The sequence below is a fragment of the Triticum aestivum genome, chromosome 2A (genome assembly GCF_018294505.1).
Source record: "Triticum aestivum cultivar Chinese Spring chromosome 2A, IWGSC CS RefSeq v2.1, whole genome shotgun sequence".
NCBI classification, from domain to species: Eukaryota; Viridiplantae; Streptophyta; class Magnoliopsida; order Poales; family Poaceae; genus Triticum; species Triticum aestivum.
In genome coordinates, this window is record NC_057797.1 from 68,746,653 (window position 1) to 69,035,010 (window position 288,358).

General features: G+C 47.5%; 1 protein-coding gene and 1 long non-coding RNA gene across 2 annotated transcripts; both read right to left on the reverse strand.

Annotated features, from left to right (window-relative positions):
* Positions 1–14,590: 14,590 nt before the first annotated feature.
* LOC123184763 (uncharacterized) lies at positions 14,591–16,145 on the reverse strand. Its single transcript, XM_044596828.1, has 2 exons — positions 16,011–16,145; positions 14,591–15,891 (listed from the first exon to the last, which is right to left on the reverse strand). Exon 2 carries the CDS (start codon positions 15,809–15,811, stop codon positions 14,744–14,746), a length of 1,068 nt encoding a protein of 355 aa, XP_044452763.1. The 5' UTR covers positions 15,812–15,891; positions 16,011–16,145; the 3' UTR covers positions 14,591–14,743.
* Positions 16,146–44,074: 27,929 nt separating this feature from the next.
* On the reverse strand, positions 44,075–46,582 carry LOC123184764 (uncharacterized). The gene is made up of 4 exons (XR_006493074.1): positions 46,258–46,582; positions 46,071–46,157; positions 44,661–45,532; positions 44,075–44,345 (listed from the first exon to the last, which is right to left on the reverse strand). It is a non-coding gene; the product is annotated as an uncharacterized lncRNA (long non-coding RNA).
* Positions 46,583–288,358: the final 241,776 nt, after the last annotated feature.

Consider the following 288,358-nt stretch of genomic DNA (forward strand, 5'->3'; position numbering starts at 1 on the left):
GACGTGGGTGTCTCCACTTCCCCACGCGCCTCGGCAACTGCCCGACTTGACAACTGCCTGATGCATGCAGAGGATCCATCATTGCTTGGAATATGAGAGGTCGGCGGTTGGCCTTCCTCCAGCTATAAATGGAGGAGGGGCGGAGCCTCCAGCCCATCTCTATCTTCTCGCTGCTTGCTCCTTCTTCTTCTTCGTCGTGTCGCCGTCTTGCCAAAGCATCCATGGCACCAGTGAGGAGGTTCTCCGCTGCAAAGAAGGGGAAACCCCCGTGGGTGGAACCAGAGCTGCTCCCGCCAAAGAAAAGGCATGATTGTCCTCGTGATGCCATCGCAGCACCCACGGCAATGCGACCTTGGCATGAACGCGCTCCACCGGGCTTTCTGGTCAGTGCGGATGTTCGCACGCATAGCCCTGCCCTCAGGGGCTGCCACGGGGGAGAACAAGCGGTGGCCGGGCGACCACCTTGCCCGCAAGCCGACGCACGTGACACGGCCCGCGATTTCATGGTGTGGATGGCAATGCCGCCACGCACGTGGATCCGGCTCCCGCGGTCCCTCGCGGGGGAGATACCGCCAAAGGGACCCATCGAGCTGTGGCTGCAGCACGATGGTTGTTGCAGGCAAGCTTCAGAGGCGGAGGTTGAGGCCGTCTACCCCGGTGATGTCTTCATGACCCGAGAATGGGGCACGATCGCCCGCGCCTGCAACTCGGAGGGGAGGCACGCCCCTCACTTCAAGTACGACGGGGTGTCGACGCTCTTCTTCAAGGTCTTTGGGGAGCATGGCCAACGTCTGGAGTGCTGCCCCAGGGGAGGCGATCGAGACGGCGATCCCGTTACTGGTCAGTGAGGCGGCGAGGCTTCTGGCGGCGAACTTTCCCTTGGACTTGTTTGTGACTCCTCCGGTAGGAACAACGCTTCCTCCGGACCAAGCTCGAGCGACGACGACAGCTACGAGCTGCCGCGTCGCCGCGCCCGAGCCTAGGGGAGGAATGGTGCTGGCCTGACATCGTGGGCAACGCTGCCTGAGCCGCGATCCTTAGGAGGCCTTCTTCCTTTTGTTTCATTCCTACATAGAAACCATGAAGGGCCCCGTGGGGGTGTGTAAAAATCGTGACACTTTTGTCTTAATGTTAGTACTCTCAATTTATGTTGTGTTTGCGTCTATCGCTTGGGCACGGTGCCCCCCTTTTACTCTCGTGGTAGCTTAGTGCTCTACGCCGACGGGACCCAGTCCCCAGGCAAGCTTCGGCCGTCGCTGGTATGCCAGGTCACGATGCCGTGGTCAAGGGCAGGAGGTGAGCGGCCCGAGGTCCGGTAAGAGCCCCCGAGGCGCCATGCTCGGGAGTGTTGGGTTTCGTAGTAATTTCAAAAAAATTCCTACGCACACGCAAGATCATGTGATGCATAGCAACGAGAGGGGAGAGTGTTGTCTACGTACCCACGCAGACTGACTGCGGAAGCGTTGACACAACATAGAGGAAGTAGTCGTACGTCTTCACGATCCAACCGATCAAGCACCGAAACTACGGCACCTCCGAGTTCGAGCACACGTTCAGCTCGATGATGATCCCCGGACTCCGATCCAGCAAAGTGTCAGGGAAGAGTTCCGTCAGCACGACGGCGTGGTGATGATCTTGATGTACTACAGCAGCAGGGCTTCGCCTAAACTCCGCTACAGTAATATCGAGGACTATGGTGGCTGGGGGCACCGCACACGGCTAAGGAATAGATCACGTGGATCAACTTGTGTGTTTCTGGGGTGCCTCTGTCTCAGTATATAAAGGACTAGAGGGGGGAGGCTGGCCAGCCAAGCTTGGCGCGCCAGGAGAGTCCTACTCCCTCTGGGAGTAGGATTCCCCCCCCCCCCAATCCTAGTTGGAATAGGATTCGCGAAGGGGGAAAAGAGAGAGAGGGGGCCGGCCACCTCTCCTAGTCCTAATAGGACTAGGGGAAGGGGGAGGCGCGCAGCCCATGTAGGGCTGCTTCTTCTCTTTTTCACTAAGGCCCATCATGCTCATTTAGCTCCCGGGGGGTTCCGGTAACCTTCCCGGTACTCCGGTAAAATCCCGATTTCACCCAGAACACTTCCGATATCCAAACATAGGCTTCCAATATATCAATCTTTACGTCTCAACCATTTTGAGACTCCTCGTCATGTCTGTGATCACATCCGGGACTCCGAACAACCTTCGGTACATCAAAATGCATAAACTCATAATATAACTGTCATCACCTTAAGCATGCGGACCCTACGGGTTCGAGAACAATGTAGACATGACCGAGACACGTCTCCGGTCAACAACCAATAGCGGAACCTGGATGCCCATATTGGCTCCTACATATTCTACGAAGATCTTTATCGGTCAGACCGCATAACAACATACGTTGTTCCCTTTGTCATCGGTATGTTACTTGCCCGAGATTCGATCGTCGGTATCCAATACCTAGTTCAATCTCGTTACGGGTAAGTCTCTTTACTCATTCTGTAATACATCATCCCGCAACTAACTCATTAGTTGCAATGCTTGCAAGGCTTATGTGATGTGCATTACCGAGAGGGCCCAGAGATACCTCTCCGACAATCGGAGTGACAAAACCTAATCTCGAAATACGCCAACCCAACATGTACCTTTGGAGACACCTGTAGTACTCCTTTATAATCACCCAGTTACGTTGTGACGTTTGGTAGTACCCAAAGTGTTCCTCCGATAAACGGGAGTTGCATAATCTCATAGTTACAGGAACATGTATAAGTCATGAAGAAAGCAATAGCAACATACTAAACGATCGGGTGCTAAGCTAATGGAATGGGTCATGTCAATCAAATCATTCTCTTAATGATGTGATCCCGTGAATCAAATAACAACTCATTGTTCATGGTTAGGAAACATAACCATCTTTCATTAACGAGCTAGTCAAGTAGAGGCATACTAGTGACACTTTGTTTGTCTATGTATTCACACATGTATTATGTTTCCGGTTAATACAATTCTAGCATGAATAATAAACCTTTTATCATGATTATAAGGAAATAAATAATAACTTTATTATTGACTCTAGGGCATATTTCTTTCAGTCTCCCACTTGCACTAGAGTCAATAATCTAGATTACACCGTAATGATTCTAACACCCATGGAGCCTTGGTGCTGATCATGTTTTGCTCATGGTAGAGGCTTAGTCAACGGGTCTGCAACATTCAGATCCGTATGTATCTTGCAAATCTCTATGTCTCCCACCTGGACTAGATCCCGGATGGAATTGAAGCGTCTTTTGATGTGCTTGGTTCTCTTGTGAAATCTGGATTCCTTTGCCAAGGCAATTGCACCAGTATTGTCACAAAAGATTTTCATTGGACCCGATGCACTAGGTATGACACCTAGATCGGATATGAACTCCTTCATCCAGACTCCTTCGTCCGCTGCTTCCGAAGCAGCTATGTACTCCGCTTCACATGTAGATCCTGCTACGACGCTTTGTTTAGAACTGCACCAACTGACAGCTCCACTGTTTAATGTAAACACGTATCCGGTTTGCGATTTAGAATCGTCCGGATCAGTGTCAAAGCTTGCATCAACGTAACCATTTACGACGAGCTCTTTGTCACCTCCATATACGAGAAACATATCCTTAGTCCTTTTCAGGTATTTCAGGATGTTCTTGACCGCTGTCCAGTGATCCACTCCTGGATTACTTTGGTACCTCCCTGCTAGACTTATAGCAAGGCACACATCAGGTCTGGTACACAGCATTGCATACATGATAGATCCTATCGCTGATGCATAGGGAACATCTTTCATATTCTCTCTATCTTCTGCAGTGGTCGGGCATTGAGTCTTACTCAATTTCACACCTTGTAACACAGGCAAGAATCCTTTCTTTGCTTGATCCATTTTGAACTTCTTCAAAATTTTGTCAAGGTATGTTGTTTGTGAAAGTCCAATTAAGTGTTTTGATCTATCTCTATAGATCTTTATGCCTAATATGTAAGCAGCTTCACCGAGGTCTTTCATTGAAAAACTCTTATTCAAGTATCCCTTTATGCTATCCAGAAATTCTATATCATTTCCAATTAGTAATATGTCATCCACATATAATATCAGAAATGCTACAGAGCTCCCACTCACTTTCTTGTAAATACAGGCTTCTCCGAAAGTCTGTATAAAACCAAATCTTTGATCACACTATCAAAGCGTTTATTCCAACTCCGAGAGGCTTGCACCAGTCCATAAATGGATCGCTGGAGCTTGCACACTTTGTTAGCTCCCTTTGGATCGACAAAACCTTCTGGTTGCATCATATACAACTCTTCTTCCAGAAATCCATTCAGGAATGCAGTTTTGACATCCATCTGCCAAATTTCATAATCATAAAATGCGGCAATTGCTAACATGATTCGGACAGACTTAAGCATCGCTACGGGTGAGAAGGTCTCATCATAGTCAACCCCTTGAACTTGTCGAAAACCTTTTGTGACAAGTCGAGTTTTGTAGACAGTAACATTACCGTCAGCGTCAGTCTTCTTCTTGAAGATCCATTTATTCTCAATTGCTTGCCGATCATCGGGCAAGTCAACCAAAGTCCATACTTTGTTCTCATACATGGATCCCATCTCAGAGTTCATGGCTTCAAGCCATTTTGCGGAATCTGGGCTCACCATCGCTTCTTCATAGTTCGTAGGTTCATCATGATCTAGTAGCATGACTTCTAGAACAGGATTACCGTACCACTCTGGTGCGGATCTCACTCTGGTTGATCTACGAGGTTCAGTAGTATCTTGATCTGAAGTTTCATGATCATTATCATTAGCTTCCTCCCTAACTGGTGTAGGTGTCACTGAAACAGTTTTCTGTGATGTACTACTTTCCAATAAGGGAGCAGGTACAGTTACCTCGTCAAGTTCTACTTTCCTCCCACTCACTTCTTTCGAGAGAAACTCCTTCTCTAGAAAGTTTCCGAATTTAGCAACAAAAGTCTTGCCTTCGGATCTGTGATAGAAGGTGTATCCAATAGTTTCCTTTGGATATCCTATGAAGACACATTTCTCCGATTTGGGTTCGAGCTTATCAGGTTGAAGCTTTTTCACATAAGCATCACAGCCCCAAACTTTCAGAAACGACAACTTTGGTTTCTTGCCAAACCACAGTTCATAAGGCGTCGTCTCAACGGATTTTGATGGTGCCCTATTTAACGTGAATGCGGCCGTCTCTAGAGCGTATCCCCAAAATGATAGCGGTGAATCAGTAAGAGACATCATAGATCGCACCATATCTAGTAAAGTACGATTACGACGTTCGGACACACCATTACGCTGTGGTGTTCCGGGTGGCGTGAGTTGCGAAACTATTCCACAATTTTTCAAATGTACACCAAACTCGTAATTCAAATATTCTCCTCCACGATCAGATCGTAGAAACTTTATTTTCTTGTTACGATGATTTTCAACTTCACTCTGAAATTCCTTGAACTTTTCAAATGTTTCAGACTTATGTTTCATTAAGTAGATATACCCATATCTGCTTAAATCATCTGTGAAGGTGAGAAAATAACGATATCCGCCACGAGCCTCAATATTCATTGGACCACATACATCTGTATGTATGATTTCCAACAAATCTGTTGCTCTCTCCATAGTACCGGAGAACGGTGTTTTGGTCATCTTGCCCATGAGGCACGGTTCGCAAGTACCAAGTGATTCATAATCAAGTGGTTCCAAAAGTCCATCAGAATGGAGTTTCTTCATGTGCTTTACACCGATATGACCTAAACGGCAGTGCCACAAATAAGTTGCACTCTCATTATCAACTCTGCATCTTTTGGCTTCAACATTATGAATATGTGTGTTACTACTATCGAGATTTAACAAGAATATACCACTCTTCAAGGGTGCATGACCATAAAAGATATTACTCATATAAATAGAACAACCATTATTCTCTGATTTAAATGAATAACCGTCTCGCATAAAACAAGATCCAGATATAATGTTCATGCTTAACGCTGGCACCAAATAACAATTATTTAGGTCTAATACTAGTCCCGAAGGTAGATGTAGAGGTAGCGTGCCGACTGCGATCACATCGAGTTTGGAACCGTTTCCCACGCGCATCGTCACCTCGTCCTTAACCAATCTTCGCTTAATCCGTAGTCCCTGTTTCGAGTTGCAAATATTAGCAACAGAACTAGTATCAAATACCCAGGTGCTACTGCGAGCATTAGTAAGGTACACATCAATAACATGTATATCACATATACCTTTGTTCACCTTGCCATCCTTCTTATCCGCCAAATACTTGGGGCAGTTCCGCTTCAAGTGACCAGTCTGCTTGCAATAAAAGCACTCAGTTTCAGGCTTAGGTCCAGGTTTGGGTTTCTTCTCTTGAGTAGCAACTTGCTTGCCGTTCTTTTTGAAGTTCCCCTTCTTCTTCCCTTTGCCCTTTTTCTTGAAAGTAGTGGTCTTGTTGACCATCAACACTTGATGCTCCTTCTTGATTTCTACCTCCGCAGCTTTCAGCATTGCGAAGAGCTCGGGAATAGTCTTGTTCATCCCTTGCATATTATAGTTCATCACGAAGCTCTTGTAGCTTGGTGGTAGTGATTGAAGAATTTTGTCAATGACGCAATCATCTGGAAGATTAACTCCCAATTGAATCAAGTGATTATTATATCCAGACATTTTGAGTATATGCTCACTGACAGAACTGTTCTCCTCCATCTTGCAGCTATAGAACTTATTGGAGACTTCATATCTCTCAATCCGGGCATTTGCTTGAAATATTAACTTCAACTCCTGGAACATCTCATATGCTCCATGACGTTCAAAACGTCGTTGAAGTCCCGATTCTAAGCCGTAAAGCATGGCACACTGAACTATCGAGTAGTCATCAGCTTTGCTCTGCCAGACGTTCATAACATCCGGCGTTGCTCCTGCAGCAGGCCTGGCACCCAGTGGTGCTTCCAGGACGTAATTCTTCTATGCAGCAATGAGGATAATCCTCAAGTTACGGACCCAGTCCGTGTAATTGCTACCATCATCTTTCAACTTTGCTTTCTCAAGGAACGCATTAAAATTCAACGGAACAACAGCACGAGCCATCTATCAAACATAAACAAGCAAGATACTAATCAGTTACTAAGTTTCATGATAAAGTTAAGTTCAGTTAATCAACTTAATTAAAGAACTCCCACTTAGATAGACATCCCTCTAATCCTCTAAGTGATTACGTGATCCAAATCAACTAAACCATAACCGATCATCACGTGAGATGGAGTAGTTTTCAATGGTGAACATCGTTATGTTGATCATATCTACTATATGATTCACGCTCGACCTTTCGGTCTCCGTGTTCCGAGGCCATATCTATATATGCTTGGCTCGTCAAGTATAACCTGAGTATTCCGTGTGTGCAACTGTTTTGCACCCGTTGTATTTGAACGTAGAACCTATCACACCCGATCATCACGTGGTGTCTCAGCACGAAGAACTTTCGCAACGGTGCATACTCAGGGAGAACACTTCTTGATAATTTAGTGAGAGATCATCTTATAATGCTACCATCAATCAAAGCAAGATAAGATGCATAAAAGGATAAACATCACATGCAATCAATATAAGTGATATGATATGGCCATCATCATCTTGTGCTTGTGATCTCCATCTCCGAAGCACCATCGTGATCACCATCGTCACCGGCGTGACACCTTGATCTCCATCGTAGCATCGTTGTCGTCTTGCCAAGCTTATGCTTCTACGACTATCACTACCGCTTAGTAATAAAGTAAAGCATTACATCGCGATTGCATTGCATACAATAAAGCGACAACCATATGGCTCCTGCCAGTTGCCGATAACTCGGTTACAAAACATGATCATCTCATACAATAAAATTCAGCATCATGTCTTGACCATATCACATCACAACATGCCCTGCAAAAACAAGTTAGACGTCCTCTACTTTGTTGTTGCAAGTTTTACGTGGCTGCTACGGGCTTAAGCAAGAACCAATCTCACCTACGCATCAAAACCACAACGATAGTTTGTCAAATAGACTCTGTTTTAACCTTCGCAAGGACCGGGCGTAGCCATACTTGGTTCAACTAAAGTTGGAGAGACAGTCGCCCGCAAGCCACCTATGTGCAAAGCACGTCGGGGGAACCGGTCTCGCGTAAGCGTACGCGTAATGTTGGTCCGGGTCGTCTCGTCCAACAATGCCGCCGAACCAAAGTATGACATGCTGGTAGGCAGTATGACTTATATCGCCCACAACTCACTTGTGTTCTACTCGTGCATATAACATCAACATAAATAACCTGGGCTCGGATGCCACTGTTGGGTTTCGTAGTAATTTCAAAAAAATTCCTACACACACGCAAGATCATGTGATGCATAGCAACGAGAGGGGAGAGTGCTGTCTACGTACCCACGCAGACCGACTGCGGAAGCGTTGACACAACGTAGAGGAAGTAGTCGTACGTCTTCACGATCCAACCGATCAAGCACCGAAACTACGGCACCTCCGAGTTCGAGCACATGTTCAGCTCGATGACGATCCCCGGACTCCGACCCAGCAAAGTGTCGGGGAAGAGTTCCGTCAGCACGACGGCGTGGTGACGATCTTGATGTACTACAGCAGCAGGGCTTCGCCTAAACTCCGCTACAGTATTATCGAGGACTATGGTGGCTGGGGGCACCGCACACGGCTAAGGAATCACGTGGATCAACTTGTGTGTTTCTGGGGTGCCTCTGCCTCAGTATATAAAGGACTAGAGGGGGCAGGCTGGCCAGCCAAGCTTGGCGCGCCAGGAGAGCCCTACTCCCTCTGGGAGTAGGATCCCCCCCCCCCCAATCCTAGTTGGAATAGGATTCGCGAAGGGGGAAAAGAGAGAGAGGGGGCCGGCCACCTCTCTAGTCCTAATAGGACTAGGGGAAGGGGGAGGCGCGCAGCCCATGTAGGGCTGCTTCTTCTCTTTTCCACTAAGGCCCATCATGCTCATTTAGCTCCCGGGGGGTTCCGGTAACCTTCCCGGTACTCCGGTAAAATCCCGATTTCACCCGGAACACTTCCGATATCCAAACATAGGCTTCCAATATATCAATATTTACGTCTCGACCATTTTGAGACTCCTCGTCATGTCCGTGATCACATCCGGGACTCCGAACAACCTTCGGTACATCAAAATGCATAAACTCATAATATAATTGTCATCGTAACCTTAAGCATGCGGACCCTACGGGTTCGAGAACAATGTAGACATGACCGAGACACGTCTCCGGTCAATAACCAATAGCGGAACCTGGATGCCCATATTGACTCCTACATATTCTACAAAGATCTTTATCGGTCAGACCGCATAACAACATACGTTGTTCCCTTTGTCATCGGTATGTTACTTGCCCGAGATTCGATCGTCGGTATCCAATACCTAGTTCAATCTCGTTACCGGTAAGTCTCTTTACTTGTTCTGTAATACATCATCCCGCAACTAACTCATTAGTTGCAATGCTTGCAAGGCTTATGTGATGTGCATTACCGAGAGGGCCCAGAGATACCTCTCCGACAATCGGAGTGACAAAACCTAATCTCGAAATACGCCAACCCAACATGTACCTTTGGAGACACCTGTAGTACTCCTTTATAATCACCCAGTTACGTTGTGACGTTTGGTAGTACCCAAAGTGTTCCTCCGGTAAACGGGAGTTGCATAATCTCATAGTTATAGGAACATGTATAAGTCATGAAGAAAGCAATAGCAACATACTAAACGATCGGGTGCTAAGCTAATGGAATGGGTCATGTCAATCAGATCATTCTCTTAATGATGTGATCCCGTTAATCAAATAACAACTCATTGTTCATGGTTAGGAAACATAACCATCTTTGATTAACGAGCTAGTCAAGTAGAGGCATACAGTGACACTTTGTTTGTCTATGTATTCACACATGTATTATGTTTCCGGTTAATACAATTCTAGCATGAATAATAAACCTTTTATCATGATTATAAGGAAATAAATAATAACTTTATTATTGCCTCTAGGGCATATTTCCTTCAGGGAGGTCCCTTTTGGCGCGCAAGCGGCTCCGGAAGGACTGAAAGGGAAGTTTCCTTGCCCGAGGGAAATTGCAAGAGACAAAGACGCTGGTTATGAGGTTCATGCATGGGCGCGCGAGGCGACTTATCTTGACGAGCCTGCCATGGTTTCTTTGCTGCGAGGGCGAGCTTCTTGTGCGAGGTAGGAAGTTATATGGAACTACATACAAGTGTGTCGATCCAGGTTATTCTTGCACGGATGCAATGCCAAGGTACTTCTTTGTTGATGTCGTGTCCTTCTACAGTTAATATTGATTTACCTTCTAGCTGATGCATGCTTTGTTGTAGGTATCGCATCTGCTTCGCGGTGACTGATGGCATGTAAGGGGTTGAGTTTGTTTTCTTCGATAGAGCAGGGAAGGAAATTGTTGGTAAATCTCTGATTACCTTTCTTTCATGGTGGAAAGTCCAGTCGTATTCCTCTTGAAGAAATAGTTGGTGTGGCCCACGTAGATGACACTGTTCAACAAGAAATAGTTGGGTTGTTTGGGCAGAAGTACAGATTTGTGGTCTCTATCTCCCCAAAGACTTTCCTGCCTGAGTCAAAGGAGACCTCATTTCAAGTCAATAGGATAGATGTCCCCACTGAAAGATGCCTACGCAATGCAGTTCTGTATCGCAAGGTAGATTCATCTGGCCAGTTTGGAAGTAATACAGATTCTCGGTCTACTCATACTGCTTCCTTTTCGTCCAAGGTACTGCCCGCTGGATCCGTTCCACCACTTCTCATGATCAGCCAAGATGTTGAGCAAGCACACATAGAGACACAATCAAAGGTGCGCCTTCTATGATAATTGTTTTTTGTCTCTGCTGCTTTGCTTTGTTGTGACTGTACTATGCTCCTCATCCTTCACCCTGATATATGCCAGGCCCCTAACACTACTAAAGGCAAATCAACTAGTGCTTCCCTAGACTCTGTGAACAAAAGGTGGAGCTGCTGCTATGTTGTCCACATGGTTCCAGTTAATATGTCTAAGTTTTGCTTGCAATTGATTTTACAACCGCAACCTTTACCTTGCTAATTACATCATTTGCAGTGGCAATAAGAGGGGGCTGACAAAACATGAGGTGGCCAGTACTCAGCTGCGCAAGCCCTTATTTCCAAACGATAGCGCACAGGTACTTCTTTTCCCTTGCGTAGAGCAAAAAACTCAACCATGTGTTAGTCAATGACCAATTGTTCTAAACTTCTGTACAGGAAACTGGGCCTGTGGAGAATAACATCCATGCTTTGAGTGAGGAAGATGCTGCTAAGCTAAGGTATCTACGTTCGCTTGAAAATATGTTTTCACCGAATTACATTGGAGTAGTTTGTTTGCATCTGAATGCTACTTAGAGCATCTCCACTCACGCCCTCAACAGGCCCCCAAGGCGTGTTTTTTTGCGCCGACGCCGAAAAAATGCCCCAGTTGCGCCCCCAGAACGCCGAAATGCGCCGGCTCGGCCCATATTTTGGCCCAACAATTCCAGGCCGAACCCAGCGCACTAGGGGTGCCTAGAGGCTCCGACGGAAGGAAAAACCGCGCCTGGGCCACCACTGTCAGGTGAAAAAGCATCTTCCACATCCAGATTCGCCCCCCCCCCCCCCCCAGTGAGCGCGCACACGCCTTCCACCATCGTGCCGATCCCGATGCCGCCTACCTACCCACCGCCGCTAGAAAGGCCATTTCCCCACCAGAAAAGAGAGGGTTCACCGCGGCACCCTCCACCCTGCTCCTGGGCGACCTTTCTGGCGCTCCGGCAATGCAGGGCGGGGTTACTGACGGCTGCGCGCCTACCACGCCCGGCAGGTGTTCGGCGATTTGTCTGCTCGGCGATGGACTCAGACGACAAGGAGGCGTTGGCGGCGCTGCTGGAGGAGGAAGCTGATGCCGAAGCCCAGGACCAAGAGCATCTCATGGTCCTCGCCGCTCTGGTCGGCCTGTTCGAAAGCAATGCAAAGTCGTGGCGAGCTAGCTTGGCGCCGGGCTGGCTGAAGGCAAAGCGAAGGCATCGAGTGGAAGGCTATTGCTTGCTCTACGTCGACTACTTCGCTGACCCTCCACTGCACGGCGAGAAAGTATTTCAGCGCCGTTATCGGATGAGCCGAAAGCTCTTCCTCAGGATTGTGAATACCACTTGTGAGTTCGACAGTTACTTCAAGTGCAAGAAGGATTACACCGGCACACTTGGATTCGCCTCATTCCAAAAGTGCACGACAGCTATGAGTATGCTTGCATACAGAGCTCCCGATGATTCACTGGAAGACTATGGACGCATGGCCGAGTCCATGACCATTAAGTGTTTGTACAAGTTTTGCGGGCAGTGGTGGCAGTGTTTGGACCTCAATACTTGCGATCACCCAATGTTGAATACACTGCTCAGATCCTAGCACAAAATGCAGCAAGAGGATTTCCTCGGATGCTTGGAAGCATCGACTGCATGCATTGGAAATGGAAAAAAACTATCCATTTGCATGGCAGGGGATGTACAAAGGTGCCAAAGGCGGTTGCTGTGTGGTACTTGAGGCAGTGGCCACACAAGACCTCTAGATTTGGCACTCCTTCTTTGGTATGCCAGGAACTCACAATGACATCAACATACTGCAATGCTCCCCTCTCTTTGCCAAGCTTGTTGAAGGTCATGCTCCTCCGATGAACTTCGAGGTCAAGGGACGCCACTACAACAAGGGATATTACCTAGCAGATAGCATCTATCTGAGATGGTCCACATTTATGAAGACTATCTCAAACCCTGTGCCAGGAGGCAAGAACTCCTACTTTGCCAAGTGTCAGGAGGCTTGCAGGAAGGATGTCGAGCGGGCATTTGGTGTGCTCCAATTTCGATTTGCTCTTGTCTGGTACCCCGCTCAAACTTGGTCGAAAGATCAAATGTGGGAGGTCATGTCTTGTTGTGTCATCTTGCACGACATGATCATTGAGAGCGAGCGGGAAGAACTAGTGTTTGACATTGAACCATATTACAGGCAGGGTCATGTTGCCCAAGTTGATCATCAGCTACCGGCAATCTGGACTGCCTTCCTCAATATGCGTCTGGAGATCCGAGACCCATAGGTGCATCAACAACTGCAGCACGATCTGGTGGAGCACCTATGGAGGCTCAAGGGCAACGCCTAGCTCGACGTGTGATGGAATATGAGTTCTCATTTGTTGAACTATTTGATTTGTATTGATTTGTTGAATTATTTGATTTGTATTGATTTTTTGTGATGAACTATGTGATAGCTTCTGTTGAATTTGTGCCGAAATACACCGAATATGGGCCGAAATTGGTCCAATTTGCGCCGAAAGTGAGCCAAAAGTGGGCCAATTTGCGCCGACATTGGGCCGAAATCGGCGCCTAGGAGGCGATCTTGGGGGTGACTAGGAAACCTACTGCCCCCACGCCGATTTTTCCACCGGCGCACCCCCAGGCGGCGCTATTTCAAGCCCCTGGGGGCTGAACGAGTGGAGATGCTCTTACCCTTGAAGAAAAGCAAATGAAAAGTGGCAGGAAAAGCCGATGTGCCCCCTGACAGCAAAAAACCCAAGCTCTAGACCAAATGCCTTTAGGCGACATACCCTTTTGGTTCTTTTATTTGATCCTTTGCTTGCTAACTACCTGCTCCTTATAGTTTATGTCATTTTGATTTCTCCTTGGAATTCTGTTTCTGCAAAATCATGTCATGTTCAGTGCAGAGTTCGAGAGAACACTGGCTTGATGGATTGGTGCTTCGCTTCTATCCACCATCGCTTTCCTTACGCCCTGTCACTTATAATGGAGTGTTCTATTTTGCCGTCCATGGCTGACCTTACCTTATTATATATGAACAAGCATTCTCTATAGTTAGAGCTTGGTTTGTAACGGATCTGTGCTTAAGAATTCCATTCGTTTAGCCGTGTGTTGCTTATCAATGTACCGCCGTATTTCACAGGGAGATTAAGGATATTATGAAAAGAGCTTATGAAAATGATCTTGTTGCGTGTCCCTTGCGTGTGTGATCCTATTTCGAGGGTTCACCTTTTGCAATAGTGCCTTATGCTTCATGAAAACTGTTTGACGCCTAAGCATTTTGTACAAACAACTACCACTGAATGTGATCTTGCATCAAAATGATGCATAATATGAAAAATGGCAGTCCCTGTTAGCCCTGTATGTGGTTTACTTGCTCAACATTCATCTCTATCGCACTGAACTATATGCCCTGCTTCTTTCAATCAAGCCGTATAATTTTACTTTGTGCTCGACTCCTGCTATTTTTAGTCAAGATAAATACTCAACTTCTGCTGTTTTTAGTCAGGATTAGATACATGTACAACTAAACATGCTACACTTGCACGGCTGGCACGCGCGCTTGGTCACACCGTTTGAACCGGGCACCGCGCGCGCTTCCGGAGTTCCGGTCTAGTGCATATGCACTTCGTACGCAATGATGCCTTCAGATCGTGCGATCGTTGCTGCAAGACGGTTCTCACCTCATAATCCAGTAATTGTTCCAGTAGAACATAGGAACTGGCAGGTATTCTAATTTAGATCGACACCGCAACACACGAGTTGTGACTGAAGCAGATGGCCCAGACATTACAACGAAACAATAACTGCAGGATAAAATACGATAGTCTTTGTTCTTGCATCTAAAAGAGGATAAATCACCTACAACAGTAGGATTATGATCAGATCAGTTTGACCTCATCATTGCCGAAGCTGTAACGTTTGGACTTGTGCTTGATCGTCTCGAGGCTACCTGTGTTGCCAGCTCTGAAAACCTCGACACCAGACAGTACTGCGAAGTGCTCCGCTTTGGTGTAGCCTGAAGGGTGAAGCGTCCCCCGCTCTGTTTTCTGGAACAGCCTCGCCACACACAACTTGCCGGAGCCCAACGGCAGGATGTGAGACGCCATCAGGGAACACCGCTCAGGCGGAGCTGGTTCTTCCCACACCTTCTGCAGCACCGGCCGTGCCTGAGCGAGGTCAGATGCACAGAGCTGCTCGTCTTCACGTGAAAAGCCAAACCAGAGGCCATGTTCAGGGACGTACTCAGCCCGGCCTCTGAACGGCAGCGCAGAAACATGTACCTTGCTCCAGGTGCCACTCACCGTGTTGTAGGAGTATATGCCCGCTGCCACAGTGGACATCCAGATCTGCGAATCATCATACACCGTGAAGGCACTGAACCCATAGGGGTTCACCGCCTCTCCTGGCTTGTGGTTGCTCGGGACGTCGCCGTTGTCAGGAAAATCGAAGTCAGGCTGCTGTAGAGGGCGCCAGTGCCAGTCCTCCGGGTGGAGGAAGCCAGGCGGGCGGCCGTAGATAAGAGCCTGGAAATAGTGCGAATGGGGCGGGGAGCCATTCTCTCTAGCCATCACATAGAGGCCATCGCCAACGGTGAAGGATATTGTCCTCGAATTAGGCTTCTTCGTCTGAGGCATGGCCCGGACTGCCCTGGAGGCGGTGTCGTAGAGGAGCGTGCGGCCCTCGTGGTCGACGGCAATGATGTTGTTCTTGAAGGCCATGAAATCCATCCAGCCGGATTGGTGCGGCTTGCAGGGCCAGTCGAAGGATATGGTGGGCGCAGGCAACCTCCCAGGAGCTGGAGCGCTGTCGTTTATGGCAGCTGGATCTGCTGGCTGTGGCGATCCGGTAGGGTAAAACAAGGTTGCGGGGTCGATGCAGTGCAGCCTGTAAGCGGGTCGAGGGGCGCACAACCTATTGACCAGCAGATTGACGAAACGGCGATTCATGGTTCCGCTTCAAATCTCTCTCTGCCTCGATCTAATAGACAGAAATCTGGCTTATTTTTCCTTTCTTCTATTTGAATGAACTGACAAATAAAAAGAAGAGCATGGACTAGTTAATTGTTGATATCGGCGTCTTCTCCAAGTGAGATCGAGTGAAGAATCCACATATGTAGAGAAATAGGATCGGAAATCAGGGTCATACCTGGCCAAGGGAGGGAGCAGGCAGGGATCCTTCAGCAGGCAGCGGACAAACCGGGATGTTGGAGTCGGCCAGAGAGAGAGAGAGAGAGAGAGAGAGAGAGAGAGAGAGAGAGAGAGAGAGAGAAGGGGATGAAGGAGGAAGGTGCGTGAGGTTCTGATATAGAGGCGGCGCAAGAGGGAGGTGGATCCTATATGACGCTCGTTAGCGTCCAAACGTCCTGCCTTCGCTGAGGCTAGCGTCTGGTTGGGCCGGCCCACGTGCGGGATTCGCCTGTTTATCCCTTCCCTGCTGCTTTCCCTCGCTGTTTCGTGTTTTTTTTTTCGTTTTTCTTCTGTGCTGTTTTTGCTTCCGGTCTTTTCACTGTTTTGTCCGGTTTTCAGTGGTTTTGTTATGGTTTTTTTGTTCCCTTTTACCTTTTCATTTATTTTCTTATTTTCCTTTTTCTTCTCATTTTTTGGTATTATATAAAAAGTTCGCTGTGTATGACAAAAAATGTTCATCGTATATTAAGGAAATGTTCAACATATATTGCAAAAAAATTCACCTTGCGTTTATAAAAATGTTCATTGTGTGTTACAAAAAAATAATCACACATTTAACAAAATGTTCAACGTATTTATAACAATGTTCATTGTGTACTTACAAAATGTTCAGTGTATATCAAAAAAATGTTCAGTGTGTTTTTAAGAATTGTTCAGCATATATCAAAAAAATGTTTAATGGTCAAAACTTTTGATTTTTTTTCTTCCGCTGCTCTTAGTTCTTAGAAATTCGCGCGGCGTGTATACATTAAACAGTGAGAAGCTCAAGTGGTATTGGACACTTGGCCACTACCGTCGGGTGTCGAGTTCGATTCCTCGATGCCGCATCTTTTTTTTCGGATTAATAGCAGCTCGTTTTGACGCCACTGAATGGGCCGGCCCATTTTGATCGTGCGCCTGCGCGGAAGCTCGTGTGGTTGACGCTCGCGAGCGTCAGCTAGGAGCTCTCCAAGAGGGAGAGATGCCCCATGACTTTGACCTAACGCTCCCACCGCTCCGTTGCTGGGCCAGTTGGCCCTTTGTTTCCCAGTTTCCTGCTTACTGCGGGAGCCGGCCCATGCCCACCCCACTCCCCCCTATTTTCTGGGTTTCTGCTAGGCTTTTATTTTGTGTACTTTTATATTCATTGTCCATTTCATTTATTTTAATCCTTTTTACTTTTTCTGTTCTTCTCTATTTTTCATTTTCTAAATACATACATACTTATTCGAATTTGTAAGCCTTTTTAATTCTCAGGTCTTTAAAAATATATTCATAATTTTAAAATTTGGAAAACATTTTTCATATTTAATGATTTTCTTAAAACCCTGGATTATGTTTTAAAAGTTCGCGGCAATTGTTTAGTACACACAAAAAAATTATTAACATCTTAAATCTCACAAAAAATATTTACTTATTCATGAATAGTTTAAAATTCTTGAACATTTTCAAAATAAATAAAACCAACCATAACAAAAATGTCGGTCAAAATAAATACATATAGAAGAAGTGACTAATCTAAGGAAAACTCATAGGCGCCCTCGTCCTCGCCTGGTCACGATATCATTCACCGTTGGACGCCATGCAAATCTGACACAACAAACTTTTGTGGGACATAGCCGTTTTTAATAATGTAACGGGTTAGACAATGGTACCGTGACGTCGTTTGGATGCTGGCGGCCACATCCATCTTGTACTCCCTGACCCAACTTGACGCGAGAGAGACGTTTCAGACCTGCACCATCCCGGCACGGTGCACACCATAATTCACAAGACGTTTGGGCCACCACAGTAGCTCCTACCGGTCACTTATCTAGCCGCACCACCCACCAGAAAACGGTGTGAATCAGACGACTGCTGCATGTAGTCTACGATCGGCAGATCCGATTCAATGCCAATAGCCGGCACCTTACTTGCATCACACCTCTCTGCATGGTAACACTGCGACCATCACCGGAGTTGTCCATGCAACCAACGATGTGCAGCCCTCCCTGGATCGCTGTTATCCATTGTACGCTTCAGTAGGTGCAGCAAGTGTGGCAAGAACCGACATAACTGCTCATTGTTTGGTTTTAATCTGGAAGCCGTAGTTCCCAGCTAGTATCACTGCAGCGTGGAGGTTCCGTCGCTCGCCGCATCTTCTGATACGGGCAGCCCACTCAATACTTCAGCTAATCACCGTGGTAGTACAGTGTAACACCCCGGATGTGATTTACCTAATATGTACTCCAACTCTTACCGTTTCCGGCGCTAAGTTATTTTATTTCCTCGGGTTCGGGTTTTTGTCTCCGTGTGTTGTTGCCGTTGTCATGCATCTCATATCATGTCATCACGTGCATTGCATTTGCATACGTGTTCGTCTTATGCATCCGAGATTTTTCCCCGTTGTCCATTTTGCATTCCGGCGCTCCTATCCGGCCCGGGAGCGCCTCACCGCCTCCTCCACGCCGAACTCCGGCGACTCCGAGCTCCGCCCGGCGAACTTCGTTTTGCGTGCGCCCAGATCTCGATTCGGTTGCTACAGTAAACCCTAGGGTTGACCCCGTTTTTCCCCTAAGTCTGCATATTATTTTGCATTCTTGCTTGTGCCGTAAATCCGCATCCATAGCTCTGTTTTAGGCGTGTAGCATATCAAAATGTTTGTCTCTGAGAGTACATCATTTCATCTCATTGCATCATTTTCATTTGAGCTCATCTTGATGCCCGAAATGCTATTGGAAGAGAGCTATTTGAGTTAATTGCCAGATCTGCTGCACCAAATAGCTATTTGCCATTTTTGCCATGATTATTGTGTGCATGATATGCCCCTGAGCTCTACATGTGTTTTGTTATATGCTTTGCCATCTTTACAGAGGTGCTATCCATGTATTTTTGTGATATGTGTGGTGACTAGCACAAGCTTGCAAAGTAGTGCATTCGTTAATGCTGATTTCAGGGACTTAGAATTTCACTAAGTCCTTGATCTGTTTTTATCAATATGCCATATGTTCATGTTGTTTCCTAGTGATCCGTGCCTCTTTTGAGGATGATCAGTAAGGATGATTTGTTAATATTGTGGTGCTCTATCCATCCTTGTCTTTGTTTGCATTTATGGAGCACCCTAGCTTGAGTCAATCGAGCTTTACTTTTGCTATTTCATGAATCCTGGCAGATTGTTTACTTGTTAGTGATTTTTCCGAGGATGTTGTTGTTGACCCGTGCATGCTATGTTGTTGTTGTTGCCATGTCTAGCTTTTATGTTATGTATTCTTGATGGGTGTATGCTTAGTTTGTCATGCCATGCTCTGTAGTGAGTGCATCGAGCTCGTGAACATGCCTACTCGTTAACAGATTTGCATGTTCCAGTTTTTCTCTGTCTGTAATCTGATTATGTTTTTGCCATGTTCACATGCTTGCAATTGTATTTGCTGATCCCTTTTGGCTCAAGGTCACTAAGGGACTTTTGTTAAGCTCTTTGAGTAGCTCCATGCCATGCCTTGCTTTGCCATGTTAAGTTCATGTAGCATATAGTTTTCATGCTCCAAAGTGTGCTACCTAGTCTGCAATTCCAGACTTGTGTTAATTTCACTAAGTCTGAATCCTGTTTATCAATTGCACTTTTGCCATGCTTGTTTGAACCTGTTAATGGATGAATTGGCCGTAGCTCAGTGTTCATCTTTTTTCAAGCATCATGAGTGGATCCCTGCCATGTATTTTGTTGTCTTGTTTGAGTGCTGTAGCATAATTATCTTGATGCATTTAGATGGCTACTTGTTGTTTATCGCAGACCGTTGTCATATTTGTTTTGCTTGCCATTTCCAAACCGTGCATCCGATTCCAGTGTTCTTTATATCGATTTCAAGCGAAATCACCTCACCTTTCCAGTGGCACACTTGGATTTCCAAATTGAGGCCAGGTTCAATCATTCTTTGTCAAATCTTGCATATGCATCACATATTGCATCCCGCATAGCATACCATGTTTGCATCATAGTTGTTTGAGCTTTGCACGTGGTTGATTGTGTTCCTTTTGCTTGTTTGTCTTGTTTGGGTAGAGCCGGGAGACGAGTTTGCTAATGAGGAGCCCGTTGAGTTTGCTTTCAAGGATCCAGTCAACTCTGACAACTTTGCAGGCAAGATGATCATACCCTCGAAATCACTTATATCTTTGCTTGCTAGATGCTCGCTCTTTTGCTATGCCTATGCTACGATGCCTCCCAAATTGCCATGTCAAACCTCTAACCCACCATGTCCTAGCAAACGTTGATTGGCTATGTTACCGCTTTGCGCAGCCCCTCTTATAGCGTTGCTAGTTGCAGGTGAATATTGGAGATCGTTCCTTGTTGGAACATTGTTTATTTTGTTGGGATATCACTATAATATCTTGTTATCTTAATGCATCTATATACTTGGTAAAGGGTGGAAGGCTCGGACTTTTGCCTGGTGTTTTGTTCCACTCTTGTCGCCCTAGTTTCCGTCATATCGGTGTTATGTTCCCGGATTTTGCGTTCCTTACGCGGTTGGGTGATAATGGGAACCCCTTGACAGTTCGCCTTGAATAAAACTCTTCCAGTAATGCCCAACTTTGGTTTTACCATTCGCCACCTAGCCTCTTTTTCCCTTGGGTTTCCGGAGCCCAAGGGTCATCTTATTTAAACCCCCCCGGGCCAGTGCTCCTCTAAGTGTTGGTCCAACCTGTCAGCTGCCGGTGGCCACCAGGGGCAACTCTAGGCTGGCCTACCCGTACCTTGGACAATCCGGTGTGCCCTGAGAACGAGATATGTGCAGCTCCTATCGGGATTTGTCGGCACATCCGGGCGGTGTTGCTGGTTTTGTTTTACCTTGTCAAAGTTGTCTTGTAGAACAGGGATGCCGATTCTGATCGGAATGTCTCGAGAGAAGGTTTATCCTTCATTGACCGTGAGAGCTTGTGATGGGCTAAATTGGGACTCCCCTGCAGGGATTTGAACTTTTGAAAGCCGTGCCCGCGGTTATGGGCAGATGGGAATTTGTTAATGTTCGGTTGTAGAAAACATGATCCTTAACTTAATTAAAATGAATCAACTGCGTGTGTAACCGTGATGGTCTCTTCTCGACGGAGTCCGGGAAGTGAACACGGTGTTGGAGTAATGTTTGCCGTAGGTTGTTCTATAGTTTCTCGTTCGTCTTTGCTTTCTCTTCTCGCTCTCTTTTGCGAACAGGTTAGCCACCATATATGCTAGTCGCTTGCTGCAGCTCCACATATTACCTTGCCTTACCTATAAGCTTAAATAGTCTTGATCGCGAGGATGCGAGATTGTTGAGTCCCCATGGCTCACAGATTACTTCCAAACCAGATGCAGGGCCCGATGACTCCATTCCAGATGATGCGCTTGAGCTCAAGTGGGAGTTCGACGAAGACTCACGCTGTTACTATGTGTCTTTCCCTGATGATCAGTAGTGGTGCCCAGTTGGGGCGATCGGGACCATGTCGCATGTTGGGGTTGATCTTTTATTTTGGTACCGTAGCCGGACCATGAGTGCATTGGATGATGTAATGTTATTTATGTACTTTGTGTGACGTGGTGAGTGTAAGCCAACTATGTACCTTTCCCCTTATTATCTATTTACATGGGTTGTTGTGAAGATTACCTTACTTGCGACATTGCTTTCAATGCGGTTATGCCTCTAAGCCGTGCTTCAACACGTAGGAGATATAGCCGCATCGAGGGCGTTACAAGTTGGTAATCAGAGCCTTCCCCGACCTTAGGAGCCCCATTGCTTGATCGAATTAGCTGACGAGTTGAGTCTAGAAAAATGTTTTGAGTCATTTAGGAATTATATATCGAAGAGTTTAGGAATTCTTTTTACGCCCCAGTCCCTTCATCGCTCTAGTAAGGCATCCTGACGTAGAGTTTTGACTCTTCTCTTCTCAAATTTCACTAAAAAAATTTAGGATCACGCGGGTATCTTGGAATCGTTCCGATCGATTTGTGACGAGAACATTGTTCTTGGTGCCTCCTGTCATTTAGGGGTTGTGGCAGTGTCCCGGGGAGTTGAGCTCCGAGGTGTTGTCGTCACAATTTTATCGTTGCAGTTCTGGAATACCTGAGTTTAGTTTCGCCGACATCGAAAATCTCTTTTATGCAGTTGTTGGTGAGATAACCTCGACGCCACCCAGTACTGGGGCGGGAGTTCGGGAGTATTGCCATAACTTGTATAACGGATGCTTTTCGAAGGTTGAGGTAGACGATTTCCGAAGTTTTTCTCGGTTATGTGTTGAAGGATGGATACAGCTGGATGTAGGATTTGCTAGATTTGGGTGAGATATTATGCTTCCCCTGTATCCCCAACACCTGATTGCATAACCGGAAAGGTTCGGGAGTTTCATAGGTGGGAATTCTTGTAGCTCTAGTTCTTCTTCCACGGATATTTGGTTTGAGATTGGGTGATCCTTACCGAGTATTCGTTCTTGTTCCGTACCTTGTTGATTTTATTCCTCTACCTAAATTCTAAGTGGTTTCTCAATTTATGGATATGTGACCATTTCAATTGGAATGCATTCGTTCATTTTGTTCGGATGTGAAGACTATATGTTGCAATTTCAACCCGTTTGGTTCAGCTTCAATATTTGTCTATCAATGTGCTAATGGATGTCAACCTCTTCAGGATGGCTCCTCCAACGCGCACGACTCCGAATCCTGATCCGCCACCACCACCTCCTCCTCCGGAGGCATGGCAAGCTGTGATGGCCGCTACCGATGCAAACACGCAGTTGATCATGCAAATTCTTCAAGAGCGCAACCAAGAGAACCAAGGCAACCAAGGCAACAATCAGAATCGCTTTGCTACACTCAACCAGTTCCTTGCTAACCAGCCAAAGACTTTCAGCAATTGTGTTGAGGCAACTGACGCTGATGATTGGCTCGTGGACTTGTGCAAGCATTTCGAGTGCAGTAACGTCAGGCCTGAGGACTTTGTCAAGTTTGCTTCCTTCCAACTCAAAGACCAAGCTGCAGAATGGTTTCAGCAGTACAAAGATTCCAGAGGAGGCCGTGAGATTACCTAGGATGAATTCCGTCAAGACTTCAAAGCTCATCATATTCCTCAGAGCGTGGTTGAAAGCAAGCGTGAGGAATTCCGCAACCTGAAGCAAGGCTCTATGTCTGTCTATGACTACAACAAGTTGTTTCAGAAGCTCGCCCGCTTTGCTAAGCAGGACGTCCCTGACGAGAAGAGCATGATATACCAGTTCAGGGGTGGTCTCAGAGAAGAAATCCAGCTAGCTCTTGTCCTCTTTGAGCCCAGGAGGTACGATGAGTTTTATAACATGGCATTGAAGCAAGAGGCTGCTCAACTGAAGTGTGATGCTTCCAAGAAGTGAGTCAGAGATGCGACTCCTTCTTCCTCTACTCAAGTGGCTAAGCAGCAGAAGTATTGGCTTCCTCCTCCTCCGTTCCGTCAGCCTTATCAGTAGAAGAGCAAAGGTGGCAGTGGATCTTCCCACCCACCCAACCCTGGCTTTCAGAACAAGACTTCGTCTCAAGCTCCAAGATCGAGTGCTCCGTATCACCGTCCGCTTTTAGAGGTCACGTGCAACAAGTGCCAACAGAAGGGTCACTATGCTAACAAATGCTTCAATCAGAGGCGTCTCCCTCCACCTCCTCCTATGAGATCGGCAAGTACAGTTGTGGTCAAGCATAACCCCAAGCACACCAAGGTCAATTTGATGAATGCAGCTCAGGCAGAGGACTCGTCAGATGTCATCATGGGTAACCTTCCTGTTAACGATATTCCAACTAAAGTTCTTTTTGACACTGGTGCATCGCATTGTTTCATGTCAAGACCGTTTGCATCTAAGCATGAGTTGGCTTTACAAGTTTTGCCTAGATCGATAGCAGCTGTCTCTCCCGGTAGACGCATGCATGCTAACTCCATTGTTCCGGATGTTACTATCACTTTGGGTGACTACAAATTTCTGTCTTCTCCTACGGTTCTTGGTGACTCGGATATTGATCTTATTCTTAATGGACTAGCTTTCTAAGCACAAGGCTCAGCTTGATTGTGCAGCCAGGCAGATTCAATTGACTCATTCATCTGAGGATGTAATTGTCTTTGCCGCTCGTGATGATACCATCCGCCTGTTTTCTCTCAATGAGAAGGGTGAACTCGATGCCATCTCGCAAATTCCAGTCGTTCGCGAATATCAAGACGTCTTTCTAGAAGAGCTTCCAGGAATGCCTCCGCACCGGCCAGTTGAATTCGTCATCGATCTTGAGCGTGGCACAGAACCGGTTTGCGAACGTCCTTACAAGCTCGGACCTGAAGAGTTGAAGGAGCTAAAGAAGCAACTCGATATTCAAGAGCGCATGGGTCTCATCTGACCTAGTTCTTCTCTGTGGGGTTGTGGAGTACTTTTTGTGAAGAAGGATGGAACGGACCGACTTTGTGTTGACTACCGTCCATTGAACAAGAAGACTATCAAGAACAAGTACCCACTTCCCAACATCAATGAGCTGTTCGAACAACCCAAAGGTGCCCAAGTATTCTCCAAGCTTGATCTCCGTATGGGTTATCACCAGATTCGAATCCGTGAGCAAGATATTCCCAAGACGGCCTTCAGAACAAGCTATGGTTCATATGAATACACTGTCATGTCTTTTGGCCTCGTCAACGCTCCTCCGACTTTCTCTCGCATGATGAACTTCATCTTCAACGCCTACACAAATGACTTTGTTTTGGTCTATCTCGACGACATTCTGGTCTTTTCGAAGAACAAGGAAGATCATGCCAAGCACTTGCGTTTGGTGCTCGATAAGCTCAGGGAACATCAGTTCTACGCCAAGTTCTCAAAGTGCGAGTTTTGGCTCGATGAGGTTCTCTATCTTGGGCATATCATCTCTGCCAAGGGCATTGCGGTGAATCCTGAGAAGGTGTCTGCAATTGTGAATTGGGAACCACCTCAGAACGTGAAGCAACTCCGCAGCTTCCTTGGTCTCGCAAGCTACTGTCGAAGGTTCGTTGAGAACTTTTCAAAGATCGCGAAGCCTCTTTCAAACCTTCTCCAGAAGCACGTCAAGTACGTTTGGTCTCCGGAATGTGACATCGCTTTCAACACTTTGAAAGAGAAATTGGTCACTGCTCCAGTTCTGACTCCTCCTGATGAATCCAAACCGTTCGAGGTCTTCTGCGATGCCTCTCTTCAAGGTCTTGGTGCAGTGTTGATGCAAGAGAAGAAAGTTGTGGCTTATACCTCTCGCCAGTTGAAGCCCAACGAGAAGAACTACCCCACTCATGACCTCGAGTTGGCGGCAGTTGTGCATGCTCTTTTGACTTGGAGACATCTCTTATTGGGAAGAAAAGTGGACATCTTCACTGACCACAAGAGTCTCAAGTACATCTTCACTCAGCCTAATCTCAACCTCAGGCAGACTCGTTGGGTCGAAATGATTCAAGAGTATAATCCGAGTATCGAGTATACTCCAGGCAAGGCCAATGTGATTGCTGACGCTTTGAGCAGGAAGGCTTACTGCAACAGTCTGATTCTCAAGCCTTACCAACCCGAGCTTTGTGAAGCTTTCCGCAAACTCAATCTGCAAGTTGTTCCTCAAGGTTTCCTCGCCAACCTTCAAGTCTCTCCTACTTTGGAAGATCAGATTCGCGAGGCTCAACTTCTTGATGCTATGGTGAAGAAGGTGAAGTTTGGGATTGCCAAGAGTCAACCCAAGTATAAGTGCTATCGCCTTGATGACAAGGATACTCTCTTCTTCGAGGATTGTATTGTTATGCCTAAAGGTGACCTTTGTAAAGTTATCATGGATGAGGCTCACAATTCACTCCTCTCCATCCACCCTGGGAGTACGAAGATGTATCAGGACCTCAACCAGGCTTATTGGTGGACTCGAATGAAGCACGAGATTGCTCAATTCGTGAATGAATGTGATGTCCGTAGAAGAGTGAAGGCAGAACACCAAAGGCCAGCTGGTCTCCTCCAACCTCTTGCCATTCCAGAATGGAAGTTTGACCACATTGATATGGACTTCGTGACTGGGTTTCCAAAGTCCAAGTGTGGCAATGATGCTATATTCGTTGTCATCGACAAACTCACTAAAGTGGCTCACTTTATGCCTATCAAAGAGTTTATCTCTGCAGCTCAATTGGCGGAGCTTTATACCTCTCGAATTGTCTCTCTGCACGGTATTCCACAGGTGATCTCTTCAGACCGTGGCAGCATCTTTACCTCCAAGTTTTGGGATTCTTTTCAGAAGGCCATGGGCACCAACATCCGCTTCAGCACAGCTTTCCATCCTCAAACTAGCGGTCAAGTCGAGCGTGTCAATCAGATTCTTGAAGATATGCTCAGGGCTTGCGTTATCTCCTTCGGTATGAAGTGGGAAGATTGTCTTCCATATGCCGAATTCTCCTACAACAACAGTTTTCAAGCAAGTTCGGGCAAGGCCCCATTCGAAATTCTGTATGGCAGGAAGTGTCGTACTCCTCTTAACTGGTCAGAAACCGGTGAACGTCAACTTCTTGGAAATGACTTGATCACAGAGGCAGAGGAAATGTGCAAAGTCATTCGTGATAACCTCAAAGCAGCGCAATCGCGCCAGAAGAGCTACTATGATAGTAAGCACCGTGATTTGGCTTTCGAGATCGGAGATCATGTTTACCTCCGCGTCTCTCCAATGAAAGGTACTCGTCGCTTCGGTATCAAAGGGAAGCTTGCCCCTAGATACGTGGGTCCTTTCAAAATCGTCAGCAAGAGAGGCGATCTCGCCTATCAACTCGAGCTTCCTTCAAACTTTGCAAATGTGCACGACGTGTTCCATGTCTCTCAGCTCCGCAAGTGCTTCAAGACTCCTGACCGCACCGTCAACTTCGAAGACATTGATCTCCAAGAAGATCTCTCTTATCGTGAGCACCCCATTGCTATTCTTGAAGAGACTGAACGCAAGACTCGCAATAAGTCAATCAAATTCCTCAAAGTCAAGTGGTCACACCATTCCGACCGTGAAGCCACCTGGGAACGCGAGGATCACCTCCGTTCTGAGTACCCGGCGTTCTTCTAGTCCTAGATCTCGGGACGAGATCCTTTCGTAGTGGTGGAGTGTTGTAACACCCCGGATGTAATTTACCTTATATGTACTCCAACTCTTGCCGTTTCCGGCGCTAAGTTATTTTATTTCCTCGGGTTCGGGTTTTTGTCTCCGTGTGTTGTTGTCGTTGTCATGCATCTCATATCATGTCATCATGTGCATTGCATTTGCATACGTGTTCGTCTCATGCATCCGAGCATTTTCCCCGTTGTCTGTTTTGCATTCCGGCGCTCCTATCTCCTCCGGTGGTCCTTTCTACCTTCTTTTCATGTGTGGGGTTAAACATTTCTGGATTGGACCGAGACTTGCCAAGCGGCCTTGGTTTACTACCGGTAGACCGCCTATCAAGTTTCGTACCATTTGGACTTCGTTTGATACTCCAACGGTTAACCGAGGGACCGAGAAGGCCTCATGTGTGTTGCAGCCTAACACCCTTATATTTTGGCCCAAAACCCACCAAAACTCTCTCCATCATCTAGAGCGTTCGATCACGATCGCGTGGCCGAAAACTGCACCTCATTTGGACTCTCCTAGCTCCCTCTATGCCTATATAAAGATCCCTTCCCTGAAATCCCGGGTCTTCTCCCCCCGAAACCCTAAACTCCGCGCTCCGCCGACCGTACATGTCCGTTTCCGGTGGGACGAAGCCGCCGCCACCGTCAGCACCAACCGGCGCCTGACACCTGTCCTGCGGGTCCCCAGTTCGCCGCCGGCCCGCCCGGGCCCAAGGCCGGCCCTCTCCTCCCGCGACCGGGCCCGAGCCGCAGCGCCCAGCCCGCCGCCTCCTTCTCCGACTCTGGCGGCCGAGCCACCACGCCGCACCGTGCTCCTCGCCGGCGTCCGCCGCACTCCTTGCCGGCCGGCCCGCGCCTCCTCCGCCGCGCCTCCCCCGCCGCCACTCCGGCTACTCACCGGCCGGATCCGGCGAGATCCGGCCCGGGAGCGCCTCACCGCCTCCTCCACGCCGAACTCCGGCGACTCCGAGCTCCGTCCGGCGAGCTTCATTTTGCATGCGCCCAGATCTGGATTCGGTTGCTACAGTAAACCCTAGGGTTGACCCCGTTTTTCCCCCAAGTCTGCATATTATTTTGCATTCTTGCTCGTGCCGTAAATCCGCATCCGTAGCTCCGTTTTAGGCGTGTAGCATATCAAAATGTTCGTCTCTGAGAGTACATCATTTCATCTCATTGCATCATTTTCATTTGAGCTCATCTTGATGTCTGAAATGCCGTTGGAAGAGAGCTATTTGAGTTAATTGTCAGATCTGTTGCACCAAATAGCTATTTGCCATTTTTGCCATGATTATTGTGTGCATGATATGCCCCTGAGCTCTACATGTGTTTTGTTATATGCTTTGTCATCTTTACAGAGGTGCTATCCATGTATTTTTGTGATATGTGTGGTGACTAGCACAAGCTTGCAAAGTAGTGCATTCGTTAATGCTGATTTCAGGGACTTAGAATTTCACTAAGTCCTTGATCTGTTTTTATCAATATGCCATATGTTCATGTTGTTTCCTAGTGATCTGTGCCTCTTTTGAGGATGATCAGTAAGGATGATTTGTTAATATTGTGATGCTCTATCCATCCTTGTCTTTGTGTGCATTTATGGAGCACCCTAGCTTGAGTCAATCGAGCTCTACTTTTGCTATTTCATGAATCCTCGCAGATTGTCTACTTGGTAGCGATTTTGCCGAGGATGTTGTTGTAGATCCGTGCATGCTATGTTGTTGTCCTTGCCATGTCTAGCTTCTATGTTATGTATTCTTGATGGGTGTATGCTTAGTTTGTCATGCCATGCTCTGTAGTGAGTGCATCAAGCTCGTGAACATGCCTACTCGTTAACAGATTTGCATGTTCCAGTTTTTCTCTGTCTGTAATCTGATTATGTTTTTGCCATGTTCACATGCTTGCAATTGTATTTGCTGATCCCTTTTGGCTCAAGGTCACTAAGGGACTTTTGTTAAGCTCTTTGAGTAGCTCCATGCCATGCCTCGCTTTGCCATGTTAAGTTCTTGTAGCATATAGTTTTCATACTCCAAAGTGTGCTACCTGATCTGCAATTCCAGACTTGTGTTAATTTCACTAAGTCTGAATCCTGTTTATCAATTGCACTTTTGTCATGCTTGTTGGAACCTGTTAATGGATGAATTGGCCGTAGCTTAGTGTTCATCTTTTGTCAAGCATCATGAGTGGATCCATGCCATGTATTTTGTTGTCTTGTTTCAGTGCTGTAGCATAATTATCTTGATGCATTTAGATGGCTACTTGTTGTTTATCGCAGACCGTTGCCATATTTGTTTTGCTTGCCATTTCCAAACTGTGCATCCAATTCCGGTGTTCTTTATATCGATTTCAAGCGAAATCACCTCACCTTTCTAGTGGCACACTTGGATTTCCAAGTTGAGGCCATGTTCAATCATTCCTTGTCAAAATCTTGCATATGCATCACATATTGCATCCCGCATAGCATACCATGTTTGCATCATATTTGTTTGAGCTTTGCACGTGGTTGATTGTGTTCCTTTTGCTTGTTTGTCTTGTTTGGGTAGAGCCGAGAGACGAGTTCGCTAACGAGGAGCCCTTTGAGTTTGCTTTCGAGGATCCAGTCAACTCTAACAACTTTGCAGGCAAGATGATCATACCCTCGAAATCACTTCTATCTTTGCTTGCTAGATGCTCGCTCTTTTGCTATGCCTATGCTACGATGCCTACCACTTGCTTATCATGCCTCCCAAATTGCCATGTCAAACCTCTAACGCACCATGTCCTAGCAAACCGTTGATTGACTATGTTACTGCTTTGCTCAGGCCCTCTTATAGCGTTGCTAGTTGCAGGTGAATATTGGAGATCGTTCCTTGTTGGAACATTGTTTATTTTGTTGGGATATCACTATAATATCTTGTTATCTTAATGCATCTATATACTTGAGGGTGGAAGGCTCGGACTTTTGCCTGGTGTTTTGTTCCACTCTTGCCGCCCTAGTTTCCGTCATATCGGTGTTATGTTCCCGGATTTTGCGTTCCTTACGCGGTTGGGTGATAATGGGAACCCCTTGACAGTTCGCCTTGAATAAAACTCTTCCAGTAATGCCCAACTTTTGTTTTACCATTCGCCACCTAGCCTCTTTTTCCCTTGGGTTTCCGGAGCCCAAGGGTCATCTTATTTAAACCCCCCCGGGCCAGTGCTCCTCTGAGTGTTGGTCCAACCTGTCAGCTGCCGGTGGCTACCAGGGGCAACTCTGGGTTGGCCTACCCGTACCTTGGACAATCCGGTGTGCCCTGAGAATGAGATATGTGCAGCTCCTATCGGGATTTGTCGGCACATCCGAGCGGTGTTGCTGGTTTTGTTTTACCTTGTCGAAGTTGTCTTGTAGAACCGGGATGCCGAGTCTGATCGGAATGTCTCGGGAGAAGGTTTATACTTCGTTGACCGTGAGAGCTTGTGATGGGATAAGTTGGGACTCCCCTATAGGGATTTGAACTTTTGAAAGCCGTGCCCGCGGTTATGGGCAGATGGGAATTTGTTAATGTCCGGTTGTAAAAAACATGATCCTTAACTTAATTAAAATGAATCAACTGCGTGTGTAACCGTGATGGTCTCTTCTCGGCGGAGTCCGGGAAGTGAACACGGTGTTGGAGTAATGTTTGCCGTAGGTTGTTCTATAATTTCTCATTCGGCTTCGCTTTCTCTTCTCGCTCTCTTTTGCGAACAGGTTAGCCACCATATATGCTAGTCGCTTGCTGCAGCTCCACATATTACCTTACCTTACCTATAAGCTTAAATAGTCTTGATCGCAAGGGTGCGAGATTGCTGAGTCCCCGTGGCTCACAGATTACTTTCAAACCAGATGCAGGGCCTGATGACTCCGTTCCAGATGATGCGCTTGAGCTCAAGTGGGATTTCGACGAAGACTCACACCGTTATTATGTGTCTTTCCCTGATGATCAGTAGTAGTGCCCAGTTGGGGCGATCGGGACCATGTCGCTTGTTGGGGTTGATCTTTTATTTTGGTACCGTAGCTGGACCATGAGTGCATTGGATGATGTAATGTTATTTATGTACTTTGTGTGACGTGGTGAGTGTAAGCCAACTATGTACCTTTCCCCTTATTATCTATTTACATGGGTTGTTGTGAAGATTACCTTACTTGCGACATTGCTTTCAATGCGGTTATGCGTCTAAGTCGTGCTTCGACACGTGGGAGATATAGCCGCATCGAGGGCGTTACATACAGGCACTGCCGGGTTTGCCTCCCAAGGAGCTTTGAATCAAACATTCGAAATCTAAACTAGTTCCTACTCCTCCTCCCAGTACACAAACTCCTACAGTTTTATTCAGGAACCTCACTACGACATTGTTTGCTCTTAGAGGAAAAAATCAATACATTCCGGTTACAGGAAAATTTGTTTATTCAGATACTATTTTTTTGCAAATCTTCAAATTGCAATATCAACTACATCAGCCTCATGCAGGCGGCACCTTGTGAAGCACGATGTTAGCATTGCCGCAAGTGTTCCTCCAGTACCCAACCAACCAACACCACAATTTGTTCATGTCAGCTTTTTCCCCGGCTTCTTTGGCATGTCGACCCAGTAGGGGCAGGTTGTGCGCTTTCCTCCATTTCTTCCTACAAATGGTACATGACCGGGTTCGCTTGCTTGAACCACACCCAACTATCTCCCCAATATTCTCTTTCTTCTTTGAGCTCTTCAACGCTCAGTCATCGAACGGAGGCTTGTCTCGACTACTAGTTGGTCTCCCTGGCCTGTGTTTCCGAAGTAGTGCGAAGAGTCCAGCTAAATTACCGATGGCACTCCCCTTGACCTGAGCAGCAAGTTTATCAGTGGAGTAACCACCAACAGAATTCAGAACCAAACGAAAATAGTTCTGTGCGATGTACCTTCACAACATGCAGCACAATAGCCCGCTATGCTCGAAATTTCCACATTCATAGAGAAACTTTGATCTTCCATGCACACCTCATAAACGATGTGGCACCATTTATCATGCTTCTGTGGATGGTGCCACTTCACGTATTTTACGCCTTTCTCTGCCTCTTGAATCTTGTATGGCCCTGCCTCCTACCGAACTTCTCGAACATTGCCCGAGTGTAAATCACTTGCGTGCTGCTCCAGAGATGCATCATTGTAGGGCGCTCGCATCAGCATGATCTAGTATTGATCTTATCTTCTTTGGTATCCGCTAGAGTAGACATAAGTAACCATTTTCACAGTCAGGAAATATACACAACGGTTTAGAAAAACTTTTTGCTCGCACTTACACACTCTTGCATGCATTGTTGTGGGCTCAACATTCAACCTCTCTTGCTGTACCGGATACCAAATCCAATTCCCGAGATTACACATGTACAAGTCGTACATCTGACCTAGCGAGTCGACTGTAGCCCCAACTCCAGGAACAATTAAATTGCCTCTCTTCTTATCTGTGAGTCCTCAAGTCTTCTCCGGTGCACATACCCTCCCGACGCATCGCGATGTTGCTCAACGCAAACTCTGAAGGAAATATGCCCTAGAGGCAATAATAAAGTTGTTATTTATATTTCGTTATATCATGATAAATGTTTATTATTCAAGCTAGAATTGTATTAACCGGAAACTTAGTACATGTGTGAATACATAGACAAACAGAGTGTCACTAGTATGCCTCTACTTGACTAGCTCGTTAATCAAAGATAGTTAAGTTTCCTAGCCATAGAATGAGTTGTCATTTGATGAACGGGATCACATCATTAGAGAATGATGTGATTGACTTAACCCATTCGTTAGCTTAGCACTATGACCGTTTAGTTTATTGCTATTGCTTTCTCCATAACTTATACATGTTCCTATGACTATGAGATTATGCAACTCCAGAATACCGGAGGAACACTTAGTGTTCTATCAAACATCACAATGTAACTGGGTGATTATAAAGATGATCTACAGGTGTCTCCGATGGTGTTTGTTGAGTTGGCATAGATCGAGATTAGGATTTGTCACTTCAATTGTCGAAGAGGTATCTCTGGGCCCTCTCGGTAATGCACATCACTATAAGCCTTGCAAGCAATGTGACTAATTATTTAGTTGAGGGATGTTGCATTACGGAATGAGTAAAGAGACTTGCTAGTAATGATATTGAACTAGGTATGATGATACCGACGATCGAATCTCGGGCAAGTAACATACAAATGACAAAGGGAACAAACATATGTTGTTATGCGGTTTGACCGATAAAGATCTTCGTAGAATATGTAGGAACCAATATGAGCATCCAGGTTCCGCTATTGGCTATTGACTAGAGTTGAGTCTCGATCATGTCTACATAGTTCTCGAACCCGTAGGGTCCACACGCTTAACGTTCGATGATGATATGTATTATGAGTTATGTGATTTGATGTACCGAATATAGTTCGTAGTCCCGGATGTGATCACGGACATGACGAGGAGTTTCGAAATGGTCGAGACATAAAGATTGATATATTGGAAGGCTATGTTCGGACACCAGAAAGGTTTCGGATAAGTTCATGCATTTTCTGGAGTACTGGGGGTTACCGAAACCCCCCGGGCAGTTAATGGGCCTTAATGGGCCATGGTGGGAGAGAGGAGGAGGCAACCAAGTGGGAGGCGCACGCCCCCAATCCCAATCCAAATTGGGAAGGGGGCCGGGCCCCCTTTCCTTCTCTCCCTCTCCCTCTTCCTTCTTCTCCTACTCCAACTAGGGAAGGGGGGAAACCTACTCCTACTAGGAGTAGGAATCCCTCCCTTGGGCGCGCCATAGGAGGCCGGCCCTCCCCTCCTCCACTCCTTTATATACGGGGGAGGGGGCACCCCATAGACACACAAGTTGATCTCTTAGTCGTGTGCGGTGCCCCCCTCCACAGATTTCCACCTCGGTCATATTGTCGTAGTGCTTAGGCGAAGCCCTGCGTCGGTAACTTCATCATCACCATCAACACGCTGTCGTGCTGACGAAACTCTCCCTCGGCCTCAGCTGGATCTAGAGTTCGAGGGACATCATCAAGCTAAACGTGTGCAGATTGCGGGGGTGTCGTGCGTTCGGTACTTGATCGGTTGGATCACGAAGACGTTCGACTACATCAACCGTGTTACTTAATGCTTCCGCTTTCGGTCTACGAGGGTACGTAGACACACTCTCCCCTCTCGTTTCTATGCATCCCTAGATAGATCTTGCGTGATCATAGGAAATTTTTTGAAATACTGCATTCCCCAACAAACTCCGCATTCAAATTTTCGAACAATAAATCATCATATCGACTCGCTTGTAATCGCATCTCAAATCGACAACACCCCTCGACATGGGCAACATGACACCATCACTATGGGTGGAAGCTCACCTTTGCATCGATCCTTGTGATTGTGGGTCGTCTTTGCTCATTGACTAGTTGGAATCCACTCACGTGTTGCGGTTGTCCAACAAACCATTTAGGTCAAGAACCGTTGACACGACATCAGGACAAACTTCTTCGCATGAGCTACTAGTGGCCACCGACAACCCTACACTCATCCATGGAACAATGATAGGTACATGTGTTGCTTCTTTTGGGGACACCCCTGCAAATTTTTTGGCAAAAAAATGTTAAAACATATAGTGTGAGTTTGTTTTAGTTGAAATTTTACAAAAGATACACTAGGTGTGGTGTTACATTGAAATTAATTTTGAAAACAGTGCATACCGAGTGACCACAAACGATCTCCTGCATGCATTTCGTTCTCTCAACATTAAGCATGATGTTGCCATACCTTATTCCAAACCCAATTTCCCAGGAATACAGATTGTAAAAGTCATATGCCTCCCCGATCGAATGAATCAAAGTTGTTTATAACTGCAGTGACAATGATTTTGTCAGTCTTCTCATTTCCATGACCTCTCAATGCTTTCTCCAGGGCACTTATCCTGCCAGCACATGGTGGGCGTTCAGTGGTGCATGCCCAACGCGAACCCTGTAACGTGTTTTAGGTCCATCTTCGTAGTGATGCATGGAACATACCTATCAAGGGGATTTGTTATGAACTCGATTCCATCATGTTCCTCCTCCGCCATCACCATAGGTCTGAGCTCTGGAGCTTGTGCGGTGCTGCAAGGGATATGTTTTTTTCCTTCAAGGGCCGAGTAAAGATAGGGGCATTCAACGTACGGTGTCACTGTTGGGAAACGTAGCATGCAATTTCAGAAATTTCCTACGATCACGCAAGATCTATCTAGGAGATTGATACGTCTCCAACGTATATATAATTTATGAAGTATTCATGCTGTTATTTTATCATTCTTGGATGTTTTACAATCATTTCATAACAACTTTATATCATTTTTTGGGACTAACCTATTGACCCAGTGCCAGTTGTTGTTTTTTGCTTATTTTTTACATCGCAGAAAATCAATATCAAATGGAGTCCAAACACCGCGAAACTTTTTGTGGATTTTTATTGACCAGAAGACTCCCGATGGGCCAGAGCAACACCTGGTGGTGCCCCGAGGGGGGCACAACCCATCAGGGTGCGCCTGGGTGCCCAGGCGCGCCCAGGTGGGTTGTGCCCACCTCGGTGGCCTCCCGCACCCCCTCTTTACCCTATAAATTCCTGAATATTCTGAAAACCCTCGGGGTTAACCTAGATCAGAAGTTTCGCCTCCGCAAGGCTCTGTAGCCACCAAAAACCAATCTAGACCCCATTTCGGCACCCTGCCGGAGGGGGAAATCATCACCGGTGGCCATCTTCATCATCCTGGCGGCCACCACGATGAGGAGGGAGTAGTCCACTCTCGGGGCTGAGGGTTTGTACCAGTAGCTATGTGTTTAGTCTCTCTCTCTCTCTCGTGTTCTTGAGATGTCACGATCTTGATGTATTGCGGGCTTTATTAATATAGTCAGATCATATGGTGTTTTCCCCTCTCTATCTTGTTGTGATGAATTGAGTTTTCCCTTTGAGATTTCATGTTATTGGATTGAATACTTTTATGGATTTGAGAGCACTTGATATATGTCTTTCATATGAATACTCGTGGTGACAATGGGGTATCATATTGATTCACTTGATATGTGTTTTGGCACTCAACTCGCGGATTCCCGCAGTGACATTGGGGTAATCTATGCATAGGGGTTGATGCACGCTCTCGTCTTTTGTTTCTCCGGTAGAAATCTTGGGGCACTCTTTGAAGTTCTTTGTGTTGGATTGAGTATTATGAATCTGAAATTATTTGGTGTTATTTTAGTACAAACTCTTGGATAGATCGATCGGAAAGAATAGCTTCAAGGTGGTTTCGTACCCTACAAACGATTTCTTCATATGTTCTCCGCTAGATAGGAACTTTGGAGTGATTCTTCGTTGCACGTTGAGGGACGGTTATGTGATCCAATTATATTAGCATTGTTGAGAGGTTGCACTAGTCAAAGTACGGACCCTAGGCCTCATTTTCAAGCATTGCAATACCTTTTTGTGCCTGTTTACTATTTGTTACCTTGCTGTTTTTATTTATTCAGATTATAAAAATATATTTCTACCATCCATATTACACATTTATCACCATCTCTTCGCCAAACTAGTGCACCTATAAAATTTGCCATTGTATTGGGTGTGTTGGGGACACAAGAGATTTCTTGTATTTGGTTGCAGGGTCGTTTGAGAGAGACCATCTTCATCCTACACCTCCCACAGATTGATAAACCTTAGGTCATCCACTTGAGGGAAAATTGCTACTGTCCTACAAAACTCTGCGCTTGGAGGCCCAACACGTGTCTACAAGAATAAAGTTGCGTAGTAGACATCAAGCTCTTTTCTGGTGCCGTTGCTGGTGAGGTGAGTGCTTGAAGATACATCTTTAGATCTTCCAATTGAATATTTTAGTTTGGTTTATAAAATAAAACTACATAAAAATGGAATTGAGGTTGCATCATATTATTGATCATCTTTATAATATCTTTCTTGAAAATGATGGTTCCGAAAATTGTGCTCAATTATTAGAAGAAGAAGTCAATAAAATGTTTGGCATAAAATATTTGAATGATGAGCATGATTGCAATGTTGTTAGTATGAATTATTTGAATATCCAAAATGCTAATGATTATTGAACTAGTCATGAGAAAAATGTTTCTTATAAGCATGTCAATTTTTGCGGAGTGAATTGGGAGTGCATTTGCACACCAAAAAGGGAAGATAGATTTTGTAAGAAGCATAAATATTTAGAAACGAAAAAGTTGCAAGAGAGGATAGATGATTGTGCTGAAAGATTTAATTTTTTTCGCCATCCTTGTGAACTTTGCAATGAACATGGTCATTTAAATCTCCAATGCAAATTCTTTCATGATCAAATCGTGTCCAAAAATTGTGATAACTTGATTACCCTTGAGCATCATAAAGAGCTTAGTCTTCTTTTGGGGTATGAAGAAATGAAACATATACCTAAGGGTATTCCAAAATTTAATCTCGAGTGATTTCTTGATTTTGATCTAGAGGGAATTTATATGTTTTGTGCGGTAAATTGCATTGAGAATCTTTATATTGCCAACTATTTAAAGTCAAGAAAACAAATAGAATATGAAGAGAGTACTAATGAAAGGGAAAACATTTCCCAATACCCTCCTAGTGTTTATTACGATGAATCAGGTAACAGGGAGGAGCTTCCTATCCAACCAATCTCATCAATAATAAGCTTGAAAATATTAATTAAACCCACACATGATGTGGTGAAGAAGAAGAAGAAAAGAAGAAATAATAGAGGTAAAAGGTATCTCTCCCAAATAATGTTGCTCCTATTATTGTTGTGCCTCATGAAAATGAATCAAAAATAATTGTGGAAGATGATGCATTTGATGATGATTTTGTTATGCCCATTGCTTGTTGTGATTATTATGATTGGGAACATAATGATACTTCTTATAATCTTGGAAATCTTTTTGGCGCCAACTTGGGAAATTATGATGATAGCAATTGTTATACCGTTGGTGCTATTCATCCTATTAATGATGAGAATGATTATGCTTATGATATGCCAAGCCACAAGCTTGGATATGCTATGTTTGATGAGAATGACATGTTTGAGAATTTATTTGCTGCAATTAATGTTTGTCCCAAGCTTGGGGATGCTATGCTTAATGAAGATGATCTTTTTAGTCCCCTTACTTTGAATGATCAAATTTGCTATGTTGATTGTGTGCCTCCTACTTATGATGATTATTGTGATGATACTTATGTTATAAGAAGTAGTGATAATTATTGTAATAATTTTGAATATACTTTTATTGAGCATTACTCTCTTAATGTGGAAACAATTTTTAGTATTCAAATTTCATATGATACTCCCACTATTGTGAATGAGAATAAAATTGCTTATATGGAGAGTAATAAATTTTCTATGCTTTTGGATCATGAAAAGAATGCCTTATTATGAGAGAGGAACTTATGCTTCATGATGCTCTCTTTGTGTTTTAATTCTTATCTTTTATGCGAGCATCATTGAACTCATCATGCCTAGCTAAAAGGCATTAAAGAAAAGCTCTTGTTGGGAGACAAACCAACACTTTTACCTGCTGTTTTTGTGTGTTCACATGATTATGATACTGTAGTGATCATATTTTATTGCTTTTGTTTCAATAAAGTGCCAAGTAAGACCTTTGGGATGGCTTACGGTGATAGTTGATTTGATCTTGCTGAAAAACAGAAACTTTTGCGCTGAGGAAAACAATTATCATTTTTAACAGAAGCGTGATAAAATTCGGATTCTTTTTGCAGAAGATTAATAGACAAATTACCCAGACTATACTATTTTTTCAGAATTTTTGGAGTAGCAGAAGTACGGTTGGAGTACAGATTACTACAGACTGTTCTTTTTTTGACAGATTCTGTTTTCAATGCATAGTTTGCTTGTTTTCTAGTTTCCATGGCTTATATTGCTTAATATAAATTGTGGAAATGATATGCTACAATAGGAATTGTGTGTAAACAATTATTAATCTTGTCTTTGACACTACCAAAGTGAAATGGTTTGCTCTTTATCATACTAACCTGTCTCACGAAGTTCCGTTAAGTTTTGTGTGATTGAAGTTTTCAAGTTTTGGGTGAGATGTTGATATGAGGAGAATACGGAGTGACAAGACCCTAAGCTTGGGGATTTCCAAGGCACCCCAAGGTAATATTCAAGGAATATCCAAGCAACTAAACTTGGGGATGCCCCGGAAGGAATCCCCTCTTTCGTCTCCAACATTATCGGTAACCTCACTTGGAGCTATGTTTTCGTTCGTCACATGATATGAGTTTTGCTTGGAGCATCAATATATTTTTTAGGATTTTCTTTATGTTATTTATAATGATGTTTTTCATCTTTTATTTCTATAAAAGTGGCAATGATAGCCTTTGATATGCTTATTTTGCAAGTATACATATTGCTGTTTGAAAACAGAAAGTTTACCACTGTTACAAAAATTCCCTAGAAAAGTCAGAATGTGATAAAATTTTGAAACTTTTTGTAAAATAAGATCTGATAAATTTTCTACAGTGTGGTAAATTTTCATAATCTTTGGAGTTTAAGAAGTATTGATACTCTTGCATTCTTTATGGACTGTACTGTTTTGGCAGATTGTTGTTATGTTTGCATTGTTTGCACACGTTTGCTTGTTTAATGATTCTATTTGAGGATAGGAGTATTAAATATTCAGAGGCATTTAGTATGAAATGTTGAATAATAATTTTAGTGATTTCTACAGTAGATAATGATAAGGTTTTTGCATTGGTTTATACTAACTTATCTCACGAGTTCTTGTTGGGTTTTGTGTGGATGAAGTTTTTGAGATTTAGGAAAACTGTGGTATGAGAGGAATTAAGGAGACACAAAAGCTCAAGCTTGGGGATGCGCAAGGCACCCCAAGATAATATTTCAATAAGTCTCAAGCATCTAAGCTTGGGGATGCCCTGAGTCCTCAAATAGTTGCCAGGGAGGCTAGGTAAGCGACATTCACAAACTGTCAACGAAGCTCTTTTCTATGTCATTTACTCTTGTGCCTCACTTCTATCCTATGAGTAAATTGTTGAATAAATTGAATTTCGTGAAGTTGAAATCATATCATGCCTAGTGGTACCTTCACATTGGGTTTAGAAAGTGAAATCTTTTCAGGCTTGACAATCACAATATTGGTCATACAAGCAATTCATGAATAATTAGTATAAGGAAGAGAACTTTCACATATAAATACACTATCATGAAATCTTTTGTGATTGTGAGCCCCATCAAAATATTATATGCGAAAATTGTTGACATTGGACAAGGAAGACGACGTAATGGTTTATGTTTGTTCATATTCACATAGAAGTTATATTGTCATAGATCCTTCAACATGTGGTGCTTTCCCCCATCTTTGCTAGCCAAAAATTCCGCACCAAGTAGAGATACTACTTGTGAATCCAAAAACCCTTAAACCCAAATCTTATTTTCAAGAGTCCACCATACCTACCTAAGGATTGAGCAAGCTCCTTAAAGTAAGTTGTCATCGGTGCAATAAGGTAATAAAAATTTCTTCTAAACGTGTGAGATCATTTAGTGTAAGAGAAAATTGAGCGTTGTACGAACTTGTGATGGCAAAGAATAAAAGCGACAGACTGCATAATAAAGGTTGCTATCATAAGGGGCAATATAACGTGACGTTCTTTTGCACTAAGGGGTTGAGCATACAAATAAATAAGCGCATGGCAACCTCTGCTTCCCTCTGTGAAGGGCCTATCTTTAACTTTTATGCAAAGAGTCAAAGTTTTTCTCTCTATTCCTTCTTATTTTTCCTCTTTTGGCAAGCATCATGTGGTGAGGAAAGATCTAGGCACATTGTCCAGTTGAATATGGGTAGCATGAATTATTATTGTTGGCATCACCCTTGAGGTGAATACGTTGGGAGGCGAAATAATAAGCCCCTATCTTTCTATGTGTCCGGTTGAAACATTTTGCTCATGTGTATGCGTTGAGTGTTAGCAATCATAGAAGACTATATGATGGTTGAGTATGTGGATCTCTTACTTAAACTCTGTTGAATAAGTTGAATTGCAGTTGCTTGGTGACTGAGAACATATGTTGTTGAGTTTGAAGAGAATTCATTGTTTGAACCTTAACATGTGAATTGGTTGCTACTTTAACATGAGAAGTTTTGTGAGAAAGAATTGCTGCTATCATGCTAGGAAAAGTGATTGAAATTGTCATTGATCAAACTTGTGCACTTTGCTAGCATTTACACTTCATAAATTATTTCTTTTATCATTTACCTACTCGAGGACGAGTAGGAATTAAGCTTGGGGATGCTGATACGTCTCCAATGTATCTATAATTTATGAAGTATTCATGCTATTATTTATCATTCTTGGATGTTTTACAATCATTTTATAGCAACTTTATATCATTTTTGGGACTAATCTATTGACCCAGTGCCCAGTGCTAGTTGCTGTTTTTTGCTTGTTTTTTACATCACAGAAAATCAATATCAAACTGAGTCCAAACACCACGAAACTTTTTGTGGATTTTTTATGGACCAGAAGACTCCCGATGGGCCAGAGCAGCACCTGGGGGGTGCCCCGAGGGGGGCACAACCCACCAGGGCGCGCCTGGGGGCCCAGGCGCGCCCAGGTGGGTTGTGCCCACCTCGGTGGCCTCCCGCACCCCCTCTTACCCTACAAATTCCAAAATATTCCGAAAACCATCGGGGTTAACCTAGATTAGAAGTTCCGCCGCCGCAAGGCTCCGTAGCCACCGAAAACTGATCCAGACCCCGTTCCAGCACCCTACCGGAGGGGGAAATCATCACCGGTGGCCATCTTCATCATCCCGGCGGTCACCATGATGAGAAGGGAGTAGTCCACTCTCGGGGCTGAGGGTTTGTACCAGTAGCTATGTGTTTAATCTCTCTCTCTCTCTCTCTCTCTCTCTCTCGTGTTCTTGAGATGTTACGATCTTGATGTATCGCGGGCTTTGTTAATATAGTCGGATCATATGGTGTTTTCCCCTCTCTATCTTGTTGTGATGAATTGAGTTTTCCCTTTGAGATTTCGTTTTATCGGATTGAATACTTTTATGGATTTGAGAGCACTTGATATATGTCTTGCGTATGAATACTATGCATCAACTGTGCGAGCAGAGAAGTCACCATGACAAGTCAGGAAGGTTGAACCACAAAATTCTATGCCCGAAGGAGCATACCCAAGAAAGAAATGGTTTTCACAGCTGTGGCTGAAGAATTGGAATTAATTCATGTGGTCAGTGAGTTTCCAGATGTATTCCCTGAGGAATTACCAGGAATACCGCCAAACAGGGAGCTTGAGTTTCAATTGACCTGGTGCGTGGAACCGCACCATTATATAAGAAGTATTATCAGATGTCGTCATCAGAATTAGTGGAATTAAAGAAACAACTTGATGAGATGCTTCAGAAAGGATACATCCGTCCAAGCTCTATGTCGGTGTCAAATCCAGCATATCTCGTAGTAGGGTTCCTAAGCCAGGCGTCTTGGAATGATGGTAACATGGACACAGGATTTTACCCAGGTTCGGGCTCTCTCGAAGAGATAATACCCTACGTCCTGCTTTTGATTATATTCATATGGGTGTAGTACAGGGTACATGTATCTACCATGAGATTGTTCTAATGAATATTAGATGTTCTATTGACTAGCCTGGCCTTAGTTTATATAACACACCAGAGGCCTAGGGTTTAGGAGAGTCCTTGGCTTGGGCGCCAAGTCTTGTGGAAACCTCCTTATATGCGACATGAGCTGCCCGAAGTGGCCCATAAGTGAACTGCCATGGGGTTCCTCGGCCCGATCCAGCTGGTCGAGAGACGACGTGGTGAGTACCCCCTGTTCCAGGACACCGTCAGTAGCCCCCTGAATCGGCCTCCAAGTTGGGGACGCTCCTCGATTCTTTCGAGTTGTTCGTCATCTTCGGTCGTCGGTCTTGAAAACTGGTTTAAAAAATCTTCTCATCTTCAATCTTGAGGATTGCCGAAGTGAATCTGAAGAGTTTACATGTCGGGTATCCGAGGAGCCCCTTTAAGTTATCGGCCTTTATCAATGCCTTGTTATTTTTACACCACACCATGTGTTTGAAGTGTTTCATGTGTAGCGGTATCCTCTCGTGTCCGAGCTCCAATGCCGGACTGTATCTAGGCTCTAATGTCGGACTGCATCCAAGGTGTCTTTTTGCAACCAGGCTCCAACACCGGTCTGCATCCGAGCTCCAACGCCGGAGAGTATCTGAGCTCCAAGGCCGGACTATATCCGAGGTGTCATAGATCACCTTAGCTCAAAAAAGTCGCAGAAGTTTAGCCGAGCTTAATGCTGGAAATGCCCTCTCACTAAAAAAAATATGTCAACTTGCGACCATCACTATTGGTCACTGAAAGGTCATTGTTTTTCATCTGCGACCTTTTTGTGACCAAAAACAGAAGGTCAAAAGCTGACGGTCGTAAACTGAAATTAACGACCTTCTTCGGGATAAGGTTGTAGATGTTTACGACCAAAACAAAAGGTCGTTGAACCCATGACCTTTTGTTTTGGTCACTGGTTGTCTGCCCAGGCCACGTAGGATCCGACGTGGCAAAACTGCGACCAATTGAAAAGGTCATTGATAAGATTTAGCCCGGTCCAATTTGACACTTTACATGGGCCGAGCCCAACAATTCAGCCATTTTATGTTTTTTTCATGTTAATTTTTGCTAGCTACATGGGCCTGGCCCATTTTATTTTCTAAGACGTGGCCTTCTATAATTCATTTCTTTTTTGGGCCTCAGCCCTTTTACAGTCCAATTTATTTTGGGCCTCCACAAAAAACATTTAGAAGCTTGACATCACAAGGGCACCTATTCCAGCTTGACATATCAACATGTACGCATGTATCCAAACCATTTTATTTCTTCAACAACCACAACAGTAAATAATAGATACATTCAACAAAGACTAAATTAACATAGAAATGAAGCAACAAAGGGCAGTCCGAGTAGAGGGACTACATGACGAGTAGAGGAACTACATGGTAGTACAACTACATGGGACTACAGCTACCATTTCTATTTCTACCAGCAGCAGTAGACACTTGCAAGAGAGGTAGTGACTACCAAGGAGCTAAACGAACAGCAACCGAGCTAAACTAACATTGATCATCCATCATCAATCAATGACAATGGCGATGAGTGGCAGCGGCGACGTTCGAGAGAGCCCCTCCCCCTGCTGCTACTTCGTATGCCTGCTACTGCTTGGTGTGCTGCATCACTAGTCACCCTGCACACATCAAGAATTTTAGCTTTACATAAGGTTTACAAGAACAGGACCCTAATACATGATATTGACATTCACAAGCTATTTGCATTTATATTTAGAACTGTGTCACACCATTTACATTACTAGTTATGTATTGACATACTTATCTAAAAGAACATATATAGAAACATATGAATTTTATTTCTGAATACCATTACAGAAGTACTAAAATAGAGCTCATTACACAGAATCCAGGAAGAACCCAATAATTCTGCGCCGGAGCGGGAGATGTGCAGGCATATCAAATAGTAGACTCGAGCAAGAAGGATGTACTACCTGAAATGGGAAACTAGGAGGCCGATCTGACGAGTCCCACCCAAACTGTGGAAGGAGCAGTGACAGCAGCTGCAGAAGGACTCGATGGACCAAACGACGTCGTGGAACTGGTAGGTGACGACAATGTGGTAGCGGTGGAAACCGCCGTCGAGGCCGACGGCGCCTGCGGTGTCCTCATCATCCTTGAAGGCGATGACGGACGGGTCGGCGTCGAAGCAGGTGCGCTGCAGGCCACATCATCATATTTGAGCATTAATATTTTTGTATTACACAGCAACATCTGACAACATGTAACTTGTAGGCAGTCTGTGCATAAATAACAGTACAACAACCAAATTGAGACATAGTTATCAATGAATAATAGTAAATACTATATTAGTGAGAAACAACAGCATCATAAAGATCACAGTGGGGATGCCAGAACTGAAAGGGGCAAGCTATTTTGTATTTAATAAACTGAAAATTGCACCAACACTTTCTCATAAAGTAATTGAACTTCGGTGCACGCATTTAGACATGAAAATAAGGGCTTGAAATATATACATTAATTAGAACAGGATCGCAAGATACCAATATAAGCTAGAATTGATACACATTAATGTTAACATAGCATCACTAGCTCCATTGTTGTTTGCGTATTACACCAGTAGTTTTCCGTCTAAACAAAACTAAGTATAATACTTGAGATATAGGTATGCAGCAAAACAGCAGGCAATGCAATGATAGTATGAGAGCACTGTAGCTCTGGAAGTAAAAAGAACATAAGGAAGCGATGTGCAAGTCACTGAACTTCATAGCAATAACCTGCCACATCTCAACGCTGATGTACTTCAAGCTGTCAAAAGCATAGATGCAAGATTAATCCTTGTACTCTGCAACAATACGGGATAAAACTGCATTAGCTTTGGCCGCCCCGCCTTCCATCAAACTTAATATATGTAAATATGTTGATTCCCTAACAATAAGCTTACAGCATGGCCAGTTGTATACAGATTGTTTCAATCTAAATAAAAACTGTGAGATGGTCACGGTACGCCAACACTGATCCGCAAGACCTACACTATACAATGATGCTGTTGTTTGTTCTATTTTCTATTGTAATCAATTGCACCAAGGTTAAGTCAGTCGAGTGAACAATTCAGCGGTGTGCAGTGTGTACAAAATCAGAAGGTCAAAGCACCACGTGCTACTTATTTCTTAACTGACATGCTTGACCCAAAATCTGAAGGCAGAGACCATGCCTAATCATTTGACACACCCCACACAGCCCTGATCACTCATGATCATGCGGTCAGTAGACACTAGCTCACCACCACTGGACTCCCAAAACACAGAGCCACCATACAAGTGTAGGTACGGCACTGAGGAAAATTACACGATGCTGTTTAACAGAGGGGCAGGGCGGGGTACCATCCATTAGGACGCGACCGGACTTCAGGGGAAGGGCGCCAGCCACAGCACGGCCTACTCGGTCTCCATGGATTCAGAACGCGGGATCTGCACACCACCAAGAGCAGCACCCAATCAATTCAGCAGTGCCACCATGAAAAATCCAGCGATAAATCTGTGCGTGTTACGAACGGACGGACGGACTAACCGGTTCGCGGAGCACGGGCTTGGTGTCATCCGCTGCGAGGCGGAACGGGGGCTTCTTCCTCGCCCCGCCCTCCCGCCTGGGTCTTCCCGCTGGCGCTGACCTTGACGACGGCCGCCCCGCCTGAGAAGAGTTGAAGCCCTCCCGCACCGGCCGTCTCTGGTGACCTGCCATGGCCGCCGCCGGCTATGGGGTGAGGATGAGATGTGCCATGGCCGCCGCCGGCTATGGGGTGAGGAAGAGATGCGCCATGGCCGCCGCCGGCTATGGGGTGAGGAAGAGAGATGCGCCATGGCCGCCGCCGGCTGACCTGCTTCGGATCCTTGCCATGGACGCGGGCAAAGAGGTTGTTGGGAGGAAGGGATGCCGGCAAAGGAAGGGAGGATGGATGGCGTTGGGTGGCGGAGGGGCGGCGGCGGCGATCTGGATCGGTGAGAGTTAGGCGGAGGCGATGTGGATCTGGATCTGGATCTGGATCGAGGGACTGAGGGAGGAGATGTGTCGTGCGTGTGCTTTTAGGTGAGCGAGAGACGCTGGATCAAGGGACTGAGGGAGGCCGGAGGGTGTGGATGACTCAGATCAACTACAGTGGGGGTGATCCGTGGGCTGCCTCTTGATTGGTTCAAAAATATAAAATTATTTCTTAGTGCTAAAAACAGGGGGTTTTGTGAGGCAACTACCAAAACTATTTTGCAAATTGGCATCACTAAAATTTTCACTTAATATAGACCACATTTTATGGATGATTACCAATTTTTCTGCATTTCCGATCCTTCTAGCTATTTTTGGTCATTTAAACAAATTCTCACCGATTCGGTAGAAAGCAGGTCAAATTTGAACTACAGGTGCCTCATAATTTTCTCCTTATTTTTTTCAAAAATAATTTCTAGATACATAAGTATCTATTTAATCAGAGGTACTTCAAATTTTTTGCAACATTCAACCCTTAGCTATGAACGACCATGCCCGTCGTTTTCACAGCATTTTGAAATGGCCATGAAAAATTAAAAAAAATCAAAAAATTGGAAAACCTTCGCATTGTGTCATTATATGTGACTAAGTTACCAGGAAAAATAATAAACTTGTAATACATCAATTATTTTTAAAAGGTGTTCTCAGAAACGAGCTATCATGCGTGAAGATTCATGGCTTCGAAGCCAAATGATCAATCTTATGCACACATTCATGGCATATTTTGTTAAAATGATCTCATATTGTGCACAAGGGTGCATATTGGAATTCCAAACAATGTTGCCTAAGGGAGTTTTCATTTTCTTTGCACGGAAATTTCATTTTCCATTTTTTGAGTACCCGAAATGAGCTTTTTTTTAGTGAAGGACTTACCATATATTTGTTGCAAAATTGGATCAAATCATTATTCTAAAATACTAGGCCATATTTAATGCACAATTGACCAAATAGTTGGGTGTAAAAAGTTTTTGATCCACCTCTGATGAAAAAGACAAATTTCCGCCGATTTAGTAGGAAGCGGGCCAAATTTGAACTGCGGCTGCCTCATAGTTTGCTCTTTATTTTTTCCAAAAATCATTTCTAGGTACATAAGTATCTATTTAATCAGAGAAACATCAAAAAAATTCCAAGATTCAACCACTAGCTAGGAGCGGTCAAGCCCGCCGTTTTGACTACATTTTGAAACGGGCATAAAAAATTCAAAAAAAATCAAAAAATTGGAAAACCTTCGCATTGTGTCATTATATGTGACCAAGTTTCCAGTAAAAATTATAAACTTGTAATAAATAAATTATTTTTAAAAAGTGTTCTCAGAAATGAGCTATCATGCGTGAAGATTCATGGCTTTCAAGCCAAATGATCAATCTTATGGTCACATTCATGGCATAGTTTGTTCAAATGATCTCATATTGTGCACAAGGGTGCATATTGGAATTCCAAACAATGTTGCCTAAGGGACTTTTTATTTTTTTGCACGGAAAATTCATTTTCCATTTTCCGGGTGCCCGAATTGAGTTCTTTTTGTGAAGGACCTACCATATATTTGTTGCAAAATTGGACCAAATAAAATTTCTAAAATACTAGGCCATATTTGATTCACAATTGACCAAATGGTTGTGTGTCAAAAGCCTTGATCCACCTCTGGTGAAAAAGACAAATTTCCGCCGATTCAGCAGGAAGCGGGTCAAATTTGAAGTGCAGCTGCCTCATAGTTTGCTCTTTATTTTTTCAAAAAATCATTTCTAGATACATAAGTATCTATTTAATCAGAGAAACATCAAAAGTTTTCCAAGATTCAACCACTAACTAGGAACGGTTAAACCCGCCGTTTTGATCGCATTTCGAAACGGGCATAAAAAATTCAAAAATAAAATAAAAAAATTGGAAAATCTTCGCATTGTGTCATTATATGCGACCAAGTTTCCACGAAAAATAATAAACTTGTAATACGACAATTATTTTAAAAAAGTGTTCTCAGAAATGAGCTATCATGCGTGAAGATTCATGTCTTTCAAGCCAAATGATCAATCTTATGGCCACATTCATGGCATAGTTTGTTCAAGTGATCTCATATTGTGCACAATGGCGCATCTTGGAATTCCAAACAATGTTTCCTAAGGGAGTTTTTATTTTCTTTGCACGGAAAATTCATTTTCCATTTTCCGAGTGCCCGAATTAAGTTCTTTTTGTGAAGGACCTACCATATATTTGTTGCAAAATTGGACCAAATCATTTTCTAAAATGTTAGGCCATATTTAATGCATAATTGACAAAATGGTTGGGCGTCAAAAGTTTTGATCCACCACTTGTGAAAAAGACAAATTTCTGTCGATTCAGCAGGAAGCGGGTCAATCAATTTTGAACTGCATCTACCTTATAGTTTGCACTTTATTTTTTCCAAAAATCATTTCTAGGTATATAAGTATCTATTTAATCAGACATACATGGTTTGGTGGTGATACATCGAGGTTTGGATGGTGGACGAGGGCCCCAACTCCAGAGCACATAAACTCGCATGCCCGCCGCGTGGTCACCGCGTGACCGTGGCGTTGCCATGTGTTCTGGGTGGCCTAGGCATGTCTAGGGGGTTGGGTACTCCTCAGGCAGGTGCTAGGAATAAAATTACAACATAAGATTCTAACGAGTAGACCGAACTATGCTCAAACATGAATTAGCAGCCAAGTGTTTGATTAGCGATACGGGAAATGCACATGGCCAATGGGCGTGAGTTTTGGATGAGGATGGTCATCTACTAAGAAGACTGTCTTCACAATTTTTTAGCTCAAAAGGAGGAGCCTAGGTGGTACTTGCTTTGCAAAGTACTACATTGGACAGAAATATGAATTTTGAAGCTGGGCTCAAAATAATGAATGGATTGAGCTGAAATTTGGTGGGGGATGGTTATTTGGGCATAGGAAAGCATTGTAGAAAATTGATACCACTTGGACATGCCAAAGTGGTACTTCCTTCACAATGCTATTCCCTAGACAAAAACTTGGGAAAATTAGTGAGAGAAATTGGATAAATGAAATGAGCTCAAATTTGGTGTAGGTAAGTTACATAGGTATGGTCATGCCCTGGTATATTTTCAGATCATTTGGGTAAGCCTAGCTAGTACTTACTTCACAAAGCTACACTCGAGATAGAAACTTTGGAAATTTCCTGAGAAGGATTTACCAGGAAAATGGAGCTGAATATTATCATGTGGCAATGATTTGGGTATGGAAGAGTGTCAAAAATGTTTGAGGGTAATAGGAGGGATCTGGATAACACTTGCTTTGCAATGTGCCAATCTGGCCATAAAATATAAATTGAACCTGGGCTCACATAGATGATTTGACTGAGCTAAAATTTGAAGGAGGGTGATAATTTGGGCATATGAAGGAACTGTATAAATTTCATGTCATTTGGATACATAAAAATGGTACTTCCTTCACAATGCTTCTAGGTAGAAAAAAACTTTGGAAATTTGCCGAGGAAGATTTACTTGGCAAATGGAGCTGAATTTTGTCACGAGGAAACGATTTGGATAGGAAAGAGTGCCCAAAAATTTCGAGGGCAATCAAGAATATATAAATAGCACTTCCTTCACAAAGTACTGTTATGAACAGAATAGGAAAATGAATATTTTTGAATTATTTTTGAACTAGGCAAGGAAGGATTTTTACATATTTGACGAAGATATGACCCAAAGAATTTATGAGATTTTTTGGGGAATTTTGGGAATGGCAGAAATATAGGTTGCTTCACAACCTATGGCAAAAATTGACACATGGACATGACACATAGGCAAAACTGATGAGATGGCGCCTAGTCATCACAACCCACCACAATTTACAAGGCTATGACCATCTATATTGGTCGTTAACAACTAGAGATAAGACAGCGGACCAGCGATGTTTGCTTTATGACCATTTCGTGTAAGGAAATTATGACCTTTCTGACCAAAATGGTCGTTATAGTTTAGGATTTGGAGCCCCCCCCCCCCCGAACAGCTTTTGACCAATTGGTCTGAAATGGTCATAGATCTATGAGAAATTCTTCCAGGGTCACTGACAGAAGGTCACTAGTTGACATATTTCTTGTAGTGTCTATAGAGCCAGCCACTTGCATCCGAGCTCTATGCCGAACTGCTTCCGAGGTGATGCACCACCTCGGGCTTGGGCTGATTGTTTGTGGATTTTATTTCTGATTGATGCAATTTATTTACTGACCAGATATATAGCCAGTAGCCCTCAAGGTGTGTGTATCGGCCTAAAACCCGAGATGCACATTAGAGGAGATAGTCATTGGCAGACGGGCCCTGAGAGAGGGTCTCGAGAAGTCGCACTAATATATTAGCTTGACGCCGGATAGGTCCTAGATAGTTCCTATTGTCATCCGAAGATGCGTTTGCCCATAGTTCGGTCAAGCTGAACACTGAGTACTTGAATTTTCTGTATTTAATAGGCAATGCAGTAGCCCCCGAGACACTGGTCGGGTGGCAACACCAGATCAGGAGATCGATGTGCCCCTTTAATATTAGTAAATGATAAGCCTGAAGCCCAGTAGCCCCCGGGCCTTAATGTGGGCACGAGTGGCCGAATTAAGGATCGATGTCCGGAGTAAAATCACAAATTATGTGTAATGATTTTATGTATCCAAGTACTCTACATCATTAATGCTCGGATTCGCACTATACAAAACTTTGTTGACCAACCATCGACTTCAACCTCCTCGGCTAGTGATACGTCTCCAACGTATATATAATTTTTGATTGTTCCATGTTGTTTTATTATCAACCTTGGATGTTTTATAATCATTTTATATCATTTTTGGGTACTAACCTATTGACATAGTGCCAAGTGCCAGTTGTTGTTTTTCCATGTTTTTACATCGCAGAAAATCAATATCAAACGGAGTTCAAATGCCACGAAACTTTATGGAGATTTTTTATGGACCAGAAGGAAGATGTTGGGCCCTGGTTGAACCTAGGGGGGGTCTCTAGGAGGGGACAACCCACCAGGGCGCGCCAGGAGGCCCAGGCGCGCACTGGTGGGTTGTGCCCACCTCGGGTGCCCCTCGGACCACCTCTTTGCTCTATAAATACCCCAGTATTCCCAAAACCCTAGGGGAGTCGACAAAATATTCATCCAGCCGCCGTAGAGTCCAGAACCACCAGATCCAATCTAGACACCATCACAGAGGGGTTCACCACTTCCAATGGTGCCTCTCCGATGATGCGTGAGTAGTTCTTTGTAGACCTTCGGGTCCGTAGTAGTAGCTAGATGGCTTCATCTCTCTCTCTCTCTCTCTCTCTCTCTCTCTTGATTCTCAATACAATGGTCTCTTGGAGATCCATATGATGTAACTCTTTTGCGGTGTGTTTGTTGGGATTGATGAGCTTTGGGTTTATGATCAGATCTATCTTTTTATATCCATGAAAGTATTTGAGTTTCTTTGATCCCTTTTATGCCTGATCTCTTAAAGCCTCGTATTTCTTCTCTGGTATTTGGGTTTTGTTTGGCCAACTATATCTATTTATCTTGCAATGGGAAGAGGTGCCCGGTAGTGGGTTCGATCTTATGGTGCTTGATCCCAGTGACAGAAAGGGAACCGACATGTATGTATCGTTGCTACTAAGGATAAAAAGATGGGATCTATATCTACCACCATAGATAAGCGGATATCGTCTACACCATGTCATCGTTCTTATTGCATCACTCCATTTTTCCATGAACTTAATACACTAGATGCATGCTGGATAGTGGTCGATGTGTGAAGTAATAGTAGTAGATGCAGGCAGGAGTCGGTCTACTAATCTTGGACGTGATGCCTATGTAATGATCATTGCTTGGACATCATCATAATTATTTGAGGTTCTATCAACTGCCCAACAGTAATTTCTTCACCCACCGCTTTGCTATTTTTCTCGAGAGAAGCCACTAGTAAAACCTATGGCCCCGGGTCTCTTTCTCATATTATTTGCCTTCACAATCTATTTTTATTTGCTTTTATTTCCAGATCTATTAAACCAAAAAAACCAAAAATACCTTGCTGCAATTTATTTTATTTGGCGTTCGATCTATCAATATTTACAACTCTCTCCCATCAATGCACCATTTTTGGCACCGTTACCCGAAAGGGATCGACAACCCCTTTAACACGTCAGGTTGCGAGTGGTTGTTATTTGTGTGCAGGGGCTGTTTACGTTGTGTTGTTTGGTTCTCCTACTGGTTCAATAACCTTGGTTTCATATCAGAGGGAAATACCTCCGCCGCTGTGCTGCATCATCCCTTCCTCTTTGGAAAAAAACCGACGTAGCTTCAAGCGACATCAGCTAGTAGCCGGGGAGTGTTGGCCCCACTTTATAAAGCCTTTATGAGGGCAAAGATTTATGACAAACAAGGCAACCCGGCCATGCAGTTTTATAAACAAAGGTATGGGGAGAGAATGTTATATTAGTATTTAATGTAAGAAACATCTTCCAAAGAAAATAGTCCCGCTATCGGTTCCTTTCTTTGGGTTGTCATGCCGACCATGATCATGAAACCTCAGCTCCGATCAATGCAGGAGGAAAATATTGAGGATTTAGTATGGGGAAAGTTCCTGAACTATGTGGTCTTTAGCGAACCTAAATGTTCACTTTCGTTGTTGCCGACCAATTATATTCTTAAGATAGCTAGCTTTTGGCTTCACCCAGTCTGAGGTACTAATCCGGATGATCGGTAATAACAATCACAGAGGTGCTCCCTTTATCCCCTAGCCGAACAATCGGGAACATAGGATGAAACACAGGAGCCAGGCAACCCAGCTTGGCCAAAATCTTAAGTCAAATTTGATGCATATTTATGGCTTTATAACTATAATTATGGAAGGCAACGCTTGTATAATGAATACAAACGATGATGGTATTTATTTTGACTCCGTTGTGACCGTTTATCATTTGAAAGTGGCCAATCGTTGGCTTCTACCCCTTTGTAGATGCTATGTAGGGTGTTTCCGTAGTAACAAGACAACCCTTAGCCGACGTCTCGGTGCCTGGAGGCGGTTGTGTTAGCGGAAACAAGGCAATCAGATATGCGGTCTTTATAACTTTCACTTAGTCATAGGAGCTTTAAACTGGGGAAGCTAGCTACGAGCCCCCGGTTAGTGTTCGGCACCGATCGAAGTCTAGCCATTAACACTTCGGCCAATGTTATGAAAGGCCCATCGTTTATCACGGGGTAATAGGTATTGATCTATAGTTTGACACCATCATCGGATTGTTGACTAGTTTACGCCCATTGTGACAGTCAGTTTTCGGCTTTCTCCACTAAGGTGCTTAACCATTCGAGCTGGAAGCACAATCGCAGTGGTTCTCCCTTTGCATACCTAGCCGAACAAAGCGGGACATAGGAGGTAAGCACATGAGCCGGGCAACCCAACTATTGACCAAAGACACAATTCGAAACCAATCCATATATAGCAATATCTGAGAATGTGTTTGCCGAATCTCTAAAGGTGTCCAACATTGCACTGCGAGACTTATGCTGGAAACACACAAATAGTTTGAAAGTGCCATAGGCTTGGAAAACCAAAAAAATTTAGTAAAAAATTTACGCCCGAACTAAATCAAGTCATTTGGTGCCAATCCAAAAATTGGTCTTACTTTTGTGCTTCTGTCGTGCATTAATATAACACATCCGATCTCAAGACTTCAAGCGGGTCAGCCTACGGCTGCAACCTCATATCTCGAAGGCGGAGTACTACTTGTTAAGATGGTTTAGCGAACTAAACTCGAGCGGCATTAGAGAGAAAACAGGCTATCCGGCCATTGACCACACACTCGAGTCAAGAAAGGAGTGGTAGAAAAAGACTTTGCAACGACTTAGAAGAAGAACACTTATTATAAAATGGCTAATATAAATTTAAGAGCCCCCGTTAACACGGGCAAAGAAAAGTGGTTTTTAATGAACCTCGTTTTTGACAAACATATTTTAGCATAAATATAATATTTGGTCGAACCAAACAAGAATTTTAAAAAACTAAGCATGGAAGCGACTTAGCTGGTTAATGTGCTTGGTGTCGATGCGCAGCCCGAGCTTACGGTGGGACGAGGTCCTAGCCCCCAAGTCGGCCCCTAAGTGGTGGAGGAAGAGCTCGGCAATCCGAAGTGATGACATAGCACGACTAATGTGGCGGGGTAGAACCTCCAGTCCGACTGGGGCGATGGGGCAGGCCGACAGTATGATGTCGAAGTCCACGGTGTGGGTTAATGAAGTGATGACGAAGCCCCGGTCCAGCCGAGGTGGCGTGGTATGTCGATACGCCGAGGTGACAACGCTACCCAACCCAGATCATTTACCTGTGTAGAGAAAATAGTGCAAGCCAGAGATAATAGTAATAGTAATAAAATAAAAATTCGTTGCATAATTAGTAATTTATGCAAAGTGAGTAATAAAAGAAATATCGCCCGTGTGCCGAACACTCGATGTGGTAGAGCTCTCTCAGCGATGCCGAAGTCCCCGAGGCAACCGAACATGTCGGTATGGCAATTCGACCAACAAGGTGATCACGCGATCCAATTTACGCCGATTGGGACGCCGACGTCGGCTTGCTGAAGTGACCGCGTGACGCAGTCGAAGTTGATTACCTACACATGTAAAATAGTGCAGTCCAAAAAATAATAATATAAATACAGAAGAAAAACCTCGCATAATTAATTTACGCAAAATATTTTTTTAAAGAGATGTGTCGTGGCTTCGAAGCCATTGTCGGTGCAGGGCACTGGCGTGACAAAGCCTGTATTCACAGGGCGGTCTGAGTCCCCGATGAGGCGTTCGCCGAACTGCGGACGGGAAACTGACAGAACCATCACGCAACCATCGTGAATGCGGCCATCACTTGACAGACCTGTGTACAGATGATGGAACAAACCAGAGTAATAATTCCTCGAAAAAAGTAAACCCAAGCAAGAAAAAAATTAATAGGATTAATAGCACCTGGTTTATCTATTGTAGCAATCTGAAGAAAGGTTACTCCCAAGATTGGGACTTGATCCGCACACCCATTGCCTGATGGGCGATGAAGCGACGACATGGCGATGCTGGAAAAGGTTGGCTCGCCGAGGCAAAGCCCCCGGTCCAGCTAACGTGACGAAGTTGGTCAACTGGTGACACCGAAGTCTCCGGAGTAGGTTGATGAAGAGATGGCGAAGCCCCCGTGCTACCTCTTGAGCACTGTGTTGGATTTCCCCGAAGAGGAAGGGATGATGCAGCAAAGTAGCGTAAGTATTTCCCTCAGTTTTTGAGAACCAAGGTATCAATCCAGTAGGAGGTTGCGCGCGCGTCCCCTAGCACCTGCACAAAGCAAATAACTCCTCGCAACCAACGCGATAAGGGGTTGTCAATCCCTTCACGGTCACTTACGAGAGTGAGATCTGATAGATATGATAAGATAATATTTTTGGTATTTTTGTGATAAAGATGCAAAGTAAAATAAAGGCAAAGTAAAAGCAAAGGAAATAACTAAGCATTGGAAGATTAATATGATGAAGATAGACCCGGGGGCCATAGGTTTCACTAGTGACTTCTCTCAAGAGCATAAGTATTTTATGGTGGGTGAACGAATTACTGTTGAGCAATTGACAGAATTGAGCATAGTTATGAGAATATCTAGGTATGATCATGTATATAGGCATCATGTCCAAGACAAGTGGACCGACTCCTGGCTGCATCTACTACTATTACTCCACTCATCGACCGCTATCCAACATGCATCTAGAGTATTAAGTTCATGAAAACAGAGTAACGCCTTAAGCAAGATGACATGATGTAGAGGGATAAATTCATGCAATATGATAAAACCCCCATCTTGTTATCCTTGATGGCAACAATACAATACGTGCCTTGCTGCCCCTACTATCACTGGGAAAGGACACCGCAAGATTAAACCCAAAGCTAAGCACTTCTCCCATTGCAAGAAAGATCAATCTAGTAGGCCAAACCAAACTGATAATTCGAAGAGAATTGCAAAGATAACCAATCATACATAAAAGAATTCAGAGAAGATTCAAATATTGTTCATAGATAGACTTGATCATAAACCCACAATTCATCGGTCCCAACAAACACACCGCAAAAAGAAGATTACATCGAATAGATCTCCACAAGAGAGGGGGAGAACATTGTATTGAGATCCAAAAAGAGAGAAGAATCCATCTAGCTAATAACTATGGAACTGAAGGTCTGAGGTAAAATACTCACACTTCATCGGAAAGGCTATGGTGTTGATGTAGAAGCCCTTCATGATGGATACCCCCTCCGACGGAGCTCCAGAACAGGTCCCAAGATGGGATCTCGTGGATACAGAAAGTTACGGCGATGGAATTAGGGTTTTGGCTCCGTTTGATATTCCTTTTCTTCAAAACCCTAAAATAGGCAAAACAACAACAATTCTAGGCTGGGCCTCCGCTTAATAGGTTAGTCCCAAAAATAATATATAAGTGGAAAATAAAGCCCAATAATGTCCAAAACAGTAGATAATATAGCATGGAGCAATCAAAAATTATAGATACGTTGGAGACGTATCACCCCGGTCTAGCTAAGGTGACGGAGAGGGTCAGTAAGGAGACATTGTAGCTGCCATGTCAGCTGAGGTGTTGAAGCAGTTCAGCGTGATGGACATCGACTTGAAGAAGCAATAGTGCGGCCATGCCAACGCAGGTCGTGACTTGTAACGCGGTCAATGTCGGCTTGATGAAGTGACCGTGCGACGATGCCGGTGTGCCCGCTCCGTGTAATCCGTGGGGCGGTGATGTTGGTGATGATTTATCCTTAGTGATGCCGAACTCTTGTTTGGCTCGCTGAGATGATGATCCGAAGAAGTTGAGCTCGGCTCAACAAAGCGACGATGTGTCTAACGCGGGTCGGCAGCCATGGAGCAATGTTACCGGACTAGTTTGACACCAGCGTGATGGTGAAGAATATCTCAGAGAAGGCTTAAAATTTTATGGGCATGTGTTTAAGAACAATGCACAATACCCTAAAAAGAGATTCTTCCAAAAAGCTTGTCCAATATCCCATTCATGAAGAAAGATGAACTCAGGTCGGATTCATATTCGCGCAGAAAATAGATCCAAAAAGTGATGCACTAATCGGAAGGTTCCTAGAGTTTGAACGGTCGGATCGAGCTGAAATTTTGAGAGGTGGTAGATATGGAAATTACGCAGAAGATGAACGGTTGGATCTTCCAAATAACCTCCAAGCCAGGCTCTGGAGACCACGCCCTAAACTCATCCAGATTCCCGTCCAGACTCGACAGGCCTCCGGTATATCATAGATCGTTGGAGATTCCTCCATCAGAAGGCGACGGAATTTTATAGGGTTGTTGTATACTCAATTCCGCACAATTCCACCAAATGGTTCTTCAAATAGACTTCCGAGAAGACGGTGGCAGAAAAAACAAGTCTGCTGTACAGAAAAAACTGTGCGATCGCACGAGGGCAATGTTGACGATGAGCCCCCAAGCTCCATGGACGACTTTTCCATGGTATCGGTTGAGATTTGAGCTGATGATGATGAAAGTGTCCGTCTGATCTTGATGATCTGACATGGAGCGCGGTCCTCGATCCAGCCAAGGTGACCAGTCGAGCCAGCGACGAAGATGCTGACATCGACCATAAAGCTCGGCTCCAATGCATAAATCGTGCCGGAGACGATCCGAATTCCCATCGCACCATGGCGACTGCCAGCAGCCTCTCAATGAAAGCACCAATGTCGGTGTCAAATCCAGCATATCTCATAGTAGGGGTCCTAAGCTAGGTGTCCTGGAATGATGGTAACATGGACACAGGATTTTACCCAGGTTCGGGCTCTCTCGAAGAGATAATACCCTACGTCCTGCTTTTGATTGTATTCATATGGGTGTAGTACATGGTACATGTATCTACCACGAGATTGTTCTAATGAATAATATATGTTCTATTGACTAGCCTGGCCTCGGTTTATATAACACACTAGAGGCCTAGGGTTTAGAAGAGTCCTTGGCTTGGGCGCCAAGTCTTGTGGAAACCTCCTTGTATGCGGCATGGGATGCCCGAAGTGGCCCATAAGTGAACTGCCATGGGTGTCCTCGGCCTGATCTAGCTGGTCGGGAGATGACGTGGTGAGTACCCCCTGGTCCAGGACACCATCACTCTTCACCATGGGGATCACCCGCAATATTTGTGGACAAGAAAGACTGCAGTCTTCGGATGTGTGTAGATTACCGTCGGCTGAATGATGTTGCTATCAAGAACAAATATCTACTGCCAAGGATTGATGATTTGTTCGATCAACTTAGTGGGGCAAAAGTATTCTCCAAGATTGATTTGAGGACCGGATATCACCAGCTCAAAATCAAGAAGGAAGATATTCCCAAGACCGTGTTCACTACTTGATACGGTCTTTATGAATATACAGTTGTCTTTCGGTATCACCAATGCCCCTGCCTTTTTTCATGCATATGATGAATAAGTTATTTATGGATTTCTTGGATAAGTTTGTGGTGGTCTTCATCCACTACAAAAAATACACATCCGTAACATTTTGGGCCGAACGAAATTTTTTTCTGTCATACATATGACACTTCTATGACGATAATTGTGACAAAACCCGGTATCATCATAGATGTGGTGGACTCCTACTTCTATGACAAAAAACCATGACAGAAAATGGGCTTTTTGTCTTGGGCGGGCCAGAGACGCAGCTGCATGACATTCTTTGGGCCGTCCATGACGGAAAAAACCGTGGTATAAGCGAGGGGGAGGAAAATTTCGGGGAGTTCCCGGTTACGGTGGGAGGTCGGGGGCCGAGCGATGCGCGTTTCTCTCGTACACGTACGCACGTGTGTGCAAGGCATTGGCTCTAACTGAACCCGAGCGAGCCGTTGGGCTCTAACTGAACCCGAGCGATTGCACCGCAGGCTACGCGTTACTGAACCCGAGCGATCGATCGATGGCTGTTAACTAAACCCGATCGAGCGATTCCTTCGCTACTGCTGCTAACTAAAGCCGATCGATGCTGCCTCTGGATGAACAGTGAGCGTCGCGGGGGGGGGGGGTGGATGAACAGTTCCCGGTGGGGGTGGATGAACAGGACCCCGTGGTGTTGCCTCTGGATGAACAGGACCCCGATCGATCGAGCCGGTTGGGGCTGGATGAACAGGACCCCGTGGAGGGTAGGATGAACAGTAGATGGTGGAGGGCAGGATGAAGAGTAGCCCGTGGAGGGGTTGTTGAACAGGAGCCTGTGGAGAGGGCTTGTTGAACAGTGGCCGGTGGAGGTTGGATGAACAGGAGCCCGTGGATGAACAGTCGCAGGTGGAAGCTAGAGGAGGTCGACGGTGGATGAACAGTAGCTTGTGTAGGCTGGAGGGGGTCGACGGTGGAGATGAACAGTATCCCGTGGAGTCCCATTTTGCGGTACACCACACCCCTCCCGATGAACAGGACCCCTGTTTCGACCGTAGCGCTCCAACACAAGTCCGTTTCGTCCATTTTGCGGTACGCCACACCCCTCCCGATCAACAGGACCCCCGTTTCGACCGTAGGAGGTCCGTTTCCTTCGTTTTGCGGTACGCCAGACCTCTCCTGATCAACAGGATCCCATTTCGAACATGGCCGGTCGAACACAAGGCCGTTTCCTCCGTTCTGCGGTACGCCATGCCTCGTTTCCATCCTTTGTTCCGTCCAAGCCCTCCCGATGAACACGACACATTCTATTGCCTCCCCATGAATACGACGCATTCCGTTGCCTCCCCATGAACACGACGCATTCCGTTGCCTCCCCATGAACACGACGCATTCCGTTGCCTCCCCATGAACACGATGACGATGCTGTTTCTCTGTTCCGACCCAGCCATGTACACGAGCCCTGGCCGTACATATGCGCGAGTAGGCGTTCGAGACCCCGCCCGTATGTACACATACGTGGCCGTATTTTCTTTCTTGCACCCTGGCCGCTGTACGTACATGTACATGCTACGTGCGCGCCTCCACTATGACACGTGCGCACCTCTACATCGACCAGTATATATGTACATACACGTTCGCGACCAGAATGACAACACTATGTATGCTTCGACTAGGTGGGTCCTGACTGTCAGGCACTTCCTTGCGTGCGAAGATGTATCTGGTGGGTCCCAGCAGTCAGGGGGGCAAATCGTTTTGTTTTTTTGCCCGGACACACTTCCTTGCGTGCGAAGGTGTAGCTGGTGGGTCCCAGCAGTCAGGGGGAAACATTTTTTTTTGTGAATTACGGTGGCCCGTCCGGTGGGTCCCCGCTGTCAGGTGGAGAAATAATTATTTTGCACGTAATAAGGAGGCACTTCCTTGCTGTGGCCGTGGACCCAGCTGTCAGCCTCTCCACGTACAGTCCACGTCCGATGGAAGTCGTTCCTTGACCACGTTGACCACGCTGCGCCAAGAGCACCAGGGCGGTGGATGACGGAGAGGCCTAGGAAGGGGACGACAAGGAGTCGGGGAAGACGCAACAGTGGAAGCCCGCATGGAGAGGAGTACGAGGGTTCACTGGTTCGTCTGCGGTGTGAGGCTACCGTCGCCGCAGGGCCTGGCCAGCGGTGCGAATAGTAGGGGGCGGTGAGGCCTCCGCGGCAGCACAACCGGCCACGGGAGGCAGGAGCATGCGGCACGACCGGCGCTGCTTTGGGCGGCTGGAGCAAGAATACCAGAGGTTGAAGAAGCACTACGACCGTTGGATGGACATCGTACGGTCACTGGAGCTAGAATCGTCCATATTGACTAAAGTTGACAAAGGCCCCCGTCCCAGTCAACTTAGTAGGCCCACAAGTCAGCCTCCCACCATGGTGGGTCCCAGCAGTCAGGGGGAAACACTCTTTTCGCGAAATATAGTGGCCCGTCCGATGGGTCCTAGCTGTCAGGTGGAGGAATCATTATTTTCCGCGTAATAAGGAGGCACTTCCTTGCTGCGGCCGTGGACCCAGCTGTCAGCCTCTCCACGTATAGTCCATGTCCGATGGAAGTCGTTCCTTGACCACGTTGACCACGGCGCGCCGAGAGCACCAGGGTAGTGGACGACGGCGAGGCCTAGGAAGGGGACGACACGAAGGCAGGGAAGACTCGGCAGTTGTTTCCCACCCGGAGGGGAGTACGACTGTATGAGGGTTTACTGGTTCGTCTGCCGTCGCCGGAGAATAACAGCAGGTGTGGGTGAGTAGAGGGATGGCTAGGCCAGCGATGGGAGTACGATCGGGAGTTGAGACCTGCGCGGTAGCACAGCCGGCCGCGAGGAGGAGGGAGCAGGCAGTCCTGCCGGCGCTTGTTTGAGCGGCTGGAGCAGGATGAGCAGAGATTGAAGAAGCACGACGGCCGTTGGATGGACATCCAACAGTCAGTGCTTGTGCGTCAACCTTTTTTTAGGAAAGCCTCAAATCTGTGGAAAACAGCATACAACCCATCTACCATTATTTCTAATGATTTACAACCCATTTGCTAATTCTTAAGGTTTTTTTGGAGCCCATATTCTTTTTGTTAGCATTACAGCCCATATTGTGGCAACGGTTAAAAAATTATACAAAATTTTGCATATTTCGGTGCGGTCGGAACTATTTTTAATGCCGAAATTTCGACTCACATTCAAACTGATTTTAAAAATAAATGTATATCAATATAAAATCCAACAAATTCTCCATAGATAAAAATTAATGCAATTTAAAATCTTGAAATGAAAAAAACATATTTGAAACTAATTGTCGATTTGATGTGTTTTAAAAATGTACAACCCATTTCTCATTACTGATGGGCCATTTTCTCGGCCAGCCGAATGAAAGCTCTCCTTGTCTTGAAAGATTTGCAGCCCAACAGGCCTAACAAAGCGACTTACTTGGCAAATCACAAAAAAACTAGGCTGTGGCCGTGGACCCAGCTGTCAGCCTCTCCACGTATAGTACTCTTCCGATGGAAGTCGTTCCTTGACCACGTTGACCACGCCGCGTGGAGAGCACCACGGCGGTGGACGACGGCGAGGCCTAGGAAGGGGACGACGCGGCAGTGGAAGCCCGTGCGGAGAGGACTACGAGGGTTCACTGGTTCGGCTGCGGTGTGAAGCTGCCGTTGCCGTAGGGCCTGGCCAGCGGTGGGAATAGTAGGGGGCGGTGAGGCCTCTGCGGCAGCATAGCCGGCCACGGGAGGCAGGAGCATGCGGCACGACCGGTGCTGCTTTGGGCGGCTGGAGCAAGAAGACCAGAGGTTGAAGAAGCACTACGGCCGTTGGATGGACATCGTTCGGTCACTGGAGCTAGAATCATTCATATTGACTAAGTTGACAAAGCCCTTCGTCCCGGTCAACTTAGTAGGCCCACAAGTCAGCCTCCCAGCAAGGTGGGTCCCAGCTAGCCGGGGGAGTATTCATTTTTTGTGCGTAATAAGGAGGCACTTCCGGTGGGTCCGAGCTGATAGCAGGGGGGACGTTTTTTCACGAAATACGGTGGCCCGTCCGGTGGGTCCCAACAGTCAGTGGGAAAAGATTTTTTTCGCAAAATACTGGTGGCCCATCCGGTGGGTCCCCGCTGTCATGTGGAGGAATAATTATTTTGCACGTAATAAGGAGGCACTTCCTTGTTGTGGCCGTGGACCCAGCTGTCAGCCTCTCCATGTACAGTCCACGTCCGATGGAAGCCTTCCTTGACCACGTTGACCACTCCATGCCGAGAGCACCAGGGCGGTGGTCGACGGCGAGGCCAGGAAGGGGACGATGCGGAGCCGGGGAAGACGCGACAGTGGATGCCCACGCGTAGAGGAGTACGAGGGTTCACTGGTTCGCTGCGGTGTGAGACTGCCGTCGCCGCAGAATAACAGGGGGTGTGGGTGAGTAGAGGGATGGCCTGGCCAGCGGTGGGAGTAGTAGGGGGTGGTGAGGCCTCCACCGCATCGCAGTCGGCCACGGGAGGCAGGAGCACGAGGCACGACCGGCGCTGGTTTGGGCGGCTGGAGCAAGAAGACCAGAGGTTGAAGAAGCACTACGGCCGTTGGATGGACATTGTATGGTCACTGGAGCTAGAATCGTGCATATTGACTAAGTTGACAAAGCCCTCTGTCCCCGTCAACTTAGTAGGCCCACAAGTCAGCCTGCCACTAAGGTGGGTCCCAGCTAGCAGGGGGGTATTCATTTTTTTGTGCGTAATAAGGAGGCACTTCCGGTAGGTCCAAGCTGACAGCAGGGGGAACGTTTTTTCGCGAAATATGGTGGCCCGTCGGGTGGGTCCTAGCAGTCAGGGGCAAACGTTTTTTCGCGATATACTGGTGGGCGTCCGATGGGTCCCAACTATGAGGTGGAGGAATAATTATTTTCCGCATAATAAGGAGGCACTTCCTTGCGGCTGCCGTGGACCCAGCTGTCAGCCTCTCCACGTACAGTATTCTTCCGATGGAATTCGGTCGTTGACCACATTGACCACACCGCGCCGACAACACCACGGCGGTGGACGACGGCGAGGCCTAGGAAGTGGACGATGCGGAGCTGGGGAAGAGGCGGCAGTGGATGCCCACGCGGGGAGGAGTACGAGGGTTCACTGGTTCGGCTGCGCTGCCGTCGCCGCAGAATAACATGGGGTGTGGGTGAGTGGAGTGGAGGGATGGCCTGGCCAGCGGTGGGAGTAGTATGGGGGCGGTGAGGCCGCTGCGGCAGCACAGCCGACCACGGGAGGCAGGAGCAGGCGGCATGACCGGCGCTGCTTTGGGCGGCTGGAGCAAGAAGACCAGAGGTTGAAGAAGCACTACGGCCGTTGGATGGATATCGTACGGCCAGTCGAGCTAGAATCGTGCATATTGACTAAGTTGAAAAAGCCCTTCGTCCCCGTCAACTTAGTAGGCCCACTATACTGGGTCCCAGCTAGCAGGGGGAGTATTCAACTTTTTGTGCGTAATAAGGAGGCACTTCCTTGCGTGCGAAGATATAGCTGGTGGGTCCGAGCTGTCAGCGGCGGTAAAGTTTTTTTCGCAAAATACAGAGGCCGTTTCGGTGGGTCCCAGATGTCAGGTGGAGGAAATCATTATTTTGCGCGTAATAAGGAGGCATTTCCTTGCATGCGGCCGTGGACCCAGCTGTCAGCCTCTCCACATACAGTCCACTTCAGATGCATGTCGGTCATTGACCACGCTGACCACGCCACGCCGAGAGCACCAGGGCGGTGGACGATGGCGAGGCCTAGGAAGGGAACGACATGGAGGCAGGGAAGACTCGACCGTTGTTTTTGTTTCCCACGCGGAGGGGAGTACGACTGTACGAGGGTTTACTGGTTTGTCTGCCGTCGCCGGAGAATAATAGCAGGTGTGGGTGAGTAGAGGGATGGCTAGGCCAGCGATGGGAGTACGGTGGGGCGGTGAGGCCTGCGCGGCAGCACAGCCGGCCGTGGGGAGGAGGGAGTAGGCAGTCCCGCCGGCGCTTGTTTGAGCGGCTGGAGCAGGAAGAGTAGAGATTGAAGAAGCACGACGCCGTTGGATGGACATCCAACAGTATACTGGCCATCTGTCGAAAGCCTCAAATATGTGGAAAACAGCATACAGCCCATCTGCCATTATTTCAAATAATTTACAGCCCATTTGCTAATTCTTACGGGTTTTTTGGAGCCCATATTCTTTATGTTAGCATTACAGCCCATATTGTGGCCACGGTTAAAAAATTATACGAAATTTTGCATATGTCGGTGCGGTCTGAACTGTTTTTAATCCCGAAATTTCGAGTCACATTTAGACTGATTTAAAAAATAAATTTATATCAATATAAAATCCAATAAATTGTCCACGCATAAAAATCAATGCAATTTAAAATCTCGAAATGAAAAAAATATATTTGAAAATAATTGTCGGTTTGATGTGTTTTAAAAATGTACAACCCGTTTCTCATTACTGATAGGCCATTTTCTCGGCCAGCCGAATGAAGCTCTCCTCGTCTTGAAAGATTTGCAGCTCAACAGGCCTGATAAAGCGACTTACTTGACAAATCACAAAAGAACTGGGCTAGCCATTTTCAGAAAGAAAAAAAACTACTGGGCTGGTCTGTGGTAAACATAAAAGAAAAGGCTGTCTAGACAGGCCAGAGTGTCCCGCACAGCCCAGTTGACACCCTGCTTCCGTTTCAAAAACAAATTAGATAAATGCCACTCCAATTATGGCGATTCATAAAAATGCTACTGCAATTTCCAAACTTTGAAAAATGCCACTGCAATTTTTGCAAACTTTGAAAAATGCCACTGCAGTTTGCAAACTTTGAAAAACGCCACTCCAGACTTCGAAAAATGCCACTAGAAATGGCATGAAATGGCATTTTTCAAAGTTTGGAAATTGCAGTGGCATTTCTCGGATACACCAGATTGGGAGTGGCATTTATCAAATTAACCCAAAACAAAAATAACTAGGCGAGCTGCTGGGTCCCTGGTGTCAGCCACTCGTTGTGCAATTCTCTCGTTTATTCACTACGTTGACAATGGCATGGGACCCAGATGTCAGAAATCCACTAGGAGGAGCCATTTTTTATTGGCTTCAAATAAGGAGGCACCTGCTTGCATACTGCCATGACCTTGGCGGGTCCCTGCTGTCATCCTCTCCACGTACAGTACCAGTTAGTCGTGCTTCAAAACTGATAGGCACGCCATTAAAAAAATAAAGGTCGATAACTAATGCGGCACCTCGGGCCAACACGGCCAGATCGAATTTTGCATGAGAAATTACACACCATGTTTCGTTGACATGTGGTCCCATTCCAACATATCAGTGAGACGACGGCGAGTAGTAGGAGTATTTCCGAACGGACGTGTAGGCCGGGGTGTTGGGACCCCGATCCCAAGTCACATCGATCTAGCCGGTAACACCCCATATCACTTTGCGGCCTCACGCACGGTATTCCCACGGGTGTCGCCTTACCCTGGCCCGGGACCGTTTGCGCCTTTTGGCTCACGTATATGATTGTGTCGCTAGCATCCATATGACAGAGAACCCGGGCCGACATGGCTAGTCGTGAACCCAAAGCGACACTAACCTATGGGAACAGGCATACATGATTCACATTGAGCATGTCGGTCAGCAGCGTGTGAATCCGGGCTGTAGCACTGGGCTAACAGGACTCTGGGGAACCCGGGCTGTAGCAGGCTAGGCAGGACTCCGGATGTCATTGCGTGACATTTCCCCGAAAGGACAGACACAGGAACGAAGTGAAACACATGCCGGCCAGTCAAGTGTCCTGAGCAGTAGTGCTGGGCTAGCAGGACTCCGGTGAACTGGGCTGTAGCGAACTACTATGGCTCAAGGAAGCACTAGACTACATTTCCCCATAAGAAAGACTGCCAAGGATAAACAACTAGATTGTCGGATCCCACACATAGCAATACACGTCACACGTACGCATAACATGCAAGTATGTGCTGTACAACATGGCATCACAACATAATGCAAACTCATATAGATAAAGACTCAGAAGAGCCACATAGCATTAAATACAAACAGGGGTCACATGACCCATCATTCAGAGCATACAAGCAACGGAAGCATTACATGTCTGAGTACAAACAACTACAAAAGAAAAGGGCTAAGAAGCCTGACTATCTACAAGTCCCTCCCAAGGGCACAAGATCGTAGCTGAGGTGCAAGCTACTCGTCGAAGTCCAAGCGGTACTACTAGTGAGACAGATGTCTCACCTACAAAACATAAATAAAGCAAAAAAGGTACTCAGCAAGACTTACATCAGATCCTATCATACATGCATTTGTATCAAAGGTAATGTGGGGTTTAGTTGCAGCAAGCCAGCTTTGACTCAATGGCTATCCTGTTCTATGACAACGAGAAACTTCTTTGAGGTGAGGCAGCGCACACGAGTCCACTAAACACCACATCAAATACACTACTATGGATTCATCCTCGTCTCCTTACGAGAAGGCCATCCATAGCACTCACACTTGTCTTGAGCATTTTAGAGTATCCACTTAAAGTTGTCTATGTACCACGTAAGCATCCAAGAAGTCCATAACCGAGGACACGTCTATTCGAATAGATCATGATAACCCTGTAGGGGTGTACTTCTTCACACATGCTCTCACCACTTATCACCATATACACGTCATGTATCTCGGCAACCTTCAAGCGGAAGCCTGGCGAGGGTGTCGGCCATGACCTAACTAACCATGCAAGACTCTAGTCCAGGTTTATCGCCTATTCGGGTTCCATCCACAAGGAGATCCGGCCCCAAACGATGTGTACAGGGTTCCCGAGCCCACCATCCGGGTGCCACTCGCTACACCGGGCCACGTGTGCCTAGTCTGTCCCAAGTCCACCCCGCCGGGTGCCACTCGGTAGAAAAATAGCACTACCTACAAACACCAGAAACTATTTGCAAGTTCTGGACAGAGTTCAAGGCGATTAATAAGTCGAGAGAGCTTGGAGCGCCCGGAGCCCAATCTGTGGTAGTAGCTAGTCATTGGACAACTTACACAGAACTCAGTTCTTAAGGACGGTCCCAATGAGACAACCCACCATGTACTCCTACATGGCCTCTCACCGCTACCTTTACCAAATTGTGTTCACACGCTTAACTCTCAGCACCAGAACATATCATAACACTCCAATTCATTCCCGATGAATCAGACCTTACACAACTCTAAGCAATAGCAGGCATGGCATGGTAGGAACACAACATGGCTCAAACAACTCCTACACATGCTAGTGGGTTTTAACTATTTACTGTGGCAATGACAGGTCATGCAGAGGAATGGGTTCAACTACCGCAGCATAAAGTAGCAGTTGAATCACTGTTGTCCTAATGCAATAAATGAGAGCGGCAGCGAGAGAGTAGGATTGTATCAAAATGAACAAGGGGGTTGCTTGCCTGGTAGATCAACAGGGGGGGCACTGCTCCTCAGACAGGTACTCTCGAACACTCTCCGGAGCAGGACCTATCGAGAAGGAACGGTGTCGGAAATCAAACACAAGCATATGCAACAATATGATGCATGAACATGGCATGGGTATGTGATGTTGTTTGAGTTAATGCATCTAGCATTTATTTGGTTGAAGTCCATTTGAACCAAAGGTTCAAATGCAACTCCAAAATAAGCTCTTATAAATGCCATTCGTGTGTTTTCATATATACAACATGTATAGGTTGGTTTGTCATGCATGAAAATGGTATAGATGGATAGATTGAATTTTTCTGATAATTTTTCATATATAAATAATTTCAGTCTGAGCTACGGTTGAATTTCTATGAATTTTTGAAGTTTATATCATTTTCTAGAATTTCCTGATTTATTTTAAAACCAGAAAATGATATATTGCATCAACTTGAGGTCAGCACTGCTTCAGCAGTCAACCTGGGTCAAACCTGATGTGTGGGGGCCACACGTCAGTGTCATAGTTAATTAACAGAGTTAATTAATTTTTAAACTAATCCTAAACTAAAATTAGCAGAGCCGGGCCCCACATATCATTGACCCTGGGTGGTAAAACACCAGGTCAACTGGGGGGGGGGTTAGACCCGGTCAACCCCACCGGCGTTTAACCTCCGGCGAGGCCGAACGCGGCGGAGGGCTCGGGATCACCGTTCCGGCGACCAAAAGGACGGCGGAGACCACCGGGGCATAGCCCGCGCTCGTCCGCATCGATTGGAGCAAGTGGGAGAGGCGGGGGCGGCCGGAGCTCACCGGAGCGAAGCTTGGGACGGCGGCCGGAGTTCGGCTTCGAGTGGAATCGGGTTGTGGGGCACGAGAAGGCCACCCGAGGGGCTCTGCGGCACCCTCGTGGCAGCAGGAGCACGATGGGGTGCTCGGTTTGGGCGGAGGCGGGCCAAAACGACGGTGGCGACATGGACGACGGCGAGGAGCTACGGCCGCGGCGGGGAAACGGTGCTAGAGTGCGCGTTAGCAAGGGGGAGAAGGGGGGTTCAGTAGAAGAGCTCACGGCGATTCGTCGGGCGTGCTCAACGGCTCGGGGGAGGTGTTGGAGCGGCCGCATGGTCGCCGGCGATCTCGGACGACCGAGGTTGAAGACGAGGTTGGTGAAGCTGTTGTGGGGCTTCCGGCGATGCGTGGCTCGGTGAAGAGCTTCAGCGCGAGCAGACGGAGCTCATGGGCATGGAGAGGAGGCGAGGCAGTGATGGTGGCTGCGGTGGTGCTCGGCGGCGCGCTGCGCTCCGCTCGGGTGCGAGGTGGAGGGAAACCAGAGAAGGGGAGAAGCATGGGGGGAGAGTGAGAGAGGTTCAGGGGAGTGCATGGCGACGCCAGAGGCGTCCAGGCCATCGAGGGGGCGAGGCAGGCAGGCAGGAGGTGGCCGGCGTGTGCTCGCACGCGGCGGCCACGCGCGCGCTGTCCTCCTGGCGGGAGGTGGAGGACGACTGGCACTGGCCAGTCGGCTCGGCCGGCCTGTTGGGCCACTGGGCCAAGCCGGCTGCACAGTGCCAGGCCGCGGTAACCCAGGTAAGCATTTCCATTTTGTTTTCTTTTCTATTTTCTGACATTTGTTTCTGATTTAGTAAAAATACTAAATCATTTTATTTAATTCTGTCAAATTTTGCCGGGACCTAAGGGATTAATCCAAAGCCCCTCACCAAAATTCAGAATTATTGGGCAATATTTTGTATATATAAAAATATTTATCCAACGCAAATAAATACTGGATTAATTCCAAATGCCCAAAATAAATACTTATGAGCTCTTTAAAATATTGGTTTGATTTTTATCTCTGTCCAATATTTTCAGAGAGCAACATGAGCATTTTCTTGGACCCTTTTGGAGCAATTTTTACTTGGGTCATTTTCAGAAATGATTCTGAGGGTTTCACAAATCCCCATTTCAAATTTAAATGAAATTTAAACATGATGCACACATGACTAGCTAGCCTTGAGCATACCGGAACTAGGGATGTGACAACTCGCCCCCACTCGAAGAAATCTCGTCCCGAGATTCAGGAGTTGGCGGAAAGAAAGCGGGGTACTCAAGTCGAAGACGATCTTCACGCTCCCAGGTAGCTTCTCTCTCAGAATGATGAGACCACTGAACCTTGAGAAACTTGATGTTATGACGTCGAGTGACACGCTCTGCTTGATCAAGGATGCGAACAGGGTACTCTCGATAGGTGAGGTTATCTTGGAGATCAAGCGCTTTGTGGTCCACTGCGCGGATGGGATCCGAGAAGCAACGCCTGAGTTGAGAGACGTGGAAGACATCATGAACCCGAGAAAGATGTGGCGGTAGTTCCAACTAGTAGGCAACCTCTCCTCATTTAGCGAGAATGAGAAAGGGACCAATGTAACTAGGAGCCAACTTGCCCTTGATACCGAATCGATGGGTACCCTTCAAAGGGGTAACCCGAAGGTAAGCTTTGTCGCCAACTTCATAAGCCACTTCCTTATGAGTACGGTCATACTGGCTCTTTTGATGATATTGGGCTGTTTTCAAATTCTCACGAATGATGCGAACTTGCTCTTTTGCCTCCTGGATCATATCCGGTCCAAAGAATTGTCTTTCACCGGTTTCTGACCAGTTTAAAGGTGTTCGACATCTTCGTCCATACAGAACCTCAAAAGGAGCTTTCTTGAGACTGAATTGGTAGCTATTGTTATAAGCAAACTCGGCGAAAGGAAGACACTTCTCCCAATCCATACCGAATGAGATAACACAAGCTCTAAGCATGTCTTCGAGAATTTGATCGACCCGTTCCACGTGACCACTTGATTGAGGGTGGAAAGCGGTACTGAAGGAAAGATGGGTGCCCATGGCAGTTTGGAAACTCTCCCAGAAATGAGAAGTGAAAAGACTGCCACGGTCTGAATTGATCTCTAGTGGAACACCATGAAGTGACACTATTTGAGAAATATATAAGTCAGCGAGCTGACTAGCAGTGATACTCTCTCGAACAGGTAGGAAGTGAGCCACTTTGGAAAGACGATCAATGACTACGAAGATAGCATTATTCCCTCTCTTGGTCCTGGGAAAGCCGGTGATGAAGTCCATACCAACTTTATCCCATTTCCACTCAGGAATAGCTAAAGGTTGAAGGGTCCCAGCAGGCCTTTGATGCTCTGCCTTAACGCGATGACAAACGTCGCAGTTAGCAATAAACTGAGCACTTTCTCTCTTCATCCTAGTCCACCAGAACCTCTGGCGTAGGTCCTGATACATCTTAGTACTACCGGGATGAATCGTGAGAGGAGATTCATGTGCCTCCTTAAGGATTAATTGTCGAAGATGTTGATTCTTGGGAACCACCTAGCGACTCTCAAAGAAAACAACACCACGATCATCTATAGAGAAACTACCACCAACTCCCTTGTTAATGTTTCTCTTGATCCGGGAAATTCCCGTATCCTGCTTCTGAGCAGAGATGATTTGATCCACAAGAGTAGGTTTCTCCACCAAGGTAGAAAGGAATCCATGAGGAGCAATGTGAAGATTAAGCTTACAGAATTCCTCATGGAGAAGTGGTTGGCCCTGTTGCAACATGATATTGTTGCAATAGGACTTACGACTTAGCGCATCAGCCATGACATTGCCCTTGCCTGGGTTGTAGGTAATCCCTAAGTCGTAATCTGAGATCAACTCCAGCCAACGTCTTTGCCTAAGGTTCAAATCTGGTTGGATGAAGATATACTTGAGACTCTGGTGATCGGTGTAAATCTTGCAATGTTTACCGAGAAGGTAATGTCGCTAGGTCTTAAGTGCATAGACTACAGCTGCAAGCTCTAGATCATGTGTAGGATAATTCTCCTCATGTGGATGCAACTGTCGAGATGCATAGGCAATCACATGGGGATCTTGCATAAGAATGCAACCTAGTCCCTGTCGTGAGGCATCACAATAGATAACAAAGTCTTTAGTGAAATCCGGTGGCACAAGTATGGGAGCAGAAGTCAGGTGTCTTTTTAGTTCCTGAAATCTATGCTCACATTGTGGGGACCACTCAAACTTTTTATCTTTCTTAAGAAGTTCCGTGAGAGGTTTGGCCACTTTGGAGAAGTTCTCAACGAAGCGGCGACAATAACTGGCTAGACCAAGGAAACTCCTAACTTGCTTAACCGTTTCAGGCGGAGTCCAATCAAGAACGGCCTGAACTCTCTCGGGATTGACGGTAATGCCCTTACCAGAGATTACGTGGCCGAGATAGGTCACTTCTGGTAACCAAAATTCGCACTTGGATAACTTGGCATAAAGGCGGTGCTCTCTGAGTTTTTCTAACAAGTCTAAGATGTTCGGCATGATCTTCCTCGTTCTTCGAGTAAATAAGGATATCATTGAGGTAAACCACGACGAACTTATCAAAGTACTCCATGAAGATCGAGTTCATCAAGCGGGAGAATATAGCTGGAGCGTTGGTTAGACCAAAGGACATGACGGTGTACTCGTACTGACCATAACGAGTGACAAAAGCCGTCTTAGGAATGTCCCCATTTCTGATCTTTATTTGGTGGTAGCCTAACCTCAAATCCATCTTGGAAAAGACTGAGGATCCAGCGAGCTGATCATACAGGTCGTTGATCCTGGGGAGCGGATACTTGTTCTTTATCGTGACCAAATTAACGGGACGATAATCTACAACCATCCGGTCCGTACCATCCTTCTTCTTGACGAAGAGGACGGGGCAAGCCCAGGGAGAAGAACTAGGACGGATGAAACCCTTTTGCAAGGATTCATCGAGTTGTTTCTTAAGCTCAGCTAGTTCTAAGGGTGCCATCTTGTAAGGTCTCCTAGAGATTGGAGCGGTTCCTGGGATAAGATCTATGACAAACTCTACATCTCTGTCAGGTGGAATACCTGGCAGTTCCTCTGGAAAGACATCCGAAAAGTCACGGACTACCGGGATATCTTCAAGGTCTGGAAGAGGGTTGGCATTAAGAGAATAGAGCTGACGCTTTGCAACTCTAGTGGAGACAGTGACTATCTTGCCAGATGGGTGTGTAAGCTGAACAGACCTTGTGTAACAATCAATCTTGGCATAATGAGCTTTCATCCAGTCCATACCCAAGATGATGTTAATATATGTAGACTTGAGGGCTATAAGTGATGCAAGGAATACAAGTCTGTCAACAAGGATTTCATTACCATGGCTTATTCTGGTACTTTGCCATCTAGACCTTGGAGTTTGGATTTCAAGTGGAGTTGGCATATCACAAAATGACATGTCATGCAAACGAGCATAGCCTTCAGAGATGAAGGAGTGAGATGCTCCGGTATCAAACAGAACCGATGCGGGATGACAGTTGACAAGGAGTGTACCAAAAATGACATCTGGATCATCATGAGCGTCTTTAGCTGAGATGTGATGCACACATCCACGTTCAGTGGGAGCTGACTTGACACTAATCATCTTGCGTGATGGCTTACCACAGCCAACAGACTTCTCAGGCTGGGGTGGAGCATAATTGGTTTGAGAGCAGTCACGTGCATAGTGTCCTGGCTCTCCGCATGTGAAGCAAGTCCCTGAGGTAGGACGTGGACCCGCATTGACAAGCGGTCTACCAATAGGCCTGGGTGGAGCTGGGTGAGGCGCCACATAAGAAGGCCTCGTTGTATAACCGGGTGGAAGAGTGGAGTTCGGAACCCAAATCCGGCGCTTCTGAGAAATAGAACCGGAGGAAGAACCCAAATCACGGGTGTGCTTACGAGACTCCTCGTATGTGAGTTGAGCTGTCTCTGCATTAATGGCCTTGTTCACAAGAGCCTGTAATGTATTGCAATGATGCAAGTGGAGATCACGACGCAACTTGGGGTTGAGACCCTTCCGGAACCTAGCCTGCTTCTTGGCGTATGTGGACACTTCTTCTGTAGCATAGCGGGCAAGGTTCTCAAACTCCCTACTGTAAGCATCAACAACCATCTTACTCTGGGTGAAACTACAGAACTCTTCTCTCTTGCGGTCAATGAGAGCCTGAGGAATGTGATGCTCGCGAAAAGCCTCGGTGAAATCTCTCTAGGTGGTTATCTGGCCAGCTAGAAGCATAGCCTCATAGTTCTGCCACCAAATACTAGCAGGACCTTCTAGGTGATATGCAGCATAGGTGACCTTGTCACTTTCAGCTACGTTCACAGAACACAGCTTGTGTGTGATACTACGGAGCGAGTCATCTGCATCGAGTGGTTCAATGGAATGATGGAAGGTAGGTGGTTTCAGACCAATGAAATCATAGATGGTCGCTGACTCTTTGTGCTGATGCAAGGTGTTCTCCTCAATACGTGCTAACAAGCGGTTAGACTCTCGCTTGTTCTTCTCCATCTCTAACATGAACTCTGCTAATGAAGGCTGGTCAGGAGGATTCTCATCCCTGCCATCTCCATGGTTCCGGCTACGAGCAACAAACTTCGGTTAACTGACAACATCCTGAAGAACCAACCAAGGAAACAAAAGATTGATTCAGCATCATCATAAGTATGTAGAATATAGTACGAGGGAAATACTATCTCTTGAACTCCTAGGACAAATCCGGCAGCAAAACGGCAGTAAAATGCTCTAAATGAGACATTCTGCAAAAGACGGGGTAGCACCATACTCAACATCATTACTCAAGGTTCTGAGATATTACTAAACAGGCTACACCGGAGGTACTCAAACTGGGATATGACTCAGATCAACCAAACCTTAAGAGACTACGGAGTAGTAACACGTGATCCTGATAGACGGAAGAGAAAGCCTAGTTCCTTAACCCCGTAGGAAAGATATGATGACTCAGATCAGAAGGCATGAGGCATAAGGAGTAAAAAGAGCCTTACGTCCCCTTCCACAATCAATTCCCCTATATAGCTAAAGAATTTCTAGACTCAACTTCAACCAGGTTGGCTTGGTAATACTACAGGCAGTCAGGCTCTGATACCAAAGCTGTCGGGACCCCGATCCCAAGTCACATCGATCTAGCCGGTAACACCCCATATCACTTTGCGGCCTCACGCACGGTATTCCCACGGGTGTCGCCTTACCCTGGCCCGGGACCGTTTGCGCCTTTTGGCTCACGTATATGATTGTGTCGCTAGCATCCATATGACAGAGAACCCGGGCCGACATGGCTAGTCGTGAACCCAAAGCGGCACTAACCTATGGGAACAGGCATACATGATTCACATCGAGCATGTCGGTCAGCAGCGTGTGAATCCGGGTTGTAGCACGGGGCTAACAGGACTCCGGGGACCCGGGCTAAAGCAGGCTAGGCAGGACTCCGGATGTCACCGCATGACATTTCCCCGAAAGGACAGACACATGAACAAAGTGAAACACATGCCGGCCAGTCAAGTGTCCTGAGCAGTAGTGCTGGGCTAGCAGGACTCCGGTGAACTGGGCTGTAGCGGACTACTATGGCTCATGGAAGCACTAGACTACATTTCCCCATAAGAGAGACTGCCAAGGATAAACATGCAATTATGTGCTGTACAACATGGCATCACAACATAACGCAAACTCATATAGATAAAGACTCAGAAGAGCCACATAGCATTAAATACAAACAGGGGTCACATGACCCATCATTTAGAGCATACAAGCAACGGAAGCATTACATGTCTGAGTACAGACAACTACAAAAGAAAAGGGCTAAGAAGCCTGACTATCTACAAGTCCCTCCTAAGGGCACAAGATCGTAGCTGAGGTGCAAGCTACTCGTCGAAGTCCAAGCGATACTACTAGTGAGACAGATGTCTCACTTGCAAAACATAAATAAAGCAAACGTGAGTACAAAGGTACTCAGCAAGACTTACATCAGATCCTATCATACATGCATTTGTATCAAGAAGGTAATGTGGGGTTTAGTTGCAGCAAGCCAGCTTTGACTCAGTGGCTATCCTGTTCTACGACAACGAGAAACTTCTTTGAGGTGAGGCAGCGCACACGAGTCCACTAAACACCACATCAAATACACTACTATGGATTCATCTGCGTCTCCTTACAAGAAGGCCATCCATAGCACTCACACTTGTCTTGAGCATTTTAGAGTATCCACTTAAAGTTGTCTATGTACCACGTAAGCATCCAAGAAGTCCATAACTGAGGACACGGCTATTCCGATAGATCATGATAACCCCGCAGGGGTGTACTTCTTCACACACGCTCTCACCACTTATCACCATATACACGTCATGTATCTCGGCAACCTTCAAGCGGAAGCCTGGCGAGGGTGTCGGCCACGACCTAACTAACCACGCAAGACTCTAGTCCAGGTTTATCGCCTATTCGGGTTCCATCCGCAAGGAGATCCGGCCAGGGTTTCGCTCACGGCCCCAAACTATGTGTACAGGGTTCCCGAGCCCACGATCCGGGTGCCACTCGGTACACTGGGCCACGTGTGCCTAGTCTGTCCCAAGTCCACCCTGCCGGGTGCCACTCGGAAGAAAAATAGCACTACCTACAAACACCAGAAACTATTTGCAACTCCTGGACAAAGTTCAAGGCGGTTAATAAGTCGAGAGAGCTTGGAGCGCCCGGAGCCCAATGTGTGGTAGTAGCTAGTAATTGGACAAGTTACACAGAACTCAGTTCTTAAGGACGGTCCCAATGATACAACCCACCATGTACTCCTACATGGCCTCTCACCGCTACCTTTACCAAATCGTGTTCACAAGCTTAACTCTCAGCACCAGAACATATCATAACACTCCAATTCATTCCCGATGAATCAGACCTGACACAACTCTAAGCAATAGCAGGCATGGCATGGTAGGAACACAACATGGCTCAAACAACTCCTACACATGCTAGTGGGTTTTAACTATTTACTGTGGCAATGACAGGTCATGCAGAGGAATGGGTTCAACTACCGCAGCATAAAGTAGCAGTTGAATCGCTGTTGTCCTAATGCAATAAATGAGAGCAGGAGCGAGAGAGTAGGATTGTATCGGAATGAACAACGGGGTTGCTTGCCTGGTAGATCAACAGGGGGGCACTGCTCCTCAGACAGGTACTCTCGAACACTCTCCGGAGCAGGACCTATCGAGAAGGAACGGTGTCGGAAATCAAACACAAGCATATGCAACAATATGATGCATAAACATGGCATGAGTATGTGATGTTGTTTGAGTTAATGCATCTAGCATTTATTTGGTTGAAGTCCATTTGAACCAAAGGTTCAAATGCAACTCCAAAATAAGCTCTTATAAATTCCATTCATGTGTTTTCATATATACAACATGTATAGGTTGGTTTGTCATGCATGAAGATGGTACAAATGGATAGATTAAATTTTTCTGATAATTTTTCATATATAAATTATTTCAATCTGAGCTACGGTTGAATTTCTATGAATTTTTGAAGTTTATATCATTTTCTGGAATTTCCTGATTTATTTTAAAACCAGAAAATGATATATTGCGCCAGCTTGAGGTCAGCACTGCGTCAGCAGTCAACTCGGGTCAAACTTGACGTGTGGGGGCCACACGTCAGTGTCATAGTTAACTAATAGAGTTAATTAATTTCTAAACTAATCCTAAACTAAAATTAGCAGAGCAGGGCCCCACATGTCATTAACCCTGGGTGGTCAAACACCAGGTCAACTGGGGGGGGGGGCGGTTAGACCCGGTCAACCCCACCGGCGTTTAGCCGCCGGCGAGGCCGAACGCGGCGGAGGGCTCGAGATCACCGTTTCGGCGACCAAAAGGACGACGGAGACCACCGGGGCGTAGCCCGCGCTCGTCCGCACCGATTGGAGCAAGTGGGATAGGCGGGGGCAGCCGGAGCTCGCCGGAGCGAAGCTCGGGGCGGCGGCCGGAGTTCGGCTTCGAGTGGAATCGGGTTGCGGGGCACGGGGAGGCCACCTGAGGGGCTCTGCGGCACCCTCGTGGCACCAGGAGCACGATGGGGTGCTCGGTTTGGAAGGAGGCGGGCCAAAACGACGGCAGTGACATGGACGGCGGCGAGGAGCTACGGCCGTAGCGGGGAAACGGTGCTAGAGCGCGCGTTAGCAAGGGGGAGAAGGGGGGTTCAGTAGAAGAGCTCACGGTGATTCGTCGGGCGTGCTCAGCGGCTCGGGGGAGGTGTTGGAGCGGCCGCACGGTCGCCGGCGATCTCGGACGGCCGAGGTTGAAGACGAGGTTGGTGAAGCCGTTGTGGGGCTTCCGGCAATGCGTGGCTCGGTGAAGAGCTTCAGCGCGAGCAGACGGAGCTCATGGGCATGGAGAGGAGGCGAGGCAGTGACGGTGGCTGCGGTGGTGCTCGGCGGCGCGCTGCGCTCCGCTCGGGTGCGAGGTGGAGGGAAACCAGAGAAGGGGGAGGCACGGGGGGAGAGTGAGAGAGGTTCGGGGGAGTGTGTGGCCACGTCAGAGGCGTCCAGGCCGTCGAGGGGGCGAGGCAGGCAGGCAGGAGGTGGCCGGCGTGTGCTCGCACGCGGCGGCCACGTGCGCGCTGTCCTCCTGACGGGAGGTGGAGGACGACTGGCACTGGCCAGTCGGCTGGGCCGGCCTGTTGGGCCACTGGGCCAGGCCGGCTGCACAGTGCCAGGCCGCGGTAACCCAGGTAAGCATTTCCATTTTGTTTTCTTTTCTATTTTCTGACATTTGTTTCTGATTTAGTAAAAATACTAAATCATTTTATTTAGTTCTGTCAAATTTTGCACGGACCTAAGGGATTAATCCAAAGCCCCTTACCAAAATTCAGAATCATTGGACAATATTTTGTATATATAAAAATATTTATCCAATGCAAATAAATACTGGATTAATTCCAAATGCCCAAAATAAATACTTATGAGCTCTTTAAAATATTGGTTTGATTTTTATCTCTGTCCAATATTTTCAGAGAGCAACATGAGCATTTTCTTGGACCCTTTTGGAGCAATTTTTACTTGGGTCATTTTCAGAAATGATTCCAAGGGTTTCACAAATCCCCATTTCAAATTTAAATGAAATTTAAACATGATGCACACATGACTAGCTAGCCTTGAGCATACCAGAACTAGGGATGTGACACGGGGCGCCTCTTCGTGAACCATGGCAAACTCGCAACCGTCCACCGACTCTTCGCCTTTCCCTCTCGATTTGGAACTGCTGTCGCACGCTCTTCCTCTCCCTCCTCCATTTTCCTTCAGCCCTTCACCCTTTCTTCTGCCATTGTTCGATCATCTTCTCCATGGAGGGAACAGGCCGGAAATGACCCCGTTATTCTTGCCCTGATCTGAAAGATGACGTGGTGGAGGAACTCATTGATCGGTGCAACGTCATCACCTCGGCTAGCATGGCAGGTTCGTTCAAGCCCATTCTCGACTCAACTAATAACATCATTACAAAGAACCCAAGAGTCAAGGAGCGGTTTGATCTCCCCTATCTTCTTCGCCGTGACCCTGATGACTGGCGCCGGCACGACGGAGGCCTCGCCCTGTGCCAGTTGATGCCGCTCGATAATGATATGTATGATGTTAAGATGCCATCGCTCGAGGGCAAGGCTTGGGCGGGCGCAAATGGAGATTGGGTTGTTTACATTGGGTCCAACTGCGAGTGGGAACTTGTGAATGTGTACACTCGTCACTGGGTTCCACTTCCAAAAATCTCAGCACGGTGCCCAGAGGTTGAGCACACCGGTAATGTACGCACGTTCAAATACGATCATGGTGACTGTCTTCTACGGAAGATAGCAATTTGTCGAGTTCCCAACCGCTCTTGGAATTACAACAACTATCAAGTTGTTGCTATCTTCGACAAGCTTGTTGCCTTCCTTCGTGGTTCGACTCGATGGATATTGCTCAAAAACCAGTTTTTGTACACGGATGAGTATTGTGATGCAATTCAATACGAGGGCCTTGTGTTTGCTGCCACCACTCGTGGCACTGTTTTTGCATGGCATCCTAGTAGTTTCGGTACGTTTGTCTTCCACCGTAATTATAATTGTTTCATCCACATGCATGCGGGTTAGCAAGTTTCCCTTTACTAATTAACCTTCTTCTTGTGTTTCCAAGGTCCCGTGAACATCCCACTGTTGGGGAACGTAGTAATTTCAAAAAATTTCCTACGCACACGCAAGATCATGGTGATGCATAGCAACAAGAGGGGAGAGTGTGATCTACGTACCCTTGTAGATCGACAACGGAAGCGTTTGGTTGATGTAGTCGTACGTCTCCATGGCCCGACCGATCAAGCACCGAAACTACGGCACCTCCGAGTTCTAGCACACGTTCAGCTCGATGACGATCCCCGGACTCCGATCCAGCAAAGTGTCAGGGAAGAGTTCCGTCAGCACGACGGCGTGGTGACGATCTTGATGTACTAATGTCGCAGGGCTTCGCCTAGGCACTGCTACAATATTATCGAGGACTATGGTGGAAGGGGGCACCACACACGACTAAGAATATGATCACGTGGATCAACTTGTGTGTCTATGGGGTGCCTCCTGCCCCCGTATATAAAGGAGCAAGGGGGAGGCCGGCCGGACCTTGTGGGCGCGCCAAGGAGGAGTAGGATTCCTACTCCTAGTTGGAGTAGGTTTCCACCTTTCCTAGTCCAACTAGGAGAAGGGGGGAAAGGGGGAAGAGGGGAAGGAAGGGAGAGAGGGGCCGCGCCCCAAACCCCTTGTCCAATTTGGACTGGGCTTGGGAGGGGCGCGCGCCACCTCCTGGTCCTTCCCACTAAGGCCCATTAAGGCCCATTGCTTCTTCCTCGTATTCCCGTAACTCCCCGGTACCTCCAAAAATACCCAAACCACTCGGAACCTTTCCGATGTTCGAATATAGTCGTCCAATATATTGATCTTTACGTCTCGACCATTTCGAGACTCCTCGTCATGTCCCCGATCTCATCTAGGACTCCGAACTCCTTCGGTACATCAAAACTCATAAACTCATAATATAACTGTCATCGAAACCTTAAGCGTGCGGACCCTACGGGTTCGAGAACAATGTAGACATGACCGAGACACGTATCCGGTCAATAACCAATAGTGGAACCTGGATGCTCATATTGGCTCCTACATATTCTATGAAGATCTTTATCGGTCAGACCGCATAACAACATACGTTGTTCCCTTTGTCATCGGTATGTTACTTGCCCGAGATTCGATCGTCGGTATCTCAATACCTAGTTCAATCTCGTTACCGGCAAGTCTCTTTACTCGTTTCGTAATACATCATCTCGCAACTAACTCATTAGTTGTAATGCTTGCAAGGCTTAAGTGATGTGCATTACCGAGAGGGCCCAGAGATACCTCTCCGAAAATCGAAGTGACAAATACTAATCTCGAAGTAAGCCAACCCAACATGTACCTTTGGAGACACCTGTAGAGCTCCTTTATAATCACCCAGTTACGTTGTGACGTTTGGTAGCACACAAAGTGTTCCTCCGGCAAACGGGAGTTGCATAGTTTCATAGTCATAGGAACATGTATAAGTCATGAAGAAAGCAATAACAACATACTAAACGATCGGGTGCTAAGCTAATGGAATGGTTCATGTCAATCAGATCATTCACCTAATGATGTGATCCTGTTAATCAAATAACAACTCTTTGTCCATGGTTAGGAAACATAACCATCTTTGATTAACGAGCTAGTCAAGTAGAGGCATACTAGTGACACTCTGTTTGTCTATGTATTCACACATGTATTATGTTTCCGGTTAATACAATTCTAGCATGAATAATAAACATTTATCATGAAATAAGGAAATAAATAATAACTTTATTATTTCCTCTAGGGCATATTTCCTTCAGTCTCCCACTTGCGCTAGAGTCAATAATCTAGATCACATCACCATGTGATTAACATCGATAGTTCACATCATCATGTGATTAACACCCATAGTTCACATCGCCATGTGACCAACACCCAAAGGGTTTACTAGATTCAGTAATCTAGTTCACATCGCTTATGTGATTAACACCCAAAGAGTACTAAGGTGTGATCATGTTTTGCTTGTGAGGGAAGTTTAGTCAACGGGTCTGCCATATTCAGGTCCGTATGTATTTTGCAAATTTCTATGTCAACGATGCTCTGCATGGAGCTACTCTTAGCTAATTGCTCCCACTTTCAATACGTATCCAGATTGAGACTTGGAGTCATCTAGATCAGTGTCAAAATTTGCATCGACGTAACCCTTTACGACGAACCCTTTTTGTCACGTCCATAATTGAGAAACATATCCTTATTCCACTAAGGATAATTTTGACCGCTGTCCAGTGATCTACTCCTAGATCACTATTGTACTCCCTTGCCAAAATCAGTGTAGGGCATACAATAGATCTGGTACACAGCATGACATACTTTATAGAACCTATGGCCAAGGCATAGGGAATGACTTTCATTCTCTTTCTATCTTCTATCGTGGTCGTGTTTTGAGTCTTACTCAATTTCACACCTTGTAACACAGGCAAAAACTCTTTCTTTGACTGTTCCATTTTGAACTACTTCAAAATCTTGTCAAGGTATGTACTCATTGAAAAAACTTATCAAGCGTCTTGATCTATCTCTATAGATCTTGATACTCAATATGTAAGCAGCTTCACCGAGGTCTTTCTTTGAAAAAATCCTTTCAAACACTCCTTTATGCTTTGCAGAATAATTTTACATTATTTCCGATCAACAATATGTCATACACATATACTTATCAGAAATGTTGTAGTGCTCCCACTCACTTTCTTGTAAATACAGGCTTCACCGCAAGTCTGTATAAAACTATATGCTTTGATCAACTTATCAAAGCGTATATTCCAACTCCGAGATGCTTGCACCAGTCCATAGATGGATCGCTGGAGCTTGCATATTTTGTTAGCACCTTTAGGATTGACAAAACCTTCTGGTTGTATCATATACAACTCTTCTTTAAATCCATTAAGGAATGTAGTTTTGTTTATCCATTTGCCAGATTTCATAAAATTGCAGCAATTGCTAACATGATTTGGACAAACTTAAGCATCGATACGAGTGAGAAACTCTCATCGTAGTCAACACCTTGAACTTGTCGAAAACCTTTTGCGACAATTCTAGCTTTGTAGATAGTAACACTATTATCCGTGTCCGTCTTCCTCTTGAAGATCCATTTATTATCAATGGCTTGCCGATCCTCGGGTAAGTCCACCAAAGTCCACACTTTGTTCTCATACATGGATCCTATCTTAGATTTCATGGCCTCAAACCATTTCGCGGAATCTGGGCTCATCATCGCTTCCTCATAGTTCACAAGTTCGTCATGGTCTAGTAACATGACTTCCAGAACAGGATTACCGTACCACTCTGGTGCGGATCTCACTCTGGTTAACCTATGAGATTCGGTAGTAACTTGATCTGAAGTTACATGATCATTATCATTAGCTTCCTCACTAATTGGTGTAGTAGTCACAGGAACAGATTTCTGTGATGAACTACTTTACAATAAGGGAGAAGGTACACTTACCTTATCAAGTTCTACTTTCCTCCCACTCACTTCTTTCGAGAGAAACTCCTTCTCTAGAAAAACTCCGAATTTAGCAACAAAAGTCTTGCCTTCGGATTTGTGATAGAAGGTGTACCCAAAAGTCTCCTTTGGGTATCTTATGAAGACATATTTCTCCAATTTGGGTTTGAGCTTATTAGGATGAAACTTTTTCATATAAGTATCACAACCCCAAACTTTAAGAAACGACAACTTTGGTTTCTTGCCAAACCACAATTCAGATTGTGTCGTCTCAACGGACTTAGATGGTGCCATATTTAACGTGAATGCAGCTGTCTCTAATGTATAACCCCAAAATGATAGTGGTAGATCGGTAAGAGACATCACATATCGCACCATATCTAATAAAGTACGGTTATGACATTCGGACACACCATTATGCTGTGGTGTTCCAGATGGCACGAATTTGTGAAACTATTCCACATAGTTTTAATTGAAGACCAAACTCGTAACTCAAATATTTGTCTCCACGATCAGATCGTAGAAACCTTATTTTCTTGTTACGATGATTTTCCACTTCACTCTGAAATTCTTTGAACTTTTCAAATGTTTCAGACTTATGTTTCATCAAGCAGATATACCCATATCTGCTCAAATCATATGTGAAGGTCAGAAAATAACGATACCCGCCGCGAGCTTCAACACTCATCGGATCGCATACATCACTATGTATTATTTCCAATAAGTCAGTTGCTCGCTCCATTGTTCCAGAGAACGGAGTCTTTAGTCATCTTGCCCATAAGGCATGGTTCGCAAGCACCAAGTGATTCATAATCAAGTGATTCCAAAATCCCATCAGCATGGAGTTTCTTCATGCGCTTTACACCAATATGACCTAAACGGCAGTGCCACAAATAAGTTGCACTATCATTATTAACTTCGCATCTTTTGATTTCAATATTATGAATATGTGTATCACTACGATCGAGATCCAATGAACTATTTTCATTGGGTGTGTAACCATATAAGGTTTTATTCATGTAAACAGACAACAATTTATTCTTTTACTTAAATGAATAACCGTATTACAATAAACATGATCAAATCATATTCATGCTCAATGCAAACACCAAATAACACTTATTTAGGTTCAACACTAATCCCGAAAGTATAGGGAGTGTGTGATGATGATCATATCAATCTTGGAACCACTTCCAACACACATCGTCACTTCACCCTTAACTAGTCTCTGTTCATTCTGCAACTCCCGTTTCGAGTTACTACTCTTAGCAACTGAACTAGCATCAAATACTGAGGGTATGCTATAAACACTAGTAAAGTACACATCAATAACATGTATATCAAATATACTTATGTTCACTTTGCCATCCTTCTTATCCGCCAATCACTTGGGGTAGTTCCGCTTCCAGTGACCAGTCCCTTTGCAGTAGAAGCACTTAGTCTCAGGCTTAGGACCAGACTTGGGCTTCTTCACTTGAGCAGCAACTTGCTTGCTGTTTTTCTTGAAGTTCCCATTTTTCCCCTTTGCCCTTTTCTTGAAACTAGTGATCTTGTCAACCATCAACACTTGATGCTCTTTCTTGATTTCTACCTTCATCGATTTCATCATCATGAAAAGCTCGGGATTCGTTTTCGTCATCCCTTGCATACTATAGTTCAACATGAAGTTCTACTAACTAGGTGATGGTGACTAGAGAATTCTGTCAATCACTATCTTATCTGGAAGATTAACTCCCACTTGATTCAAGCGATTGTAGTACCCAGACAATCTGAGCACATGCTCACTAGTTGAGCGATTCTCCTCCATCTTTTAGCTATAGAACTTGTTGGAGACTTCATATCTCTCAACTCGGGTATTTGCTTGAAATATTAACTTCAACTCCTGGAACATCTCATATGGTCCATGATGTTCAAAACGTCTTTGAAGTCCCGATTCTAAGCCGTTAAGCATGGTGCACTAAACTATCAAGTAGTCATCATATTTAGCTAGCCAAACGTTCATAACGTCAGCATCTGCTCCTGCAATAGGTCTGTCACCTAGCGGTGCATCAAGGACATAATTCCTCTATGCAGCAATGAGGATAAACCTTAGATCACGGATCCAATCCGCATCATTGCTACTAACATCTTTCAACACAATTTTCTCTAGGAACATATCAAAATAAACACAGGGAAGCAACAACACGAGCTATTGATCTACAACATAATTTGCAAAATACTACCAGGACTAAGTTCATGATAAATTTAAGTTCAATTAATCATATTACATAAGAACTCCCACTTAGATAGACATCCCTCTAATCCTCTAAGTGATCACGTGATCCAAATCGACTAAACCATGTCCGATCATCACGTGAGATGGAGCAGTTTCATTGGTGAACATCACTATGTTGATCATATCTACTATATGATTCACGCTCGACCTTTCGGTCTCCGTGTTCCGAGGCCAGATCTGTATATGCTTGGCTCGTCAAGTATAACCTGAGTATTCCGCGTGTGCAACTGTTTTGCACCCGTTGTATTTGAACGTAGAGCCTATCACACCCGATCATCACGTGGTGTCTCAGCACGAAGAACTTTCGCAACGGTGCATAATCAGGGAGAACACTTCTTGATAATTAGTGAGAGATCATCTTAAAATGCTACCGTCAAACTAAGCAAAATAAGATGTATAAAAGATAAACATCATATGCAATCAAAATATGTGACATGATATGGCCATCATCATCTTGCTTCTTTGATCTCCATCTCCAAAGTACTGTCATGATCTATATCGTCACCGGAATGACACCATGATCTCCATCATCTTGATCTATATCAATGTGTCGTCACGTGGTCGTCTCGCCAATATTGCTCTTGCAACTATTGCTATCGCATAGCGATAAAGTAAAGCAATTATTTGGCGCTTGCATCTTATTCAATAAAGCGACAACCATAAGGCTTCTGCTAGTTGCCGATAACTTCAACAAAACATGATCATCTCATACAACAACTTATATCTCATCACGTCTTGACCATATCACATCACAACATGCCCTGCAAAAACAAGTTAGACGTCCTCTACTTTGTTGTTGCAAGTTTTTACGTGGCTGCTACGGGCTGAGCAAGAACCGTTCTTCCCTACGCATCAAAACCACAACGATAGTTTGTCAAGTTGGTGCTGTTTTAACCTTCGCAAGGACCGGGCGTAGCCACACTCAGTTCAACTAAAGTTGGAGAAACTGTCACCCGCTAGCCACCTTTGTGCAAAGCACGTCGGGAGAACCGGTCTCGCGTAAGCGTACGCGTAATGTCGGTCCGGGCCGCTTCATCCAACAATACCGCCGAACCAAAGTATGCCATGCTGGTAAGCAGTATGACTTATATCGCCCACAACTCACTTGTGTTCTACTCGTGCATATAACATCAACACATAAAACCTAGGCTCTGATACCACTGTTGGGGAACGTAGTAATTTCAAAAAAATTCCTACGCACACGCAAGATCATGGTGATGCATAGCAACGAGACGGGGGAGTGTGATCTACGTACCCTTATAGATCGAGAACGGAAGCGTTTGGTTGATGTAGTCGTACGTCTCCACGGCCCGACCGATCAAGTACCGAAACTACGACACCTCCGAGTTCTAGCACACGTTCAGCTCGATGACGATCCCCGGACTCCGATCCAGCAAAGTGTTGGGGAAGAGTTCCGTCAGCACGACGGCGTGGTGACGATCTTGATGTACTAATGTCGCAGGGCTTCGCCTAAGCACTGCTATAATATTATCGAGGACTATGGTGGAAGGGAGCACCGCACACGGCTAAGAATATGATCACGTGGATCAACTTGTGTGTCTATGGGGTGCCCACTGCCCCCGTATATAAAGGAGCAAGGGGGAGGCCGGCCGGCCCTTGTGGGCGCGCCAAGGAGGAGTAGGATTCCTACTCCTAGTTGGAGTAGGTTTCCACCTTTCCTAGTCCAACTAGGAGAAGGGGGGAAAGGGGGGAAGAGGGGAAGGAAGGGAGAGAGGGGCCACGCCCCAAACCCCTTGTCCAATTCGAACTGGGCTTGGGAGGGGCGCGCCCCACCTTCTGGTCCTTCCCACTAAGGCCCATTAAGGCCCATTGCTTCTTCCTCGTATTCCCGTAACTCCCCGGTACCTCCGAAAATACCCGAATCACTCGGAACCTTTCCGATGTCCGAATATAGTCGTCCAATATATCGATCTTTACGTCTCGACCATTTCGAGACTCCTCGTCATGTCCCCGATCTCATCCGGGACTCCGAACTCCTTCGGTACATCAAAACTCATAAACTCATAATATAACTGTCATCAAAACCTTAAGCGTGCGGACCCTACGGGTTCGAGAACAATGTAGACATGACCGAGACACGTCTCCGGTCAATAACCAATAGCGGAACCTGGATGCTCATATTGGCTCCTACATATTCTACGAAGATCTTTATCGGCCAGACCGCATAACAACATACGTTGTTCCCTTTGTCATCGGTATGTTACTTGCCCGAGATTCGATCATCGGTATCTCAATACCTAGTTCAATCTCGTTACCGGCAAGTCTCTTACTCGTTCCGTAATACATCATCTCACAACTAACTCATTAGTTGTAATGCTTGCAAGGCTTAAGTGATGTGCATTACCGAGAGGGCCCAGAGATACCTCTCCGACAATCGGAGTGACAAATCCTAATCTCGAAATATGCCAACCCAACATGTACCTTTGGAGACACCTGTAGAGCTCCTTTATAATCACCCAGTTACGTTGTGACGTTTGGTAGCACACAAAGTGTTCCTCCGGCAAACGGGAGTTGCATAATCTCATAGTCATAGGAACATGTATAAGTCATGAAGAAAGCAATAGCAACATACTAAACGATCAGGTGCTAAGCTAATGGAATGGGTCATGTCAATCAGATCATTCACCTAATGATGTGATCCCGTTAATCAAATAACAACTCTTTGTCCATGGTTAGGAAACATAACCATCTTTGATTAACGAGCTAGTCAAGTAGAGGCATACTAGTGACACTCTGTTTGTCTATGTATTCACACATGTATTATGTTTCCGGTTAATACAATTCTAGCATGAATAATAAACATTTATCATGAAATAAGGAAATAAATAATAACTTTATTATTGCCTCTAGGGCATATTTCCTTCACCCACCACCTATACTTGAAAATTTTTATAACCAAGGGGGAGATGACGATGGTGATGATCACGAGCATGAGGACGAGCAGTGCCGATATACTCTGTGGCGCCTGGCAACTAATTCCGATGGATCACCTCTTCTTGTGTGTATACAACGCACTGATGATGTTACTGGTAAGGAAGCAGGTGTCTCCCATGGTCGCACTCTCCGGACCTATTCCAACACCCGTTGCATGGTATTCGGGATGGATACTAGTGTGCTAGCGCCAACTCCTTCTCCCTGGCACAGAATTGATAGTCTTGGAGAAAACTCGCTCTTCCTTGGACAAAACTATCCGATGATGGTGAAAGGCGATCCAACTGCTGTTGACACATTTATGAGAAGCAACTGTGTTTATACCTCGGACATTTGGGTGATTCCCTACCCTCGTACTGATATAGTAGGCCGCTTCAGCCTGGATGATCGGTCCTGCGTTGGTCTCCAGATCGACAACAGATGGCCCATCCCAGAGAATCAGTTGTGGTTCAAAGCAAGCATTTCCAACGCCGCGGAATGGTTGAGTTGAAGTTCATTTCATGGCTTGTTATTTGTTGTGTGGTGAAAACATTAGTATTTATAATGTATCCTCGTTGTAGATGTGGGTTGATGACCTGTTGTATGTAATAAAATGATATGCCTGTGATAAACTTACTAAATTTATGAATGGCTTTCGAGTCGCTTCTCTAAATTTGTACTAGCTTCACATGCTTCGCACGTCGGGTGGGTGTTTTTACTATAGCCATATGTTAATGTGTTTGTTGTACGTAACCAGCATGTCGGGGGTTAGGTGCGACATATGCCAAAGGATGGCTTATCATGGTGGGGGCGAGTAGAACGTCGCCGGTGCCTGGAAACGGGATGAGGCGAAGACATGCACGCCGGCGAATCTTATCCAGCTTCAGGGCTCTCCGGGGAGATAATACCCCTACTGCTGCTCTGCAGGGTCTCCGCATGATCACTATGGCAAAGTGCTTACACGGTTGCTCCTTGAGCTGTTTCTGAAGGTAGGAGAGGGCAATGCTAGCTCTCTTCCTTCTATGTGTTCTGGTCTAGAGCTAATGGGTTTCAACCCTTTGCATGGGTGCCCTGGGGGGGTTTATATAGGCCTATCCCCCAGGGGTACAATGGTAATCCGGCTGGACGTGGGCCCAGCCGTCAGCGCCTCTGGCCTCTGTCTTCCCCGCCGACCGCTAGGGCCCGCCGACTGGCCTGGTACGGAGCCGATAGGCCGCGTCCGCCGCGGGCGGGTCTTGACGGCTGCTGATTACTGTAGCCGTACTTCTCATGACGCGGGCTTGATCGTAGGGTCGTGGCAACAGCCCCGCCGCCTGACGAGCAATCACTATTGCCATTCTCCATCACATCTTGATTAATGGTGTGTGGGCCCAGGGGGAGGGCTCGGCCGACTCCCCGGGGCCGACTCCCGACGGGTCCGACTGGTGGTCCTCTTGCCGTCTCCTAGGGTCTCACTGACTGGTGGGACCCGCTGTCTTTGGGCCATACAAACAAGCCATCGTGGGTATAAGATTCGGTCCTGTGGTGCTGATGTCAGGGCCGGTATGGCAACATTGCCACGCCACACGGAGATCCTCCGGGGTATGGCATGCTGAGGCCATGCCTGCCCTTGGTAAGGGGCGGGAGTGGGCTTCACTGTAGCCATTCCCCTGCCCCGTCCCTCTCGATGAGGTCATGGGGTTTGTTGGAGTCGCAGGCCAACTCCCCAAAGCCGGCTTCTCTGGAAGTCTCCAGTCAGGAGTCGGCTTACCCTTGCAGTCGTCCCTGGGACTCGGCCGTGAGTGATCAGTCGGCCGTCTTGCCGTCGGCTCCTTAGAAGGCGGTTCTTCGTCTTGGGGTCTTGAGGGGCGCAGCCTGCCCCGATGCCTTGAAAGGTTCTGGGCCTCGGGTTGGCCTACCCGTGGCCCATTACTTCGACAGTAGTCCCCAAAGCTGGTGAGGCACCGCGGACGATCGGCCGAGAAGCCTCAACAGTTTCTCTCTCCGGGTGCTCGACACATCGTTCTTGGTTGACTTCTGCCAGGCCGGCTAGAAGGAGTCGGACTCGCCCAACTCCGACTCGCACAATATTTCGAACGTCGCGGTGGGATCCAAGTAGCATGCTGGCTAAGCCTCCAGGCCACCGCCCGCTGTACGCCTGTCATGCGATGACACGTGGCCGGGCCGTTCTGCCAGCCTACGCGCACGATGGGACAGGCCCGCAGGCGAGGCCCACCACTACCGCGCCTCGGCGCCCGAGCGGATCCGCTGTGGCCCCAGCGGACGGTTGAGATTCCCGTGGAGTTACTGCGCGCAGTGACTTTGTCATGGAACGTGGGGGTCATGGGGCCGTGGGCGCAGTAAATCCCACGGCCGCCCTCTCGGCTTCGCAGCCCATGAGGCTATAAGTAGGGGGAAGAGGGGGGCGCGGCAGAGCACGCGCGCCCCTCCTTCCCACTGCTCCTCGCTCTCCTCCTTCTCACTGCTCCTCTCTCTCCTCCTTCTTCTTCTTCGCTCCACCGCGCACCCAAGCTTTGACGAACGCCGCGGCGATCCGCTCGCGATGAGCTCTTCTTCCGCCGCCGCGCCTTCCCCGGTGCGCTCCGGCACCTGGGACGGCTCCGAAGTTCACGATGACCACATCGAGTTCCTCTACACGACTCATTGGCTCCCTGGAGAGGACTACGTGTGGGTGCACCTTGCACCGAGGGAGGAGATTTCCCCCGCGCTGCAGGAGGGCGAGCGGGTCATCTTCCGCTCGCACTACTTGCGCGGGCTGGGGCTGCCGGCGAGCAGTTTCTTTCGATCCTTCCTGGAGTTCTACGGCCTCCAGCCGCACCACCTTACCCCCAACACGGTGGTGCTACTGTCCGCCTTTGTGGCCTTGTGCGAAGGCTTTCTTGGAGTCCTCCCCACCCTCGAGCTCTGGGGGGAGTTCTTCTACTGCAAGCTCGGCACCCAGGCTGCAGGCGTGCCGGCTCAATGCGGCGCGTTCATCGCCGGGCGAAGATCGGTAGCCGACAATCCCTTCCCCACCATCAAGCTGATAAAGTCGGTGAAGATGTGGCAGAGATCGTATTTCTACATCCGGAGCGTCGCCGCGAGGGGAAACTGGGTCAACCTGCAGGCTTTCGAAGCCGGCCCGCCGGCTGGGAGACTGCCCAACTGGTCGTACCGGGCTAAGTCGCTGACGCCTGCGGGAGCCGGCGCCATCGCGCGACTCCGAGTGCTGACGCAGTCGGAGGGCTTGACTGGTCTAGACCTGCTGGCCGCCTTCGTGGTGCGCCGAGTTCTCCCGCTCCAAGGCCGCCCCCATATGATATGCCAAATGAGCGGGCACCGCGACCCGAGTCGGATGTGCACCAAGGACATGCCTCATGAGGAGGTGGCCTTCATGGTGAACTACGTCTCGGACAGCAAGCTCCTGGAGGATTGGCGGTTCGGCAAGGAGCCGTACTCCCGCGTCAACACCCCGCCCGTGGTGAGTTGCCTTTTCTTTCTTTCTTTGGATTGTCTTCTTTGTCGCCAAGTCTGTTTTGACCAGTCGGCTTTGGTCAGAATCCCCTCCTTCACTCGCCAACCGGCACCTCGGGGACGGCCCGCGAGTTCCTTGCCGACCGGGCGGAGAGCGACGTCGACGACCCCGATCTGGGGGCGGCGGCTCTGGAGGACGACGCTGAGGGAGGAGGAGGAGCAGCAGGCGACTTCAGGCCTTCGGCCACCTTCTCCGACTGGCCTGATGACGACACCGAGGGAGAAGTCACCCCCCACCATCGGCCAGGAGCCAGCCAGCCTGGCGCGGGCTCTTCTGCCGTGCCGGGCGCCCCAGGCGGCGAGAAGAAGCGCAAGGCTGTGCCGACCTTGTTCGGCAGTCGGCCGAAGAAACCCAAGGGTTCGGCTACGGTGACCCGGCGGGACGAGGCGGCTGCGAAGGCCATCCGCTTCCATAAGGAAGTGAAGAAGCCGCCATTGGTTTTCACGTGAGTATTCTGTCTCAATGCTTTATTCTTTTTTTGTGGCTTTGCCTAGTTTTTTCCTTGCTTCCCTTTCTTCAGGGCTCCCCTCACTCTTGAGAGGGTCACCGCCGCCTCCGTCATGGGGTCAGCGGAGACGTCCGCCACTACTCGGCGGATTGACCCCACCGCTGACCTCCGGGAGGCAACAGAGCGGAATGCACAGGAGAAGCGCAACGAAGAAGAGGCCGCTCACCTGGAGAAGGTGGAGGCCGGTAGGGCGGAGGCCTCTGCCAAGAAAAACTGGCGGACGCCGAAGCCGCCGCTGCGACGAAGCGACACGCTGAGGAGGCCGCACACCGTCAATCGGCGGTGTTCGTCACCCCGCTGAATTCTGCGCCGCCGCCTCCGGAGGTCGCGGGGCAGACTGGGGAAGCCGGCGGCGAGAACCCCGTCGTGGAGAGGGAAGGCAGTGGCTCCTCTACACCGTACGTGATCGTTCCGCTGCCGCCTCCACCACCGTCTGAGAGGGCGCAAGGCAAGCAGCCAGCGAACCCTCCAGTGCCGCCGACCAAGGATGAGGCCGTGGCGAGGTTACTTCTCCAAGTCGGCTCGCCGACGCGCCGCCGTCTGGAGAAGGCAACTTCGGCACCCCGCCCCCTGGAGGCCGGCACCGCCAGCTCGGTGATCCCAGACACCGAAGCGACGAGCGCCACGCCCATTGGGTGGGTGCGAGGAGGCGGCACAGGGCCGCTGAACCAGGCACTCCTGGACGTCCAGGCGAAGCTTCATGCTGAGGGCGACGCTCTCCAGAATTGCACCAAGGCGTACCTGGCGTCGCGGGCAGCCGCCCGGGTTTGTTTTTTTCCTTTGATCCCTGTTTCTTCTCTGTGGGGGCGCACCAGCGCACCCACTGGGTGTAGTCCCCGAGTTTCGGACTGGCTGGGGAGCAGGCGGCCCAGAACTCCAATTGATGGAGTTTGGGTACTAACTTTTTGTCTGAAACGCTTGACGAGGACTACCACAACCTCCGCGTCACTGCCTTCAACAGTAATGTTGAAGAGCTGGGCAAGCGGACCGCCGATTTGTTGGAGAGCCGGAGTAAGTCCTTTTCCTTCTTTGCGGGGGCGCACTGGCGCACCCACGAGCTGTAGTCCCCGAGATTTGGGCCGACTGCTGAGCAGTCGGGCCGGATCTCCCCGGCGATCTTCTTTATTGATGACTTAACACCTTCTTTCTTCCTTCTTTTCAGGAGCCAACGCCGCCCTTCAACAGCAGCTGAGCGAAGCCAACTCCGCATTGCGCGCCAAAGGGGAGGAGTGCAACAAGCTCGCCACGGAGCGTGATCTGCTGGCCACCCAATTGGCAGAGCAGAAGGAGCTGCTTGCGAAGACGCAGACGGAGGCGGAAGAGACAGAAACTGCCCTCCTGTCCGAGTTTGCGAGCGAGCGCTCCTCCTGGTCTAACAAGGAGGCGATGTTGGCCTCCGGCTTCCCTGAGATTGAAGACATCGTTGATGGTGAGTTTCTTTACTTTCTTTCTTTGAGTTGTCGATTATAAGTCGTGCCGACTCCTGGTTTTTGATTTGCTTCTTTGTTTCTTCCATCTTGGCAGACTTCTTTCCTGGGCACTCGCAGGCCGCCATCCAAGCCATCAAGGCTGACCGTGAAGGTCGAAGGGCGGAGGGCGCGGAGATCACCGCCGATGCCCCCCGAACCCTTGACGAGCACATTCTGAGCATCGAGGCTCGCCTTCGGCCGGCTCACCGGATGCTTCGCCGGCTTCAGCGTGTCGGTGCCCAAGCGATCGCCGCCCTGTGGCTGGACATGCAGGCTCCGCGCACCCCCAGCCTGATGGCCGACTGGCTAGAGGTCGCGGCTGGTCGTCTTGAGGCCTGGAAGGGCTCTTTGGCCTGAGCTGGAGCACGCCGGGCCTTGGAGTTCGTCAAGGCGTGGTATCCGGGGCTAGATCTAGACCGGCTGGCCACACTTCGGTTGGAGGCCCAGCCGGAGCTGGCAGCTGCGGAAGACGCCCTCGTCAAGCGTGCTGCGGCGATTGCCGAGTACACCGACACCAGCATCTTCGTCCCCGAGCGGTCTGAAGTCGGCGAGGAGGTACTGCCGGAGTGGTTTGGGATGAACCCAGACTACGGCGAAGACTCGGCGGAGGTGATTGGCTCTAGCGTCGAGGAGGAAGGCGAGGCGGAGGACGGAGGCGAGACGGAGGCACTAGAAGGCGGGGCAGACGGCCAGCCTCAGCTCGACCGCGCCTCCAGCAATGAGCCGTGTGCGACCGAGTCGACTGCCGCCGGAGGTGATCAGGCCGAGACTACCCAGCCGGCCGCCCCGACGCCTGACGCTGCCGCCTCCTCCGACCCTCCGAATCCGTCTGCCGCTTCCTAAGCTGCCGTTTTATCTTTATTTTATCTGCTTCAGTAGTCTTTGAAGAATTTGTTAATTCGCACAATTCCACCCGTGGGGTGTATTTTGAACTTCTGCTCGAAGATTCGGCCAAGGGCCTATGTTATGTAAATATATTTATCTGAGTTCTATCTTTTCTTGCTTATTGCTCTTTTGGCTTTTTTCCTTTGCCGTGTTCTCTTAGTTGCCTGCCTTGCCAGTCGGACAGCCGCTCTATGGACTGCCGCTGGATTAAATGCTTGGCTACTTTGGGAAGGCAAGTACTTAGCCGTTTTTAAGAGTTTTTGAGCAAGTTGGATAGAAAGCGGCAATCCGACTATTCGAGAGTCGGTTTGTGAAAAGAGGGTGGAAGCCGTCTTGAGCTATGTTTTATGCTTTGAGTCCTTAGCCATTTTTCATGCGAATGCCATTCTACCTTACTTCTGCCCACCATACAGTCGCTCTGCGAGATGCGGCTTTTGACAGGAGACGATTTAGGCATTTACACACTACTTGTCCGACTGCAGGAAGCATTTCATAGTGCAAGGCGGCAAGTCCCCGGGCCGACTTGTCGAGCCCGGTGCCAAACGGCATAACAAAGAGTAACATACTCGTAGGCATAATTTTTATCATACAGACAAAAGAGGGCAATCCCCGAGCTCATCTCGGGGGGCCCAAAGTCTTGCTACTTTAATACAAAGGGTAGCATGGTACATACTGCATTAACTGTAAAATCTTCGGAGGAGATTTGCATTCCACGTCCGCTCTGTCTCTTTGCCGGAGTCGTCCCTCTTGCGTGCTTGGGGCTTCTGAGCGTCAATCAGGTAATAGGAGTCGTTGCCCAGTACTTTGCTGCTGATGAAAGGGCCTTCCCAAGATGCCGACAGCTTGTGTTGGCCGGCTGTTCGCTGGATCAGTCGGAGCACAAGGTCACCTTCTTGGAAAGATCTTGGCTTGACCTTCCTGCTGTGGTATCGGCGCAGGCTCTGCTGGTAGATGCTGGACCGGCTGAGTGCCAACAGCCAGCCCTCTTCCAGCAAATCGACGCCGTCTTGTCGTGCTTCTTCTACTTCCTCCTCGATGTATATGATGACTTGTGGGGAGTCGAACTCTATGTCCGTTGGGATGACGGCTTTGGCACCGTAGACGAGGAAGAAAGGCGTGAAGCCAGTTGACTTGTTTGGAGTCGTGTGCAGACTCCAGAGGACGGCTGGTAGCTCGTCGAGCCAGCAGCCAGCCGAGTGCTCCAGAGGCTCGATCGGTCAGGGTTAGATGCCGGACAGGATGAGGCCGTTTGCTCGCTCCACCTGGCCGTTTGACTGTGGATGGGCGACGGATGCTAGGTCCAGTCGGATGCCCTGTGTTGCACAAAAACGGGCCAAGGCGCCTTTGGCAAAATTTGTGCCGTTGTCGGTGATGATGTTGTGTGGTATGCCGTACCAAATTGTGATATCGGTGATGAAAGTCACGGTAGTCGGACCGTTCAGCTTCTTGATTGGCTTCGCTTCTATCCACTTGGTGAACTTGTCCACGCTGTAGCACATCTTCTGGTAGTGGGGGTAGTTCTGCTTTGAGGTCGACAGTACTTCGCTCAGGTAATATACCAGTCTCTGGATAGGTAGTGCCTTGCCTTCTTCCTTGCGTTCCACTACAATGACCATGCTGACTACCAGGCTAGTGGCGGCGATGTACAGGAGCATAGGTTCCTTGGGGGTCGGAGCCGCCAGGACGGGTGGAGTAGTCAGCATCTTCTTCAACTGGAGAAAAGCTTCGTCCGCCTTATGCTTCCACTCGAAAAAAGTGGTCTTCTTCATCAGTTGGTATAAGGGGAGAGCTTTCTCGCCCAGCCGACTGGCGAATCGGCTGATGGACGCCAAGCAGCCAGTGAACTTTTGCACGTCCAGCAGTCGGCTGGGTACCTCCATTCTCTTGATGGCCTTGATCTTTACTGGGTTGCATTCTATGCCGCGTTCAGAGACCAGGAAGCCAAGGAGCTGGCCGGCTGGTACTCCGAAGACACATTTCTCGGGATTGAGCTTGATCTGGAATCGGCGCAGGTTCTCAAAGGTCTCCTTGAGGTCTTCCAGCAGTGTTCCACGCTTTTCCGTCTTCACCACCACGTCATCTATGTAGACGTGGGCGTTCCTGCTGAGCTGCTTGAGGAGGCACTTCTGCATGCAACGCTGAAAGGTGGCACCGGCATTCCTCAAGCCGAACGTCATGGTGAGGTAGCAGAAGGCTCCAAACGGTGTGATGAAGGCGGTCTTTAGTCTATCAGCCGGGTTCAGCTTGATCTGGTGATATCCTGAGTATGCATCCAAAAAACTCAACAGCTCGCATCCGGCCGTGGAGTCTATCACCTGGTCGATTCTTGGTAGAGCAAATGGGTCCTTGGGGCAGGCCTTGTTGAGGCTCGTGTAGTCAATACACATTCGCCACTGCTTGTTCTTCTTCAGTACCAAGACCGGATTTGCTAGCCATTCTGGAAAGAATACTTCCATAATGAAGCCGACTGCGAGGAGTCGAGCTATCTCTTCTCCGACAACTCTTCTCTTCTCTTCTGATAGGCGGCATAGGGGCTGCCTGACCAGCTTTGCATCAGATCAGACATGTAATTTGTGCTCGGCGAATTCCGTCAGTACACTTGGCATGTCTTTGGGGGACCATGCGAAGATGTCCCGATTCTCACGGAGGAAATCGACGAGCTCGCCTGCTGTCGAGGTTTGCACCTACGACAGCGTACCTCTCTGGGTGCTCCGGATCCAAGGGTATCTTCTTTGTCTCTTTGGCCGGCTTGAACGAACCCTCAGCCTCCGACTCCTTTGGGTTGGGCGATACCCCAGGCCGCTTGCCGGCCATCGCCACAACTCGCTCAAGGAGCCGCTTCTCGGCCGTGATTACCAGGGACACGGCCAGCCGACTGCTCTTAGCCGCACAGGCAGACGACTTCCGGTAGTCACCGGCCACAGTCAGAATTCCCCTGGAACTGGGCATCTTCATCTTGAGGTAGGCGTAGTGGGGGACCGCCATGAACTTGGCCAAGGCGGGTCGGCCAAGTAGCGCATGGTATGGGCTCTCGAGGTCCACCACCTCAAACCAAACAGACTCTCGGCAGAAGTGATCTTTGTCTCCAAAGAGGACGTCCATCAGGATCTTGCCAATTGGTGAGCAGGAAAGCCCAGGAACAATGCCGTGGAACACAGTCCGGCTGTTCTGAAGCTGTCTTTGCTTGATTCCTAACTTCTCCATGGTGTCCTTGTACATCATATTGATGCTGCTGCCTCCGTCTATCAGATCCCGCGAGAAACGCGTGACTCGTCTATCTGTAGCAAAAGTGGCGTCCAAGACCAAGGCATAGGAGCCCGGACTTGGCATCACCTCTGGGTGGTCAGCCCTGCTCCAGCTGATGGGCTTCTCAGACCAGTGCATGAACTCTGGCGTCACTGATGCTACCGCATTCACCTCTTGTCACTACAGCCGCCTGCTGCGTCGATCATCAGCCATACTGGTAAACACCATGTAGGCTCCGTGTTCTTCAGGGTATTCGTCTTGTACTGCGCCGACTGGCCTGGCTGCCGGCTGCTAAGGCGGAGGCGGAGGCGACTGCCCAGTAGGCGGGGGTGGCAGGAGGCCGTCTCCCTTGGTGATCCTGGTGAGCCAGTGGCACTTCCGGGTGGTGTGATTCGATGGCTTCGCGCCGCTATGGAACTTGCAAGGTCCATCCAGGGTCTTCTCGTAGGAGAAGGCCGACAATCAGTTTGGCTTGCCGCCTTTCTGTCGCTTGGGCAGAGGCTGCTCATCTGGCTGCTGGGCTTCAATGGTCGCGACCTGCCGGCTGCCCGGAGCCGGCTGCGGGGCCTTGCGCTTGTGGTCGCCCTGCTGTTGTCGTCGGCTGGCGTCTCCCGCCGGAGTTCTTGGAGCTTGAGGGGCCACTTTGCCAGTTGTGCTGATTTGAATCTCCGCCTTCATGGAGGAGTCGGCCGTGGCGTACTTGTCCGCTATGATCAACAGCTCGTCGTGGGTTTCTGGCTCGTCGCAGAGGAGTTTGTGCTTGAGGAGGGTGCCTTCTCTGCACCCGGCCATGAAGTACTCGATGGCCTGCACCTTGTGCACGCCCTCGCAGGAGTTCCGAAGCTCGGCCCAACGCATGAGGTAGTCGCGAGTCGACTCGTCGGGGCCTTGCACGCATAAGGAGAGCTGATGAGGCTTGGGAGGACGCTTGTACGTGCTGGTGAAGTTGCGGACGAACGCTTCGGTGAAGTCGACCCAGCTGTTGATGCTGCGGGGCTTCAGGCTGTTCAGCCATGTCCGGGCCGTGCCCTGGAGCATGAGTGGAACGTACTTTACGGCGACACGCTTGTTGCCGTTTGCTATGCTGACAGCCGTGGAGTAGTTGACTAGCCAGTCTTCCAGCTTCATGGAGCCGGTATACTTGGGCGTGTCTCTTGGGAGCGTGAACCCTCTGGGAAAGGGCTCGTCTCGAATGCGGGGCCCGAAACAAGGCGGACCCAGCTCGTCTTCCTCTTCCAGCGTAGGGATCGGTGAAGTCGGTCGATCCGGTGGCGGGCGTCATTCTCTCCAACTCCCTCTCGGCGGCCAAGGCGGTCGCTGAGAGTCGGATGCTCAACTGGCGGTTGGGAGACTCGCCTCTCCTTGCGAGGAGGGGGAGGCGGACAGTCGTCCCGTCATTCCACTGCTCTCGGGCGGCCGTCTCGGTCGCGCTCTATGGTAATGTTAGTCCGACTGTGGCTGACAGCCGGATCCTTGTCTCTTCTTCCTCGAGCGCCGCCAGTCGGCGTCTGAGACATCGCGCCTTGATCTCGGCGAAGGTCGTCGTTTTGCCGCTGCGGCGCCTCCATGCGGCAGCCGGCCTCGTTCTGCGCGGCGGCCGCGTCGAGGAGTCGCTGGACTCGCTCCATCATGAGGCGGCATTCTTCTCCCTCGAAATTGTCCAGCTCATCCGCCGCTGCCTGAGCGGCTCGGATGTTCTCTGTTGGTGTAGCGTACACAGGGCGGCTTGCCCCAAATAGGTTGGCGATGGCTACGCCGCGCTGCTGGACCGTGCCAAGGCGGCTGGGCCCTGCCGGGGCTGGCGAGCCACTGACAGCGCGATCCATCTCCCGCTGGTAGGCTTCTGACAAGCGTCTCATGCTGGCCAGCTTCTTCGCGCTTTCAATGAGCTGAAGGCGGCGGGCCTCCAACATCTCTGCGTCAGCGTCTTCTGGAATAGGCGCAGTTAGGTCTTGTAGCGCCGCTCCGAGCGAGTCGTGCGCTCCTCCGCCGGGGAGCTCGTCATGACTGATGACAAGAACCTCGGTGATGGTGCTTCCGTCGCTCTCCGCGCGAGGGAGATGTTCGTCGTAGACCACCACATTAGTGGGGAATGCGTCGAGTGACGTGGTGTCGGAGTCGACCAGCATTGGGTCGGTGGAGCCTACGGACTCCAAATCTACGGTGGGCTCACCGGAAACGTGGAGTTGATCGAGGAGGCCCGCGAGGAGGCTCTCGGAGCCGCCCGTGCCTGCGTTGGTTGCAGGTTCGTCGGAGAGGTGAACCTCGCCGACAAGTTCATCCAGGCAGCTGGCTGCGCGGGCAATCTCAACGCCGCGCAGCGCGTCGGTGCAAACTCTGTCTGGCGTGCCTGACTAGCTGCGCTCACCAGGGAGGAAAAGGGTTCCCGTCCAGAACAGGTCTCCGGACGACGGTGCACCATGCCCCAAGGTGGGCGCCAAATGTCGGGGGTTAGGTGCGACATATGCCAAAGGATGGCTTATCATGGTGGGGGCGAGTAGAACATCGCTGGTGCCTGGAAACGGGATGAGGCGAAGACATGCACGCCGGCAAATCTTACCCAGCTTCAGGGCTCTCCGGGGAAATAATACCCCTACTGCTGCTCTGCGGGGTCTCCGCATGATCACTATGGCAAAGTGCTTACACGGTTGCTCCTTGAGCTGTTTCTGGAGGTAGGAGAGGGCAATGCTAGCTCTCTCCCTTCTATGTGTTCTGGTCTAGAGCTAATGGGTTCCAACCCTTTGCATGGGTGCCCTGGGGGGTTTATATAGGCCTACCCCCCAGGGGTACAATGGTAATCCGGCTGGACGTGGGCCTAGCCATCAGCGCCTCTGGCCTTCGTCTTCCCCGCCGACCGCTGGGTCCCGCCAACTGGTCGGCCCCGCCGACTGGTCTGGTACGGAGCCGACAGGCCGCGTCCGCCGCGGGTGGGTCTTGCCGGCTGCTGATTACTGTAGCCGTACTTCTCATGACGCGGGCTTGATCGTAGGGTCGTGGCAACAGCCCCGCTGCCTGACGAGCAATCACTATTGCCACTCTCCATCACATCTTGATTAATGGCGTGCGGGCCCAGGGGGAGGGCTCGGCCGACTCCTCGGGGCCGACTCCCGACGGGTCCGACTGGTGGTCCTCTTGCCGTCTCTTGGGGTCTCACTGACTGGTGGGACCCGCCGTCTTTGGGCCGTACAGACAAGCCGTCGTGGGTACAGGATTCGGTCCAGTGGTGCTGATGTCAGGGCCGGTATGGCAACATTGCCACGCCGCACGGAGATCCTCCGGGGTATGGCATGCTGAGGCCATGCCTGCCCTTGGTAAGGGGCGGGAGTGGGCTTCACTGTAGCCATTCCCCTGCCCCGTCCCTCTCGATGAGGTCATGGGTTTTTTTGGAGTCGTAGGCCGACTCCCCAAAGCCGGCTTCTCTGGAAGTCGCCAGTCAGGAGTCGGCTTACCCCTGCAGTCGTCCCTGGGACTCGGCTGTGAGTGGTCAGTCGGCCGTCTTGCCGTCGGCTCCTTAGAAGGCGGTTCTTCGTCTTGGGGTCTTGAGGGGCGCAGCCTTCCCCGATGCCTTGAAAGGTTCTGGGCCTCGGGTTGGCCTACCCGTGGCCCATTACTCTGACACAGCACCTCGAATCCTCGATACTAGTATACTATATACTAGTAGGAGTAAGTAGTAGGGAGTAGTAGGGTGGCATGGGCAGAACAAGCATTCACGTCCAGGAGTACGACACACGCCACCACCACGACATCCATCTGACACCATATTATTTCTTGGAGTCTGTGCTAGAACTTCAGCCATCGCGCGCGGGCGAGGTGGGGGTTTGCTGATAGTCGGTTTCCTTAACCGCGGTCCCACTTGTAAGGCCAACTCCAACGCATGACCCCGAACGGACCTCCGTTTTGCACGAACTCCAAAGATAATTTTGACTAGAAAAGCAAGACCAAAGAAAACAAGAACCACAAGAATACATTTTACTACTCCTGTAAGTTGGATCAGTGCCCTCTCGATGCATTCATTGTTGATCTGCGAAGGCTCGATCTTGCGTGCTTCTTTCTTCTTCGAGTGTAAAGTAGACGTTGCTTCCTCGCATCTAGTCTAATGTCTAGCCTCTATTCTAGTAGGAGTATCAACAAGTGCACTAATCTCATCCGATAGCAGAACCGAAGATTTGGTCGGGTTCTTCCTCCTTTTGCCGACACGTGGGACATCCAGCATCCAGGTCGTGTCATGAAAGAAAATAGAGTGGTAGTTGAAGCCACGAGATGTGCATCTTGGGTTAAACTATAAATAGAATCTTACTACTCTTGAGTAACTCCAAAAGCGGCCACGGAAGATCTTTATTGGATTTGTTTTTCATCACCAGCATGTCGAGGTGAAAGATGTGCAGGTTCAGTGGGTCCTCTTGCATTTTCACTGACATATGGGGCCGCATGTGAGCAAACAGATGATGGGCTCCGCGCGTCCGCTGGCTGGCTGAGAAGAGAGATAGAGGAGGGCTGAGCACGGACTGCAGGAAATTTGTTCTACGTACCTCGATATAGTGGGGTGGCATGGGCCATAACTCAGTAGCATTCATGTCTAGCAGTACGGCACACGCCACCCACACGAGTCCCATCCGACACCAATTTTCTTGGAGTCCGTGCTACAACCATCTCTTCTCCCTCCTGTTTTCTCAGCCATCCGACAAGATAATTACTGTAGTATCATATACTACTACATGGATTTGACGGAAAGATAAAAATACATATGGATCCATCAACGTTCAACGACATCCTCATGCCCTAGTGCGCCGGGTCACCAACCGACGTGTGAGGAGCAGCGGCGTTGGCGGCGAGCTCAACGTGCTTCTGAATAGTGCCATCCAAGGTTGCCCTGCGCTCCAAGAAGGCCAGCGTCCTATCGTCCTCCTCTTGCATGTAGTAGTCCTTGTGGACGATTTGCGCGTAGACGTGGGTGATTATGTCGATGGTGTCTTGCTGCGCCAGGCGCTGCGCGGCGAGCGCGACCTCGAGGTGGACATTCTCCAGCGCGACGGCGGGCAGTCGCAGGGCCACCAGTGCGTCGAAGAGGTTGTTACCATAGTGGCCGTTGAGGGTGGCGGGCATCGCAGAGCCTGGGCGCGTCGGCTGGAGGCTTACGTCAAAGTCGTCCGCAAGCTTCTTGACGACGGTGAACTTGTCGAGGACACCGACGAGGACCTCGTCGAACAAGGAGACGAAGCTGTCGTCCAAGCGGCCCCTCGCCCTGGCGGCCTCAAGCAATACTACCTGGAGACGTTCCTCGGTGCCGGGCCGCAGGCCGACGTTGTGGACCATCTGGCACACCGGCTGATGCTCGCACTCATCGCCCCCATGGGTCTAGCGTAGCTTCTAGTCAACTGATCTTGCGATTCAAGTGATCACTCAGCCCTTGGTTAGCGTGCGTAGGTGCATAGGATTTCATATTACTCCTCGGCCCTCTACTACACCTGCCTTTGGCTGTATGATAGGTGGGCCAGCCACCCCCTGGGGCCATGTGTGATTCACCCAAAGGCAGTTGTCGTAAGTCAATGAAGCTGCGTCCCCCTCCGTGCCGGTGCAGTATAGTCATCTCACCGGACCTCTAGTTGGGGCCAAACGAGAGAAGTTTGATGTTTACTGGTTTATTGGTCCCCTTTGCATTTTGTGCCAAGTTTTGACCTTTGATTTAACTATTAAATGTTAATGCATGTAAAAAAATGTTGTGTAAGTCACCTTACGAAAACCAAATAATCCCAAAATACTTAGCCATGGTGCATTAACTCCCTCCTTGTTTCTTATTTTGTGACATATCAACCAATGAGAGATGTGGGCCGTGCATGCTTTCAATGACTTGAGACTACCAAACATGACATGCAGTGTTTAGTTCATTGCATGTAATCCTATTAGTACTCTAGTTAGGAGTAGCAAAAAAACATTAAGTTCTCTCGCCGATAGGAATAAAACACCATGTATTTATTTACAGAGGGAGTACTACATTTTTGGTGACATGCATTACTAGATATTGCTAGTCAAATACTAAAATCTAGATGGACGTGGTAGTACTCCTAAATCCAGATGGTGGTGCTACTAGTACTAGTAGTAGTACTACCAATGTAGTAGTAGGAGTACTAGCACTGTACTATCCGATGGTCAAATTATTACGTGCTGCTCCTCACAGTGAAGTGACAAGACCCTACGCCGGAGATGACACCTGAGTATAGGCGCCGTGTTCGGCATACCATAGTCAGCCTCACCGTCTGCAGTCACTATCATCATGGCTGTAGAGCTAGCCTGCTTACAACTAGCCCTGTTCGACATAATTTCCCGTGCGTAGATGCCCGTGCATTGCACGGAACACCAAGATTGGGGGTGGACGGCTCCGGCAGCGGCCATCGTGCCATATTTTTCCACGGCCTTCTACTCCTAGATGTGGTGGGGAGGAGATGAGGCTGATTGTGAGAGACAAGGAGTTGTTTGTAAATAGGGAACAAGTGCGGGCATCTTTTTGCAAAAATGGAGAAGCTTGGTTTGTACGCGTCAGATCTAGATCCGATGGCTATTGGTGAAAGATGGGAGGCACAACATCATCACCAACTCAGGACCTGTTTGATTCACAGGATTTTGAAAACACAGGAATAGGTCACCCTGTGCGTTCGGTTTATTCGGTTTACATGGTTCGATTTATATGATTTTTTAGTTTGTACGGTATTAATACTTCGGTAAATATGGTATGCAATTAAAATACGGTTCAGTTTCGGTATATACCAAATTATTTCGGTATGATTTCGGTATATACCATAAAAACCAAAGTTGACGCGAATTTGGAAATGACGTAATAGTAATTAGCAAATTTATGACTCAAAACACATACTATTCTACACAAATAGTATATGACTATATATATAAGTATATATGCATGCATTGATTCATCTGTTGATGGTTATGGACGTGCTTAGCATTTTAAAAATAGAAAAATGACTATGTTACAAGAAAAAATTACGTGCTTAGTAGTGCATTTGACTCATGTACCAGAAAAATGACAACTTGTATGGTTGTTCATCTCAAGAAATATAAATTTATTTTTTTACTTCGGTTTATTCGGTTAACCGTTCGGTTTTCCGGTATATACCATAAAAACCAAGTTCAAATCGGTATGAAAAGTTCATACCATACCGAAACCAAAAACCATAAAACCCATAAAATTGTTCGGTTCGGTTTATTTTCGGTATGGTTTTTCGGTTCGGTTTTTAAATGCACAGAGTGACAAATAGGACACGACAATATTACAAGTTTCAAACTGATATTACAAATGTTAGGAGTAATGCTGCACCTACGAAGAGGGAATTACTAGGAAGTTTATGTAAGAACTTTCGTTACTTTAGGTGGATGCAGCATTATCGTACAAACTAAAATCGACCGCCCTGACAAGTCACTAATGGGCAAATAAGTTTTCGAGTCTCTGGCCACTTGATGTTTCAAAAACAATTCAGCTTCTGCGAAGAAATGAGCTCCACCGTGTACCCACGCGGGTGTGGCTGGGCACGAAGCGTGAGTACGTGCACGGTGCACCTATTCTCTTCTTGTATACGTACACCACGTATGTGGGGTTGTGTGAGAGAGATACAAACCTAGAGAGAGATATTGTGTGGGTTCTTGAGAGTTTTTTTGTGTGTGTGTGGGGGGGGGGGCAATCAAAAAACTTTAACGTATGCAATGTGTGTGAAATAGAGTCCTAGATATAACATATATATATATAGAGGGGGCGATCCACGAGAAGAGAGTGGAGGTATCATCGGCTTGAGGTGTCCATAGAATCGAAGAGAGGGATGATGTGTGTGTGTGTGTGTGTGTGTGTGTGCACGCGCGCGATCGATAAAGAGTGCCATCGAATTTGTGTGTGCCCACGTCAAAGATATAGAGTGGTTGGCCTACTAGAATGTGAGATGGGATATGTGCAGTTTGTCTCTGTGGCATGGATACCTACCTACAGCGCTCGACTATCGGTGTGTGGTGGGGGAAGAGGAAGGCCCAATTAACTATAGAGGTACAATGGCTGGTATATGTGTGGAGGAGGAGAGAGGCCTACCTCATGTATTAAGGAGATCGATCTGCCTCATGTATTAAGGGAGATCGATCGGCATCCATGCATATGTGCAGGAGATGAATAAGGTTGGGAGAGAGACAGAGCTAGAGTGTTGGAGGTGCTGGTAGTGGAGTTGCTTTTAACAAATGGTGGGATAGGCTTGCTAGACAAAGGTGGGCACGCCCGCAATATCAATAAGAGAGGAGATGGCTGCTTGTTGTCTGTGCATGTGCGTGTGAGGGACGGGCCAGGAGGCATGCACGAATGATGAGGGGGGACGATGTGGCTGTGGTAAGTAGACGTAACTACATAGGAAGATCAATCGCCCTTTGTAAGATAAAGAAGAGACATAACTTGTGAGGTACGTCGATCGATGGGGGGGTAGTTAAAGTCGATCTAGGTATATGTTGGGAGATCGATCGGTATACATGCATGTGTGTGTTAGAAGCAAATGAGGCACGAGGAGAAGGATAGAGAGAGAGGGATGCATGTAGGAGGTGGTACGAGAGGCATACTATATCGAGGGGGAGGAGTGTGCGAGTACGAGAACGATGAAAAGAGTGGTGGGAGTGAGGCATGGACGGTGACAAGAGATGAGGGGAAGCTTGTGTTTGTGCTAGGCACACCTGGCTAGAGAGGCATATTGATCGATGTGTGCCGTAAAGAAGGAGCTGGGGGGCCTACACACACCGTGGGTGAACGACCTAAAGTGAAAAGAAGAATTTGCGCGATGGAGCTAGAGAATGCTAAGGGAGGGTGAGAGGGATGCGGGCGTGTGCATGCACAAGAGAAAGTTAGCGCTAGCTACAAAGATAAGAGGGTTGTGTGGGTGTAAAAGACGAATGGAGATCATATATACTTCATTATAAAAAGAAAATTCGGATATTTGAAGAATTTATCATAGTGTTTCAAACCAACGGATGTGTGAATATATATAACGGTGATACACATGGTGTGGTTATGAACATGGTATGCTACATTTAATATGTTTTATCTCTACTCTTATAAAAAACGGAGTTGTTGATGATGGTGTGCCTGCCATCCTGCATTATAGGCCGTCTGATTTATATCTGGTGGATAGCAAGGAAATGGTTGAAGTTGGCAACAATCATGATTGTAGATTCTTATTGAAATAGAGAAACGAATTCAAATTTAGTTCGAATTGCAGCGGTAATATAGACATTTGGAATGCACTAAAATGTTGGTATGAGTAGGTTACATGCATTATACAACAAGTGAAAAAATTTAATCGGACATAACATGGATTCATACTCCCTCCTTCCATCTATATAGGGCGTAATGAGATTTTTAAGACCGCCTTTGACTATTGACAAGATTAATAGTACATGACATGCACAATGTGAAAATTATATCATTGAAAGAACCTTTCACAGACGAATTTAATGGTGTGCTTTGTGTAAGTTGCATGTCATATATCATTGCTCTAATATTTGGTCAAAGTTAGCATCGAAAAACGCATTAGGCCCTATATAGATGGAAGGAGGGAGTAGCTTTGAATAGCATTTGTATAGTAAAACGGGGCAAGACTCTCTCTTTGTGTGGTGTGAATAGTTTTATTTTTTTCGTTTTCTTTTTGGTTGAGGGAAGTGCGAATTGATTTGGTACGTACAAGTACAATATTACTACACGTTAGGCTTGTCCCTAAAATTCAACCCGCGTCTTGTTATATCCCAAAAATTCAGATATCGTGCTCCCAAAACTGGCGCCTTCACAACCCGCGCCTTGCTATCCCGAAATTACAACGCGCGCGAAAACTCCCTCCAGCTGCCAAATCCCGACACGTGAAATCCCCCTTCTAACCCTGAGCCGAAAGGGCCGCTAGTTCAGATCGGTGGGGGGTACTTTTGTAACACACCCTACATTTTGGACAAGCACGTTCCTAAGTCATGCTTCACCCCCCCATCGCCCCCTTTTCGCCATTCAAAATCCCAGGCCGCCATAACCTCTACGCTCCAGCCGTGAAACCCCACCATCTTCCGTCCGCCACATCACCGCTGCCCAACCGGAGCCTCTTCCCCGACGACGTCGTCCAGCGCAACAGCGCAACAGCTCGACGTCCCTCGTCCACCTCCCCGGATGAGGATCCGTCGTCCATCTCGTCGTCCCGCCGGTTCAGCCGCCCTGTCCTCCACCTCCAAGCAGCTGCTCTGACGATCGCCTCGTCTATCGCGGCTGCTCCATCCCCACAGCGCCGCCTTAACCTGCTCCACCGGAACCGCAACATCCTCACCGACTCCTCGGACGAAGCCGAGGCCTACTCGGCGACACCAAAGAGGTTGTACACTCATCGCATCGCACCTTCTCCTTAACTCGACCTCCCGGCGCCGACGGTGCTCCATCCCGCACCCCCATGGAGCGGCTACCTTGAAGCCGGCACCGCGGGTGACATCTCCACGGCGGCTCTCCCCCAGTGCGAGGCCCCTTCGGCGGCGGCGTCCATACCAGCCGGATCTACTGCTGCTGCTCTGGCTCTCGCTCGATCGCTCGCTCGCCCAGCTGCTGCTACTGCTGCTCTCCCCCTCGCTCGTGCTGCTGCTCTGCTCCGATTAAGCCACACTTTAGTCGACTGAATCGACTTTTTGGTCAGTCGATTTTCAGCGGTTGGGGGGGCTCGCCGGAGTTAAGGAAGAACCACCCGCAGTGGGGACGGGGGCTCGCCGGAGAGGTACCCCACTATCTATCTTAGGGTTCAGGGTGGGGGGCCTAGAGGGCTGGCCGGGGTGGCGGTGGCGAGTTGTTTCGAGGCGGCGCTGGGGCCGGCGGTTCGGCCGGTGGTGGCTGGCGGCTCAGGGGGGTGCAGGTTGAAGATGAACTGTAGGCCCTCCCTAAACTACATGTCAAGTGCCTCTCTGCTACCATTGCGTTCAGTTTCGACAGTAGCATTCAGATTCCATAATAAATTTCAGTTTCGACAGTTAAGATCAGAGTCAACAGTTTTCACCTCATCTGTTGTAGTCAGGTGGTTTTTGGTGATGTTAATTTTACATCCATTTTACATCATCTATTGGAGATGCTATTAGAATCCCACTTGAGATTGACGATGTCTGTCTTGTGCTGCTTCAGCCTTGACGTCTTACGGCTCACCGGAGCTGCTCCAACAACAGAACGATCCGTCACAACAAAGCAGTGCCCTGAACACCGTCTACAGATTCCTCAGATCTTCCTCCACACCTCCGACAGCCACCTCTGCCTCAACTGCTTCAGCGACCAACCCAATGATGCCGAGGTCGACACGGCTACGGCAAAGAGGTTGTACACTTGTTGCATCACTTATTACTATACATTCATGTCGATCCATTAGGGCTATTTTGGTTCAACGGAAAAACATCGATCCACTGGTTGTTACCATCACTCTAAATTTCTGCATGCTCTCCTTATATAATCTCACCATATTTTTTTGTATGCATGTCAGATATTGTACACAGTCATGCTGAACATGTAGAGAAAAAGAGAAGAGTTTTGCGCAGCAATACAATGTCATGCAGACATCGCTCCATGGTGGGTTCAATGTCAAACCCTCCCACCCTACTCCAGATTGTAATCCAGAGGAAGATATCTGTTCTAAGGCGGATTCGGACGCCGCTGACCACTCCTATTTACCCCCTAAGGTGTTTGCTCTACCTTGGCATGATGATGTTAGTCATATCATGAATATGTTGCCTTGTAGTGCCTACTTTTAACATCATATATGTCATCTGCTTAGTTTAGACATGTTCTGTAATGCCACCTGTTTAGTTTCTATATCATATATGGGAATTATGCAGTCTCATGTCTTTTAGCCAGCCATAATATAAGTGAAATGTGCAATGCCATCCTGTTTAACCAGGCATCGTATATTTGAATAATATCTTGCCCATCCTTTTCTTCATTACATTTCCATTTGAACTATTCTTCCTGTGAATCAGCCATTTGGGTGGGAGATGGAAAAATCTGGAGTGAAAACATGGCTTTCAGAGCAGACAGTGCTACCCGTCGAAGCAGATCTTTTGTTGGGTCCCAATAGCTCCTCAGAGATGGATTCAGAGACAGATGACCAGTCCTATTCCCCCACTGAGGTGTATGCTCTAACTTGGCACGGCTATACTGCTCATATCATGCATACGGTGTCTTGCATTGCATAGTTTAGACATCATATACACAATATTCAACACCATGTTCTTAGTTCAGACATCATATCGAATGCCCTCTGTTTAGCATATAAATCACATATGTGAATTAAATGATGCGATCCTGATTACATAGATAACATGTAGGTGAATTATGTCATGCGATCCTGTTTAGTTATTCATCATATCTTTGAATTATGTTATGCTATGCTATCCAGTTTAGATAGACATCATATATGTGAAATTATGTCATGCTATCCGTTTTAGTTAAACAATATACATGTCAACTATTTCATGCCCTCTTTTTTCCACACTATCTATTGCATCTGTCTCTCATACAATGTCTGTACATTCAACTATGTTTCCTGTTTATCAGCCATTTGAATTGGAGCGGGTGATGCCAGTATCTAGCGGACTAAAAACACGGTCTTCAAATAAAACAGTGCTACCTCTTGGTGGAGATAGCACCCCGGTTGTACATGCACAAGAACCAGCCCTACCACACATAACCCAAACTCTCGCAGATTGTACCCCTACTACGATGGACAGAGAACCAGCTTCACCCAATCTAACCCCAACCCCAGCCGATAGTAACCCAGTTCCTGTTGACACAGCACCATCTCCACCACAGAGCTCCCAAACAAGAGCAGTTAGTAAGGCAGCTCCAGTGCCCATAGGGCCAGTACTATCACGGCGAACCCCAACTCCACCAGTTAGTACGCCTATTCCTGTGGAGGAAGCACAACCAGCTAGTCGTAGTTTAGCATCTATCGCATTTGATGTTGTTAAATCGTATGTGCGTATCTTCCCATCTTGGAAATATTATACTGAAGATGAAGGAAAATGCCAGTTGCAGGTGTTTGTCCAGGAGTTATGTGTAAGTAATGTTATTCATGGCAATTACTTTGCTTCGTCCCATACATCCTACCTCCATGATGGTTATAATACAACAAATTTTCCCATTTTTCTCTATAGAGAAGGACCGATTTGGAAACTCAGGATGAGGTAACCTGTGCTAATACCTCTGCTATCTTCAAGAATGCTTGGTGGCAGTATCGGAATTACCTGAAGAAAACGTACTTCACCGGCAAAGAAACTCATCAAATTCCCTTACGTTCTCCTGAGACACATTTACTGGACGATGACTGGGAACGCCTTGTTCTGTACTGGTCCCGAACCAAGAATGTGGTAAGGTCTATGAGCTCATTTTCTATTTTTAAGTATTATATTCTTGCGTCTTACTGTACTCTGTTCATGTAGAACAAGTGCCTAAACCTGAAGAACAACTGTTCTAATTTAAGATTCCATTGCTACCATAGGACATAGATATATGTTTGTTTGATGCTTTTATTATGTACTAGTACTTGGCAATAGAAGACTTGGTAGTTTAATCCTGTCCACCTTACTAATGAACTGGTTCACCGAAATGAGTTTCATATACTAGTACATGCTAAACTTGTTATGTGTCTGCTTGTTTCTTCTTTTAGAATGCTGACAGAATATTGGGGAAGAGTGCCTTATTAAGCAACGGTAAAGGAAGTAATGCAGATAAGGTTCAGGATAGTGACACATCCTGTCTTGGTTTAGTGTTGGAGTTACTGGCCACTACCGCTTGCACAAGCTATTCAAACTCACTGTCTGAATCAGTTCGGTTTCTTGAGTCTCAACTACAAGCTGAAAGACATCGATCAGTTGTGCTGCGACAAGAAGCAGAAGGACTGCGGAAGTCCCTGGATCATTCAGATGCATACTTTCTGGTGCAACAGCAAACGTTGGAGGATTTTAGCACCAAATAGGACAAACCTAATCAGCTTGCTAAGCTTATTGCCAGCATGGTGGATACCCAGGATAACGTTTCTTGAGCTCTTCTGAAGTTGTTTCAGTTATGCTCTTGTTTTGCTGCCACGTTTTTTTGCACTGGTGGCCAATTTTGACGGCCAGTGTATATGATATGCTGCTTTGTTCCCTATATTTGCACTGGTGGCAAACTCTGATGCCCAGTGGATGTAATATGTGTAATAGCCGTGATAGCCTAGCGTTAATTGCTTGCTTATTTATTTCCTCGTTGTCTTGTTTATTTGTTTGCTTGTAGTCATTGCAGTTATTTTTCCGCGGTTAACTAGTGGCTGGAATAACCTATTTTTTAAAACTAGGCCACAATAACCATGAGCTAATATTTACTGGGCCTCCTACGGGCCATAGAAACAGTGGGCCTTCTATGGGCTGTAGAAACAGTAGGCCTTCTACGGGCCGTAGAAACAATGGGCCTTCTACGGGCCGTATCATCAATGGGCCTTATATGGGTCGTATGATCGATTGGCCAAACATGGGCCAATAACAGGCCGCATTATGGCCGTAAACGGGCTAGAGTTGGAATAGTCCGTTCATGGGCCGACCGTAACGGGCCATCGTTAATAGGCCATATTTGATGATGCTATGAAAATGACCCAACATATTAACGGACCACAAACGGGCCGACTGTAACCACGGGCTGAATTTGGCCCACAAGCAGAAAATGACAGTAACGGGCCATAAGTAAACGAATGCTGGAAATGAGCCCAAGAATAAATGGGCTCTAAGAAGGCCGAAAGATAACATGGGCTGGAAAATGCCCAACGGAATAACGGGCCGTTAATGGGTATAAAGTGATACACTATTCATTACAGGCCAGTTTCACCACGGGCCGTTAATGGGTGTAAAGTGATACACTGTTCATTACGGGCCAGTTTCACCACGGGCCGTTAATAGGCCAAGAGTTACATAGGGCCTCATATGGGCCGAAAGACGTCATGGGCCATACATGGGCCAGAAGTGAAAACGGGCTGGAATCATATTGGATGGCCCAGATGACGCTACTGGGCCTAATTCGGATAGGGCATAACGGGCCTTGGGTTAGCGGGCTGTAAATGGGATATATGCCAACAGGCCGTTAACAGGCTTTCCATGGGCCGGCCCGCCACCTTTTGACCAAGTCAAACGGGCCGGCCTTTTCACAGGAATGGGCCTCTGTTGGGCCGTGCCACGTGTCGACGTATCATAGGCGCCTTCCGTCCAATGAGTGGTTGACATCTGTCCCAATGATGAGCCGACACGTGTTTCCTCCAGCCAATGATGATTTTACACGTGGAAAATCCCCATTGGTCGGGGTTGTTAACGGGTTATCGGATCCAAAACCCGACCCGATAGCTTAACGGTGTTCCGTTACGGTGGATGCCACGTGTCGGTCACCCTTGACAAAAGCACTTCTGTGACGCGCGATTTATCATCATGGAAGTGGACACTTCCGTGATGATAATTTTGGTAATGTCATGGAACACTTCTACGATAGCACAGGTATGACTATCTTGATTCTGTCATAAATTTGTCATGGATGTACATGCATGACAAAAAAAGCGACCTACTGTGACAAACACGTATCATCACGGAAGTGTATTTTTTTTTGTAGTGATCGATGACATCCTCATCTACTCAAAAGGTGAAGAAGAACACAAGGAACACCTTGGAGCAGTTCTGCAAAGGCTCCGTGACCATCAGCAGTATGCAAAGTTCAGCAAATGTGAATTTTGGCTCAAGCAAGTTGGATTTTTAGGGCATGTACTTTCAGCAGAAGGGATGGCCGTGGATCCAAGTAAGGTGAAGGACTTGCTTGATTGGATGGCACCCACGACAGTATCCCAGATCCGGAGTTTCCTTGGATTAGCCGGATACTATCGCCGATTCATCGAAGGATACTCTAAAATTGCCAAGCCAATGACCGAGCTCCTCAAGAAAGATAGGAAGTTTGAATGGACCAGGCTGACAACAGCACCAGTACTGACTCTTCCAGACATCTACCGCAGCTTTGATGTATACTGTGACGCATCTAGGAGAGGTATTGGATGTGTACTCATGCAAGATGGCAAGGTTGTGGCCTACACATCTAGACAGTTATGACCTCGCAAAGGAAACTATCCCACGCATGATTTGGAGTTGGCCGCTGTGGTGCATGCTTTGAAAATTTGGAGACATTACCTCATTGGAAAAAGGTGTCAGATATTTACCGACCACAATAGTCTCAAGTATATATTCACTCAACCGGATTTAAACCTTCGACAACGAAGATGGCTCGAGTTGGTCAAGGATTGTGACCTTGGGGTAAATTATCATCCGGGTAAAGCCAACATGGTTGCCGATGCCCTCAGCCGCAAGCATGCCAATCTGAATGCCATGATGGAGTCCTTGCCTCCCGAACTCCAAGAAGAGATCGCTCAACTCAATTTGGTTATTGTTGATGCCAGTCTTGCCAATATGTTGGAAGTTACCCCTATCCTCGAGGAGGAGATCCACAAGGCTCAGCCAGATGACCCATCTCTACAACAACATGCCTAGCGTATGCTAAAAGGCAAGACCCAGGATTTCTCAAAGGATCAGCAACATTCGCTAATGTTTCGAGGACGGATTTGCGTACCTAAGGAAGCAGACCCGAGAAAGAAGATCTTGGCAGAAGCACATCAATCTTCATATTCAATACACCCAAGAGGTACCAAAATGTACGAAGACCTTCGCCAGATATTTTGGTGGGATGGAATGAAGAAAGATATCGCATACTTTGTCGCTTGCTGTGATATATGCAACAAAGTGAAGGCGGAACACCAGAAACCCGTCGGACTCCTTCAACCACTACCCGTCTCACAATGGAAATGGGATGATGTCTGAATGGATTTCATCACAGGCCTACCAAGGATTCACTGAGGAAATGATGCAGTATGGGTCGTAGTGTACACGCTGACAAAGGTAGCTCACTTCATTCCCATCTGAACCACATATCGAGCCGACCAACTCGCACAATTATATGTGTCCAAAATCATCATTTTGCATCGAGTGCCAGGAACAATTACTTCAGACCGAGGCTCTCTCTTTACCTCAACATTCTGGTCACGTCTCCATCAAGACTTGGGGACCACCCTATAATATAGCACAACCTATCATCCTCAGGCAGACGGACAAACTGAGCGAGTAAATCAGATACTCGAAGATATGCTCCGAGCATGTTCTTTGGACCAAGGACCCAAGTGGGAAGATTGTCTGCTGTATGCTGAATTCTCCTAACAACAGTTTCCAGACCAGCTTGAAGATGTCACCTTATGAAGCTTTGTATGGCCATAAGTGTCGCACTCCGTTAAACTGGTCTCAAACCGGAGATAGCCGCATTTTCGAAACTGATTTGATGATGGAAGCTAAAAAGCAAGTCAAGGAGATCTAAGATAGACTACAATTGGCCAAGTCTCGACAGAAGAGTTATTATGATGCAAAGCAACGTCAAATCAGTTTTGAACCCGAAGAACCCGATCACAGTTAAGAATGTGTATCTCGCCACCGGAGAAAAGGACCGATATGGCAGAGATATAACTTGCTAAGGACTTAACCTATGAGGAGAGACTAATCAGAATATTGGATAAGACATAAAGAGTCACTCGCAGCAAAGTGATAAAGTTTTATAAGGTTCAAGGAGCATCACACCGAGGAAGATGCAACGTGGGAAAGAGAGGATTTTTTAAGGATAACCTACCCAGAATTGTTTTCCTGAGCAACCGAGTCTCGAGGACGAGATTCATCCTAAGTGGGGGAGGTTTGTGACAGCCTGGTTTTTGCCTTCTCTCTTCTTCTGGACTTCATTTGCTTCTGTTTTGAATTTGGGGTTTTTGAATCAATTCAAATGGACTTATACTCTTGGGCATGTCCTTGATTTTCACCCAAGTGACCCATCCATCTCTTATGCATCGTTTTTTCTCTTAAAAATCCCAAAATAACCCAAGGAATATTTTTCATAAAATAAAAATATTCAATTTCTTCTCTGAAATTCAATTCAGAAACTTGTGCTCCAAAGCAACCCTCATTTTTCTTGCTTCCAAAAATATGAGAAAATTCCCAAATATTCTTTGAACCCTAGCCCACCTCCCTGAGCAAAAATATTACATGACTTTTTGGAATATTTTTTCTACAGAAAACCATTTCTATTCTGGCCTCAAAATGCAGTTTCAATAGCAAGTACCGTTTTCCTTGATCCAATGAGGCTGATTTTTCTTGAGCTTCATTACCCTCCTAAGTAAAGCTTAACTCCAGAAGATTTGCCCTAAATTCCTTCTAGAATCCCTCCAAACTTGGCGACCAAGTTTTTGTCCAGAAAGTTGCCAAGAAGCTCAAGTCTCATCTGGTCGGCCTACTAGTGTGGCATCACCCCTCCTAGACCTAACACTGCACGAACAACACCCAGACATGGTTTGGCATCGCGTGGGCGTCCTCTTGACCATGCCAGTGTGGTGACCGCGTGAAGACACGGCCCTGGCATCGTGTCCGACGTGCTCTGTGCTGCGCCCTCCCCTCTGTTTCATGTGTGCTCGATCCAGAGCTTGCCACCGCCTGCATCTCATCGCCCTTGACCCCTCCCTGCCGCTCGCCAACGCCAGAGCAGCCGCAGCGAGCACGGGCGCATCGCGGCCAAAGCCACAGTGCACCCGTGCCCCTGTCTTCTTCTTCCACTGCCTCATGTGCTCGTCTTCGAGCTTCACAGTGCCTGTGTGAGCTCTAAAGCGCTGCCCCCTCCTCACTGGCGCCCCTCGTCGTCCTTCGCCGACTTCCAGAGAGCTCCGGCGGAGCCGAGACCCCCCTTCCCCCTCTGGCTATAAATATCGATGCCCCTGGCCTCTCCAACTCATCCAACCTCTTCACCAGCGACCACACACAATAGAGGGAGCTGTAGCCCGGCCGGGCAGGCCTTGGGCCGCTGTGCTCAAGCTCAAGCTCACCAGCGATCCCCTCTATTTACCCCCAATGCTTCACTCCACCTCGAGCCCCACTAACTTCTCCGGCGCATCCTTGGTGGTCTAGTGGTTCCCGCTGACGCTGCTGGAGCCCCTGGAACCGCCCTTCTCCGTCATCTTCCTCTTCTCTAGCGAGACCCGACCGCAGCCACTGCTTGGGAGCTTGATTCTGAGCTGCTTCGGTCGTCTCTCGTCGAGCCACGGGTACAGGCAGGTGCGCCTCTACCCCCTCTCTCTTTCCCTTCCTCTCAAACCAGCTAAGAACCCCTCCTCGCCGGCATGAGCTCTGGCGGAGCACTGACCGTCTCTGTTCGCCGGCATGAGCTCCGGCGGAGCACTGACCGTCTCTGTGTCCCTCTCTCTCTCTCTCTCTCTCTCCCCGACCTGATGTGTGAGGCCCGCTGTCAATCTCACCCCTCACGCCCGAAGCCGTATGAGTGGAGGCGTATTCCAGGAATACGCCTTCGACGTCACCCCCTGGTTTTCTTTTTAATTTAAATTTAAATCAAATTTTGACCAGAAACTTTGATCAGCCATAACTCCTAAACTATAAGTCCAAATGAGTTGATTCTTTTTTGCATTGTGTTTGTTTTGAAAAGTTCTAGCAGCACACCAAAATGGAGATTTTTCCTTGCTGTCCAGAACTTCTAGTGATTTTCAGAGTGGTTCTTGATATTTTATTTCGCTGTTTTTAATTATTTTCAGAGGGAGAAGCTTGTCTTGAAGATAACCTAGGAGGAGTGTGAACCTCCTCTGCACTAAGGCAAGCCACACCAGCATTTGGATGGTGTCATTTCAATATCTATGATATTTCCAACTTGAATATGTGAAAGTGCAACTATCCCTAGGTGGTTTTGGTAATTCCTAACAACATATAGCTCATTGCGCTAATGCTATTTCAATATTAATATTTCAGGAAAGCTCAATGATTGGCATGACATGGATGAGAAAAGTGGACCCCTCAAAATGCTAAGGACAAAAGGATTGGCTCAAGCTCAAAGCTCAAGAGTCTACATTTTCTATTTTAGTGATCCAAGATCACACTGAGTCTATAGGAAAAGCCAATACTATCAAGGAGGGATGAGGTGTTGCTTAATGAGGCTCTTGCTCAAAGTGCTTAGTAATATGCTCCAAATCCCTCAACTACTTTCTCACATCCACATATGACCTAAACCAAAAGTCAAACTCGGCCACACCGATTCTTTCTATCCAGCGCCACCGAGTTCAGATGTCATAGCCTCTGCCACAAACCCTAGGCAAATCGGTCTCACCGAGATGGGATTGTAATCTCTCTATTTCCCTTCGTAACGTTTCGGTCCCACCGAGATGAGCGATCGGTCCCACCGAGATTGCAATGTAAACTCTCTGTTTCCCTTTCGTAACATTTCGGTCTCACCGAAATGAGTGAATCGGTCCCACCGAGTTTACCTGACCAACTCTCTGGTTAGCTTATTACCAAAGTCGGTCTCACCGAGTTTGTGTAATCGGTCTCACCGAGATTACGTTATGCCATAACCCTAACCATATCGGTCCTACCGAGTTGCATGTCGGTCCCACCGAAAATCCTAACGGTCACTAGATTTGCTGAATCGGTCCAACCGAGTTTATCAATTCGGTCCCACCGAGATTGGCAAGTTGTGTGTAACTGTTAGATTTTGTGTGGAGGCTATATATACCCTTCCACCTCCTCTTCATTCGTGGAGAGAGCCATAAGAATGAACCTACACTTCCAACTTACTTTTTCCGAGAGAGAACCACCTACACTTGTGTTGAGGCCAAGATATTCCATTCCTACCATATGAATCTTGATCTCTAGCCTCCCCCAAGTTGCTTTCCACTCAAATCTTCTTTCCACCAAATCCATATCCTGTGAGAGAGAGTTGAGTGTTGGGGAGACTATCATTTGAAGCACAAGAGCAAGGAGTTCATCATCAACACACCATTTGTTACTTCTTGGAGAGTGGTGTCTCCTAGATTGGCTAGGTGTCACTTGGGAGCCTCCAACAAGATTGTGGAGTTGAACCAAGGAGTTTGTAAGGGCAAGGAGATCACCTACTTCGTGAACCCTTCGTGGGTGGAGCCCTCCGTGGACTCGCGCAGCTGTTACCCTTCATAGGTTGAAGTCTCCATCAACGTGGATGTACGATAGCACCACCTATCGAAACCACGACAAAAACATCTGTGTCTCTTATTGCATTTGAATCCTCCAAACCCTTCTCTTTACATTCTTGCAAGTTGCATGCTTTACTTTCCGCTGCTCATATACTCTTTGCATGCTTGCTTGAATTGTGTTAAGATTGCTTGACTTGTCCAAAGTTACTAAAATATGCCAAGAACTAAAATTGGGAAAAGGATAAGTTTTATTTGGTCAAGTAGTCTAATCACCCCCCTCTAGACATACTTTTGATCCTACAAGTGGTATCAGAGCTTTGGTCTCCATTTGCTTTGATTTCCATAGCTTTTGGTAGTCATAGCCTTGGTTTCACAACCTAGGAGAGTATGGTGTTGATACGTCTCCAACGTATCTATAATTTTTGATTGCTCCATGCTATATTATCTACTGTTTTGGACATTATTGGGCTTTATTATCCACTTTTATATTATTTTTGGGACTAACCTATTAACCGGAGGCCCAACCCAGAATTGCTGTTTTTTGCCTGTTTTAGGGTTTTGAAGAAAAGGAATATCAAACGGAGTCCAAACGGAATGAAACCTTCGAGAACATGATTTTCTCACCGGATACAACTCAGGAGACTTGGACCCTACGCCAAGGCACGTAACAGGAGGCTACGAGGTAGGGGGCGCGCCCTACCCCCTAGGCGCGCCCCCACCCTCGTGGGCCCCCTGTTGCTCCACCGACGTACTTCTTCCTCCTATATATATCCACGTACCCCCAAACGATCATATACGGAGCCAAAAACCTAATTCCGCCACCGCAACTTTCTGTATCCATGAGATCCCATCTTGGGGCATGTTCCGGAGCTCCGCCGGAGGGGGCATCGATCACGGAGGGCTTCTACATCATCATCCAAGCCTCTCCGATGAAGTGTGAGTAGTTTACTTCAGACCTACGGGTCCATAGTTAGTAGCTAGATGGCTTCTTCTCTCTTTTTGGATCTCAATACAATGTTCTCCCCCTCTCTTGTGGAGATCTATTCGATGTAATCTTCTTTTTGCGGTGTGTTTGTTGAGACCGATGAATTGTGGGTTTATGATCAAGTCTATCTATGAATAATATTTGAATCTTCTCTGAATTCTTTTATGTATGATTGGCTATCTTTGCAAGCCTCGTGGGCCTCCTGTTTATTAATAAATAAATTATTTGGCCTCTGTTTTGGTTGTGTTTTTTGTGTTTAATTAGTGTTTGTGCCAAGTAGAACCGTTGGGAAGACTTGGGGAAAGTCTTGTTGAACTTGCTGTAAAAAACAGAAACTTTAGCGCTCACGAGAACTACTGTAATTTTTATTTGGAGAGTGATATTTAGTTAATTCTTTTTGTAGATGATTAATAGCTAAATTACTCACGTCCAGCAGTTTATTTTAGAATTTTTGGGGTTCCAGATCTTGCGCTAGCTACAGATTACTACAGACTGTTCTGTTTTTGACAGTTTCTGTTTTTCGTGTGTTGTTTGCTTATTTTGATGAATCTATGGCTAGTAAAATAGTTTATAATCCATATAGAAGTTGGAATACAGTAGGTATAACACCAATATAAATAAATAATGATTTCATTGCAGTACCTTGAAGTGGTCTTTTGTTTTCTTTCGCTAACGGAGCTCACGAGTTTTCTACTTTAAGTTTTGTGTTGTGAAGTTTTCATGTTTTGGGTAAAGATTTGATGGATTATGGAACAAGGAGTGGCAAGAGCCTAAGCTTGGGGATTCCCATGGCACCCCCAAGATAATATAAGGACACCTAAAAGCCAAAGCTTGGGGATGCCCCGGAAGGCATCCCCTCTTTCGTCTACTTCTATCGGTAACTTTACTTGGAGCTATATTTTTATTCACCACATGATATGTGTTTCACTTGGAGCGTATTTTATGATCTGAGTCTTTGCTTGTTAGTTTACCACAATCATCCTTGCTGTACACACCTTTTGAGAGAGCCATACATAATTTGGAATTTGATAGAATACTCTATGTGCTTCACTTATATCTTTTGAGCTCTATAGTTTTACTCTTGTGCTTCACTTATATCCTTTGAGTTATATAATTTTGCTCTAGTGCTTCACTTATATATTTTAGAGCACGGTGGTGGATTTGTTTTATAGAAATGATTGATCTCTCATGCTTCACTTAGATTGTTTTGAGAGTCTTAATAGCATGGTAATTTTCTTAAATAATAATATACTTGGTATTCAAGATTTGTAAACCTTTCTTTTGATTGCGTTGAATACTACGAAAAAAAATTATGCTTGATAATTGTTTTGAGATATGAGGATGGTGATATTAGAGTCATGCTAGTTTAGTAGTTGTGAATTTGAGAAATGCTTGTGTTAAAGTTTGTGATTCCCGTAGCATGCACGTATGGTGAACCGTTATGTGATGAAGTCGGAGCATGATTTATTTATTGATTGTCTTCCTTATGAGTGGAGGTCGGGGACGAGCAATGGTCTTTTCCTACCAATCTATCCCCCTAGGAGCATGCACGTAATACTTTGCTTTGATAAACTTCTAGATTTTTGCAATAAGTATATGAGTTCTTTATGACTAATGTTGAGTCCATGGATTATACACACTTTCCTTCCTTCCACCATTGCTAGCCTCTCTAATACCGCACACTTTTTGCCGGTATCATACACCCACCAAATACCTTCCTCAAAACAGCCACCATACCTACCTATCATGGCATTTCCATAGCCATTCCGAGATATATTGCCATGCAACTTTCCACCGTTCCATTCATTATGACACGCTCCATCATTGTCATTTTGCTAGGATGATCATGTAGTTGACATCGTATTTGTGGCAAAGCCACCATTCATAATTCTTTCATACATGTCACTCTTGATTCATTGCATATTCCGGTACACCGCCGAAGGCATTCAGATAGAGTCATATTTTGTTCTAAGTATCGAGTTGTAATTCATGAGTTGTAAGAAAAATAAAAAGTGTGATGATCGTCATTTTTAGAGCATTGTCCCAAGTGAGGAAAGGATGATGGAGAATATGATTCCCCCATAAGTCGGGATGAGACTCCGGATGAAAAAAAGAGACCATAAAAAAAGAGAAGGCCCAAAATAAAAAAATGAGAGAAAAAGAGAGAAGGGACAATGTTACTATCCTTTTACCACACTTGTGCTTCAAAGTAGCACCATGATCTTCATAGTAGAGAGTCTCTCATGTTATCACTTCCATATACTAGTGGGAATCTTTCATTATAGAACTTGGCTTGTATATTCCAATGATGGGCTTCCTCAAAATGCCCTAGGTCTTCATGAGCAAGCAAGTTGGATGCACACCCACTTAGTTTCTTTTGTTGAGCTTTCATATACTTATAGCTCTAGTGCATCCGTTGCATGGCAATCCCTACTCACTCACATTGATATCTATTGATGGGCATCTCCATAGCCCATTGATACTCCTAGTTGATGTGAGACTATCTTCCCCTCTTTTTGTCTTCTCCACAACCACCATTCTATTCCACATATAGTGCTATATCCATGGCTCACGCTCATGTATTGCGTGAAGGTCGAAAAAGTTTTGAAAATGTCATAAGTATGAAACAATTGCTTGGCTTGTCATCGGGGTTGTGCATGATTTAAATACTTTGTGTGGTGAAGATAGAGCATAGCCAGACTATATGATTTTGTAGGGATAGCTTTCTTTGGGATGTTATTTTGAGAAGACATAATTGCTTTGTTAGTATGCTTGAAATATTATTATTTTTATGTCAACATGAACTTTTGTCTTGAATCTTTTGAATCTGAATATTCATACCACAATTAAGAAGATTTACATTGAAATTATGCCAAGTAGCACTCCGCATCAAAAATTCTATTTTTATCATTTACCTACTCGAGGACGAGCAGGAATTAAGCTTGGGGATGCTTGATACGTCTCCAACGTATCTATAATTTTTGATTGCTCCATGCTATATTATCTACTGTTTTGGACATTATTGGGCTTTATTATCCACTTTTATATTATTTTTGGGACTAACCTATTAACCGGAGGCCCAACCCAGAATTGCTGTTTTTTGCCTGTTTTAGGGTTTCGAAGAAAAGGAATATCAAACGGAGTCCAAACGGAATGAAACCTTCGGGAACGTGATTTTCTCACTGAATACAACTCAGGAGACTTGGACCCTACGTCAAGGCACGTAACAGGAGGCCACAAGGTAGCGGGGCGCGCCCTACCCCCCCAGGCACGCCCCCACCCTCGTGGGCCCCCTGTTGCTCCACCGTCATACTTCTTCCTCCTATATATATCCACGTACCCCCAAACGATCAAATACAGAGCCAAAAACCTAATTCCACCGCCGTAACTTTCTGTATCCACGAGATCCCATCTTGGGGCATGTTCCGGTGCTCCGCCGGAGGGGCATCGATCACGGAGGGCTTCTACATCATCATCGAAGCCTCTCCGATGATGTGTGAGTAGTTTACTTCAGACCTACGGGTCCATAGTTAGTAGCTAGATGGCTTCTTCTCTCTTTTTGGATCTCAATACAATGTTCTCCCCCTCTCTTGTGGAGATCTATTCGATGTAATATTCTTTTTTGCAGTGTGTTTGTTGAGATCGATGAATTGTGGGTTTATGATCAAGTCTATCTATGAATAATATTTGAATCTTCTCTGAATTCTTTTATGTATGATTGGTTATCTTTGCAAGTCTCTTGGAATTATCAGTTTGGTTTGGCCTACTAGATTGGTTGTTCTTGCCATGGGAGAAGTGCTTAGCTTTGGGTTCGATCTTGCGGTGTCCTTACCCAGTGACAGAAGGGGCAGCAAGGCACGTATTGTATTGTTGCCATCGAGGATAACAAGATGGGGTTTTTATCATATTTCATGAAACTATCCCTCTACTTCATGTCATCTTGCTTAAGGCGTTACTCTGTTTTTAACTTAATACTCTAGATGCATGCTGGATAGCGGTTGATGAGTGGAGTAATAGTAGTAGATGCAGGCAGGAGTCGGTCTACTTGTCTCGGATGTGTTGCCTATATACATGATCATACCTAGATATTCTCATAACTATGCTCAATTCTGTCAATTGCTCAACAGTAATTTGTTCACCCACCGTAGAATACTTATGCTCTTGAGAGAAGCAACTAGTGAAACCTATGGCCCCCAGGTCTCTTTCTCATCATATCAATCTCCATCACTCTATTATTGCTTTGCTTTTACTTTTTTACTTTGCATCTCTATACCAAAAATACCAAACATATTATTTATCATCTCTATCAGATCTCACTTTTGTAAGTGACCGTGAAGGGATTGACAACCCCTAAGCGCGTTGGTTGCGTTGAGCTATTGTTTTTGTGTAGGTATGAGGGACTCGCGCGTAGCCTCCTACTGGATTGATACCTTGGTTCTCAAAAACTAACGGAAATACTTACGCTACTTTGCTGCATGATCCTCTCCTCTTCGGGGAAATCGAACGCAGTGCTCATGAGGTAGCAAGAAGAATTTTTGGCGCCGTTGCCGGGGAGTCTGCGCAAAAGTCAACATACCAAGTACCCATCACAATCCCTATCTCCCGCATTACATTATTTGCCATTTGCCTCTCGTTTTCCTCTCCCCCCAATCCACCCTTGCCGTTTTATTCGCCCTCTCTCTCTCTCTATCGCCCCTCTCTATTTGCCTCTTTTTGCCCGTTTGCTTTTTGTTTGATCGTGTGTTAGTTTGCTAGCTTGTCGTTATGTCAAGTCCTTTACCTTCTGCCTCTATGTCTGAAATTGGGGAAACTATTGTCGATATGGACAATAATAATATCATGAAAAACTCGGATGCACCTGCTAAAGAACCTACCATCTTTCAAACAAAAAAATTCCGTGTTGGTAGTGGTAATATTATTGGAAAAAGAGTTATTCAAGATTTCTTTACTTTTGCCAGTGCTTTACCTTCTATGGGTAGTTCTATCCTTCACAGAACTAGTAGTCTTGCGGACACTATTGCCATGCTTGTAGTTGAACTTGAAAGACAATTCATGCACATGCGTCCTTCCATACAAAGGATTTTTCCGGAATTTTCTAATATTGAGCATTCTTCTGTTAAGCGTGCCGCTACTATCTTTTTGGCTCATGAGTTTAGATTCATAATAAAAGAAGCCAAAGAAATCTTTGCGCATTATAGGGTGGACGCTTGTTGTCCTCCCATATAGACTATCCTCTTTGATCAAGAAGAAATATTGCGTTTTCAATCTCTAGACTATGTTGCTTTCAATGAAAATCTTAGAAAAAGGGTTCCTACCAATGTTTTAGTTGATAGAATTTCTGAACTTAATGATGATTTGGCTATTCGAAATAATGAACTAGGATATTCTCTTGAATATAGGCTCACAAAATTCTGTCAAAATAATGCTTATAATGATGAATTGGTTGTGCATTATGAAGGACCAAAGGAGGAACCTATACCTCCCAAGGTTGATCTTCTGGACTTTTTCCCCGTTAAATTTAGCCCTTTTGATTACTTTTGCTTGCCTCAAAGAAAACTTGCTGCCGAACGTAGAGAATATGAAATGAGTTTTAATAATCTATCTTACTATTATGGTAATACCTAGACCAATTCTTGCTTGTTATGCCTAGCTAGGGGCGTTAAACGATAGCGCTTGTTGGGAGGCAACCCAATTTTATTTTTATTCCTTGCTTTTTGCTCCTGTTTATTAATAAATAAATTATTTAGCCTTTGTTTTTGTGACGCCCCCGATTCAATCATACACTAATCATACACGCAAACGTGTACGATCAAGATCAGGGACTCACGGGAAGATATCACAACACAACTCTACAAATAAAATAAGTCATACAAGCATCATATTATAAGACAGGGGCCTCGAGGGCTCGAATACAAGAGCTCGATCATAGATGAGTCAGTGGAAGGAACAATATCTGAGTACAGACATAAGTTAAACAAGTTTGCCTTAAGAAGGCTAGCACAAACTGGGATACAGATCGAAAGAGGCGCAGGCCTCCTGCCTGGGATCCTCCTAAACTACTCCTGGTCGTCGTCAGCGGCCTGCACATAGTAGTAGGCACCTCCCGATTAGTAGTAATCATCATCGACGGTGGCGTCTGGCTCCTGGGCTCGAACGTTTGGTCGCAGCAATCGAGTATAGAAAGGGGGAAAAGAGGGAGCAAAGCAACCATGAGTACTCATCCAAAGTACTTGCAAGCAAGGAGCTACACTACATAAGTATGCATTAGTATCAAAGGGAATAAGGGTATCATATGTGGACCGAACTGCAGAAAGCCGGAATAAGAGGGGGATAGCTAATCCTTTCAAAGACTACGCTTCTGGTAACCTCCATCTTGCAGCAGGAGAAGAGAGTAGATGGTAAGTTCACCAAGTAGCATCGTGTAGGATAATCCTACCCGGCGATCCTCTCCTCGTCTCCCTATTAGAGAGCGACCACCGGGTTGTATCTGGCACTTGGAAGGGTGTGTTTTATTAAGTATCCGGTTCTAGTTGTCATAAGGTCAAGGTACAACTCCAAGTCGTCCTGTTACCGAAGATCACGACTATTCGAATAGATTAACTTCCCTGCAGGGGTGCACCACATAACCCAACACGCTTGATCCCATTTGGCCGGACACACTTTCCTGGGTCATGCTCGACCTCGGAAGATCAACACGTCGCAGCCCTACCTAGGCACAATAGAGAGGTCAACACACCGGTCTAAATCCTATGGCGTAGGGGTCTGGGCCCATCGCCCATTGCACACCTGCACGTTGCGAGGGCGGCCGGAGAGCAGACCTAGCAACCTCCATTACAAAGGAAGTTGCGTTACGCGGTCCAACCCGGCGTGCGCCGCTCTGTCGCTGACGTCACGAAGGCTTCGGCTGATACCACGACGTCGAGTGCCCATAACTATCCCCGCGTAGATGGTTAGTGCGTATAGGCCAGTGGACAGACTAAGATCAAATGCCAAGATCTCGTTAAACGTGTTATCTTGAAATAACCGCGAACGCCGACTAGGGCCAGGCCCACCTCTCTCCTAGGTGGTCTCAACCCGCCCTGTCGCTCCGCCACAAAGATCCACCCAGAGGGCCATCGGGACAAAGGTCCTTTCATCCCCCAATCCGTGAATCACTCGCGGGTACTCCTCGAGCCAACCCGACTTTAGTCATCACATGTATCATGTATAAAGTATATAGTATATGCCCGTGATCACCTCCCGAATGATCATGGCCCGATAGTATAGCATGGCAGACGGACAAGAATGTAGGGACACTGATGATAAACTAGTATCCTATACTAACCATTAGGATTGCAGGTAAAGATAACAACAGTAGTAGCAAGGACAGGCTATGCATCAGGATAGGATTAACGGAAAACAATAACATGCTACACTACTCTAATGCAAGCAGTATAGAGAAGAGTAGGCGATATTTGGTGATCAAAGGGGGGGCTTGCCTGGTTGCTCTGGCAAGAGAGAGGGGTCGTCAACACCGTAGTCGTACTGGGGATCGCCGGCAGTCTCGGGGTCTACCGGAAAGAAGTAATGGAGGGGGAACACAATAAATAACAAAGCAATCAAAGCAACAGAAGGCATAACATAGCAATACGCGGTGCTAGGTGTGCCCTAACGCAGTACTAGGTGATACCGGGAAAGGGGGGAAACATCCGGGAAAGGATTCCCGGTGTTTCGTGTTTTCGGATAGATGAACCGGAGGGGGAAAGTTGCGAGTTCGATAGGTTAGGGATGTGTGGAGGACGAACGGGCTGCGTATCCGGATTCTTCTCATCGTTCTGAGCAACTTTCATGTAGAAAGTATTTTCATCTGAGTTATAGTTTATTTTATATGATTTTCTAAAGTTTTAAATCATTTTTAGAATTTATTTAATTAATTTAATTCAACATTATCCAGATTAGTGCATGCTGACGTCATCATGACATCAGACGTCATCATGACATCAGCATGACGTCAGTAGTCAACAGAGGTGTTGACTGGTCAAACTGACGTGTGGGTCCAGTGGGACCCACCTGTCATACACTATTTTAGGTTAATCGGGGTTTAGGTTAATTAGTTACGCTTAATTAGTTAACTAAAATGATTTGGTTAAACTAATATAGAATTAATTAATTAATTGTGAGGACCCCGACTCAATGCCACATAGATCTAGCATGTAACACCTCATATCACTTTGCGGCCTCACGCACGGTATTCCCACGGGTGTCGCCTTACCTTTACCCGGGACCGTTTGCGCCTTTTGGCACACGTATATGACAGTGTCGCTAGCATCCATATGATAAGGAGCCCGGGCTGACATGGCTAGTCGTAAACCCAAAGTGGCACAAACTTACAGGGACAGGCATCCATGACCCAGCATCGAACGTGTCGGTCATCAGCGAGTGAATCCAAGCTGTAGCACTGGGCTAGCAGGACTCCGGTGAACCGGGCTGTAGCGGGCTAACAGGACTCCGGTATTCATCGCGTGACATTTCCCCGAAGGGACAGACACAGGAACGAAGAAGGACACATGCCGGCCAGCCTAAGTGTTCCGGAGCAGTAGCAAGCTACCATGGCTCAGTGGAAACACTAGGAGACATTTCCCGGTAAGAGAGGCTACTAAAGATAAACAACTAGATGGTCAGATCCCACACATACCAAGCATTTCAACAACATACACACAATATGCTCGATATGTGCAAATACAACATGGCATCACAACATGACTCTACAAATCAAGTATTTTAATCAATAGGCTCCGAGGAGCGAGATATTACAAACATGGGTCTCATGACCCAACAATCAGAGCATACAAGTCAAAGCACAAGCGGAAGCTATCATGTCTGAGTACAGACATCTATAAATGAAAAAGGCTGAGAAGCCTGACTATCTACCAGATCCTGCCGGGGCACAAGATCGTAGCTGAGGTATCAAGCTAAACGTCGAAGTCCACGTGGAACTACTAGCGAGACCGAAGTCTCTCTGCAAAAACATAAAATAGGCAAACGTGAGTACAAATGTACCCAGCAAGACTTACATCAGAACTATCTTCATATGCATCATTATCAACAAAGGGATGGTGGGGTTTAACTGCAGCAAGCCAGCTTTGACTCGGTGGCTATCCTGAACTACGACTGCAAGTAACTCTTTTGAGGTGGCGCACACGAGTCCACATATTCACCAACCAATACACCACTATGGAACCGCTCCCGTCTCCCTACGAGAACGCCATCCATAGCACTCACGCTTATCTTGCGTATTTTAGAGTATCCACTTTCACTTGTCTATGAACTGATATAAGCAACCCAGAAGTCCTTTACCGCGGACACGGCTATTCGAATAGATCATATTAACCCTGCAGGGGTGTACTTCTTCACACACGCTCTCACCACTTACCGCCGTTTACACGACATGTACTCGGCAACCTTCAAGCGGAAGCCCAACGTGGGTGTCGGCCACGGCCTGCCTAAACACTCGAGTCTCTAGTCCAGGTTTATCGCCTATTCGGGTTCCATCCATGAGGAGATCCGGCCGGAGTTTCGCTCACAGCCCCAAACGATGTGAACAGGGTTCCGTGACACCAAACGGGCGCCCGGTTTACCCGGCCACGTGCCTACCGCATCACAGCCCACCCCTACGGTCAGCGCTGCGCACGGCCTCCAGCATACTACAAACACCAGAAACTACTTGCAACTCCTGGACAGAGGACAAGGGTGATTAAGAAGCCGAGAGGGTCCATTGGTTTCGGGCCCAATGCGTGGTAGTAGCTGAATCATGGATCACAAACACAGAACTCAGTTCCTGAGGACGGCTGCAATGAGACAACCCACCATGTACTCCTACATGGCCTCTCACCGCTACCTTTACCAAATCGTGTTCACACACTTAGCTCACACACAGTAGGACATGTTCACACACCTCTGATTCATCCCCAATGAATCAGACCTGACTCAACTCTAAGTAGTAGCAGGCATGACAAACAAACATGAATGAGTAGGCACAACAGGGCTCAAACAACTCCTACTCATGCTAGTGGGTTTCATCTATTTACTGTGGAATGACAGGTCATGCAAAGGATAAAGGGGTTCAGCTACCGCAGCAAGTAACAGATGAATCGATGTTGTCCTAATGCAGTAAAAGAGAGCAGGAGCGAGAGAGTGGGATTTTATCAGAATGAACAAGGGGGTTTTGCTTGCCTGGCACTTCTGAAGATAACATTGAGTCTTCATCAGTGTCAACGATCACATCATCGGTATCACGTCTATCGAGAGGGGACAAATACCGGCAACACAGAAAGGAACACAATCAATGCAATGCACAATATGATGCATGATCATGACATGGCAAAATGGATGTGTTTTGGGCTAATGCAACTAGCAACAGATTAAATGAAGTTGGTTTGAATATAAGATTCAAATTCAAACTCCATATGTGATTATTCAAATGCCATTTAATTGATTTGTGCTAAACAGCACCTATAAGTTGTTCTAACATGCATGAAAATGGTACAGATGGATTCCTTGAATTTTTCTGATAATTTTTCATATATGATTTATTTAATTTGGAGTTACGGTTGAATTTCTATGAATTTTAGAAGTTTTAGGCATTTTCTGGAATTTCCTGAATATTTAGAATTAAAATAATTCCAGAAAATGAATTATGGCGTCAGCATGACCTCATGCTGACCTCAGCAGGTCAACGGGCGGTCCAGGTCAAACCTGACGTGTGGGGGTCCACACGTCAGTGACACAGGGGCTAATCCCGCGTTGACCCGGGCTTTGACCCGCTACGGGGCCCACTGTCAGTGTCACGGGGTTAGTTTAACAGGGTCATTAGTGCTAATGACAGCGCCACATCACTGGCCACCGGAGTTCGGCCGGCGGCGACCCGAAACGCGGCGGAAGTTCACCGGGGTTGCGCTACGGGCGGCGGCTGGACGCGCGAAGGGCACCAGAAGGTAGCCCGTGCCCGTGCGCATCTAGGGGGCCAACGGGAGGTGCGGGGGTGGCCGGGGTTCGCCGGAATGGAGCCCGAGGCGGCGCCGGAGTTCGGACCTCGGCGAAAACGGCGTTGTGGAGCACGGGAGGGCGAGTTAGGATATGCGTTAGGCTCCTGGTGGCTTCCTGAGTGCGGTGACACGCTCCGAAACGAGCTCAAGCGGCTGCAGTGACGGCGGTGACGAGGTCAGCGGCGGCCGGAGTTTGGCCGCGGCGGAGCTATGGCCTAGAGCTCGCAAACGCGAGGGGAGAGAGAGGGGTTCTGCATGAAGGCTCACCGCGGAGCTGTAGGGAGGGTTAGTGGGCTCGGGGGCGCGCCGGAGTGGCCGAATTGACGGAGAAGATCCTCGGCGGCCGGCGATGGAAACGGCGATGGTGGCGGCGTTACAGGGCTTCCGGAGGCCGTGGGTCGGTGGGGAGGAAGGAGGGGGTCGAGGCGGAGCCTTTGAGCGCATCGGCGAGGCTAGGGGTGGCCGGTGGCCACGAGGGAGCTCGTCGGCGGCGGCGGGTGTGTTCGGTGGCTGCGCGCGAGAGAGCCAGAGGAGGAGAGGAGCTCGGGGAGAGAGTGAGAGGCCTGGGGGGGGGGTGCGTGGCGTCGCGGACGGGGTCCAGGGCAACGAGAGGAAGCAGGAGGTGGCCAGGGGAAAGCAGGAGGTGGCCGAGGCAGCGTCGGCGCGCGCCACGCCTCGCCTCTGTTCGTCCTCCTGGCAGAGGAGGAAGAGGACAAGGGGGAGGAGGTGGGCTGGGCCGGCTGGGCCGGTCCTGTTGGGCCACCAGGTGGGCTTCACAGGTAAAATCCTTCTCTCTTTTATTTCTGTTTTATATTTCTGTTTTCTATTTTGTTCTGTTTTGTTTTATTTAATTCTTTTGCCACTGTTTTAAAATTCAAAATAATTTCATACAGTGCCAAAACATTCTGAAATATTTTATGTTACCTCTCTGGACTATTCAAAAGTACATAAAACATTTCAAAGCATTTGAAAATATATTCATTATATATTATGAATATATCCCCAAATTCAAATAGATTATTGATTTAAATTCAGAGACCAAATAATTCCTTAAAAATATTCCAGAATTTTGGTTTGATATATAACTCTTGCCAAAATTCACAAAACTATTTTTAGGGCATTTTGGATTCACAAAATGCAATTTAAAGGTGCTTGCCCTTCTTTTAATTAGATTTTGAGGTTTCCAAAATTCCTCAGTTCAGGTTTCAGAAATTTAAATATGATGCACACATGAGCTAGCCTAGAGCACTACCAGCAGCTAGGGATGTGACAACTCACCCCCACTAAACAAGAATCTCGTCTCGAGATTCAAGCGTAGGGTAAGGTGAAGGGTAACGCAGACTAGTATAATCTTCACGATCCAGGTTGCACTTCAAATGAACGTTGATTTGAACACCATCTTTGTCTTGTCGTCTTGCTCTGAGAAATCCTGTCAACATGACAGGGGGGGGAGAGAAGGAGACTCTAGAAGGGTCGATCTCCTCGAAGATCGAACAACTCAAGATTAACTTACGGAATGAGACATAGAACCATCTTTCGGGTTGAGACACGAGATACACATCAATAGGGGTGGAAGAAACGGATGACGAAGGTTCACTAGGTAGACAACAATTTCATACCTAAGAAGGTGGTAAACGATTGTCAACGTAGCGAGGAGTTGAGTTGCCATGATACCATAACGATACACCTTAGGGAAGGTGACTCGTAGAGATATCCCCTTAAGTGGCAAAAAGAATTACTTTTGATTCAGAGATCATTGAAACTCTTTAAACCAGCCTAAGGCAATTCTCGAGCGATCGTTTGGAGGGGGTCGGTAGAATGGCATACTCGGACTTGGATGATGTGGATTACCTTGTTGAAGACAACGTAATGGATGAATTTGCTTATCACCGGAAATGGAAGAGACCCATGGTAGAATGGCACATTGGCGGTGCAAGCTAGGAACAAAATGCAAATGCTAGGAATGATTCTGGTAACTGGGGAAGAACCCAACAATAGGGAGTGAATTCACTGTTTGAAGAGGTCATAGCATTGCCGAGGAAACTGAGAGTAATCCCAGTTAGAGCCGATGATAACACGTAACGCTTGTGCGTGCACTCAAGAACTTGAGCATTTCCATATTCATCAAGGTTTTACCAACATCCGTGTCAAGGGTCCGGCAACACAACTTGCTACCATGATGAATGATGATGGAGGATGTAGATGCAAAGAAAGATAACACCTTCTCAGATTTCATCTTAGCGAGGCCAAGGAAACAAAATCTGGATGATCGACCGAGAAACATTTAGCACTCCGCTTCTAATGTTCTCCTTGATGTGCTAGTGTAACCCATTCATAGAAATGGTCTGGTATCTAGGACATCAAGTAAAAGGTCGGACTTCGGGATCTCAAAATCCATAGGGGCAACTAGGGAGTAAATCCTACGAAATCCCTATGGGGAGGTGGCCAACTTCCTCAATCAAGATATTATAATAACAGGTCTTCCGGCTGGGTGTGTTGGCCACGACATCCACTTTACCGGTTATCGAGGGACCAATATTATAGTTCTTGGAGAATGTTCCAACCATCATATCTGCCTGAGATTCAGATCTGGTTGGTGTCAGGATATCCCAGACTCATCAAGTCTAGAAATAAAAATGAAAGTTTACAACACAAATCGACGAGATGACGTTGCGAGATTCTCGGGAAATGAACTACGATAGTAAGCTCCAAAACATGAGCTGGTTCTGCTACAAACATGTGAACACGTTGTCCCGGACAAGCATGACCACGTGGTAGTCTTACAATAAAACACTACCGAGTTCTGGTTGGGAACCATTACCGTGGATAACGAAGTCCTTGCATAAGTCATATGATTAGCTCTTATGAAGGAACTTCTTCCCCTTGAACAAATCAATCAGTGGCTTGGTGTGCTCGGGACACATATGGAATGAAGGTTGCAAGTCTCCAGACCACAGAATACTTCGCACGTGTGCATGACTAATTTGGAATGATTCCAGGGAAACAAAGCAATCTTCCTCAAATTCATGGCGGCAACTTGCATCATATGCACATGAATTAGGGAAAATCACTACTTTCATTCAAACATATGCTTCATGAACGAAACACGAAGAAATGCTTACACAAGTTTCCAACACTAGGTTGATGTTCAACATGATTCATGGGGGGAGACAAAATGCTACTGATGGGCTCAACAACAACTCATCGGAATTTCCATATCACTGGACTTCCACCATCATGTGAACACGGTGATAGCATTGGTCAGACCAAAGATGTAATGGTGTATGCTCGAGGGATCAACCACGAGTAGGACAACATTACGAGCATCGTTGGTACTGATTTGATTTGACAACAGCCCACACTCAAATCAAAGGATTGATAAGGCAATAGGTCCAGCAACTGATCACAAGGACCAATCGATGAAGATATCATCTTTCTTCAACACACACTACACAAGAATATCCCTTTGGAACGAACTAAGTCGGCAAGCTTTTATCTTCCAACTCTCCAAGTTGTTGTCCAGCGTAACCAACTAGCTCAGGGATATCTAACACCGATTCTTGGAAAGAAGGTGGTTCATAAGAAACCAACTTGATCACGGGCTCAACATAACGGTCAGGTGACGACCTGGTAGTACTTCCGAGAAGATCTTCGGAAAATCACGAACCACCGATATGTTACTAAGCTCGAGAACAATCTTGCTTTTCAGGGCAAGATGATATGATCAAATGAGCGAGGACTTGACAAATCCTAACTCATCAATCAAAGAGTGCACCAGGAAATAAGGACTAGGTAGCATGATCAATCTTAGAATGGTGATTCAATAACCAACATACTAAGAATAAAATTATTATCCTTTAACTACCAAGCAACGAGGTTGCTAGGAGTATTGATTTCACACATCACAATTCATTTGTCGGTATTCCGGTTGCATCAACACGGAACCGAGGAATGAAAAAGGATGGCGAGAAGTATCACTATGTCAAGAATTCACAAAAGGTGGTGCAATTCTCATCAAATTCCTGTCATAAAGAAGGTAATACTTCAGGGTAGAGCAGACCAGAAGCTGGATTGTAACTTGATCTGCGGAACACAACTACTTTGACCCAATCCTAGATATGGATGAGGTACTGGAGTTTGTTTCTCCAAGTCATTCAGGACAGAATGGCTTGACGGACCACAAGAGTAACAGGCATCGATGAATGAATGCACGCATACTCTTGACTATCAATTGATAGACGAAGGTCAGTAGACAACTAAAGAGGGACAACTCAAAGGAACATATAACTTTCTGAGTTGTGGATGCATAAATTAGTATGTCGAACCGAGTTCAACATAATTCTTCCGGATAACCCATGCAGAAAGGTAGAACTGGCAGAGTCACGATTTATGAATGGAGAACTCCTCAAGAATAATCCTGTTGTGATATTTCAGTTCAACGAGGAACTTCTGCCATAAGTAGTTCATGGTATTTGGAAGAAGAAGATACCACGGACTTCAAGGACTATCGCAAAGGTTGCTAATATCCTAAAGGAACGAGCAAAACTATCAACATGAAGTAAGTAGGGTGAATCTCGGGTTCAAACCCAGGGATAGAATACCTACTACTAAATGGCATCACGGGATGCTTTCGATAATGACGGCCAGAGTCATCACACTGGAACATAAATCATGGCTGGACTACTAGATGATCCCCTGAGACACCTAGGGTCATAATAGTAACTCCAACATAATGTCAAGGCAATAGAATGCCTCAACTCAACAATTAGTGTGATTGAGCTGGCATAAAGGAACATCGAAACCAGAGGGAAAGGATTTTGCAAATGCATCAGACTATTTAGAAACCTGGAATGACTCGGACAGCATAACGACTGTAAATGCTCAGAAAAGATTTGAGACATTCACAAAAATGGTGGCATAACCACTCAGAAGCACAATATCAAGGTTTCGAGATCAACAATTAACATACGGAAGTAGTAGGAACTGAACTGAGACTTAAATCCAACAATCTTATAAGTCCACTGATTAGTAACACGTGATCCTAATAGAAAGAAGGGATAGCCTAGTTCTTAATCCCCGTAGAAGAGAAGATGATGACTCAGATCAGAAGGGCATGAGGTAAAGGAGTAAAAAGAGCCTTACGTTCCATCCCACAATCAATTCCCTTACATAACTAAAGAATTTCTAGACTCAACTTCGACCAGTTTGGCTTGGTAATCCTACAGGCAGTCAAGCTCTGATACCAACGCTGTCAGGACCCCGACTCAATGCCACATAGATCTAGCATGTAACACCTCATATCACTTTGCGGCCTCACGCACGGTATTCCCACGGGTGTCGCCTTACCTTTACCCGGGACCGTTTGCGCCTTTTGGCACACGTATATGACAGTGTCGCTAGCATCCATATGATAAGGAGCCCGGGCTGACATGGCTAGTCGTAAACCCAAAGTGGCACAAACTTACAGGGACAGGCATCCATGACCCAGCATCGAACGTGTCGGTCATCAGCGAGTGAATCCAGGCTGTAGCACTGGGCTAGCAGGACTCCGGTGAACCGGGCTGTAGCGGGCTAACAGGACTCCGGTATTCATCGCGTGACATTTCCCCGAAGGGACAGACACAGGAACGAAGAAGGACACATGCCGGCCAGCCTAAGTGTTCCGGAGCAGTAGCAAGCTACCATGGCTCAGTGGAAACACTAGGAGACATTTCCCGGTAAGAGAGGCTACTAAAGATAAACAACTAGATGGTCAGATCCCACACATACCAAGCATTTCAACAACATACACACAATATGCTCGATATGTGCAAATACAACATGGCATCACAACATGACTCTACAAATCAAGTATTTTAATCAATAGGCTCCGAGGAGCGAGATATTACAAACATGGGTCTCATGACCCAACAATCAGAGCATACAAGTCAAAGCACAAGCGGAAGCTATCATGTCTGAGTACAGACATCTATAAATGAAAAAGGCTGAGAAGCCTGACTATCTACCAGATCCTGCCGGGGCACAAGATCGTAGCTGAGGTATCAAGCTAAACGTCGAAGTCCACGTGGAACTACTAGCGAGACCGAAGTCTCTCTGCAAAAACATAAAATAGGCAAACGTGAGTACAAATGTACCCAGCAAGACTTACATCAGAACTATCTTCATATGCATCATTATCAACAAAGGGATGGTGGGGTTTAACTGCAGCAAGCCAGCTTTGACTCGGTGGCTATCCTGAACTACGACTGCAAGTAACTCTTTTGAGGTGGCGCACACGAGTCCACATATTCACCAACCAATACACCACTATGGAACCGCTCCCGTCTCCCTACGAGAACGCCATCCATAACACTCACGCTTATCTTGCGTATTTTAGAGTATCCACTTTCACTTGTCTATGAACTGATATAAGCAACCCAGAAGTCCTTTACCGCGGACACGGCTATTCGAATAGATCATATTAACCCTGCAGGGGTGTACTTCTTCACACACGCTCTCACCACTTACCGCCGTTTACACGACATGTACTCGGCAACCTTCAAGCGGAAGCCCAACGTGGGTGTCGGCCATGGCCTGCCTAAACACTCGAGTCTCTAGTCCAGGTTTATCGCCTATTCGGGTTCCATCCATGAGGAGATCCGGCCGGAGTTTCGCTCACAGCCCCAAACGATGTGAACAGGGTTCCGTGACACCAAACGGGCGCCCGGTTTACCCGGCCACGTGCCTACCGCATCACAGCCCACCCCTACGGTCAGCGCTGCGCACGGCCTCCAGCATACTACAAACACCAGAAACTACTTGCAACTCCTGGACAGAGGACAAGGGTGATTAAGAAGCCGAGAGGGTCCATTGGTTTCGGGCCCAATGCGTGGTAGTAGCTGAATCATGGATCACAAACACAGAACTCAGTTCCTGAGGACGGCTGCAATGAGACAACCCACCATGTACTCCTACATGGCCTCTCACCGCTACCTTTACCAAATCGTGTTCACACACTTAGCTCACACACAGTAGGACATGTTCACACACCTCTGATTCATCCCCGATGAATCAGACCTGACTCAACTCTAAGCAGTAGCAGGCATGACAAACAAACATGAATGAGTAGGCACAACATGGCTCAAACAACTCCTACTCATGCTAGTGGGTTTCATCTATTTACTGTGGAATGACAGGTCATGCAAAGGATAAAGGGGTTCAGCTACCGCAGCAAGTAACAGATGAATCGATGTTGTCCTAATGCAGTAAAAGAGAGCAGGAGCGAGAGAGTGGGATTTTATTGGAATGAACAAGGGGGTTTTGCTTGCCTGGCACTTCTGAAGATAACATTGAGTCTTCATCAGTGTCAACGATCACATCATCGGTATCACGTCTATCGAGAGGGGACAAATACCGGCAACACAGAAAGGAACACAATCAATGCAATGCACAATATGATGCATGATCATGACATGGCAAAATGGATGTGTTTTGGGCTAATGCAACTAGCAACAGATTAAATGAAGTTGGTTTGAATATAAGATTCAAATTCAAACTCCATATGTGATTATTCAAATGCCATTTAATTGATTTGTGCTAAACATCACCTATAAGTTGTTCTAACATGCATGAAAATGGTACAGATGGATTCCTTGAATTTTTCTGATAATTTTTCATATATGATTTATTTAATTTGGAGTTACGGTTGAATTTCTATGAATTTTAGAAGTTTTAGGCATTTTCTGGAATTTCCTGAATATTTAGAATTAAAATAATTCCAGAAAATGAATTATGGCGTCAGCATGACCTCATGCTGACCTCAGCAGGTCAACGGGCGGTCCAGGTCAAACCTGACGTGTGGGGGTCCACACGTCAGTGACACAGGGGCTAATCCCGCGTTGACCCGGGCTTTGACCCGCTACGGGGCCCACTGTCAGTGTCACGGGGTTAGTTTAACAGGGTCATTAGTGCTAATGACAGCGCCACGTCACTGGCCACCGGAGTTCGGCCGGCGGCGACCCGAAACGCGGCGGAAGTTCACCGGGGTTGCGCTACGGGCGGCGGCTGGACGCGCGAAGGGCACCAGAAGGTAGCCCGTGCCCGTGCGCATCTAGGGGGCCAACGGGAGGTGCGGGGGTGGCCGGGGTTCGCCGGAATGGAGCCCGAGGCGGCGCCGGAGTTCGGACCTCGGCGAAAACGGCGTTGTGGAGCACGGGAGGGCGAGTTAGGATATGCGTTAGGCTCCTGGTGGCTTCCTGAGTGCGGTGACACGCTCCGAAACGAGCTCAAGCGGCTGCAGTGACGGCGGTGACGAGGTCAGCGGCGGCCGGAGTTTGGCCGCGGCGGAGCTATGGCCTAGAGCTCGCAAACGCGAGGGGAGAGAGAGGGGTTCTGCATGAAGGCTCACCGCGGAGCTGTAGGGAGGGTTAGTGGGCTCGGGGGCGCGCCGGAGTGGCCGAATTGACGGAGAAGATCCTCGGCGGCCGGCGATGGAAACGGCGATGGTGGCGGCGTTACAGGGCTTCCGGAGGCCGTGGGTCGGTGGGGAGGAAGGAGGGGGTCGAGGCGGAGCCTTTGAGCGCATCGGCGAGGCTAGGGGTGGCCGGTGGCCACGAGGGAGCTCGTCGGCGGCGGCGGGTGTGTTCGGTGGCTGCGCGCGAGAGAGCCAGAGGAGGAGAGGAGCTCGGGGAGAGAGTGAGAGGCCTGGGGGGGGTGCGTGGCGTCGCGGACGGGGTCCAGGGCAACGAGAGGAAGCAGGAGGTGGCCAGGGGAAAGCAGGAGGTGGCCGAGGCAGCGTCGGCGCGCGCCACGCCTCGCCTCTGTTCGTCCTCCTGGCAGAGGAGGAAGAGGACAAGGGGGAGGAGGTGGGCTGGGCCGGCTGGGCCGGTCCTGTTGGGCCACCAGGTGGGCTTCACAGGTAAAATCCTTCTCTCTTTTATTTCTGTTTTATATTTCTGTTTTCTATTTTGTTCTGTTTTGTTTTATTTAATTCTTTTGCCACTGTTTTAAAATTCAAAATAATTTCATACAGTGCCAAAACATTCTGAAATATTTTATGTTACCTCTCTGGACTATTCCAAAAGTACATAAAACATTTCAAAGCATTTGAAAATATATTCATTATATATTATGAATATATCCCCAAATTCAAATAGATTATTGATTTAAATTCAGAGACCAAATAATTCCTTAAAAATATTCCAGAATTTTGGTTTGATATATAACTCTTGCCAAAATTCACAAAACTATTTTTAGGGCATTTTGGATTCACAAAATGCAATTTAAAGGTGCTTGCCCTTCTTTTAATTAGATTTTGAGGTTTCCAAAATTCCTCAGTTCAGGTTTCAGAAATTTAAATATGATGCACACATGAGCTAGCCTAGAGCACTACCAGCAGCTAGGGATGTGACATTAATTATTATTTTATTTAGTATTATTATTATTTTCCCAAAGTTTTTTTCATATTCTAGAATTCATTTAAATCAGAAATAAATGGTTAAATCGCTACGGGTACACAGAATTGTACCTAGCTATTTCAACCAGGGGCTAACAGGTGGGGTCCAGTTGACTTTCTAGTCAGCAGTCAACTAGGACCATTGACTAGTCAAAGGCTCAGGGGGGCCGCATGTCATTGACGGGGTTATCCCAGTCAGCAGTTTGACTGGTCAAAGGGACCAGTGGGACCCATGTGTCATAGGTACAAGTTTTGACATAAAATTTATTAGTTTAATTAACTAGATGGGGTCCACCAGTCAGTGTCTATTAGCAGTGTCATTAGTGGTAATTAGTCAGTAGCATTTAACCTAATGGCCTTGGGCCCACTAGTCAGCGGCACAAGGGCTGGTTAGGAGCACCGTGTGCGCACAGGAGAGCGCCGGCGGCAACGGCGCTCGGCCGGCGGAGCCAAGGCCGATGCGGGCAGCGTGTGGGCGGAGCAGGGGAAAGGCCGGGCGCGGCCAAGGCGGGTCCAGCGCGAGTGGGGCAAACTAGGCTGCAGAGGACGATGTGGGACGACAGCGGAGTAGAAACAACAGCAGCACGGGGCCGGCGCGGTCAGGAAGGTAGAGCAGCAGTAGTAGAGCACTGCACCGGCGGGCGCGAGTGCGGAGGGTCGAAGCGGGGCATGGGCACGACGACTAGGAGGGTGCGGGCGGAGCGTGTGCAAGGGACCTGGGCCGTGACGAGGGGCACGGTGACCGCGGCAGATGGCTGCGGGGAAGTGGCCAGGCAGGAGCCACGGCGAGGCGGGCCGTAGTGCAGTAGCAGAGGCAGCATGCGGGCGGCACAGCTGCAGCTCGAGGAGCTTGCGGGGCTCGGGTCTCGGTGCGATCCGATGGAGCGCGGGCGCGGACAGAGGTGAGGGGTGCGGGCGCACGCGCCGTCATGCGAGCGGCCAGGGCGCGGCCTGGAGCAGGGGAAGAGAAGGAGAGGTCGGGGCCTCACCGCGCGGAGGAGGGGTCGGGGCAATGAGGCGCGAGGAGGGCGGCGGGGACGACGACGCCAGAGGGGAAGCAGGCCGACGATGAGGAGGATGCAGGCCGGCGGGGAGGTTCCGACGACGGGGTCCGGCGTGGTGACGGCGAATGGCGGCGAGCGCGGGCACCGGGGATCGGCTCGGGTGCCGATCCAGATCCAGTAGGGGGGAGCTCGGGCGAGGTGGTCGTCCGGGCGGCGGCGGCGTCGACGGGTTCGGGGGCACGGTTGCTCCCGATCTCGATCCAGACAGGGTGGGGAGAGGAGGAGCGAGGCGTGGGGGGGGGGAGTGGGTGAAGTGGGGGGACCGCTCTAAAGTCAAGGGGGGGTGGGGGGTTAAGGGGGACCGGGATGGGCCGGTCTGGCGGCCCATCGGCCTGCTGGGCCGAGGCCAGGATGGGGGGTTTCCTTTCCTCTCTTTTTTTGTTTTGTTTTACTTTTTGTTATTTTTTTGTTTTAGCTAATTGTTTGGGCAACAAATGAGTTTTGTAAAACATGATAGTTGGCCCACAAATCATAGCACAATATATCCTACCACCAAAAACTAGTTTGGGGTAATTATCATTTCATATTTATTTTGTATAAAAAAGTTATTAAATAATGTTTTCAGTCATCGTTTGATGTTGTTTAAGTTACTTATTAACTTTCAATAATGTTGTTTACAATTTTATCATAGCCTCTAATTTATCTACTATTTATTGAACATTTTAGTTTTAATATTTGAAAACTTTTTGTGTTTGCTTGATTTTAAATTTCGAATTTGAAACGTTTTCGAACCAATGCGAGATTAGCAACAATAACCGATGTGACGTGGCATTGTTAACGTGGGATTACTGTAGCTTAATTATCCGGGCGTCACAATTCTCCTCCACTACAAGAAATCTCGTCCCGAGATTTAGGAGATGGAGAAGGGGAAAATGTCTGGTTACGAAATTCTAACGAATCTTCTCAGTCTTGGTTGCTCTTCTTGAAGAAGTTAATCCCTTTCGTTGATGTCTTTATTTCTCTGCTTCAGGTCATCATGATGGAGTCGGCATCCTTACTTCGGGAACTCCGTGGTACTTACGAAAGAATAAGGGGGTATACTGGAAGAATGTACCTCTACAAGGTAGACTATCTGGTAGATATCATCGGGGAAGGTGGCAGAAAGTAACTCTCGAATTGAAACTTAAGAAATATCGAGAGCAAAGTAAGGAGGTATCATGGGAAGTTTCGAGCGGGCATGCAATCGATCGATGCCTGACGCAAGGTGTGAAGGGGTTCAGAGCAACGAGAATAAATATTGCGTCTGATACCAGAATATATTACTGGGAAAATGACCCCGTGAATTACATACGAAGTCAAGCGCGAGGGATAACTTCGGAGATAGAGGTGTACAGGAGAGTCAGGTTTCGACCCTGGGACCTATGGGTTATGGGCCCACCATGTGAGTTGACGGTAGGAAGGGCGGTGACGTCTTGCATGACCACGTAGGCAAGACATGTCAGCGGATAGCATGTCAGTCATGTTGGCAACAACGTCGGTACCAAGGGCGGGGGATGAAGAGAACCATCTTCCTGCTCGTTGAATGAGGCAGACCAATAGGCAAAGTTCTCGTCCATCGGTGGTTACCGGAATGTCATCAACAATAGTAACAGGGTCTTATTGACAAAGTTGTACACCGAGGTGCTTACAAAAGCAGTGACTTATTACTGCTTAGATCATATAAACCTCAAGAAGGTTAAACAAAACAAGGGAAAGAAAAATTTGATTATCAGATTAACAGAATAATGGAAAGGAAAATGTGTTTAAACACACATTTCAGGGGTATACCCTTCCAAAGACAAGCAGAGAAGAAATATCCATGACGAGATATAAAAAAGAAAACCCTTTAGGTAAGGGGAGAGAAATTTCATGAAATTATCGATACAACGGTGTTTGGATAATTGATAAGGAAAATTTAGCCTTTGTGCTTTCAATGTCTTTATTGAAAATCGGAGTACCACTGACATGCTTTGAGATAGCATTGACATGGTCTCCAAGCAAAGGTTGGACTTGGATATACAAAGGATTCATCAGGAACAACTTATAGAATAAATATTACAATTTCCTCAGGGAAGAATGGTTAACCTTGCTAAAATGGAGACTATAACAATAGGTCCTCTGGCTAGTTGTGCTAGACATGACATCACCTTACCGGTATATAAGGACCAATGTTATAACTCTTGGAAATATGTCCCAACCATTATATTTGACTGAGATTCAGATCTGATCGGTGTCGGGATACCTCAGGCTTAGGATGCCTGAGAAGAAAAGGTGCAAAACAAATTGACGAGACGACATTGTAAGATTCTCGGGAAATGTACTATGAAAGCGAGTTCTGAAACAAGAGCTCATCATTAAACCAATGAAGGGATAAGGAGGTAGCTGATGAACTCAGCGATAATTCATTGGGATTTCCAAAAGATGGATTGCCACAATTATGTGAACAAGGAGATAGCTTTTGCCAGATCAAATGATATAATGAGGTATGCTCGAGGAAAACATACACGATTAAACATTGGTTGAAAGGTACACCCGAAATATGGGTTTATGTAGCATGATCAATGTTAGAATGGTGATTCGATAACCAATGGTCTAAGAATGAAATATTGACCATTAACTTCAAAGCAATAGGGTTGCTAGAACTTTTGAAGTGGCGCATCATAGTTCAATTGTCGGTTTTCCGGTTAGAAACAACACGGGGACCAAGGGATGAACGGATATGGCAAGAAGTATCACCTGTAGCAAGAATTCTTAAGAGGTGGTGAAATTCTAACAACATTCTTGACATAAGGGATGGTAATACTCCAAGGTAGAACATAACATAAGCTGGATAACATGGAACTCAAAGTATAACACAAAACACGGACAAGTTTGTGTTGAACGGAAGGCAATAAACTGGTCGATGATAACACAAATCATCGAGGGCAAAGGATGGTATTTCTCATCAAGAATTCAATAGATATGTTGGAAGGCCTCAGAATGCTGATGATGATCACAACACATGTGTCGAGAGATTTCATGAAGATTTAATCGATTGGCGATGACATCAAGCCAAAGGAATGATGAGGCGCAAGGTCATTGGAACCACGGGTGCAACACAAACTCGAAATCAAGCTTGTTGCTCAAGGCGAGATGATATGACAAGGAAGATTGACGTAAGCTTAGCTCATCGTCGAAAGCTGTGCTTTGGAAATAAGGACCGGGTGGCACAGTTTAAACTTTAGCACAAGGTGATAGCCGATCAGGCTAGGATTGACATGCTCGAGTACAAACTCGTGAGTAAAGAGATTACTAAGAGTTGTTTAATCATGGTGCAGACCCGATTTAGTTATCGGTGTCCTCGAGTGACTAACAACGCAAAACCAGGAAACATTGGAATCAGTGAGGAATAATACTCGATGAAGGCTCATAATAAGCAACATGGTTCGATGATATTATCAAGATACCAGAGGGTAACACTCGAAGGTAGAGCAAAATAGAGGGTTGACAAGTGTATTGATCTGCAAAAGACAAGTACTTTAACTTGTCCGAGAAAAGGAATCAAGGAATATCAACATGGCCAAAACCATAGTTGCAAGGGATCCAATTCAAAGACACCGGATGAATTATCCAACTAATTAAAAGTTTTTCAAGAAGCTTCCATGATAAGTTCCACATCAGGTCCATGGGCATGAACACAAAGTTCAAGGTCGACTCCCGCTTCTCCAATGCTTTCATTCACTTCTCTTTTTCGAAGAAGTTGTAGTGTTGAATTATCTGGCAAAATACCAGATGAGTATGACTCGTGAAAACTTTCGAGTTCACACATATTAAGGAAGGCATAGGTTCAACCCGTCAGGGTATCATGGAAACATATACCACAAGCTTCAATAGTAAATACCACCAGCTCGAAAACAGAGCATGGTTCACAAAGCAGAGGATACAATTTACCAAAGGCATTATATACCCATGGAAAGGCTCACAAGATTATTCAATATGAAGGACATTGTCGGATAAAATCTGACAAAGGGTCTGGTGGTCCACAAGGGATCCGATGTGAGCATCGGTACTCCACCAGAGGAAGAAAGAATGCAACGAGGTCAGATTATAGAAACAACTGACTAACCCAAATCTCAAATGCAAAAGAATTAAGATTTCCAAATTGAGGGATCAGAAGCATAGGCTCTGATCAAAAGATAAATGAGTTGAATATTCATAGATCGACAATCAATCAAGGTTTGAATTGCCGAAAACCAACTCATGTTCGGGGTGACGTCTAAGGCCGGAAGAACAAATTCTAAGGTCTGATTGAGGATTGCGAGCATTCGCAACATATTGAATCAACGGACTCAAATGATGATGACAAAGGATGCCAATAAGATTACCACACTTATGGGATTAATTGTAATGAAAGCAAGCAAGAAATTCCAGAGCAATAGGTTGCTGAGGATTGGAAGATCGAATGGTATTTTGAAGACTTCTGTGAAACACATGAACAACTGGGGACGAGTGGATACTCGGTAAGTGTGAGAAAGTATACGTAGGGGTATTTCTGCGGCAAGGAACTACAAGACAGTGGTACAAGGGATTCTTAAAGGTCGGAGAGCAATTCGATGCATCTTGTAACAACAAGAGAAACACAGAGTAACGGTATGAACAACAAGTGTATGTCGTTATCCATATGGATATATCGGTAGTAGGGAATTGAAAATGCAGAGGGCACAAGGGTCTCGGGAATGGTCAAAGAGTATCTTCAAAATCTTCTGGTGCAGTAGACGATCATCTAGAATGAGGGGCTCTCCGGGAGAAAGTATTATCGAGAACCTAAAGTTAGATTTAGTAAAACCATTTTAACCCGAATAGGAGAGAGATCAGAGTCCCAGAGTATAGACAAGGAATAAAAGATCCTAATACCACCCAATGACGACGTTGGCCCGTAAGCCACACAGCCATGTTAGTAAAACAGTTTTACTGACTAGACTCAACTTCGTCCAAAGAGTATGGAAGGGGGATTCCTACAGGCAGCCGGCTCTGATACCAACTTGTGACGCCCCCGATTCAATCGTACACTAATCATACATGCAAACGTATATGATCAAGATCAGGGACTCACGGGAAGATATCACAACACAACTCTACAAATAAAATAAGTCATACAAGCATCATATTACAAGCCAGGGGCCTCGAGTGCTCGAATACAAGAGCTCGATCATAGACGAGTCAGCGGAAGCAACAATATCTGAGTACAGACATAAGTTAAACAAGTTTTCCTTAAGAAGGCTAGCACAAACTGGGATACAGATCAAAAGAGGCGCATGCCTCCTACCTGGGATCCTCCTAAACTACTCCTGGTCGTCGTCAGCGGCCTGCACGTAGTAGTAGGCACCTCCCGAGTAGTAGTAGTAGTAGTCGTCGACGGTGGCGTCTGGCTCCTGGGCTCCAATGTCTGGTTGCAGCAATCGAGTATAGAAAGGGGGAAAGAGGGAGCAAAGCAACCGTGAGTACTCATCCAAAGTACTCGCAAGCAAGGAGCTACACTACATAAGTATGCATTGGTATCAAATGGAATAAGGGTATCATATGTGGACTGAACTGCAGAAAGCCAAAACAAGAGGGGGATAGCTAATCCTTTCGAAGACTACGCTTCTGGTAACCTCCATCTTGCAGCAGGAGAAGAGAGTAGATGGTAAGTTCACCAAGTAGCATCGTGTAGCATAATCCTACCCGGCGATCCTCTCCTCGTCGCCCTGTTAGAGAGCGACCACCGGGTTGTATCTGGCACTTGGAAGGGTGTGTTTTATTAAGTATCCGGTTCTAGTTGTCATAAGGTCAAGGTACAACTCCAAGTCGTCCTATTACTGAAGATTACGGCTATTCGAATAGATTAACTTCCCTGCAGGGGTGCACCACATAACCCAACACACTTGATCCCATTTGGCCGGACACACTTTCCTGGGTCATGCCCGGCCTCGGAAGATCAACACATCGCAGCCCTACCTAGGCACAACAGAGAGGTCAGCACGCCGGTCTAAATCCTATGGCGCAGGGGTCTAGGCCTATCGCCCATTGCACATCTGCACGTTGCGAGGGCGGCCGGAGAGCAGACCTAGCAACCTCCATTACAAAGGAAGTTGCGTTACGTGGTCCAACCCAGCGCGCGCCGCTCAGTCGCTGGCGTCACGTAGGCTTCGGCTGATACCACGACGTCGAGTGCCCATAACTATCCCCGCGTAGATGGTTAGTGTGTATAGGCCAGTGGCCAGACTCAGATCAAATACCAAGATCTCGTTAAACGTGTTATCTTGAAATAATCGCGAACGCCAACCAGGGCCAGGCCCACCTCTCTCCTAGGTGGTCTCAACCTGCCCTGTCGCTCCGGCACAAAGATTCACCCAGAGGGCCGTCGAGACAAAGGTCCTTTGAGCCCCCAATATGTGAATCACTCGCGGGTACTCCTCGAGCCAACCCGACTTTAGTCATCACATGTATCATGTATAAAGTATATAGTATATATCCGTGATCACCTCCGGAGTGATCACGGCCCGATAGTATAACATGGCAGACGGACAAGAATGTAGGGCCACTGATGATAAACTAGCATCCTATACTAAGCATTAGGATTACAGGTAAAGGTAACAACAGTAGTAGCAAGGACATGCTATGCATCAGGATAGGATTAACGGAAAAGAGTAACATGCCACACTACTCTAACGCAAGCAGTATAGAGAAGAGTAGGCGATATCTGGTGATCAAAGGGAGGGGGCTTGCCTGGTTGCTCTGGAAAGAGAGAGGGGTCGTCAACACCATAGTCGTACTGGGGGTCGCCGGCAGTCTCGTGGTTTACCGTAAATAAGTAATGGAGGAGGAACACAATAAATAACAAAGCAATCAAAGCAACACAAGGCATAACATAGCAATACGCGGTGCTAGGTGTGCCCTAACGTAGTACTAGGTGATACCGGGAAAGGGGGGAAACATCCGGGAAAGGATTCCCGGTGTTTCGTGTTTTCGGACAAATGAACCGGAAGGGGAAAGTTGCGAGTTCGATAGGTTAGGGATGTGTGGCGGACGAACGGGCTGCGTATCCGGATTCGTCTCGTCGTTCTGAGTAACTTTCATGTAGAAAGTATTTTGATCTGAGTTACGGTTTATTTTATATGATTTTCTAAAGTTTTAAATCATTTTTAGAATTTATTTAATTAATTTAATTCAACATTATCCAGATTAGTGCATGCTGACATCAGCATGACGTCAGCAGTCAATAGAGGTGTTGACTGGTCAAACTGACATGTGGGTCTAGTGGGACCCACCTGTCATACACTGTTTTAGGTTAATCAGGGTTTAGGTTAATTAGTTACGCTTAATTAGTTAACTAAAATGCTTAGGTTAAACTAGTACATAATTAATTAATTATTACTTTATTTAGTATTATTATTATTTTCCCAAAGTTTTATTCATATTCTGGAATTCATTTAAATCAGAAATAAATGGTTAAATCGCTACGGGTACACATAATTGTACCCAGCTATTTCAACCAGGGGCTAACAGGTGGGGTCCAGTTGACTGCCTAGTCAGCAGTCAACTAGGACCGTTGACTAGTCAAAGGCTCAGGGGGGCGCATGTCATTGACTGGGTTATCCCAGTCAGCAGTTTGACTGGTCAAAGGGACCAGTGGGACCCATATGTCATAGGTATAAGTTTTGACATAAAATTTATTAGTTTAATTAACTAGATGGGGTCCACCAGTCAGTGTCTATTAGCAGTGTCATTAGTGGTAATTAGTCATTAGCTTTTAACCTAATGGCCTCGGGCCGACTAGTCAGCGGCACAAGGGCTGGTTAGGAGCACCGTGCGCGCACAGGAGAGCGCCGGCGGCAACGGCGCTCGGCCTGCGGAGAAAGGTCGACGCAGGCGGCGTGTGGGCGGAGCAGGGGAAAGGCCGGGCGCGGCCAAGGCGGGTCCAGCGCGAGTGGGGCGAACCAGGATGCAGAGGACGATGCAGGACGACAGCGGAGTAGAAACAGCAGCAACACGGGGCCGGCGCGGTCAGGGAGGTAGAGCAGCAGTAGTAGAGCACTGCACCGGCGGGCTCGAGTGCAGAGGGTCGAAGCGAGGCATGGGCACGGAGACTAGGGGGGTGCGGGCGGAGCGTGTGCAAGGGACCTGGGGCGCGACGAGGGGCGCGGTGACCGCGTCAGATTGTTGCGGGGAAGTGGTCGGGCGGGAGCCACGGTGAGGCGGGCCATAGTGCAGTAGCAGAGGCAGCGCGCGGGCGACAAAGCTGCAGCTCGAGGAGCTAGCGGGGCGCGGGTCTCGGTGCGCTCCGACGGAGCGCGGGCGCGGACAAAGGTGAGGGGTGTGGGCGCACGCGCCGTCATGCGAGCGGCCAGGGCGCGACCTGGAGCAGGGGAAGAGAAGGAGAGGCCGGGGCCTTACCGCGTGGAGGAGGGGTTGGGGCAACGGGGCGCGAGGAGGGTGGCGGGGACGACGGCACCGGAGGGGAAGCAGGCCGGCGATGGGGAGGAGGCAGGCTGACGGGGAGGTTCCGACGACGGGGTCCGGCCTGGTGACGGCGAACGGCGGTGAGCGCGGGCACTGGGGATCGGCTCGGGTGCCGATCCAGATCCAGCGGGGGGGGGGGAGGGGGGAGCTCCGGCAAGGTGGTCCTCCGGGCAGCGGCGGCGTCGATGGGTTCGGGGGCACGGTTGCTCCTGATCTCAATCCAAACAGGGTGGGGAGAGGAGGAGCGAGGCGTGGGGGGAGTGGGTGAAGTGGGGGACTGCTCTAGGTCAAGGGGAGTGGGGGGGGGGGGGTTAAGGGGGACCGGGGTGGGCCGGTCTGGAGGCCCATCGGCCTGCTGGGCCGAGGCCAGGAGGGGGGGTTTCCTTTCCTCTCTTTTTTTGTTTTGTTTTACTTTTTCTTATTTTTTTTGTTTTAGCTAATTGTTTGGGCAACAAATGAGTTTTGTAAAACATGATAGTTGGCCCACAAATCATAGCACAATATATCCTACCCCCAAAAACTAGTTTGGGGTAATTATCATTTCATATTTATTTTGTATTAAAAAGTTATTAAATAATGTTTTCAGTCATCGTTTGAGGTTGTTTAAGTCACTTATTAACTTTCAATAATGTTGTTTACAATTTTATCATAGCCTCTAATTTATCTACTATTTATTGAACATTTTAGTTTTAATATTTGAAAACTTTTAGTGTTTGCTTGATTTTAAATTCGAATTTGAAACGTTTTTGACCTAATGCGAGATTAGCAACAATAACCGAGGTGATGTGGCATCGTTAACATGGGATTACTGTAGCTTAATTATCCAGACGTCACAGTTTTGGTTGTGTTTTTTGTGTTTAATTAGTGTTTGTGCCAAGTAGAACCGTTGGGAAGACTTGGGGAAAGTCTTGTTGAACTTGCTGTAAAAAACAGAAACTTTAGCGCTCACGAGAGCTACTGTCATTTTTATTTGGAGAGTGCTATTTAGTTAATTCGTTTTGCAGATGATTAATAGATAAATTACTCACGTCCAGAAATTTATTTTAGAATTTTTGGGGTTCCAGATCTTGTGCTAGCAACAGATTACTACAGACTGTTCTATTTTTGACAGATTATGTTTTTCGTGTGTTGTTTGTTTATGTTGATGAATCTATGGCTAGTAAAATAGTTTATAATCCGTAGAGAAGTTGGAATACAGTAGGTATCTCTCCCTAATAATAAAGCACGGATTGAGTCTACGGGTTCACCGTCACGACGCTTTTACAGAAAAGTCCTTCTGTTTTTTCTTTATTGAACCCACAGTCCTATAAGTTCAGGAAAAAAATTGGATCGTGGCACACCATCATGGGCCGGCCCTTTGAGGCTTTGATGTTGTGCTGCTACGATTAATGAACGAAAAATAATATGTAGTGTGCGAGGATCGAACCCACACCCCAACTTTACAGTCGAAGGGAAGGAACCAGCCGGGCTGGGTTTGGCTTCTGTCAAAAGCACAGGGCCGCATGTAATAAAAGGTAGCATGTATTCATGTAAAAAAAGGGGTCACATGAATTAATACCACCTCACCGATTTACACGAAATTACACCAATCTTTATATGTGAGCAAGTAGACAACAGACAAGCCTTCTTGGAAGTTGAACAAAACAGAAGAGCTGTCGGTCCCATATCTAATCTAAGAAGGAAAGAAGACCCAACAAATAAGAACATGCATGGCAAGGAATAAAGAGAGCCTATGCAAAGGAAAGAAATAAAAGAGAGGCCAAGATGGGATGTGCTGCGCTACAATAAAGATGGGATATGCGGATATGCGCGGTATAGGAGAAATATATACAAGATGCCAGATATACATGATGTGATGTGGGATGTGCTATGCTATATAAAAGAAATAAAAGGAAGAAACAGGGCAAAAAAAAACCCCGAGGAGATTCGATAAATAAATGGGATGCACGCCATAGGGGATATATATATATATATATATATATGTGTGTGTGTGTGTGTGTGTGTGTGTGTGTGTGTGTGTGTGTGTGTGTGTGTGTGTGTGTGTGTATGTAAGATGGGATGTGGGCAATATAATGCATGCGTACACAAACATTACAAACAAATGTTGTTTATGTATTTTAAAAAACTCTTCGTGTATTTTCTTTGATAAATATGTACGTGAAAATATATTTAAAGTTGCAATAGAAATAATTGCAGACACCAATATTTTTTTCAGACAAGTTGTAAATAACAAGCCAAGTGACCCGTTAGCAGAGGTTTGGGAATTGTAAGGCAGACAATGTTGACGAACAAAACTGGACGAGCATAGAGGAGGCATGAGAAGTTCTCGAGCGATATTTCACGTCATACTGAAGCAAGGACGAGCTTGGGACCACATCCCGAGGATAAACTTGAGGTCATGGAGCGGAGCTAACAATAGGAATGTTGTTGAACACACCATAAGTTGGTGATGCTTGAACCGAAAACCGTCTATGGTGCATGCATGTCTCCGTAGTGCGCTAATGTATCATCGCATGTTCTTGTTGTTTTCCTTTACCCATAATAACACCTCATTCCGCGCATGTCATGAATTCATCGCATGTTCTTGTCGTTTTCCTTTACCCATAATAACACCTCATTCCACGCGTGGAATAAATGGATTATCGCTACCCGTTTGTATGTACTTTTTAAGTCTACATGCAAGCCGTGTTGAAATAGAAGATCTGGACTTGTGGAACAAATTTCTAGATTGTGTAACACCTTTTCTAGATTATAAGAGAATGTGGTATATTTTTCTACCGTTGCAACGCACGGGCTCTTTTGCTAGTAACACCAATATAAATAAAGAATGAGTTCATTGCAGTACCTTGAAGTGGTCTTTTGTTTTCTTTCGCTAACGGACCTCACGAGTTTTTTACTTTAAGTTTTGTGTTGTGAAGTTTTCAAGTTTTGGATAAAGATTTGATGGATTATGGAACAAGGAGTGGCAATAGCCTAAGCTTGGGGATGCCCATGGCACCCCCAAGATAATCTAAGGACACCTAAAAGCCAAAGTTTGGGGATGCCCTGGAAGGCATTCCCTCTTTCGTCTACTTCTATCGGTAACTTTACTTGGAGCTATATTTTTATTCACCACATGATATGTGTTTTTCTTGGAGCGTCTTTTATGATTTGAGTGTTTGCTTGTTAGTTTACCACAATCATCCTTGCTGTACACACCTTTTGAGAGAGCCATACATAATTTGGAATTTGATAGAATACTCTATGTGCTTCACTTATATCTTTTGAACTCTATAGTTTTACTCTTGTGCTTCACTTATATCCTTTGAGTTATATAATTTTGCTCTAGTGCTTCACTTATATCTTTTAGAGCATGGTGGTGGATTAGTTTTATAGAAATGATTGATCTCTCATGCTTCACTTAGATTGTTTTGAGAGTCTTAGTAGCATGGTAATTTTCTTAAATAATATTATGCTTGGTATTCAAGATTTGCAAAACTTTCTTTTGAGTGCGTTGAATACTAAGAAAAAAATTATGCTTGATAATTGTTTTGAGATATGAGGATGGTGATATTAGAGTCATGCTAGTTGAGTAGTTGTGAATTTGAGAAATGCTTGTGTTAAAGTTTGTGATTCCCGTAGCATGCACGTATGGTGAACGTTATGTGATGAAGTCAGAGCATGATTTATTTATTGATTGTCTTCCTTATGAGTGGCGGTCGGGGACGAGCGATGGTCTTTTCCTACGAATCTATCCCCCCTAGGAGCATGCGCGTAATACTTTGCTTTGATAAACTTCTAGATTTTTGCAATAAGTATATGAGTTATTTATGACTAATGTTGAGTCCATGGATTATACGCACTTTCCTTCCTTCCACCATTGCTAGCCTCTCTAATACCACGCACTTGTCGCCGGTATCATACACCCACCAAATACCTTCCTCAAAAAAGCCACCATACCTACCTATCATGGCATTTCCATAGCCATTCCGAGATATATTGCCATGCAACTTTCCACCGTTCCATTCATTATGACACGCTCCATCATTGTCATTTTGCTAGCATGATCATGTAGTTGACATCATATTTGTGGCAAAGCCACCGTTCATAATTTTTTGATACATGTGACTCTTGATTATTTGCATATTCCGGTACACCGCCGGAGGCATTCATATAGAGTCATATTTTGTTCTAAGTATCGAGTTGTAATTCATGAGTTGTAAGAAAAATAAAAAGTGTGATGATCATCATTTTTAGAGCATTGTCCCAAGTGAGGAAAGGATGATGGAGACTATGATTCCCCCATAAGTCGGGATGAGACTCCGGACGAAAAAAAAGAGGCCATAAAAAAAGAGAAGGCCCAAAATAAAAAAAATGAGAGAAAAAGAGAGAAGGGACAATGTTACTATCCTTTTACCACACTTGTGCTTCAAAGTAGCACCATGATCTTCATAGTAGAGAGTCTCTCATGTTATCACTTCCATATACTATTGGGAATCTTTCATTATAGAACTTGGCTTGTATATTCCAATGATGGGCTTCCTCAAAATGCCCTAGATCTTTGTGAGCAAGCAAGTTGGATGCACACCCACTTAGTTTCTTTTGTTGAGGTTTCATATACTTATAGCTCTAGTGCGTCCGTTGCATGGAAATCCCTACTCACTCACATTGATATCTATTGATGGGCATCTCCATAGCCCGTTGATATGCCTAGTTGATGTGAGACTATCTTCCCCTCTTTTTGTCTTCTCCACAACCACCATTCTATTCCACATATAGTGCTATATCCATGGCTCACGCTCATGTATTGCGTGAAGGTCAAAAAAGTTTTGAAAATGTCATAAGTATGAAACAATTGCTTGGCTTGTCATCGGGGTTGTGCATGATTTAAATACTTTGTGTGGTGAAGATAGAGCATAGCCAGACTATATGATTTTGTAGGGATAGCTTTCTTTGGCCATGTTATTTTGAGAAGACATAATTGCTTTGTTAGTATGCTTGAAGTATTATTATTTTTATGTCAACATGAACTTTTGTCTTGAATCTTTTGAATCTGAATATTCATACCACAATTAAGAAGATTTACATTGAAATTATGCCAAGTAGCACTCCGCATCAAAAATTCTATTTTTATCATTTACCTACTCGAGGACGAGCAGGAATTAAGCTTGGGAATGCTTGATACTTCTCCAACGTATCTATAATTTTTGATTGCTCCATGCTATATTATCTACTGTTTTGGACATTATTAGGCTTTATTATCCACTTTTATATTATTTTTGGCACTAACCTATTAACCAGAGGCCCAACCCAGAATTGCTGTTTTTGCCTGTTTTAGGGTTTCGAAGAAAAGGAATATCAAACGGAGTCCAAACGGAATGAAACCTTTGGGAACGTGATTTTCGCACCGAATACAACTCAGGAGACTTGGACTCTACGTCAAGGCACATAACAGGAGGCTACGAGGTAGGGGGCGCGCCCTACCCCCCCCCCCCCCCCCCCCAGGCGCGCCCCCACCCTCGTGGGCCCCCTGTTGCTCTCCCGACGTACTTCTTCCTCCTATATATATCCACGTACCCCCAAACGATCAGATATGGAGCCAAAAACCTAATTTCGCCGCCGCAACTTTCTGTATCCACGAGATCCCATCTTGGGGCATGTGCCGGAGCTTCGCCGGAGGGGGCATCGATCATGGAGGGCTTCTACATCATCATCCAAGCCTCTCCGATGAAGTGTGAGTAGTTTACTTCAGACCTACGGGTCCATAGTTAGTAGCTAGATGGCTTCTTCTCTCTTTTTGAATCTCAATACAATGTTCTCCCCCTCTCTTGTGGAGATCTATTCGATGTAATCTTCTTTTTGCGGTGTGTTTGTTGAGACCGATGAATTGTGGGTTTATGATCAAGTCTATCTATGAATAATATTTGAATCTTCTCTGAATTCTTTTATGTATGATTGGTTATCTTTGCAAGTCTCTTCGAATTATCAGTTTGGTTTGGCCTACTAGATTGGTTGTTCTTGCCATGGGAGAAGTGCTTAGCTTTGGGTTCGATCTTGCAGTGTCCTTACCCAGTGACAGAAGGGGCAGCAAGGCACGTATTGTATTGTTGCCATCGAGGATAACAAGATGGGGTTTTTATCATATTGCATGAAACTATCCCTCTACTTCATGTCATCTTGCTTAAGGCGTTACTCTGTTTTTAACTTAATACTCTAGATGCATGCTGGATAGCGGTCGATGAGTGGAGTAATAGTAGTAGATGCAGGCAGGAGTCGGTCTACTTGTCTCGGACGTGATGCCTATATACATGATCATACCAAGATATTCTCATAACTATGCTCAGTTCTGTCAATTGCTCAACAATAATTTGTTCACCCACCATAGAATACTTATGCTCTTGAGAGAAGCCACTAGTGAAACCTATGGCCCCCGGGTCTCTTTCTCATGATATCAATCTCCATCACTTTATTATTGTTTTGCTTTTACTATTGCTTTTACTTTTTTACTTTGCATATCTATACCAAAAATACCAAAAATATTATTTATCATCTCTATCAGATCTCACTTTCGTAAGTGACCATGAAGGGATTGACAACCCCTAAGCGCGTTGGTTACGTTGAGCTATTGTTTTTGTGTAGGTACGAGGGACTCGCGCGTAGCCTCCTCCTGGATTGATACCTTGGTTCTCAAAAACTGAGGGAAATACTTACGCTACTTTGCTGCATCATCCTCTCCTCTTCGGGGAAATCCAACGCAGTGCTCAAGAGGTAGCAGGCGTCTAGCGAGGGAAATTACCACCGTAGAGGTCCTCACTTTGATGGTACTAATTTTGCTAGTTGGAAGCATAAGATGAAAATGCATATTCTTGGACATAACCCCACCGTATGGGCTATTGTGTGTATTGGCTTGCAAGGTGAATTCTTTGATGGGAGAGAACCGAACCGTGAAGCTACCGCAGACGAGTTGAAGATGCTGCTATACAATGCTCAAGCTTGTGATATCCTCTTCAACGGATTGTGCCCCGAAGAATTCAACAAAATCAACCGTCTTTAGAATGCAAAGGAAATTTGGGATACTTTGATTGATATGCATGAAGGTACAGACTCCGTCAAGGAATCCAAGTTGGATGTTCTTCAAAGTCAGCTTGACAAGTTCAAAATGAAGGATGGTGAAGGTGTCGCTGAAATGTACTCTAGGCTTGCTCTTATCACAAATGAGATCGCCGACTTAGGAAGTGAAGAGATGACCGACAAATTCATCATCAAGAAGATCCTAAGAGCTTTGGACGGAAAATATGATACCATATGCACATTGATCCAAATGATGCCCAATTACAAAGATCTCAAGCCAATGGAAGTCATTGGAAGAATTGTTGCTCATGAGATGTCACTCAAGGATAATGAGGAGCTCCATAACAAGTAAAGTGGTGCTTACAAAGCCTCATGTGAAGCTCCCACATCATCAAGTGAGAAACAAACCTTCAATGAAGAATTGAGCCTAATGGTGAAGAACTTCAACAAGTTCTACAAGAGTAGAAGCAAAGAGAGAAGTTCCAAGTCATGGTCCTACAATGACAAAATATCTTCTAGTCGAGAGCGAAATTGCTACAATTGTGGAAGACCGGGACACTATTCCAATGAGTGTACGACACCCTAAAAGAGAAGAGAAGATTCTCCAAAAAGTATAAGTAGAAGAGAAGAATCACCATCAAGAGAGAGACAGAGTAGAGATCATTGTTATGAACGAAGAACATCCCGGAGAAGCAAGGATTCGGAAAGGAAGGACAAGTCATCAAGGAGCTACACAAAACGAAGACATCAAGCTCATGTTGGTGAATGGGTATCTGGCTCCGACTCCGACAATCACTTTGAGAGAATCTATCACTCCGACTCCGAATATACTCAAGATGAAGGTGTTGCCGGTCTAGCACTTGTGTCAACCAACTCCTACGACATATTTGATTCACCAAATGATGGACTTGGAAGATGCTTCATGGCTAAAGGCCCAAAGGTATCACACCCCGAGTATGTTGATTTCAATAGTGATGAAGATGACTTGTTAGGTGATGATGATTTACTTGTTGACAACTCTAGTGATGAATACTATGATGAAACGTCAATTAATCATGCTAATCAAGATAAAACGAATGACAGTGATAAGGAGAAGATTGAGTTTCTAACTAAAGAACTAAACACTCTTAAGTTAGCTCATGAAACTATCTGAGGAGATCATCGAGAACTTTTAAGGACTCATGAGAAATTACATTTTGAAAAGCTCAACCTTCAGCAAGAGCATGAGTTCTTAAAGGCAATCAATGATGATCTTCGCAAGAAAAGTTCTTCTTACATTGCCAAGCGTTTACTCTTATCCACTTACATGCCTCAAGTCAAGTCTAGTAACAAGAACAAGAAAGATTCTTCCTCTAGTAGTGACAATAATCGTGCTAAATCCAATGTTGTTGCTTCTAGTAGTTCTCTTGATTCCACTAATGATTCTCTTAGCCAAGTTATACTTGAGCAAGAAAATAGCTTATTGAAGGGAATTATAGAGAAAGGTGTTTACAAGAGCCTTGCCGGGAGTAAGCAATTCGAGGAAATTGTACGCAAGCAAGGAAGACACCGGAAGAACCAAGGTGTTGGTTTTGAACGAAAGTTCAATGCCAATGGAGTTGAGTGGGAAGAAGATCAATACCCCAAGACGAAGTTTGCTCCTCAACAAAAGAAGTATGATCCTACTTCCTTCAAGGGGAGACATGCTCAAGATGATCTTCCACCACAAGACCACGAGCAAAAAGTCAAGGATAAGCTTCAAGAGGAAATTGATGCATTTGAAGAAGCACCCAAGGCCTTGGTCAAGTGGGTTCCCAAGACTATATCAAGTTCTACTTCATCAAGTACGACTACAACTCCAAGGATTCCCATCAAGATGATGTGGATCCCGAAGAAGAAGAACTAGAGAGTTCCTGAGGGTGACTCCGCCAACATACTTCACTCTTATCATTTTGGCAAGAACAAGTGCAATCAACTTCCACATCTTGCACCAGTTCAAGGAGTCACAAACCCTCTTGTTGGTAAGACAAGGGACAAGGTAACCTAATGCTTCCATAGACATCATCTGGTGTGTGCATCACTCTATGTATATGGATATCCTTGTTTGTTCCTTGTGGGACTAACCCGTGTAGGTATTGAAAGTGCAACTCACTCCAAAGGATTGCTCCAAATGATCTACATCAACATTGAGCATCCACATCTTCAACACCTACATGAAGTCATCATCGACAAAACCCAAGGTTAGTTCATCCCTCTTAGGGGGGATCTCACATCTAGGGGGAGCTTTACTCTAAGAATTGAGCTAAAGCAACTCCAATGGTGTGAACATAACAACGCTTTATGTAAAAGTGGTAACCCCACTTGTGCTTAAACGATGAGTATGACTGTCGGTGTCAAAAGCGGCGGATCTCGGGTAGGGGGTCCCGAACTATGCGTCTAGGCCGAATGGTAACAGGAGGCAAGGGACACAAAGTTTTACCCAGGTTCGGGCCCTCTTGATGGAGGTAAAACCCTATGTCCTGCTTGATTAATATTGATGATATGGGTAGTACAAGAGTAGATCTACAACGAGATCGGAGAGGCTAAACCCTAGAAGCTAGCCTATGGTATGATTGTTGTTCTGTCTGTTGTCCTACGGACTAAAACCCTCCGGTTTATATAGACACTGGAGAGGGTTAGGGTTACAGAAAGTCGGTTACAATGGTAGGAGATCTGCATATCCGTATCGCCAAGCTTGCCTTCCACGCCAAGGAAACTCCCTTTCGGACATGGACGAAGTCTTCAATCTTGTATCTTCATAGTCCAGGAGTCCGGCTGAAGGTATAGTCCGGCCATCCGGACACCTCCTAATCCAGGACTCCCTCAGTAGCCCCCGAACCAGGCTTCAATGACGATGAGTCCGGCGCGTAGATTGTCTTCGGCATTGCAAGGCGGGTTCTCCTCCAAATTCCGTGTACCTGTTGAATAAAGTCCGGTTTCTTGTAAATGTTACGCTCCTTGGCTTCTATGCCCAATAATGGCCGTCTCCCACGTGTCAAACGAATATGAAAAGTCTGAGTGTTTTTACATCCACACCCCTAGCCGCGTAAACGAGCCGCCCAGTTAAGGGGACGAGGATTTGGATCCAAACCACACCTTCTCCCCTTCGCGAGTGTTCATCAGAGCGCATCCGACAAAGGTCCATTCCACCATGGCCAGCCGTTGCAACTCCTCCTCTCGTCCTTCCAGCCCTCAGCCTGGATATTGGGAGAGATGCTCCGTCCCGCATAGCGAGCTAGTGATGCTCCAGACCAAGGGATTTCTCCCCCGGCCTATATGATCCCGGTTCAAGCCGGTCTTGCCATCTATAATGGCGGAGAGCAAGCGGAGAGTGCCCCTAATCCCTCCAAAGGAGAGAGGGTATGCCTTGTCCCTTATTTAATAAGAGGGCTCGGATTTCCAATCCATCCGTTTCTCCAGGGGCTCCTGGAGTTCTATGGCCTCCAGCTACACAATCTTACACCGGCCTCCATATTGCATATCGCGGGCTTCGTAGCCCTCTGCAAGCTGTGTTTGGGTGTTGAGGCTCATTTCGGGCTGTGGAAAGAGCTATTCTGCCTTGTGCCCCGTTCTCGGAAGGGGTCAATATATCAAGTGGGCGGAGCCGAAGTGTGGCGCATCGCCGGGACCGGATACCTATCCGGAACCCCAAAGAAGGCGTATGAGGACTGGCCTTCGGAATGGTTTTATATAGAGGACGTCCCGCTGCCGGATCCTGTCCGGATCGGCCTCCCTGAGTTCGACAGTGCCCCACTAAAAAAGCACCTAAGTTGGCGTCCACGGAGCCCTCAGAGAGAATGTGACAAGGACGTCCTTTACCTGATGGGCCGGATAAGACTGTTAGCTCATTCTGGACTGACCATGATCGGGGTCATGGCCGCATGCATCATGCGAGGGGTGCAGCCGCTATAGTATAGAGGCCACCCCATGTGGGACTTCAACGGGGAGGACGATGCCACCCGCTACGGCCGTAAGGGACCAGATTCGGCTACGGCTCTAACAAAGACCTTGTCCGCTTTGTACAATGGAGAAGAGGAGGAATTTCTCCGCGTTAACCCACAGGGTGGATTTTCTATGTACAATCCCCCAAGCTGGGTAAGTGGTCACATTTACTTGCCCATCCGTTTTATATTCCCATTGTTAAATATTTAGTCTAACGACTTCAACGCAGGAACTACGCCGGGCTGTTAAAGAAATAAACAGCCCTCCTCCACAACCCGAGGACCCAGGATGGTCCCTTGACCCGGCCTCTCAACAAGATTCGGTGGTATCAGTGGAGCTGATTGATGGTGTATTCCATCAATTGAGAAAGGACAACTCCTTGGTGGCCATTACGGCCGATTATCCAGGGCTAATTCCGGCCTCCCAGGTAACTGAGATCGAAGTCCCAGTACCCCGAATAGGAGTCCGCCCTCTCGTGTTTTCAGTTTCCTGATTACAACCGAGCTTTGCAGGGGAGGTTTTTGAGACGAGAGGCCGAACATGCGGCGACAAGCCAACGAGGGGCTGCAGGGCCCCGTGGGCAAAAGAGAGGTGTAGTCCGGACCGAGGCGTCAGCACAAAGGTACGGTGCACCCCCTTATTCCAGGTGTTATACCTTCAAGGCATATTAACACTCGTGCTCTCTTCAGGACAAAGAGACCTCACCGGACTATATCCGGAGGGGCTGCCAATCGCGCTTCCACCAGCCAGGCTCCAAAGCCTGGTCCGGAGGCGAAGGCGAATACAAGGCGCGCACCGGGCGCTCCTCCGACAGAGGATGTGGACAGGCTGTCTCCCACCAACTCTGAGGTGGAGAGTGTCATGAACCACAGGCGTCACCAGACAATTCTTCGCGACGCTTGTTTCTCCCAAGAGGCATTAGATGCCTTCAATTCGGGAGATGCGAACCTCCATGCCGCTCAAAATGGTCTAGCCAGAGCCACGAAGCAATATGTAAAAGACATATGGGTAAGAAAATTTTGGTAATTATATATATATACCAGTAGCCCCCGAGACTTGAGACAGTTAGAATAACTGATTTAAGGATCATTTGTTATGCAGGTTCTTATAGAAAAGAATTCCCTACTGTCCCAAGAGCTGGAAGAGTGCAAAGCCCAACTTGAGGCCGCACTAGCCGCGGCGGGGGAGCCCAAGGAGACCCCCTCTGGTAATATACACTTCGAAAGATAAGTATTTTGCGAAGCGCGGCATGGGTGTGAATCTGACAAATGAAATTGCATATGGCGCCGGATTGAATCCGGAAAGGCAACACCTCCTACGCCAGCTGAAGGCTGGTGAGAAGGTGCTGACAAAGGTGAGGCGGGAGAAGAACGATCTCCAAGATGCCAACACCAAGCTGGGCGTCGACCTGAAATATGTTCGTGCCTAGCTGTCAGACTTCGTTAAGGAGAATCAACGGCTTCGGCGTGGCATATTTAGTAAGTACTTGAACGAACCTTTGAAAAAAGTTCGGCAGGGAAGTCGGCTAACAGAGTAATGTCTGTAGGTGTGCTAACAGGTCGTCCTACAGAGGAAATGCCCGGTTCTACGGGTGACCTTGTTCCCGAGCTCTCGCAACTACTTGAGCGAGTTCGGCAGGCGATGCAAGGCGTCGCCCAGGCCTTGTGTCCATCCATCTCCATGCCCGAAGGTCTTGGAGAGCTTGTGGAGAAGCTAAAGGGAGCACGGTGGCGCTTTCGATTGTGGAAGATATCGGCCTGTCGTCAAGGCGCTAGGGAGGCCTGGGCCATGGTGAAGACACGGTACACAAAGGCTAACCCCAACCACATGGCCGAGGTCGGTCCTGTGGGGCCCGATGGGAAGGAGATCCCTGTAAGCTTAGTATATGGCCAAGTAGAATTGGCCGCAAAGTATTCCCAGCAGGACTATAAATTAGACAGCCTGTTAGATGGTATTGAAGAGGAATACAATCAGTCAGAATGACAATGTAATTTAATTGACATTTATAATGCCTTCTAGCCGGATTTTAGATCGTTTGTCATGGCCGACCTTTTCGCTTCAGCCTCGGGACCTGACGGTCCGGAGTGTGTCCGAATTCCCATGCGGTTATATAAGAACCGGGGAATGCATGGAGACTAGGCGTAGGGGTCAATAGTGCGTGAACAGACAAGTACCCGACTAGTTATGTTATATTACATGGTTAGTACGAAACATCTTCCAGGGAGAATAGTTCCGTTAGGGGTTCCTTTCCCTGGGAGGCATGCCCTAAAGTGCATGCCCATTCTACGAAAAAGACGCAGGAAAAAGCATCTGGGGTGCATAAGTAAATAAGTGAAAAGATCATCTTTTCAGTCACCGACCGAATATTCCCTTAAGAACGTTAGCTTTCGGCTTCACCCAGTCTGAGGTACACATCCGGCCGATCCGGCAGTAACAATCGCAGAGGTGCTCCCTTTACCGCCTAGCCGAATAATCGGGAATGCAGGGGTAAGCACAGGAGCCAGGCAACCCAGCTTGGCCAAAACTGAAGTCATATCGATGCATATAATGGTGAAATAAAAGGTACATGCGGAAGTATAACACATGTGTTGGGCATGAAACCCGTATAAGTAAGCTTCTGTTAAAAGAAGCCCCTAGGTTTAATGAGTGCGAATAGCACGTCATTTGATGAGCCTTTAAAGGCCATAAGAGAAAGGAAGGGGAGAAGGAGAGAAATGTAAGACAGACAGTATATAAAAAATGGACAGAGGAAGGAGACGAACACGGAGTCCAGTGCTAGCCATAGAATCTTCGGAGACGGGCTGCGTTCCATGGGTTCGCTCGAGTCGGTTATCCGATGCATCTCGCAGGCACTACGCTCCACCAGTCAGGACTTGGTCAATTATGAAGGGACCTTCCCACTTGGGCTTGAGTTTGTCCTTTTTTTGTCCGGCAGGCGTAGAACTAGTTCGCCAACATTGTAATTTTTGGCCCATACTTCTCTGCTTTGGTATCTTCGAGCCCGTTGTTGATAGAATGCGGAACGGGCTTTTGCCACGTCTCGCTCCTCCTCTAATGCGTCCAAACTGTCCTGCCGACCGAGCTCAGCTTCTCTTTCTTCGTACATGCGTACTCGAGGTGAGTCATGAATTATGTCGCAAGGCAAAACTGCCTCTGCGCCGTACACCATAAAGAATGGTGTGTACCCGGTGGTGCGATTCGGCATGGTCCGCAGCCCCCAGAGTACGGAGTCGAGCTCCTCTACCCAGTGCGTGTTAGATTCCTTGAGGGACCGCACTAATCTGGGTTTGATGCCGCTCATCATAAGACCATTTGCACGTTTGACCTGGCCGTTAGTTTGTGGGTGATAGACGAAAGCATAATCGAGCTTGATGCCCATGTTTTTGCACCAGAGTTTTACCTCGTCGGCCGTAAAGTTCGTGTCGTTATCAGTGATGATGCTGTGGGGGACGCCGTAATGGTGTACAACCCCAGATATAAAGTCTATCACCGGTCTGGATTCGGCCGTCTTAACAGGCTTGGCTTCTATCCATTTGGTGAACTTATCCACCATGACCAGTAAGTATTTTTGTTTGTGGGTTCCGCCTTTAAGGGGTCCAACCATGTCAAGCCCCCAGACCGCGAAGGGCCAAGTGATGGGGATAGTTTGGAGGGCGGTGGGTGGCATATGGCTTTGGTTTGCAAAGAGCTGGCAACCGGCGCATCGTTGGACTAAGTCCTGGGCGTCTGCCCGGGCCGTCGGCTAATAAAAGCCTGTACAGAAGGCCTTGCTTACAATGGACCGAGCTGCAGCGTGATGACCGCCGAGTCCGGCATGAATTTCAGCCAGGAGGTTCCGCTCTTCCTCTTCGGAGATGCACCTTTGAAGGACTCCGTTAGTGCTTTTCTTATAAAGTTCTCCCTCGTGGACTTCGTAGGATTTTGAGCGCCGCACTATGCAGCGTGCCTCATTTTGGTCCTCGGGGAGTTCCTGCCTAGTAAGGTAGGCGAGGAATGGTTCTGTCCACGGGGCGATGACGACCATTATTACGTGGGCTGAAGGTGTTATTTCATTGGCAGAGCCTCCGATTGTGTCAGAGTGTTCGGTGTCGGGCAGTGCGGTTGGGTCCGGGCTGTTATTGTTCGGCTCCCCTTCCCATACTACGGATGGCTTGAACAGCCTTTCCAAGAAGATGTTGGGGGGACTACATCGCGTTTTGCGCCGATGCGTGCCAGGACATCTGCCGCCTGATTATTTTCCCGGGCTATATGGTGAAATTCAAAGCCTTCGAACCAAGCTTACATTTTTAGGACGGCGTTGTGGTAAGCTGCCATTTTTGGATCCTTAGCATCGAAGTCTCCATTTATTTGGGATATTGCGAGGTTCGAGTCCCCGCGCACCTCTACGCGTTGAATGCCCATGGATACTGCCATCCGGAGACCATGTAAAAGGGCCTCATATTCGGCTGCATTGTTGGAGTCTGTGTACATAATCTGGAGTACGTATTGAACTGTGTCTCCTGTGGGGGACGTCAAAACGACACCAGCCCCTAGTCCGGCCAACATCTTGGAGCCGTCGAAATGCATGATCCAATTTGAATATGTGCCGTACTCTTTAGGGAGTTCGGCCTCCGTCCATTCTGCGACGAAGTCGGCCAAAACTTGCGACTTGATGGCTCGCCGTGGCTTATAAGTTATGTCGAACTGGAGGAGCTCAATGTCCCATTTTGCAATCCGGCCCGTTGCGTCACGGTTGTTTATAATATCGTTAAGTGGTACTTCCGAGGCTACTGTTATTGAACACTCTTGAAAGTAGTGTCATAGCTTCCAGGATGCCATGAATACCGCGTACGCGATCTTTTGATAATGCGGGTACCGTGATTTGCACTAAGTGAGGACAGTGGACACATAATAGACCGGCTTTTGAAGAGGGAATTTGTGTCCGTCCGTTTCTCGTTCGACGACGAGCACTGCGCTTACAACCTGATGTGTTGCTGCAATGTACAATAGCATTGGTTCGCCAATGTTTGGCGCGGCCAGGACTGGGTTTGTTACCAATATGGCTTTTATTTCGTCGAGTCCATCCATGGCTGCCTCCGTCCATTCAAAGTGTTCGGTGCGCCGAAGGAGGCGGTAAAGGGGTAGGGCCTTTTCTCCCAAGCGGGAGATAAAGCGACTTAGAGCCGCCACGCATCCGGTTAACTTTTGTATTTGTTTGAGGTCCTTTGGGATATCCAATTGTGATAGAGCTCGGATCTTGGCTGGATTTGCTTCAATTCCTCTACCGGATACAATGAAGCCCAAGAGCTTTCCGGCTGGGACGCCGAAAACGCATTTTTCCGGGTTGAGCTTGATGTCGTATGTCCGGAGGCTATCAAATGTGAGCCCCAAGTCGTCTACTAGAGATTCGACATGTCTTGTTTTGACGACCACATCATCTACATATGCCTCCACTGTTTTCCCGATCTGGTTTGCCAGACATGTCTGAATCATGTGCTGATATGTTGCGCCGGCGTTTTTGAGCCCGAAGGGCATTGTGTTGAAGTAGAATGGGCCGTATGGTGTGATAAATGCCATTGCGGCTTGGTCTGATTCTGCCATCTTGATTTGATGGTAGCCGGAATATGCGTCGAGGAAACACAACGAATCGTGTCCTGCGGTAGCGTCGATAATTTGATCGACGCGGGGGGAGGGGGAAGGGATCCTTTGGGCAAGCTGTCGGGTGGTAGGTGCGACATATGCCAACGGGTGGCCTATCATTGTGGGAGCCAGTAAAACATCTCCAGTGCCTGGAAACGGGATGAGGCGAAGACATGCACGCCGGCGAATCTTACCCAGCTTCGGGGCTCTCCGAGGAGATAACACCCCTACCGCTGCTCTGTGGGGTCTCCGCATGATCACTAGATGAACAAGTAGCTACACGATGCTCCTAGAGCTGTTTGGTGAGAGTAGGAAGAAGGGCACGGCTCGCTCTCTTCTTCTCCTTGTGTGGTGTCTAGAACTAGCAGGGATCAACCCTTTGCATGGGTGTCCCGGGGGGTTTATATAGGCCTACCCCCTAGGGGTACAATGGTAATCCGGATGGACGCGGGGCCCAGCCATCTATGACTACGCTCGCCGGTTTCTGTGCCGACTGCTGGGGCCCGCCGGCTGCCGGCTCCTCGACCGACAGGCAAGCCCCACTGTCCAGGGCCTTGTCGGCGGCTGGTTACTGTTGCTCACTCCTGGTGACGAGGGCTTCGTCGAGGTAGGCGTGGCTACAGTGCCGCCATCTGGCGAGTGGTCACTGTAGACTCACCGCGTCTTGTCTCCTTAATGGGGCGTCTCCTTCGAAGGAGGTGGCATGCCGGCTATGGAGAGCCGGCTTCGTCTCGGGCCGACTGGGGGATGCACGGCCGCCTTCGGGTGTCTCTCTGCCCGAAGGGGCCCACCGCCTGTGGGCCGTACTAGTAGTCCATCATGGATGACATCAGGGTCAACGTGGCAACAGTGCCGTGCCGGACGGGTCATGGCCACCCGTACGGCGCACTGTGCCAGTCGTGCTCCGGGATTCGGCGGTGGTAAGCTTCACTGTAGCCACACCCCGTCACATTGCCGTTAAGTGGATGCAAACTTTGAGGGTACGGTCTTGACCACTTTATGGGAGCCGGCTTCTTGGAGTTGGCCTCCTCGCGGCCAGCTTCTCGAAGCCGGCCCTCCCGTGGCTTTCTTCACGAGGGCTAAAGTCGGGCCGCCTTTCGATAGCCGGCCTGGGAGACAGCCGGCAAGGGGAAGGCGGCCCCACGTCTTGGATTCTTGAGAGCCGGAAGGGCTCGTAATTTTTTTAGAAGGGCCAGGGGAAGCCGGCTAGGCTTCCCATGGCTATTTACTCCTTCAGTAGTCCCCGAAGCTGATCGAGCTTCGAGGCTGACAAAGGGATGAGAAGCTTGGTCAACTTCCTATCCTGAGGGGCCGGCTTTGCTGGTGCGCGCCGACTTTGGAGAGCTCCGTTTCTTGTTGCCGGGAATGCGGTTGACCCGCGAGCTGACCGCAGGCCTTCCCGCGGGCCACGTGGCAGTGAAACCCTGCCAGTGCACGCGCGCGATGTGACGCTGCTGTAGGCCCAGGCCCGCCACTCCTAGGCCTCGGCCCGAGCGCGGATCTTCTGCGGCCCACGCGGACCGCTCACCTTCCCGCGGCGGTTTTATTACGCCGTTAGGGCGCAATAATTGCAGTACGTGGGGGAGTGGGCGCAGTTGATCCCCATGCTCCCCCACGCCGCGCCTCTTCGGCTCCGCCGCGCGAGCCTATAAGTAGGGGGAGGAGAGGGAGCGACAGAGGCTCTCACGCTCTCCCTCGCTCCACCCCCTCTTTCTCCTTCCTTCCGCTGCTGCACCACCCACCGCCGCGCCGTTTCTCCGTCGCTTCATCTTGCTCCCCGTCGCACCGTTCCGCCGCCGCATCGTCTCGCTTCCATGGTGCTGTCGAGCTCATGGGATGGCTCCAACGTCCATGAGGACCACATCGAGTTCCTCCGCCAGACGCGACGCCTGCCCGGCGAGAGGTTCGTGCGGGTCCGTCGAGCACCGGAGAGCGAGGTTTCGCCGGCACCGGAGGAGGGCGAGCGGGTTATCTTCCGCTCGCACTGCCTGCGCGGCTTTGGCCTTCCGACGAGCGAGTTCCTCCGTTCCTTCCTCGAGTTCTACAACCTTGAGCCGCATCACCTCACGCCCAACGCGGTGATGCTGCTGTCGGCCTTCGTCTCCCTCTGCGAAGGTTTCCTTGGGGTCCTCCCCACGCTTGAGCTCTGGGGGGAATTCTTCCAGAGCAAACTCGACACCATTGTCGCGAGTGTGCCTGCCCCCTGCGGGGCCTATATCGCCATGAGGCGGTCGGGCGAGAACAACCCGTCCCCCCCCATCCCGTTGATCCAGTCGGTGAAGCTCTGGCAAAAGTCATACTTCTATGTGAAGAACGTCGCCCAGCAAGGAGACTACGTCAACCTGCCGGCTTACGTAGCCGGCCCGCCGGTTGGGAGGCAACCCTCGTGGAGCTACCGGGCCAGGTCATTGTCTCAAGCCAGGAACGCAGCCGTCTCCCGGCTTCGGGTGATGATCCAGGCGGAAGGCCTAACCGGAGCCGACTTGGTGGCCGCCTTCGTGGAGCGCCGGGTACTTCCTCTCCAAAGCCGGCCTCACATGATGTGTCAGATGAGCGGCCGCTTCGACCCAAGCCGGCTGAGCACCAGGGAGATGCCTCATGCAGAGGTGTCGTACATGGTGAATTACATCTCCAACTGCAAGCTCGCCGAGGACTGGCGATACGGCAAGGCGCCGTACTCTCGCGCCAACCCTCCGCCCGTGGTAAGTTTTTCCTTCTTTTCTCCTGTTGGTAGCCGGCCTTATGATAGCCGGCTTCTGATTAGTTGGTTCTCCCCTAGCAGAACCCTCTGCTTCCGCCGACGACCGGGGCCGCAGGGGTAGAGCGCCAGCTCGTCCCCGACCGCACGGTGGACGACGCCGGCGACCCGGACTTGGGAGCGGCCTCCATGGAAGACGCCATCGTGGGGGAAAGCGACGAGCCCGAAGGTGCGGGGCTCATAGCCGGCTTCGAGGACTGGCCGAATGATGCCGAGGTCGAAGTCGCCCCGCGCCGCCAGCCGGCGCCTGGTCATCAAGGCGCGAGCTTGTCCGCCGCGCCGGCTGCTGGCGGCGGCACCCAGAAGCACCGGGCCGCGTCGATCCTCTTCGGCAGCCGGCCGAAGAAGTCCAAGGCTTCCACAGCGGCGACCAAGCGAGATGAGGCGGCCGCAAAGGCGGCCCGCTTCCGCAAGGTGGTGAAGCAGCCGCAGGCAATCTCAGCGTAAGTCGTCGAATGCTTGGACACATATTTTTTGTTGTTCTCTTCGATTGAAAACTCTTCTAAACCTTTCTTTGCTCGTCGGACAGGGCGCCGCTTTCCCTTGAGCGGGGTCCGGGCGACTCCGTAGTCGGGCCGACTGGAGGGTCTTCAGGCTCCCGCCGCGTGGACCCCCGCGCCGACCTCAGGGAGGCCACGGAGCGGAACGCTCGTGAAGCGCGGGAGGAGCAGGAGGCGGCGGAGCGAACGGCCGCCCAGGCGGCGAAGGAGCAGGCCGATGCAGCAGCCAAGGCCCGGGCAGAGGCGGCAACCGTGGAGACGGAGGTGGAGGCTTCGCACAACTAGCCTCCGCTGCTCGCCATTCCCCTCCGCGCCGTGGCCCCCAACACCCAGTGCCCCCGTCGGAGGAAGTCGACCAAGAGCCGCCGGCGATGGAGAGGAGGGAGGTCCAAGTGGCCTCCGCAGAAGGAATGCCGCAGACGGCGCCGACCAGAGCGGGCCAAGGCGGCCAATCTGCCGCGGCGCTAGAGCAGCCGGCCGGGGGTGAGCCGGCAACGGGAGCCGGCCTCGAGGTGCAGCCGGCAACGTGCTGGCGCGCAGGGGAACGCATCGCCGCGCCGGAGCCGCACCGAGTTACGGGTGCCGGCCAGACGGTGGAGGCCTTGGAGGCGGCCAGCACCGCCACGTCCGAGTGGACTCCCAGCGGGGGGACGGGCGAGCTGAACGTGGCGGACCAAGAGGTTCGGAACCGGCTTCAGGCCCAGGCCGCCTCACTGCAGCAGTACACCCAAGAATTCCTAGCGACGCGGGCCGTCATCCGGGTGAGTCTCCTAGCCTTGTTTGTTTTGTTTTCTTGATTTCTTCCGTAGGGGCGCATCAGCGCACCCACTGGGTGTAGTCCCCGTGTTTCGAGTCGGCTGCTGCGCAGGCGGCTCGGAACTTACTAGGTCCTGACAACCATCTTACACCCGCCTCCTGTCTGTCCTTTCAGGAGTATCATAACCTCCGTGCTACCGCCTTCAACTCCCAGGCTCAGGAGCTGGGCCGGAGAACCGAAGACATGGTCAATAGCCGGAGTGCATCCTTGTTTTCATTCATCTCCTGTGGGGGCGCGTCAGCGCACCCACCGGGTGTAGTCCCCGAGATTCGGGCCGACTGCTGAGCAGTCGGGTCGGATCTTCCGTGACGACTTCTTCCTCATTGGTTTTTCTTTTGTCTTTCGTGATTGCAGGGTCCAATGCCGACTTGAGGGGGCAGCTCAGCGAGGCGCAGGCTGCCCTTCGCGTCAAGGAAACCGAGCACGCCACCTTGGTCCTGGAGCGTGACCGCCCGGCCAAGAAGCTGGCTGACCAGGAGGAGAGCCACAAGGCGGCCCTGAAGGAAGCGCGGGACAGAGAAGCCGCCCTGAAGGCCGAGTTCGAGACTGAGGCGGCGGGCTGGGCTAAGACCAGGCAAGCGCTGGATGAAGGCTTCGGCCGTATTGAGGACTTGATCGATGGTAAGCTGCCTTCCTCGCTCCTTGCCTGCCCCTTGCCGCCTAATTTTTGTTCTGACTTGCGCTGCTTTTTATTCTCTATGCAGACTACTTTCCCGGCTACTCCGTCTTTGCCGCCCAAACTATCGAGGCCCATCGGGAAGCGCGCCGTCAGGCGGGGGCCGCCATCGCATCGGACGCGAATCGGACGCTTGAGGAGCAGCTCTTGGCAATCCAAGCGCGGCTGCAGCCGGCTCATCGCATGCTCCGCCGCCTCCAGCGCGCCGGAGCACAGGTGTTGGCCGCCCTCTGGCCCGGCGAGACGATTCCCCGCACCCCGAGCCGGACTGCCGACTGGCTGGAGGTTGCGGTTGGCCGCTTCGAAGCTTGGAAGGCGTCGGCGGCCCGACTTGGAGCTGGGCGGGCGTTGGAGTTCGTCCGGGCTTGGTATCTAGGGTTGAACCTGGACCAGCTGCACACCTAGCGGATAGAGGCCGACGCAGAGCTGGAGGAGGTGCAGCCGGCTATCGCTCAGCGCGCTTCGATGATCGCCGAGTGCACCGACATCAGCGTCTTTGCACCTGAAATCAATGATGACGGTGTTGCCCAGCCGGAGGAGTGGTTCGGGCTGAACCCGGCGGTGGGTGAGGACTCGGTAGAGGAGATCGCCTCCAGCGATGAAGGCGAAGACGACGAAGAAGATGAAGGCGAAGACGTCGAGCCGGCCGGTGGAATGGCCGGCCAGCCTCCGCCTGACCGTGCCTCCAGCAACGAGGCGCGCGCAAGCACGCCTTCTGCGGGAGGCGGTGATCATGCCGAGGTTCGCCAGCCGGCCACTCCTCCAGCCGGCACTGCCGTCTCCACCGACCTGCCCGGCTCGTTAGCCACTCCGCCGGCTTAATCTGCCGTCCTTGTTTTTTCCTGTCTGTTGCCTTCTGAACAATTTTATTAAGCTTTCGCAGTTCCACCCACTTGGGGTGTATTCAAACTATGTTGAATGCTGGCCTCTTGGAGGTCTTTTATGTAAATATTATCGTGTGTATGTCTGGTTTCCCTTCACGTATGCTTTTTATCCTTAGGCTTTTTCCTTTGCCGCCTTCCCCTTTTGGGGAGGCAAGTACTCGAGCTTTCTTGGATTGAAGTGAAGTGAATGGAAGCCGGCCGGCCGGCTACTCTGGTAGTCGGTTGGTGGTAGGAGGCAAACCGGCTTTCGTTATATTAGTCCGTTAGTCCCTAGCCATTTTTCGTGTGGGCATCCTTTCCTGCCTTTAACTCTTGCCAGCCGGACAGCCGGTTCTTCGAACTGCGACTTTTGGCAAGAGTTAAGCTTGGGTGTCGGCACACTACTTGTCTGACCGCGGGTAGGACTTCTAATATAACTCCAGTCGGCCAGTCCCCGGGCCGACTAGTCGAACCCGGTGCCGGACGGAACAAGTAAATGAAATGACAAGGTCATAAGCATGATACTCTTCATTCATAGATAAAAGATGGCAGTCCCCGAGCTCTCCTCGGGGGGCCTATTGTCTCGTACTTAGTACAAAAGTTAGCGTGATACATACTGCATTTCAACTGTAAAATCTTCGGAGGAGGTTGGCGTTCCATGGTCGTTCCGACTCCTTGCCGGAGTCGTCTCTCTTGCGTGCCTTGGGCTTCTGTGCGTCGATTAGGTAGTAGGAGTCGTTGCCTAAAGCTCTGCTGATGACGAAAGGGCCTTCCCAAGGGGCCGAGAGCTTGTGCTGGCCGGCTGTTCGCTGGATCAGCCGGAGCACAAGGTCGCCCTCTTGGAAGGATCTTGGCCTGACCTTCCGACTGTGGTAGCGGCGCAAAACCCTGCTGGTAGATGGCAGATCGGCTGAGGGCTAACAGTCGACCTTCTTCCAGCAGGTCGACGCCGTCTTCTCGTGCTTCCTTGGCCTCCGCCTCCGTGTACATGGTTACCCGAGGCGAGTCGAACTCGATGTCGGTTGGGATGACCGCCTCGGCACCATACACGAGGAAGAAAGGAGTGAAGCCGGTTGACTTGTTTGGAGTAGTGCGTAGACTCCAGAGGACAGCCGGCAGCTCATCGAGCCAATAGCCGGCTGAACGCTCCGGTGGCACGACCAGTCGGGGCTTGATGCCGGAAAGGATGAGGCTGTTGGCTTGCTCAACCTGGCCGTTTGACTGGGTGTGGGCAACGGACGCTAAGTCCAGCCGGATACCTTGCGTTGCGCAGAAACGTGCCAAGGCTCCCTTGGCAAAATTCGTGCCATTGTCGGTGATGATGCTGTGTGGCACGCCGTACCGAGTTGTTATATCTGCGATGAATGTCACGGCAGTCGGCCCATTCAGCTTCTTGATCGGCTTTGCCTCAATCCACTTGGTGAATTTGTCCACGGCGACGAGCAAATGTGTCATGCCGCCGCGCGCCGTCTTGAATGGGCCCACCATGTCCAGTCCCCAAACGGCGAAGGGCCAAGTGAGGGGAATGGTCTTGAGTGCTGAAGCCGGCATGTGTTGCTTGGAGCTGAAGAGTTGGCACCCTTTGCAATGTTTAACCAACTCTTTGGCGTCATCCAAAGCAGTCGGCCAAAAGAAACCATGGCGGAAGGCTTTGGCGACGAGTGATCTTGAGGCCGCATGGTGGCCGCATTCTCCTTGGTGGATGTCTCTGAGGATTGCAATGCCCTTCTCTTGCTCGACGCATCGCTGGAGGACTCCAGTGACACTGCGCTTGACGAGCTCTCTGTTGACGATTGTGTATGCTCCGGCTCGGCGTTGGACTTGTCTTGCCTCTGTTTCGTCAGCCGGCAGATCTTGGTTTATTAGGAAGTTGAGGATGGACTGAGCCCATGATGGAGCTGCGACTTCTTCTATTGCCAATGTGGCTACTGCGACCAGGGCGGGCGGGCTGGGTGGTGAAATGCTGGAGTCGGCCGCCGGCTGTTGTGTTGGTGCAGTCCTCGGGCCGACTACCGCAGTCCCCGAGCCGGGTGTGGCAGTCCCCGGGTCGGGCGTAACCGCGGGAGTCCCCGAGCCGGCTACTGAAGTCCCCGGGCCGACTGTTGAAGTCCCCGGGTCACCTGCTTGGTTCTTCGAGCCGGACCCGGCCGCGTCGGGGTCAGGCGGCACGAAGATGGAATCGGACTCTGGAGACGGCTTGATGGACGGCTTGAGGAGGCGTTGTAGAGAGACACCGGTTGGTATTGCTTGCCGAGTGGAGCCTATTCGAGCCAGGGCATCGGCCGGCTCGTTGTCGGCTCGCGGTACGTGGAGGAACTCGCATCCTTCAAAGTACCCACTGATTTGCTAAACAAGGAAGCGGTAGCTTGCCGTATTAACGTCCTTGGCGTCCCAGTCGCCGGATGATTGCTGGACCACCAAGTCCGAGTCGCCATAACATAGGATCCGGCGAATGCCGAGTTCTTTGGCAAGCCGGAGCCCGTGTATGAGCGCCTCGTACTCGGCTACATTGTTGGAGGCGGCAAAGTGAATCTGCAGCGTGTATCTGAGCTTGTCGCCTTTGGGAGAGGTAAGGACGACGCCGGCTCCCAAGCCGGTGCGCATCTTGGACCCGTCGAAATGCATGCGCCAATGAGTGGAGTCGGGAGCCGGTGGCAGGTACTGGGTCTCGGCCCAGTTGACGAGGAAGTCGGCCAGTGCTTGGGACTTGATGGCGGTGCGGGGCTGGTAGAAGATCGTGTAAGGGGCCAGCTCGATGGCCCATTTCGCCACCCGGCCGGATGCATCCCGGCTGCCTATGATCTCGGCCAGCGGGGCGGTGCATACGACCGTGATGGGATGCTCTTGAAAGTAGGGCTTCAGCTTCTTGGCGGTGAAGTACACGCCATAACACATCTTTTGGTAGTGCGGGTAGTTCTGCTTCGAGGCGGACAGTACCTCGCTCAAATAGTACACCGGCCTCTGGACCGGCTGGGCTCGGCCCTCTTCTGGGCGTTGGACTACGATGACGGTGCTGACCACCCGGCTGGTTGCGGCAATGTAGAGGAACATGGGCTCTTTCTCAGTCGGCGCCGCCAGGACAGGCGGTGTGGCCAGCATCTTCTTCAGCTCGTGAAAAGCTTGGTCGGCTTGGTCATTCCACTCGAAGTGCGTGGTCTTCTTCATGAGGCGGTAGAGGGGGAGAGCTTTCTCTCCGAGCCGGCTGATGAAGCGGTTCAGGGAGGCCAAGCATCCGGTGAACTTATGGATGTCTCAAAGCTTGGTGGGAATCGCCATTCTCTCAATGGCCTTGATCTTCACCGGGTTGCATTCGATGCCGCGTTCGGAGACCAAGAAGCCTAGGAGCTGGCCGGCTGGCACTCCGAACACGCATTTCTCGGGGTTGAGCTTGATTTGGAACCGGCGTAGGTTCTCAAATGTTTCTTTGAGGTCTTCCAGCAAGGTGCCGCGCTTCTCCGTCTTCACCACAATGTCATCTACGTAGACGTGAGCGTTTCTGCCGAGTTGCTTGAGGAGGCACTTTTGCATGCAATGCTGAAAAGTGGCACCGGCATTTCTCAAGCCGAATGTCATAGTCAGGTAGCAGAAGGCTCCGAATGGCGTGATGAAGGCGGTCTTCAGGCGGTCAGCCGGATCTAACTTTATCTGGTGGTATCCTGAGTAAGCATCCAAGAAACTCAACAGCTCGCATCCGGCCGTGGAGTCTATCACTTGGTCAATCCTTGGCAGGGCAAAGGGATCTTTAGGGCAGGCCTTGTTGAGGCTCGTGTAGTCTATGCACATGCGCCACTTGTTGTTCTTCTTTAACACGAGGACCGGGTTGGCAAGCCACTCTGGAAAGAAAACTTCCATAATGAAGCCGGCTGCCAGAAGCCGGGCTATCTCTTCTCCCACAATCCTTCTTTTTTCCTCCGACAGTCGGCGGAGGGGTTGTTTGACTGGTTTTGCGTCTTCTCGGACGTGTAGTTTGTGCTCGGCGAATTCCTTCGGAACACCCGGCATGTCCTTGGGGGACCATGCAAAGATGTCCCGATTCTCACGGAGGAAATCGGCGAGCTCGCCTTCCTATTTGCTGTTTAGGCTTGCCCCGATGACGGCAAACCTCTCGGGGTGCTCGGGGTCAAGAGGTATCTTCTTCGTCTCTTTGGCCGGCTGGAAAGATCCTTGGGCATCATACTCCTTGGGATCGGGGGACAGGACCGGCTGCTTGCCGGCCATGGCCACGACCCGGTCCAACATCTTCTTCTCTTCGGCAATCACAAGGGACTCGGCCAGCCGGCTGCTGGCGGCAGCGCACTCGGAGGACTTCTTGTAATCGCCGGCTATGGTGATGACGCCCTTGGTGCTCGGCATCTTCATCTTGAGGTATGCATAGTGGGGAACCGCCATGAACCTGGCCAAGGCAGGTCGGCCAAGCAACGCATGGTAGGGGCTCTCCAGGTCCACCACTTCAAACCAGATCGCTTCCCGGCGGAAATGCTCCTTGTCCCCAAAGAGTACATCAATCTTGATCTTGCCAATGGGGGTGCAGGACAAGCCAGGTATGATGCCATGGAATACTGTCCGAGTAGGCATGAGTTGCTTCGTCTTGACATTCAGCTTCTCCAGGGTGTCACGGTACAAGATGTTGATGCTGCTCCCGCCGTCTATCAACACACGAGAGAAACGGGCGGCGCGTCTGTCCGTTGCAAGGGTGGCATCCAGAACCAACGCACAAGAGCCAGGAGACGGCATCACCTCTGGGTGGTCGGCCCGGCTCCAGCTGATAGGTTTCTCTGACCAATGCATGTGCTCGGCGGGGTTGGCAGCGACCACGCTGACTCCCTGGTGCTCTCGGTGTTTGCCGCCCCGGTCTTCGGGCTGGCTTGTAAAGACGATGTAGGTTGCATGCTCGTCGGGGAACTCATCATGCACGGCTCCGACTGCGGGCCGAGCGGCCGCTGGCGGGCCGGCAGGCGGAGGCGGCGTGAGCCCCTCGCCTTTGGAGATTCGGGGTGAGCCAATGGCACTTCCGGGTTGTGTGGTTGGACGGCTTCGCGCCACTGTGGAATTTGCACGGGGCGTCGAGAGTTTGCTCGTAGGAGAAGGCCGACTGCCAAGCCGGCCGGCCGCCCTTGGGTTTCTTGGGCGCGGGCCACCCTTCGGGCGACATGTCTTCGACTGTGGCCACCTGCCGACTGGCGGGAGGCGGCGCGGGGCCCTTGCGCTTGTGATCGTTCGGGTGTGGGCGTCGGCCGGAATCCCCAGCCGGCATCTTGGGCGCTGGATTGAGTACCTTCCCGGACGCGTCTACCCGGAGCTCAGTCTTCATCGAGGAGTCGGCGGTGGCGTACTTGTCCGCTATGTCCAGAAGCTCGTCGAGGGTAGTCGGCTCATCGCAGAGAAGCTTGTGCTTGAGGAGGGTGCCTTCTTGGCACCCGGCAGTGAAGTATTCTATGGCTTGCACCTCGTGCACCCCCTCACAAGAGTTGCGGAGCTCGGCCCAACGCGTGAGGTAGTCGCGAGTAGACTTGGGGGGCCTTGTACGCACAAGGAGAGCTGTCTGGGCTTGGGAGCCCGCTTGTAGGTGCTGGTGAAGTTGCGGACGAAAGCTTCTGTGAAATCTAGCCAGCTGTTGATGCTGAAGGGCTTGAGGCTGTTGAGCCAGGTCCGTGTCGTGCCTTGCAGCATGAGGGGCACGTACTTCACGGCAACGCGCCTGTTGCCGTTGGCTATGCTAACCGCCGTGGAGTAGTCGATCAACCAATCTTCCGGCTTTACGGAGCCGTTATACTGCGGCGTGTCCCTTGGGAGCGAGAACCCTTTGGGAAAAGGCTCGTCGCGAATGCGGGGGCCGAAACAAGGCGGACCGACATCGTCTTCTTCTTCCAGCGCCAGGGATCGCGCCAGGCGGTCGATCCGATGGCGGGCGTCGTTCTCGCCGACTCCTTCGCGGCGACCTAGTCGGCCGCTGAGAGTCGGATGCGCCACAGGCGGCGGGGTGGGATATCTCTCTCCACGGGGCCGAGGCGGAGGCGGGTTGCCCCGCCATTCCACGGCCCGGGGATGGCCTTCTTCGTCTCGCTCGATGGAGATTCGGGTCCGGCTTCGGCTGGCAGCCGGCTCTTTCTCGCACCGTGCGCGGGTGTTGCCCGTAGTCGGCGTCCGGGACGTCGCGCCGTGATCTCGGCGCGGGGGAGGGCTTTCCGCGCGGGCGTCGGCTTCGTGCCGCCGCGCGGCCGCATCAATTAGCTGCTGGATGCGTCTGGTCATGTGGGGGAGTTCTTCGGCCCCCAATCCGTCCAGCTCGTCTACGGCCGCCTGGGCGGCACGCAGGTTCTCGAGTGGAGTGGCATAGACTGGGCGGTCGACCCCCAGCGTGTCGGCGATGACAGCGCCGCGCTGCCTGACAACACCGGCCCGGCTTGGCCCGCCCGGAGCCGGCGTGCCAAAGGCGACGCGGTCGGCTTCGCGCTGGTGGGCCTCAGTGAGGCGTCTTATGGAGGCCAGCCTCCGGCCCTCCGCGAGGAGAGCGAGGCGGCGCGCCTCCAGTGCTTCGTCGTCGGCATCAGCCGGGAGCGGGATGGACAAGTCGTGGACCGCCGCGTGCGGGGCGTCGTGGGCGCTCTCGTCAGCAGCGCCGCCGTGGCCGATGACCATCACCTCGGTGGTGACAGCGTCGCAGCCATCGGTCCGGGGAAGCGGGTCGTTGTAGATCGTGACGTTGGTGGGGAAGGTGTCGAGTGAGGCCGTGTCGGAGTCGACAGGCATCGGGTCGGTGGAGCCAACCGACTCCAAGTCCACAGCAGGCTCGCCGGAGACATGGAGCTGGCCGAGGAGGTTGGCGAGGTGGTTGGTGCCCGCATCGGAGGCGAGCTCGTCGGAGATGAGGGTTTCGTCGAGGAGATCGGCGAGGCTGCTCGCCGCGTAGATGCTGGTGACGCCTTGCAGCGCGTCGTGGCAAGCGCCATCGGGCGTGCCGGGCTGGCTACGCTCGCTGGGGAGGAAGAGGGTTCCCGTCCAGAACAGGTCTCCGGACGACGGTGCACCTGGCCCCATGGTGGGTGCCAAATGTCGGGTGGTAGGTGCGACATATGCCAACGGGTGGCTTATCATTGTGGGAGCCAGTAAAACATCGCCGGTGCCTAGAAACGGGATGAGGCGAAGACATGCACGCCGGCGAATCTTACCTAGCTTCGGGGCTCTCCGAGGAGATAACACCCCTACTGCTGCTCTGCAGGGTCTCCGCAGATGAACAAGTAGCTACACGATGCTCCTAGAGCTGTTTGGTGAGAGTAGGAAGAAGGGCACGGCTCGCTCTCTTCTTCTCCTTGTGTGGTGTCTAGAACTAGCAGGGATCAACCCTTTGCATGGGTGTCCCGGGGGGTTTATATAGGCCTACCCCCCGGGGGTACAATGGTAATCCGGCTGGACGCGGGGCCCAGCCGTCTGTGACTACGCTCGCCGGCTTCTGCGCCGTCTGCTGGGGCCCGCCGGCTGGTGGGTCCCGCCGGCTGCTGGCTCCTCGGCCGAGAGGCAGGCCCCACTGTCCAGGGCCTTGTCGGCGGCTGGTTACTGTTGCTCACTCCTGGTGACGAGGGCTTCGTCGAGGTAGGCGTGGCTACAGTGCCGCCGTCCTGCGGGTGGTCACTGTAGCCTCACCGCATCTTGTCTCCTTAATGGGGCGTCTCCTACGAAGGAGGTGGCATGACGGCTATGGAGAGCCGGCTTCGTCTCGGGCCGACTGGGGGATGCACGACCGCCTTCGGGTGTCTCTCTGCCTGAAGGGGCCCACCGCCTGTGGGCCGTACTAGTAGTCCATCGTGGATGACATCAGGGTCAACGTGGCAACAGTGCCGCGCCGGACGGGTCATGGCCACCCGTACGGCGCACTGTGCCGGTCGTGCTCCGTGATTCGGGGGTGGCAGGCTTCATTGTAGCCACACCCCGTCACATCGCCGTTAAGTGGATGCAAACTTTGAGGGTACGGTCTTGACCACTTTATGGGAGCCGGCTTCTTGGAGTCGGCCTCCTCGCGGCCGGCTTCTCGAAGCCGGCCCTCCCGTGGCTTTCTTCATGAGGGCTAAAGTCGGGCCGCCTTCCGATAGCCGGCCTGGGAGACAGCCGGCAAGGGGAAGGCGGCCCCACATCTTGGATTCTTGAGAGCCGGAAGGGCTCGTAATTTTTTCAGAAGGGCCAGGGGAAGCCGACTAGGCTACCCATGGCTATTTACTCCGACACAAGCCTTGTTAAGGTCTTTAAAATCAACGCACAGGCGCCAGGATTTGTACTTCTTTGGTACCATCACCAGGTTTGCCAGCCAGTCCGGATGTTTTATATCTCTGATGAATCCGGCCTCCAATAGCTTTGCTAGCTCCTCTCCCATGGCATGTCTCTTAGGTTCGGAAATACGCCGAAGAGCTTGTTTAACAGGTTTGAATCCTTGTAGGATATTTAAGCTATGCTCGGCCAGCCTGCATGGGATTCCTGGCATGTCTGAAGGGTGCCAGGAGAAAATGTCCCAGTTCTCTCGTAGGAACTCTCATAGTGCGGCGTCTACATCAGGGTTTAACCGTGCCCCGATGGAAGCTGTTTTATTGGGGTCCGTTGGATGGACCTGGAATTTGACTATTTCGTCCGCCGGTTTAAAGGAGGTGGACTTGGATCTTTTGTCGAGTACCACATCGTCCCTATTCACCTTGGAGCGCAGCGCAGTTAGTTCCTCAGCCGCTAGGGCTTCGGATAGTGCCTCGAGGGCCAGTGCGGCTATCTTGTTTTCGGCGCGGAGTGCTATGTCCGGATCACTAGCGAGAGTGATGATCCCGTTAGGCCCGGGCATCTTGAGCTTCATGTACCCGTAATGGGGTATTGCTTGGAAGATTGTAAACGCTTCCCGCCCTAGCAGAGCATGATAACCGATGCTGAACGGAGCCACATGGAACGTGACCTCTTCGGACCTGTAATTATCTGGCGTGCCGAACACCACATCTAGTGTGATTTTTCCTATACAACGCGCTTCCGACTGGGGATTATTCCTGTAAAGGTTGTGCTGGTTCGCTCAATGCAGTTCCAGTCTATTTCCATTTTTGAAGGGTTTCCTCATAAATGAGGTTCAATCCGCTGCCGCCATCCATGAGTACCTTGGTAAGACGAAAGCCGTCCACTATTGGACTGAGGACCAATGCGGCTGGTGCTCGGGCGTTTCGGAATTTAGGTTCATCACTAGCGTTAAAGGTAATAGCCGTGTCACTCCATGGGTTTATTGTTGCTACTTGGTAGACTTTGGCAAGGCTACAGAGTATCCTTTTTCGCATGTTATTTGATGCGAAAGTCTTGAAGACTGTTAATACCGTATTGGTGTCTCTGGGGTGGCTTTCTGTGGCCTCCGGAGTTAGGAGATCTTCGCCAATTTTGGCCACCTGCCGGAGTATCCAACATGCTCTAAGGCTATGAGTTGGTGTGGCGTCCTCTGTACTGTGAATTTTACAGGGTCCATTAAGCCATCCTTCCAGTACGGTTCCATGCCCTGTAGAGGGTTTTTGCTTTTTGGTGCTTGACCCGGGTGTCTGGCGATGATGCACCCTCTTATTTCGGACTGGGTTTGTATTCAGGGCCGGATTATCCCAAAATTTTATTTTGGTTTTCCAGGCGCTCTCCATCGCACAGTACTTTCATACAATGGACGCCAAGTCAGCGAAGCGTGTAATATCACGGCGACTTATGGCATTGAGGATTCCCTTGTCCGTGTAATTATTGCAGAAGATTGAGATTGCGTCTTCCTCACGGCAGTCCCTTATCCTGTTCCTAACCAGGAGGAATCTGGCCCAGTAATGATGTACTGTTTCTTCGGGCTCTTGCCTGATTTGGGATAGATCGCTTATGTTCGGGTGGGTGGGTGGAATTAAATCCGAAGCCTCACCCCATCTGAGGCTCAAAGGCCGTGGAATTTCCAAACTCAAAAATTTGGATTCCTGGATGTTGTCCAATGAATCCAGCCCATTGCCTGACTCTAAGTTCAGGTCTCGAGTGATATCCTCCCCTCCGCGGGTATCCGGCTTGGAGGGATCGGGAATCCGGACGTATCTACTCCTTAAGATAGATGAGGGGTCGCCGCACTATCCCTCTACCACGGCAACGTGATGGGTGACTTGGGAGAGTTAATCTCTCTCAGATCGGGCTTAGGCCCAAGCTGGTCGTAATCCGTAGTGACTCCCAGGGCGGCGATGAGATCCAAGAGCTCGTTTATGGAGGAGAGCTCCATTGGATCTAACTTCTCGGCGAGTTCCGAGTTGACATGAAGATTGTTTTCGATGGCTCGAGAGATCATCGTCAGCGCAGAAGCCGAACAGGCGGTCATAAGAAAACCACCTAGCCGGAGGGTTTGGCCGACAGCCAAAGCTCCCTTAGCAACGGTGCCATCTTTAAAGACGGGGCGAGGCATCCTTCCTGATGGCGAAGACACATAGGAACTCTCAATGAAAGCACCAATGTCGATGTCAAAACCAGCGGATCTCGGATAGGGGGTCCCGAACTATGCGTCTAGGCTGGATGGTAATAGGAGGCAAGGGACACGAAGTTTTACCCAGGTTCGGGCCCTCTTGATGGAGGTAAAACCCTACATCCTGCTTGATTAATATTGATGATATGGGTAGTACAAGAGTAGATCTACCACGAGATCGGAGAGGCTAAACCCTAGAAGCTAGCCTATGGTATGATTGTTGTTCTGTCTGTTGTCCTACGGACTAAAACCCTCTGGTTTATATAGACACCGGAGAGGGTTAGGGTTACACAAAGTCGGTTACAATGGTAGGAGACCTGCATATCCGTATCGCCAAGCTTGCCTTCCATGCCAAGGAAAGTCCCTTCCGGACACAGGACGAAGTCTTCAATCTTGTATCTTCATAGTCTAGGAGTCCGACTGAAGGTATAGTCCGGCCATCCGGACACCCCCTAATCCAGGACTCCCTCAATGACCTATGATCAAATTTTCTCATTTGACTCCTAAGTCAATATACTCATATATAGATGACCTAGTCATCGCCAATTGCTTGATAGATGCTAGAATTGGTTGAGCATGCTTTGTCACATATTTCATTTGCCATTTTATTGTGTGAGCATGTTGGTTGCATAATTTACTCATTCGAGGACATCCACTTGTTGTTTTGTTTGCTTGGTTCCTTTTTCTTTTGCCAAGTGGATGGACAAGAATGCCCAAGAACCTTCTCTAGCTATCTATGCTTTTCTTGTCTCAAACTCTATTCCTGCTACATCACAAAGTTTGATCAAGTCAGATTCAAACCACTCTGTGTGAGGAGCACTCGGAGTCCCCGATTCGTCATAGACTTAAACTTCCAAATCTTCTTTGTGCCTTTCGGTCTGACCGATTCATCCATTTTGGTCATACCGAGATCACTAAGTCGATCTAGGTTTTCAATCTCGGAGCAACCGATTTGAACTTTTCGGTTACACCGAGTTGCGGTAACTGCTTGCAGTTATGCATCTTGGTGCCACCGAGTTGTTCCACTCGGTCACACCGACAGGGTCAGGCTATATATATCCCCGGGCCAAAATTTGGAAAATTCTCTGAACCCCTTCGCCCGCGCTCAGCCTACTCTGCCTCCCTGGCTCTCTGGATCGTCCTCCTCATTGCCAGCTGCCTCCTGCCGCTGGTCTCCACCGCCGTCAACGGAAATCGTCTCCGTCGTTGCCGCCGTAGCAGGTCCATTGCCGCACTTAGGGTATGGACTTGATCCTTGTGCTAATCTCACTCCGATTCCTAGCACATTGTTTTGCCATGTATCTTGCCACGATTGAGATCACTCTATCCAGCGAAATCACTCTGTAGTTTTAGTTGTGGATTGAAAATTTAGGGTTAGGTTTCCGCCGAAATCATCTCGGACCAACCGAGTTGTTGAAATCGGTTCCACCGATTTGGCTAAGGCCATTGCACATGTGATTCTCGGTCTGACTGAGAACTGCAAATCGGTGTGACCGAGTTCAATTCTTTGTGAAACCCTAGCAGTCTCGGTGCCACCGAACTATGACTTGGTCTGACCAAGTTCACTAGTTTAGGTTCCAAAAGCTGCTTCGGTATCACCGAGTTTTCAAATCGGTAGATCCGAAATGCTTTCTGTGGAAAACTAAAACTAAGTTTTTAACTCATTCTTTTGCAAAAACCTCTATACTTTGTGATGCTCATCCAATCTACCTCATTTATAATCTATTCACAGGGTCTGCTGTCAGTGTTTGCATCATGTCAGATTAGAGTGACAGTCAGACCAAGTCTGAGGAGCAAGTTAACATGAGTGAGGCACTAGTCCCTCTAGCAGCTTTGATGAGGGAATCAGGAGTACACCCAGCAACTTCAGATTCTGAGGATGAGGACTATGTGGCTGTTGAGGAAGAGGCCACCTCAAAGAGGAAAGTCCTGAAAAAGGAATATGGCACAACTGCTACCACTACGCCAGGAATGAAGACAAAGATTCCTGCCAAGAGAGTTCCTATGTCAAAGGCCAGAACATCCACTCAAGAAACTTTGGGATCTGCACCTAAATAACAGGTTGTGGCAGAGAAGAAAAGGAAGGAAAGGGTCAAGAAGACCACTGCCAGAGTGCTTGGCAGATCATCAATTATGAGAGACGATGATGAAGAGGAAGAGGAAGAGGATGCAGCACCAGCACCCACAGCTCCATCTAAGCCCAAAACTGCTCCTAAGACTGCTGCTCCAGCTCCAAAGCCAAAACCCAAGAGGAGCACCAGGAACATCCATGCCGAGGAGAAGAACAAGGCCCCAGTGCCTCAAGTTGCTGAAGAAGAAGAGGATTATGTTGTTTTGAGGAAGTTGATGCCCAAGATCCCTGATCACAATGATGCACACCTAGTTGCAGATAATATGAAAATCAGGAAGGATTCAGGATTGAGGCTATGGAGAGAGTCTGATCCATATGCCACCAGGAGAAGGACTGATGTGGACTACAGGTTCCATACAAAGGAACAACAGGACTTCTATGAGACTGTTTTACTTGACAAGAAGCCCATAGTGTGTGACATGAGATGGGTTGATTGGAAATTCATTGAGGAAAATGAGGATCACTTCCCTGGTGTATATGACAGCTTCAAGGCATGTGGAATTGATGAGTTTGTGGCTCAGAAGCTCACAAAGTGGAATGATGAGCTTATTATGCAGTTCTACTCCAGAGGTCATTTCTACCCAGATGGAAGGATTGTCTGGATGTCTGAAGGTACTAGATACTAGTCAACAGTTGAAGAATGGGCAAAATTGATCAATGCTCCTGAGGAGAATGAAGATGACTTGGATGTCTATGCCAAGAAGAAGAAGGATCACAACACCATGGCACATATGTACAAAGAGATCCCAGATGCTGCTCTTAAGACACACTAATTTGGATCAGTACATTACCTTTTGTCAGGTTTGCCAATAATCAACTAGATCCTCAGACACACTCTATTGCCAAGGTCAGGTGATCACAAGATGATCAAAGGCCATGCAATTAACCTGCTTCACATATTTGATGTGCCTCAAAAGTTCAAAGTCATGAGCCTAATTGTGGAAACCATAAAGAGAACAGCTGCAGATCAGAAGAGAAGTTGTGGGTATGCCCCATAGATCCAGGAGCTAATCAACTCCAAGATGGGCATTGGCACATATCTCTTGGGCAAGGAACACATGCCCATCTACCCAGACTTTGAGGACAACACTGTGGTGATGGATGAGAATGAACCATCTTCTGTGCAAGCATAAGCAAAGAGGGAGAAGGCAAGGACTGCAAAAGGCTGCAAAGATGCAACCATTGACGAGGCATCTCAGTATGTTCTAAAGAGCAAGCAAGATCAGCTTGGCTACTTGATTTCCTCCACTCTGAGGATTGAGAAGGGACTGGCCACCCTGACTCAAAACCAGAGAGCTTGGAGAGGATCATGCAGCAGAAGTTCTATGATTTAGATGTGGAGGTCATAGAGATACAGTCAATTGTTGAGCAAATTCAGGATGAAGTGTAGGAGAAGAAGGGAAAGTCTACCACTGATGCTTTTGCTAGAGTGCCCAGAGGACAGAGATCTGCTGCAGTGCCAGTTACAGACACCAGAGCAACTTCATCTGCACCAGCTACAACTTCAGTGCCACCAGCTCCAGCACCCACTCCACCAGCTCCATCTACATCAACTAATGCCTTCGTCCTTGGAGTTTTATCTACACCACCACCTGGAGACCAAGCCTGAGAGTCGATCTAGCACTATGCATTTTTATGAACTTTTTGGTAACTTGTTGCCAAAGGGGGAGAAAATGTATAGATCATAGGCTTCGAGAGAGTGTGTTGCTTTTTGTTCTCTCTTATTGTTTGCTGGTCGAAATTTGTTATTTGCTTGTTTGAGATACTTTATGCTTTTGTGTGATACTTGGATGATCATGTGTTTGATCATATGCTACCTTAATGCTTGTTGGATGACATTATCCTTTTATATCCCCATATGATCATTCACTTTGCTTGGTGATGAGTGCATGTATTTAATTATTATCATTTTGAGCGCTCCACCAAGATGTATGTGACATGGAAGAGTAACCCATGATCCTAACTCATTGTGCATTTGCAGTCCAAAGCAAATCTCAAACTATGCACAAATTTAGGGGGAGCTCTTGCTTTTCACATACTTCTCAAAGCGACAATGTTTTTCACTCTTATTATCATTTGTCGAAGCTTTGATCTATATGTTGTCATCAATTACCAAAAAGGGGGAGATTGAAAGTGCAACTATCCCTAGGTGGTTTTGGTAATTCCTAACAACATATAGCTCATTGAGCTAATGCTATTTCAAGATTAACATTTCAGGAAAGCTCAATGATTGGCATGGCATGGATGAGAAAAGTGGCCCCCTCAAAATGCTAAGTACAAAAGGATTGGCTCAATCTCAAAGCTCAAGACTCTACATTTTCTATTTTAGTGATCCAAGATCACATTGAGTCTATAGGAAAAGCCAATACTATCAAGGAGGGATGAGGTGTTGCTTAATGAGGCTCTTGCTTAAAGTGCTTAGTAATATGCTCCAAATCCCTCAACTACTTTCTCACATCCACATATGACCTAAACCGAAAGTCAAACTCGGCACCATCGATTCTTTCTATCCGGCGCCACCGAGTTCAGATGTCATAGCCACTGCCACAAACCCTAGGCAAATCGGTCTCACCGATAGGGATCTCGGTCTCACCGAGATGGGATTGTAATCTCTCTGTTTCCCTTCGTAACGTTTCGCCCCCACTGAGATTGCAATGTAAACTCTCTGTTTCCCTTTCGTAACATTTTGGTCTCACCGAAATGAGCGAATCGGTCCCACCGAGTTTACTTGACCAACTCTCTAGCTTATTACCAAAGTCGGTCTCACCGAGTTTGTGTAATCGGTCTCACCGAGATTACGTTATGCCCTAACCCCAACCATATCGGTCCTACCGAGTTGCATGTCGGTCCCATCGAAAATCCTAACGGTCACTAGATTTGCTGAATCGGTCCGACCGAGTTTATCAATTTGGTCCCACCGAGATTGGCAAGTTGTGTGTAACGGTTAGATTTTGTGTGGAGGCTATATATACCCCTCGACCTCCTCTTCATTCGTGGAGAGAGCCATCAGAACGAACCTACACTTCCAACTTACTTTTTCTAAGAGAGAACCACCTACACTTGTGTTGAGGCCAAGATATTCCATTCCTACCATATGAATCTTGATCTCTAGCCTTCCCCAAGTTGCTTTCCACTCAAATCTTCTTTCCACCAAATCCATATCCTGTGAGAGAGAGTTGAGTGTTGGGGAGACTATCATTTGAAGCACAAGAGCAAGGAGTTCATCATTAACACACCATTTGTTACTTCTTGGAGAGTGGTGTCTCCTAGATTGGCTAGGTGTCACTTGGGAGCCTCTGACAAGATTGTGGAGTTAAACCAAGGAGTTTGTAAGGGCAATGAGATCGCCTACTTCGTGAAGATCTACCGCTAGTGAGGCAAGTCCTTCGTGGGCGACGACCATGGTGGGATAGACAAGGTTGCTTCTTCGTGGACCCTTCGTGGGTGGAGCCCTCCGTGGACTCACGCAGCCGTTACCCTTCATGGGTTGAAGTCTCCATCAACGTGGATGTACGATAGCACCACCTATCGGAACCATGACAAAAACATCCGTATCTCTTATTGCGTTTGAATCCTCCAAACCCTTCCCTTTACATTCTTGCAAGTTTCATGCTTTACTTTCCGCTGCTCATATACTCTTTGCATCCTTGCTTGAATTGTGTTAAGATTGCTTGACTTGTTCAAAGTTGCTAAAATCTGCCAAGAACTAAAATTGGGAAAAAGATAAGTTTTATTTGGTCAAGTATTCTAATCACCCACCTCTAGACATACTTTCGATCCTACAATATGAGTTATTTTCATGCATTTAATTATTTAAATGAATATTTCTTATGCTAGTTATTTTGTCATGCTTGAAATGCTTAGTTATAGTACTGGATGAATGCATGAGCTAGTTTAAGGCAGTAGAGAAAGTTTGATTGTTTGGTTATGTTTTTATGAATTATGGAAGTTTGTTTATGTGATAAATTGACTTTAATGTATTATGGTGTAACTAAAATGATGAGTGATAAAAACCAGTAAAGTAGAACCAGTAAAGTTTAATGATGAGTAGTGTAAGAAGGAAACTTTGATAATGTTGATCTATTTACTTTGAGTGGTATGTTTTGCAGAAATAGTTGCATGATCATGGCATATGGTGACTCGAGTTATTTTATTCTCAAGTTAAACCCGAGGTTAATTCAACTTGAACATAACGTTAATCGAGTCATGGTGCCACTGAATCGAGTGTTTCCCAGTGCGACCACATTTTCCTTTATGGGAAGGTCTTCATTTGGTCCGTTGCCATGCCTTTGGTCGATACCTCCAACAAGGGAAGGTTATGGGTGTGCGGTCCCTGGCCCGGTAAGCAGACATAACCTTGTGTGTCGGTTTGTTGTTATGGTACCTTGTCCCCGTTTGGGACCGTTTTGCCACGACAGTGGCCGTTGATGCCTTTGGTAGGCACGGGGCCACCTATGACTTAGCCTAGTGGGGAGTTATTCGGAGTTGCGGGAGAGTGTCATGGCAATGGGAGGGTTTCGCCGGAATGCCGTTGGTCCACCCGAATAGGAAGACGAGGCCATGGATTCTGTGGTGAGGGTAAAGTGCGCTACCTCTACAGAGTGTATTTAATCTATCGATAGCCGCGTCCTCGATTACGGACATAGCTCGTGAGTAAGTCACACCATGGATCAACATTAATAAGTAATCTTGCACACTAAATATTTGTTGTTTGGCACTGGTTATGTGATGATTTGTGAGATCATGAAGATGATCGTGGTGGGAACCAAAGTGTTGGTTTCAATTGTGATCCGGGTATGATCACCGTTCGGTTATGAGGTAACCCGTCTGGTAAGAGAGTCCGAGTGACTCGGTGCACAAGTTAATTTCACCACATCAGTAATATTGTTGGGGATATTACTACAGGACGTAAACGGGCCAGGAGTAGCCGGGTTAACTATATGAAGAATAGAAGCCCACGAAAACAAAGGATGGTGGCGCTTTACGAAGGCCCAAGGCCCAAAGGCGGGTTAAGGCTTGTAGATGTAAACCGGCATTATCATATAACTTGTATTGTAAGATAGGAGAGATAGAGAACGAGTTGGACATGATGATGATCCAGCCTCGGGACTCTGTAAACCAATGGGCGTCGACCTATGTATATATAAAAGGTCGACCCGGCGACGGTTGAGGGACGACGGACAACAACTCGAGAGCCAGGCAAAGCGGGTTCGCTCCCTGGACTTCAAAACCCTAGCAATACCAATCACAACTAGACGTAGGCTTTTACCTTCCACGAAAGGGACGAACTAGTATAAAACCCTCGTGTCCCCCTTGTCCGGTTTAACCCCTTTAAGCTAACCCGTAGTGATGGCTCCACGACTAAGTCCTTATACGAGGACATCTGCCGTGACAAACCCACGAAAGTTGGCGCCCACCGTGGGGCTATCGCACGATGGTTTCGAGTTCTTGAAGGGCAGTTTTGATGGACTCAAGGGGTACGCTGTGGGCCGGATGACAAAGATTCGTCGTGGCAAGCTCTACATCGACAATGCAGGCTGGGGCCCCGAGGCCGATTCAATCGAATACGGGTACCGGGTCCCCTTTGGTGGGATTCACGTCTTCATCGGCAAGATCGGCGAACCGGGCCCTGTGCCGGACATCGGCACCGACATCATCGAGACGGCTCAGCATGCAAGCCCTTCCCCGGTTCAGCCCATGGCAAATCATGTTTTCGTAGGTGTCATCCACGGAGCGTAATATGAGGATGGACCGGCATCCGATGGACAAACCATTCTCTGCTCCAACGACGAGTCTTCCGGAGAAACCGAATCGCTCTATCAGCTGCAGGATGGACGGATTGATGGAGGCTCTGAGGGCAACAGTATTCCGGACTCCCTTGATCTACCAAACTGGGTCGCTATCTTCATGGCCGGTACGCAATCGGCACCCCACTCATCAACCACTACAGCAATGCTCTCCGGTTTAGCAACAGCCACACCAGCGGGGGCAGGGGGATCTACGCCGCCTCCGGCTCAAGTTTTGTCTGACTTGTTCGACGATTGGGTAACATTGATTGCCGCAGAAGTGGACGTGGCAGCCCAGGATCAGCACAACGCGGAGATCACAAAGGTGAAAGATCAGATAACTCAGGCTAAAGCGGACCTAGTGGTAGAGAATGCTAGGATGGCTGCAGAGCGGGCCGAGTTGGAATCTCAGGCCTACCAGCTTAGGTTGGATCAGAATGCCTCGGAGGAAGTCATGAGAACAAGATACCGATCGCATCTCCCACTGAGTTATGAGGCAAGGAATCTCTTCAACACACCAGGAGCAGGAACTAGTGACCGGCCAGTATTAAACCGGACGGAGGCACCGGGAACAGGAGCGCCGATTCAGCCGCGCATGATGGACCCGCCTCGTCAGAACAACATTGTGGCACAGCATGTTCCAACACCCCCAGGGCATTACTCCAACCCATTGGACAACATCATGGCCGCTGCTTCACGATTGGCAGCGCTCCCAATCGACGGTGAATCACCCGTGGCGATTGAGGCACGACGAGCCAGAGAACTCCTTCAAACAGCTTTAAATCAGCAGCAGGCTTATTCACACAATCGTAAGAGGATTCATTCCACCCCCCGTCCAAGCCGGAGCAACAGCAGGCATGTTGAGGACGAGCCGGCCGTATCAAGCAGCGCACGTTGCCGTAACACGCCTTAGGGGCACAGCCCGACTGGGAGAGGTGCTAATGCGCAAGATGTGGTGGATCATGGCCGAGCAAGTCGAGAAGCCGAGTTAGCAACTCTGCACGGAGCCCGTCAACCTACTCCGGTTTACCCTGCCACTTCGGTAGAGCCAGGTGTGGAGCCGTGTCTCACCCCCGCTTTGCGTAACGTGTGACTGCCCAAGGACTTCAGAGGTCCTCGTAAGGTACCCAATTACACCGCCGATTTGCAGCCAGAGGCATGGGTTGAGAGTTACGAGATGGTGATGGAGATGTTAGATGTGGATGAAGCGGTATGTGCTAAGTATTTCACCATGATGCTAGAAGGGACATCTCGTACTTGGTTGAAGAGCTTACCAACTAGTTCTGTCGGATCATGGGCCGAATTGAAGCACCGGTTTATCCAGAACTTCAAAGATACTTGTAAGCAGCCCATGTCAATTGTGGATCTGGCCGCTTGTGTCCAAGAAGATGGGGATTCCATGACCCATTGGGTAAAGCGAGTCTTAGCTATTTTGCATTCGTCGGATCGTATCAATGCAGACACCGTAGTGTTAACATTGGAGGGCAATTGCCATTTTTTGCCTCTTAAACAGAAGTTAGGAAGGCTCAAATGTCACTGCAATGACATGTCAACACTCATGGCCGCTTTGGTTAAGTACGCCGATTCAGATAATACCAAAGACCCTGACTCAGAGGAGGACAAACCGGGGAAAGGGAAAAAGAACGACAACACCAAGGGTCAGCAGCATAATTCGGCGGGCCACGGGAACAATGGTAAGCGCAAGGACGACAACAGTTTGGACTTTGTAGCTAACACCAATGCTCAGGAGAATGGTCAGCACCGTAAGGGTAAGCAGCCCCAGAGGGGCAGAGGTTCAGGTCCCAACTTGGAGCGACTGCTAAATCAACCTTGTCCAAAGCATGGATCCAAGGAGAAGCCAACATCACATCTTTGGAAGGACTATTATATCATGTGAGATCTCAAGAACTCCAATATGTTTCAGTATGATAATGGCCCGCCTGGTGGTTCAGGAGGTGGTTTCCACGGGCCGGGTTACGGAGGCGGCAATTCCGGTTCAGGATTTCAGGGCAATAAAACTGGACACAGTAGTCAAGGTAACCAGGGCAACCAGGGAAGTTACAACCATCAAGGGAACCAGCAGCAGCAGCAGTCGGGTTATCAGAGCCATCCTAAGCAGTTAAATAGTGGGCAATATCATGTCTTCACCACTAGCTTGTGTAAGCGCGATCAGAAGCTTCACAAGAGGGTAGTGAACTCTGTTGAACCGACAGTGCCTCAGTATTTGCGCTGGTCTGAGCAACCCATTTTATGGAGTAGAGAAGATCACCCGCCCCGGGTTGACAATCCGGGTCATCTGGCCTTAGTGGTGGCACCTCAAGTTGGAGGATATAAGTTCACCAAGGTGCTCATGGATGGGGGAAGTAGTATCAACATTCTGTATTATGATACTTCCCGTCGTATGGGATTGACAGACAAGAATCTTAAACCGTCAAACACCATTTTCCATGGTGTGGTGCCCGGTAAGTCTGCGTATCCAGTGGGAAAGATAGCCTTAGAAGTGGCTTTTGGAGATGATCATGATTCAAGGTCAGAAACATTGACTTTTGAGGTGGTAAAAATCAAAAGCCCATATCACGCTCTATTTGGGAGGCCGGCTTATGCTAAATTCATGGCGAGGGCGTGTTATGTTTATCTACAGCTTAAAATGCCAGGCCATAGGGGTACCATGACAGTACATGGAAGCAGAAGGATCGCTTTGGAATGTGAGGAAGGTGATGCGGCTTATGCTGAGTCGGTTTGTGCCACAAAAGAGCTAAAGTTTTATAGAGAAAAGGTTGATCTGGCTGATATGACCTCTTTGAAAAAGCCAACTACTGAGCACGATCCGGCGTTGAAGTTTAAATCGGCCACTGATACCAAAATGGTTGATTTTGTTCCTGGGGATTCATCGAAGCAGTTCAGCATCAGCGCTAACCTAAATCCCAAATAGGAAAGCGCGCTCATCGAGTTCATCCGTGAGAACCGGGACATCTTTGCATGGAAACCTTCTGACATGCCAGGTGTACCGAGGGAACTCGCTGAGCACACACTTAACATCGATCCTAAGTTTAAACCGGTCCGGCAGTTTCTCCGCTACTTTAATGAAGAAAGGTGCAAGGCTATTGGTGAAGAGGTAGCTCGGCTGTTGGCCGTAGGGTTTATCGTGGAGGTCTTTCAACCAGAATGGTTGGCTAATCCGGTGCTGGTTCTTAAGAAAAATGGCACTTGGCATATGTGTATAGACTACACAGACTTGAACAAGGCTTGCCCTGCAGATCCCTTTGCCCTCCCTCGTATCGATCAGATCATTGATGGCACGGCGGTTTGTGACCGTTTGTGTTTTATGGACGCTTATTCTGGTTATCATCAGATCAAAATGGCAGCTAAGGACCAGGAGAAAACAGCTTTTATAACTCCTTTTGGAGCCTTCTGCTATGTCTCCATTCCTTTCAGGCTCAAGAGTGCTCAGGCGACATATCAACGCTGTGTTCAGAATTGTCTTCATAAGCAGATTGGGCGCAACGTTCATGCATATGTAGATGATATTGTGATAAAATCTAGGAAGGAAGAAACTTTGATAGATGATTTGAGAGAAACCTTTGATAACCTCCGGGTTTACAAAATGATGCTCAATCCGGAAAAATGTGTCTTTGGTGTCCCGGCAGGCAAACTTTTGGGTTTTCTGGTGTCAAACAGAGGCATTGAGGCTAACCCGGAAAAGATCTCAGCAATTACATCTTTGGCTAAACCAGTGTGTATCAATGATGTTCAACGTTTGGCCAGCCGGATTGCGGCTTTGAGACGGTTTATCAGTCGTCTTGGGGAGAAGGATATCCCTTTATACCAGATGCTGAGGAAAACAGACAATTTTGTCTGGAGCGAGGCAGCTAATAAAGCATTTGAGGATCTGAAGAGGCAGTTAGCTGAACCGACTGTGCTTGCAGCTCCGATCAATAAAGAGCCGTTATTGCTCTATGTGGCTGCTAATGCCCGAGCTGTTAGTGTGCCTGTTGTGGTAGAGCACAAGGAGACTGGAAAGAAATATCCGGTTCAACGGCCGGTTTATTACATCAGTGAGGTGCTCATTGAATCAAAGCAGCGATATCCACATTGGCAGAAGCTGGTGTATGGAGTATTTTTGGCATGCGATAAGCTCAAACATTATTTTCAGGGTCATCCTATCACAGTGGTCAGTTCAGCCCCTCTGGGAGATATCGTTCAAAACAGAGAAGCGACTGGCCGGATTGCTAAGTGGGATATTGAGCTTGGACCTCATGGGCTCGAATACACACCTCGCACAACCATTAAATCTCAAGCACTCGTGGATTTCATCAATGATTGGACAGAGCTGTAGGCACCAGAGGAAAAACCAGATAACACATACTGGACTATTCACTTTGATGGGTCCAGACAGTTGGAGGGTTCAGGGGCTGGAGTCATACTAACTTCCCCATGAGGTGACAAGTTTTGTTATGTTCTCCGCTTAATGTTCCCCTGTACTAACAATGCAACTGAGTATGAGGCCTTACTCCACGGTCTTCGGATGGCTAAGGAGATGAACTTAAGCCGGGTTAAGTGCTTCGGGAACTTGGATCTAGTGGCTCAGCAAGTGTCTGGCACTTGGGATTCTAAAGACCCACTCATGGCTGCATATCGACGAGAGGTGGACATAGTAGCTGGTCACTTCAAGGGTTATCAGGTGGGCCATATAGACCAGCGAAAGAACGAAGCGGCAGATGCTTTAAGCCGCCTTGGTTCTTAGCGTAAACCGGTCCCACCAAATGTATTTCTCGACGTACTCCATAATCCGTCGGTCAAAGTACCAACAGAGGAGCAGTTGGCTATCCCTGATCCGGAGGCTCAATTGGTGGCAGCTTTGCATATCATTCCGGATTGGACAATCCCGTACCTGGCTTACATGAACTGGGGCGAGTTACTAGAAGATGAGACCTTGGCCCGGCAGGTAATCCGGCGTTCCAAGTCCATGACCATAATCAACGGGGAGTTACATCGTTATAGTGTCAGAGGAGCAATTCAGCGTTGTGTTTCTCCTTAGGAGGGTTGTGAGATTTTGCGAGAGATCCATGAAGGGGATTGTGGTCACCATGCCGGTTCAAAGTCTTTGGTGGCTAAGGATTTTCGTTACGGTTTCTATTGGTTAACGGCTCACCTTGATGCGGAGGATTTGGTTAAACGATGTGACGGTTGTCAAAAATTTGCACGCCGTGCTCATATTCCGGCTCAGGATTTGAGGATGATTCCAATAACTTGGCCGTTCGCAACTTGGGGCTTGATATGGTGGGACCCTTCAAGTGATCCAAAGATAAGAAGACCCATTTATTAGTGGCAGTTGACAAGTTCACCAAACGGGTGGAAGCAGAGCCAGTCAGTAAGTGTGATGCGGCCACGGCAGTCTAGTTCATCAAAAAGGTGATATTCCGGTTTGGCTTTCCACACAGTATTATAACTGATAATGGTACTAATATGTCAAAGGGAGAGATGGAGGAATTTTGCCAACGTGAGCACATCCGGCTTGATATAGCATCAGTGGCTCACCCCCAATCTAATGGTCAAGCGGAGAGGGCAAATCAAGAAATTTTTAGAGGTATTAAACCCCGACTTATGGTTCCTTTAAAACGGACACCGGGTTGTTGGGTTGAGGAGCTACCTTCTTTGTTATGGAGCATCAACACCACACCCAACAGATCCACGGGTTACACACCTTTCTTCATGGTTTATGGAGCGGAGGCAGTTCTTCCTAGTGACATACGTCATGATTCGCCTTGTGTTATATTGAAGCAGATAATGAGACAACACGTCAGGACTCGCTGGACCTGTTAGATGAGGAGCGTGATCTTGCAACAGCTGTAACATCCCAAATTTTTTAGTTTGGAATGTTATACAATAGATCATCATTGCATATCATATTTTATTGCTTTTGGTGGATCCTAGAAATTCTACGCAACTCAAGGACCCTCGGAGAGAGTTGGGGATTTCGTTATTTTCATATTTGAGTTTTCTCAAATTTTGAAAAAAATAGGATCATTTGATTTTAATTATTTTATCTTCAATTATTTCTATTATCAAAATATGAGAGAGGTAATAAAATGACTTTCCCAAAAATAAAGAAATATTGAGGATTTAATAAAAAAATCAAATAAGGTTTTATTTTGGTTTTATTTGCTATTTTATTTGAATTTAGGAAAAATTGCACGTTTTCAAAAATTGCATTTAGAGCCAAAAAAATGTTCATCCTGTTCTAAATATTTTATTTAGACGGATAAAATTTGTTTTGGCACTTTTAGATTTTTATTTATTTTTTCTAGAATTTTTTTAGGCGCAGCGAAATTGTTTAAAAAAAGCCCCGCGCCCGACTGGGCCAAGGGCCCAGCCGAGCCAGGCCGGCCCAGCCGCCGCCGCCGCCTTCCCCGCCGGACTCGAGGAGGAGTCCGAGCGGGAGCCACCTTGCGCCGCCGACCCCCTCCCCAAGTCAGCCACCCCCTCCTTTAAATAGCCACCCCGGGGCCCCCCTGGAGCCGGAGCCGCCGCCGCCGCCCCGCATCCCTGCCGCCAGCCGCCTGCGCTGCCGCCGCCCCGCGCCGCTGTTGCCGCCGCCACGCATAGTCGTCGACCCGCCGGAGCCCCGCCGGACCGAGCCGAGGTAGCCGCCCCGCCGCCCAGTTTTCTGAAAAAAACCGATCTGTTTTTTTTAAAACCTAGTTTTCATTTTTTTTAAATAGATCGGTTTTCTCTGGTTTATTTATTTAGAGAGGCCCGCTCGTCCGTTCGTTTTAACGAACACGTTTTTCGTTTAGTTTCTGTTAACGAACGTTCTTTCGTTAACTGTTCTTCGTTTGTCTTTTTCTCGGATTAAATCCGCGGTTTTTCTGATCGCGATCTCTGATCCGATGTTCATTCTAGTTTAACTTTTCGCTCGTTTATCGGAATCAGGAGATTCAAGAGCCTGGAGTTTCGTCTCGAAACCCTCTTTCCGTTTAGCCAACTCAAACAAGTTTTTGCCACAGTAAAAAATGCCCTAGATCCAGAATAGTAAATGAAGCTTCTTTCTTTTACCGTTTGTCTTCGTTGCTTCGTTCGTTTTGATTTCTTTTGTCAACCGGAGTTCTTAAGTTGAACCTTCTGGTTAGATCTTTTATTTGAGTTTTACCTGTGCATTATTTGAGTACTTATTGTATGCTTGTTTGTTTGCGATAGAGTATCCGGAGTGCGCGCTTGCTACTTCGAGTCGCTAGGTTTCACGAATCATCAGCAAGGCAAGTAACACTTTGATCATACTTCCTACTACACAGTTTTATTGCATTAGATCAATCCTCACACATTGCATGATTAGGATCTAATTAAATTGTGGGTTTGGGAAGTAGTTGAGGTAGAACCTATTACCTGTTTATTATCAAACCTTTGGGAGTTACTTCTACGTTTGCTTATTATTGCTATGTTATGCTAGTAGACGTGGGTTGGGTGAGTGTATCCATGACAGATGTGAGATTGTTAATTAATGGTTTATTTAAGGTGGAAACCTAAACACACATCTGGGTGGATTGAGGCACCTGGGTATTCCAGCGATTGCCTATTTTCTTTTGGACCGCCACCCAGGCTCAAAGGGATCATGAGATTATTCATGCTAGAAACTTCCGTGTGCAGCCACAAGCTACTATGGGCTCTAGCATAGTTGACTAAGTCGTGCAAACTCTTAAAGTGGTAGACTAGCAGATGTAGGGGATGTAGGTTGGTACGGTCTACCCGTTCGTAAGGTGCTAGCGCTTCTGAAAGACTATGTCTCGGTCATCCGTTTCTCAAACACCATGTAGTGCGAGAAATCCAACGGAGGAGATCGGGTCTTGTGGGGAAAAGTGCGCAAACCTATGCAGAGTGTATAAACTAATCATGGTTAGCCGTGTCCCCGGTTATGGACATCTTGAGTATCTAGTACCTGGACTATCATGTGAATCTCATCATGTTACTCTAATTAATTTTTTTTGGGTTTTTAATGATGATGCTTAATTGGGATTGAGAATGCTGTCAACCATTCTCAATGTTTAACAACTACCATGATAGTTAAATAAAATTTATTCCTATGCAGTAGGGAAATATTGGCTTTATGCAAAACTATAACCATAGAGCTTTCCACCAGCCATATATGCATATAGAATAGCTTATTTCATTCCATTACTCTCTATGTGTTACATTGCCAGCATATTGTTGGGGAACGTAGCAGAATTTTAAAATTTTCTACGCATCACCAAGATCAATCTATGGAGTCATCTAGCAACGAGGGAGAGGGGAGTGCATCTACATACCCTTGTAGATCGCGAGCAGAAGCGTTCAAGAGAACGGGGTTGATGGAGTCGTACACGTCGTGATCCAAATCACCGATGACCTAGCGCCGAACGGACGACACCTCCGTGTTCAACACACATACGGTTGGGAAGACGCCTCCTCCAACTTGAGCCAGCAAGGGGGAAGGAGAGGTTGATGGAGATCCAACAGCACGACGGCATGGTGGTGGAAGCAATGGTGATCTCGGTAGAGCTTCGCCAAGCTCAGCGAGAGGGAGAGGTGTCACGGGAGGGAGAGGGAGGCGCCAGGGGCTAAGGTGCGGCTGCCCTCCCTCCCCCCACTATATATAGGAACCCTAGGGGGGCACCAGCCCTAGGAGATGGGATCTCCAAGGGGGGCGGCGTCCAAGGGGGGTGGCTTGCCCCCCCAAGCCAAGTGGGGCGCCCCCACCCCTAGGGTTTCCAACCCTAGGCGCAGGGGGAGGCCCAAGGGGGCGCACCAGCCCATTAGGGGCTGGTTCCCCTCCCACTTCAGCCCATGGGGCCCTCCGGGATAGGTGGCCCCACCCGGTGGACCCCCGAGACCCTTCCGGTGGTCCCTGTACAATACCGATTACCCCCAAAACTTTCCCGATGGCCGAAACTTGACTTCCTATATATAAATCTTCACCTCCGGACCATTTCGGAACTCCTCATGACGTCCGGGATCTCATCCGGGACTCCGAACAACTTTCGAGTTACCATATACTAATATCTCAACAACCCTAGTGTTACCGAACCTTAAGTGTGTAGACCCTACGGGTTCGGGAGAGACACGCAGACATGACCGAGACGACTCTCCGGTCAATAACCAACAGCGGGATCTGGATACCCATGTTGGCTCCCACATGCTCCTCGATGATCTCATTGGATGAACCACGATGTCGAGGATTCAATCAATCCCGTATACAATTCCCTTTGTCAATCGGTACGTTACTTGCCCGAGACTCGATCGTCGGTATCCCAATACCTCATTCAATCTCGTTACCGGCAATTCACTTTACTCGTACCGTAATGCATGATCCCGTGATCAACCACTTGGTCACATTGAGCTCATTATGATGATGCATTACCGAGTGGGCCTAGAGATACCTCTTCGTCATATGGAGTGAGAAATCCCAGTCTCGATTCGTGCCAACCCAACAGACACTTTCGGAGATACCCGTAGTGCACCTTTATAGTCACCCAGTTACGTTGTGACGTTTGGCACACCCAAAGCACTCCCACGGTATCTGGGAGTTGCACAATCTCATGGTCTAAGGAAATGATACTTGACATTCGGATAAGCTCTAGCAAACGAACTACACGATCTTTGAGCTATGCTTAGGATTGGGTCTTGTCCATCACATCATTCTCCTAGTGATGTGATCCCATTATCAATGACATCTAATGTCCATAGTCAGGAAACCATGACTATCTTTTGATCAACAAGCTAGTCAACTAGAGGCTCACTAGGGACGTGTTGTGGTCTATGTATTCACACATGTATTACGATTTCCGGATAACACAGTTATAGCATGAACAATAGACAATTATCATGAACAAGGAAATATAATAATAACCATTTTATTATTGCCTCTAGGGCATATTTCCAATAGTCTCCCACTTGCACTAGAGTCAATAGTCTAGTTACATTGTGATGAATCAAACACCCATAGAGTCCTGGTGTTGATCATGTTTTGCTCTAGGGAGAGGTTTAGTCAATGGATCTGCCACATTCAGGTCCGTATGTACTTTACAAATATCTATGTCTCCATTTTGAACACTTTCACGAATGGAGTTGAAGCGACGCTTGATATGTCTGGTCTTCCTGTGAAACCTGGGCTCCTTTGCAAGGGCAATAGCTCCAGTGTTGTCACAGAAGAGAGTCATCGGGCCCGACGCATTGGGAATGACTCCTAGGTCGGTAATGAACTCCTTCACCCAGATTGCTTCTTGTGCTGCCTCCGAGGCAGCCATGTACTCTGCTTCACATGTAGATCCCGCCACAACGCTTTGCTTGCAACTGCACCAGCTTACTGCCCCACCATTCAAAATGTACACGTATCCGGTTTGTGACTTAGAGTCATCCAGATCTGTATCGAAGCTAGCATCGACGTAACCCTTTACGACGAGCTCTTCGTCACCTCCATAAATGAGAAACATATCCTTAGTCCTCTTCAGATACTTCAGGATATTCTTGACCGCTGTCTAGTGTTCCATGCCGGGATTACTTTGGTACCTTCCTACCAAACTTACGGCAAGGTTTACATCAGGTCTGGTACACAGCATAGCATACATGATAGACCCTATGGCTGGGGCATAGAGGACGACACTCATCTTTTCTCTATCTTCTGCCGTGGTCGGGCATTGAGCCGTGCTCAATCTCGTACCTTGCAATACAGGCAAGAACCCCTTCTTTGACTGATCCATATTGAACTTCTTCAATATCTTGTCAAGGTACGTACTCTGTGAAAGACCAATGAGGCATCTCGATCTATCTCTATAGATCTTGATGCCTAATATGTAAGCAGCTTCTCCAAGATCCTTCATTGAAAAACACTTGTTCAAGTAGGCCTTTATGCTTTCCATGAATTCTATATCATTTCCCATCAACAGTATGTCATCCACATACAATATGAGAAATTCTACACAGCTCCCACTCACTTTCTTGTAAATGCAGGCTTCTCCATAAGTCCGCGTAAACCCAAACGCTTTGATCATCTCATCAAAATGAATGTTCCAACTCCGAGATGCTTGCACCAGCCCATAGATCGAGCGTTGGAGCTTGCACACCTTGTCAGCATTCTTAGGATCGACAAAACCTTCCGGCTGCATCATATACAATTCTTCCTTAAGGAAACCATTAAGGAATGCCGTTTTGACATCCATTTGCCATATCTCATAATCATAGAATGCGGCAATTGCTAAGATGATTCAGACGGACTTCAGCTTCACTACGGGTGAGAAAGTCTCATCGTAGTCAACCCCTTGAACTTGTCAATAACCCTTAGCGACAAGCCGAGCTTTATAGATGGTTACATTACCATCTGCATCTGTCTTCTTCTTAAAGATCCATTTATTTTCTATGGATCGCCGATCATCGGGCAAGTCAGTCAAAGTCCATAATTCGTTTTCATACATGGATCCTATCTCGGATTTCATGGCTTCCAGCCATTTGTTGGAATCTGGGCCCGCCATCGCTTCCTCATAGTTCGAAGGATCACCATTATCTAACAACATGATTTCCAAGACAGGGTTGCCGTACCACTCTGGTGCGGAACGTGTCCTTGTGGACCTACGAAGTTCAGTAGCAACTTGATCTGAAGTTTCATGATCATCATCATTAACTTCCTCTCTAGTCGGTGCAGGCACCTCAGGAACATTTTCCTGAGTTGCGCCACTTTCCAGTTCAAGAGGTAACACTTCATCAAGTTCTACTTTCCTCCCACTTACTTCTTTCGAGAGAAACTCTTTCTCTAGAAAGGATCCATTCTTGGCAATGAAGATCTTGCCTTCGGATCTGAGGTAGAAGGTATACCCAATAGTTTCTTTAGGGTATCCTATGAAGACGCATTTTTCCGACTTGGGTCCGAGCTTTTCAGGTTGAAATTTCTTGACATAAGCATCGCATCCCCAAACTTTTAGAAACGACAGCTTAGGTTTCTTCCCAAACCATAATTCATACGGTGTCGTCTCAACGGATTTCGACGGAGCCCTATTTAAAGTGAATGCGGCAGTCTCTAAAGCATAGCCCCAAAATGACAGCGGTAGATCGGTAAGAGACATCATAGATCGCACCATATCCAATAGAGTGCGATTACGACGTTCGGACACACCATTACGCTGAGGTGTTCCAGGCGGCGTGAGTTGTGAAACTATTCCACATTTCCTTAAGTGTGTGCCAAATTCGTGACTCAAGTATTCTCCCCCACGATCTGATCGCAAGAACTTGATTTTTCTGTCACGTTGATTCTCAACCTCACTCTGAAATTCCTTGAACTTTTCAAAGGTCTCAGACTTGTGTTTCATTAAGTAGACATACCCATATCTACTCAAGTCATCAGTGAGGGTGAGAACATAACGATAGCCACCGCGAGCCTCAACACTCATTGGACCGCACACATCAGTATGTATGATTTCCAATAAGTTGGTTGCTCGCTCCATTGTTCCTGAGAACGGAGTCTTGGTCATTTTACCCATGAGGCATGGTTCGCACGTGTCAAATGATTCGTAATCAAGAGACTCCAAAAGTCCATCTGCATGGAGCTTCTTCATGCGTTTGACACCTATGTGACCAAAGCGGCAGTGCCACAAGTATGTGGGACTATCATTATCAACCTTACATCTTTTGGTATTCACACTATGAATATGTGTAACATTACGCTCGAGATTCATTAAGAATAAACCATTCACCAGTGGGGCATGACCATAAAACATATCTCTCATATAAATAGAACAACCATTATTCTCGGATTTAAATGAGTAGCCATCTCGAATTAAACGAGATCCTGATACAATGTTCATTCTCAAAGCTGGCACTAAATAACAATTATTGAGGTTTAAAACTAATCCCGTAGGTAAATGTAGAGGCAGCGTGCCGACGGTGATCACATCGACCATGGAACCATTCCTGACGCGCATCGTCACCTCGTCCTTCGCCAGTCTCCGCTTATTCCACAGCTCCTGCTTTGAGTTACAAATGTGAGCAACCGCACCAGTATCAAATACCCCGGAGCTACTACGAGTACTGGTAAGGTACACATCAATTACATGTATATCACATATACCTTTAGTGTTGCCGGCCTTCTTGTCCGCTAAGTATTTGGGGCAGTTCCGCTTCCAGTGACCACTTCCCTTGCAATAAAAACACTCAGTCTCAGGCTTGGGTCCATTCTTTGACTTCTTCCCGGCAGCTTGCTTACCAGGCGCGGCAACTCCCTTGCCGTCCTTCTTGAAGTTCTTTTTACCCTTGCCTTTCTTGAACTTAGTGGTTTTATTCACCATCAACACTTGATGTTCCTTTTTGATTTCCACCTCCGCTGATTTCAGCATTGAATGTACCTCAGGAATGGTCTTTTCCATCGCCTGCATATTGAAGTTCATCACAGAGATCTTGTAGCTCGGTGGAAGCGACTGAAGGATTCTATCAATGACCGCGTCATCCGGGAGATTAACTCCCAGCTGAGTCAAGCAGTTATGCAACCCAGACATTTTGAGTATGTGCTTACCGACAGAACTATTTTCCTCCATCTTACAACTGAAGAACTTGTCGAAGACTTCATATCTCTCGACCCAGGCATGAGCTTGGAAAAACATTTTCAGCTCTTCGAACATCTCATATGCTCCGTGTTGCTCAAAACGCTTTTGGAGCCCCGGTTCTAAGCTGTAAAGCATGCCGCACTGAACGAGGGAGTAATCATCAGCATGTGACTGCCAAGCGTTCATAACGTCTTGGTTCTCTGGGATGGGTGCATCACCTAGCGGTGCTTCTAGGACATAATCTTTCTTGGCAGCTATGAGGATGATCCTCAGGTTCTGGACCCAGTCTGTATAGTTGCTGCCATCATCTTTCAGCTTGGTTTTATCTAGGAACGCGTTGAAGTTGAGGACAACGTGGGCCATTTGATCTACAAGACATATTGTAAAGATTTTAGACTAAGTTCATGATAATTAAGTTCATCTAATCAAATTATTCAATGAACTCCCACTCAGATAGACATCCTTCTAGTCATCTAAGTGAAACATGATCCGAGTCAACTAGGCCGTGTCCGATCATCACGTGAGACGGACTAGTCAACATCGGTGAACATCTTCATGTTGATCGTATCTTCTATACGACTCATGCTCGACCTTTCGGTCTTTCGTGTTCCGAGGCCATGTCTGTACATGCTAGGCTCGTCAAGTCAACCTAAGTGTATTGCGTGTGTAAATCTGGCTTACACCCATTGTATTCGAACGTTAGAATCTATCACACCCGATCATCACGTGGTGCTTCGAAACAATGAACCTTCGCAACGGTGCACAGTTAGGGGGAACACTTTCTTGAAATTATTACGAGGGATCATCTTATTTAAGCTACCGTCGTTCTGAGCAAATAAGATGTAAAACATGATAAACATCATATGCAATCAAATAGTGACATGATATGGCCAATATCATTTGCTCCTTTTGATCTCCATCTTCGGGGCTCCATGATCATCGTTTTCACCGGCATGACACCATGATCTCCATCATCGTGTCTTCTTGAAGTTGTCTCGTCATCTATTACTTCTACTACTATGGCTAGCGCTTTAGCAATAAAGTAAAGTAACTACATGACATTTATGTTGACACGCAGGTCATAAATAAATTAAGACAACTCCTGTGGCTCCTACCGGTTGTCATACTCATCGACATGCAAGTCGTGATTCCTATTACAAGAACATGATCAATCTCATACATCACATATATCATTCATCACATCCTTTTGGCCATACCACATCACACTGCACATGCTGCAAAAACAAGTTAGACGTCCTCTAATTGTTGTTGCAAGTTTTTACGTGGCTGCTATAGGTTTCTAGCAAGAACGTTTCTTACCTACGCCAAAACCACAACGTGATATGCCAATTTCTATTTACCCTTCATAAGGACCCTTTTCATCGAATCCGATCCGACTAAAGTGGAAGAGACAGACACCCGCTAGCCACCTTATGCAACTAGTGCATGTCAGTCGGTGGAACCAGTCTCACGTAAGCGTACGTGTAAGGTCAGTCCGGGCTGCTTCATCCCACGATGCCGCCGAATCAAGATCAGACTAGTAACGGCAAGTAAATTGACATTATCGACGCCCACAACTGCTTTGTGTTCTACTCGTGCATAGAAACTACGCATAGACCTAGCTCATGATGCCACTGTTGGGGAACGTAGCAGAATTTTAAAATTTTCTACGCATCACCAAGATCAATCTATGGAGTCATCTAGCAACGAGGGAGAGGGGAGTGCATCTACATACCCTTGTAGATTGTGAGCGGAAGCGTTCAAGAGAACGGGGTTGATGGAGTCGTACACATCATGATCCAAATCACTGATGACCTAGCGCCGAACGGACGGCACCTCCGCATTCAACACACGTACGGTTGGGAAGACGTCTCCTCCAACATGATCCAGCAAGGGGGAAGGAGAGGTTGATGGAGATCTAGCAACACGACGGCGTGGTGGTGGAAGCAACGGTGATCTCGGCAGGGCTTTGCCAAGCTCAGCAAAAGGGAGAGGTGTCACGGGAGGGAGAGGGAGGCGCCAGGGGCTAAGGTGCGGCTGCCCTCCCTCCCCCCACTATATATAGGACCCCTAGGGGGCCGCCCCTAGGAGATGGGATCTCCAAGGGGGGCGGCGGCCAAGGAGGGTGGCTTGCCCCCCAAGCCAAGTGGGGCACCCCCCCACCCCTAGGGTTTCCAACCCTAGGTGCAGGGGGAGGCCCAAGGGGGGCACACCAGCCCACTAGGGGCTGGTTCCCCTCCTACTTCAGCCCATGGGGCCCTCTGGGATAGGTGGCCCCACCCGGTGGACCCCCGAGACCCTTCCGGTGGTCCCGGTACAATACCGATTACCCTCGAAACTTTCCCGATGGCCGAAACTTGACTTCCTATATATAAATCTTCACCTCCGGACCATTCCGGAACTCCTCGTGATGTCCGGGATCTCATACGGGACTCCGAACGACTTTCGGGTTACCATATACTAATATCTCAACAACCCTAGTGTTACGAACCTTAAGTGTGTAGACCCTACGGGTTCGGGAGAGACACGCAGACATGACCGAGACGATTCTCTGGTCAATAACCAACAGCGGGATCTGGATACCCATGTTCGCTCCCACATGCTCCTCAATGATCTCATCGGATGAACCACGATGTCGAGGATTCAATCAATCCCGTATACAATTCCCTTTGTCAATCGGTACGTTACTTCCCCGAGACTCGATCGTCGGTATCCCAATACCTCGTTCAATCTCGTTACCGGCAAGTCACTTTACTCATACCGTAATTCATGATCCCGTGATCAACCACTTGGTCACATTGAGCTCATTATGATGATGCATTACCGAGTGGGCCCAGAGATACCTCTCCGTCATACGGAGTGACAAATCCCAGTCTCGATTCGTGCCAACCCAACAGAAACTTTCGGAGATACCCGTAGTGCACCTTTATAGTCACCCAGTTACGTTGTGACGTTTGGCACACCCAAAGCACTCCTACGGTATCCGGGAGTTGCACAATCTCATGGTCTAAGGAAATGATACTTGACATTCGGAAAAGCTCTAGCAAATGAACTACACGATCTTTGAGCTATGCTTAGGATTGGGTCTTGTCCATCACATCATTCTCCTAATGATGTGATCCCATTATCAATGACATCTAATGTCCATAGTCAGGAAACCATGACTATCTTTTGATCAACGAGCTAGTCAACTAGAGGCTCACTAGGGACGTGTTGCGGTCTATGTATTGACACATGTATTACGATTTCCGGATAACACAATTATAGCATGAACAATAGACAATTATCATGAACAAGGAAATATAATAATAACCATTTTATTATTGCCTCTAGGGCATATTTCCAACACATATTCCATGTGCTGACCCGTTTCGGGCTGCAACGTTAATGTTGCAGACTTTTAAGACGACGATTAAGGTGCCTTTAGGTCGTGGTTCTATACTCAGTGATGCCGTTGGAGTTGATGGACTCACTTATCTTCCAAGCCTTCCGCTATTATCGTTATTAGGTGGCCTTAAGCCATATTTATTGTAATAAGTTCTGTTTTGAGACACTCGATGTAATAGGTGTGTGATTGCTACTCTGTTATAAATCCTTCAAGTAATGTGTGGTGTCAGCATTATTGATCAAGGGATGACACCGGAGCACAGAGATTGGACCGTTTGAGGTCTGGTTGCTACAAGATGGTATCAGAGCACACGCTGGCTGTAGTACACGACCACTAAGCTAAAGCCCTAGATCACTACTTACTCTTCTCCTTCTGGCCTCTCATCTTTTCTACTCTTTTAGGATGGCGGATGCAAGGAACAAGTTCACGCAACCCGATGAAGATACACCCTTCAGACGTCACTTGAAGGAAGTCACTAGATACCTGAACATAGGAGTACCAAGCTTCACCGGAACATACAATGCCACTTTACCTGAAGAAGAGCGCTGGATGATTCAAGTTCAAGTTCCAGGAAGGACGTTCATGCCAGTCACTGAGCCCATAGAGTTTTCTTTTGATGCACCAACTTGGAGTCTAGGAAAGAGCATGGCACCTCACATCGCCATGGGATGTATTGGAGAAGTTTACCGTAATGATCTCAAGGATACTATCTACCAGATTTGTGGGCGCCGAGATGAGCACTGGGAGATGATCAGCACCAAGAAGGATAGATCAATTGCAGCTTTTATCCAGGAGTTAAACCAACACATTCAACATCAGGAGAACTAGATGTGCGCCGACATGATAGATCTGAAGAAGGTGAGGACAAGAATCAAGGAACTGGAGGAAGAAATCAAGGCTACACGTGAAGATTGTGAAGAGGAAATCAAAGTATTAGTGGAAAAGAATGACGATCTGATCAAGAAGATTGGAATATTCATGGGAGGCCCTACACCAGTAGAAGAAGACGAAGAACCCAAGGAGATTCGCCCGGAAGACTACATCATCATCGACGACACCGACTCAGATCCAGATGATAGCGATGATGACTATGTTGATGAAGCTGGAGCAGATATCATGGAGTCTGCAACCGAAGAATATTTCTAGTAGACCACCCCATCAGTAGTAGTAGTCCACCATGTAAATATAGTAGCTCGAGCACTTTTGCGATAGTTAGATCGATTGTATGCCCTTGTTTGATTGATTGAATGAAGTGAATTGTTTGCTTTTGTCTCATGTGCATATGGGTAGTGTTTTCTCTTTAGACCCCCTCTCTATTCTTAAATCTCATCTTTTCTAAACCCTCATATGCCTCCGAGACGTGACCCCGGGTTTACCTTCCCACCGGAGCTCACCCAGTTGATCCAGCAGCAGAACACATTGATGCAGTTGCTAGTCCAGAATCAGAATCAGGGGAACAACAACAACAACCCACCACCACCACCTGTTGATCACTTAGCCCGTTTTCTTAGGCTGATTCCGTCGGTGTTTTCCAGTAGCACCGAGCCGATAGTAGCAGATGATTGGCTCCGCAAGACAGCAAGAGAGTTGACCACCGCAGGATGCACATATGCGGAAAAGGTGAAGTTTGCCGCACATCAGTTGGAAGGACCCGCAGCATCATGGTGGGAGAATTTCACAGCCACTTTCCCTGTCGACACTGTCACGTGGGACCAGTTTCAGCAGGCTTTTCGTACTACCCATGCTTCAACAGGAGCTATGGCCATGAAGAAGCGAGAGTTTCGCAACTTGCGCCAAGGAGGACGGACAGTTGGCCAGTATGTGGAGGACTTTAGTAAGCTAGCATGTTATACCCCAGATGACGTTGCTACGGATGCAGCTAAGCAGGAGAAGTTTCTGGAAGGATTGAATGATGAGTTGAGCATGCAGTTGATGGTAGCAACCTTCAACAACTACCAGGAGTTGGTAGATCATGCTCTCATGATTGAAGGGAAGCAGCAGCAGATTGAGAATCGCAAGAGGAAGTATGGACAAGGGAAGTACAATTCAGGAGCTCAGCAGAAGCCACATTTTACCCCTAGACCGAGAGGACATTTTCAGCATACCCATGGAGGAGGTAGCTCGCACAATCACAATGGCCCCAAGAATGGTAATGGGAATGGAGGAAGCAACAGCCAGAACCGCACCAACCCATCAACCCTAGCCAAGAAAGACCTGAGCCAAGTCACTTGCTTTAAGTGACAGAAGACCGGACATTATGCCAACGAATGTCCTGAATCCCAAAATGGAAATGGCAATGGAAGCTCTGGGAAGATCCCGAACCCTTTCAATAGGGGACAGGTGAACCATGTTAACGTGGAGGAGGTTGAAGAGCAGCCGGATGCAGTAATAGGTAAGTTTTTGGTTAAGTCATTTACTGCATTCGTTCTTTTTGATACTGGTGCATCGTATTCATACATATCAAGGGGATTTGTGGATAAGTATAAACTGCCAACCCAAGCCCTTAGGTCACCCATGTTAGTAACCTCGCCTGGAGCAGAATATATGGCTAGCCTATGGTGTGATCGGTTACCATTAAGGATTGGTAACTACGTATTTCCCTCAGACCTAATAGCGTTGGAATCTTAAGGATTGGATGTGATATTAGGCATGGATTGGTTGTCAAAGTATGAAGGGAATATTGAATGTGCCAGTAAGTCAATTTTGCTTACCACCCTAGAAGGAAGAAGGATCAAGTATGTATCATGGCATGTGCCAAAGAGGACTCAAGTAAATTGTTTAACAGGAGTTGTGCAGGAGGAAGTACCAATGGTGAAGGATTTCCCGGATGTATTTCCAGAGGAATTGCCAGGCATGCCACCGGATAGAGATATTGACTTTTTAATTGAGCTTTTGCCAGGCACAGGGCCAATATCAAAGAGACCATATAGGATGCCCGCAAAGGATTTGGTGGAGATTAAGAAGCAGATTAAGGAGTTACTGGATAAAGGATATATTCGCCCAAGTTCTTCACCTTGGGGATCGTTAGTACTTCTAGTGGAAAAGAAGGATGGATCATTAAGGATGGTTGTTGATTACCGAGGATTGAATGAAGTAACCATCAAGAACAAGTACCCACTACCGATGATCAATGATCTGTTTGATCGATTGCAAGGAGCTAAGGTATTTTCCAAGATCGATCTGCGATCAGGATACCACCAGTTGAAGATTCGAGAATAGGATATACCTAAGACAGCTTTTACCACCAGGTATGGGCTATATGAGTATACTGTTATGTCATTTGGTCTGACTAACGCACCTGCATATTTCATGAACATGATGAACAAGGTGTTTATGGAGTTTTTGGATAAGTTCATTGTAGTGTTCATTGATGATATCCTGGTTTACTCAAAGAATGAAGAGGAGCATAAGGAGCATTTGCGTTTGGTACTTGGAAAGCTCAGAGAACATCAATTGTATGCCAAGTTTAGCAAATGTGAGTTTTGGTTGAAGGAAGTTGGATTTCTCGGACACGTTATATCGGGAGAAGGTATAGCAGTAGATCCCACTAAAGTTGATACCGTGACCAATTGGTAAGCGCCAACAACAGTTGGAGAGATCCAGAGTTTTCTTGGACTCGTAGGATACTACCGGATATTCATTGAGAATTTCTCAAAGATTGCGAAGCCTATGACGGAGTTGCTGAAGAAGGATACCAAGTTCATATGGACTGAGGAACGTGAGGCCAGTTTCCAGGAGTTGAAGAAACGCTTGGTTACATCACCTGTATTGATTCTGCCAGATCAGACCAAGGATTATGAGGTGTATTGCGACGCTTCACGTCGAGGACTTGGATCAGTGCTTATGCAGAAAGGAAGAGTTGTTTCGTATGCCTCACGACAGCTTAAGCCTCATGAGTTGAATTAGGCTACGCATGATTTGGAGTTAGCAGCCGTAGTGCATGCATTGAAAACCTGGAGACATTTTCTCATTGGAAACCATTGTGAGGTGTACACGGATCACAAGAGTTTGAAGTATATTTTCACGCAGAAAGAGTTGAATCTCAGGCAAAGAAGATGGTTGGAGCTCATCAAGGATTATGATATGAGATTACATTATCACCCCGGAAAGGCTAACATAGTAGCAGACGCATTGAGCCGTAAAAGCCATGTCAACACCTTAATGACGGGATATTTACCAAGGGAGTTAACTGAAAATCTTCGTGAGCTATGTTTGGAGATAGTTCCGAGAGGCTATGTAGCAGCATTGGAGATTCAGTCTACCTTGATGGATAAGTTCAGAGAAGCTCAAAGGACTGACAAGGAGATTGCCTCTATTAAGGAGAAAATGAGGAAAGGAAAAGCTAAGGGATTTCGTGAGGATGAGCATGATACCCTATGTTTTGAAGATCGTGTTTATGTGCCTAATGATTCGGAGATCAGGAAGTTAATTCTGCAAGAGGCACATGATTCACCATATTCGATTCACCCAGGAAATACCAAGATGTGTTTGGATTTGAAGGATACTTTCTGATGGACCGTAATGAAGAAGGATATTGCGGAGTATGTAGCAGTTTGTGATGTATGTCAGAGAGTAAAGGCAGAGCATCAGAAGCCAGCAGGATTGCTATAGCCAATGCCGATACCCGAATGGAAGTGGGATAAGTTAGGCATGGATTTTATTACAGGTTTACCCAGAACTCGTTCAGGCTATGACTTAATTTGGGTTGTAGTCGATCGTTTGACAAAGGTAGCTCATTTCATTCCAGTGAAGACTACCTATACCAGTGTGAAGTTGGCAAAGATATACATGACCAGAATCGTATGCCTGCATGGAGTTCCAAAGAGCATTGTATCAGATAGAGGAACCCAATTCACCTCAAAGTTCTGGAATCAGTTACATGAAACTTTGGGTACCAGCCTAGAGTTTAGTACAGCTTTCCATCCGCAGACAGATGGACAGACCGAGAGAGTCAATCAGATTTTGGAGGACATGTTAAGAGCTTGTGTGCTAGATTACGGATCTAGTTCGGACGAGAATTTGCCATATGCAAAGTTCTCTTAAAACAACAGTTATCAATCCAGTTTGAAGATGGCCCCTTTTGAAGCCTTGTACGGAAGGAGGTGCAGGACCCCATTGTCTTGGGATGAAGTTGGAGACTGTCAGTTGTTTGGACCGGATCTGATTAAGGAGTCTGAACAAAAGGTGAAATTGATTCGCGACAGGCTCAAGGTAGCCCAGTCCAGGCAGAAGAGCTACGCAGATTCAAAATGCAAGGAGACAGTTTACGAAGTCGGAGACCGAGTTTATCTTCGAGTATCACCACTTCGAGGAGTTAAGCTCTTTGGAGTTAAGGGAAAATTAGCGCCATGTTTTGTAGGCCCATACAAAGTTTTGGAACGTATGGGAGAAGTAGCCTATAAGTTGGAATTGCCCGAAGGATTATCAGGAGTTCACGACGTGTTCCACGTTTCCTAGCTGAAGAAGTGCCACGCAGAGATGGCTGACATACCGCTGAGAGATATAGTGCTGCTGGAAGCAATTCAGTTGGACAGTGATTTGACCTATGAGGAGAAATCAGTCAAGATTCTAGAGTGTGCCAGTCGAGTCACCTGCAGCAAGGTTATCAAGTTTTGCAAAGTTCAGTGGAGCCACCACACGGAGGATGAAGCCACCTGGGAACGAGAGGAAGAATTGCTGAAGGACCACCCTCACCTATTTTCTAGCCAACCCAAATCTCGAGGGCAAGATTCATCTTAAGGGGGTAGGTTTGTAACATCCCAAATTTTTCAATTTGGAATGTTATACAATAGATCATCATTGCATATCATATTTTATTGCTTTTGGTGGATCCTAGAAATTCTACGCAACTCAAGGACCCTCAGAGAGAGTTGGGGATTTCGTTATTTTCATATTTGAGTTTTCTCAAATTTTTGAAAAAATAGGATCATTTGATTTTATTTATTTTACCTTGAATTGTTTCTATTATCAAAATATGAGAGAGGGAATAAAATGACTTTCCCAAAAATAAAGAAATATTGAGGATTTAATAAAAAAATCAAATAAGGTTTTATTTTGGTTTTATTTGCTATTTTATTTGAATTTAGGAAAAATTGCACGTTTTCAAAAATTGCATTTAGAGCCAAAAAATGTTCATCCTGTTCTAAATATTTTATTTAGACGGCGAAAATTTGTTTTGGCATTTTTAGATTTTTATTTATTTTTCTAGAATTTTTTTAGGCGCAACGAAATTGTTTTTTTAACCCGCACCCGACTGGGCCAAGGGCCCAGCCAAGCCAGGCCGGCCCAGCCGCCGCCGCCGCCTTCCCCGCCGGACTCGAGGAGGAGTCCGAGCCGGAGCCGCCTTGCTCCACCAACCCCCTCCCCAAGTCAGCCACCCCCTCCTTTAAATAGCCACCCCGGGGCCCTCCTGGAGCCGGAGCCGCCGCCGCTGCCCCGCATCCCCGCCGCCAGCCGCCGCACGCCGCCGCCGCACATCGCCTGCCGCCGCCCCTCCTAGCTGTTGCCGCCGCCCCGCCGCCCCACATAGCCGCCGACCCGCCAGAGCCCCGCCGGACCGAGTCGAGGTAGCCGCCCCGCCGCCCGGTTTTCTGAGAAAAACCGATCTGGTTTTCTTTTTTTTAATAGATCAGTTTTCTCCGGTTTATTTATTTAGCGAGCGCCCGCTCGTCCGTTCGTTTTAACGAACGCGTTTTTCGTTTAGTTTCTGTTAACGAATGTTCGTTTGTTAACCATTCGTCGTTTTTCTTTTTCTCGGATTAAATCCGCGGTTTTTCTGATCGCGATCTCTGATCCGATGTTCGTTCTAGTTTAACTTTTCGCTCATTTATCGGAATCAGGTGATTCAAGTGCCTGGAGTTTCGTCTCGAAACCCTCTTTCAGTTTAGCCAACTCAAAAAAGTTTTTGCCATAGTAAAAATTGCCCTAGATCCAGAATAGTAAACGAAGTTTGTTTCTTTTGTCGTTTGTCTTCGTTGCTTCGTTCGTTTTGATTTCTTTTGTCAACCGGAGTTCTTAAGTTGAACCTTCTGGTTAGATATTTTATTTGAGTTTTACCTGTGCATTAGTTGAGTACTTATTGTATGCTTGTTTGTTTGCGATAGAGTATCCGGAGTGCGCCGCTTGCTACTTCGAATCGCTAGGTTTCACGGATCATCAGCAAGGCAAGTAACACTTTGATCATACTTCCTACTACCCAGTTTTATTGCATTAGATCAATCCTCACACATAGCATGATTAGGATCTAATTAAATTGTGGGTTTGGGAAGTAGTTGAGGTAGAACCTATTACATGTTTATTATCAAACCTTTGGGAGTTACTTCTATGTTTGCTTATTATTGCTATGCTATGCTAGTAGACGTGGGTTGGGTGAGTGTATCCATGACAGATGTGAGATTGTTAATTAATGGTTTATTTAAGGTGGCAACCTAAACACACATCTGGGTGGATTGAGGCACCTGGGTATTCCAGCGATTGCCTGTTTTCTTTTGGACCGCCACCCAGGCTCAAAGGGATCATGAGATTATTCATGCTAGAAACTTTCGTGTGCAGCCACAAGCTACTATGGGCTCTAGCATAGTTGACTAAGTCATGTGAACTCTTACAGTGGTAGACTAGCAGATGTAGGGGATGTAGGTTGGTACGGTCTACCCGTTCGTAAGGTGCTAGCGCTTCTGAAAGACTATGTCTCGGTCATCCGTTTCTCAAACACCATGTAGTGCGAGAAATCCAACGGAGGAGATCGGGTCTTGTGGGGAAAAGTGCGCAAACCTCTTCAGAGTGTATAAACTAATCATGGTTAGCCGTGTCCCCGGTTATGGACATCTTGAGTATCTAGTACCTGGATTATCATGTGAATCTCATCATGTTACTCTAATTAATTTTGTTGTGTTTTTAATGATGATGCTTAATTGGGATTGAGAATGCTGTCAACCATTCTGAATGTTTAACAACTACCATGATAGTTAAATAAAATTTATTCCTTTGTAGTAGGGAAAATTGGCTTTACGCAAAACTGTAACCATAGAGCTTTCCACCAGCCCTATATGCATATAGAATAGCTTATTTCATTCCATTACTCTCTATGTGTTACATTGCCAGCATATTCCATGTGCTGACCCGTTTCGGGCTGCAACATTAATGTTGCAGACTTTTCAGACGATGATTAAGGTGCCTTTAGGTCGAGGTTCTATACTCAATGATGCCGTTGGAGTTGATGGACTCACTTATCTTCCAAGCCTTTCGCTGTTATCGTTATTAGATGGCCTTAAGCCATATTTATTGTAATAAGTTCTCTTTTGAGACACTCGATGTAATAGGTGTGTGATTGCTACTCTGTTATAAATCCTTCAAGTACTGTGTGGTGTCAGCATTGCTGATCCAGGGATGACACGGGAGCACAGAGATTGGACCGTTTGAGGTCTGGTCGCTACAGCAGCACGTTCGGCGATTTATCAACAAGATCTCCGACGTTACCACAGCCGCCGGGTTAAGACTAGAACCTTTCAAGAGGGCGATCTAGTGCTCCGGTTCATCCAGGATCAGACGGATATGCACAAGTTATCCCCACCTTGGGAAGGACCCTTTGTGGTCAGTAAGAATTTGCACAACGGGTCATACTACCTCATTGATGTTCGAGAGCACAAAGACTCACGTAAATCAGAGGAGGAGACCTAGCGGCCGTGGAATATAGCTCTTCTTCGGCCTTACTATACTTGAGCCTCAGGCTCTTCATATGTACATATTTATGACAATGTATATATTATATAATAAATAGGAGCCTCGAGCAAAGCGGGGTCTCTGTTCTTTTTACATCCTGTGTGTGCTCCCAAAAATTTCTACTAACAAAGCGGAGTTTTTTTAAACCGGTTTCAGTAGCTGCACGGATATTAAGAAAATCACTAGGGGGCTTGGTTGTTGTCACACCATAGCTACACCTCTTGATCGGCGTTTAGCCAAAAGGGAAATTTTATGGAGCCAAAGGGAGTCTGTTGCATCAAAGCACAGCTCAAACATAGGTAACCATTGAGCACATCTCATGTATTACCTGGGGGCTCTTTGCTTCTCAAAGAACAAAGAGTTTTCGACCCTTGTAATAGGCTATCAAGCCAGGCTTGGAAGCCAGGTGTATTCACCTAAAACCCCGGATTATCCTGCCTTTTTAAGTAAGTCACTCCGTCCAGGTAAACCTGGTATGACCCATCGAATGTTTGACAAGTCAATCCCATGGACCCTGAACTTGTCAAAGTTAAACCGGTGATTGGTTAAAGATTGAGGTCCATCTTAAAAGGCTTTGCAAAATGGTTTAACTCAACGGCCTAGCAGCCCATGAAAAGCCTCGATTTAGGGCCTGGCAGCCGATGAAAATCCTTGCATATTTCTTTTGCTATTTTTATGATAAGGGATTTATTAATATTCTTCTGACAGACCGGTGTTCATTACAACCCGGCTTAACTTTCAGCGCTTAGTTGTAAGTACATGCTCAGATTTTTTTAAACCGGTAGCAAACTGCTCTAGTCCAGTTTTGGCTAAGATATCACCAACCTTATACAAACAACTCAATGGTTGTTTAGCCCAATATGATTTCTACATGAGGGTCAGGAGTTATCACTACTCCGGATTGGTGTTTTCACCTCTACCATACAAGCAGTTGGTCAACCAACGAGGTATGTCACAGATATTATTTATCTTATCTGATTAAAACAAACTTTGATTATGCATCCAAGTCTTGTATATTTTTTGGGCTTCATGACCTGTCTAGTGGTAAACCACTAGGACACTTTCAAGTTCTTGTATCCAGGAACACAGATTATCATGGACTATTCATAAATGGATCCCAAAGACGAAAAAAGTTTTCTTAATATCAAGCAACACAAACATGCTCGATGGCATGACAGATAAGGGAGTTTTTGCTATCCTATTACACGAACGTCAAAACGGCTTCACTAGAATAAAAAAATTCAAACAATCGCACACAGTAGATGGTAACCCGGCTGCCGGTTTAAGATGCTTCATCGGGACGGTTTGACGATTGTGGGTCAGTTGGTGCTATCACCTCTTCTTCATCCCTCCCCAGACGCTGGAAATCAACCATTGACCAATTGATTCCGGTTAACGCTTGAAACACGGCTTCTTCATGGATTAGGTTGGAGGGGTTAATATCAGGAGCATAAGTATGCTTACGGATTGGAGGCACTAGTTCTTCGACTTCGTGGATGTCAGCAGGCTGCCTCTTGCCTTCAGCGTCGTAAACCGGCTGGAAATGAGATAGGTCTGTATCCTTTGCCAGTTTACTAGCTATTGGCCGCATCTCTTTGGTCAACCTTCGCAGATCATCATTATTAAAGTCTGAACCATCCTCTTTCACTCTTGGATAACCTTTGATAATGTCGTCCGCTTCAAGATCCGGAATGCAAGCCTTAGCCCGGATTAGAGCAGTTAGGGATCTTGTTCTTGCAATTGCCTTCTTCAGTTCATGTATCCGGGCGGTAGCATGCCTAACTTCTCAAGGGTTTCCTTTATTAATGATAGCGCCGACTTGTTGTAAGCTGCAGTGCAGATAGCATGCTGGGTTCCAGAATACAGCTATTCCAGCAACGTGTAAGCCGCTTTAAGCTTCATCCGCATATCTATGCCCAGATGAGCAATACGAGTACCTGACATGGTTTAATGTCAGCAAACTGGTAAATGTTACAAATTTCATGACTTGGATAAGTAGCATAAGGAGATACTTACCAAATATAGCGGATGTCATGGCGTTGATTTGCCGCTTCAAGCCGGTCAGCTCATCTACAACCAGTTTAAGAGCTGCTTCTACGTCTTCGACTTTCTTGGTTAAACCGGCTTTTTCAGCTTCCCAGTCAGCACGCTCCTTGTTAAAAGTTTCTTTTAACTTCTCCATAGCTACCAGGGCCTGGGTCAGCTCTTCTTGTGCTTTAGAAGCCTCTGCTTGTTGGGACTTCACGTTTGCCTGTAGATCGGCGGTTTGAGCGTCTCTAGTACTCAACTCGGCCTGCAAAAGTGAAGCTATATCAACAACATGATATGTGTTTTTCCAAAGTATTCAGCATATAACACGTTATGCACTTCGTACTTGGGGGCTAATGTCTATTTGCTCTATTATCAGCAAGTCCCAGGTACAATGCAAGCATTATCCCTAACACTTGGGGGCTAATGTACGTGTGTTCAAAATGGATGCATGGATTCAAGACCTGGATTACCTTGCAAAGCTAAACCGTCCCTTGGGGGTCATAATTACAGTGGAGATGATTAAAGTATTACTAAGTCCCGGTTTTAGATTAACATCATAAAACAGCCCTTGGGGGCAACTTGGGCTAGTGTTCCAACTTTGGAATCAAGAAATAAGGGGAGATGAAAATACCTCATAGCGTTCCTTCATCATATTTACCAAACCAGCTTCATAGTCCCGGTTTGAGTGCAGGCGGTTTAAAAAACCGGAGTGAAGTTCTTCAGCACTAAGATGAGCATAGTTTGATAAGTCGGTGCTCCATTTTCCCTTTTCTCTGGTAGCACGCTCCTATTTGGCGCTATGTTGAGCCAAGAACACAGGATGGCCAGGAGAGTGGTGATCCGTGCCAGTAATGATAACATCATCTCCTTGGTCTTTGGTAGTTCTTGCGGGGGATGCTGGAATATCAGTACCTCTCGCAGGACTAGCCCGGTTTGGAGCTGTCGGCTCAGTATCATGCACAACAACATCAGTTGTTGGTTGTTCATCAATATTCCGGTCTTGAGGGGGCGGTGCATCAAATGTGGCGTTAGGTTGAGGACCTTCCGGTTCACATGTTTGGTCCGGTTCGCCTATTTGCTCTCCTTCAAAAACCACATGGTCCTCTGACGGATTGTTAACCCGAGTTTTCTTACTGGGTCTGGCTTTGGCTCTACAAAATAAAATCAAAGGAGGTTTAGCATCTTGTTCAAGATTTGCAACACATTTGAAAATAAAAAGGGTTTGAATGCTTACCCAGCTACAGTTTTAAGAGGAGGGAGTTGGGTTGCAGATGACTCGCCAGAAGATGAGGGAGGTGTCACCTGATAATTTGAATCGGACGGATAAAGAGGTTGTCTGAAATAACCTGCCTGGGGATAAGAATTGTTAGAAGTGGGGGAGACCTCAGATCGGCGCTTCCGAACCAGAGTATCAGGTAAACCAGCCGAAGTAACTTGTTGGTCGCTATGCCGGGTTGTTCGGCGAGCTTCATGCTGCTGCTTCTTCAAAATAAATGTTGGATCCAAATAAGCAAGAGGATGAGAAAAGCTTACTCACCGGATCGCTTGACGGGTTTTTTGTGCTGGCATAGAGTCTGAACCAGAAGAAAGGATAATTACCTCTACGTCGTCAGCTTGGCTGCCTTCTAGGTCCTCCTGATAAAGATCATTGTTAATGAAATGCATGAAAAGGGAGCCAAGGGAATCAAGTTCTACCTCAACTTCTGGTTCATCGGCATCTTCATCAAGCTCCATGCTGATGCGTTCGGCTGTCTTCCGCTGTGTGGTTCACTTGACAACTTTGGTCTTAGGACGAGATGGCTTTGCCGCTTTATCAGATGGCTTTGCCGCTTTGTCTGCGGGTTTCCATTTCCAGAAGGGATCATCGCCCTATTTATGCACAAACAGAAGAAGGTTTACAAGTTGAACAGTTTAAAGATATCAAAGATAAAAAGGGAGCATAGTGCTTACAGCAGGCGGTTTGTTTTGAGCGTAGAAGGGGATCAAGCCGGTTTGCCGACAGACTGATTCTGGTTCATTCATAATTTTCTTAACGCCCTTAGTGACTTCTTCATCGGACATCTGATAGTTGATGTGGCATTGAGGGTCGTCCAGTTCACCGGTATAACCACACATTAAACCGGGGCGGCGGCTTAGTGGCATGACACTCCAAGATATCCAGCAACGTACAAAATCAACAGCCGTTAAACTGTTGGCCATAAAGGTGTAGCGACCTGACCCGAATGGATCAAGTCTCTGTGCTTAAGTGTCATCCCTGGATCGGTATGCTGACACACACAGTACTCGAAGGATTTATAACAGAGGTAAATCACATGTATAAAGTAACGTAAATACTATTACCTCAATCCATATAGCGGAAGCAACAAGTTTGTGTATTCCCATCAACACCAACGGCAAAGTTGAGTGTAGAAATCGTAACCCTAACGTATCACTTACTCGTCGTAAGATAATCCTGCAACATGAGACGTTGCAGCCCGAAATGGGTCAGTACATTGAATGTACTGGCAAATTCACACCATAGAGAATGATGAATAAAGACTATCACTAGATGCATATATGGGTGGTGGAAAAGCTCTATGGTTATAAGGTTTTGCGTAAAGCCAATTTTTCCCTACTTCAAAGGAATAAAATTAATTACTATCATGGTGGTTGTTAAACATTGAGAATGGTTGACAGCATTCTCAATCCCAATTAAGTAACATCATTAAAACCCAACAATATTCATTTAAAGTAACGTGATGAGATAAACAGGATAATCCAAGAACTAGATACTCAAGATGTCCATAACCGGGGACACGGCTAATCATGATTAGTTTATACACTCTGCAGAGGTTTGCGCACTTTTCCCCACAAGACTCGATCGCCTCCGTTTGGTTTCTCGCACTACATGGTTTGAGAAGACGGATGACCGAGACATAGTCTTTCAGAAGCGCTAGCACCTTACGATCGGGTAGACCGTACCACCTACAACCCCTACATCTGCTAGTCTACCACTGTAAGAGTTCGCACAACTTAGTCAACTATGCCAGAGCCCATAATGGCTTGTGGCTGCACACGGAAGTTTCTAGTATGAATAATCTCATGATCCCTTTGAGCCTGGGTGGCGGTCCAAAAAAAACAGGCAAGTCCTGGAAACCCCAGGTGCCTCAATCCACCCAGATGTGTGTTTAAGTTGCCACCTTAGATAAACCATTAATTATCAATCTCACATCTGTCATGGATATCACTCACCCAATCCCCGTCTACTAGCATAGCATGGCATAATAAGCAAGCGTAGAAGTAACTCCCAAAGGTTTCATAATAATACAGGTGATAGGTACTACCTCATCTACTTCCCATCCCACAATTTAATTAGATCCTAATCATGCAATGTGTGAGGATTGATCTAATGCAATAAAACTGGGTTGCAGAAAAGGTATGATCAAAGTGTGAACTTGCCTGCAATGTTGATGAAGATGATTCGCACTCAAAAACCTTGATAGCTCTACTCGTCACACTCCGGTCAATCTATCGAAATCAAGCAATAGTAACCACACATAAGCAATCACTCAAAAGACCAGAAAGATCGAAGAAGTCGATTCGGAAAACATCAAAACCAAGCAAATAGCTCTTGCAACATAAAACAATTTCTAACAGTACCAAAATTATGTGAATTTGGCCTTATCAGAAAATTTAGGTCAAGAGCTTCGATTTGCAAAAAGAATCAACTCAAACGGAGCTACGAAACTCAAGTTATGATCAAACGAAGTTTGAATTCAAATCTGATCTAATTCAAATTTTTAAAATTTTCAAAAACATGTTTGAGTTGGATTACTAGATAGAGGAGATCATAACGAAGATGTGAGCGTTGGTTTCGTTGGATTTCGACTAACGAGCAAAAAGTTACAAGTGTTTGAAGAACAGGGGCTAAACTGTAAAGAAAATCCTCACATATAGGTCCCTGGCCGAAATAACAGAAAAAGAAAAATACTAATTTACGAACGTTCACTCCTGAACCCTAAACTGTGAACTCGTTCGCTCCAGAGGCTAAACCAGTGAGCGTTCTCTAAATATACTAATCGGGGTTTTAAAAGAAAAACCGACTACTAAAACGAAAACCTAAAAAAAACCGGACCGGGCGGTTCTTACCGGTTCGATTGGTTTTTCACCGAAAACCGACAGTGGTCAGCGGCAGCGGCAGATTGGACCGGCGAGCTTCGGCGAGGCGGCACGGGGCTCCGGCGGCGAGCAGCAGAGGCGAGGCGGCGCGCGGCGAGGCAGCGGAGGCGGCAGCGAGGCGAGACGGCGCAGGCGAGGGGCGGCTGCGGCGGTGATGCAGCGCGGCGGGGCGGCGGAGCTGCGGCAGCGACGGCTAACGGCGCGGCAGCGGCTCGGCTTCGAGCGGCGAGATGCGGGAGAGAGAGAAGGCAGGCGGCGGCGCGAGCTTATATGGAGGGGGCGAGGTGCTTGCGGGAGGGGCAAGTCGAGGCGGCGGCGGAGTCCGGCCTCGTCACGGCGGCGGCGCGGGATGCGTGCGGGAGCCGGACTCGGGGACGAGCGGGCGAGCGGTGGGGCTGGCTGGGTGGGCCGGCTGGCTGGGCTTCGGCCCAGTCCGGTCGGTTTGAAAGTTTTTTTTTTAACATTTTCGCAGACAAGAAAATAAGCAAAAAAAATGAAATAAAAATATAATATAGGCATAATATATATACAAAAATTCAGAAAAATATTATCTACAACGTGAACATTTTTATAACTCTAAATAAAATCCATACAAATTCAGATAAATCAAAGAGTGCTACTGGTCTATTAAAATCCAACAAAAATCATTTTAAAAATACCAAAATGATTTCAAATTAATTTTTCTCCAATTTTCTAATGTAGGGAATCATGTTACCCTAATTTCCATATATTTTATTTTTGGAGAAAAATAATTTGAATAAAACTCAAATAAATCCGAATTAAAAATTAACTCCAAAAGGACTTGAAATTGATCCTTTGAAACTCCCAACTCATATTTCATAATTTGAAGAAGTCATTTTATCTTCTCTCGTGAAAATCATTGAGTTGCATAAAGTTTCAGAATTGGAAAATATTTCCCAATGGAATTCAAATATTTTTCAAACACCCTTTTCATTTTAAATGGAAGAAGTCATGTCATCTTCTCTCCAGGGTTACGTATTTGAAAAGGATTTGAATTCACAGAGATCAGAAAGCAAATATGAAAGTTTGGGAAAGTCCTTTTATTCCCTCTCATATAACTTTCGAAAGTTTCAAATTCACTCACTTTCAGAAAATCAATCAAATCTATCTATTTATTATAACATTCCAAAATTTAGAATTTTGGGATGTTACAAAAGGCCCAGAGTTTGGCGAGTTGAGGGGCATATTTGGCCCATTCTGTAGAATTCAAACGTTGCGGCATTGGATGGGTGTTGGAAATCCGGTGATCACGGTAGCCTGGGAGAGGGTTCTCACCTTCAGGAGAGGTATCTACACAGTAGAACCAAGTCTGGTTCCAATCCTTAGGATGACCGTGCAGTTTGGCATGAGGGAATTCAACTTCTTTCTTTTTTTGAATACTGACACCACCAAGTTCAGTATTGGGACCATTGACAAATTCTGTATGCCGGTTTAGATGAAAGAAATCCCGGAACAGCTCAGCAGTTGGTTCTTCTTGTAAATATGCTTCACAAAAGACTTGGAAGTTGCAGAGGTTAGACACCGAGTTGGGTCCAATATCCTGAGGATGGAGTTGGAAGCTAGGAATAACATCCCGGAAAAACTTTGACCCAGGCGGTTTGAAACCACGACAGATATGGTCGACAAAGACTACTACCTCACCCTGTCTCGGGGTAGGAGGATTTTCCTTTCCTGGAACTCGCCACTGGATTTCCATTTTCTTGGGCAAAGTACCAATGCTGACCATTCTGTTCAGCTGTTCCCTGGTGACGCGGGAAGGAGCCCAGTTGCAAGCACAAAATTGTTTGGCCATTGTAAGACGAAAAGCTGAAAAGGAAATGCAGGTTTACGAATAAATGGTGATGCGCAAGATGCAATGGAATAAAGATATACAGATGGCTAGAATTGCGTAAACCGGAGATTGATACAATAATGAATGGCAAGATCATGTCAAGGATATACATATATGTTGTTAAACCGGATTATTGCAATGAAGGTAAGGTGGGTCTTCCGGTTTAAAAGGGGACTACTGGTACCTTGCCGGATTATCATACTTCAAAAGTTAAACCGCCTATCTTGGTGTGAGGAGTACAGATCTAGAAATACCTAAGTAAGGAGAAACAGGTTGCACGGATTTATATGAAAATTTTGGATCTTTAGTATAACAGGAAATGAGAAAATATTCAAGACCTAAGTTATAGATACCAGTTCATCAAGTTCAGATGGGTTTTATCCTACATGAAGGGGATGATCTGATAAACGAAAGTGAGATCACAGCTACAGTCGCATGAGGAACTAGTAAGTTTAAACAGTTTTTGATATTACTGGGAAGAAAGGAGAAGAACATCCCCGGAGCCGCGACGAACTCCGATGAACACAAAAACCCTAGAATGGATCTATAAAGAAAAGGGGGAAGACTTACCAAAGCTGTGAAGGGAGCAGAGGTGTGCCGCGTTTCTTTGGAGTGTTCAGGTCGATGCAGCGGCCAAGGATGAAGAAGAGACGAAGTTTGACGTCGGCGCCGGCGCTCAGGTGCAGAGGCGTTGCGAGGAGGAAGAAGAGGCGAAGAGGCAGCGGAGGAAAAGAGGAAAAAAAGGGCCTTACTCTATTTATAAGGTGAAGAGATAAGCGACAGGCGCGGGAATTGAGGAGCTCAAAAGTAGATATTTAATAAAGTTGTCGCTTTGATGGTTGGATGCTAATTAATAAAAAAGGCATCTTTGGCTTCAACGAACAAATGACATCACGACGGTTTACCACAAATCCAGAGGATGATGTCAGGGCGGTTTACAAGATCTGCGCGAAGATGCAAGAGGAGGAATTTTTCTAAGTATTGAAGATTAACATGAACAAATTCAAATCAATCTGGGGCCTAATGTTGGGGATATTACTACTGGACGTAAACCGGCCAGGAGTAGCCGGTTTAACTATATGAAGAATAGAAGCCCACGAAGACAAAGGATGGTGGCGATTTACAAAGGCCCAAGGCCCAAAGGCGGGTTAAGGCCTGTAGATGTAAACTGGCATTATCATATAACTTGTATTGTAAGATAGGAGAGATAGAGACCGAGTTGGACACGATGATGATCCGGCCTCGGGACTCTGTAAACCGATGGGCGTCGACCTATGTATATATAAAATGTCGACCCGGCGGCGGTTGAGGGCCGACAGACAACAACTCGAGAGCCAAGCAAAGCGGATTCGCTCCCTGGACTTCGAAACCCTAGCAATACCAATCACAACTAGACGTAGGATTTTACCTTCCACGAAAGGGCCGAAATAGTATAAAACCCTCGTGTCCCCCTTGTCCGGTTTAACCCCTTTAAGCTAACCCATAGCGATGGCTCCATGACTAAGTCCTTCTACGAGGACATCTGCCGTGACAAACCCACGACAAAGATGACTTGCATTGCATTAAACCTGATTAATTGTCATGATATTGTTTGCCATTATGCTTATGCTTGTTGTGAGCTAGCAAGTACATTCAATGTACTGACCTGGCATGTCATGCCAGATTTCAGGAAAGTCGTATTGGATCAGAGAGCTACCCATGTCTAGATCGCGTCCACATCGGTGTGATGTCTACTACGCAACTTTATTCTTGTAGACACGTGTTGGGCCTCCAAGTGCAGAGTTTTGTAGGACAGTAGCAATTTTCCCTCAAGTGGATGACCTAAGGTTTATCAATCCGTGAGAGGTGTAGGATGAAGATGGTCTCTCTCAAACGACCTTGCAACCAAATACAAGAAATCTCTTGTGTCCCCAACACACCTAATTCAATGGCAAATTGTATACGTGCACTAGTTCGGCGAAGAGATGGTGATAAAAATGTAATATGGATGGTAGAAATATATTTTTATAATCTGAATAAATAAAAACAACAAGGTAGAAAATAGTAAATGGGCACAAAAACGGTATTGCAATGCTTGAAAATGAGGCCTAGGGTCCGTACTTTCACTAGTGCAACCTCTCAACAATGCTAATATAATTGGATCATATAACAATCCCTCAAAGTGAGATGAAGAATCACTCCAAAGTTCCTATTTAGTGGAGAACATAAGAATAAATTGTTTGTAGAGTACGAAACCACCTCAAAGCTATTCTGTCCATTCGATCTATTCAAGAGTTCATACTAAAATAACACCAAAGAAAATTCATATTCATAATACTCAATCCAACACAAAGAACTTCAAAGAGTGCCCCAAGATTTCTACCAGAGAAACAAAGACAAGAACGTGCATCAACCCCTATGCATAGATTACCCCAATGTCACCTCGAGAATCCACGAGTTGAGTGCCAAAACATATATCAAGTAAATCAATACGATACCCCATTTTCTGCATGAGTATTCAATTGCAAGACATATATCAAGTGTTCTCAAATCCATAAAAGTATTCAATCTGATAACAACAAAATCTCAAAGGGAAAAACTCAATTCATGACAACAAGATAGAGAGGGGAAACACCATATGATCCGACTATATTAACAAAGCCCGCGATACATCAAGATCATGACATCTCAAGAACACGAGAGAGAGAGAGAGAGAGAGAGAGAGAGATTAAGCACATAGCTACTGGTACAAACCCTCAGCCCCGAGGGTGGACTACTCCCTCCTCATCATGGTGGCCGCCCGGATGATGAAGATGGCCACCGGAGATGATTCCCCCTCTGGCAGGGTGCCAGAAAGGGTCTAGATTAGTTTTCGATGGCTACAGAGTCTTGCGGCGGCGGAACTTCTGATCTAGGTTAACCCCTGCTGGTTTCTCTATTTATAGGATTTTTTCGCGTTGGTTTCACGCTAAGATGGGCCTCGAGGTGAGCACAACCCACCAGGGCAAGCCAGACCCACCAGGCGCGCCCTGGTGGGTTGTGCCCTCCTCGTGGCTCTTCTGGCCCTCCCATGAAGCTTCGGGGGTCTCTTTTGTTCCAAAAAAAATCGTCAAAAAGTTTCAGCTCATTTGGAGAACTTTCATTTCTGCACAAAAAACAATACCACGGTAGTTCTGCTGAAAATAGCGTCAGTCCGGGTTAGTTCTAGGCAAATCATACCAAAACCATATAAAATTGTTGTAAACATGGCATGAATACTGCTACCTCTTGAGCATGCGTTGGTTTTCCCTTGAAGAGGAAAGGGTGATGCAGCAAAGTAGCGTAAGTATTTCCCTCAGTTTTTGAGAACCAAGGTATCAATCCAGTAGGAGACTACACGCAAATCGCCTAGTACCTGCACAAACAAATAAGAACCTTGCAACCAACACGATAAAGGGGTTGTCAATCCCTTCACGGCCACATGCAAAAGTGAGATCTGATAAAGATAATAAGATAAATATTTTTGCTATTTTTGTGGTATAGATTGGAAAATAAAGATTGCAAAATAAATAGTAAACTAGAATTATAGATTGGAAACTTATATGATGTAAAGTAGACCCGGGGGCCATAGGTTTCACTAGTGGCTTCTCTCAAGATATCATGTATTACGGTGGGTGAACAAATTACTGCCGAGCAATTGATAGAAAAGCACATAGTTATGATGATATCTAAGGCAATGATCATGAATATATGCATCACGTCCGTGTCAAGTAGACCGAAACGATTTTGTATCTACTACTATTACTCCACACATCGACCGCTATCCAGCATGCATCTAGAGTATTAATTTCATAAGAACGGAGTAACGCATTAGGCAAGATGACATGATGTAGAGGGATAAACTCAAGCAATATGATATAAATCCCATCTTTTTATCCTCGATGGCAACAATACAATACGTGTCATTTCCCTTTCTGTCACTGGGATCAAGCACCACAAGATTGAACACAAAACTAAGCACTTCTCCCATTGCAAGAAAGATCAATCTAGTAGGCCAAACTAAACCGATAATTTGAAGAGACTTGCAAAGATATCAAATCGTGCATATAAGAATTCAGAGAAAAATCAAATAATATTCATAGATAATCAAGTTCATAAACCCACAATTTATCGGATCTCGGCATATACACCGCAAAAAGAGTTACATCAAATAGATATCCAAGAAAATTGAGGAGAACTTTGTATTGAGATCCAAAGAGAGAGAAGAAGCCATCTAGCTAATAACTATGGACCCCAAGGTCTGTGGTAAACTACTCACACATCATCGGAGAGGCTATGGTGTTTATGTACAAGCCCCGGAAAAGGCCCCAAGATGGGATCTCACGGGTACAGAAGGTTGCGTCGGTGGAAAAGGTGTTTCGTGGCTCTCCCTAAAGGTTTCAGGGTATAAGAGTATATATAGGCGAAAGAAGTAGGTCGGTTGAGCTACGAGGGGCCCACGAGGGTGGGGGCACGCTCACCCCCCTGGGGCGCGCCCTCCTGCCTTGTGGCTTCCTCGCTGCTTCCTTGACGTCCACTCCAAGTCTCCTAGATTGCGTTTGTTCCAAAAACAATCATCGTGAAGGTTTCATTCCGTTTGGATTCCGTTTGATATTCCTTTTCTGCGAAACACTGAAATAGGCAAAAAAATAGCAATTTGCACTAGGCTTTTGGTTGATAGGTTAGTCCCAAAAATAATATAAAAAGGTATATCAAAGCCCATTAAACATCCAAAATAGATAATATAATAGCATGGAACAATAAAAAATTATAGATACATTAGAGACGTATCAAGCATCCCCAAGCTTAATTCCTGCTCGTCCTCGAGTAGGTCAATGATAAGAACAAAATTTTTGATGTGGAATGCTCGCTAACATAATTTTCAATGTAATTCTCTTTATTGTGGCATGAATGTTCTGATCCAAAAGATTCAAGATAAAAGTTTGATATTGACATAAAAATAGTAATACTTCAAGCATGCTAACCAAGCAATTATGTCTTATCAAAATAACATAGCCAAAGAAAGCTTATCCCTACAAAATCATATAGTTTGGCCATGCTTCATTTTCGTCACACAAAATGCTCCCATCATGCATAACCCCGATGACAAGCCGAGCAATTGGTTCATACTTTTTAACACACTTTAGCCTTTTCAACCCTTACGCAATACATGAGCGCAAGTCATGGATATAGCACTATAGGTGGAATAGCATATGATGATGGGGTTCATGAGAAGACAAAAAAGGAGAAAGTCTCACATTGATGCGGCTAATCAACGAGCTATGGAGATGCCCATCAATTGATGTCAATGCGAGGAGTAGGGATTGCCATACAACGGATGCACTAGAGCTATAAGTGTATGAAAGCTCATCAAAAGAAACTAAGTGGGTGTGCATCCAATTTGCTTGCTCATGATGACCTAGGGCATTTTGAGGAAGCCCATCATTGGAATATACAAGCCAAGTTCTATAATGAAAAATTCCCACTAGTATATGAAAGTGACAAAATAAGAAACTCTCTATCATGAAGATCATGGTGCTATTTTGAAGCACAAGTGTGGAAAAAGGATAGTAACATTGTCCCTTCTCTCTTTTCTCTCATTTTTGTTTCGACTTCTTTGGCCTCTTTTTTATTTGCGCTTCTTTGGCCTCTTTTTTTATTTCATAGTCTCCATCCTTATATCCTCACATGGGACAATGCTCTAATAATGATGATCATCACACTTTTATTTACTCATAACTCAATGTTACAACTCGATAATAGAACAAAAAATAGACTCTATGTGAATGCTTCCAGCGGTGTACCGGGATATGCGACGAATCAAGAACGACATGTATGAAAGAATTATGAAAGTGGCTTTGCCACAAATACGATGTCAACTACATGATCATGCAAAGCAATATGACAATGATGGAGCGTGTCATAATAAACGGAACGGTGGAAAGTTGCATGGCAATATATCTCGAAATGGCTATGGAAATGCCATAATAGGTAGGTATGGTGGCTGTTTTGAGGAATATATAAGGAGGCTTATGTGTGATAGAGTGTATCATATCACGGGGTTTGGATGCACCGGCGAAGTTTGCACCAACTCTCGAGGTGAGAAAGGGCAATGCACGGTACCGTAGAGGCTCGCAAATTGCGGAAAGGTAACAATACGTATGATCCATGGACTCACATTAGTCATAAAGAATTCATATACTTATTGCAAAAGTTTATTAGCCCTCGAAGCAAAGTACTACTACGCATGCCCCTAGAGGGATAGATTGGTAGGAAAAGACCATCGCTCGTCCCCAACCGCCACTCATCTGGAAATCACTCAAAGAACACCCCATGCTTCAAATTTGTCACACAATGTTTACCATACGTGCATGCTACGGGACTTGCGCACTTTAACACAAGTATTTCTCAATTTCACAATTACCCAACTAGCATGACACTAACATTACCACCTTTATATCTCAAAACATCTATCAAGTATCATAGTATTCAATGCACTGTATATGAAAGTTTTTATCATACCCATCTTGAATGCCTATCATATTAGGACTAATTTTATAGCCAAAGCAAATTACCATGCTGTTCTAAAAGACTCTCAAAATAATATAAGTGAAGCATGAGAGATCAATAATTTCTACAAAATAAGACCACCACCGTTCTCTAAAAATATAAGTGAAGCACTAGAGCAAAATTATCTAGCTCAAAAGATATAAGTGAAGCACATACAGTATTCTAATAAATTCCGATTCATGTGTGTCTCTCACAAAAGGTGTGTACAGCAAAGATGATTGTGTTAAACTAAAAAGCAAAGACTCAAATCATACAAGACTCTACAAGCAAAACACATATCATGTGGTGAATAAAAATATAGCCTCAAGTAAAGTTACCGATAGACGAAGACGAAAGAGGGGATGCCTTCCGAGGCATCCCCAAGCTTAGGCTTTTGGTTGTCCTTGAATTTTACCTTGGGCTGCCTTGGGCATCCCCAAGCTTAGGATCTTGCCACTCCTTATTCCATAATCCATCAAATCTTTACCCAAAAACTTGAAAACTTCACAACACAAAACTCAACAAAAAATCTCATGAGCTCCGTTAGTATAAGAAAACAAACCACCACCTTAAGGTACTATAATGAACTAATTCTTTATTTATATTGGTTTTAAACCTACTGTATTCCAATTCTCTATGGTTCATACCCCCGATACTAGCCATGGACTCATCAAAATAAGCAAACAACACACGAACAACAGAATCTGTCAAAAACAGAAAAGTCTGTAGTAATCTGTAGGTTTCAAATACTTCTGTAAGTCCAAAAATTCTACCAAATTAGGAAGAGCAGGTTAATTTGTATATTAATCTAATGTAGTTGGAATTGGTATTTTATCACTCCCTGGTAAAAAATGAAAATTATTCTCGTGAGCGCATACTTTCTGTTGTTTCAGCAAGATCAAACAACAATCATCCAAGAAGATCCTAAAGGCTTTACTTGGCGCAAACACTAACTAAAGCATAAAAAACACAATCATAATAGAGGATAGATGATTTATTTATTAGTAAACTGTAACAAAAAGCAAGGAACAAAAATAAAATTGGGTTGCCTCCCAACAAGCGCTATCATTTAACGCCCCTAGCTAGGCATAAAAGCAACAATAGATCTAGGTATTGTCATCTTTGGTATGCAATCCATAAGTGGCTCTCATAATAGATTCATAAGGTAATTTAATTTTCTTCCTAGGAAAGTGTTCCATGCCTTTCCTTAATCGAAATTGGAATCTAATATTTCCTTCTTTCATATCAATAATTGCACCAATCGTTCTAAGGATAGGTCTACCAAGAATAATAGGACATGTAGGATTGTAATCTATATCAAGAACAATAAAATCTAAGGGCAAATAATTCCTATTTGCAACAATAAGAACATCATTAATCCTTCCCATAGGTTTCTTAATGGTGGAATCCGCAAGATGCAAATTTAAAGAACAATCATCAAATTCACGGAAACCTAGCACATCACACAAAGTTTTGGGAATCGCGGAAACACTAGCACCCAATTCACATAAAGCATAACATTCATGATTTTTTATCATAATTTTGATAGTAGGTTCCCACTCATCATAAAGTTTTCTAGGGATAGAAACTTCCAATTCAAGCTTTTCTTCATAGGATTGCATTAAAGCATCAACGATATGTTTGGTAAAAGATTTATTTTGACTATAAGCATGAGGAGAATTTAACACGGATTGCAACAAGGAAATACAATCTATTAAATAAGAATTATCATAATTAAATTCCTTGAAATCCAAAATAGTGGGTTCATCACTATGTAAAGTTTTGACCTCTTCAATCCCACTTTTATCAATTTTTGCATCAAGATCTAAAAACTCCAAATCATTGGGACGCCTTTTAACTAAAGCTGACTCATCTCCAGTCACATCTTTATCAAGATTCATATTGTAAAACAAAGATTTAATATGAGACACAGAAATCACTTTTATATCTTCATCATTAGTATCATGAAAACTAGAAGAACACGCTTTCACAAAGCAATCTTTTTTAGCACGCATCCTAGCGGTTCTTTCTTCGCACTCATCAATGGAAATTCTCGTATCCTTGAGAGACTCATTGATATCATGCTTAGGTGGAATAGATATAAGTTTCAAAGAATCAACATCAAGAGAAATTTTATCCATGTTCCTAGCCAACTTATCAATCTTAGGCAATTTTTCTTCAAGCAAAGCATTGAAATTCTTTTGCGAAATCATAAATTCTTTAACACTAGTGTCAAAATCAGAGGGCATCTTATTAAAATTTCCATAAGAGTTTTTATAGGAATTACAATAATTTTTAGAGGAATTACTAGGGAACGACCTAGAATTAAAGTTTCCTCTATACGCGTTGTTACCAAAATTGTTCCTACCAAAAAAATTCACATCCATAGATTCATTATTATTCTCAATAAAAGTAGACAAAGGCATATCATTAGGATTAGAAGAAACACTCTTATTAGCAAACAATTTCATAAGTTCATCCATCTTTCCACTCAAGACATTAATCTCTTCTATCGCATGAACCTTTTCACTAGTAGATCTTTCGGTGTGACATTGAGAATAATTAACCATAATATTATCCAGGAGTTTAGTTGTAACACCCACGATGCGGCTATATCTCCCACGTCTTGGAGCACGACTTAGAGGCATAACCGCATGGTAGGCATGTCGCAAGAGGGGTAATCTTTACACATCCCATGTACTGAATAAGAAAGGGATAAAGAGTTGGCTTATAATCACCACTTCACACAATACATAAAATATATCATACATCAACCAGAATACAATCAAGGTCCGACTACAGAACCAAATAAAGAAAGACAACCCCAAATGCTAGATCCCCGATCGCCCCAACTGGGTTCCTCTACTGATCATCCAGAAAAGACACATAGTAACGTCCCGAATCCTCGTCGAACTCCCACTTGAGTTCGGTCGCATCCCCTGCACTAGCATCGTCGGCACCCGCATCTCGTTTTTGGAAGTAATCTGTGAGTCAAGGGGACTCAACAATCTCACACCCTCGCGACCTAGACTATTTAAGCTTATGGGTAGGAAAAGGTAGTGAGGTGGATCTGTAGCAAGCACTAGCATATATGGAGGCTAACTTACGCAAATGACAGCGAGAAGAGAAGCAAAGCACGGTCGAGAAGCTAGAAAGATCAAGAAGTGATCCTGAAACTACTTACATTCAAGCATAACACGAGACCGTGTTCTCTTCCCGGACTCCTCCGAAAAGAGACCATCACGGCTACACACGCGGTTGATTCATTTTAATTAAGTTAAGTGTCAGGTTTTCTACAACCGAATATTAACAAATCTCCATCTACCGATAACCGCGGGCACGGCTTTCGAAAGTTCAAAACCCTGCAGGGGTGTCCCAACTTAGCCCATCACAAGCTCTCACGGTCAACGAAGGATATTCCTTCTCCCAGGATGACCCGATCAGACTCAGAATCCCGGTTACAAGACATTTCGACAATGGTAAAACAAGAATAGCAACGCCGCCCGAATGTGCTGACAAATCCCGATAGGAGCTGCACATATCTCGTTCTTAGGGCACACTAGATTGCCCAAGATTCCGGTAGGCCAACCCAGAGTTGCCCCTGGTGGCCACCGGCTGCTGACAGGTTGGACCAACACTTAGAGGAGCACTGGCCCGGGGGTTTAAAATAAAGATGACCCTTGAGTCCGCGGAACCCAAGGGAAAAAAGCTTAGGTGGCAAATGGTAAAACCAAGGTTGGGCCTTGTTGGAGGAGTTTTATTCAAGGCAAACTGTCAAGGGGTTCCCATTATAACCCAACCGCGTAAGGAACGCAAAATCAAGGAACATAACACCGGTATGACGGAAACTAGGGCGGCAAGAGTGGAACAAAACACCAGGCATAAGGCCGAGCCTTCCACCCTTTACCAAGTATATAGGTGCATTAAAGTCAACAAGATATAATAATTATATCCCAACAATAATCATCTTCCAACAAGGAACAAACTCCATCGTCACCTGCAACTAGCAACACTATAAGAGGGGCTGAGCAAAGTGGTAACATAGCCAAACAACGGTTTGCTAGGAAAAGGTGGGTTAGAGGCTTGTCATGGCAATATGGGGGGCATGATATAGCAAGTGGTAGGTATCGCGGCATAGCAATAGAGCGAACAACTAGCAAGCAAAGATAGAAGTGATTTCGAGGGTATGGTCATCTTGCTTGCAAAGTTATCCGAGATGACGAAAACTTGATCCTCGTAAGCATACTCGACGGGTTCCTCGATCATGGACTCGTCTCCAGGCTCTACCCAAAGCAAGAACACAAGCAAAGGAAACAACAATCAACCATGGTGCAATGCGCAAGAAACATGATGCAAAACATGACATGATATGCGGGCATATGCAATGCGTGCTCCGGAAGGAAAAGATTGATCAAGGCATCAACTTGGCAAACCAAGCGTGTTGCTGGAAAGATGAGATGATTTCGGTCGAAATCGATATAAAGATCACCAGAATTGGATGCACGGTTTGCAAATGGCAATCAAAACAAGAATGACACAATTCTGCGATTAACATCACGATGCCATCTAGAATGCACCAAGAAACTAAACTACTGCACTCCAACATAGCAAAAATGCACATGGCAATGATCTACTCAAGATTCTTGACAAAATATGAACATTGAGCTACGTCTAAATAACACAAGAGCAGGTTCAAACAAGCATGGCAAAAGTGCAAAAGATAATACTAACATGCCAGGAATAACATCAGGAGGCCATGTTAAGAGCAAGCTAACGACATGCTACAAAAACATATCATAGCAAAACAAGGCATGGAATGAATCTACTCAAAGCATATAACAAAAGTCCCTTACTGATCAAGAGCCAAAAAGGCACAGAAAATATGATGGCACCCATGTAAACATAGCAAGTTTCGTTAACAGATTCAGACCTAGCAGAAAACTGGGCATGGCAAAAACAGAATTATGAAGGCCTCTTTGCGAGCTCGATTCACTCATCACAAGGCATTGCATGACAATATAAGCATACTACCAGCAAGAATACATGTTCATGAAGCTAACCATGGCAAGAACAAGTTTATAGCATGCTTGGGTCAACTACAACAACCATGGAAAAATTCATTAACATGTAAACAATATGCCAGGAACATTTTATAGCAAAAGTAGAGCAAGATTAAGTCATGCTAGGGCACTCCATAATTGCAAACAGGGGCATGGATGGATAGAGCATAACCATATGTCAAAATCATCCTTACTGAAGATACTCAAAACAAGCATGGATCACTTTGTAGCATCATGGATACATGGCATAAAAATAATAGCAGGGAAATGACAGTAAAATCCGAAGTCCCTGAAATCAGCAATAACACGAAGGCTACTTTGCATGCTTGTTCTAGTCACCACATTGACCACAAAAATGCATGGCATACACCCCTGTAAATATGGCATGGCATAGCCCAAAACACATGTAGAGCTCATGCCCATATGCAGCACACAACAAATGTAACAAAAATGACAAATGCTCATAAACTGCTAAGATACAGGAACTAACATTTTATCGCACTCTTGCACTCACGATTTGGGCATCAAGATGGACTCAAACAAGCAGATCACAATGGAACAAAGTTAAGAGCACATCATGATGAACATTTTGATATATCATGCATGCAAAACGGAGCATCACACAAGAAGTTATGGCATGATGAACAGAGGCATAAAAAGTGAGGGGAAAAGGACTTAGAAAAATATACCCCTCAAAAAAGTCAACGCGGGACGAGACGACGCGGGACGGACAGATCCGGGTCGGCGGGGAGCATTTGGTTCTGGGGAGTGGTGGATCTCGTCCACCCTCTGGGATCTCGCCGAAGTTTTCGCCGGAGATGAAGGAGAGGTGGCGGGGCTCGCCGGAGATGGCGGAATCCGGGCCGGCGGGGCGAGGTCCAGCCGGATCCGGGCGGCATGGAGGCGTAGCGATAGGGCGAAGGGTGGCGGCGCACATCGGCGGAGCGGAGCCAAGGCACGGGCGGCGGGGCGCGGGAGGAGAGGCGGCGCGAGGCACGAGCCCGGTCGGCGCGCGGGAGGGCCGGCCTCGGGCCAGGCGGGCCGGCGGCGGTGGAAGGTCCGGGGTGCCATGTGGCGGCCTGTGAGTGGAGGGAAGCGGCGATGCGGATGTGTCTGGCGTGGTCCGGTCGCGTCCGGCGGCTAGGAGGAGTGGGGCTAGGGTTGGACTACGCGAAAATTTCAGAAGGGGCACATATTTATAGGTAGAGGAGCTAGGAGAGTCCAAATGAGGTGCGGTTTTCGGCCACACGATCATGATCGAACAGCCGAGAGGATGAAGGGGGTTTGGATGGGTTATTGGGCCACTTTGGAGGGGTGTTGGGCTGCAACACACACGAGGCCTTTACGGTTCCCCGGTTAACCGTTGGAGTATCAAACGAACTCCAAATGGCACGAAACTTGATAGGCGGTCTACCGGTGGTGTACCAAGGCCGCTTGGAAAATCTCGGTCCATTCCGAGAATGTTTAACACCGCTCACGAAAAGAGACAAAAGGGGGCGCCAGAGGACGTAGGAGTGTCAGATCGCAAAACGGACAACGGGGAACAAGCTCGGATGCATGAGACGAACACGTATGCAAAATGCGATGCACATGATGACATGATATGAAATGCATGACATGGACGAAATGCAAAACAAAGACAAAACCCAACCACGAGGGAATCTCATAACTTAGAGCCGGAAATGGCAAGAGTTGGAATACAAATATGGTAAGTTAGATCTAGGGTGTTACAACACTCCACCACTATGAAAGGATATCGTCCCGAGATCTAGGACTGAAAGAACTCCGGATATTCGGAACGGAGGTGGTCCTCGCGTTCCCAGGTGGCTTCTCGGTCGGAATGATGTGATCACTTCACTTTCAGGAATTTGATAGACTTGTTGCGAGTGTTGCACTTGGTTTCTTCAAGAATAGCAACGGGATGCTCATGATAAGACATGTCTTATTGGAGATCAATCTCTTCGAAGTTGATGGTGCGGTTAGTTGTCTTGAAGCACTTGCGAAGCTGAGATATGTGAAACACGTCGTGCACATTTGCAAAGTTGGACGGAAGCTCAAGTTGATAGGCGAGGTCGCCTGTTTTGCCAATGATCTTTAAAGGACCCATGTATCTATGGGCAAGCTTCCCTTTGATACCGAAGCGACGAGTGCCTTTCATTGGAGAGACGCGGAGGTAGACATGGTTCTCGATCTCGAAAGCCAAGTCACGATGCTTGCTATCATAGTAACTCTTCTGGCGTGATTGCGCGGCTTTGAGATTTTCACGTATGACTTTGCACATTTCTTCAGCTTCTGTGATTAAGTCATTGCCAAGAAGTTGGCGTTCACCAGTCTCTGACCAATTAAGACGAGTACGACACTTTCTGCCATAGAGAATCTCGAATGGGGCCTTGCCCGAACTCGCTTGGAAACTATTGTTGTAGGAGAACTCGGCATATGGAAGACAATCTTCCCACTTCATACTAAAAGAAATGACACAAGCCCTGGGCATATCTTCAAGAATTTGATTGAATCGCTCGACTTGTCCACTGGTTTGAGGATGGAAGGCTGTGCTGAAGCGAATGTTGGTGCCCATGGCCTTCTGGAAGGAATCCCAGAACTTAGAGGTAAAGATGCTTCCATGATCTGAAGATATAAAATGCAAAATGCCATGCAAGGAGACAATCCTGGAGGTATATTGCTCTGCCAACTAAGCTGCTGTGATAGATTCTTTGATAGGAAGAAAATGAGCCACTTTAGTAAGCTTGTCGATGACAACAAGGATAGCATCATTGCCACGCTTGGACTTGGGAAATCCAGTCATGAAGTCCATCTCAATATGGTCAAACTTCCATTCTGGAATGGCAAGAGGTTGGAGGAGACTAGCTGGTCGTGGGTGTTCTGCTTTCACTCTTCTACAGACATCACATTCATTCACGAACTGAGCAATTTCTCGCTTCATTCGAGTCCACCAATACGACTGCTTGAGGTCATGGTACATCTTTGTACTTCCAGGATGAATAGATAAGGGTGAATTGTGCGCCTCGTTCATAATGACTTTACATAGATCACCCTTAGGAACAACAATTCGATCCTCGAAGAAAAGAGTATCTTTGTCATCAAGGCGATATCACTTGTACTTGGGTTGGCTCTTGGCAATCCCATTTTTCACCTTCTTCACCATTGCATCAAGAAGTTGTGCCTCATGAATTTGATCTTCTAGAGTAGGAGAGACTTGGAGGTTGGCAAGAAATCCTTGAGGAACAACTTGGAGATTAAGTTTGCGGAAAGCTTCACAAAGATCCGGTTGGACGGTCTTGAGAATCAAACTGTTGCAGTAAGCCTTCCTGCTCAAAGCGTTTACAATGACATTGGCCTTGCCTGGAGTATATTCAATACTCGGATTATACTCTTGAATCATTTCGACCCAACGAGTCTGCCTGAGGTTGAGGTTGGGTTGAGTGAAGATGTACTTGAGACTCTTATGATCAGTGAAGATGTCCACTTTCCTTCCCAACAAGAGATGTCTCCATGTTAATAGAGCATGGACAACTGCCGCCAGCTCGAGGTCGTGAGTGGGGTAGTTCTTTTCGTTGGGCTTCAACTAGCGAGAGGTATAGGCCACAACTTTCTTTTCTCGCATTAACACAGCACCGAGACCTTGCAGGGAGGCATCACATAAAACCTCGAATGGTTTGGATTCATCAGGAGGAGTCAAAACAGGAGCTATGACTAGCTTCTCTTTGAGGGTGTTAAAAGCCACGTCACATTCAGGCGTCCAGACATACTTGACGTGTTTCTGGAGGAGGTTGGAAAGAGGCTTTGCAATCTTAGAGAAATTCTCCATGAATCTTTGACAATAGCTTGCAAGCCCAAGAAAGATGTAGAGCTGCTTCACATTCTGAGGCGGTTCCCAATTCACAATTGCAGACACCTTCTCAGGATTAACAGCTATGCCCTTTGCGGAGATGATATGGCCAAGGTAGAGAACCTCGTCAAGCCAGAACTCACATTTTGAAAACTTCGCATAGAATTGATGTTCTCTGAGTTTGTCGAGTACCAATCTCAAATGCTTGGCATGATCCTCCTTGTTCTTGGAAAAGACCAAAATATCATCGAGATACACCAAGACGAAATCATTTGTATAAGGGTTGAAGATGAAGTTCATCGTGCGAGAGAATGTTGGAGGAGCATTGACAAGGCCGAGAGACATGACAGTGTATTCATAAAAACCATAGCTTGTTCTGAATTCTATCTTGGGGATATCTTGTTCACGAATGCGAATCTGATGATAGCCCATATGGAGGTCAAGCTTGGAGAATACTTGAGCACCTTTGAGTTGTTCGAATAGCTCATTGATGTTGGGAAGTGGATAGTTGTTCTTTATTGTTTTTTTGTTCAATGGACGGTAGTCGACACAACGTCGGTCTATGCCATCCTTCTTCTTGACAAAAAGAACACCACAACCCCATGGAGAAGAACTAGGTCGGATCAGACCCATACGCTCTTGTACATCGAGTTGTGTCTTCAGCTCCTTCAACTCTTCTGGTCCAAGCTTGTAAGGACGTTTGCAAACAGGTTCCGTGCCAGGCTCAAGATCGATGACGAATTCAACTGTCCGGTGAGGAGGCATTCCTGGAAGCTCTTCTGGAAAGACGTCTTAATATTCACAAACGACTAGAATCTGAGATATGGCATCCAACTCGCCCTTCTCATTGAGAGAAAACAGTCGAATGGTGTCATCACGAGCGGCATAGATGATCACATCCTCAGACGAGTGTGTCAATTGAATCTTCCTGGCAGCACAATCAAGTTGAGCCTTGTGCTTAGAAAGCCAGTCCATGCCGAGAATTAGATCAATATCCGAGTCACCAAGAACAATTGGAGAGGACATAAACTTATAGTCTCCCATCTTGATGGAAACATCCGGAACCATGGAGTTAGCGTTCATGCATTTACCCAGTAAGACAATTGCTAACGGACTAGGCAAAACTTGTAAAGCCAACTCATGCTTTGATGCAAATGGTCTTGATATGAAACTAAGCAATGCACCAGTGTCAAAAAGAACATTTGCGGGAATATCATTAACAAGAAGATTACCCATGATCACTTCTAAAGAGTCCTCTGCCTGAGCTGCGTTCATCATGTTGACCTTTGCAAACTTGGAATTATGCTTGACCACTGCATTGCTGACATATCTCATAGGAGGAGGAGGTGGAAGGCACCGTTGGTTGAAGCATTTGTTTGCATAGTGCCCTTTCTGCTGACACTTGTTGCAAGTAACCTTTGAGAGTGGACAGTGATAAGGAGCACTTGACCTTGGAGCATGAGACGGAGCTTTGCTCTGATAGTCTGGGTTGGGTGGGTGGGAAGATCCATTGCCACCTTTGCTCTTCTGCTGGTAAGGCTAGCGGAACGGAGGAGGAGGAGGAAGCAACCAGAAGTTCTGTTGCTTAGCTACCACTAGAGATGAAGAAGACGATTGAGTTGCATCCCTAACTCTCTTCTTAGAAGCATCACACTTGAGCTGAGTAGCCTCTTGCTTTAGTGCCATGTTGTAGAATTCATCATACTTGGTCGGCTCAAAAAGCACGAGAGCTAATTGCAGATCTTCTCTGCGGCCACCTCTGAATTGATAAATCATGCTCTTCTCGTCAGGGACATCTTGTTTAGCGAAGCGAGCGAGCCTCTGAAACAGGATGTTGTATTGGTAAACAGACATGCTGCCTTGCTTGAGATTGCGGAACTCCCTGCGCTTACTCTCAACAACACTTTGTGGAATGTGGTGGGCTTTGAAGTCTCAGCGGAAATCATCCCAGGTAATCACACGACCTCCTCTGGAATCTTTGTATTATTGATACCACTCAGCAGCTTGGTCTTTGAGTTGGAACGAAGCAAACTTGACAAAGTCCTCAGGCCTGTAATTGCTACACTCAAAATCTTTGCAGATATCCACGAGCCAATCGTCAGCGTTTGTGGCCTCGACACAGTTACTGAAGGACTTCGGCTGGTTTGCGAGGAACTGATTGAGGGTGGCAAACTGAGCTTGATTGTTGCCTTGGCCTTGATTTCCTTGGTTGCGCTCTTACAAGAGTTGCAAAAGCATCTGCGTGTTGGCATTGGTGGCGGCCATGACAGCTTGCCATGCCTCCGAAGGTGGAGGTGGTGGCGGAGGTTCCGGATTCTGACGCGTTGGAGGAGCCATCCTGAAGAGGGTGAGATCCGTTAGCATCTTGAAAAAGACATATATTCAAGATGAAGCAATGGATTGAAATTGCAACATATAGCCTTAACATTCGAACAAGAATGAACGAATGAATTCCAAAGTAAATGATCACACTTCCATAAATTGAGAAGCCACTTAGATAGAGATAGATGAATACAGAAACAAGGTACATATATGAGCAAATAATTGGAAAGGATTACCCAATCACAAACCAAATATCTGCGGGAAGAAATACTAGAGCTACTTGAATTCCCACATATGAAACTCCCGAAACTTTCTGGTTATGCAATTAGGTGTTGGGGATACAGGGGAAGCATAATATCTCACCCAAAACTAGCAAATCCTACATCCAGCTGTATCCATCCTTCAACACATAACCAAGAAATATTCGGAAATCATTTACCTCAACCTTCGAAAAGCATCCGTTATATGAGTTATGGCAATACTCCCGAACTCCGGCCGCAGTAGTAGGTGGCGTCGAGGTTATCTCACCAATAACTGCCTAGAAGAGATTTTCGATGTTGGTGAAACTCAGATATTCCAGAACTACAACGATAAAATTGTGACGACAACACCTCAGAGCTCAACTCCCCGGGACACTGCCACAACCCCTAAATATCAGGACGCACCAAACAATGTTCTCGTCACAAAACCATCAGAACGATTCCAAGATACCCGTGTGATCCTAAATTTTTTTGTGAAATTTGAGGAGAGAAGAGTCAAAATTCTACGTCAGGTGGCCTCACCAAAGCGACGAAGAGACTGGGGAGTAAAAAGAATCCTACTCTCCGATATATATAATCCTAAGACTCAAAACATTTTGTTCTAGACTCAACAACGTCAGCGATTCGATCAAGCAGGGGGCTCCTAAGTCAGGGAAGGCTCTGATTACCAACTTGTAACACCCACGATGCAGCTATATCTCCCACGTGTCGGAGCACGACTTAGAGACATAACCGCATGGTAGGCATGTCGCAAGAGGGGTAATCTTTACACATCCCATGTACTGAATAAGAAAGGGATAAAGAGTTGGCTTACAATCCCACTTCAGACAATACATAAAATATATCATACATCATCCAGAATACAATCAAGATCCAACCACGGAACCAAATAAAGAAAGACAACCCCAAATGCTAGATCCCCGATCGCCCCAACTGGGCTCATCTACTGATCATCCAGAAAAGACACATAGTAACGTCCTGAATCCTCGTCGAACTCCCACTTGAGTTCGGTCGCATCCCCTACACTGGCATCGTCGGCACCTGCATCTGGTTTTTGGAAGTAATCTGTGAGTCATGGGGCCTCAGCAATCTCACACCCTCGTGATCAAGACTATTTAAGCTTATGGGTAGGAAAAGGTTGTGAGGTGGATCTGCAGCAAGCACTAGCATAATCCCGATAGGAGCTGCACATATCTCATTCTCAGGGCACACCGGATTGTCCAAGATTTTGGTAGGCCAACCCAGAGTTGCCCCTGGTGGCCACCGGCTGTTGACAGGTTAGATCAACACTCAGAGGAGCACTGGCCTGGGGGTTTAAAATAAAGATGACCCTTCAGTCCGCGGAACCCAAGGGAAAAAGGCTTAGGTGGCAAATGGTAAAACCAAGGTTGGCCTTGCTGGAGGAGTTTTATTCAAGGCGAACTGTCAAGGGGTTCTGTCGTGGAATTGTCAGGGCAGATGTCCTAGAGCAAGGACTTAGTAGTAGGGCCATCGCACTAGGAAGCTTAAAGGGGTTAATCGGGACAAAGGACACGAGAGAGTTTTATACTAGTTCGCCCCCTTACGATGAAGGTAAAAGCCTACGTCTAGTTGGGATTGGTATTGCAGGGGTTTCGATCGACAAGAGGCTCAACTCGCCGGCTTGGTTATCGACTTGTTGTTTCTTGCCCTAAGCCGCCACCGGGTCACCCCCCTATATACATGGGTTGACGCCTGGTGCCCTACAGAGTCCTGGTCAGCTTATAATCGTGTCCGGCTCGGTGACTTCCTTTACATGCCTTTCTCTACAAGTCTTTCCTTACATATGGCGGTTCATAATATCAGGCCTTAACCCGCCTTCAGGCCTTTAGGCCTTCTATAAGTCTTAATAAACTACAATCTTTAATGTTTACTGGGCTTCTTGCGTAACTCACCATTGGGGCTGACCCGGCCCCTCCTGGGCGGATCTCAACTGATAGTAATATCCCCAACATTAGGCCCCAGGTTGACTTTGAACTTTGTTCTTTGTCAATCTTCCATACTTAGCAAAAAATCCATCTTCTTATCTTTACTGAAATTTCCTTGTAACCCGCTGTGACGTCATCTATTGGAAACGCAAAAAACTTTCATGACTTCATCCTCCAATGGATCTTTCATCTTTAATGTTCCTCGAGAATCGAGGCGCCTGTATAGCTGGATAGCCATTTATTCGGCTTGCCCCAGCCTTTCTCATTCTTATCTCTCTCTCCGTCTTCTTCCTCTCGCGACCTTGCTACTGCTCGAGTTCCGCCGCCGCCGCGCCTCATCTCCATTGTCATCTCTGGCTGCTGCATCGACCTGAACCGATCGAGAGAACCCACGGCGACCTCCACAATAGACCTGCAACAGCAAGTTTCTGTCAGGACCCCGATTCCAAGTCACATCTTGCAGCCTCACGCACGGTATCCCCACGGGTGTCGCCTTACCAAGGCCCGGGACCGTTTGCGCCTTTTGGCTCACGTATATGATAGTGTCGCTAGCATTGATATGACAGAGAACCCGGGCCGACATGGCTAGTCGTGAACCCAAAGCAACACTAACCTATGGGAACAGGCATACATGAATCACATCGAGCATGTCGGTCAGCAGCGTGTGAATCCGGGCTGTAGCACTGGGCTAACAGGACTCCGGATGTCACCGCGTAACATTTCCCCGAAGGGACAGACAAAGGAACGAAGTGAAACACATGCCGGCCAGTCAAGTGTCCTGAGCAGTAGTGTTGGGCTAACAGGACACTGGTGAACCGGGCTGTAGCGGACTACTATGGCTCATGGAAGCACTAGACTACATTTCCCCATAAGAGAGGCTGCCAAAGATAAACAACTAGATTGTCGGATCCCACACATACCAAGCATTTCAATCATACACACAATATGCTCGATATGGGTAAATACAACATGGCATCACAACATAACTCTACAACTTAAGCATTTATTCATTAGGCTCCGAGGAGCGAGATATTACAAACATGGGTCTCATGACCCAACAATCACATCATACAAATCAAGCACATGCGGAAGCTTAACATGTCTGAGTACAGACATCTACAAATGGAAAAAGGCTAAGAAGCCTGACTATCTACCAGATCCTGCTGAGGGCACAAGATCGTAGCTAAGGTATCAAACTAACGTCGAAGTCCACACGGAACTACTAGCGAGACTGAAGTCTCTCTCTGCAAAACATAAATTAAGCAAACGTGAGAACAAAGGTACTCAGCAAGACTTACATTAGAACTAGCTACATATGCATCGGTATCAACAAGGGGGGGTGGTGGAGTTTAACTGCAGCAAGCCAGCTTTGACTCAGTGGCTAACCTGAACTACGACTGCAAGCAACTCTTTTCAGGTGGCACACACGAGTCCACATATTCACCATTCAATACACCACTATGGATTTGCTCCCGTCTCCCTACGAGAAGGCCATCCATAGCACTCACACTTATCTTGCGAGTTTTAGAGTATCCACTTTCACTTGTCTATGAACTGTTATAGGCGACCCATAAGTCCATTACCGTGGACACGGCTATTCGAATAGATGATGTTAACCCTGCAGGGGTGTACTTCTTCACACACGCTCTCACTACTTACTGCCGTTTACACGACATGTACTCGGCAACCTTCAAGCGGAAGCCCAACGAGGGTGTCGGCCACGGCCTACCTAAACACTCAAGCCTCTAGTCTAGGTTTATCGCCTATCCAGGTTCCATCCGCAGGGAGTTCGGCCGAGGTGTCAACATACGGCCCCGAACGATGTGTACAGGGTTCCGAGACATCAAACGGGCGCCCGGCATGCCCAGCCACGGTGTATCTACCGCATGATAGCCCACCCCTAGGGTCAGCGCTACGCACAGCCGCCAACACATATCCTTTAAACACCAGAAACTAATTGCAACTCCTGGACAGAGGACAAGGTGATCAAGAAGCCGAGAGGGTCCATTGGTTTCGGGCCCAATGCGTGGTAGTAACTGTTTCATGGATCACAAACACAGAACTCAGTTCCTAAGAACGGTTTCAATGAGACAACCCACCATGTACTCCTACATGGCCTCTCACCTCTACCTTTACCAAATCATGTTCACACACTTAGCTCACACGCAGTAGGACATGTTCATCACTGTTCCAATTCATCCCCGATGAATCAGACCTGACACAACTCTAAGCATAGCAGGCATGACAAACAAGCATGAATGAGTAGGCACATCAGGGCTCAAACAACTCCTACTCATACTAGTGGGTTTCATCTATTTACTGTGGCAATGACAGGTCAAGCAGAGGAAAGGGGTTCAACTACCGCAACATGTAACTGTTGAATCATTGTTGTCCTAATGCAGTAAAAGAGAGCAGGAGCGAGAGAGTGGGATTGCATCAGAATGAACAAGGGGGTTTTGCTTGCCTGGCACTTCTGAAGACAATATAGTTCTTCATCGGTGTCATCGATCACGTCGTCGGAAACATCGTCGTCTGAGAGGGGACAATTACCGGCAAACAGGGAAGGACACAATCAATGCCATGCAACAATATGATGCATGAATGTGACATGGCAATATGTTGTTGATTGGCCTAATGCAAGTAGCAACAAGTTAAATGGAGTTGGTTTGAACACTAGGTTCAAATTCAAACTCCATATGTGCTTTATTAAATGCCATTTATTTGTTTTGTCCAAAACAGGGGACAAACAATGTTCAAACATGCATGAAAATGCCATAAACAGATTCCTTGAATTTTTCTAATAATTTTTCATATATAAATTATTTCATTCTGAGTTATAGATTATTTTATATGATTTTTAGAAGTTTTAGGCATTTCCTGAAATAAATAAATCATTTAGATTTATTTAAAATCCAGAAAAGGTTTTACTGCATCAGCATGACGTAAGAGTGATGTCAGCAGGTCAACTGTGGCTGGCCAGGTCAAACCTGACCAGTGGGACCCACTGGTCAGTAGTTAGTTAACTAACTAAAGTTAGCTTGTGTTAAACTAATACTAATCCTAGTTTAGTTAGTGGCCTGGGGCCCACATGTCAGTGAGTCAGGGGAAAGTCAAACCCTGGTCAAGCTGGGTCACACCCGCGGGACCAGGTCAACGGCTCGTCGCCGGCGACGATAGAGACGGCGGAGGGCTTCGGGAATCGCCCACAGGCGACCAAATCGACCGCGGTTTGGTCCTACGCGTAGCTGGGGCTCGTGCGCATCTAGTGGGGCAAGTGGGAGGAGCTGGGGTGGAGCGAGCTCGCCGGAATTGAGCTCGTGGCGGCGGCCGGAGTACGGGTGCACTCGGGAGCGGGGCTACGGTGCCCGTGGGGTGGCGTGCTTGGCTCCTACGGCACCTACGCGGCGCGGTGAGCATGTGGGTGTGCTCGGTTGGAGGTTGCGGCGGTTGTGGCCACGGCAGCGAGAGGCTCGGCGGCGGCGCGGTTCGGTCTCCGGCAAAAAGCACGGCTAGAGGAAGGGTTGGAGAGGGAAAACAAGGGGGAAACGACGGAGGCTCACAGAGGGGTCGAACGGAGTCGAAGTCAGGGCGGGGGAAGCATGGACGGCGGCGAATCGAAGACGAGGTCGCCGGCGGCCGAAGGTTGAAGAAGAGCTCGAAGGCGACGTTGCAGGGCTTCCGGCAGGGCGTGGTTCGGTGAGGGGGCCGACGACGACTTCGCGGAACTCGTGGGCACAACAGAGGGGCGAGGGGGTAGCTGTGGTCGTGGTGGTTCTCGTCGGCGGCGGCGGCCCCGTTCGGTGGTGCGAGGGAGAGAGCCAGAGGAGGGGAGGAGCACGGAAGAGAGTGAGAGAGGGACCCGGGAGGCTGCATGGCGTCCCCAGGGCGTCGAGGGGGAAAGCGGCAAGCAGGAGGTGGTCGGGCGTGCGCATGCGTGCCGCGGGCACACACCCTCGTGCCTACTGGCACGAGGTTGAAGACAGGGGAGGAGTTGGGCTGGGCTGGCTACAGTGTTGGGCCGCACAGCTGGGCTGCAGGTAAGCCAGGTAAGTTTCTCCTTTCTCTATTTTATTTCCTATTTTATATTTTTCTGCAACTTTCTGGCTTTTCTAAAAATGCTTAGGCACTTTCAAAAATCACCAAACTGCTCGTGCCCACTGTTTAGCATATAACCAACATGGAACATTTCAGTTTAGGATTATTTGGACATCTAAAATATTCTATAGCATTTAAATGCCCAAATGCAAATAGAGTATGATTTAGTTCAGTGACCCTATGATGTCCTAGAAATATGTGCACCATTTCTGTCAGAGGTTTAAGACCAAGGCAAAGATGATGAACATTTTAGAAGGGCATTTCAGGTTCATTGAAAAAGATTTTAGTAAATCCTAGTTGGATTAATGGGGTGCTGGGGGTTCTGTCATCCCCATTTCAATTTTCTGAGTAAAGTAGACATGATGCAACACCATATGTTAGCACTAGGCATTACCAGAACTTGGGATGTGACAACTCACCCCCACTAAAACAAGAATCTCGTCCCGACATTCAAGAAGTGGAGTAAGAAGTCAGAGGGGTCACAAAACTATCACAGTCTTCTTGATCCAACTGCCCTTCTCGAAGATACCGATATATTGCATCACATTGCTCTTGACGTCTTTGTCTTCGAGATCTTCATCCAACACGATGAAGAGGGAAGGAAACTCTATAAGAAACGATCTTCTCAAAGATCGAGCAACTCAAGATCAACTCATGGAGTGAGACATTAGAACATCTCTTGAGCTGAGGCACAAAACACACATCGAGAGAGATGGAAGGTAATAGATGACAAGGGTTCAAATTGGTATGCAACAATTCCACGCTGGAGTAGGATGGTGCATGGTTTCAAAGTAGCGAGGAGGCAATTGCCATGATTCCATAACGGGACACCTTAGGGAAAGGTGACTCGAAGAACTATTCCCTTAAGTGGCAAAAAGAATTACTTTTGATACAAAGATCATTGAAACTCTCTATACCAGCCTAAGGCAATCACAACGATTGTTTGAAGAAGTTCGAAGAATGGCATACTCAGACTAGGATGGATAATGTGGACTACCTTGTTGAAGACAACGCAATGGATGATTTTTGCTTATCATCGGAAATGGATGAGACCCATGGTAAGTCCACTTTTGAAGATGATCCTGAACAACAACTACTAAGGTGCAGGCTGGGAACAAAATGCAAATGTTGGGAATGATTCTGGTAACTGGGGAAGAGCTCAACAGTCGAGAGTGAGTCCACTGTTTGAAAAGGTTATAACATAACCGAGGAAACTGGAAGCAAATCCCAGTTAATGCCAACGGTAAAACCTGGTGCTTGCGCTGCTCTCAAGAACTTGGGCATTTCCATATTCATCAAGGTTCTACCAACATCCGTGGCAAGGATCCTGGCAACACGACATACTACCATGATGACTAGTGATGGATGATGCGGATACAAAGGAACAGAACACCCTCTCAGACCTTCCCTTAGCGAGGCTAAGGGAACAGAATCTGTATGATCGACCGGGAGACATTTAGCACTCCGCTTCTAATGTTCTCCTTGATGTGCTAGGATAACCCATTTATTGATATGGTTTGGTAACTAGGACTTCAAGTAAAAGGTCGGACTTCGGAAGCTCAAGAATCCATAAGGAATAACTACGGAGGCAGATCCTGCGAGATCCTTATGGGGAGGTGACTAACTTCTTCAACCAGGATACTACAATAATAGGCCTTCCGGTTAGGTGTGTTGGCCACGACATCTACATTACCGGTTACAGAGGGACCAACAATATAGTTCTTGGAGTACGTTCCAACCATCATATCTGCCCGAGATTCAGATCTGGTAGGTGTTAGGATATTCCAGACAAATCGAGTCTAGAAAGAAAATGAAAGTTTGCAACATAAATCGACGAGATATCATTGCGAGATTCTCAGGAAATGGACTATGGTAGTAAGCTCCAAAACATGAGCCGGTTTTGCTACAAACCTGTGAACACGCTGTCCCAGACAAGCATGACCACATAGTAGTCTTATAATAAAACACTACCGAGTCCATATGGGGAACCATCATCGAGGATATCGAAGTCCTTGCATAAGTCTAGCTCTTAAGAAGAAACTTCTTCTCCTTGAACAAATCAATCAGTGGCTTGGTGTGCTAGGGATTCATATAGAATGAAGGTTGCAAGTCTCCAGACCATAGAATACTTCGCACATATGCATGACTGACTTGGGATGGTTCCGAAGGAAGCAAAAACAAGCTTTCCCAAATTCACGGCGGCAACTTTCATCAAATGCACGTGAATTACAGGAAGTCACTCCTTTCATCCAAACGTATACCTCATGAGCGGAACATGAAGGCAATGCTTACAAAGTTTCCAATATTAGTGTAATGTTCAACATGAATCATGGGGGAGACAAAATGTTGTTGATGGGCTCAACAGCAACTCATCGAAATTCCCATATCACTGGACTTCCACCATCATGTGAACACGGTGATAGCATTGGTCAGACCAAAAGATTTAATGGTGTATGCTCGAGGGATCAACCACGAATAGGACAACATTACGAACATCATTGATTCTGATTTGACTTGATGATAGCCCATACTCAAGTCAAAGTTTTGACAAGGCAATAGATCCAACAACTGATCACGAGGACCAATCGATGGAGATATCATCTTTCTTCAACACACGCACACACAAGGATATCCCATTGGAATGAACTGAGCCGGACAAGCTTTCATCTTCCAACTCTCCAAGTTGTTGTTCAGCTTAACCAACTAGCTCGGGGTATCCAACACAGATTCTTGGAGAAGGGGTGGTTTACGAGAAACCAACTTGATCACGAGCTCAACATAACAGTCAGGGGGCAACCTGGTGATACTTCCGAGGAAATATTCAGAAAATCACGAACCACTGATATGTTCCTAAGCTCGAGAACAATGTTGCTTTTCAGAGCAAGATGATATGATCAAGAGAGCGAGGGACTGACCCAATCCTAATCATTGATCGAAGAGTGCACCAGGAAAAGTGGACTAGGTAGCACGATCAATCTTAGGATGATGATTCAATAACCAACACGCTAAGAAAGAAATTAGTGTCCATTAGCTACCTAGCAACTAGTTGCTAGGAGTATCGATTTCACACATCATGGTTCACTTGTCGGCATTCTGGTTGCGACAACACGGGACCGAGGAATGAAAAATGATGGTAATAAGTATCACTGCGTCAAGAATTCATGAGAGAGGGTGCAATTCTCATGAAAATCCTAACATAAAGGGGGTAATACTCCAGGGTAGAACAGAGCAAAAGTTGGATTGGCATTTTTTCTGCAGAACACAACTACTTTGACCCAATCCTGGATATGGATGAGGTAATGGAGTTTGTTTCTCCTAGTCATTCCGGAATAGAATGGCTTGACGGACCACAAGAATAAAAGGGCATTGGTGAACACAAATGCACACATACTCTTGGCTATCAACTGATAGGGGATGGTCAGAATACAACTGAAGAGGATCAACTCAAGGAACATATAATTTGCTGAGTTGTTGATGCATAGATTACTATGTCGAGAAAAGCTCAACATTTCTTCTGGACAACCCATGCAGAACGGTAGGACTGGCAGGATCACAATATAGAATGGGGAACTCATCGAGAGCACTCTTTTTGTGATCTTTTGATCCAACAAACTTCTGCCATAAGTGGTTCATAGTATTTGGAAGAAGGAAATACCACGGACCTCGAGGACTAATGCAGAGGTTACTAACATCCTAAAGGTACGAGCAACACTATCAACAGGATGTAAGTAGAATGAATCTTGGGTTTAAGGACCCGGAAATAAAATACCTACTAACTAAATGGCATCACGGGATGCTTTAGAGAATGGTGGCCAGAATCATCACACTAGGGACACAAAGCATTACTAGATTACTGGGTGGTTCTCTAGGACAACTAGGGTCATAATAATAGTTCCAACATATATATTGAGGCAATGGAATACCTCAACACACTGGTTAGTGTGATTAATCTGGCCCAAAAGACATCAAACACAGGAGAAAGGGATTTGCAAATGCATTAGATTGTTTAGGAACCTGGGATGACTCGGACAACATAACGGCTGTAATTGCTCAAAAGGATTTGAGACAACCTGCAAAAATGGTGGCATAACAACTTAACAACATCATATCAAGGTTCTGGTGCCAGCTATGAACATATGGAAGTAGTAGGAACTGAACTGAGGCTTGAACTCAACAATCCTAGGCAACTATGGTTTAGTAACACGTCATCATGAGAGATAGAAGAGAAACCTAGTTCTTAACCCCGTAGAAAAGATAAGATGACTCAGATCAGAAGGTCATGAGGATAAGGAGTAAAAAGAGCCTTACGTTCCCTTCCACAATCAATTCCCTTACATAACTAAAGCATTTCTAGACTCAACTTTGACCAGTTTGGCTTGGTAATCCTACAGGCAGTCAAGCTCTGATACCAACGCTGTCAGGACCCCGATTCCAAGTCACATCGATCTAGCCGGTAACACCTCATATCACATTGCGGCCTCACGCACGGTATCCCCACGGGTGTCGCCTTACCAAGGCCCGGGACCGTTTGCGCCTTTTGGCTCACGTATATGATAGTGTCGCTAGCATTGATATGACAGAGAACCCGGGCTGACATGGCTAGTCGTGAACCCAAAGCGGCACTAACCTATGGGAACAGGCATACATGAATCACATCGAGCATGTCGGTCAGCAGCGTGTGAATTCGGGCTGTAGCACTGGGCTAACAGGACTCCGAACGTCACCGCGTGACATTTCCCCGAAGGGACAGACAAAGGAACAAAGTGAAACACATGCCCAAGTGTCCTGAGCAGTAGTGCTGGGCTAATAGGACTCCGGTGAACCGGGCTGTAGCGGACTACTATGGCTCATGGAAGCACTAGACTACATTTCCCCATAAGAGAGGCTGCCAAGGATAAACAACTAGATTGTCGGATCCCACACATACCAAGCATTTCAATCATACACACAATATGCTCGATATGTGTAAATACAACATGGCATCACAACATAACTCTACAACTCAAGTATTTATTCATTAGGCTCCGAGGAGCGAGATATTACAAACATGGGTCTCATGACCCAACAATCACATCATACAAATCAAGCACATGCGGAAGCTTAACATGTCTGAGTACAGACATCTACAAATGGAAAAAGGCTAAGAAGCCTGACTATCTACCAGATCCTGCCGGGGGCACAAGATCGTAGCTGAGGTATCAAACTAACGTCGAAGTCGACACGGAACTACTAGCGAGACTGAAGTCTCTCTCTGCAAAACATAAATTAAGCAAACGTGAGTACAAAGGTACTCAGCAAGACTTACATCAGAACTAGCTACATATGCATCGGTATCAACAAGGGGGTGGTGGAGTTTAACTGCAGCAAGCCATCTTTGACTCAGTGGCTAACCTGAACTACGACTGCAAGCAACTCTTTTCAGGTGGCGCACACGAGTCCACATATTCACCATTCAATACACCACTATGGATTCGCTCCCGTCTCCCTACGAGAAGGCCATCCATAGCACTCACACTTATCTTGCGAGTTTTAGAGTATCCACTTTCACTTGTATATGAACTATTATAGGCAACCCAGAAGTCCATTACCGTGGACACGGCTATTCGAATAGATGATGTTAACCCTGCAGGGGTGTACTTCTTCACACACGCTCTCACCAGTTACCGCCGTTTACACGACATGTACTCGGCAACCTTCAAGCGGATGCCCAACGAGGGTGTCGGCCACGGCCTACCTAAACACTCAAGTCTCTAGTCCAGGTTTATCGCCTATCCAGGTTCCATCTGCAGGGAGTCCGGCCGAGGTTTCCACATACGGCCCCGAACGATGTGTACAGGGTTCCGAGACACCAAACGGGCGCCCGGCATGCCCGGCCACGGTGTATCTACCGCATCATAGCCCACCCCTAGGGTCAGCGCTACGCACGGACGCCAACACATATCCTATAAACACCAGAAACTAATTGCAACTCCTGGACAGAGGACAAGGTGATCAAGAAGCCGAGAGGGTCCATTGGTTTCGGGCCCAATGCGTGGTAGTAACTGTTTCATGGATCACAAACACAGAACTCAGTTCCTAAGAACTGTTTCAATGAGACAACCCACCATGTACTCCTACATGGCCTCTCACCGCTACCTTTACCAAATCGTGTTCACACACTTAGCTCACACGCAGTAGGACATGTTCATCACTGTTCCAATTCATCCCCGATGAATCAGACCTGACACAACTCTAAGCATAGCAGGCATGACAAACAAGCATGAATGAGTAGGCACATCAGGGCTCAAACAACTCCTACTCATACTAGTGGGTTTCATCTATTTACTGTGGCAATGACAGGTCAAGCAGAGGAAAGGGGTTCAACTACCGCAACATGTAACAGCTGAATCGTTGTTGTCCTAATGCAGTAAAAGAGAGCAGGAGCGAGAGAGTGGGATTGCATCGGAATGAACAAGGGGGTTTTGCTTGCCTGGCACTTCTGAAGACAATATAGTTCTTCATCGGTGTCATCGACCACGTCGTTGGAAACATCGTCGTCTGAGAGGGGACGGTTACCGGCAAACAGGGAAGGACACAATCAATGCCATGCAACAATATGATGCATGAATGTGACATGGCAATATGCTGTTGATTGGCCTAATGCAACTAGCAACAAGTTAAATGGAGTTGGTTTGAACACTAGGTTCAAATTCAAACTCCATATGTGCTTTATTAAATGCCATTTATTTGTTTTGTCCAAAACAGGGTACAAACATTGTTCAAACATGCATGAAAATGCCATAAACAGATTCCTTGAATTTTTCTAATAATTTTTCATATATAAATTATTTCATTCTGAGTTCTAGATTATTTTCTATGATTTTTAGAAGTTTTAGGCATTTCCTGAAATAAATAAATCATTTAGATTTATTTAAAATCCAAAAAAGGTTTTACTGCGTTAGCATGACGTAAGAGTGACGTCAGCAGGTCAACTGTGGCTGGCCAGGTCAAACCTGACCAGTGGGACCCACTGGTCAGTAGTTAGTTAACTAACTAAAGTTAGTTTGTGTTAAACTAATACTAATCCTAGTTTAGTTAGTGGCCTGGGGCCCACATGTCAGTGAGTCAGGGGAAAGTCAAACCCCGGTCAAGCTGGGTCAAACCCGCCGGACCAGGTCAACGGCTCGTCGCCGGCAACGACAGAGACGGCGAAGGGCTTCGGGAATCGCCCACAGGCGACCAAATCGACCGCGGTTTGGTCCTACGCGTAGCTGGGGCTCGCGCGCATCTAGTGGGGAAAGTGGGAGGAGCTGGGGTGGAGCGAGCTCACTGGAATTGAGCTCGTGGCGGCGGCCGGAGTACGGGTGCACTCGGGAGTGGGGCTACGGTGCCCGTGGGGTGGCGTGCTTGGCTCGTACGGCACCTACACGGCGCGGTGAGCACGTGGGTGTGCTCGGTTGGAGGTTGCGGCGGCTGTGGCCATGGCGGCGGCGCGGTTCGGTCTCCGGTGAAAAGCATGGCTAGAGGAAGGTTTGGAGAGGGAAAACAAGGGGGAAACGATGGAGGCTCACACAGGGGTCGAACGGAGTCGAAGTCGGGGCCGGGGAAGCACGGACGGCGGCGAATCAAAGACGAGGTCGCCGGTGGCCGAATGTTGAAGAAGAGCTCGAAGGCGACGCTGCAGGGCTTCCGGTAGGGTGTGGCTCGGTGAGGGGGTCGAGGACGACGTCGCGGAACTGGTGGGCACAACTGAGGGGCGAGGGGGTAGCTGTGGCCGTGGTGGTTCTCGTCGCCGGTGGCGGCCGCGTTCGGTGGTGCGAGGGAGAGAGCCAGAGGAGGGGGAGGAGCACGGAAGAGAGTGAGAGAGGGACCCGGGAGGCTGCGTGGCGTCCCCAGGGCGTCGATGGGGAAAGCGGCAAGCAGGAGGTGGCCGGGCGTGCGTGTGCGTGCCGCGGGCACACGCCCTCGTGCCTACTAGCACGAGGTTGAAGACAGGGGAGGAGTTGGGCTGGGCTGGCTACAGTGTTTGGCCGCACAGCTGGGCTGCACGTAAGCCAGGTAAGTTTCTCCTTTCTCTATTTTATTTCCTGTTTTATATTTTTCTGCAACTTTGTGGCTTTTCTAAAAATGCTTAGGCACTTTCAAAAATCACCAAACTGCTCATGCCCACTGTTTAGCATATAACCAACATGGAACATTTCAGTTTAGGAAATATTCTATAGCATTTAAATGCCCAAATGCAAATAGAGTATGATTTAATTCGGTGACCCTATGATGTCCTAGAAATATGTGCACCATTTCTGTCAGAAGTTTAAGACCAAGGCAAAGATGATGAACATTTTAGAAGGGCATTTCAGGTTCATTGAAAAAGATTTTCGTAAATCCTAGTTGGATTAATGGGGTGCTGGGGGTTCTGTCATCCTCATTTCAATTTTTTGAGTAAAGTAGACATGATGCAACACCATATGTTAGCACTAGGCATTACCAGAACTTGGGATGTGACAGTTTCCTTTCCTTCGTGTCTCAGATCTTCATTAGGGTTTCCAAGCTCCTGCTTGTTCTTCGTAGTTCATCATAATTTCTTCATAGATCTTCCACTGCCTCCTCTTTTTGATCCAAAAGAGATGTATGTTTATGTAGTAGTTGTTTGGTGCCTCCTTTTGATACTAGCAGATTCCTTTTTCTGGTACAAGAGCCATATTTAGATCTAATGAACTCATCTGGGCTGTATTTTTAGGTCTAGAAATTTTTTCATTTTGAACATCCATTTGATCTGAAATAATATCAAGCATTTTGGGAAACTTGTTTGTCCCAATTACTTTAGCTGAATCTGCTTTCTGAAAGAATCTGTAGTCATGGCGGCTTACCGCACTGGTTTTATTTTCCTTATATGCCATTATCCCTTAGTTAAGCCGCCAATACTTGTTTTGTATCTTCATCCTTTAACTGTTAACCTCTCCGTAAAACTGAACCGGCACATTGCTTTTCTTTTCAGTTCCTTGCACATCATGCTGTCAAAGACACCAACCATCTGTAACTGGGTCACCTCAACCATAACTGAGGAACGTTTAAAAGAGTTCTCCATCATAGGATTTCTGCCATCAAAAGCCGTCATGTCCTATCGTGCCCCTGACCCGGAAGAAGAACGGCCCAATCTGAGAGATGGTGAGGTGATCGTTTTTACTGACCACATGAACCGTGGCTTCTCACCGCCCGGCTCAAAGTTCTTCAGAGAGGTCCTTCATTTTTTCAAACTCCACCCTCAGGATATCGGGCTCAACTCCAAATCTAACAGTTGTAACTTCCAAGTGCTCTGTGAGGTATATCTTCAACAAGAGCCGACCGTGGAATTGTTCAGAGAATACTTTTATCTGAACCGGCAGAATGAGTGCACCAACGGCCTTAGTTTAGAACTTGGAGGTATATCAATCCAGTGCCGCCAGGGCGCCGTCTTTCTGTCACACCCTAGCTAGCTCATGCATTAGAATGGTGCATCATGTCTACTTTTCAGAAAACTGAAATGGGGATGGCAGAACCCCCAGCACCCCCTGATAACAACTAGGGTTTACTAAAAATATTTTCAATGAACCTAAAATGCCCTTCTAAAATGTTCATCATCTTTGCCTTGGTCCTAAACCTCTGACAAAAATGATGCACAAATTTCTAGGTCATCCCAAGGTCATTGGATTAAATCATTACTATTTGCATTTGGGCAATTTAAATCCTATAAATATTTTAAAATGCCCAAATAATCCTGAAAGTATTTTTAGGCTCTTGAGAATATTTTCAAATGTGCCTCTGAATATTTTCAGGTTTTTCCTAAATGGAATAGTATTTTTACTATTTCAAAACACAGAACAGGAATAAATAAAAAGAGAAAACAAATGCAGAGAGCAAACTTACCTGGCAAAGCCACCAGCCGGCCCACCTGGTGGCCCAGCACTGTGCTGGCCCGTGCCAGCCAGCTGCTTCGTCCCCGCCATGCAGGCAGGGAGGTGACGCCAGCGTGTGTGAGCTCGCCAGCGCGTCAGCTGCTTGTCGCCCTCGCCCCTGGACACCTGGGCGAGCTCCACCTCGCCGCCCCGACCCCGCAGACACCTCGCTCACTCCTCTGCCTCTCTCCCTCGCCCCCTCCCACCATGGCCGACGCTGCTGCGCCTGCGCCACCATGAAACTCGCATCCACCATCGTCCCCGCGCCGCGTTGCCGTGTCCACGAGCTCCGCCGTCGTCTGCTTCGTTGAGCTAGGTGAGCCCCGAGCGCTCGCACGCTCTAATTTGTCTTCTTCGACCTCGTCTTCACCGAACGCCGCCGGAGATCCCCTTCGCCGTCACCGCCGCACCAGCTCGTCACAGACCTCGCCGTCTGCCTTGTTGTGATTGTCGTGAGCTCAGCTACCTCCTCTCCCTTCCCTTTCTCACTCTCGAGCACCACAGCGACTACACTGAGCTCGGCCGCACCCGACACCGCCACCGCACGTCGCTGTCGTGGCCACATACACGTTGGCTTGATTCTGAGCATGCCATCGTCTTCACCGCACTCACAGAAGTCCATAGCACCTCCCCACGCGCCTCGTCGTGCCTCATAGCGACGATTTTGACCTCGCCCGAACTCCGGCGACCGCCAAGGTCGTCGCCGGTGACGTTTCCGTCCACCCCAGCTCCACCCACTGCCACCACTCGACGCGGTTCACTCCCCGCATCACGTAGATGTGCTCCGCCGTCGTTTTGGTCACCGGAGCACGAAACCCGCACCGCTCCGTCGCGTCTGCCCTTGCCGGTGGCTAAACACCGGCGAGTTTGACCCTGGTTGACCCCATGTGGGCCCAGGTTGACTCCCCCTGAGTGTATGACAAGTGGGACCACTCTGCTAATTAACTTAGATTAGCACTAACTAAATTTAGTTAGTTAATTAACTACTGACACGCGGGTCCCACTGGTCAGGTTTAACCTGGACCGGCTCTGTTGACCGCTGACGTCACCCTGACGCAATGCTAATGTATTAATTCAATTACTGGAATTATTCTTATACAGGAAATTCTAGAAAATACTACAAACTTCAAAAATTCATAACTTTTAATCTGTAACTCCAAATGCAAAGATTTATATATGAAATTTGATCAGGAAAATTCAATCTTTCCAACTGTAATGCTTTCATGCATGACAAAACACTTTAACCTTGCTGCTTAGGTGAAACAAGCTAATGCACTTAAATGGCTTAAAGAACATAAGCTTTCATTTGAATCCTTGACTCAAATAGACTCAAACCAGCTTGTTTCATAATGCATTAGCCAGGACACTTCATATTGCCATGTCATAGCATGCATCATATTATTCCATATTGCCATGTGATGATTGTGTTCTATGGTGTCTTTCGTGGTAGGTTCTGCCCCCGAGGATATTTCCGAGTATCCAACTGAAGGGCAGTACCCTACTACTACTCCATCAGGCAAGCAGCCCCATTGATCATATCGATACAATCCCATGTTCTCGCTCCTGCTCTTATTTACTGCATTAAGACAACCACGTTTCATACTGCTCTGTGCTGCGGTAGTTGAACCCTTATCCTCTACATGACCTGTCATTGCCACAGTAACTAGATGAAACCCACTAGCATGTGTAGGAGTTGATTGAGCAATGTATGTGTTTCCTACATTGCTATGCCTGCTATGCTTAGAGTTGTGTCAGGTATGGTTCATCTGGGTGATGGGCTAGAGTGAAATGATTATGTTGGTAATGTGAGGGATGTGTTGAACATGATTTGGTAAAGGTATCGATGAGAGGCCATGTAGGAGTACATGGTGGGTTGTTTCATTGAGGCCGTCCTTAAGAACTGAGATTTGTATGTGTGATTCAAGAATCAGTTACTACCATACATTGGGCCCGAAACCAATGGACCCTCTAGGCTTCTTAACCACCCTAGTTCTCTGTCCAGGAGTTGCAACTAGTTTCTGGTGTTTGTAGGTTATGTGTTGGCGGCCGTCCGTAGCGCTGACCCTAGGGGTGGGCTATGTTGTGGTAGATACACCATGGTACGGTGTACCGAGTCACCCGTTTGGTGTCTCGGGAACCCTGTTCACATCGTTCGGGGCCGTATGTGGAAACCTCGGCCGGACTCCCTACGGATGGAACCTGAATAGGCGATAAACCTGGACTAGAGACTTGAGTGTTTAGGTAGGCCGTGGCCAACACCCTCGTTGGGCTTCCGCTTGAAGGTTGCTGAGTACATGTCGTGTAAACGATGGTAAGTGGTGAGAGCGTGTATGAAGAAGTACACCCCTGCAGGGTTAACATCATCTATTCAAATAGCCGCGTCCGCGATAAAGGACTACTTGGTTGCCTATACAGTTCATAGACAAGTTAATGATTACTACTAAAAGACTCAAGATAAGTGTGAGTACCGCGGATGGCCCTCTCATAGGATGACGAGGGAGGATCCATGGTGGAGTACTGTGTTGGTGTTTAGTGGACTCGTGTGGGAAAACTATTTTACAAGCAGTGACTCGTAGGATAGCTTAGCCAAGAGTCAAAGCTGGCTTGCTGCAATAACTCCACCACCTTCTTGAGAATCAGCATGTATAGTAGGATCTGTTGTAAGTCTTGCTGAGTACCTTTGTACTCATGTTGCTTTAATTATTGTTTTCAGACGACAACACCACCCCCTCCGACGGGTTTTACGTAGACCTCGACATCGATGAGTGACTTGCCACCTAGGTGGTGATTCAGGCCATGGAGGGCCCTATGTAGTTAGACAGGCTTCGTCAAGCCTTCTTTCTTTCTAGTGTCTGTACTCAGACTTATTTGCTTCCGCCATGTGCGTGTATGCTTGTATGACTTGAGTGTCGGGTCATGTGACCCCTACCTGTATGAACATGTTATGTATGGCTCTCCGGAGACTTTAAATAAAGTACTTGAGTTGTAGAGTTTTGTTGTGATGCCATGTTGTATTTACACATATCGAGCATATTGTGTGTATGATTGAAATGCTTGGTGTCGGTGTCAAAACCGGCGGATCTCGGGTAGGGGGTCCCGAACTGTGCATCTAGGCCGGATGGTAACAGGAGGCAGGGGACACGATGTTTTACCCAGGTTCAGGACCTCTTGATGGAGGTAAAACCCTACGTCCTGCTTGATTAATATTGATGATATGGGTAGTACAAGAGTAGATCTACCACAAGATCGGAGAGGCTAAACCCTAGAAGCTAGCCTATGGTATGATTGTATGTTGTGGTTATTGTCCTACGGACTAAAAGCCTTCGGTTTATATAGACACCGGAGAGGGTTAGGGTTACATAGGGTCGGTTACAAAGGAGGAGATATCCATATCCGTATTGCCTAGCTTGCCTTCCATGCCAAGTAGAGTCCCATCCGGACACGAGACGAAGTCTTCAATCTTGTATCTTCATAGTCCAACAGTCCGGCCAAAGGATATAGTCCGGCTGTTCGGAGACCCCCTAATCCAAGACTCCCTCAGTAGCCCCTGAATCAGGCTTCAATGACAATGAGTCCGGCGCGCAGTATTGTCTTCGGCATTGCAAGGCGGGTTCCTTCTCCGAATACATCACAGAAGAATTTGAGTACGAGGATAGTGTCCGACCCTGCAAAATAAGTTCCACATTCCACCGTAGAGAGAATAATATTTTCGCAGATCTAGTTTGCTGGCTTGTTTTGGCAGCATGACGTTATGTCATGGCCCGGTGATTATTCGAACCATTTCCATTAACCAGCCCCGCACATAACGCGAGCCAGCTTTTCGACACGTCTTGTCAAAGCAGAGATCGTGTCCCCTTATTATGGGATTCTCATCAATACGGGCGTGGGTAACCCAACCGCGCCCTTGATTATGGCGCTTGGAGATAAGCGAGTTTTACCAGGCTAGTGGGGACACGCAGTTGCGTCCACCCATATAAGGGGATAAGGATCCACCTTTTCGCCTACGCCTTCTTCCTCCTTTGCCTATCCGTTCTCGCGCACTCGAGCTCCAGCGCCCAAGTCCGCACTCCCCACCTCAACCTTCTCCAGCCATGTCCGGAGCGGGAGGCAAGTGGATGGTCTCCTCCGTCACGGAGGGACACATCAAAAAGCTGAGGAAGGCCGGATACCTGTCTAGCGACATCGCGCACCGGCTTCCCAAAAAGGGGCAGCTCATCCCCACCCCTAGGCCCCATGAGAGGCTGGTATTCCTCCCCCATTTCCTCCGCGGACTGGGCTTCCCTCTGCATCCATTCGTTCGGGGGCTCATGTTCTACTACGGCCTGGATTTCCAAGATCTGGCCCCGAACTTCGTCCTCAACATCTCGGCGTTTATCGTCGTGTGCGAGGCCTTCCTCTGCATCCGCCCCCATTTCGGCCTATGGCTCAAGACTTTAATGTCAAGCCAAAGGTGGTGCGCGGCAGCTAGGCGGAGTGCGGCGGTGCCATGGTGGGCAAGATGGCTAACATCCTGTGGCTCGAGGGCTCCTTTGTGGAGACCCTGAAGGGGTGGCAATCATGGTGGTTTTACGTCACCGAGCCGCGCGAAGCCGAATGGGTCGCACCCCCTGAGTTTCGATCCGGCCCCCTTACGTGGCTCACCTCCTGGAAGGAGACGGGCCTGACTTGGGGTAAAAAAGGAGAACTGACCGGACTCCAAACATGCATCCAAACCCTGGTGGACAAGAAGCTCAAGCTTGTCAATGTAGTCCAAGTGATGCTCATCCGCCTGATCCTCCCGTGTGAACAACGGGTGAGGGAGTCCTGGATTAGGGGGTGTTCGGGTAGCCGGACTATACCTTCAGCCGGACTCCTGGACTATGAAGATACAAGATTGAAGACTTCGTCCCGTGTCCGGATGGGACTTTCCTTGGCGTGGAAGGCAAGCTTGGCGATGCGGATATTCAAGATCTCCTACCATTGTAACCGACTCTATGTAACCCTAACCCTATCCGGTGTCTATATAAACTGGAGGGTTGTAGTCCGTAGGACAGAGAATCAACTCCATACACAACAATCATACCATAGGCTAGCTTCTAGGGTTTAGCCTCCTTGATCTCGTGGTAGATCTACTCTTGTACTACCAATATCATCAATATTAATCAAGCAGGAGTAGGGTTTTACCTCCATCAAGAGGGCCCGAACCTGGGTAAAACAAAGTGTCCCCTGTCTCCTGTTACCATCCGGCCTAGACGCACAGTTCGGGACCCCCTACCCGAGATCCGCCGGTTTTGACACCAACATTGGTTCTTTCATTGAGAGTTCCTCTGTGTCGTCGCCTTTAGGCCCGATGGCTCCTTCGATCTTCAACAACGATGCGGTCCAGGGTGAGACTTTTCTCCCCGGTCAGATCTTCGTCTTCGGCGGCTTCACACTGCGGGCCAATTCGCTTGGCCACCTTGAGCAGATCGAAAGCTACGCCCCTGGCCATCAGGTCAGGTTTGGAAGCCTAAACTACACGGCTGACATCCGCGGGGACTTGATCTTTGACGGATTCGAGCCACAGCCAAGCGTGCCGTGCTGTCTCGACGGGCATGATATAGCTCTGCTACCGAACAGTGCCTTGGAGGCCGCACACGCATCGGTTTCGACCATTGATTCAGAACCTACTGCGTCGATCGATGATCAGCGGTTGGACACTGCCTCAGGGGCTGCGATCTCAGAGGCGATCGAGCCGAACTCCAGCCCCGCACTCCGCGTGGCCCATGACTCCGAGGAGCCGGATTCCTCTCCGAACTCTGAGCCCCCCGCACCCCTGCCAATCGAATCCGATTGGGCGCCGGTAATGGAGTTCACCGCCGCGGACATCTTTCAGCATTCGCCTTTTGGCGACATCCTGAATTCTTTTAAGTCTCTCTCTTTATCAGGAGAGCCCTGGCCGAACTACGGTCAGCAAGGGTGGGATACGGACGGTCAGGAAATTCAAAACCCACCCACCACCCACTTTGTAGCCACTGTCGACGATTTAACCGACATACTTGACTTCGGCTCCGAAGACATCGACGGCATGGACGAAGATATAGGAGACGAACAGGAACCAGCACCTGCAGGGCGCTGGAACGCCACCTCGTCATATGACATATACATGGTGGATACTCCAAAAGACGGAGATGGCGATGGAACAATGGGGGATGACGCCCCCAAGAAACAGCCACAGTGCCGGTGTCAGCGGCGCCGCTCTAAGTCCCGCCAAAGCAAAAACGGTGATTCCGGCACGGGAGATAATACTACCCCGGATAGCGCCGAAGAACACCCACCCCAGCAAGATTCGGCACAGGAAGATGGAGAAGCCAGCCCTCATGAGAGAGCGGCAGACCGAGAGGTCGAGGATGATAACTATACGCCTTCCTCCGAAGACGAGGCAAGCCTCGATGACGACGAATTCGTCATACCATCAGACCCCGCCGAACAAGAGCATTTTAAATGCATGCTTTTAGCCACGGCAAGCAGCCTCAAGAAAAAGCAGCAACAGCTTAAAGCTGCCCAAGATTTGCTAGCTGACAGATGGACTGAAGTCCTTGCGGCCGAAGAGTATGAACTCGAACGCCCCTCCAAGAGTTACCCGAAGCGCAGGCCGCTACCCTGATCAGAGGAGGAAGCACCTACATCACCAGCGCATGACATGGCAGACCGGCCACCTCGTGGCCGCGTCAGAGAGGCCTCTCAGCCCTCCACCCAAGCCATGCCCCGACGCTGCACAACTAAGGCACGGGAAAATGCGCCCGACCTGCGAGTCATACTGGAGGACAAGGCAAGACAGACAAGATCGATCTACGGATCGCGCAGGCGCCCTACGACATGTGACAATGATCTTCACGCCGGATACAACAAATCCGGCCGGGCCGAACACAACAGACATAGCTCTTCCGAGCTGCGTCGTGATATAGCCCAATACAGAGGCGTCGCACACCCGCTATGCTTCACGAATGAAGTAATGGATCATAAAATCCCAGAGGGCTTTAAACCTGTAAACATCGAATCATACGATGGCACCACAGACCCGGCGGTATGGATTGAGGATTATCTCCTTCACATCCACATGGCACGCGGCGATGATCTACACGCCATCAAGTACCTCCCGCTCAAACTTAAAGGACCGGCCCGGCATTGGCTTAACAGCTTGCCAGCAGACTCAATCAGTTCTTGGGAGGACCTGGAAGCCGGATTCCTCGACAACTTCTAGGGCACTTACGTGCGACCGCCGGATGCCGACGACTTAAGCCACATAATTCAGCAGCCAGAAGAATCAGCCAGACAATTCTGGACATGGTTCCTAACAAAGAAAAACCAGATAGTTGACTGTCCGGACGCAGAGGCCCTAGCAGCCTTCAAGCATAACATCCGCGACGAGTGGCTTGCCCGGCACCTAGGACAGGAAAAGCCGAAATCCATGGCAGCCCTCAAGACACTCATGACCCGCTTTTGCGTGGGTGAAGACAGCTGGCTAGCTCGCAGTAACAACTTATCAAGGAACCCTGGTAATCCGGATACCAAGGACAAAAGTGGCAGGGCACGTTAGAAAAACCAAAAACGCCGCGTTAACAGCGACAGCAATGAAGACATGGCAGTCAATGCCGGATTCAGAGGCTATAAATCCGGTCAGCGGAAAAAGCCATTCAAAAAGAATACTCAGGGCCCGTCCAGTTTGGACCGAATACTCGATCGCTTGTGCCAGATACATGGCACCCCCGAAAAGCCAGCCAATCACACCAACAAGGATTGTTGGGTGTTCAAGCAGGCAGGCAAGTTAAGAGCCCAAAACGGAGACAAGGGGCTGCACAGCGACGACGAGGAGCCCAAGCCGCCGAACAACAATGGACAGAAGGGCTTTCCCCCACAAGTGCGGACGGTGAACATGATATACGCAACCCACATTCCCAAGCGGGAGCAGAAGCATGCGCTACGGGATGTATACGCGATGGAGCCAGTCGCCCCAAAGTTCAACCCATGGTCCTCTTGCCCGATCACTTTTGATCGAAGGGACCATCCCACTAGCATCCGTCATGGCGGCTTCGCCGCATTGGTTCTCGACCCAATCATCGACGGATTTCACCTCACAAGAGTCCTCATGGACGGCGGTAGTAGCCTGAACCTGCTTTATCAGGACACAGTGCGGAAAATGGGCATAGATCCCTCAAGGATCAAACCCACAAGAACGACCTTTAAAGGCGTCATACCAGGTGTAGAAGCCAACTGTACAGGCTCAGTAACACTTGACATGGTCTTCGGCTCCCCGGATAATTTCCGAAGCGACGAGTTAATCTTTGATAGTCCCGTTTCGCAGTGGCTATCACGCCCTGCTCGGATGAACCGCATTCGCAAAATTCAATGCGGTGTCGCACTATGCATATCTCAAACTCAAGATGCCAGGCCCTCGAGGAGTAATCACGGTCAATGGAAACACCGAACGCTCCCTCCGTACGGAGGAGCATACGGCAGCTCTCGCAGCGGAGGTACAAAGTAGCCTTCTTAGGCAATTCTCCAGGCCGGCCATTAAAAAGCCAGACGCTGCCAAGCGCGCCCGGAGTAACCTACAGCAGGACCGCCTGGCACACTCTGAGCAAGCGTAGCAATGCAGCCCCAACCCCAGCTCTCGCGACCTAGCGAAACCAGTACCTCGTGTACATAACTATGTCCTTGAAATACCATGGGCACATGGGAAGGGGCACAATAACGGCACGCCCAAAATACGGCTTAAAACGTACCAGGGGCTGCTGGATTCTTTTTTTAATTTTTTCTTACTTTCAGGACTCCATACTTCGGACGACCTGTTTGGCAATTAAATTGCCGCACAAACGATGCAAGATCCAGGGAGGCAGACAAGCAATGCCGCATAATGGAACTCCCAAGTGGTCTCTGTTACGAGCAATATACCTACTTTATATATAATTCCACGGCCTGCCCCTGGTCAGCACATACTGAATAGTCCAATATCTTTTGCTTACCGCACCATTTGTATCATTCGTCTTTGATAAATAGCCTCTCCATAAATAATGCTTAGCTTTTTGTCTATTTTTTGCATTACTCTTTTCATATATATGTTCATTAATGACATGTCGCACCCGTACATGGTGGTACGGCAAAGTACGCCAGGGGCTTCAGTACCCTTTAATATGGTGTGAGAAGTCCGTACACTTTCACAAGTGCGGCACCCCGAACTTATAGCACTATATGCATTGGCTCCAAATCATGATTTGGGTCAATAGTTGGGTTTGCCCGGCGCCTATGTTTTGGTGCCTTACGTTCCACTATATCGGCTAAGGTAGCACTAGGAGAACCACTGCGATTGTGCCCCGGTTGAGCTGGGTTAAGCACCTCAATGGAGAAAGCTAAAACTGACTGTCATGATGAGGCGAGAGACCGATCGCTGTTCGAGAGGTTTTTCGAGTCCCTAAAGGCTTATGCCGCTTCGAGCGAGGAGCTGGATAACCCCGGCCAAGGCGTGGATAGCGCCCCGAACTCGGTCCTCCGAACTAGGGGCTTCGCTGAAATTTAAAATTATAAAGTTCTATGGCTAAGTGAGAGTGTTCAAGCATTATAGTCTGATTGCCTGGTTCGTCGTGCTGAGCGCCTCCCTCGAAGGACCCAACCATGGGAAAAAGAGCGCCCAGGTTTATCACCGAACACCCCAACACTAGTGGCGTGGGGGTAGAAGCCGACGACTGGCCATCTCTCAATTTTCGATAAACGGCCGCACAGAAAATAATATTTTAAATTCAATAAGCATTTCTTAGCGCATATGAACAAGTTTTCAGCGCACAGGATAAACACGAGCGAATTCATTCAAAAATTACATCCTTGGTGCACTCATCCGCCACAAGGCGGGCACCCGCAAGAACATCCTTATAGTAGTTCTCCGGCTTGCGATGCTCCTTCCCCAGCGGCGGCCTGTCCGTCACAAGCTTCTCACCGTCCAGCTTACCCCAGTGTACCTTTACACGGGCAAGGGCCCTATGGGCACCTTCGATGCAGACGGAGCGCTTGATGACCTCGAGCCTTGGACAGGCCTCCACCAGCCGCCGCACCAGACCGAAGTAGCTCCCAGGCAGGGCCTCTCCGGGCCACAGCCGAACTATGAAGCCCTTCATGGCCTGTTCGGCCGCCTTGTGGAGTTCGACCAGCTGTTTCAGCTGGTCGCTCAAGGGCACAGGGTGTCCGGCCTCAGCATACTGAGACCAGAACACCTTCTTCGTCGAGCTGCCCTCTTCAGCTCGGTAGAATGCGGCGGCATCGGATATGCTGCGGGGAAGATCTGCGAAGGCCCTGGAGAACTTCGGATTCGGGTAAGTAACAAGTAGTTTACTGTTATGTTTCTGCTTTGCATAAAGAATGCCTTACCCGTTGCTATCTTTTTCACATCCTCCAACTCTCAGAGGGCCTTTTGGGCTTCGGCCTTGGCAGACTTGGTAGTCTCAAGGGCCGTCGCGAGCTCGGACGCTTGGGTCTTCGACTCAAGCTCCAAACTCTCATGTTTTTTCATGAGATCCTGAAGCTCTTGCTGCATCTCGCCGACCTGAGACCCAAGTTTTTCTCACTCGGTGCGCTCCGCGGCCGTTTTCTTTTCGGCCTCGGACAGCGCCTGCTTGAGGGTCGCCACCTCAGTCGTGGCCCCTACAATAAGCAGTTCAATCCTATTATTTTTTTGCAATCACGCCTCTCTATAGGCACATTTTTATAAGGTATTTCTTACCTTCTTTCTCCTTGAGCTGCTGCTTGGCCAGGCCGAGCTCTTGCTCGGACCGCTCGAGTCCCTGTTTCAGGGCATCCACCTCCGCAGTCAGTGCGGCGGTGGCTAGCAGCGAAGCCTGCATATGCATATTGACTCTTCATTATTAGACTCCTGTGAAATTTAATAGATCCTCTATTCGGCTTTTCTTTCCGAATGCCAAACTGAGCATCAGGGGCTACTGTCTATGCGGTAATATTTTTACATATTTTTACTTACCTCGAAGCCTGTTAGGAGGCTAGCACAAGCTTCACTCAGCCTGCTCTTGGCGGACTGAACCTTCTGGATCACCGTACTCATAATAGTACGGTGCTCCTCGTCGATGGAGGCGCCTTCAAGCACCTCCAGCAGATTATCCGGTGCCTCCGGTTGGACGGAGGCTGCCGGCTCAGAAGGCTTGCTCCTCTTGGAAGGAGTTCGCCTGCCGCGGTCCGGCATTGTTGAAGATTCCGGCACGGTGTCCGGCTTAAAGCCGGACTTGGAGCCCTGGGAGGTCTTGTCCCCTTCACTCCTGGGGTCCGGGAGGTCGCCTTGTGGCTCCTCCAGGACCACCTCCTCCTGCCCCGGAGCTCGTTGCGACGCCACTTCGGCGTCATCCGCAGTGTGGGGGGAGACAGCGGGCGGAACAGAGTTCACGTCCGATGAATCCAGGGAGCCGCTCGACGACTCGTTGAGTGCGGCCCGGGGCGGGCTGCATGATTACATTCGACATTAGGGAAAGCTGCGCAATAAAGGAACATCATGAGTTACTCTGATACCCAAACTTACAATTTCTCCGGACGCTTGGCCCTGTCCGACCACTCCTCTTTGCCCTCTTCGGCGTCAGGGGCGTAGTCCGGCAGAGGGGTCTTCCTTTTCCTAGACCCCTCGGCCTCCCCCGTTGGGGCGGCCTTCCTCTTCCCTCCTCCCTTCACTGGAGAGGGAGAGTTGTCTTCTTCCTCCTCGTTCTCGCGGGAGGAGGGCACCTCGGACTCGTCAGATGACGAGTTCGACACCACCATGTTGCGGGCACTCTTTCGAGTCCCCGTGTCTTCTTCTTCTTGGCCTTCTTCTCCGGCACCATATAAGGCGCCGGGGCCAGCAGCTTCACCAGTAAAGCTGGGGCTGGGTCTTCGGGCAACGGAGCCGGACAGTTAATTGGTTCGGCTATCGCCTGCCAAGCCTGCCAAAGGTAAGGGAGTTTAGATCCCGCATAGAGTCAAACTATGAAAAAAGCTTAACATCCTGTAAAAGGTGTAGATGGCATACCTTGCTAGCGTGACGCTGCGAGCTGTATCCGCGGTCCTCGGAGGCGGATGCGGGAGCCTCGGCGCCCTTGAATAGCATCTTCCAGGCATCCTCGTACGTTGTGTCGAAGAGCCTGCTGAGGGTTTGATGCTGCGCCGGGTCGAACTCCCACAGATTGAAATCCCGTTGTTGGCACGGGAGGATCCGGCGGACGAGCATAACCTGGATTATATTAACTAGCCGGACTGGCTTGTTCACCAGGGACCGGATGCATGTTTGCAATCCGGTCACCTCTTTTTCGTCACCCCACGACAGGCCCATCTCTTTCCAGGACACAAGCCGCGTGGGGGTTCCGGATCGGAACTCAGGGGCCGTGGTCCATTCCAGATCGCATGGCTCGGTGATGTAAAACCACCCGGATTGCCATCCCTTTAGGGTCTCCACGAAAGAGCCCTCGAACCATAGGGCGTTGGTCATCTTGCCCGCCATGGCGCCTCCGCACTCCGCCTGGCTGCCGCTCACCACCTTGGGCTTGACATTGAAAGTCTTGAGCCAGAGGCCAAAATGGGGGCGAACGCGGAGAAAAGCCTCGCACACGACGATAAACGCCAAGATGTTGAGGATGAAGTTCGGAGCCAGATCGTGGAAATCCAGGCCGTAGTAGAACATGAGCCCCCGGACAAACAGGTGGAGTGGAAAACCCAGTCCGCGGAGGAAGTGGAGGAGAAATACCACCCTCTCATGGGGCCTTGGGGTGGGGATAAGCTGCCCCTCCTCGGGAAGCCGGTGTGCGATGTCCTTGGACAGATACCCGGCCTTCCTTAGCTTCTTGATTTTACCCTCCGTAACGGAGGAGACCATCCATTTGCCTCCCGCTCTAGACATTGCTGGAGAAGGTTGAGGTGGGAAGTGCGGGCTTGGGCGCTGGAGCTCGGGTGCGCGAGAGATGGTTAGGCAAGGGAGGAAGAAGGCGTAGGTAAAAAGGGTGGATCCTTATCCCCTTATATGAGCGGATGCGGTTATGCGTCCCCACCTGCCTAATAAAACTCGCTTGCCTCCCGAGCGCCGTGATAAATGGCGCGGTTGGGTTACCCACGTCCGTATTGATGAGAATCCCGTAAAAAGGGTACGCGATCTCTGCTTTGACAAGACGTGCCAAGGAAACCGCCTCGCAAAACATGCTGAGGTGGAAAAGTAAAAACGATTCGAGTAAAGGGCTTGGCTGTAGTGTGATGGCGCACTGCAGAATATGTCAGCAGATTTGATTTTTGTTAATATTATTCTCTCTATGGCCATATGTGGAAATTTATTTTGCAGAGCCGGACACTACTCTTGGTGTTTACAATCTTCTATGAAGGACTGGGAAGAGGAACCCGCCTTGCAATGCCGAAGACAATTTGCGCGCCGGACTCGTCGTCATTGAAGCCTGGTTCAAGGGCTACTGAGGGAGTCCTAGATTAGGGGGTGTTCAGGTAGCCGGACTATACCTTCAACCGGACTCCTGGACTATGAAGATACAAGATTGAAGACTTCATCCCGTGTTCGGATGGGACTTTCCTTGGCGTGGAAGGCAAGCTTGGCGATGCAGATATTCAAGATCTCCTACCATTGTAACCGACTCTATGTAACCCTAACCCTATCCGGTGTCTATATAAACCGGAGGGTTGTAGTCCATAGGACAGAGAATCAACTCCATACACAACAATCATACCATAGGCTAGCTTCTAGGGTTTAGCCTCCTTGATCTCGTGGTAGATCTACTCTTGTACTACCCATATCATCAATATTAATCAAGCAGGAGTAGGGTTTTACCTCCATCGAGAGGGCCCGAACCTGGGTAAAACAAAGTGTCCCCTGTCTCCTGTTACCATCCGGCCTAGACGCACAGTTCGGGACCCCCTACCCGAGATCCGCCGGTTTTAACACCGACAACGGGCCTTCAACCTGTGGGAGTTCGACCCGGCGCAGCACCGAACTCTAAACAGGCTCTTCGACACGTCGTACGAAGATGCCTGGAGGATGCTTTTCAAGGGCGCCGAGGCTCCCGCATCCGCTACCGAGGATCGCGGATTCAGTACGCAGCAACACGCTCATGCGGTAAGCTGTTATATTTCCTTCTATAGGATATTAGGCTATCATAGTTTGACTCTATGCGGGATCTAAGCTCCCTTACCTTTGACAGGATTGGCAGGTGACGTCCGGACAGATCAACTGTCCGGCTCCTTTGCCCGAAGGTCCAGCAGACGCTCGCTTGGCGAAGCTGCTGGTTCTGGCACCCTATGTGGTGCCGGAGAAGAAGGCCGCGAAAAGGGCCACGGGGACTCGAAAGAGTGCCCGGCGCCAGGAGGTGTAGGATTCATCATCCGACGGTCCCGAAGCGCCTTCCTCTCGTGAAGACGAGGAGGAGGAAGAAGAAGAAACCTCTCCCCCTCCAGCAGGAGGAGAGAAGAAAAGGAAGGCCGCCCTCTCTGAGGAGGCTGGAGGGTCCAAGAAGGGGAAAACCCTTCCTCCGGACTACTCCATCGACGCCGACGACGGCGGAGAGGAGTGGCAGCCCAGGGCCAAGCCCTTAGCAAAATCGTAAGTATCCAGATACCGGAGTAACTCATAGTATTCGTTTATTGCACAGCTTTCCCTTATGTCGAATATGTTTATGCGGCCCACCCAAAGACCAGCTCGACGCGTCATCGAGCGGCTCACTGGACTCATCGAATGTGAACTCGCTTCCGACGGCTTCCTCCCCCCGTCCTACGGACGACACCGAGGTGTTGTCCCAATAGGCTCCAAGCAGGGAGGAGGTGGTCCTGGAGGCACCGCAAGGCGACCTCCCGGACTCCAAGAGTAAAGGGGATGAAACCCCCCAGGGCTCCAAGTCCGGCTCTAGGCCAGACACCACTCCGAAACCTTCAAAGGTTCCGGAGTCTGGCGGGGGACCTCCTTCCAAGAGGAGCAAGTCCACCGTGCCGGCGACCCCCGTCCAACCGGAGGCGCCGGACAATATGTTGGAGGCGCTTCAAGGCGCCTCCATCGACGAGGAGCATCGCACTATTATGAGTGTGGTGGTCCAGAAGGTTCAGTCCGCTAAGAGCGGACTGACTGAAGCTTGTACAAGCCTTTTGACAGGCTTTGTGGTAAGTAAACAATGTGTAAATAATATTACCGCATAGACAGTAGCCCTTGATGCTCTGTTGGGCGTTCGGGAAGAAAAGCCGAATAGAGGATCAAAGAATTCACAGGAGTCTGACAAAAGGAGTTAATATGCGTATGTAGGCTTCTCTGTTGGCGTCCGCCGCACTGACTGAGGAAGTGGACGCGCTAAAGCAGAGCCTCGAGAAGTCCGAGCAGGAGCTCGGGCGTGCCCAGAAGCAACTCGAGGAGAAGGAGGGTAAGAAATACCTTGTTTGAATATATATATATACAAAGGTGCAATCGCAAGAAATGACAGGATTAACATGGCTGTTGTAGGGGCCACGTCTGAGGTGGCGACCCTGAAGAAAGCGCTGCTCGAGGCTGAAAAGAGTGCGGCCGCGGAGCGCACCGAGCGGGAGAAGTATGAGGCCGAGGTTGGCAAGGTGCGGCAAGAGCTCCAGGTTCTCATGAAGAAACATGAGAGTTTGGAGCTTGACTCAAAGACGCGAGCGTCCGAGCTCGCGGCGGCTATTGAAAATGCCAAGTCTGCCAAGACCGAATCCCAGAAGACCCTTTAGGAGTTGGATGAGGTGAAGAAGATAGCGGCAGGTAAGGCATTCTTTATGCAAAGCAAACATATAAACGTGAGCTACTTGATACTTACCCAAATCCGGAGCTCTCCAGGAGCATTTGCATATCTTCCCCGGAGTGTATCTGATGCCGCCGCATTCTATCGAGCCGCGGAGGGTAGCTCGACAGAGAAGGTGTTCTGGTCTTAGTATGTTGAGCCCGGACACCCCGTTCCCCTGAGCGACTAGCTGAAGCAACTGGTCGAGCTCCACAAGGCGGCCGAACAGGCCATGAAGGGCCTCCTAGTTCGGCTGTGGCCTGGAGAGGCTCTGCCTGGGAGCTATTTCGGGCTGGTGCGGCGGCTGGTGGAGGCCTGTCCAAGGCTCGAAGTCATCAAGCGCTCCTTCTGCATTGAAGGTGCCCGTAGGTCCTTTGCACGTGCGAAGGTGCACTGGGGCAGGCTGGATGCTGAGAAGCTTGTGAAGGACGGGCCACCGCCGGGGAAAGAGCATCGCAAGCCCGAAAATTACTATAAGGATGTACTGAAGGGTGCCCGCCTTGTGGCAGATGAATGTAGTAGGGATGTAATTTTTGAGTGAAACTCGCTCGTTTTTGTCCTGTGCGCTGAAAACTTGTTCATATGCGCTTAGCAATGCTGCTTGAATTTAAAATATTACCTTCTGTGCGGCTATTTATCAATACTGAGAGATGGCGAGTCGTCGGCTTCTGCCCCCGTGCCGCTAGTGCTGGGGTGTTCGGGGATAAACCTGGGCGCTCTTTTTCCCATATTTGGGTCCTTCGAGGGAGGCGCTCAGCCCAGTGAACGAGGCAATCGGATTATAATGCGTGAACACTCTCACTTAGCCATAGAATTCTATAATTTTAAATTTCGGCGAAGCCCCTAGTATTCGGAAGACCGAGTTCGGGGCGCTATCCACGCCTTGGCCGGACAAAGCCGACTCCTCGCCCTAAGCGGCATAAGTCTTTAGAGACTCGAAAAAACCTCTCGAACAGCGACCAGCTCTCGCTTCATCATGACAGTCAGTTTTAGCTTTCTCCACTTAGGTTCTCGGCCCAGCTCAACTGGGGCACAATCGCAGTGGTTCTCCTAGTGCTACCTTAGCCAATATAGAGGAACATAAGGCACCAAAACATAGGAGCCGGGCAAACCCAACTATTGACCCAAGACATGATTCGGAGTCGATGCATATAATGCTATAAGTTCGGGGTGCCGCACTTGTGAAAGTGTTCGGACTTCTCACGCCATATTGAGGGATACTGAAGCCCCTGGCGTATTTTGGCCGTACCAAATTGAACGGGAGCAACATGTCGTTAAGGAACATATATAAAGAGGTAATGCAAAAATAGACAAAAGTTGTGCATTGTTTATTAAAAATAGCTGCGATCAAAGCAGAACGATACAAGTAATGCGATAAACAAAAAGTTGGACTATTTAACATGTCTGCTCCAGGGGCAAGATGCGGAATAGTATGCGAAACAGGTATACTGCTCGTGATAGAGACCACCTGAGAGTTTCATAATGCGGCATGGCTTGTCTGCTTCCTTGGTTCTTGCGTCGTTTGTGCAGCAATTGAACTGCCGAACAGGCCTTCCGAAGAGTAGAGTCCTGGAAGTAAGAGAAAATTAAAAAATCGGCAGCCCCTAGTGCGGTTTAAGCCGTGTTTTGGGCGTGCCGTGATGGTGCCCCTCCCCCTATGCCCATGGTATTTCTAGAGCGTAGTTATGTACGTGAAGTACTAGTGTCGCCTTTTTGCGAGGGTTGGGGTTTGGGCCGCATTGCTATGCCTGCTCGGAACGTGCCAGGCGGTCTTGTTGTGGGTTACTCCGGGCGCGCTTGACGGTGTTCGGACGTTTAATGGCCGGACTGGAGAATTGCCTGGAGAGGCCGCTTTGTACTTCCGCTGCAAGGGCCGCCGTGTGCTCCTCCGTTCGGAGGGAGCGTTCGGTGTTTCCATTGACCGTAATTACTCCACAAGGGCCTGGCATCTTGAGCTTAAGGTATGCGTAGTGTGGTACCACATTGAACTTGGCGAATGCGGTTCGTCCGAGCAGTGTGTGATAGCCACTGCGGAATGGGACTATGTCGAAGATCAACTCCTCGCTTCGGAAATTATCCGGAGATTCGAAGACCACTTCAAGTGTGACCGAGCCTGTACAGTAGGCCTCTACACCTGGTATTACGCCTTTAAAGGTCGTTTTGGTGGGCTTAATCCTCGAGGGATCTATGCCCATTTTCCGCACTGTATCCTGGTAAAGCAGGTTCAGGCTGCTGCCGCCGTCCATAAGGACTAGTGAGATGAAATCTGTCAATAATTGGCTCTAGCACCAATGCGGCAAAACTGCCATGACGGATGCTAGTGGGATGATCCCTTCGATCAAAGGTGATCTGGCAGGAGGACCATGGGTTGAACTTTGGGGCGACTAGCTCTACCACGTATACGTCCCTTAACGCGCGCTTCCGCTCCCTTTTGGGGACGTGGGTTACGTATATCATGTTCACCGTCCGCACTTGTGGGGGAAAACCCTTCTGTCAATTGTTGTTCGGCGGCCAGGGCTCCTCGTCGTCATCGCTATGCAGTCCCTTGTCTTCATTGTCGGTGTTGAATTTGCCTGCCTGCTTGAACACCCAACAATCCCTGTTGGTGTGATTGGCCGGCTTTTTGGGGGTGCCATGTATTTGGCACAAGCGGTCGAGTATTCGGTCCAAGCTAGACGGGCCCCTAGGATTCCTTTTGAATGGCTTTTTCCGCTGACCGGATTTAGAGCCTCTGAATCCGGCATTAATTGCCGTATCCTTAGTATTGTCGCCGTTAATGCGGCGCTTCTGCTTGTTGCGACGCGACCTGCCACTAATGTCCCTGGTGTCTGAATTACCAGGGTTCTTGGTCATGTTGTTGCTACGAGCAAGCCAGCTGTCTTCTCCCGCGCAAAAGCAGGTCATGAGTGTCGTGAGTGCTGCCATAGGATTCGGCTTTTCCTGTCCGAGGTGCCGGGCCAGCCACTCATCACGGATATTGTGCTTGAAGGCTGCTAGGGCCTCAGCGTCCGGACAGCCGACTATTTGATTTTTCTTTGTTAGGAACCGTGTCCAAAATTGTCTGGCCGATTCCTCTAGCTGCTGAATTACGTGACTTAGGTCATCGGCGTCTGGGGGTCGCACATAAGTGCCCTAGAAATTGTCGAGGAACGCGGCTTCCAGGTCCTCCCAACAACTGATTGATCCCGTTGGCAAGCTGTTAAGCCAATGCCGAGTTGGTCCTTTAAGCTTGAGTGGGAGGTATTTGATGGCGTGGAAATCGTCGCCGCGGGCCATGTGGATATGAAGGAGATAGTCCTCGATCCATACCGCAGGATCTGTTGTGCCATCATATGATTCAATGTTTACGGGTTTGAAACCCTCTGGGATTTGATGATCCATTATTTCGTCTATAAAGCATAGTGGGTGTAAGGCGCCTCTGTACTGGGCGATATCATGACGTAGCTCCAATGAGCTTTGTTTACTGTGTTCGGCCCTGCCGAATTTTTGGCCGGCGTGACGGTTACGGTCTCGAGCCGTGGGGTGCCCACCCGATCTGTAGATCGATCGTGTTTGCCTTGCCTTGTCCTCCAACATGCCTTGTAAATCTGGTGCATATTCCCGTACCTTGGTACGGGGTGCGGCTTGAGTGGAGGGCCGGGAGGCCTCTCTGTCGCGGCCACGAGGTGGCCGTTCGGCCGCGTCAAGTGCTTCCTCCTCGAATCGGAGTAGCAACATGTGCTTTGGGTAGCTCTTGGAGGGGCGTTCGAGTTTATGCTCTTCGGCCGCAAGGACTTCAGTCCATCTGTCAACCAGCAAATCTTGATCAGCTCTGAGCTGTTGCTGTTTTTTCTTGAGGCTTCTTGCCATGGCCATAAGCCTGCGTTGAAAACGCTTTTGTTCAACGGGATCCTCTAGCACGACGAATTCGTCGTCGTCGAGGCTTGCCTCGTCTTCGAAGGGAGGCATATAATTATCGTCCTCGACCTTTCTGTCAGCCGCTCCCTCATGAGGGCTGGTTTCTCCATCCTCATGTGCTACATCTTGCTGGAGGGGATTTTCTTCGGCACTTTCCGGGGTATTATTATCTCCCGTGCTGGAATCGCCGTGTTTGTTTTGGCGGGATTTTGAGCGGCGCCGCTGACGCTGGCGCTTAGGATGTTTCTTGGAGGGGTCATCCTCCGCTGTTCCATCGCCATCTCCTTCTTTTGGGGTGTCCACCATGTATATGTCATATGACGAGGTGGCCTTCAAGGGCCTGGTAGGCGCTGGTGCTTCATCCTCTCCTTCATCAGCGTCCATACCGTTGATGTCTTCGGAGTCAAAGTCGAGCATGTCGGTTAAGTCGTCGACAGTAGCTACAAAGTGGGTGGTGGGTGGGCTTTGAATTCCTTCATCGTCTGTACCCCAACCTTGTTGACTGTAGTCCGGCCAGGGCTCTCCTGATAAAGAGAGAGACTTCAGTGACTTTAGGATATCGCTGAAAGGCGAGTGCTGAAAGATGTCTGTGGCAGTGAACTCCATGATCGGCGCCCAATCGGATTCGATTGGCAGGGGCGCGGAGGGTTCGGAGCCCGAAGAGGAGTCCGGATCCTTGGAGTCACGAGTCTCGTAGAGTATGGGGCTGGCGTTGGCTCAATCGCCGTTGGGATCGCAGCCCCCGAGGTGGCATCCAACCGCCCGTCCTCGATCGGCACAGTTGGCTCCGAACTAAGGGTCGGAGCCGGTGCGGGTGCGGCCTCCAGGGCACTGTTCGGCGGCAGAGTTAGATCATGCTTGTCGTGACAGTGCAGCGCGCTCGGTAGTGGGTCGAATCTGTCGAAGATCAAGTCCCCGCGGATGTCAGCCGTGTAGTTTAAACTTCCAAATCTGACCTAACGGCCAGGGGCCTAGCTTTTGATCTGCTCCATATGGCCAAGTGAATTGGCCCGCAGTGCGAAGCCGCCGAAGACGAAGATCTGTCCGGGGAGGAAGGTCTCACCCTGGACTGCATCGCTATTGATGATCGCAGGAGCCATCGAGCCTGACAGCGATGACACAGAGGAACTCTCAATGAAAGCACCAATGTCGGTGTCAAAACCGGTGGATCTTGGGTAGGGGGTCTCGAACTGTGCATCTAGGTCGATGGTAACAGGAGGCAAGGGACACGAAGTTTTACCCAGGTTCGGGCCCTCTCGATGGAGGTAAAACCCTACGTCCTAATTGATTAATATTGATGATATGGGTAGTACAAGAGTAGATCTACCACGAGATCAGAGAGGCTAAACCCTAGAAGCTAGCCTATGGTATCATTGTTGATGTGTATGTTGTCCTACGGACTAAAACCCTTCGGTTTATATAGACACCGGAGAGGGTTAGGGTTACATAGAGTCGGTTACAATGGTAGGATATCTGAATATCCGTATCGCCAAGCTTGCCTTCCGCGCCAAGGAAAGTCCCTTCCGGACACGGGACGAAGTCTTCAATCTTGTATCTTCATAGTCCAGGAGTCCGGCTGAAGGTATAGTCCGGCTATCCGAACACCCCCTAATCCAGGACTCCCTCGGTTAGGGTTACACAGGGTCGGTTACAAAGGAGGAGATATCCATATCCGTATTGCCTAGCTTGCCTTCCACGCCAAGTAGAGTCCCATCCGGACACGAGACGAAGTCTTCAATCTTGTATCTTCATAGTCCAATAGTTCGGCCAAAGGATATAGTCCGGCTGTCCGGAGACCCCCTAATCCAAGACTCCCTCACTTGGTATGTGTGGGATCCGAAAATCTAGTCCTTTATCCTTGGCAGCCTCTCTTATGGGGAAATGTAGTCTAGTGCTTCCTTGGGCCATAGTAGTCCGCTGTAGCCCAGTTCACCGGAGTCCTGCTAGCCCAGCACTACTGCTCAGGACACTTGACTAGCCGGCATGTGTTTCACTTCATTCCTGTGTCTGTCCCTTCGGGGAAATGTCACGCGGTGACATCCAGAGTCCTGCGTAGCCTGCTATAGCCCGGGTTCCCCGGAGTCCTGTTAGCCTAGTGCTACAGCTCGAATTCACACACTGCTGATGGACATGCTCGATGCGAATCATGTATGCCTGTCCCCATAGGTTAGTGCTGCTTTGGGTTCACGACTAGCCATGTCGGCCCGGGTTCTCTGTCATATGGATGCTAGCGACACTATCATATACGTGAGCCAAAAGGCGCAAACGGTCCCGGGCCATGGTAGGGCGACACCCGTGGGATACCATGCGTGAGGACGCAAAGTGATATGAGGTGTTATAGGATAGATCGATGTGACTTGGAATCGGGGTCCTGGCAACGTTGGCATCAGAGCCGGACTGCCTGTAGGTTCGTTGAGCCAAACTGGTCGATGTCGAGTCTAGAAATGCTTTAGTTATATGTAGGGGAATTGATTGTGGGAGGGAACGTAAGGCTCGTTTACTCCTTTACCTTATGCCCTCTGATCTGAGTCATTCTCTTCCCATTCTACGTGGGTTAAGGACTAGGCTCTCTTCTCTCTATCAGGTTCATGTGTTACTAATCTGTAGTAGCTTATAGGATTGTTGTTACAAGCCTTAGTTCAGTTTCTACTACTTTTAGCATGTTGTCAGTTGAACCAGAACCTTGATATGATATTGTTGAGTCGTTTTGCAAACTTTTGTGAATGTCTCAAATATTTTTCTGAGCATTTACAGCCGTTATGCTGTCCGATTTCTCCTAGAAAATTCTAATGCCTTTGCATTATTCTATGCTTTCAGATGGCCACCCGTTCTCAGAACCAAGTGGTTCGTCTGACTCGGTGCCTCGATGTACCCGGTCACACGGCCATGCTGGTCCGGGTGATGGTCGAGACAGGCTATCGATGGTATCCTGAGTATACCGTCGAGGAGCAGTTTCGAGACTTCAATCAGAGCCAATACCTTTGTACCGTCAGGATATACCCCTCTTATCCTGGAGCCACTGAACCCCTCCACTGCTCTTATGGACTTGGGGTTACTATTGAGATGTCCGTACAGGACGCAGCTTACTCAATGATGACTATCATTCGAGCCAGAACTGCCTTGCTCCAGAACACCAATTTTAGCTACATCCAGCCTCACTCCCTGGAGCACAGGGGTACTATCAGGCTTTGTACTATGACTCTACACATGAGGAGTCACTACTCCGCACCACTTCCGAGATGCTCGAGGACAAGGACCGCAAAAATCGGGCCTTGCGTATGGAGCTCTTCAACTCTCGTTCTGACCACTGGGCCACTTTGACCCGGTTTGCACCTGCTGTGCAGGCTGGATACATGGACATGAGGGACCTGTACCCCTTGCAGGTCTGGATTGCCAGATTGTATGGACTGGCGCAATGTAGGAGGCATCACCCCTCCTTGTTGTCCCCATCTGCCACCGTTTGCGGGACCAAGGCCACATCCGAGTCCCTATGGCCCGCAAGCTCCACAGGACCGTCTGTTTCCAGATGATCATGTTCCGCTTCCAGGTTTTGGTGGTGACTTTTATGAGGATTACTACGGAGCTGTCTGAGCTAGTAGTAATTTCACTAGTACTGTAATAGTTGTATTCTCCATAGTCCTGCGTGACCCGTGGAATATGACTTGGTCTGTATCACGTTCCGGAGGTGTAGAAAATAATGTATAGGAGCTTTGAATGTCTCCGATGAGATGTAATGTCTTTCACCGCAATTGTACTCTAGGCTAGGCTTGTACTAAACTATGTACAGTGTGTATGACCGATGGTATATATATGGCAGTTTCTATATTACCATGTCATGCAATGAACATCTCAGCATTCCATGTTATCCATTACATTCTGCACTTCCTTGCCAAGATTGTGTCATCCTTGTCTAAACCATTGTCTTGTTTTTCCTAGGATGGTCAACACCCGCAGCAACCCTGCTGCCCCGGAGCAGGGGGAAGCCAGTGCAGCTAGGGATGAGAATCTGCCTCACCAGCCTTCTCTGGCCGAAGTTATGCTGGAGGCAGAAAGAAACAAGCGTGAGACCAACCGCTTGCTAGAGCGGATTGAGCAAAACACTGCACGTCATCAGAGGAGCGACTTGGTGTCAATCAATGATTTCATCAAGTTGTACCCACCAAAGTTTAATCATTTTGTCGAGCCCCTCGATGCGGATGATTGGCTTCGCCGCATCACCCATAAGCTACGTTCTGCCAATGTAGCCGAAGCTGACAAGGTTACCTACGTTGCCTATCACCTCAAAGGCCCTGCTAGCCTTTGGTGGGAAAACTTTGAGGCTATGCGCCCGGTCGACCAAATCACTACTTGGGCTGAATTCAGTAAGGCTTTCCGTGAGCATCACATCCCGGAAGGTCTCATGGATCGAAAGAGGGAAGAGTTCTGCAATTTCACCCAAGGTAGACTGACTATGGATGCATACAGCCGTGAGTTTGGGAATTTGGCACGTTATGCTCATGAGGAGGTATGCACCGACGCCAAGAAGCAGGCAAGGTTCCGCAAGGGACTTAGCCCCGAGCTTCGCCGTGATCTTCGTCTGCACGAGTGCACCTCCTTCCAGAAGTTGGTCAATAAAGCCATCAGTGCTGAGACAGGCCAGGCTGACTATGATGCTTCACGCAAGCACTCCCGTGATTTTGGTTCTACATCCGGCTCTAGATCTCAGAAGCGCCGGGTGTGGATTCCAAGCACAGTGCTGCCACCCAGGTTCATTCCGAGGCCATCCTTTGAGGCGCCTCTGTAACGCCCTCGATGCGGCTATATCTCCCACGTGTCGAAGCACGACTTAGAGGCATACCCGCATTGAAAGCAATGTCGCAAGTAAGGTAATCTTCACACAACCCATGTAATACATAAGGGAAAGAGATACATAGTTGGCTTACAATCACCACTTCACACAATACATGAATAAAGCATTACATCATCCAGATACAAACAAGGTCCGACTATGGAACCAAAATAAAAGAAGACTACCCCAATGCTACACAGATCCCCGATCGTCTCGACTGGGCTCCACTACTGATCAACTGAAAAACGAAACAAGATAAAGGACAAGATCTTCATCGAGCTCCTCCTTGAGCTTGGTTGCGTCACCTGCTCGGTAACATCGGCACCTGCAAACTGGTTTTGGAAGTATCTGTGAGTCACGGGGACTCAGCAATCTCACACCCTCGCGATCAAGACTATTTAAGCTTATGGGTAAGGTAAAGGTATGGGGTGGAGCTGCATCAAGCGACTAGCATATATGGTGGTTAACATACGCAAATGAGAGCGAGAAGAGAAGGCAAAAGCACGGTCGAACAACTATGATCAAGAAGTGATCCTAGAACAACCTACGTCAAGCATTACTCCAACACCGTGTTCACTTCCCAGACACCGCCGGAAAGAGACCATCACGGTTACACAGGCGGTTGGTGCATTTTAATTAAGGTCAACTTTAGGTTTTCTACAACCGGACATTAACAAATTCCCATCTGCCCATAACCGCGGGCACGGCTTTCGAAAGTTCAAAACCCTACATGGGTGTCCCAACTTAGCCCATCACAAGCTCTCACGGTCAACGAAGGATATTCCTTCTAGCAGGAAGACCCAATCAGACTCGGAATCCCGGTTACAAGACATTTCGACAATGGTAAAACAAGACCAGCAAAGCCACCAGAATGTGCCGACAAATCCCGATAGGAGCTGCACATATCTCTTTCTCAGGGCACAACGGATTGTCCAAGGTTCCGGTAGGCCAGCCCAGAGTTGCCCCTGGTGGCCACCGGCAGCTGACAGGTTGGACCAACACTCAGAGGAGCACTGGCCCGGGGGTTTAAATAAAGATGATCCTTGAGCCAGCCGACTCAAGGGAAAGAAAAAGGCTAGGTGGCAAAGGTAAAACCAATGTTGGGCCTTGCTGGAGGAGTTTTATTCAAGGCGAACTGTCAAGGGGTTCCCATTATAACCCAGCCGCGTGAGGAACGCAAAATCCGGGAACATAACACCGATATGACGGAAACTAGGGCGACAAGAGTGGAACAAAGCACCAGGCATAAGGCCGAGCCTTCCACCCTTTACCAAGTATATAGATGCATTAATTAAATAAGAGATATTGTGATATCCCAACAATAAAATCCATGTTCCAACAAGGAACAAACTCCAATCTTCACCTGCAACTAACAACACTATAAGAGGGGCTGAGCAAAGCGGTAACATAGCCAAACAACGGTTTGCTAGGACAAGGTGGGTTAGAGGCTTGGCTTAACAATGTGGGAGGCATGATAAGCAAGTGGTAGGTATTGCAGCATAGGCATAGCACAAGAGCGAGCAACTAGCAACCAAAGATAGAAGTGATTTCGAGGGTATGGTCATCTTGCCTGAAATCCTGCAATGAAGAAGAACGAGTCCATGAAGAAGACAAACGGACGTAGACGAACGAGTCCTCACAAACGCGACGTTATCGGAACCAACCCGAAGAAGCAACACCGGAAAGAAGCAAACAACATAGTAAACGACCACAACATAGCATGGCACGATGCGCAAACAAGTATGATGCATGTCCGGTTTAATGAGGCATGGCATGGCAAAGTGCACAAACAACCCTACAAATTAAGTGGAGCTCCGTTGCATATTGACGAAACACCACATTCAAGTTAGTTAGTTCGATCTCGTTTATGTACCCAACAATATTAAATGTAGTTAAACATGGCAAGATGGTGAAGCATAACAAAACTATACTATCTAAACAATTTAAATGGGGCCGGATGTAACAAACAACAAATCTGGTAAAACCCCATATGCATTAGCAATTTAATGCAACAACAATTTTAAACATCTTAAAGTTGTTGACATGATGCGGATGACATGTTCAAGTTTATGCAATATTTATGAAAAATGTTGACATGATAAGATATGAGGCATTTGTAACTCGAAAGGGGTGCCACGGCAACGAATCCGAAAGTGATGCCACAGCAACATATCAGTTTCCGGTAACTCAAATGAGATATCGATGCAAAGGGGAAGTGTGCGGGAGCGTGTCGTGCAAGATGGTGGGCTGATCCCGGTAACCGGGTTCCCCACGAATTAGCGGCAGAAGAGGAGGACCGAGCAAGTGACAACTCGAGCACGGTGCAAACATAGGGTGCAACTCATACAACACATGCAAACGTTCTCGGACGGTCGTCTTGGGGTTATACCTTCGAAGCGTGCGTTTCGAAGTGTATCGGTTCGGTGCAAAGTAGAGGAAGTAGACGTTCTCGCCACGCTCATAGTGGTAGTAGTTGTACTCATGTCGTAGTGGAAGTAGTGGTTCGCGTCGATGGTAGTGGTACATAGCAATCGTGGACGAACTTGGGGGTCATCGGTAGACGTTCACGGTTATTCGGCGATGGTTGTGGTACACGTTCCGTAGATGTTCGGGTGGCAGTAGTGGTATACGTTTCGAAGGCATTCGAGCCATCGGTAGCGGTACTTGGTGAATCCCAACACGGTCTTGGCATCTACGCGCGTAGGGGTACTTGGCGTTTTTGTGTAGTCGAACTTGAGGGGTCTCGACATCATGGTACTTAGCACAATCCGCATAGTCGTGCACTTGTCGTCGAGGGGCTTGACCAGTGGCGGAGGCACCGCCCAGCGACCCTGGGCACTTGCCCGGGCTCATTGGTCCTCGACAGCAAGCGATCGACCGGATTAATGAAGGGCTAAACACGTACCATAGCCTGCTTTACCCGGGCAAAAAACTTTTGGGCCTTCGTTTCTCACAGGTGCACGCAGTTCACGGCCCAACAACAGCCTGCAGCCCAGCTTCCCAGGCCGAACCAATTTCTGTATAACGAGTTTGATCGATCGCACGAACTCCCTGACTCCCTGTCTCTTTCTTTTCTCACAGGCGGCAAGCGCGGGGACAGGGCGATAGGGGCTGGCGGCTGGCGTAACCGGCTAACCCTAGATGGCTAGGCGCATGGCCGGCGGCGAGCGGACGCCATCATGCCATGCGCCTAGGGCCCAGGCCGTCTACGCAAGTACTCGTCCCTCAACACCTCCGTACTCTCATTCGGCTTCGGCCTCCTCCGGTAAGAAACTAAGAATCCTCCGTCGAAATTAGGGCTAGGGATCTCTCATCACTAAATAGTTGGTCTGGGCTAGGGAATGAATTGTTCTTGCAGAATTAATTGGAAGGCAGCTCGCATCACTGACAATCTGTCCCCATCTTGAAGAAGGGAAGAAAAAATAGATTACTTTGTGTTGAACACTGACCGGGGCATGTCCTCAGAAAGTTTGATCCTCGTATGATTTTTATCATGTATAAGTATTTATTATCAGGTTGATTAATCTGTAGAACTATAGAAGTAGTATATTCATCTTGCTGACCATGGTATTCATGCAATACTCTTTACCTTCTGGTTGCTGCAAACTCATGGAATGCATATTTTTTTGATGTGTAGTTTGTGGTCTTTCTGCTGGTAAAGGGAAAGAAATATTTCACTATTTTCAGTTTGGTTAACTGCAAACTAAATATTGCCGGTGTTAACAACATCTGGTGGAAGAGCTTTTTATGCAAGAACTGTGTAGCAAGATCAATAATGAATGGTTCAATGACTTAATGATATGTTACACCGAATGGGAGTTATTCAAGTCAGTTGATGATAAGGATATTATTTGAGCATTTACTGCAATGAGTTCTCGGAAAAGGCATTTGCCTCGTGGTTTTCTCTAGCCCAGGTATGACCATCTCTTTCTTTGCAAGCTTTCTATTTTGAATATATTCACATCTCACCACTAAATTTATTTGAATATGTCAATTGCCTCTATGCAAGGCTTGCTATGTATCTTTTGTTGTCAAGTCTCGACTTTATTTATTCTGTGAAACAGATATTGATATATTATATATTAGTTTACTTTAAAATTACATTTTGTGCGGCTATTATATTTATGTTTTTACTTCATTATTATTTTGGATATGTGGTTCGGAAGTCTACTGTTATATTATATGTTGCGTATCCGAATAAACGATTTTTGTTTTTTAATTATGCACTTAGGCTCAACTTGTCCAGGCTTCACAAAAATTCTGGCTCCGTCACTAGGCTTGACGGTCTTAGACAAAACAAAGGGGTACTTGATGACTCCAATGTCTTCGGGGCGACGGTAGTGATACACACGAGTCATCATGTAGTCGTACACTTGTCGGAGAGGATCTTGGCGTCTCCAAAGCGAAGCAGCAAAAAAAAGGCCTCGGGTCTGCGTGTCCAAAACATAGCAGAACATGGTCTCGGTTGCAGTCGTGATCTTGAGGAGGTCAACAGGAGCTGCCATCGCTCGGTCTTGGCGTGGCTGACAGCAGGCCGCGAGGATGCAGCCCTAGGCGCGGTCGAAGCGGGCGTCCTCGCTACGCTCCTGTACCTGTTCGATGCAGAGAGCT

Bases quoted from the DNA above. Each gene is read 5' to 3' on its own strand.
- LOC123184763 (XM_044596828.1), bottom strand. From the start codon at position 15,811: ATGAATCGCCGTTTCGTCAATCTGCTGGTCAATAGGTTGTGCGCCCCT.